Source organism: Calliphora vicina, chromosome 3 (genome assembly GCF_958450345.1).
Source record: "Calliphora vicina chromosome 3, idCalVici1.1, whole genome shotgun sequence".
NCBI classification, from domain to species: domain Eukaryota; kingdom Metazoa; phylum Arthropoda; class Insecta; order Diptera; family Calliphoridae; genus Calliphora; species Calliphora vicina.
The window spans coordinates 97,307,843-97,596,200 of record NC_088782.1 but is presented as its reverse complement, the minus strand read 5'-3'; the positions used below and the strand labels follow the sequence as shown (position 1 = coordinate 97,596,200).

The following is a 288,358-nucleotide window of genomic DNA, read 5'->3' as shown; positions in this document are numbered from 1 at the left end:
GTGTTATAAATAGTGGCAGAGGTTGCAGTCGTTAGTTAGTTTATCAGAGACGCTATTCGAATAAACATCAACTGAGTGCCTTAAAGTGTGCTGTATTTTTCAAGTGAATTCGTGTGTCTGTATTTCTGCGAATTTATAAACGTGTATAAAAAAAAAACACTGAGTGACTATTTAATTCTGTTGTTGTACATCTATATATATAAAAATGAAATGGTCCATGTATGTAATGGCATCACGTGAGAACGGCTGGAGCGATTTGAATGATTTTTTTTTATTCGATTCGAAATTTTCAGGAAATGGTTTGTAAAGAATTCCGGGTAAAACTCGGATTTTTTTTTTTGAGTCCAGTCAACTGTAATAAAAAAGCTCCCTAAAGTATGCAGTACAAATTTAGATATTTCATTTGCAAATAAATAAGAACAGGCAGGTGTATGTGGGTTGGAGAAACTTGAAGAACTAACATTAGTAAATGGTGGTCAACTAGTTTTTAAATAAATAAAGAGTTGTTACAATTTTCAAACTACTAAACGGCTTTTATTTGCAATCAAAAGTATCCGGTTTATTTAAAGGAAATAAACCAACGTTTTGAAAAGGTTAAAACGTAACAATATTGTTATGTTTTTACCTTTTAAAAATAATAGTTTATTTCCTTTAAATAAACCTAATTCTTTTTTTAAAATTTATACAACAATTTATAATAGTACACTGGTAATGCAGTTGATGTTTACTCTAACAGTGCCTATGATAAACTAAACAACGACTGCAACCGCTGTCACTATTTATACCCTCTTCCTTCCAGTAGATTCATGAATTATCGTAACGAAGAATACTAGAATGTTCTATTTCCGGAGCTTTTAGCAGCATCAATGTTAATGGTAGCAGCATACCAAAATTATATAAAAAAAATATTATTTTGCTTAGTAGTGTAATTAAGGAAAAATCTAAATTGCCATTACCTAAATGATCCAAAATAACATCATCATTTTTTATAGCTTGTAACCGTTTTGAATCCATTAAATTTGTCATTAATTTCTGAAGATTATATCGGTCATTTGTTTGGGCCAGCGAGAATTTCGGAAGATAAACTCTAGAACTGTTGTTGAATATTGTCTTTGACAATAGACGTTCACGTAGACGTTCGGTCACGTGACTTTGAAAAAATCAATCGCCTAAACAAGATATTAGGCAACCAGGAAACGCATCTATGTACGCAATGTTGATTATTGAAACCACATGTCCTTCAGTCACAATTCACCAATTTGTGGCAATAAAAACTTATTGATGATGTTGCTGTATCGCTCACCAGTGACAGTGATCATGTTACCCAAGACGTCAAGCACACAGTGGGGGATCTGAGAAAAAAAGTGGAAATAAATCTGTAACTTCTAAACGAATAGACCGATGTTAATAAAAATTCCCATGGCTATAGAGGAGGTGTTTAACTTTTGAATTTGGGCTTATAACACCTAGGGGACGCCGAGCCAAAATGCCCCAAAGTGGGGCACCTCGGGTATATCAAAAATTAAAAATGAAGCCAAATTTGTGTTTGCTATCCGATTTAAAAGATTTTTATATATATGGAATCTACTAGACAAAAAACATTGCTTTAGCCATATATTATATCTTATAGTTTACGAGTTATTAGCATTTGAAAAGTAAAATTTTATGTTTTTTACCTACATTGGTCTGCTTTTTTGCTAATAACGGATCCAATTCTTTCTCGATTTTCTTAAATAAAAAAATCGTTTTTCGCCATTTTTTCGAAAAAAAGTACTTAAATTAATTTTAAATTATACAGAAAATAAGAAAGAGATAGATAATATATTTATAGTTTTCTAAAAGACAACATCACTTGAAATATTATAAAAGCAAAATAATATCAATATTCGTATTAGTGCGTGGTCCAGAGCCTTCCGAAGTAGACCTATTTTTTATGTAAATTTCAACTTTAGAGAACATGTTCTCTAATCGCATAGCTGCTTTCAAAAAATTAGGACCTTTTTTATGTCCCAATATATTCTTCAATATTGCGCAAAGGGATTTCATACCCGCAGTCTTGGTGCCTTCAATAGATCCAAAAATCTATTTTGGGATTTTTGAAAAGTTTTTTGGGAATTGTGGGATTGTCATTAACAATTCGCATATATCTTTTTTATTTATGGATTTGGATTAAAAGTTTATATATAAGTGTGAAATTTCATTAAAAACGATTCATAAACAAAACTTTTATTGCATTTTAAAAATTTAAATATTTTTGAAAAAAAGTCTTCTAAAATTTTTTTAATTCTTAAAAATTTTGTACATTTTTGAAAAGAGGACATAATTTCCTAAACGCTGATATATAATATATCATAATATACCTCCTCTATAGGCATGGGAATTTTTATTAAAATCGGTCTATTCGTTTAGAAGTTACAGATTTATTTACACTTTTTTCTCAGATCCCCCACTGTGCGGCACTTTATGGATGGATTCTTATACCCTGAAGTTCAAATTTGTTGTCGTGTATTCTATAACTCTAAACTTTATAAATTATCGGAAAAAAGAATAATTCAGTTCTGTGGATTTTGGCAAAAACGTAAACCTTGAAGAAAAATTATAAAAAATTATTGTTATTTGAAAGAATTTTTGAAATTGTTTTATTCCAAAATGATTATATTGTTTTTATAGATCTCAAAAATTACAAAACATCCTACGCAAGACACATTTTATGTAAGTTTTTCACAAGCATCTTTGAGTATGATTTGAGAGACCGGGTACATTGAATGAGTTTGAATAAAAAAAAAAACACTTAAAGTGGCAGTCCTAGAAAAGCCGGTTAACCGGCTGAAAAAATAACAAAGATGACAATAAGTTTACAACAAAAACATAATACAACAGTCTCTAAAATAAAAGCAATTGGGGAAAAAATGCCTGATCTTCACATAGACTGCATATATTTATAAGAGAGTAAAAAGTAAGACCAACCAACCGATTTTAATTTAAATGTACGATGTACGAACGTATGGCTGGCAGTTTGGTTATATCTACGGATGAACATGTAAAAATGTATCTACTGCATATTTGTACTACTTACAAACATATGTACATTCATGCAACACATACATATGTACATAGTACTTACAAACATGTATTAAAAAAAAAAACTTAAGACCTATAAAGAAAGAGATTTATAAAAAGAAGGAACACAGAAACAAAAAAAAAAAGAAAATATTTTCAAGATGCAGATAAAATGACTACATGCAGCAGCACATTTTATTTATTTATTTTGTTTTTAATTCAACTTACATACTTGCAACACATTCGTTGAAAACACACATGATGTACGAGTACTTGAGAGTATTGCTGCTGCTGCTGTTTTTTTATAATTTTTTCCATCATCATAATGTTGTTGTTTATTGTTGGACCCAGACAAACAAAAAGCAGAAGTCATCAAAAGGGGGGAATGTTACGCGCAAACTTCCTTGATTTATTTTTTCACTCGTGGCTGTTCAGGTCCAATCTCTGGTTTTTTCATTTATAGAGTAGATGATGATGCTGCACTTGTTGTTGCACAAATGTTATTATTTGCAACATTTTAGTAGCAGTTTCATTTTTCCTACGTATGCATTGCATACCGTATTTATTAGGTACCGAAAGAAACTTTTGCAATAATTATTGAAGAGTCTGTAATTTTAGTAACAACAGCAGAACAAAAAAAAAAAACTGTTGAAAATATTTTCTTACATTCATTATCAACAGATCTCTGGTTTTAAATCAAGATACATACAAATTGGGTTGGCAAAAAAATGTTTTCCATCCAATATTGCTGTAAGGAATAACATTTTGAAATGTAGATTACACAAAATTGTGATATCGTAGTTTGGTATATGGGTGTTAATTAGGACACAATCAATAGACTTACATAGTTATATATAAAAACTTCAGATACTTCCATATATTTCAATTAAAATACGGGTTAACTTACTTAGTACGTTATTAGGATAGGTTAAATGGGTAGCTCATAATTAATAAACACACTCGGAGATCCTTAGGCATATTGTGATACCCCTAAAAATTTTAAAAATAACCCTCCCTTATGAGGACAACTTTCAGAATCTTGTGATCTCCTTGAGAACTAATCGGTACTTCTATAAAAAAATTTACAAGATCAGTCAGTGACACATCTATTATCATAGAAGTGGTTGTATCGATTTTTCATCCCCTTCGTCGAGAAAACTTCTGCAATAATTGTTACATGAGTAACACATACATATGTTCTGAAATATGCCAAGTCATACAGTGACCAGTAAATCTAATCGAGTTAGACTTTAGGTTCAGGTATTTTGTAATGAACAGGAAGACCCATAATGACGGTACCTAAAAGATTGGAATGATAAGATGTATAGGGGAATAAATGCAATTTAGAAGATATAAGGATGCTGTGACTTAATTGGTTAGCGTGTTTGATTATTAAGCTTGATTAATAAGCCGCTGTCACTCAGCAACATCAGTTTATGATAATTATTAGTTTACTAATAAGGAGTATTTATCACAGCTCTCTCCTTCGGCGGTATAGCATTGAAACGCCGCTGAAGTAAAATAAATAAATAATGGATAAAAAACTTGAATAACGCGCCTACTCACCACCAGAGGCGCTGTCAGATGTACATAACGCGCAATTACAGACTTGTCAAACAAAAAGCTTTTTTCCTCCTTTCCATCTCCAATCTTTCCCCTTACCAAAGAAAGTAATATTAAAAGAAATATTTCAACCTTGATCGACGTATCGAGATTTAATTATTTGATTCTGATCGATGACGGAAATTCCCACCTGAAAAACAGTGCAGGTATCGGGCAATTTGAAAGAAATCAGTTGGACAAGTTCATCAGAGAAAATCCTTGAGTCAGTGTCCGTATCCGTATTAGAACAGTTCTTTTGTGTAACTCTATCTCACACTGAATGAAACAGTTTTCAGCTAGGTCACCTCTTGTCGGTATTCTGTAGGGTATTCATTCGACTAATGATCGTTCGATTAATCGAATAATTTATTACGAATAATTATTCGAACAATTTAAAAATGGCCATTTTCGAATAACGAATAATTTTATGTAGAATAATCGAATAAAACGAATAAATGTTCATATATACATTAGAGTGACAATCAGTTGTATGGAAATAAATTTTTGTTAAAATTTTAAAGAGTGCCGGGTGGAATATTGTGACACTAAATGTTAAGTGCTGAAAATTTGAGCCAAATCGGGCAACGATTTCTGGACGCGCATCGAGGTCAAAGTTCAGATATATGCAAAATTGTACTGTTAATATGGAATAAATAGGTGAAACTCGTTAGCTTTCTGCATTGTTTTCTAGAAATATGTAGATTTATTTATATTAATGAATATTACATTAAAAAAAAAGTTTTGGAAATTAACCCTGTATCTCCTTTGGTTCAAAATGACCCAATACTGTATTATCGCCAAAATTAGAGAAAAATGCAAATTTTTCAGTTTTTGAAAAAATGTTGCTACTAAATAAATACTTTTGCAATTGAATGCAAAAGAATCGAAATGTGTACGTAATTATCGTTGTAATGAGATATAAGTGACAAAATTTGGTTAAAAAATGTTAAAGTTATTACAAATTCGCCAGACCATTAACGTGTTTCAGGCCACTTGAACAAAAAATTTAGGAAAAAAAATTAATATATTTCGAGAAAAATTAAAATAAAAGCTCATTTTTACTTAAAATATGTCCATATTTACTTGTATATAAGTTTTTGTCTTCGTAGGATACCGTTAACCTATTCGCAGGTATGGCCAAAAAAAATAATTTTTTTTAACGGCTGTTTCAAAACTCCATTTTCAAATTTTTAAAAATTTTGTTAAACAAATTTCAGATTTTTTCGATCATCACATTGGGGTTTATTGAGATCAAAATAGGGAATAAAAATATGAAAAAATTATGTCAATACCTCTTACAGTTTTTCCGTACCTGCGATTGAAATTTTGCGTTTTTCAAGAAAAACTAATTTTTTGTCCATATTTAGGCGAATGAGTCCAATTTCCTTACTGTTATAAATTTTAAGTAAAACCTATTCATAATATTATAGTCCTTGTAATTTTAAATATGTTCTGAAAGTTTTACTGAAATCGGAAAACGATAACCTTTGAATCGTGAAGGTCAAAGGTCAAATTTTTCAATATTTGGAATTTCTAATGAAAAGATAGCGAAATGTTACATATTTTTGGGCCGATTTTCATGAAACTTGAGGAAAATATAACATAAAGTCCAGAATTTAAAATAACAGCACAAAAATGGAAATTAATCCTTAGCAGCACTTGGGGTCCTAATTATTCTCAACTTTTAAAATCAAGAAAAACACAACCATTTTGACCCCAAGTCCTCTTAAAGGTTAAAATTCATTTTTGCAATGTTGTTGTAAATGCTAGACCCCAATATATATTTTCCTCAAGTTTCATGAAAATCGGCCCAAAAATATGTAACATTTCGCTATCTTTTCATTAGAAATTCCAAATATTGAAAAATTTGACCTTTGACCTTCACGATTCAAAGGTTATCGTTTTCCGATTTCAGTAAAACTTTCAGAACATATTTAAAATTACAAGGACTATAATATTATGAATAGGTTTTACTTAAAATTTATAACAGTAAGGAAATTGGACTCATTCGCCTAAATATGGACAAAAAATTAGTTTTTCTTGAAAAACGCAAAATTTCAATCGCAGGTACGGAAAAACTGTAAGAGGTATTGACATAATTTTTTCATATTTTTATTCCCTATTTTGATCTCAATAAACCCCAATGTGATGATCGAAAAAATCTGAAATTTGTTTAACAAAATTTTTAAAAATTTGAAAATGGAGTTTTGAAACAGCCGTTAAAAAAAATTATTTTTTTTGGCCATACCTGCGAATAGGTTAACGGTATCCTACGAAGACAAAAACTTATATACAAGTAAATATGGACATATTTTAAGTAAAAATGAGCTTTTATTTTAATTTTTCTCGAAATATATTAATTTTTTTTCCTAAATTTTTTGTTCAAGTGGCCTGAAACACGTTAATGGTCTGGCGAATTTGTAATAACTTTAACATTTTTTAACCAAATTTTGTCACTTATATCTCATTACAACGATAATTACGTACACATTTCGATTCTTTTGCATTCAATTGCAAAAGTATTTATTTAGTAGCAAAATTTTTAAAATATCTGGAAAATTTGCATTTTTTCCGAATTTTGGCGATAATACAGTTTTTGGGTCATTTTGACACAAAGGAGATGCAGGGTTAACTTCCAAAAAAATTTTTTTAATGTAATATTCATTAATATAAATAAATCTATACATTTCTAGAAAACAATGCAGAAATTTAACGAGTTTCACCTATTTATCCCATATAAATAGTATAATTTTGCATATATCTGAACTTTGACCTCGATGCGCGTCCAGAAATCGTTGCCCGATTTGGCTCAAATTTTCAGCACTTAACATTTAGGCTTAGTGTCACAATATTCCACCCGGCACTCTTTGAAATCTAAAAAAAAAAAATCGGCTGTCACTCTAATATACATATTTAAATTTATCAAATTGCTTAAAATTTTTCGTAATTTCAAATTTAAATAAGTAATAATGACTCACAAAAATTGTATTGTTTTTGACATTCGACAAATAACTAAAGATAAAGGGACTTTCGATCACTGTAGATGAGTGTTCCGATAGCTCCTTCTATAAATATATAAATATTACTTCAAGAAGTTACAATTCTAAAAACAAATATTTCAACATTTTTAACTTAGGACTTGAACCAATGAAAATAAAAGAATTAATGAACGACATAAAAAAGTTCTTAATACGTTTATATTGTATTTGAATTCAGGATCATGTCCAACTAGCTCACATTTTTTTTAAAGCATAGCTCCAAAACGGAAACTAAAGGGCTTGTTAGTAAATTGTTTTGTAGATTGTTCGGGAGTTAATCTGATCAGAATATTTCTGTTGATAATTTAATGATGGACTTTGTTTTTGAATGTTTTTTAACATTATCAATACTTGAATTGTTAACTTTAACGTTATTATACCCTTCACCATGAGTGGCAAGGGTATATATGTATAAGTTTGTCATTCCGTTTGTAATTTCTACATTTTTCATTTGCGACCCCACAAAGTATATATATTCTGAATCGTTATAGATAGCGGAGTCGATATAGCCATGTCCGTCTGTCCGTCTGTGTGTTGAAATCAACTTTCTGAAGCCCCCAAATAACTTACATACACGAGTGATACATCAGTATCTCCGAAATTCTTCCGGCTCGATTGCTATTTAAAATCGAGAAAATCGGTCCACAAATGGCTGAGATATAAGGAAAAAAACAGGACAACCTCGATTTTTGACCTATTTTTGACCTAAATCATTATTATAGACAATATGGATATCTAATGATAGATATTTCAAAGACCTGTGCAACGACGTATATAAGACCATAGTAAGTTGGACCTACAATGGGACAAAATCGGAAAAATATTTTTTAACCCGAATTTTTTTTTTTCACCAAAATTTTTTTTCACTGAATATTAAAAAAAAAAAATTAAAAACTAAAAAAAAAATTATAAAATTTAAAAAAAAAAATTTTAAATTTAAAAAAAAAATTGAAAACAATTTCGAAAAAACAACTGGAAAAAAATTTAAATTTTGTTTACCTAAAAATATTTAAAATTTTTATTTTAAAGTATAATTTGGTGAAGGGTATATAAGATTCGGCACAGCCGAACAAGAAAAAAATCGAATAATTCGAATACCCTAGTATTCTGATCTTAAAGGTCTTAATATAGTTCGGTATAGGTAATATATAATTCTTCAGCTGCCCCAATGCTGGCTTTGTAAGCCTTAGAGGCTCATTTGATGTAAATATCAAGAATATCATGAGGAATTGAACCTATGAAACATAGTAATTGCAAGACCTGGCTAGTATCTGTACCTATTACAGAATGAAGAGGTGTGGTTTAGTGTCCACAACATTCCACCAGGCAATGACATCATATGTTAGAATAGGTTTTTGATCGCTGCACAGTGGTATAGAAAAAAATAGAGGGAAATAAATTTCAAGGGTACTCAAAGTAGGATTTTATGAAAAGTTAGCTTTTCAAAAAGTATAAACTCCTTATACATCCTCTTATAAATTTTTTGCGATAACTTAAAAAGAAAAAAAAGTACTTTTTTCCCCAAAAAATTGCGAAAAATCGTGTTTTTAAATTTTTTATATTTAAATTAAATTTTTTTTCTATACCACTGAGCGCTGTCTACATAAACTTCACAATATAAGTTTTGAGACCCCATCTCTTCCCAAATGTATATTTAACAAGGTTGGCTATCGTTACCGCTAAGCTACCGTTGCACCTAAAATAGCCTTTTAGCTGAAAATAGATGGCATAAAGAAAAAGTTTAATTCTACATTTTTTACATATTTTATATACACTCCAAGTTTTACTAAAATCAGAAAATGTTAACCCTTAAATCGTGAAGGTCAAAGGCAAAGGTAAATTGGGTACCATACGAATAGATGCCGAGGTACACTGAATGACGATTTTCCATGTCCGAAATGATGCTTGAACGCTATAAAAGAAAATAATTTTTGCACCGAAATCCATTACGATTATCCATATGTCTTCGCAAGTGATCACGTATCACTGGATCCATTACCATAACCCGAAGCGTAAGAGATGGTACGTGAAACCCGGCCAACCAGCATCCCGATTTCGATTTTAATATACATTGTCGGAAAAAGTCGGTAATCCAACCTTCAATGTTAATACATGTGGTGGCATTTCGGCTGGTTCTAATGAATCCAAAAATTCCAGTAGGAGAATTGACGACTTGTTCCTCGTTCATTACTGTGTCAATCGATTTGTATTTTATTGTTTCGCCGGACACTTTCAATTGTATTTGGTCATCGAGCTTGTTAACATCATAATTTTTTGATTAAAAGTAGATTTCATATGGAAATTTCTTATTCATGCACCTAATATGCAAGAGTAAACAAAATTGTTTATCACAGACCGAAAATCAAAAATCTGACTATACACTGTTACCCAAAAGGCTTTTCTGAAGATTCAGTGAAAATTTTATCAAAATCGGTCCAGCCATTTTTGAGTCCATACGGAACTTACATACACACATCCATTTTTATGAAATATATGGCATTAGCGTTATAATGTAAAAATTGGATTTCTACACGCCCCTCCGCTCACAGACCGAATATTAAAAATCTAACTATACAATGTTACCCTCTGGGCTATTCTGAAGATTCCCTTAAAATTTCATCAAAATCGGTCCAGCGGGTTTTTATATATATAGATGGCATTAGCGGTATAATGTAAAAATTTGATTTTGCCACACCCCTCCTCCCACAGACCGAAAATCAAAAATTTGACTTTAGAGTGTTACCCGCTAGGCTATTCTGAAGATTCCCTGAAAATTGCATTAAAATCGGTCCAGCCGTTTTTGAGTTCATTCGGAACATACATCCATTTTTATATATATAGATGAAAAATGTTTGTATGAGAAAATTCGAAAATCTTCTTTACGAAAGCACCGAATGAACCTAATGTAGTATTTTAGGTGTCCGAAACCATATTCAGAAAATTTTCTTTCCAATGATACCAGTTTGGAGCTAATCGGTTGGATGGTCTCAGAGTCTATAACGGACATAGGTAGAAACATTTTTTGTATTTTGTATATATAGATTAATTATTTAATTCAGAATGAAATTACAGTTATCATTAAAATTTCGACACCGAAATAAATGCAATTAACGTTACCGTTTCGAATCGGTAGCCAACCTTGATTTGTATAATTAAAAATGGCACAGAGTCCCTTTTGTATTCGACTCTCAGCATTACTTCCGATATTTTCCGGGGTTGACCTCCAGACTTTTATTGGCCTATAATATTAGTACACCAAATTACGAATTTTAACCACAGCTCGGCTGTGGAAGTTATTCGAAATTAATCTGATGATATTGAGGAAGGAATTTGTTTCTCTGAAAGATATAAAAATGCATATTAACTGGCAGCCCCGGTTATCATTCACTATTCAATCAATACTACAATTAGTTACGATTTACACCATGACTTTTAAGACGTCGTTTTTTCTTAATACTCTTTTGATTTTTTGAGTTTGTGGATCAGAGGGGTGGAGTAAAAGCAACTTCAAAAGCGAAACGACTCCTTAAAAGTCATGATGTAAATCGGCACTTACATAATTTTTGATGAAATTATTGAAGTTGTCCCCAATTACCGATATGGACGAACGTTTTTCTAGATCCGCTTTCGATCCTTCTTTATAAGTTGACAGTGGTTAACAATGTTTCAAAGTTTATTATAGTTCAATTTATAATAGCGGTATTGACCAATATCAAATGTTAGTTAAAGTAGTACAAATGAAAACTTCTGAGTTACACTTGAAAAGGCTTGAACCTAATGTTAACATTAGTCATCACAGCCTCTTTTAAATTTATTTCAGAAAAATCTAATTTCTAAAAAATGTTTGTATGTACTTAAAAAAAAACTCTTGTCACTTTTATGACAAACCAAATCTACATTGCAGTTCAAAATGTCAATATTATCAACAATAGAAATAGGCCACATCTAATGTTTGATTACCTGCGTTAGACGTTTAGTTAGAAGACGTATGAATACAATACAGTTCAATACACTCATTAAACATGCAGTAGGCATAAATACTCGTACAGAACCTAAAAATGATTTATCAACATTTTATTTCTAGTCTTGGTTTTTGTCTTTGTTTTTCTTTCATTATCATTATTTTTTTTCTATATAAAAAAACCCAAAAAACTGTTGTTTGTTAACACCACAAGTCAATGTTTATTTCTTCTTCGACTTCTAACAAAAATGTTTTTTTTTTTACTTTGAAATAAACCCACACGAATACACACGTTAATACAGTGTGGGTCAAAACTATTTATGCAAAACAATATCCAAAATATCAAATTTTCCATGACTCTGGCGCATAGGTTAGGTTACGTGGGTTGCTCGCAATTTAGCGAGTTCACTCGGAGGCCTTGTGGCCCATTGTGATACCCTTAGAAATACTATTCCCTTATGCTGAAAATTCGTACATAAAGTGAGAATAGTTTCCCTCCCTAATTTCGTTGACTATGTGATTCCTGTGGTCCCCGTGGGAACCAACCGGTACTTCTAATAAACCTGATCATATTTACTAGTGACACATCTCTGAGACAGTCCAGATCATGGATAAGAGCTCAACCAAGATGTAGTAGTCTATGCTCTTGTAAGGCTGGGCATTCACATAGAAGGTGCTGTACCGATTCCTCCTCCTCTTCGTCTAAACAACTTCTACAGTAGCTATAACGTGGGTAACCCATACGTTCCGACATATGTCCAATCATACAGTGCCCAGTAATTATACCCGTAAGAAGCCTAATCGAATTCCTGCTAAGATACAAAAGAGTCCTAGTTCTATCCTCTGTCAGGTTGGGCCAGAGCATTCTGGATATTCAACAAGTGATGAGATTTGACCACCTGAGTTCCGTCTCGCTCAAAGCCCATTCATCTACCAATCTCGATAATGTCACCAGGTGAGTGTGAATATCCCTTTGCGCTAGAGATACGTCCAGGGACGACCCGTTGGTTGCGCACTCATCAGATACTTCATTTCCCCGGATGCCCTCGTGTCCTGGAACCCATATCAACTAGACGTGATATTGTGTCAGTTGTGCCAGTGATTTGATACAATTGAGAAGACATTTCGACCTGATCTCGTTGGAGTTAAGAGCCTTGATTGATGCAAGGCTGTCCAAGTAGATATGTATAGTCGAATTTTCGAGATTCAGTTCCCGGATTCTTCTCGCGGCTGTATCGATGGCATAAATCTCTGCCTGGAAAACCGTGCAGGTATCGGGTAATCGAATAGACATCAAAAGGTCCAGTTCATCTGAAAAGATTCCCGAGCCCGTGCCTCTTTCTGTCTTTGAACCATCAGAGTAGATTGAGATCACGTCATGGAGATACCTTTGGACAGAGTTCGCGGCCCAATCATCCCTTGTCGGTATTCTGGTCTTAAAAGTTCTGTCAAACTATGGCGCATAAATCAAGCTGAATTTGACCGATGACATTGGTTATGTTGGCTTTAAGGGCCGCCGTGGTTTGTGGCTTATTTGTATAGATCTGCGACTTAAGAATATCCCACAAAAAAAAAAATTCCTACAACAAATCACACAAATCAAAACAAAGAGTTTGATATTTTTATTTTTTAGGGAATCTATCCATATCCAAAAAAAAAAAAAAAAAAAAAAATATTATGATATATATTTTAAATTTAAAAAAAAAACATTGTGCCATTAAAAATTTGAATACTATGTAATCAATTTGGCCTTTACAGGCTTACAGATTATGAAAAAAATAAATTGAATTGAATTGAATTGCATCTCGGTGACCAATGCCATCAAATCGCTCCTGCAAAATGTCCAATGTGTCATGAGCAGTGTGACACGTATCGGTGTCCACAAGTTTCGCTTTACTTCTTTAATTTGAAAAAAGTGCCGGTGAAGCACACCGATTGCTCACCAAAGCTTATGGTGAATATTTTACATCGGTTTCAACGTGCGAGAGATTGTGGTAAAGTTGACACGGAAGACAAAGATCGCCCAGGCCAGCCAAAAAAGTTTAAAGACAAAGAATTGGAGGCATTACTCCATGAAGATTGTTATCAAACTCAACAAGAGCTTTGTAAATTCATTGGGAACTAATCAAGCAGAAATTTCAAAACTTTTGCGAGCAGTTGGATTCATCCAAAAGCAAAGAAATTGGTTACCATACGAATTGAAGTCGAGAGACCTTGAAATACGATTTTGCATATCCGAAATGATGTTTGAACGATATAGGTTAGGTTTCCAGGCAGCAACGATTTGAAGAAAAAGAAGAGCAGCCCACGTGGGTCCAAAAACTATAGGTGCCTTTGTGTTAACTGAAAGAAGAAAGTCAGAAAAAGAGGGACAGATAGAAATGAAAAAGAAGGAAGGGGAAGATTGAGAATGTTAAAATGAGATGTCCAAAGAAAGAGGGAGAGGGGAGATTTTTCAAAAGTTGTATACCAATGAGTCGGCGGTTGTTAGGTCACTCTAAAGAGATCCCCCTATCTGGTATATCTTTTAACCAATTACTACTCCTTATAAAGGTATCAATGCCCTCTGGCCTCATATTTGAGAGCTCTGGAAGGCTATTTAGGGAAAGATGTCTCAGAAACCTTAAGCGTATATCTCCTAATGCCGGACAGTGACAAAGAAGATGAAAAATGGTCTCATCCTCCTCCTTGTTTTGACAATTTCTGCAGAAGTCGTTATAGGGCAAGCCAAGTCTCCTCGCATGATTGCCAAAAGTGCAGTGTACGGTTATGACCGCCACTACACCACTCAATTGTGAGCGAGTCAAGCCTAGAAGATATGTTGTTCGGCCACGATTCATTCGGGGCCATATCATTCTGGTAATAGTGCATGTGGGTTAATCTTGTCTGAGCGAGCTCATAGTAGATGTTACTAATTTGTAGCTTACATTTGGATAACGGAATTCCACATAGGAAATCTATGTCTCCGTAAGATAGCATGGCGCCTTTTTTCGCCAAATCATCAGCAACGCAGTTGCCCGTAGTATCTCCGTGTCCCCGTATCCATTTGAGTAGGACAGTTCAATGTCTCGCCATCCTGTTTAAGAATGCCCGGCATTCCTGGACCAAGTTAGATGTCGAACGATATAAAAGAAAATCGTTTTTGCCTCGAATCACTACTTGCGATGAAAAATGGCGATCGAGAAGTGCCTTCCCGAAGCCTAAGAAGGCACTTCTAAACAAAATCGAACCCATGTAAATGCAAAATTGGTTTTTTTATTATGTTTGATGTTTTTGCTTTGGAAACAATCTCGCAGCCTGTTTTAATAAAACCAATAATATTCTCATCAAATCATTTAGAGGTGAATGTCATTTGATAAAAAAGTATTGTTTTATTTTTAAAAAATTACAAAAAATTTCAAGAAAAGTTTAAAATATCTAGGCTTAATGAAAATAGATTTAGCTGGAAAATGGCTAAATTGGCAACCTTAGTTCTATGTGATGGTCTGGCCAGAATTTAGCAACTCATAATAGGTGGGACCCTTGTGCTCCCACCAAATACAGAGCATTAACTTAGCGCCATGAATAGTTTGCTTAGGTGTCGATTCGGCTGGTTGGCCGGACTTCACATACGATGTCTTACGCTTCGGGTTATGATACTGGATCCATTTTTCGTCTCAAGCAATGATTCGGCCCAAAAATTATTTTCTTTTAAAGTTAGCGTTCAAGCTGCATTTCAGACATACAAAATCGTCTTACAATGTCTCTCAGCTTCAATTCGTATGGTACACAATATCCCTGATTTGGAACGTAAAACGGATCATCTTCAATTCGTATGGTATCCAATTTCCCTGCTTTTGGATGAATCCTGATGCTTGCAAAGGTTTTGAAATTGCAGATTGAGTAGCTCCCATTTTTCAAGCTCTTGATGAGTTTGACAACGTATCTACATGTTAAAATAACTAGTTATATAACTAATTAAATAACCAGTTAGGTAGATAGATATGTATCCCATGCGTTTACCACTTTAGACGAGCTATCAGACCGTCTCTATGAAGGGTCAATTGACTTCCGCTTAAGACACTCACATGTTTATATCAAACATTTTTAACCGACACTGTATCACTAATACCTAATACGTAAAAAATCTTTCACACTCGTACCTAAAATCTAATGCACACTGCCTCGTATGTGTTTGTGCCGAGTCTAATGACGATGATAATATGCATTTGAAGAAAAAAATATGGTAAAATGGAATTGATATAGAAATGTACACATGTGTATGCATGAATGCATACATTTACACACGAATAACGAATGTACACTTTGAGAAAATAAGTTATTGATTTAACAAGTTAAATTATGTTAACACTAAATAAGTTACACACCCCAAAATGAAGTGAACCATTACAAAATACACAAAATTATTGAAATAATCTTCAAATTGTTATTAATATTTTAAGTAAATACTGATGGAAGTTTTTTTAAAACAAATATTTGCACAATTAAGAAATAATTGATGAAGTATTTTATAAAAGATCATCAAATCATCATCATCATCTATGTATGTTAGGGATGCCAATCCCGAAATCCCAATTCCGAGATTTTTCGGTATTAGCAAATTCCGAATACCGGAAGAAGAAGTCCCGGGATTAAGAAATCCCCCAAAATTATGTGATTTTTAATATTTTGGAAAATTATTGAAGCTCCCAAAATACCTAAAAAGCTAAATTTCAGCATATTTATAGTACTAATCTCGCTTTAAATCCTAACGGAACCAGTTTTTTTAGAGAGTTTTAAAACGACAATACAGACCGTATTAGTTCCAAAAAAGAATAAAAATACTATACAATAAAACTAAAATATCCTCATTAAATTTTCCACCAATTAATGTTATTATTAATGTTACACAATTTTGATGTATTGTGGTTCCAGTAGCAGAAATATGGTACAAATTTTAAATTATATGGAGAAGTTTTTTTTTTAAATTTTTATACCCTCCACCACCATAAGTGGTGAATATAAGTTTGTCATTCCGTGTGTAACATTGAGAAATATTCATCTGAGACCCAACAAAGTATATATTATTTAACCATAGCTCCCATATAAGGTCCGCTCCCGAAAATCACTAAAATCCTCATAAATTTCTTACAAATATAGTTATAAGGTTGAAATTCGAAAAAAATTATTCAATATATACAAAAATCGATGTACTAAATTTTATGATGATAGGCCCATAATTGGTCATAGCCTCCATATAAGAACCACTTCAGGAAAACACATTAACCTGCACAGATATCCAAAAAAATCTATACTGAACCAAAATTTTACACCGATCAGTAATTTGTATCCAAGAATCGTACTACAAGATTTTTTAAATATTGATACATAATTCGGCATAGCTCCCATATAAGGTCCACTCTTGTTAATACCGTTGTTTATATGAAATTCTACTAAAATAGCCCTCAAATACTTAGGACCATAATAGGTCATAGCATCCATATATTAAACCCAAATAGTACACAGATCAGTAATTCGTACTAATCTGTGTACTATTTCGGTTTAAACATCATAATGCTGAATTTTGTGAATATTGGTCCATAATTGGCCACAGCTCTCATATAAATACAGAAAAATCACGTTAAGATATTTTATGACAATCGAATCATAATAGGCCATAGCTCCCACAACCAAATATTTTGAGATTTATCTAAATATATTTGTATACTCTGTTTCTTCACTTGAGGTTAAAAGGGAAAAATGTTGATCCAAACGTATTAATAGGAATTTCAGTTATAAATTGCTGAATTAGATACATTTTTTTGTACATTTGAAATAAAATATCTTCTGCGTAAACTAGCCTTTCTAACAATTGTTATATTATTTCAGTTGTTATACCATCATATTAATTAAGGTGTTTTTTCTAAAATTGTTAAATCTAAAATATTTTTAGATGTTTCTCCACATAATTTACGATAACTTAAAAAGGGTTAGCCCGATATCATTGAAGTAAACTTGGAAAAGTTCAAATTTATATAACCTGTTTATATATTACGTTTTAACCTTCGCTTTACCAAAGGTTTTTTATGTTCATGGTTTACCAATACCCACCCGGGTATTGGTTCGTTTCGCGACGAACGAAATTTTAAATAATTTAAAAAACCTTATAAAAAGTTTAAAATGTTTCTATTAAATTCTATAGAACTCTAAAATTTGTTCAGTGAATACAAATTTCATTTAAATCGAAACAAAATTAAAAAAAATATTTATCCAATAAAAACGATGTGGTCACCCGGGTGGGTATTGGTAAAGCGAAGGTTAATCGGCCCAGTAGATTCGGAGTTATAATAACAAATTGAAGCAAATAATATATTTTTTACGTGAAAATAGCAAATGTTTGTGTTTTAAAAAACTCATGAAAAATCGAAAACGGCAGAACTTGTTCAGGTTTATTAGTTTGTCGCAAAGCCGCATATAATAGGAACAAAATGAGATATCGAAGATAAATATAGATTGATTCTTTTTGAATTTATTCACAATTAAGTGAATTCGCTTATTTTCACAAAATTTAACTTTTTTGTTTGATATACATAAAATTGAGTAGTTAATGTTCTTCTTTCGATTAATTGAATATTGATAACATTTTATCCATGCTATGTAGAAATTTTCACATATATATTGCGTTTTAATCGGCTCAGTAGTTTCGGCGTTATAATAACAAATTGAAGCAAACAATTTTTTTGTATGTAAAAATATCCAATTGTTTTGTTTTAACAAAAATCATGAAAAATGGAAAACGGTAGAAATTGTTTAGATTTATTGCTTTATCGCAAATCCACATGTAATAGGAACAAAATGATATTGTAACAAAAATGTTACCAAAAACAAATCACATGTAAAGTTTACACTCAAAGTAAACGCTTGTACGCTCACACAATTTTCTGAAAATAAGCGAATTCACTTAATTATTTTTATGATCGATATCTCATTTTGTTCCTATTACATCTGACTTTGCGATAAATTAATAAATCTAAAAAAATTTCTACCGTTTTATCTTAAAGAAAAAAATTGGATATTTTTTATTATAAAAAAAAAAATATTTTTTGCTTCAACTTATTATTATAACACGGAAACTACTGAGCCGATTAAAACGTAATATATAAGTAAAAATTTGTACATAGCATAGGAAAAATGTTTTTAACATTCAATCAATCGAATGAAGAACATTAACTACTAAATTTTATGTACATATATCAAACAAAAAAGTTAAATTTTGTGAAAATGAGCGAATTCACTTAATTGTGAATAAATTCCAAAAGAATCAATAGATTTTTATCTTCGATATCTCATTTTGTTGCTATTATATGGGACTTTGCGACAAAGTAATAAACCTGGACAAGTTCTGTCATTTTCGATTTTTCATGAGTTTTTTAAAACACAAAAATTAGCATATTTCACGTCAAAAATTTATTTTTTGCTTTAATTTGTTATTATAACTCAAAAACTACTGAACTGATTAAAACACAATATATAAACAGATTTAAGGCTATGTAAATTATGAGTTTAATATCGGACTAACACTTTTTGAGTTATCATAAATTATGTGGAGAAACAGCTAAAAGAAATTCTCAATTTTAGAAAAAAAAAATTTTTTAAAAAATCTATCCATAGAATTCATAAATTTTACCATTTTTGTACTTAAGTAACCATGATGCATCATATCTATATATAGTTAGTGAATCCTTTTTTGATGTTGACCTATGTTATTAATTCATTTTTTAGGCCCAAAATTTATAGTAACAGCTCTTTATAATAATACTACTTCTAAAGCTATATCTCTAAAATATTATATTTTTTTTTTGGTAAATATCTGTATTTTTAAGCTAATGATTTAATTGAGATCAGTGAAACCATATCAATTTCTCAACTGCTTCACGAAACTTGTGCTAAGCTTGACAATTTCAAACACAAATTGATAAAAGAACTAGTTCTAGGGCGGTTCCTAACGAATTATGTTTGCACTGTTTGATTGAAAAACTGATTCCAGAATCGTCTCAAATAACGTGTGCTAGCTCTGGAAAGCTTCTCTAGAACAAGTACTAAACAAAAATAATTTCCAAAAAAAAATCATTGACTTTAGCATCGCTTTGAGTTAGATTTCTAAGAGCAGACTTACGTTTCTTCATCTCAAAAACGCATCTATGAATTATTATAAATGGATGAGGCATTTTTTTCCATTTAGACAATGTTCTTACCTTAGATATGAACATTTCTATTCTCTACCATGAAAATGGCAATTACAGAATGGAATGAATGAAAATCGCAATATTTAAAATCGATTCAAAAATGTCTTTTTTCAAAATCAAATTCAATCGATCAACAAAATAAAATTTTTTGATAGAGGAGACAAAAAAAACGACATGTGAATTTCATTTGAGGGTGGGTTAAAGTTTCTCAACTCTGGCACATTCTTATTGTTAATCGTCATAAGAAACCATGTGATTTTTACATTTTAGGTATAAAATGTGTTCAGCAAAGTTATGTAAAATGTTACGGAGAATATTTTTCGTGAAGAACTTCTATAAAGCTAACACTACGCTTTGAAAACCAGTTCCAGTTAGTGTTTTCGATCCATCCGTAAAGATATTCATATCAGCGAGTACTACTCTATTCTGTAGCCAATCGTTTAATAAAGTAATTAGCAGGGAAACCGGAAATATGCTCTAAAAAAGCGCTTTAAATATGCAGTAAAAACTTTAAAAAAAAAACTTTTTGATGATATTTTATATAAATATAAAGTCACTTCTTCAATTAAAGTTATTATTGCAATAAATTACAAAATATTGACTTAAATTTTCGAATAAAAATCGTTGTCTATTGGATCTTAAAACATTTTTATAGATAGAAAATGTTGTTTCGACATCAGCAAATTTAAAAGACAATATTTCTTTAACACTTAGAACGGTTAAGTTGGAATTAGAACTAAAATTTGATGTTTGATGGCGCTATTATTAAAATAGTGCTTATTTTATATTAAAACAAGAGAGCTATATTATATCTTATATACCCTTCACCAAATTATACTGTGAACCAATTTATTTTTTCAGTTTTTTTTTCATTTTTGGAATTGTTTTTTTAAATTAAATTTTTTTTTTTAAATTTTAAAAAATTTTTTTTTGCTTTTTTAATTTTTTTTTGGTGAACAGCATCTATTTTTCAATTTTAAACCTGTAACACAACAGCGAAAAATAAGTAAGACAAAATTTGTTTTTGATAAAGTCAAAATATGCTATTAAACAGTAAAATATGCTCTAAAAACGCAAAAATATGACATAAATATGCTCTTAAAACAAATATATGCAAAAATATGCATTCAAGGGTAAAATATGCAAAAATATGCACTAACAAATCGATGCCAAAATTCTTAAATAGTTCTGAAACGTGTAAATATCTTATCCATGTGCTCATTAGATTCACCAGAAAAAAACATGCATTTGCATATTTTGGTTTTTACCTTATTAAAACCTTTACAAATTATATTGTGTCCTAATAAAATTCCACAAATGTCCTGTTTTTAATGATGGTGTTCCATAAGTCCGTGTAATACAGAATAACACCATCCAATAATCCGTACAATATAACAGACCACACCACAGATGTTTATTATTACTGAACTAGTCTCGGTTTAAACCCTAGTCTGCAATAAGTTCCTGACATGAGTTTAGAGCTGCGTAATCCTTTCTAAATCTGACCTCATATTGTCTCTCCAATGATGCTTACTATTCAGGTTTCTACAGTATATTGTAAAATACCGAAATTTTAAATCCCGAAATTTAACATAACCTTTATGAAATTTTCACGATTATTCATCAATTCATCTCTGTCTGCACTTGGTTAAAATCTAGCGCGATTGGTGGAAAATATGCTTCAAAAAAATCAAAATATAACCCAAAAGTCATAAAAAGTAAAAAGGAGCGGTAACTGTGTATGTGATGTTACAAAATCGTTTGATAACGAAATCTCTTATAAATCGAAATTCAAATGAAAACAATTATGAATGTTTTCGATATATTTAATGAATTTTTGATACATAAAAAAGCTCTAAACTTTTTTTGATAATTTTCAATTGCTGATAGAGAAATGAAGAACACTTAAAAACCAGTTTCACAATGTCGAAAGAAGCCCATTGACATTATAAAATATAAAAAAAAATGGATAATATGCATATAAATATGCATTTTAAAAGATAAATGTAACAAAATATGCAAAAATATGCTCTAAAAAATCGATGCGATTACAGCAAAATGTGAGATACGGATAGATTCTACATTGTAGAATCCATAAGAGAATTATAAGAGAAAATAATTCATGGTATAAAAGAAATTGATGTAATAAAGATACAAATCTTTCGTTTATAAATATCCAGGAGATAAGGGCTGTATATATTTTATGCTATATTTTATAGGTCATAGGAACTCACGATGGGTCTAGTTAGATAAAATATTTGGAATTCTAAACAATGGTTATTATTTAAATATGTATAATATATAATGTAATATCTAAAAAGTAAATTCTAATACAAAAGAAAATAATCAAACAAATTGGAAGCACATTTAGTTTAAATTTTAGTCGATTTATTTAAAAGAACTTTCACATCCTATTCGATATTATTAACTTTTTACCAAATTCTTGTAATTGTCAGTTTTTTTGAATCCTTTTACTTTTAAAAAATTAATTAATGAAGTTGCATTGACATTTTTGCTCTTTTTCATGAAACCACACCATTTAAACCATATAATTTCTCACAGTGTTAACAATTATCGTGTGAGTGTTTGTTCCGCAGCGATTACATTTTTACCATAAAAAGAAAGTTTCCAGCAGTGTTGAAAAAAGGCGTATTGTATGTGACACTTACCCAATTGAAGGTATTAAATGTCAAATATATATGGTCGGTTATGATAAATTATCATGAAAATAATGTTTTATTTTTCATATTTATTATTACTAAGGTTTCCGAAAATAAATAAATACTCGTATTTTAATACACTACACACATATAAATATCGTGTGTTTTTTTAATGCAATAGAAAAATTAATTTTAAAAAAAAATCATTATTTGTAATGAATGAATTGACGAAAATCCTATAGAGGTAGGGTTAATTATTTATTGTTAATGAGTTTTTCTTAAATTCATAAAATTTTCTAACAAAATTTAAAAAACCCACATATTCCTCAATATGTATTTACATACATATGTAGTAAATATGCAGTTGTCATGCATAATTAAAAAAAAACATCTTCCAGCAGTTCTGGATGACTGTCCTAACTAAACCTAGTCACATAAATAGTTACGTGACTAGTTACTTTAACATGTGCGTATCTTAAGCAAGGTATCAATTGACTCTACATTGATTACAAATAGATTGTCAAATACCATAGAGTCATTTATCTATCAAACTGATAACTTGATTAGTCTGTTTAAGAGACAGTCCAATAACTGATTGCTTGTAAACAAACCTTCCTCCAAATACTCTCCAATGGATTACTTCTTGTGGGTAAAATAACTACTTTCTAAAGTGCAGTACAAAATAAACGTTTAAAGTAATACACTCTAGATTGCTTAAGGTATTTATAGATGGCATACTGAGTATTAATATTTGTCAAAAACTTGTCGTCTATAAATACCTTAACAGACACAAATGTGACAATTGACTTCCTGGTGTGTAGTACGAGTAACTTAACAAAAAGAACACAAACTGAGAATTATATCAACACAAGTTGTATACAAGTTTGTGTCTACGTAACACTCACATTACTTAGAGGCACTTAAGTGACAATTGATTCCACGCTAGATTACATGGGATGTATAATGTCACCAATAGACGTCATCTATATAAATTAGAGTCAGTCAAGTGATCAGACATTATTGACAATTACTGATATTAAAGAATATATTGACTACTTGTAAAACTGCTGGGCTTGTATACATATCGCATACTCTGTTCAAAAGTGACTTAACTCAAAATTAATTTTTCGAGGACAGTTACCAGAACTGATGGGTTTTCAATGGAACGATTCGGATTTTGTATTCTCCAGATGAAGATGTAATCTCAGTCATCACCGATAGTTTCATTGTTTTACCGTCTTCTTCCTTTGAATTTATCAATGCTTTCCATTTCGATTCCATTATAAATGCCAACATTAAACAAGGATTAATCCATATTAATTCAAAAGAAATAACAACCGAAATGTTTTAGTCTACGAAATGACAGTTCAAGGCATTCAAATAGAAAGTGAAAACTGTATTAAGTAGACTCTTTACTATCTGCACGTATCATCGTTATTTATATCAATTTTCACATTGCTTCCTTACATCTCTGGAAGAATTTTGTTATTTTCACCAAAAATTCATCTCATACAATTTTTGTTTGCATATTTCTGTCTGTTCCATTGCGGTTTTCTCTCGAAACTGATTTAATCAGCTGGATAAGTAGATTTAACAAGAAATTAGATGATAACTCTGATAGGTATCCTTTTTGGCGAATTCATATGCTTTCGCATTTTCGCAGCTAGCTCTCTGCTGAAAATTTTGACTATCTTGGAACTGATACTACCAATCAGCCTTACTATCAGCATCGACCCGATAACTAGATCATTACGTTAACTTCAAGGTCATTAAATAAAACAATAGCTTTAAGTGTGGTATATTCCTTCTACTTTAAAAATAACCACTTTCGTCTTTGTGGTTTTATAGCTTCATTTTTCCATGAGGATAAAAGTTTCAAAAGGTTTCAAAGATCGTTGGAAACTGCATTTAAAAATATACCAGTTAACCGTATATCTGTTTACTCGAATATCCCTAATATCTCATTTATCACAAGGATCCATAATTGCGTCTCGAACAGCTAATCCTCCATCACTGGCGTAGACAGGTGGGGGCTGGGGTGGGCAAAACCACCCCAGACTCGCATCTGCCCACCCCAGACAAAATTTGGAAAGTCGCAGAAAGATTTTTGTGGATTTGTAGATTGTTCCGTTAAGAGATTCCAGTGCCCTAGAACATTAATCATGGGGATTTTGGAACCCAAAAAGTTAAAAAAATATTCCAATGCCAATCGTACAACGGAGCACATGTAATGTTTGGTTTTAAAAACGGTTTACAAGCTAACATAAAGGAGTCAAATCCGCAAGCCATTTTGGTTAATTGTTTATCCGACAGGCTAAACTTAGTTATTGTGGATTCGTGTTCACTCATATGTATCATCAGCGCAAACATTCTTAGCATAGTAATGATTTAAAAAACCTAAGCCAAGCTCTTCAAATTAAACAGTATAATAATATAAAATAATAAACAGACTTTGCACAACTAGATGGAGTTGTAGATATAAAAATTGTAAGCGAGTAATTAAAAATAACGCTGTAATTAAAAGTGATCTTGAAGATTTCAACATTAGGTAAAAGCTAAAATCTGGATTTGCCGGATTCTATTCCTTCAGTTGATTATTGGAAGTTAAATATATATAATACAGTAATAGATAGCATAATTTTGAATATGAATACCGATTCCAAAACATTCCATTACCTAAAGCTGTTAAAAATTTCTTTATATTAGATTTGGATGGCGCCGATGAACGCATTATTAATAACATGTTTTGCATGATAATTGAAATGATAAAATCCAAAATTGACAAGAATATCTCTCCAAGCATTTACATACTTTTACAAGTGGCAATAAGCCTTACTATCAGTTTTGCTAGTTGCGAAAGAAGTTTCTCAGTTATGCGTAGAATAAAACAATGGTTACGTAGTGCAATGCTTCAGGAACGATTTTCAAATTTAGCAGTTTTTTTTCAACTCAATTCATTATTTATAATAATATTTGTACAAAGGCATATATATGTATATATATGTATACAATATTACATTTTTAAATATAGAGAGTTTAGATATAAATAAAACTTTTCAACTCAAAAATAGTATTTTGTCTAACTAATATGTATAATAAGGAACAAATAACAGTTTAGATCAAGAGGAAAACTAAAAAAACCCCATAAAAAAAATTATAAAAATATTTTATAAAATAAATTAGCAGTTTTAAATATTGAAAATGAAGTAGTTATGTTAGCAAACTCAATTTTAGTTATATTTTAGTCAGAGAATAGACATAGAGCGAAAACTCTCCTGTCAAAGACCTAACTCAGTTGTCAGAAACCTAAGTGGTGAGAATGTATTAGTAGAAAAAACTATGTGAAAACAAAAACAACACTCGTATTTGAGATTATTTTGAGTAATTTTTTTTGTTTGAGTTTTTTTCTAGTTTTCTATGATTTTAGTTTTATTTTTACTATTTGGGAAGTGCATAATATTATTATGATAATAGCTATGTTCAATAACTAAAAGTTGTTACTAGTTAGTAACAATTGTTACTGGAAAAGCGTCCATTAACTCAAAAAACTTGCAAGTAGAGAAAAAATCAAGAGCGTATAAATTTTAGAGATTGTTCTCTCGTTGCAAACTATTACAAGTTCTATTTTGAACTCGTAATAGTTAGCAGCTTATATTTCATATGTTTTGTGTTATTGTTTATTTATTTACAATTTTATTTTTGTTTTGAAAAAATGTAAAAAAAATAATTTTCAATAAAATTTAAGTATTTATACATTTTAAAAGGAATAAAATAAGAAAATTTTGTGTATAAAACAATTGTTACTGGAAAAGCGTTCATTTACTTTTTACCATGGTACAATCAGTTACCAGGTACAATTATTAGAGAGAGTTTCCAATGTTCACCCCTAAAACGTCAAACTATGTATTTAATCACTTAACTTTTTTTAATTTTTTACCGCGATATTTTTTAAATTTGTTACGTTTTAACTGAAATTATAAACACTTATTAAAAAAATATAGTTTTTCTTCAATTGTTAGTAAATTTTTGTAATAAAAATTTTAATTCAATTATTTTTTTTGGCATTTCCTTTTTATATTTTTTAATTTTCTTTTGCTTGACGTTATTGGGAATGTATAATTGAGAATATACTTTCTAATAATTGTACATTGCTTATTCTACAATGCTTTTTACTATTTTTGAGAATTTAGGAGAGTAATTTTGTAAATTTTGATTTTATTCTCTCGTTGCAAGTATTTACTGGGAAAGGATTATGGATGAATTCATTATAAATAGAAATCAATTGACAGGGATATCTATTTGGTTGCTCATTATATTGAAAGATTTCTCATGTATTAGAAATGTACATACATATATTTCTTTAAAAGAAAAAATTTCAACAATTCGTTAAGGATTCAGAAAAATTTGAGAAAATCGGGAAATATTTGAGTATGGTGGGTAAAAATGTTGAAAATTTAATTTTCAAATGCGAATAGCTCCTAAGCTATAAGAGATAATTGATAGCTACGTTTTGTAGTGCTCGATGAGAAGATTCTATGTGTGTATTTTTTTTTTAAATCGAAACACAAATGAAGAAATAGGATCGTTTTAAAAATGTAACATACCCGAGATGTCCTACTTTGAGGACCCTTGGTCGCGGCCCTGGTGAGGTCCAAGTTCACTCGAAAACACTTCCTCTTTGTGCATGTGAAAGAAGTTACATATTTATTTCCCTCTATTTTTTTTCTATACCACTGTGCAATGTTTTAAAGCTAAATTTTCATACAAAATTTGATTTTAAAACGTTGTTTAAATTTAAAATTTGTTTATGAATACGGCCTTTAAAATAGAATTGGATGTCGGAATCTTTATTATGACCCGAAAAAAACAATCTCTGATATTTAATTTTTAAAGAAAATTTCATTCAAATGTTGGCCGCGACTTTACTCTTTCCAGCATTGTTACCGGTATCGCGAATAACACGAGTAATGTTGGCTTCCAAGTCTTAAAAAAACTGTATATGAATCACTCTTTACAATTTAATGTTACAAATGTCTTTTTCCGATTTTGTCCTCAAATTTGGAACGTGTCCAGACAATTGCCATGTAGACTTAGTAATTAATGAATTTTCTGTCTCTACCAACGATTGACTAGATAGATCACGCATTTAAACTAAAGCTACCTAAAAAAAACATTGAAATATCGATTAATCTTACTACATCCATCTCTCTGTCTATGGCTCAATCAACAGTTATAGATATTTATTTACTCTGAAAATGCGTATTTTATAAATTACGCGATAATGAAAATCAGTAAAAAATGTATTACAAGATTTACAAATGAAGATAAACGCATAATTACAGAAAACAGAGCAACAAAAAAATAATGAATGAATGAAGAAATAAGAGAACCCTATATACAAATTTTACAATACCGGCATTTTTATGAAGTAAAACAATAACACTGTTCTATAGCTGAATGCATATAAAAATATAAAAACATTTACCTAGCGTTTACACATGCAAGTAACAGTTCGAAAAACACAATACATACATACTTTTGCACTAACACAATCACACATGCAGCCACTTGCAGCTCACTGCCTACTGAATTTAGGTGGACAGTGATTTTCGACACTTTCATACAAGTGATGACAAATAGAGTTGCCAATAAATAGCTTTTAAAAAATTTATCAGAAGGTGGTAAAATAATAATTATATTTTTAACTTATTTTATGTATTTTTGTAAAAGAAAATAGTACAAATGACCACTAATGCTTATCGTTTTCGTAAAAATAGCAATTTCATTAGTTTTAATAAATAAAATTGTTACTAATATCTATAAAAATTGTTAACCTAACATTTTCCCCAGAAATTTTTATATTTGAATATCATGGTAACACTTTATTGTTATGAATAAAAATAATAAAATTTGGTTTCAAGCCGCAAATGGACTTAAAAATAACAAATGCTGATATATAAAAGGTTTATTTATCGAATTAGCTGTAATATTCTTATATTTGTGGCATTTTGAAGACATCATTCTCCTTCGCTAACATTTACAAAATGAACTTTTACTTGCATGTGTAAACGCTCAAGCAACTTGTAGACATTTCGATGTATTTTCGACATTTTCGATAATAATACGTATTATCAACTTTCATCAATCTACTTGCATGTGTAAACGCAGCGTTAGAATCTATGTAGATTAGAGTGCTCCAAAAAAATAAAATTGCGAATTTTGACCGTCCCCCCCTCTAGAATTGTTCTATGTATTGTAGAAACACATTGTGTAAAATATTAGGATGATAGGATAACGTTAACTGGTGGCGCAACGACGCTGAAGTTTTGAGGTGCATTTACAAGGGGAAAATATGCAATTTTTTCAGTTTTTGTAAAAATTTTGCCATTAAATAATGACTTTTACAATTTAATTTAAAAGAATCGAAATGTGTACGTAATTGTCGTTATAATAAGATATAAAAGACAAAAATTGGTGAAAAAATGTTAAAGTTATTAAAAAATCGCCAGGCCATTAACGTGTCTCAGGCCACTAGAACAAGAAATTTATGAACAAAATTAACATATTTTGAGAAATATTAAAATAATAGCTTATTTTTACTTAAAATATATCCATATTTACTTGTATATGAGTTTTTGTCCTCGTAGGATACCGTTAACCTATTCGCAGGTATGACCAAAAAAATTTAATTTTTTTAACGGCAGTTTCAAAACTCCAATTTCAAATTTTTAAAAATTTTGTTAAACAAATTTCAGAATTTTTTGATCATCACATGGGGATTTATTGACAACATAATAGGGAATAAAAATGTGAAAAAAGTATGTCAATACCTCCTATAGTTTTTCCGTACCTGCGATATAAATTTTGCGATTTTCGAGAAAAACTAATTTTTTGGCCATATTTTGGGGAATGACCAGAATTTCCTTACCGTAATGATTTTTGAGTAAAAGCTATTCAGAATAATATAGTCCAGGTAATTTTAAATATAGTCTGAAAGTTTTACTAAAATCGGAAAACTTTAACCCTTAAATCGTGAAGGTCAAAGGTCAATTTTTTCAATATTTGGAATATCTCATGGAAAGATAGCGAAATATTATATATTTTTGTGCCGATTTTGATGAAACTTAAGAAAAATATAAAATGAAGTCTAGTATTCACAATAACAGTACAAAAATGGAAATTAACCCTTAATAACACTTGGGGTCCAAATGACCCTCAACTTTTAAAATCACGAAAAACACATTAATTTTGACCCCAAGTACTCTTAAGGGTTAATTTCCATTTTTGCACTGTTATTGTAAATACTAGACTTCATTTTATATTTTTCTTAAGTTTCATCAAAATCGGCCCAAAAATATATAATATTTCGCTATCTTTCCATGAGATATTCCAAATATTGAAAAAATTTACCTTTGACCTTCACGATTTAAGGGTTAAAGTTTTCCGATTTTAGTAAAACTTTCAGACTATATTTAAAATTACCTGGACTATATTATTCTGAATAGCTTTTACTCAAAAATCATTACGGTAAGGAAATTCTGGTCATTCCCCAAAATATGGCCAAAAAATTAGTTTTTCTCGAAAATCGCAAAATTTATATCGCAGGTACGGAAAAACTATAGGAGGTATTGACATACTTTTTTCACATTTTTATTCCCTATTATGTTGTCAATAAATCCCCATGTGATGATCAAAAAATTCTGAAATTTGTTTAACAAAATTTTTAAAAATTTGAAATTGGAGTTTTGAAACTGCCGTTAAAAAAATTAAATTTTTTTGGTCATACCTGCGAATAGGTTAACGGTATCCTACGAGGACAAAAACTCATATACAAGTAAATATGGATATATTTTAAGTAAAAATAAGCTTTTATTTTAATATTTCTCAAAATATGTTAATTTTGTTCATAAATTTCTTGTTCTAGTGGCCTGAGACACGTTAATGGCCTGGCGATTTTTTAATAACTTTAACATTTTTTCACCAATTTTTGTCTTTTATATCTTATTATAACGACAATTACGTACACATTTCGATTCTTTTAAATTAAATTGTAAAAGTCATTATTTAATGGCAAAATTTTTACAAAAACTGAAAAAATTGCATATTTTCCCCTTGTAAATGCACCTCAAAACTTCAGCGTCGTTGCGCCACCAGTTAACGTTATCCTATCATCCTAATATTTTACACAACGTGTTTCTACAATACATAGAACAATTCTAGAGGGGGGGACGGCCTGTACCTAGAAAGTTTTTTTCGTCCATACAATCTTGGAGCACTCTAATGTAGATATTAGCCCAGCAAACACAAAATCAAAGAATTGAAAAATCTGATAGACTTCTGTCATACTCTAAATAAATCGCAACTAAGTGTGATGGCAGATCTACTCAAATGTAAACAAACACAAATTATCCGAACAAAAGGGAACTCGAACAGACTTGTTAAAAAATCTGTCACACTTATTCATATTCAATCGATACTATCCTATTTTTTCAGCACATCCACAATTTCTGACAGATCTCGTAAATGAATATGATAGTGATCTTTAGCGATTAGTCTTTAAAATAAAATAATATAGACCACACATTTCCAAAAGTTGCAACAAAATAAGTTTGAGATAAAACACCCCTAATTGCTGAAATCGCTATTATATACATGTCAATCTTAAACGTCAAAAAGATTTTAAATACAAAATATTATCAGTGTTTGCTGGGTAATAAATATATTAATGAGTGAGTCTCTGTATGTACTTATGTATATATGTATATTTTGTAATATACCTGTGTCAGGGATGGTGTGATATTCTACTAGTCCATATTGTATTGAAATTGTTTTGAAAGAGAGTTTTTCTTATATTTTATTTACCCACTATTTTGTTTTTTCCTTTTTGATGGTTACGAATATGATTGTTTTGATGAGAAAATATTGTTGATGATCATGGCATTTGTTTGGTGATGAGGGTTCTTTTATGAGTATTTAATTTTTTCGTTCGTTTTGTTTCAATGCAAACAAACTCTACACTAATTGACATATGTACTATGTAGATGAAAATATGCAGGTCTAAAAGAAAATTCTACATTATCGTGTATGTATATAAAATCTCGTATAATAGATACACAGATTTATTTTTATTTACTCTTCCTTCAACATTGAGAGTCAAAAGTCAGAGAGAAAAAATAATACGTTTCAGTTGTGTTTGACGAAATTGTTGTAATGGCTGGTACATTTAGTTGTTGTAACTGTGGTACATTTGAGGAGCCGTAGAACAAAAGGTACTTTTTCGAATTTTTTACAAATTGATTTTTGGGTATTTTTATTTGGACATATTTAATATTTGGATTGAAATCTTCTAAAAAAAATCAATTTCCCAACATTTTTAAATTTTCAAAAAAGTACCTTTTGTTTTGCGGCTCTTCATTTTACGATTTTGTGCTACGAAATTGAAAATATTTGTATGACCTACAGCTCCACTATTAGTGAATATTAATGTTCGATCCTTGTACGATTCTGTAATGTTTGTCCACCTTCGGAGATATGAAAAATTATGGCTCTTGAAGTTTAGAGGTTTTTGTTTTCATAGATCAATTGAGTATTGTTTGACATTTCATCAGATCTCCAAATTATTCACCTGTATGTTTCGTGCATTTGGAGGCGAACTGTCCGCCTAGATCATGGAATATCACATCTCTGGATTGATTTAATTGGGGCAATATGAAGTTAAATGTCTTCGTCGATAAGCCAGCTACGATTCAAGACTTGGAAGCCACCTTTACTTGCGTAATTCGTGAGATACCGTTAGCTAAAAAGAGCGATCGAAAATTGGACTGGGCAACCTACAGCATGGTCACAGATTGTTCTTTCGGATCATAATAAATATTCCTAAAGCCAATTCTGATTTAAGTGCTTTATTTAAAATTATAAAAATTAAGCATCCTTTTATATGTCAGAACGTTACAACTGTATGAATAGGAACAACATATTCTATGTGACTGTCCTACTCTACAGAATCTTATTATTAGAAAGTTTGATTTGCAACAAAACTCGTTAATATACTTCGAACCACATCCTCCTGATTGGTGTATTCATCTCAAAGATTATATCAAAGTTCGTTCTTAGAGCATTTACGGCCGATTTTGATTGCATTATCTAAGAATATCCAAAAGCTCATTTTTGTGCATAAATTTTGAGTCAAAAATCTACTCCATTTATTACCAATTATTAAGACTAAATATATCTGACCATAACACAGACATCGCTTAGTCTACTCTGACTAAGCGATATATTTGCCAAAAATCATTAAGTCTATATTCCAGGCATGGATCCAGGACAACTTTTTGGAGGTTAAATAAAGTAAAATTTATTTTACAATTTTCTTTTTTCCTTTTTTATATTAAACCTTATCGGTTTTGGGGGAGAATTTCCATTTTTCAGCCCCCTGGATCTGCGCCTGCTATGTTCGATAATTAACTGCCAGTTCCTCAATGAATTCTCATGATACTATTCCTGTTCATTTGCAGTATATTGTCCCCCAAGATTGTTGATGACTAATGATAAGTTTGAAGAATTCACATGGCGATAGTTATTAAAATGTGAAACATACATAGATACTGTGACGAGCGTTTAATGAATCATAGATGTAGACAAGTTCCTAGTTGATAGTAAAAACCGGCTGGCTGTCATAACCCTTGATTAAACTACATAGTGATCTACGGATCCGAAAATATTCCTGATCTTATAGACTTTCTTCCATCTTACAAAGCAGATTTTCTTTATGCTGGAAATATATCAATTAATTCGGCCCTGGATGAGACTTGGGTAGTTCATGAACGAACTTGTCATACGATCTTGTCCCTTTAAACTATCGGTGGAAGGCCAAATACCGTGGATGAAGATGGTTGATGATAATTGTATACGAAGTGCCAAGGAGAAAGTATTTTATTTTGCCGAATATCTGAGTAATGCATTCCAGTCAAGAATGATTATGTATCTGAAAATCCTTCGGTTTATGAGATAACGGATAGTAGTAGTAGATATTGGGTTCGGTCACGATGAAAATGATATGGGATTCTGTGGCAATGAAATTAAAAGGAGATTCGATCTCGATGAAAATGATAAGGAATTCTATCGAAAATGATAATGGATTCAACAGCTTTCAAAAAAGCTGTTTAATAGCTCTTGAAAGCTGTTCAATAGCTCTTGAAAGCTGTTCAACAGCTCATGAAAGCTGTCGAAAGTTTGGTTTGTCCAAAGACTTAATCCCCTTTTAATTTCATCGCGGCAGAATCCATTTTTATTTTCATCGAGATCGAATCCCCTTTTAATTTCATCGCGACCGAACCCCCTATCTTCTACAACTACGGATGAGCACATCAGAGATAGTCCAGAGGAAGTTCGAAATGTTATCGAAGAAAAAATCTTCGGATTATGACCAAATAACACCATCCATGATTAAAAATATACCGAATGTAGCTTCATAGTGCTATCAGTATTGTTTAGTATAGTTCTTTTGTACCGGAGAAATTATGAAATAAAAACTGGTGGTTTTCAAGGAAGTCTTCTCGGTCCAACGCTTTATTTCATCTATTAACAACTGGGAGCAAATTTTATTGGAGATATGTATTCAGTATATTGGTTATATGTTCAATGAAACTGTGACTTTAGGATTTAGAATAAATTCAAATCAAGCTTGGCAACATAACCTCTAAAATATCATTATCGAAATAACTGCAGTTATCACAACCACTAAAATTCCGTAGACGAAATAATCGACTATACCGATACGTTTAAATTACCGTTATCGTTATTCTATAAATAACACAGTGATACAAAATGAAGTACAATAGAAATATCTGTGAAGTGATATTACATATTTTTCTATCGAGTATAAAATAATCTGTTTTTCAAATTTGGCAAACACCTCCAAAATCTTGAGTTGCGGATAAAAAAACAATTCAAAATTCGGAGTATTAGGAGAAACCTTTCATATTTTTCTCCTCTAATGATGTCACCAAAATAAGAAATTTTCCGGATTTTAATGGCCTGGAAATCTACAGAAGTTAATTAATAATTTCAGTCATAAATAAACCAAATTTGCGTTATCGTTACCATTTAACTGTTTCGAATCGGTACCCTGATCCTGAGCAAGTTTCTAAGTATTTTTCATTAAAATATCTAAGGTTTCATAAAATGAGTACCTTTATCCAGCCGATTCTCCGATTTATAGTTCAAAATATTTTGCAGCATTTCATAAAATGTTATTTGAAACAAGTAAGAGAGCTATATTCGGCTGTGCCGAATCTTATATACCCTTCACCAAATTATACTTCAAAATACAAATTTTAAATATTTTTTTTAGGTAAACAAAATTTTTTTTCCATTTTTTGGAAAAATTTTTTTTTCGAATTATTCTTAAATTTATTTTTTTTAAATTTTAAACAAAATAAGTTGGTTTTTAAAATTTTTTGGTGAAAAAAAAAATCGGCTTAAAAATTATTTTTTCCGATTTTGACTCATTGTAGGTCCAACTTACTATGGTCTTACATACGTCTTTGCAAAGGTCTTTGAAATATATATCATTAGATATCCATATTGTCTATATTAATGACTTAGAAATCCAGATATACATAGGTCAAAAATAGGTAAAGAATCGAGGTTTTCCTGGTTTTTTTTTTCATTTCTCAGCCATTTGTGGAGCGATTTTTCTGATTTTAAATAGAAAACTTCTGTCAGAATTATTGAAGATTTGGATCCCGAAGATATCTGGGGTCTGCATAAAATTGATTTCAACGGACAGATGGACAAGGCTTAATCGACTCCGCTATCTATAAGGATCCAGAATATATATACTTTATAGGGTTGGAAAATTGTATTGTAGAAATTACAAACGGAATGACAAACTTCTGTATACCCTTCTCACGAAGGTGAAGGATATAATAAAGTACCAATACACTTAGTACCCGCTTAACTCATTTTATCACCCCTTGAATGCACTGCTAAACCTTTTTCTATACAAAGAAAACTAGAGGAGTGGAGGTACAAAAGGTTTCCCTCAGACAATAAATTTTCTTCTTTTTTTGTTTTTGTTGATTGTTGGTATTTTTACAACAAAAAAGAATCGTACAGAATGATATAGTATGTACGGACGGACGGACGACGACAACGAGTTTTCTTTTTCGTTATTAAAAATCTACATACCTACAAAACGATTTTGCGCGATCTGCTGTGGTGCTTCCACTCAGCTCTACTATATACGAATCGTTTGTATTTGCTCAGTATTAATGCTGGGACAGACCGACCACAACAGCACACACAAGTAACTAGTACTACATGTCTTAATATGCCAGCGTGCTGCTTGCTCACAACAACGTTTATTGTTGTTGGTGGCTGTGTTTTTGGTATTTTCGATTTTTAACGTGTTGAGTTATTGGCTAAAGAAACGATCATTCGTCGTCGAGCAGCCAAACGGGCACATAAACGCGTCGCGGCGTGAAATTATTTTTGAAAAAGAAGGAAAAAATAACATTTTCTACTCTACTACTCAATAATATTTTTTGTTTTAAACAAGGAGAAACACAAAAATTTTAGTTGTTTTTTCAATTTTCTTTTTTTACAAACTTTACAATACATTTCGATGTTTTTTTACGTATATTTATGTATGTGTGTTGAATTAAAGCATTTAAAAAGGCTTAATTAACGGTTAAACGCTTTTGTTTTGTTCGAAAAACAAACAAATACAAAATAAACTCATGTCAAAAAACAACTGTCAATTAAAAAAGTGACTTTCAAATTGTCATTAAACCAGCAATGCTAATTAAAACAAAAACTTTGCAATAATCCAGCAGAAAATTATTTTAAAAAAAAATTAATAAGAAACCAATAAATTAAGAAAAAAGTTTAACATTAAAAAAACAGCACACAAAAAATATTTTGAAAATTATTTAACTAAAAACAACGTGTAGCATGTGAAATAAACACGCCTAAGCAGCGTGATCATAATTTTTAATAAATTATAAAAAAAAGAAATGAAAAATTTGTGAAAATTTCAAAAACAAAAAGTGATATTTATAAAAAAAAAGTAAAAATAAATTAAAACTAAAACTAAAAGCAAACAAGTTCCTTAAATACAAAATTGTTAAACGTTTTTCTTTTAAATTACATTACATGTAATGTTTTTCCTCTACTCAATTTAATAAATTTAAATTTAAGGTTAGTATTACTAAATTGTTTGTGATTTTTGCTAATTAACACATTTAAACCATTAAAATCATCTTCATTTGCTAATTTAACTTAAAGTTATTAGACTTTTATTTACTGTTAATTTGTTTATAATTTGTTTACACTGCTTTAAAACAATTTCTGCTTTTGTTTATGTTTATAAAATAATAATAATTTGTTCTCTTTCTTCTTTTCAATTCTCTTTTATTTATAGGCATAATTTTCTAAAAAAAAACAAAAACAAAAGAAACTACAACAACAGCCATTTTAAACTGTGATTATTTTATTTTTAATACTTTTATTGTTGTTTTACTTGTTGTGCTGCTTCTTCTTCTTCATAATAAGAAACTTTATCAATTGTTTGTTGTATTTATTTAAAAAAAAAATAAAACAATAACAAGAAACCTCAACAGCAACAACAAATAATAATAACAACTACTACTACTTTAAGAACTACAACAACAGCATCCATCCATCCAACCACTCACTCTAAGTGACAATTATCAACATTAACAGTAAATTAAAACGTCAATCAAAATGATTTCACACAGTCCACCCATCTTTAGTCATAGTCCACCCGTTAGTTTCCTAGCAGACTTCATGAATAATCGTCAAAGTATAAAGTGAGTACCGGCGGAGTAAATATTTACTAACAAATAAATTAAATAAACAAAATATTACCTACTAATAAATATTTATAAAACAAACATTAGCTACAAAAATTAAATTCAAAGGATTTCAACAAAAAAATATTAAAATTTTTAAATAAAATCTATTCAAATCATATACATATATACATATAAACAATAAATTCCACAAATAATGTGAAAGTGTAAATAAAAGCAAGAAGTTGCCAAAGTGAAATCAATAAAATACCATCTCTAATTATTTGCGATACCCAATATTTTGTTTACATATCGCGACAGCGACAACTATACTGAAATCTAATTTAGATTTTTTGGGAATAGCAATTATAAAGGTACATTACTTCTTAACACTGTAGTCACTCACGCCTACAATAAATTAAAATTTTTGACAACTGTTTTTCGATAAATCAGTATTTCTATAAAAATATTTCTGTATTATCGTTAGTACAATGTTTAGTGTCTATTAAAAAGGCTAAAATGTATTTTAGAAATAAAAAATTAAATTTAGTTTTCGAAAATAACTCATATTTAAAGTACTAGATGTTTCAATAAAATGGAAAACATTCGAAAATTCCACAATGTTTATTCAAGTACACTAATAGATCGAAACACGATTTTCCATACATTTGTATTGATTTTCATTTAATTGGTTCCGAGATTCATAATTTTAGCTGGAAAAATAGATTTTTAGATACAAACATTTTCACATTAATGCTGCAAATCGAAGTACTAACGACGCAACTTTGACGCATGTCTTCAAACTTAAACCAAAACGACGCAAATCGAAGGACTAACGACACAAGTTCGAAGCCATGCTACGGAAACTGAAACAAAATCGAGCTCAAGATTTCTATAAAAATCCAACAATCCAAACAATTTGGAGCTGACATTGGATTTCTGTAGAAAATATAGAAATACTAGCTTGACCCGGTGCGCTTCGCTACCCCTGTCGTAGTAAAATAAAAAATATATAGCCTGTTGACGCTTCCCAGTAAGGATCTATCTACGTTCCAAATTTCAATAAAATCGGTTCAGCCGTTTAGGCGTGATGCTCAAACAAATAAACAAACCAACAAACAAACTTACAAAGACATTTATATATTTATATAGATAACGGCAGCTCCAGGAGTATTCGAGTTTAAGTTATTAAAACGGATCATACAAATGCTCCAGGGATGGCGCAATGGGGGCTCAAAGTACCTTCGATATGTAAAATTTTTAAACACGTGCCGTTTTTTGTCTTTCTCATCCGATTTCAAAGTTTTATATTTTTTGAAAGCGCTCGGCTTGAAAAAATATGCTTGCGCTATTTATCTCTTATAATTTCCAAGTTATAGGCATTTCAAAATTGAAATTTTAAAATTTTTCCGCTTTGGGGGCTCAAACCCCATATCGCCGCCCCTGGAGAATTTGTAGGATCCGTTTTAATGACATAAACTCGAATACACCTTGTCTATGCCCAAAAATCCGATCCGATCGGATCAGCCGATTCTGCCCCACTTTGCAATCCACATAATTTTAATAGACATTGGATTTCTATAGAAAATATAGTAATCTAACGCCAGATTTTCTTTAAAAATCCAGCTCCAGATTTCCTATAAAATGAAAATCCTGCTCAAAAACATCCTATTCCAGCTCAATATTTCCATTAAAAATAAACGATACCTCAAGAGTTTATATAAAAATCCAATGCCAGCTTAATATATTCTATAATAATCCTATGCCAGCTCAAGATTTTCTTTAAAAATCCAATGTCAACATAAGATTTTTATAAAAATCTTTTCCCAGCTCATGAATTTCTATAAAAATCTATCATTACCCCAATCTTCAACAAATTTATCTCTTCGTTAACATGACAACATAACTCCAAATTCCATTTATTCTAGCGATGAGTAATAATACAATGCGATAACAGAGCAAACTATACAGACATACATAATTCAATGGAAAAAATATGAAATTTATAACAACACTTTACTATCATTTACAATTGTATATGTACTTGTACACTTGAAATTCTTTTAACGCCAGTAATGCTTCAACAAACGCACTTTTTAAATATAACTTGCAAGTGTGTATTTTAAAACATTTTCTAAAGATGCCAGTCTATAAAAGGATAATAAAAATGTATAATAGTGTCATCACTAATATGAATAAGGATAACTTAGTGATGAACATTTTAGCAGTTATCGAAGTTATCGTTTAAAGTGTTATCAGTGTATATAAGTATATATTTAAATTACCATTCCTCTACACATGTATATTGTTTGTTTTAAACTCAATAAATTCATTATTAAATTACAATAATTGAAGAACTCAATATTTAACCGGCACTTGACAAGATTGTTCTGCATACATGCCTTTAGACATTTGCCAAAACTTTTTTTATCAATTACCTTCAAATAAGGTCAATTGGCAAAAAACAATATTCGGCAACGAAATTTATTCAATTTTCATTTTACTTTTTTTTAGATAATGGCTATCAATAAATACAATTTAAACACAAAAAATAGAAAATATTTTCGATAAGATTGAAATAAAAACTAATGTATGGATCACGTTTTAAAAGGTTGGTTTTTTGGGATTATTTTGTGAATTTAATAACAAATGTTATTTAATTCTCAAACAATGAAATATTTATAAAAGAAACACTTGAATTGAAAGGAAAAGTGATAAACAAATTTAGAAACAAATACGAAAACAATCAATAAAAATTGATAAAATAAGAATGTGTACTTCAAAAATAACGTCAGTAACTGCACTAAAAAAAAGCAATTTTGAAACAATAAATTAATATTAGTAAGAATTTTAGGTTTTTGGGTAAAAACAAAACAATTATAACCATTAACAGGCGGAGTATTAATTAATTTAACTAAGGTTTAACTCTATTTTAAACACTGACTTAGATTACCTAAATAAACTGTGTAAAATTAAATTTTTAATAAATTATTAAAAGCTAGTTTATTCATGTACTCTTGTTCAAAAAAAAAAAGTGGAAAACATTTTATGAATTTGTTAAATTATTTTCAGGTTTTTAACTAAAATTAAGTTGGATGATTTTTGAAAATTATCCTTAACCTTACATTGAAATGTTTAAACTTTAAAGTATAAAATATTTTAATAAAACTTTGTATTAATAAAAGTGTTTTGTTTTCAAAATTATTTCACAAACTTTATATGTATAGCAATTAAATATTGTTAAGTGCATGTGTGTTTAATTCAAGTACAAGTGAATTACGCTAAAAGCTCCTAAATATTTGCCAAAAATGATTCATTAATTTATCGATCACGTTAATCAAAATGTTGCAAAAAGGAGAGGAAAAAACAGGCCAAAACTAATTTTTAAGATTAATTAAGATTATAAGTACAATATAAAGAAAGCTGTAAAATTTTATTAAAAACATAAAAAATGTACACAATAAATACATTTGCCTTAAAATAATATTTTTTTAATATTACCTATAAAAATTTAACACCAGCTAAAACATTTCTATAAAAATCAAAGTCAGCTGAAGATTTTCTATAGAAATTTAACGCTAGCTCAAGATTTTATATGGATATCCGACGTCAGCTCAAAAAATTCGATAGAAAACTAAAGCCAGCTCAAGATTATCTATATAAATCCGGTGCCAACTCAATATTTTCAATATATATTTTCTATAAAAATCCAACGCCAGGTCAATATTTTCTATACATAAATATTTTCTCGAGAAATCTTTTTATAAGTTTTCTTTTTAATGTTATAGTATTATTTCTGCACAGATTCGTTGTGATTCGACTATATATACAGATTTTTTCGACACAAACGTCAAAAATCAGTTACAATAGAAGAATGCCGTTTTTTTAGAAAAGTGCCTACTGTGACGTTATTTACCTTGTGATAGTAAAAATACTTAGTAGGTATTTAAGAAACATATGGGATTATACAAATATGGAGCTTTTTCGTGGATCGGTGCTTCGCCTTTTTAGAATTTTTTACTCAAACCGAAATTTTTTTTAAAATTGGCCAATTTTGGATAGGACTGGGGGGTGATATGTCTGCTTAAGTGAGCCAAATTTTTCTTTACACGCTTTTGCATTAAGTTATCTTTCCGGATCATATACAAATTCTATATAGTCCCGAAGAAATTTTTTTCTACAAAAGAAAAAATATATGGGCTTTTTTGGGAAAAAAACTTAAAAAATACCGCCTTTTTTACAAGTTACAACTTTGGATGCGTATAACCTTTTTATAGGGAAGAGATAACTTTTGGCAAGTTTCTTTTATTTTATTTAGAATTTTATCGCCAAAATAGCTGATATTTTAAAAATAAATTTCGACTCTCCGTAGGACCCATATCTAAAAAACCATAAAAAGATCGAGCAAAATTAAAAAAAAAAAAAAATAATAATTCAATAAACCTGAATATCTCTTAAACTAATAGAGATAACCTACACTTGTAAGCGTATTTTTTGTAGATCTTCTCAAGAACTATTTATATTCAAAATTTCAGCTCATTACGGATCATAAATGAATTTTGGGCGATTTTTTTTAAAAAATTTAAGACCCGAGGTGACAAAATTTGAGGGGTTACCTACTGGCCCCCATTAGCGCTAGGAAGCTGAACAAACGTATGTAAGTCAACTCGAAAACACCTCAGCTCAAACCATGTGAAATTTCGTAACAATATCTCCAATAGTTCCCAAGATACCGAATTATTTCCAAAAAAAAAGTTTCTAAAACACTGTGCAGTCTTTATTATAGAAAATATTGTGTTTAGCAATCTTTTCTATAGAAAATGTTGTGTTTAACAGTCTGTTCTATAGAACATCTTGTGTTTAACAGTCTTTTCTACAGAAAATTTTGTGTTTAACGGTCTTTTCTATATAACATTTTGTGTTTAATAGTGATTTTCTATGGAAATCGTGTGTTTAACAGTATTTTCTATAGAGAATATTACGTATAACAGTATTTCCTATAGAAAATGTTGTTAATTCAATTCTTTATTTTGATTTTTTCAACAACTCTTATTTATATTGATTTCTTTTATAAATATTAAAAAATGAAATGTTAATAATTCTTCAAATTTACCAAAAATGTTCTTAAATACAAAAAAAAATGTAATTTCCTAAAAGACAATGTAAAATATACCAATACTTATTTAAAACCAAAAATAAATTCCGCATATGTTTTAATTGATTTTATAAATAAAAAGATTTCAATGAATATCTTCCTAAAATAACTAAATGCTTAATTCTTACAGTGTATTTACATTGTATACACCTACAATCCACAAAAATATAAACCAAACATATGACAAATTACTAATTGGCGTCATTTCCGGAGGCGCCATTTTTTTCCCCAAAACAAACAGCCACATTTTAAATATTTCTCTTGGCAATTATCTAGAAATCTATCAAAAAATGCAATAAAATTTAAATAAATAAACAAAAAAAATTCTTGTTTATCGATAAATTATTTTTTTTTTTATTAGAACCCCCCCAACACAAACTAAATAACATTTGAGATGAACAATTGCCAAAAATAATTGCAAATATCAGCATACAAATTATTTTTATTAGAATGGAGAAAGAAATCTTATTTGTTTTTTTTTAATATTTTCTTATACAAAGCAAAAATAAACAAGTAAGAGTGCTATATTCGGCTGTGCCGAATCTTATATACCCTTCACCAAATTATACTTCAAAATTTTAAATATTTTTAGGTAAACAAAATTTAATTTTTTTTCCAGTTGTTTTTTGAATTATTTGAAAAAAAAAAATTTTCGATTGTTATTTTAAATTTAATTATTTTTTTTTTTTAAATTTAAAATTTTTTTTTTTAAATTTTAAAATTTTTTTTTTTTTTAAATTTAAAATTTTTTTTTTTTTTAAATTTTAAAAATTTTTTTTTTGTTTTTTCAATTTTTTTTTTTTAAAAAAAAAAAAAATTCGGGTTCAAAATTTTTTTTCCCGATTTTGACCCATTGTAGGTCCAACTTACTATATTCTTATATACGTCGTTGCAAATGTCTTTGAAATATCTATCATTAGATATCCATATTGTCTATATTAATGTCTTAGTAATCCAGATATAGGTAAAAAATAGGTCAAAAATAGAGGTTGTCTTGGTTTTTTCCTCATATCTCAGCCATTTGTGGACCGATTTTGCTGATTTTAAATAGCAAAATTCTCGAAAGCATGTCTGACCGAATTATTGAAGATTTGGATCCCGAAGATATCTGGGGTCTTCAGAAAACTGATTTCAACAGACAGACAGACAGACAGACGGACAGACAGACAGACAGACAGACAGACGGACATGGCTTAATCGACTCCGCTATCTATAAGGATCCAGAATATATATACTTTATAGGGTCGGAAATGAAAAATGTAGAAATTACAAACGGAATGACAAACTTATATATACCCTTCTCACGAAGCTGAAGGGTATAAAAACCGCGTCCCCAACATTTATTCATAATTTTTATTTAATCAATTATTGTATTTATGTTTGTATGTAGATTATAAGACAAAACACGGACGGGCACACGCTTTTTACCCTTGCCCCTGAAACATAGAAAGCAGGGCATATTGTTTTTGTTGTATCTTAAATAAATGACGTATGTACATAAATACTCGCATCATCGTCGTCAACACTTGTTCATGCTATTTGTTGCAAAATATTAATGTGTGTTCTAAAATTGTATAAAAATAAATAAATAAATTGTGTTAGAGATGGTAGAGATGGTTGGTTTGTTTTTAGTTTGTGTGGGAATTAGAAAAAGTTAATTCATAATATGATTATTATTTGTTTCATTTGCCTTGATCTTGATTTTTTCAAATTGTTTTCTCAATGACAAAATGCAAACAGTGAAAGAATGAAAGCAAATGCTTTTAATACATACATTAATTATGTTTGCATATGTTTGTTAAATGCGGAATGTTTGATCACCCATGATTTCATAGGATATATAGCCTGAATTCAATTAATTTTGTTGACTCTTCTATTCTATATACATCTTTTAAATCTCCTTTGATTTACATTTATCTAACGCAATAATTACACTATACAACAAAATCAAATTTTTTCCAAAATTACAAGGTCAGACCAATAAATTTTGATAGACACTTGTATCGGCGTTTTGAAAGTTTACATCTGAATTTCATTTGAGGGGGGTTAAAGTTTCCCAACTCTGGCACATTCTTATTGTTAATCGGCATAAGAAACCATGTGATCCTTAAATATAAAATATATATAAAATATGTATAAAATGTATTCAGCAAATTTATGTAAAATGTTACATAAATAGAATACGTTAATCCCCTAAATCCTCAAGGTATGGGTCTTTTTTGTCCTTCTTTTAAAAAAGAGCAACAAACTCCATTAAACCTGGAATTTAAGGGGTTAAAATGTTCCGCAAAAATATTATCCGTGAAATTTTACTATAAGTCCCTGAATACACCAAAACGGAAAATTCAACCAGAAAGTCAGAAATAAGTCATAACAAAAGAGAGCTTAGGGCTAATTTCGCATTTATTAAGAATTTTATTTATTTAAAGTACCCCAAAAATTTAGCATGAAAAAAATAGTACAAATTTAACTAAAAATCCCTAATATCTCTATTATTTTACCTTCGATAGCACATTTGGATAGGAAGGAAGATTTGAACTATTTTGTTCATGCTAAATTTTCCCTCATTTAGATTGAATCATTTGGTTCACAATAAATTCTTATTCTAATTCTTGACAAGCTATCAACTTTTTACTTAGCGGATAATTTATTTTCCACACATGAGAGTGTCTCGTGTGGACAGAACATAACATTAACAAGACGTGTCCAAACAAAACATGCGCATTGCGCACACAAAATTGTTCGCTAATAGGGGGGTCAGACGGCATGTATTGCTTGTGTATTGGGACATGTATTCGATAAATATGCAATTCCATGTGTATGTCAAAATTCACGTTATACATACGATTCATAATTTCCACATTCAAACGTACATATGTAATTGCATGTGACATAACCTCTATTAATTTATATGTTTGTTGTTTTTAACAATATATTTATTTAAAACATTTTTAAATCACAGTAAATATATTTAATGCAATGAAACTTATTTTGTTATGATTTTTCTTTACTCGTTTTTGTTTTGTTTTTTTTTATTTTGCACTCACACAGTGTTGTATTTCAAAATACAACACTGTTATACACCTGAAAATAGAACATGCTCTAATTGCCAAAAATGCCACGAGTAATACATACACAAAGTTTCATATGGATCACACGGTATGTATATGTTTACATGTGGAAAAATGTCCCAATACATGGCACAAAACACAAGCAATACATGCCGTCTGATCCCCCTTTAAGTGAAGAAGTTTATGGTTAGTCAAGACGGGCGGTCAAGACTGGTGCTCAATTTTGATCATCGCGATCCTGCTATTCTATGATACCATTATTTTTATACCCTTCACCTTCTTGATAAGTGTATATATAAGTTTGTAATTTCCACAATATAATTTTTCGACCCTATAAAGTACATTTATTCTGAATCCTTATAGATAGCGGAGTCGATTAAGCCATGTCCGTCTGACTGTCTGTTGAAATCAATTTTCTGAAGACCCTAGATATCTTCGGGATCCAAATCTTCCATAATTCTGTCAGACATGCTTTCCTATGAAGTTTCCTATACAAATGGCTGAGATATGAGGAAAAAACCAGGACCACCTCGATTTTTGACCTATATCTGGATTACTAAGTCATTAATATAGACAATATGGATATCTAATGATAGATATTTCAAAGACCTTTGCAACGACGTATATAAGACCATAGTAAGTTGGACCTACAATGGGTGTAAATTGAAAAATATTTTTTAAACCGGTTTTTTTTCACCAACAAAAAAAATTAAATTTAAAAAAAAATCGAATAATTTTTTTTTCCAAAAAATGAAAAAAATATAGCTTTGGAAAAAAAAAATTTTGTTTAAATAAAAATATTTAAAATTTGTATTTTGAAGTATAATTTGGTGATATAAGATTTAGAATATAGCGCTCTTACTTATTCAAACTGGTTTTGCTTTGCGTTAATTTACAAATTTGTGCTATCTCTGAAAATTGGATGTATTTCTAAAAAAAAAATTGATTTCAAAACAAATTATAAATAAAAGTAATTACACATACATATCTGCTAACCTATCATTCCATTTATCACAACTAAATCCCAGATTTACTTCGAAATTTCGAATGGCAAAATTAGGTTAGCTCAGTGGATACACGTTCAAGTGTTTAACGTAAAACGAGTTGTTTTCAAGTCAGTGGAAACATAATATGATAAAGTAATTAATATTCTTCTTTTGATCCTAGGAACACTTTAGAATGAAAAGATTTTTCGTAAATCAAAGATTAATTGTGGTATGTTTGATAAAAACAGAGAATTTCAAGTACATATTATTTGAAAATAAATAAAAAATAAAATAATAATGTTTAAATACCATTTTAGATCACGATTATTTATTTATCTTACTATCAACTTTAATATAAAAAATACACTTCCGTTAATAACTTTTTAAAGCTTTACTTTGCATTACATGCAACACTGTTAGTGATGGTACATAATTAGTGATGATTTAATAATGATATTTTTTTTATTTTCGCTTTCTGATTATTTCAACAACTACAATATAGTAGCAAAAATTAAAGAAAAATAACACATACTTTTTGTTCATTTTATACTCATATAAAATTCAACAACAACTGGATATTTTAAAAATAAATAAATGAAAAAACGAAAACAACTAAGCGCTTAGCAACAACAAAATTAATAAATTTAAATCTATTTAAAAAAATGTAGAAAAAATCATATTTTTTAAGATCACTACACAATTGAGTTATTTATATTTTATACTAGATAATTTAACCAAATTTTTCATAAATTTGTACTAAATACTTAATTGAATTCAATTTGCAGACAATAATAACCGAAACACAAGCACACACATAGTAAATTGATAAACTTATAAAAGATATATTTAATGAATGCTCTTTTTTTTATTCTTTCCATTTCAGTTGTAATGATGAACATAATCGTGCTTCACGCTATTGCCGTCCCCAGGTTATAACACTCGCCTCCAAGGCCATGGTTAATAATGCTCAACAGCGTGCCACTAGTCCAAATTTTGGTTCAACCAATAACATCACTAATAACAACACTAATAATCGTGTGATTAGCAACAATTTTAACAATTCATTTACTCAGTTCAATATCAGTTCAAATACTTCTCCCGATATGGGTCGTCGTTTAGAGCGTATGGTCTCAGCGCCTTTGTTACAAGCCCAACCCAGATCATGTTTACGCCGTAAATCCTGCCTACATAAATCTACACCTGCCTCAGTTGAGGTTACAGATAAAAATACCGATACGGATGTTTTTACAGATCAGAAAAGGTAAGAAGAGATTTTTTTTATGAAATTTAATTAAAATATACTAAATTTCTTGCTCGATATTGAATGTCATAATCACAAATCCGAAAATAACTATAAATTTTACTCGATCACGAATGTGGCAATTCACCACAGTATTTATTATAAGAGATTTAATTAAATTGTATTTTTTTATTGTCTTAAATGGTGTAATGTTTACATATTATGCAAAATAATACATTTGATGAGTTGTAACATTGTAATTTCGAAATTTATTACTTGCGGTTTTTATATACATAAGTCTACATATGAATTGTGGTACGTTACGTGTGGCTTTTTTTGTAATTTAAATTACATTAATCATTAGTAATAAACTGACTATTTTTTAGTGCAGTATTATTTACATTACGAAATAAGCAGTTTTACTAATAGTCAATTTCATTTTCAATAATATCAGATTACATGGATAACTTCAATTTAAATATTTTTGAGTCATTTGACATACATATACATATGTACTCTTAGTAGTGTAGATATAACTCAATTGATAACTTTATGCATCCCAGGTAATCTAACGTGAAGTCACTTGTCACTTTAGTGTCTCTATGTAATCTAAGCTGAAGTCGCTTTCAACTTTTATTTTGAACTGTATTTTAACCATTTTACTCACTACAAAGAATATAATTTATTATATTAGATTTTAAACACAGGTTATTTTACTTTCTACTAATATTTTATTATCGGTTCAACCATTAGTTTACAGGATTAGAATAATAATTCTTATACCCTCGAATTTTATTCGTAAACTATTTGTTATCGGTTATTTCACTGTCCTATTGTAGCTGGTATATGGAAGATTAGTCCCATTGTAGTAGTAGGATAATGGTTTGTTTACAAGAAACCGGTTATTGTTACTATCTCTTTGTAACTAATCCCATGCGTTGCCTACTTTGGACCAGCTGTCAGATACACTATTTGTAATCTACGTAGGGTCAATTGAACCCTTGCTTAGGAAACGTACATTTTTAAATAACTGGTCACGCAGCTAATTATGTAATTAGTGGTGAAATCGTTCGGGACATTCACCATGAACTGCTGGGATTATTTAAACTGCTGAATATATAACAATAATGAACTTATCATTATTATTATATATTTTTTTAAACAAATTTAGTCGAATTTAGTCGTGAAAATATGACCATGAAATCATAAATAGCTTTTGCTAAAATATCTTCTTATTTTTTACTTTTTTTTAAATATACATGTTGTTAAAATGATTTTTTTTAACCAGATTTTGCAATAAAAAAAATCTACTTGTCATAATCACCTTAGGGTTAAAACAAATTTATAATTTATTTGTTTTCATTATTGAAAAGCAAAAGTAAATTATAAATAATTCATGACAGTTTCACTTAGGACCAGTTTTGAGATATAAATTAGCTGAATTTGCGTTATATTTAGATTCGCATGCGACTTGCATGATTGTTATAAAACTTCCTAGTAGAAGATCCATATCGGAAACTATTAATATTTTTGAACTCTCTAAAAATAGTAAAGTTAACAGGTATATATTTATTAATGTTATTGAATTGTTATGACCTAATTGTCGGAGCTTCAACTCAGACAACTTTGTTTGGATGACAAACATAATTAAATGTTGTGATAAATATTACAATATTACGTTTTTTTTATCGGACTCAAAATTTAAATATTAAAATGTTGTTAAACAAAATTTTTTGTACGAATATTTAGATTTTTTTAAATTTATTTCATAACAACTTAATAATAAAATTACTGTTTTTACACAAGCTGTTTTTTTGTATTACATATTTTATTATAATAAATGCGAAATTACTTAATGGCGCCACATGAATTAAATTTTTATTTTAAATCCTATATCAATATGTAACCTATATACAAATATAATTTAATAATAACAATTACAATTATAAGCTGATATTAAATAATAATAAATAAATTATTCAATATATATTACAAACTTTACGTTGCATTCGTTATCTTATTACATGATCTACGAATTTATTTAAAACGAATATTTTGAATAAACAATAAAAAAAAGTTGTACGTTTCAAATTTCACTTTCCAACAGGAAAAAAAAAACAGATAAAAACCCAATGTTACGTTGTTTTACTAAACAGATAGATATTATTTATAAAACTATAAAATAATAATTAAAATACAAATAAATGAAAGTACAAGTAGGTACGTAATGGATTTTCGTGTTAAAATTGTATTTATTTACAAACTTATTTATAGTAAATAATACACAAAACAATTAAAAACTTATACAAGTACTATTATTAGTATTGTAGTACCTACTTTGTATATGAATTTTACTAATATTTATAGTCTAGACATTAGACATTGTGTCTATTGATAAAATTTTAAATTTTATAGTTTCTAAAGTAAACATTACGTACAAATGTATCTATTACAACACTGACATTTAAATGTCTGGCATTTTCTTTTTCATTCTCAAAAATACACTCACACACACACCTACATACATATATGTCACACGCACTCACTGTTGCTGTCATTGTGACAGCCCCTTAAAATGTTCAGAGTTGTAAGTGTTTAATTACTGTAAAGAGCTAAAATAAACAACAATGTCTGAAGTGAATGTAATCACTTGAAAAAAAGTAAATTTTTTGGGAGATGTTCAATGTAATGAAATTGTGTTTAATTTACAATGCTTTAGTTAAACAATAATATAAATACATTGTCTGCATAGATAACAGCAATAGATATGTCTACTAGTTCAAATCTAGGCTATCACCATTACAAATTATGTTATCAATCTTTAACAGTTGGTCCCAAAAATTCTTGTTTATTAAGATGTGGGTGGCATGTTTTTTTAAGGTATTTTATCAACATTTCTAAAAACATTATACAATGCTTAGATCTATGGCAAATTAGATGGATTTTATCCAGTATTTCCATTTGGAAGGTACCATTTTTGATCACTCTTCCCAGACTTGCTGTTGTTATATCGCGAATTATGCAAGTAATGTTGGTTTATTGACGGTTATACACAATATTATATATATAAAATACTGTTATACACAATATTATCTATATAAAATACTGTTATACACAATATTTTCTCTAGAAAATACTGTTATACACAATATTTTCTCTAGAAAATACTGTTATACACAATATTTTCTCTAGAAAATACTGTTATACACAATATTTTCTAAAGAAAATACTGTTATACACAATATTTTCTATAGAAAATACTGATATAGAAAATATTTTCTATAGAAAAATACTGTTATATACAAAAGTTTCTAAAGAAAATACTGTTATACACAATATTTTCTACAGAAAAAATTGTTATACACAATAGTTTCTAAAGAAAATACTGTTATACAAAATATGAATTAGTTTCTTCCAAACTAACGGACTTTCCAGCAAACGGTAATCCAAGTTATATGGATATAATTGTAGCGCCATTTTATGATAACAAATATAAAGCTTTCGATATACGAACATGTTTCAGCGATTCTATTTCATCTTTCAAGATATGAAAGATATTGAGACTTACATCCATAAAATCTTAGATATATTTACTTTGAATGTGCGATTAATCTAACAGCCTGATTAATCAAATTTCTGATTAATCTATTATTCGATTAATCAAACATTTTGATTGTTAATATTGATAATTAATTGAATAATTTTGATTGTTCAAAGTAAAGAATATTTCATTAGTTAGAGACATTTTAATAATTTTAAATAAATTATTTGAATTTTGTTTTTTTTCTTTTTAATTTATCTGAACAAAAATATTGAAATTACAATAATCAAAATTCTAATTAATTAATTGATTAATCATAGATTTGGTTAATCAGCTATGTTGATTAATCGATTAATCAGTATATTGATTAATCAAAATGTTTGTTTATTCGATTATTAGCACATCTCTAATTTTTACGTTTAAACAAATTTTGTAATGATCTCTTAAATGTTTTAAAACTTAAAAATTTCCTGCTATGTTACGTATGTATTTTGAAATAAAATTCCGAATTTAAAGATATATCTACCATTTACAAATTCTATATAAATTTAAAACAATCTAAGTATGTATTTACACGTACGCCATGATGTGGTGTTGAAATTCTTAATGTATACCTTCTACCAGAAACTTTGTTTTAAAATTAACCATTTATTTTTGTCATACGAAATAAAACTAAATAAAAAAATTTACAAAGTTCTTAAAAATTAAATACAGATAAAAAATAAATAAATTAAAATGTTGCCCAAATGATCTTATGCTGATCACGTGAACAGAACGTGAACGTAGTGTAGATATACTAAAAATAAAATACGAAAAAAATACTTATGATTTTATTTTTTCTTCTACACTCAATGACTGACTGCGTGTATATATAGTTTTATAGCCTCCTGTGCGTCTGTGTCTAAAATAAAAAAAAATAAAAATGTCATTATCATTTTATTTATACTATAATATAGTATGTTTATGTTTACATACATAATACATTATTTACAAAAAAAAAAAATACTTATCACAATTTTACACAATTTTTTTTCTTTACAACCCTGATAAAGAATTTTCTTTTAAATGTTTAATAATTTTTGTGAGAAATTAACATAAGTTTCTCTTCTCTCAATTTTTGTAAATATTTTTGTTTGTTTATAATTTTTTGTTATAGCCAGCAATTTGTTTGTCAAAATGCGCAATATTTTTACGATATTTTCACTTATTTTCTTTTGTTGATCCATGGTAGCCTTATTTGAACGCCCACCGAATTTAATTTTTTATTTTTTTTTTCATAAAAAATATCATTGTCAATATAAAAATATCATGATAATAAAATGTATAATATGGATATTTTTATGGCGAAATTTAGAAATTTGTGTGACAATATGAAAAGAAAAATATGTATGTATTTCAGCGAAAATAGTGTCACTAATTTATTAAATTATCGGTGCGTATTAATAATAAATATAAATTTTAAACATATTTATAAAAATAACGATATTTGTGATATATCACAAAAGTGCTAAATTTTAATGAGTGTGATAAGAGAGAGAGAGAGAGCATTTACTTGTTGCCAACTTAATCTGGGTTTCATCTATGTTCTTTGAATAGAACATATTTCAAAATATGTGTTATCTTTTAAGACATTCTATGAGTTGCCAACTACATATTATGAAAATGTTAACCATGTCTATACTTGACAAATATGTATATATTTATCACAACATTGTCTGAGCTAAAGCTCTCTGACATGTATTACAAATTCAGCTGAATAAATTATATTTACAAAAACATTAAAGTACCTGATTCAAAATACATATTAGGAAATAATTAAAAATAATACTTAAATGAAGGTACATACCAAAACATTTTTATACCTCCCTGTCGACTTTGGTTTTTTGAAAATTACATATTCACTATAACATCTAAAATTCCATTAATTTTTAAAAGCCAATTAAAAGAAATCTAATTAATAAATATTTACATTTACTTAAAAAGATTTCGTTTTTTTCCATTCGTTTTGGTATAACGAACGCAGCTTACAAAACGTGCTTTAAATACAACATATTTACATTTTTTTACAGACTTACTTAGGTTTGTATATAATACACTTTAACTTAGGCGTTACACTTCCTAAATACAATATATAGACACATTTTATATGCACATTGTTAGTCACAGTATCTGGTATCTCTTGCACACATTCACATTTTCCGTAAAATGTTTGTAAATTACAAAAGTCCGGTTTTGCTCTCAAAGTCCTCCACCAAAGAAAAGTATGAAAAAAAAGTTAACAAGTCATAATGATGTAGTAGGTTAAGTCGAAAGTTTAGTGCCCTAATTCACTGATAGGGTCTTAAATGAAAATGTAATTAAATCGAAAAATTTGAATTATTAGCGATTGGGCTATTTCGTTAAAACAATGTATTAATAAAGACGAACTCTGTTGCCATTTCAAAATGCAATTGCTTCCTAATTTCAGATTCTATTATTTGTGGGAAACCACAAATCAGATCTGTGAGAATATCTTTATTGAAAATTTCATGTCATTATGCCGCCGATAGTTCAACCGCACAGTCTTGACACTCCATCAATTTGTTCCCTCAGCGAACAATTTCTTTTCTGCACATGAATTTGTCTCGTATGGACAACTCTTGTCGATGTTATGTTCTTCTTTGAACAACCTATTCAGAACATTAGTTCGCACTACGATGTCTGTCATCAAATGTAATTTGTACACAAAAGTAGCCCCATTTTAAAGAATTTCCTCACCCCCTGTCTTGACAATGCATTAATTTGTTCACTCAGCGAACAATTTCTTGTCTCATATTAATTTTTCTAGTGAGGACAACTCTTTGTCGATGTTATGTTATTTTTCGAACAACGTTCTCAGCTGATTTTTCAGTTGAAAGTTTAAATAGTTATTGAATTTTGCCACAGAGGAGAAAGTTAGCACGATTAAAGTTCATTGGGATCCATCAATAGGAAGTTTAACATTCATCTGTCTATTGATTGATCCCAATGAATTTTAATCGTGCTAATGTTCTTCTTCTTCACATTGTCAACTGCACATTTAACATTCGGTATCGCCGAACTAAGCAATGGATATCCTTATTTATTCCCGAAATATATAATGATACTGTAAATTAGGAATATTATAGCCAAATTTCATATAAATATTATAATTATTAAATGTCAGAACTTCGAATTAATTAATAAAATTTATAGAATGTCACCTTTCATTCCATAAATCCATTCTTAATATTTAATTTTTTAGATTCATTCCAAAGCCTTTGTTTAAACTGAATTAATTTTAAAGTTAATTAATAACAGCATTTATTCAAACTTTGAATGATTAAATTTTTGTTAAATCAAATCATTTACAAAATTAATTGAAAAAATTGTCTTAATTCTTTTTGTACTAGAATTGAATTGAAGAAAAATTTAATCATTTAATAAATTTTTGAAGCTATCCATAACAAAGGATTTGAAGAAGAAATTTAAAGAAATTCAATAAGAAATCTATAAATAATGAATTCACTATTTAAATTTTCATACGAAAAACCCCAAATAAATTATAATAAGCGGTCTATTATTGCCGAGATATAAGCAAAAAACTGTAAAAACTTTTTCACTGTTTTTTGGTGTAAAAATAGAGTTCTAACATGTTTTCTATGTATTTTCGTCAGTTTTAAATTCCCGAATAAAAATCCCGGGAATCAGGTAGTGAAAAATTTACAAATTTCCCGGGATAAAAACCCTAGTTACAACCCTTGATCTGTTTTTGCGGTCATTCAAGTGCAGGAATCTCCAAACAGGGACATAGTTTCCTTAGCGTATTGATACATAACATCGTTTCATAGTATCTTACTAGTATGATAATACGCATTTTTGATCAACATTGAAATATGGATTATTGAATAAATTTATTAAGAGCAAAGTGAAATTTAGTTAAGTATTATGAATTTATTGTATATTTTATATTAAATTAAGTTATTTTTTTCGATAATTCCTGGTTTAGTGGGTCGCGCAAAACATTGCATAACGAAAAAAACTTTAAAGTTTTGAAAAGAGGGATAATCCTATCCAGATATTCAAATATATATTAAATGGTATTGGATACAAAGAAAAATATAAAATTGGGACTATAAACGGAAAACAGAACCTCAGGATGATCCAAATATCCTTAGACATTAGTTAGCGATATGACTGTAAGGAGAAGATTTCTAGATAGGAACTTGACAGCCGGAAGTCCAAGACAAAAGCCACTACTTACAAAAATACATAATGGTACTCGTTTGTCAAAAACCTAACTCTTGAAACAACAAAATACATGCTAGTCAATGTATTTTGTTGTTGTATTCTTTATGTTAGTATGTTAGTGATCATAAATTCGCGAAATATCATTTTAAAAATGTAACTAAACCAAATTAAGAAACCCTGGAAGAAGTGTATCCCACTAAATGGTAAATAGGTATGTACCTTAAAAGGTACCAAAATGTTTAATTCAGCTCATACATATTAATACGATTTTTTTGTCTTAAGTTGTTGTTGATGGTCTTTTACTGTTTACAGTGATCTCAAATGTTGTTTTCTTTTCAACTGGAACTCTTACATTAAATTAAACCAACTACAAAAACAACAATAATAACGAAAGCTCAAATCAAAATAAATATGAAGGAGAAAATAGCAACACTCAAACAAAACAACAACAAATGTAAACGCCACCTCAATATGTGTATTTTTAAGTATTGCCAACTCAACAGCCAAATAACCAACCAGTAATGCTTACATACATATGTAAGTAGTAGCGGTAGTAGTTTTGTAAACATTTAAACTAAACGAAAAAAAAACCTGTTGCGTGTGAAATGTGCAACATGCATCAACCTCGTGATCATCAATAAACATACAATATTGATAATGTATACACAACATTGTCACACAAACACCAATCATATAAAGCTAAAGTTAAAAAAAACGCTGAATTTTTTTGTATATATTACTTTAGCTTTAATTTAAATGGTACGTGTAGCTGTTAAACAAAAAAAACAAAATATCAAGAAGTAAATGTGAATAAAGTTAACAATAAAAATAACTTTATGTCTACAAATAAGTACATGTAAACCACCCGAAATGTAACAAAAAAAAAACAAAAAGAACCGGCATTTTATTTTAAAACCAACTGAACTTAACGGACAAAAATTTGCACAAATGCATTTAATTGGCAGCGAAAAAAAACGTTTGTTAATAATTTATGGGTCTGAGTAAAAATAATAATAAAAAGAATTTGGTAAATTATTAGCGCAAAGACAAATTCCAGAATGCACAAGAAACAGCATGATTAAATGTTTAAAATTATTAACGACAAACACCAAACGCCCCAACATAAAGTAGGGAAACTGGAAATACTCGTACGAGTGGTGACTCAAAACGTGTTTTCGATATTATGCAAAAATTCAATTATATTAAAAATAGAACAAACAATTGTTGTTAACAAAAAAAACAGTTGTTGGGAATAGCACAGATAATAAACAATAGCAGTAAACATTAAATAACTACAGCATTAAACACTTAAATAGAAAATATCTATTCTCTGGCTTTAGGGCACTGCTATACGTTCAATAGATATTGTGATATTTGGATCGCAATCTGGATTTCAGAATATTAGGCAATTCTGCGATCCATTAATACTGCATGCTAAACGTTCAATATATATCGCTCAATAAATATTTAATTCCACTGTGAATTAAATACAAATTTGTACTTGATCGCGGTCAATATACATACAGATTTTGATATTGCAATTAAAAGATGTTTTGACAAATATTTCGACTAACCTTTATATTACTTAATTCGCATTAACTTTTTTCTTTTTGGTCGATAAAATCAACTATTTGCAGGATGGAATGTGCTATTGGAATGTGGAATGTGCTATTTTGAAAGTCCCTTAGCATATTGTGAATTGGTTACGAAATGCAACATAAACTCATTCGTATTGAATTCAAATAGCTAAAAAACATAACCCCCTGTCTATACCTGATAAATTTGTATCATGATAAACGTCAAAATGGTTGTCAAGATAAAAGTTATCAGGTATAGTCTCCATTTATTAGTATTATTGCTTCGTTATGACAAAATTGTTAGTGCTTTTGCTCAGACAACTTTGACTTGACAACAAACGTCATTAATTGTTATGATAAATATTTGTCAAGTATAGACAGGGGGTAAATTTCTTCATGTTCCTCTTAGTGAGGAAAACGTATCGATGTAATTTTTTGGTAATTTTTTAAAATAGAGGCCTTTTTGTGTGAAAATTAAATTTGGTATCAGACATCGCTGTGCAAATAAATGTTCTGACAACGTTCGAACAAGAACCTAACATCTATAAGAGATGTCCACACGACAAAAGTTCATCTGTTAATGACATACAATCTATTATTTTTTTTGGTCAGAAAGTTACATACCTCAACCGTAATTTATTTACATATTAATAAAATTAAACATTTAGCTTCTAAAAAGCTGACCACAGCTATATATAGCCACAAAAATTAATCACATTTTGTTGTGAAACAATTTATTTTATATGTATATATATGGACAAAATTAAACGCCACTTAAATCTCTTAATAGTGTACAAGGTTTAATTTGTTAAATTAGGTGGCTACAGAAGCCATTAATTTAGGTTCATTAATAATAGAGTTAACAATCATAAAAGCATTACCAGTTTTTGATTGGTATAATTTTAAAAACTATTAAGCTATTATATTTTAAAATAATTTTAAATAAGTCAGGATGATTTCAAAACTTGTTTTAATAATGATAGATTTATTTTTAAATTATTTAAAAAAAATATTAAAATAAAACTTTAGTTTATTTGAAGACAAATAGCATTTAATATTTGATAATGCATATTCTGTTTATTAATAATATGATTTAAAAAATGCATTTTACCTGTAAAAAGGTTCAATATCATTATTTGAAAAATATCAACAAATTTATCATATGTATAATTATAATACGTTTTATAATTATATGTAAAATACATATTTTTAATAAAAATTTCCTGCAAGTCATTTTACTTTTAAAGCTATTTCTCAATTTTCATTTTGTGTAATAAATAATCTATTTGATACCCTGACAATTATGCTAAAATATGGTAATGTGAACTGCCTAAATGTCTTGTTTAATTTCAGTTTTTATTTCTTTCATTCCACTGTGAATTAAATACAAATTTGTACCTCATTAACATGAAATAATTATGACAATTTGTGGTTTTTAATATTATTTTTGGTAGCTTCTTAAATTTACATAAATTTAATATTGAATTTGTAATTTATTGCATTTTAATTTTTAAATTAAGTATTTTACTCGTAATAACAATTAAATGAAATTTACATTATTTAGATAATTGATATTGTTGAGTTTTTAATATAAATTTCTTAGTAGAAAATTACATACATAAACAAAAATACGTGTTTTTAATAAAAATTCCCTGCGAGTAAATATTAATTTATAATATTTCTGAGACTCTGACAGTTATGTATAAATATGTTACTGTGAACACCCTTAATGACTTGTTGAATTTCAATTTTCGTTTCTTTGTTTTTGGTAAGTTTTACTGTGATTTACATAAATTTAATATTGAATTTTTAATTCATTGCATTTAAATTATTTAATTAAAAATTTTACTCTTAATAACAATTAATTGAAATTTATATTATTTTATTATTGTTATTGTTGCTTTTTTTAAATAAAGTTAATTGAAATTTATATGGTTATTGTTCTATCTAACCAATTTGTATGGCATGATTTCTTTTTTTTTCTTTTTTGTGTTTATATTTTGACAGCTGATCAGTTTTTTCACTCAATATGATATATTTATTTTTAGTTAAAATATGTATGCAGTTACACCCACGAAAATAAGAAAAACATTTTTTTTGATATAAAAATATTGCAAACAATCGACATAACAACCAACCACCCTTTTGCCATTCGTTGTATGCCGACATGTTTATTTTTGTTTGCAAACAAATGGGTATTATGATCATACGATCATTAAAAAAAAATTATTTTCAATACATATTGCATATTCTGAGTATATAATTTATTAAAAATTATCAAAGAAATACATAGACTGCATAATATAAAAAAAAATTATTAAATTCGAAATTCAATTTTTTTTTTAATTATTGAAAATAAAATTAAAATTGTAATATTTCCAACAGTTTTCAAATAATATTAAATAAATAAAAATTTCGTTTTGTTTTGTTTTTGTAACCCTGTATTGTGTCTACATTTAAGAGTGGACGACAACTCTGTGTTGACGTTTATCAGTGTTGCCGTTTGGTTATATTTTCTGTAACAGTTATAACTAAATTTGAATCCTGTTTGATTCCTAAATAAATTTGTATAGTCTTTATTTATTATTTTATTGTTCAAAATTTGATTTGATGATGTTGGCATTGTATTGCTCAAAATAATTGGTTAGTTAGGTGCTTCGTCAACACATGCCAGGTACTATTTTGCAATAAACTTATGTTCATCAAGATCAATTATTGTAATATTTACCTGATGTAAATAATTACATAAGTTTAAATCAGTTTTTTTTTATATTTACATTACTTAGAGCCATTTAAAATTATATATAAAAAACACGTGCAACCTCTCAACATATAGTCGCCTTTCACACCTTATGTCTTCTCTTGTTGTTTTTTATTTAAAATATTTTTCTAACTACGCCGTAAACAAAATTCCCGAAAAAAACATATAGAAAATAAGCAAAAACAACTTTCTTAAATTAAATTAATTGAAATGAATTGAGAAGAATCAAAAAACCACCTTGAGACCTCTTCAAAATATAAAAAGAAAACAACAACAATTTAGATGGCGCACGACCAGAACCCCCCAAAAGCACGATTCTATGCAATTTCGAAATGTTAATTATGATGGTGGCTATGTTGGTGTTGGTAGATGGTAATGCTCGATATTTTTATAAAATGAATAACAATGTCAATGACCATTTTTTTCCCATTATTATTTATATCAATATTTATGTAGAAACAGACCAGATGATATGTTGTTGTTCCAAGGGGAGCTTCTATATGAACACAAATAAATATGTACATATATAATTTGTTTAAATTTAAAATTTGATATCGTATGATTGTTTATATTGTATGCGAGTAAAATTAAATATATATTTCTTTTAACCTCTACAAATATTTATATGCATTTTTTTGATAATAATTTAGAAAACAATAAAAATTTATTAAATAAAGTAGAATTGATAAGCCAGGTTTATTTTGTTCATGGGGGATTTATTAGGATTTTTCAATCAATATGCACCTAGAAAACATTATCTTTTCAATTCAAGGTTAATTACTGTGTTTAATTTGAAATTAATGTTTCTGTTATTCTTTTGTACTTTTAGCCGTGCCCGCAAGAAAGTTATATTTGCCGATGATGAGGGTCTATCACTTACCCAGATTCGTGTCATGTCGGAGCCCTCAAATGTGCCACCCTATTGGAGTACGAAATTTTTGGAACAAATCACCCAGGGTTTGGTAACACCCCATCCTGCCGATCAGTGGACGGTCGATTTCAAACAACCTGCCTCAGATTATTTAGCTTTTAGGTAAGAATTACACAATATTATATTCTACACTTCGAAACAATTTTTAATTAAATTTTCAAATTCAAATTAAATATATTATTATAACCATTATATTAATGTATTCAGCACTAGTACTTCAAACGTATTGAATTCATTTTTTTGAGAATTCATTCGTTATAAAATTAATTCTTTATTGAATCATTCGTGTTTTTTTTAACTCAGATCCATTACAAAATAGCTTAATAAAAATTTACTGAATTATTCAATGTTTCTTCAATTCGAATTTATTACAAATATTACAATTTTTTCAATTCATTTTGTATTTTAATTTAAAAAAGAATTAACAAAAATTTAACCATTCTGTTATGAATTGTTTCAACAATAAATTAATTATATTCAAATAACAAGCTAGGTTAGATTTTAGTGAAGTAAGCTCAAATTTAATTAATCAATTCAAAGCTCTAATTATACTACAAATCTAGTAGAATTTAAATTATGAATTTAGTTTTAAAATAAATAACAATTAAGAGCTAGTTTTTGGGTTACAGATAGGGTTTTTAATTTCCCGACCTTTTTTGATTCCCGGGAATCGGAAAAATTTTTCTATAATTTTTATATAATAATACTGTAAATTAGGAATATTATAGCCAAATTTCATATAAAAACTTAGTGTTGTAATTATTAAATATCAGAGCTTCGAATTAATTATTAAAATTTGAGCTTAATTCACTAAAATCTTAATCCGTAATTAAAAAATGTCAGCTTTTTATTCCATAAATCCATTCCTAATTAATTTTTTAGATTCATTCCAAAGCCTTTGTTTAAACTGAATTAATTTTAAAGTTAATTAATAACAGAATTTATTCAAACTTTGAATGATTAAATTTTAGTTAAATCAAATCATTTACAAAATTAATTGAAAAAATTGTCTTAAACCTTTTTGTACAAGATTTTAATTGTAGAAAAATTTAATCATTTAATAAATTTTTGAAGCTATTTTGTTATGGATTTGAAGAAGAAATTTAAAGAAATTAGAATGATTCAATAAGAAATAAATTCTATAAATAATGAATTCTCTTTTTAAATTTACATACGAAAAACCCCAAATATATAATAACAATATTGGTCTATTATTGCCAAGATATAAGCAAAAAACTGTAAAAAACTTTTCACTGTTTTTTGGTGAAAAAAACTGAGTTGTAACTTGTTTTCTATGTATTTTCGTCAGTTTTTAATTCGCGACTAAATATCCCGGGAATCGGGTAGTGAAAAATTGTCAAAATTTCCGGGAAATTTGTGCCGTGAATTCCCGGGATAAAAACCCGGGATTCCTTGTTTAAACCTAGTTTAAACTAAAATTTAATATCCTTATTTCGCTTTCACTAATTCTTTTCATTTAAACTCTTTTCCTTATAGACAAACTATCGAGAGTGACTATGTTTCCTTGGAAAATGTTATTGTCAAAGATGAAGAATCCATAGTCGTTGGTACGGTAAAGGTTAAAAACATCTCTTTTCAAAAAGAGGTAATTGTACGTGTTACCTGGGATGACTGGAAGAGCCAACAGGATATATTTTGTACCTACAATAAAGCTTATGGTCCTGCCACCTGTGCCCATGTCATATTCGATACTTTCTCCTTCAAAATCACCTTACCACCCTCTTCCAAACGCTTGGAATTCTGCATCTGCTTCCGAGCCGATACCCAAGAATTCTGGGACAATAATAAGGGCTTAAATTATACCATCAGCAAAAGATCGCCCTTCTACTATAATGCCTTATCACCCTACGATAAGAATTCGTCATCTACATTGAAAAATTCCAGCTCGTGTCAAAGTCAAATGAGGTCTGCCCTAACAGAAGCCCTTAACAATACCACAAATGATTCCAAAAACAATTGGCATCATGAGCCCAGTCCCTACTGGTAGAATAGTGAACAAAACCCTAATAAGGTTTTCAACATTTGAGGTTATAATATTTATTTATCAATTTTATGTATAAAGTCTCAAAGAAGCTTTAAAGCTTTTTGGGGCTTTTATTAACATAAAAAAAGCTATAAAGAAAACAAACAATACAAAATAGGTACATAATGTATATTTAGCAACTGCCTGCTAAGGGGATGTTGTTTGGGGCTCCATAAAAAAACCAAAACTATATAAGGTCTAAGGGTTTTGAATCAGTCATAACCTAAATAAAAAAAATGGCTCAAGAATGTAAAGAAGAGGACTGTTAATCAAAAAACAATAACAAGTTTAAAAAAGCCAACATTTAAAATTAAATAAAATTAAACAAAGACATTCAGAAATACTACTGAAATCCCTAAATTAAAGAAAATCTAAAGGGATTTAAACTGTTTTTTAAAAAAATATATATTTACAAGGGCAATTACAAGAGGAATATTTAATCAACTGAAATTATAGGAAACCAATATCAAAATTATTAAATGCCAAAGTTTAACGGTAAAAATCAGGCTTTAAAGTATTAGTATCAAATGTAAACTCTGAGAAAAGCTTTATAAACTGAATAAAGAGAGAGTAAGAAAGAGATAAAGATATTCCCTTATAATACGAAACGTTTGCCAAACAGATTACATGTCTCCCAAGCGATTTCAATCGCCATTTTTTTAAATACAAATATTTAGCTTAATTTCAGGTCAATGTTGCCGAAATTATGTTAATTATTTGTTAAGATTTTAAAATGATTTAAAGGAGCGGTGAAATGTTGGCAAAATCTTTTTTAATTTTGCTTTAAAAATGTTAAAACTACTGTTAATAACAAATAAATTTACGGTCTGTAGCTTGAATGCTGATTTGAGTTTCACTAACTCGAATTCTTTGGGAAAGATGACTCGAACGAAAAAATTAACATATTCATACAAAATTCGGTTTCTCAGTCGAACAAATGTTTTCATTCGTTTTTCGTGAGAGTTCGATGAACAGGCCATTAAAAGAAATTTTGAAGTTCAGAAATTTGATTCGAAATATTTTGTAATAAGGAAATACATATGAAAGTGTTGTAAATGCTTAAATATGATTCAGAAATTTTAAACATTGTAATAATTTAGAATATAAAGGGGTTTATTTAATAAATCCTAATAATTTAAAATTTTTTTGTTTTCAATACAAATAAAGAATTAAATAAAAGCCAGTATTTGAAGGTGTTTTATAAATAATTGAATTTGTATTGAAAACAAAAAAAATATTTGAGTTTTTTCTAGTTTCCGCTCTATGTATATTTTCTCTATGGTTTAGATTTTATAATTAAATTTTATAATTGTGTTTGAAAATTCTGAATTATTTGTATGTTTATCATTTTCAAAATTAATTGAATAAAATTCTAGAAGATTTCTGGTTTAGAATACTGAATTTTATTTTAAACTTATGATAACATTAAAATCTAAGTTTCTGAGCTTCTGAATTTCACGTAAATAGTATTTGTAATTTAACAAAGTAAAATATAAATCATATGTGAATTGAATTTCATAAAACTCTATTCAATTGAATGAATAATTGATGCCTAAATCCGTAAGACAAAGGGATTTAAAAAAAAATTCATTCAATTTTTAAATAATTCTATACGGAATTGTAAAAAATTATTCAATTTTAAAAATTGTTCAAATTAAAAACTATTCAATATTTATCTAAACAAAACCTTTAAATAACATCCGCAAATAAACAAGGTTTTGTCAAATACATATGTATAAAATATCGTACTATATACACCGCGAACAGTAATTAAAAAATTGAATGAAAAATTTGAATTTGATAATATTTTCTTTCACACAATTTTTTTTTTCATTATTGATCACAGTGTTTTGTGTTTCTTATTGAATCAAATGCAATAATAGGCATTACATTTTTATGAATGTCCGTTAGGTTTATAAAGCAATAATAAAATTTTTATAAAATTAAAATTAGAAACTACCGTACAGGGTAAAAAAAAAAGAAAAAAAACGGCCACAAACAATATTAAAAGAAGCAAACAAATTTTAGATTCAGTTTAAAGGTTCTGTAAATGAAATTTTAATATGTATAGCGAATGTTTTCCTAATTAAAACAAACAAACAAACATATAAAGGCGAATAATTTCGAAATGGCGAAATTTTGTCTTCCATTTTCTAATACATAACAGTGAAAACAGTCACAGGGTTGCATTTAATGAACGTGTGACAGTTGTAAACATTATTTTTAAATAAAACTACTTTTGACACATCATCTAAATATCTACATATATAATTAATAAATAAAACATAACAAAAACTAAATAATACAATATAATACATACAACATACTAAAGAAACCCCTCAAAAACTACTAATATATTTAAGGAAAATTTAAAATGACACCTTGTTAAAAAATTATATTTTGTTTTCTTATTTTTCACTTTTTATAGTTTTATGTGTTATTTTTTTCTTAAAAAAAACAACAAAAAAAATATTTGTTTCTTTTTTTCAATATCAGTGAAAAAAATTAAAATTTGCTTCAAAACCAATCAGGGATTAGGAAAAAATATTGAAAATTCTTCGAATAGTGGCCATATACAAAAGAAAAACTGTTATAAAAAAATACTTGGAACTTTTAAGACTGAAATTGTTATTGAAATCAAGAAACAAAAATATAAAAAAGAAATTATATACATACATAAATTTGATTTGATTTTATTTTTTTTAATTCTACAAAAATTTATTTAATTTAATAAGAAATCTGTAATAATGTTTGTAAATGTTTGTAACATGATTTAATGTATGCGTAAATTGTTATTCTAGTTTTGTAAATAAAATCAAAATTAAATCGCAGCAAATAATTATTAAAAAAAAAAATAAATAAAAATATGTTTAAAAAAATTTAACTATATATTTGTAGCTTAAATTTAAAATAAAATGTACTCATATGAGATAAGTGTTTATTTTTTATATTCAATAGTTTTTTTTTATTAAAAATCATTTTAACTGTAGTATATTTTTTTAGTAATTACTATTTTTTTAAACTAAGTTTTAAAGTCCTTTCTACCTATGATTTTTTAAGGACTCATAAATGCTATTATGTTAACTTTTTTTTACAATTATTGCCATTAAAAAATAAATAAAAATAATGAAAAAATATATATTTTATAAACGAAATAATTGTTGGATTTTTATTTAAAAGCTTTGTAGTTTTAAAATTGGTAAACGTTGTTACAGAATACCAGAATTTTGACCTTCATTAATATTTCGCTCTACATTTTAAATATCATCCAATTTAGTATTTTAAAATGAAACTTTTAAGTTAAAGCTTCATCCTGAACGTTTTATATGTGTTTAACTTACGTTTTTGAAGCTTTATATTTAAAATTTCAGCTCATTCGGAACATAAATTAATTTTCGGGTGATCCGAGGTGACCTACTTTGAGAAGCTACGCACTGCCCTTCATTAGCGTTAGGAAGCTGAACAAACGTAAATCAACTCGAAAACACCTCAGCTCAAACCATATGAACAATATCTCCAATAGTTCCCAAGATACCGAATTATTTCCAAAAAAAAAGGTTTCTAAACCACTGTGCAGCTGCTCAAAGTTTTAATTTTTTGATCGAAGGGAGCATTTTATTAATGAAACAAATTTTGTAAGTTAATGTATGAGATAATTCTTATTGTCATAGTTATATTGTGGAATTTTATGGGGATAATTTTTGTGAAAGATCCGAACTCTCTAGCTCCTCTCTTTTTCGAGAAAATCAAAAAAAGTCCTTTCAAAAATACATATATTTATATTTTCATGGAAAATCACTGTATTATAATTATTTAGTTTCTAAGGTAAATAACGTTTGAAAATATTCATAAAATTATTTCATTTCACTAAACTATTAATCTTCAAGTCCTAAAGTGTTTATATAAAAATCATATACATATTTACTCTTCAGAAGTTCCACAAACCTTGTCCCCTTTCAAAAATGTTAACGTTTTTTCATATAATCCATGCAAAATGTGTATACTTAAAAATAAGGCCATTTTTACATGTTCCAACTTTGGAAGCGAATTTCATCACAAATATATCTGATATTTAAAAAAAGCTCGACACTCCGTAGGGCCGCCATATCTAAAATCCGAAAAAAATAAACCTAAATATCTCTTGTACTAAAAGAGATATCTTACATACATATGTATGTAAATTTTTTGTAGATCTTTCTAAGGACTAATTTTATTTTAAACTAGCTAACCCGACAGACATTGTCCTGTCCAAATTAAAAAAAATGGGTAAAAATACTTAAAAAGAAAAAAAACCTATTGTTGAATGATAAATTGTATTCATATAGGTTTGGGTTATATTTGATTTACATTTGTTTTTAAAATATGAACATTAGGTATATAACTAATTTTGGCGAAATTTTTGGTACCGTGAAATAGTTCCCAAATGAAATAACTCCCAATGAAATTACTCATTATGAAATAATTCCCAAACTTGAAAAATGAAATAACTACCAAAGGGTAAAATGAAATTACTCCCAATAATCGGCGGTTTCATAATTTTAAAAATATTACTCCCAAAAATGCGAAATAACTCCCAATGAAATAAATCCCAATAGAAATGAAATAATTCCCAATCTGAAATAATTCCCAATAATTCCCAATTTATGTAATCTAAAAAAAGGAACTTCAAAAGTGAAATTATTCTTCGCTTACCAAACATTTTTTGTATTGCGGGCCTATGGCGTAGCGCAAAGGTTTACTCCTCTGGGATGTGTCAAAAACGGGCTTCACTCAGAAATTTTTTTTGCATTGACGGCATTCGGCCGGGCGCTAAGGTTTTCTCCTCTGGAGTGTATAAAATACTGGTACCGTGAAATAGCTCCCAAATGAAATAAATCCCAATGAAATAACTCCCAATGAAATAACTCCCATCAAAAATGAAATAATTCCCAAACTTGAAAAATGAAATAACTGCCAAAGGGTAAAATGAAATTACTCCCAATAATCGGCGGTTTCATAATTTTAAAAATATTAGTCCCAAAAAAGCGAAATAACTCCCAATGAAATAAATCCCAATAGTAATGAAATAATTCCTAATCCGAAGCAATTTATTAGTGTAATCTAACTCCCAATGAAATAAAGAACTACAAAAGTGAAATTATTCTTCGCTTACCAAACATTTTTGCATTGCGGGCCTGAGGCGTACCGCAAAGTTTTCCTCATCTGGGGTATATTAAAAACTGGTTTCGTTCAAAAATGTTTTTGGCATTGCCGGTCTTTGGCCGGGCTCTAAGGTTTTCTCCTCTGGGGTGTATCAAAAACTAGCTTCGCTCAGAAAAGTTTTTTGCATTGGCCAATAAGATTTTCTCCTCTCGGATATATCAAAAACAGTTTTTTAGTATTTTGCTTTTGCAAGTAGAACCCAACAAAAATGAAATAACTCCCAATACAGTGAAATAACTCCTAATTATCAAAATAAAATGAAATAAAACGCAACAAAAATTTCATTGGGAGTTGTTTCATTGGCAGTTATTGCAGTATGAAATAACTCCCAACAAAAAATTATGAAATAACTCCCCATGCGTTAGGAGTTGTTTCATAATGAAATAATTCCCAAGTTGTATGAAAAATTTGTTGGGTGTTATTTCATTTTTTCGTGGGGAGTTATTTCATTAGGGAGTTATTTCACGGTACCTAAAATACTGGCTTCGCTCAGAAAAGTTTTTTGCATTGCCGGCCTTCGGACAGTCGCTAAAGTTTTCTACTCTGGGGTGTATCAAAAACTGGCTTCGCTCAGAAAAGTTTTTTGCATATATATGTGTACGTAATTGTCGTTCTAATAAGACATAAAACACAAAAATTGGTTAAAAAATGTTAAAGTTATTCAAAAATCGCCAGGCCATTAACGTGTCTCAGGCCACTAGAACCAGAAACGTAGGAACAAAATAAACATATTTTGAGAAATATTAAAATAAGAGCTTATTTTTACTTAAAATATATCCATATTTACTTGTATATGAGTTTTTGTCTTCGTAGGATACAGTTAACCTATTCGCAGGTATGACCAAAAAAAAATATTTTTTTTAATGGCAGTATCAAAACTCCAATTTCAATTTTTTCAAAAATTTGTTAAACAAATTTCAGAATTTGTTGATTAACAGATTATTAGCGAATTTAGTGAAACGAGAAACTTATTGCCGAAGTAAAAGAAACTTCTAGTGTCAACAACGAAAAGCTATTAGTTGAAATGGAATCGAAATCGCAGGAAACTTTTGAGGCTACAGAAGAGAAACTTGACAAAAAGGTGTCCGACTTAAAGTGATATACAAACCAAAGTCGTTAATAAAGTTGATAAAAAGCTGTCATATTTAGAGAATGACAAAAAACTACATGATCTAGAAATAAAGATGAATAATCTTCAATGTCAAGAAGGACAGGTGCGAATTATTCCAGAAACTTCTAGTAGAACAACTTTTGCAGTACACCATTTGGTATTTTCAAGTTCCAGTGTAATACAGTTGCCAAGAGAAACTTATGGAACAATGAAGAAAAAACAATAGAATTGATTTTTGCATTGAAAGAAAACTCAGCAATAGTTGTGGAAAGCGTACCAGTAAGTAACCAGTAAGTTATGATGGCATAATAGATGCTCTACAGCGTAAATATGGTGGAGAATACATCAATGAAATATTCCGAAAGGAAGTGCGTGGTAGAGTTCAGAAACCCAATGAGACTCTACAAGACTGCAACGGAAATCGAACGCTTGAAGCAGATAACATATCCAGACAAAAACCATCGATTATTAGATAATTTAAAGATTAAGGCATTTGTGAATGGCTTTAGCCCGAGTCATGACAGTTTAATGTGATTCCATTTGGACTCTTCAATGCACCAGCGACATTCGAGCGTTTAATGGAACGATTGTTGAAAGGACTTCACTGGAAGACATACTTGGTGTACCTCGATAACATAATATTCATGGGGAAGACTTTCGATGAAAAATCTTGAAGAAGTCCTTAAACGGACTTTGGACTCAAACTAAGTGCAAAGAAATGTGCATTGTTCCAGAAAGAGGTTAAGTATTAAGGGCATAGCGTAACAGCAGACGTCATATCAACAGACGAAGATAAAATACGAGCTGTAACAGACTGATCTTCACAAATAGAGCAGTTTTCTAGGCCTTTGCACGTACTACCGACGATTTGTACCGAATTTTGCTAGTGTAGCCGCAAGATTGCATGAGCTAACCAAGAAGTCATGACCATTTCGGTGAAGTGAATCACAAGAACAGGCATTCCAGCAGTTAAAGGAACTGTTTTGTACGGCACCAATTTTGGCATATCACATCCCTGGAGCGTAGTTTGTTCTAGGTAGTGATGCGAGCAGATATGCAATAGACGGTGTGCTCTCACAGGTGATCAACGGGACTGAAAAATGTCTAGCCTATGACAGCCAAACACTTTCGAAGCCTTAAAGAAACTACTGCCCAACGCGTCGTGAACTTTTGTCAGTATTAGAGCGTGTCAAAACTTGCAACTGAGAACCGATCATTGTGCTCTGAGGTGGTTGCTTGAATATTCAATAAAAACACAATTCATTTTAAGTTTTCATATATTTCACCGGCTCTGACATTTTATTTAAATCTTTGTTTTAATGATACTGTTTAGGGCCAGGGGCTAGTTTACATAATATAATTCATAAAATGAATTACAAAAAAAAAAATCACATTTAAATACAAACTAATATCAACAATGACACTAAAAATAAAATTTAACAAACAATAAATTGCATTAGCAAACACCAATTAACAGTTCTACAAATGAGTTGGAAACAAAATTTTACGAGAGTAGAGGACAGTTAGGAGAGGATTAAGTTAAGCTTGGATAAAGTTCTTTTAGGGGATGTTAAATAAACATTAAAGCTTAAATTAAATTAAGAAAAAAGTATGCTAAGTAACTTTAAAAAAGCTTAAAGAAAATGCATTTCATAGAATAGTTTGAATGGAATGAAAAGTTTGCTTTCATCAAATAGAAGTAAATGCGCGACTAACTGAAAATATTTATATATTTTTCATACTCTAATGCCCCTGCGTTTAGTTAATGTTGGACTAGTCTGCTCTCTTTTAATATTTAGTTTACATAGTGTTAATGCAAATTTTTTGTTTTGTTTTCATTTAGCCGGCTAATAAAGAAATGTTTTAGAAGTTTTTGTCTCGCGGCCTGTAATTGTCTTGCAACTAGTATAATTGCGTATGTATTAGTTTAGATAATAATTTAATTTGTTTTTCTTTAACTTGGGTTTTAAATTTGTTTGTTTGTTTTTGTATCTAATGAACTTAATTAAAAGAGCTTATTTAACGATGAGTTGGAGATATATATTAGTAGTAAATTAGTTTATTGTTGCTAATGCTGCTTATTCGCTCTTCTCGAGCTTGGCCTTGAGGGAAGCGGGCATCTCTGGTGGGGGTGGACGGGGCAAAGCCAAAGCAACCTTGACACCATCGTAGATGAACCATTGCAAGGCAGTCAATGTACCGATCATAATGATACGTGGCATCAAACCGTTCCACATACCCATGAAGCCCAAGGATTTGGCGACCTGGATGGCAGTGGATCCCTTAGCTTGGTTCAATTTCGATACAACAACATCAGCTGGGTGAGAAACAACAGCGCAGAAGACACCGGCAATATAACCAGCAGCGAATGTGACAACCAATTGTTCGCTCTTGGTGCATTCAGCACGTGGCTTGGGAACAACATGTCTGAAAAAGAAAATTAATATGATGGTTACAATTTAATTTTGTGTTTTTTTTTTTCTTTGAAGAAAAATATGTTAATTAGGTGTTTTGCTTACTTGTACAACAATTCCACGGTCTTTTCGAAGCAAGCGAACTTCATCATGGTGTATGGAATTTGTCTCATCCACAATGGAACCAAACCCTTGTAGAAACCGCCAATACCTTCTTCCTTGATGATCTTGGGCATAGCCTCACGCATAGTGCTGGCAAAACCAGGAGTGGTTTGGATCTTAACCTTAGCAGCTTCGAATGGAGCCAAAGCAATATCGGCAAAGAATTCAGCTGAAGCTGAGGCAGCCAAGTACAAGTAGGTACGGTACAAGTAGGCATTCTCTTCACCCAAAAGATCAGAGTAGTATACTTTGAAGACTTCGTAGAAACCGAATTTGCACAGACCCTGAAAGCAACATAAAAAATTAAAGGTGAGACAAATTTTCGTTATATGAGGGGACAGATTTTTTTTTAAGAATTTAAAGTATTGTACATAAAATTAAAAAAAAGTAATGGAGCTATATGTATTTACCCTTCACCAAAGTATACTTTAAGATAAAGATTTAACAAAAATTTTTGGTGAAAAACAAATGTTGGCAAACAAAATTAGGGTTAAAAAAGTTGTTTGGTGAAAAATGTTTTGTTAAAGAAATTTTTTGTTGAAAATATTTTTTCACGATTTTGACCCATTGTCGGAATTTCTATGGCGTTATATACGTCGTTGGAAAGGTCTAAAATTAGATATTCATATTGTCTATTTAGTATATCTGACAATTTTCTCTAATTTAATTTGCAACCGAACCAGGACTATATCGTATATATTGATGTATCAATCATGTATGTAAGTTATTTGGGGGGTTTCGAAAAGTTGATTTCAACAGACAGGCGTACAGATAGATATGGCTACATTATGGGGTCGCAAATTAAAAATGTAGAAATTTCATACTCATGGCAAAAGTTACAATAATTTAAAAAAGAAAAAAAAATTTGAAAACTGTTAGATATTTTTAATAATATTGCTGAATAATGCAAAAATTGTCCTGTTTTATTATATAATATTGCTGAATAATGCAAAAATTGTCCTGTTTTACTTTATTGATTAAATTCAAACACAGTTTCTTCATCAATATTTCCTATCATATAATGGGATAATAATTCATTTCAGCTTTGTAACCATGAACCACCTGATATAATTTTCTATTAAATTAGCATTTAATAAATTTATGACTGAAAATCAAAATTTTTATCGGTTCTCAATTATATGTATAATTGATAAGATAAATTATGATATGACTAAGATAAGAATTAAAATATATTATATCACGTTTTCTTGTCTATTTAATCATACCGTAATGAAAATAAAATGTATTTGCATACCTACTTAGTAAAATTATAATTAATAAAAAACAGCTGTCGAAAGTTGTTTAAATATAAAGTTTTCAGAGAATTTGTTTACGCCAATTAACGCATTAACACTTTCAAATGTATTTTTTCCAATTTTTTGTTTTGTAAATGAACAGACCAATATTTCACATTGACGTAAAATTGTTATCTAATTTCCGTTCACATTTTTCTAAAATACGATTAGAAAATCTGAACTTTGTTATTGATCAGTTTACTTTAACTTTTTCATTAAAATATTAAAAGAAATTGTATAATATTCTGCAAAAAACAGCGAACAAATATATACAAAATTAAAGTCTCATATCATACTAAAGTATTTTACTCTATTTGATTATTCATCTGTTTATCAGAAACAAGAATGAAGTGAAATATATTTAATTAGTTTATTTAGTTACAGCTACCGCATATTTATCTAAAATCATTTTCAAAAATTTTCATGATGCGTATTGAATACAGCGTATCTATATGAAAAGTTTGCATAAGTATACGGCCATGTACATATTTTTTTCATTGTTATATATGTTTACATATTTTTTCTAGACCATTAGTAAATCAATATTTATTTTCACAGCCAAAAGGTAGATTACAAATTGGCGTCTGTCTTGCCTGCCATACTATGACATAACAATTTAGCTTATTTACAAAATCATTAGGTAATTCCAAATTAAATTTATAACAAAACTAACTACAACAAATAAAACCAATGCATAAACTTACTTGAGCGGAATAACCGAAGAAGGTAGGTGCCCAGCCCTTAGCCAAACCACGAGCGCCTTCCTCAGCTACGGTAACCTTGAAGCCATGGAACAAGTTCTTGTATTTGGCAGAATCGACTTGCAAACGGCACTTGACCAAATCCAAAGGTACGACGAAAGTGTGAGTGGTACCACAGGACAAGACACCGCCGAGAGCGCACAAGGCAAAGTATTTGTTTGATCCGAATTCGCAGGATTCACCGGTATTAGCGGCGGCAGCTTCAATTTGACGGCCGGGCACAGGGCCGGCACCGTTGGCTGGTGTGGCACATTCCACCTTGCTGAAAGGGGTGCGGAATGGCGAATTCTTGGCAGCTTCTAAGAGTGATGAGAACATTATATTCTTTTTGTCTTTGTACGATAAACCGTTAAGCAAACTGCAAACAAAATATTAAATACAAAAAATTATTAAAATATTTTCATTAATAAAATTATCTCAAAAAAAGTTCAATGTCAATAAATCATCTTGACTCATTCCAAATTCCACGCAATTTTTTCTTTTTTTTGCACTCTTTAATTTTTATAGGTTACATAACGTGGAAAATTTTCATTACGTTTTGTAAATTGTTTTCTAGGTTTTATATTTCATTCAATTCTTCCAATTCAAATAGAAATTATGGAATTTTGTGACTTTTTATATAGAATTTATTAATTTTTGTGTACTAATTTATATTATGCAATTAAATTGAAAATTTTGGAATTCTTCTGCACTTACAAAAATTTGCACCAGCCACGGGACACGAGAAACGAGACTTAAGAAAAGATTTTCTCCAAAATCTCCAGATGGCCAATTTTTCTCCGTGGTAGAAAGTGGTGAGTTTTTGTTTTTATTACAGAGTTGTTTATTTGCCACCCTACACGGTTGTATTAATGAATTTAAAACAGCGTTGCATTTACAAAGCTGTTATTTTTATTTATAAAAACATTCAGATTGAAACTTCATAATAATCATAATAAAAATGAAATGGTCCATGTATGTAATGGCATCACGTGTGATAGCTACCGGGCGGTCATCTAGTTAATAATAAAAACTAAGGTATTAGATATTTTAAAGTGTGGTTTAGACATATACTACTGACAGCCAATATTGATGAACACATTATAATACGTGTGTGATTGAAGATTTACCCATACATTAAGCAATAATTTAAAAAATCGTACATTTTACATAAAAATAAAACCTATTTTTAATATTAAAATAATTGCAAAAAAAACGCCCAAAACTGGAATAGCAAAAGGTAAAAATGTTGTCAAATTAGCTTATTTGAAGCATGTAAAATTAGACCTGGTGAAAGGACTCCAAACTCTGAGGTGTATCGAATACCGGCTTCACTAATACTACCTTATGTGTATATCAAAATTTTACTGTCATATAAATTCAAAAATTAATTTTTGGTTCACAATGTTAATTAACGTACCATATTATATATCATATAAAAGGTAATTTGAAGCACTATTCAATTATATCCATAATGATTAGATAATTTTCTAACCAAAAAAATTATTAAAATTTTTATTTTTCTTATAAATTTATTATTTCTAGGAATATTTTACTATTTTAATTTTACCATAACAAAAAATATATATGTATATTTTTTTGTTATTTATATATTTTTAAGTAGAAATTCGTGGCCGATTATGAACTATAATAGGCTAGATTTTCGGATTCACATAAGAATTCATCAATCAATGTCATCCATTCGACACGTGCAATCATCCGACTTTTATTTAAACCACTAATCTTAATATCTGAAACACTATATCAGTCGTTTACGGATGTCTGATATCGTTATTTTTGCGTTTTTTTCGACCTGTGGTATTCCATAAACTTGATTATTTCACAAATATTACTTTTCAACTTTTTTCTCAGTGTAGTTTGACAACTCCGTAAACAATACATACTGACAGCATAAACACCATCAACGAATGTCAGTGAAAAGAAAATAAAAGAAAGCGGTGGCCGTGTTTACTGAAATTGAGACGAAAAAATTATTTTCACGAAATTTATTAAAAAATATTGCTAAAAGTATAAAATAATTAACTTCAACGCAAATTAATATAAGCAATAAACATGGCTGATGCCGCAGCAAGACAGCTGCAATATGAATATAAAGCGGTAAGTGTTAAAACAATAAAATATAAATTGCTGACAAAGCGTGGTCTGCAAAAATAAACGTTTATTGGAAAATGTGTGTAGTATAAGAACAAATGAACAAAATTACAATTAATTTATTTTTCAGAATTCAAATTTGGTTTTGCAAGCCGATGTCAGACTTATCGAACGTCCAAGACGTGATGAGGCTACCGGTGAGGTTATGTCCTTAGTGGGCAAATTAGATGGCACACGTATGGGTGATCGCTATCAGCGCTCAAAGCCAGAAAAAACAGAGGAACGCAAAGCTAAGCGTCAGAAACGAGATGAAGCCCAATATGATTTTGAACGCATGAAGGGAGCTACTTTATTGTCGGAGGGGATCGATGAAATGGTAGGCATTGTTTATCGTCCTAAAACCCAGGAGACACGTCAAACCTATGAAGTACTATTAAGTTTCATACAAGAGGCATTAGGCGATCAGCCTAGAGATATTTTATGTGGAGCAGCTGATGAAATTTTGGCAGTACTAAAAAATGATAAACTCAAAGATCGTGAACGCAAACGAGAAATTGATAGTTTATTGGGTTCGGTTACAGATGAAAGGTAAATGTTTTGTTTTCAATAGTATGTATTTAAATTTTTAATACAATTTTAACTCATTCCTACAGATTTGCTTTACTTGTTAATTTGGGTAAGAAAATTACTGATTTCGGTTCGGATGCAGTAACGGCTTTAAATGCTAATGTAAATGAAGAACAAATTGATGAAGCATATGGCATAAATGTACAATTTGAAGAATCCGAAGAGGAAAGTGATAACGATATGTATGGTGAGATTCGTGATGAAGATGGTCAGGAAGAAGGCGAAGAAGCTCGCATTGATCACACTTTACATGCTGAAAATGTAAGTACACAGTACTGTTTAGAATAATGTTAATAATAATTAATGTTAATAATTAATAATATATGGGCAAGTCCCAGAAACAGTCTACCAACATACAAAAATCAAACTTGGAATTCTTAATTGTAATATTAGACTTGATATGTATATTATATTTTATATATAAACAAAATGTATCTTGATGGTCATTCATACAAAAATTATTATCAAATCCAACACTAGGTCAGATATCTTAATTTTATACAAAAAAATTATTTTTTTAATGTGTTTTTATAATTACTGAAATGATAACAAGATGGTTCGATTGACAGCTATATTTTTGACCATTCAATTTAAATACAAATGAATTTTGAGTAATTTCACTTTGAATGGAATTTTTCGCAATTTCTCACGGAAAAGGAGATAATTGTCTAGCATCTGGATAATTTGTAACGAGCGTCACGTAACGTGCGTAACAAAAGGTTCTCGGCTTTTTATGAAAACGGCAAATGATTGTTCATGCAAATAAGTTATATTAGATTCTCTTTCATTCATCTTTCTTTTTTAACCCAATTTTTTTCACAAACATTTTTTTCAATCTTTATCTTAAAGTATACTTTGGTAATGTTTATATATGATTCGACATAGCCGAATTTAATGTTTATTCTAATAAATTTGTTTTTAACTTAATTTTACAGCTACTTGCCGAGGAATCTGCAAATGTTAAAAAAGAACGTGGCTTACATCCGCTTGATATTGATGCCTATTGGCTGCAACGTTGTCTTAGCAAATATTATAAAGACGCTATGGTCTCCCAAAGCAAAGCAGCTGATGTCTTGCGCATCCTTAAAGATGCGGCCGACGAAAGAGATTGTGAAAATCAATTAGTGCTGCTGTTGGGCTACGACTGTTTCGATTTTATCAAACAGTTAAAGCTTAATCGACAAATGATTTTGTATTGTACAATGTTGGCTTCAGCTCAGACCGACAGCGAACGACAACGTATACGTGAAAAGATGCGTAACGATGGTAAATTGGCTAAAATTCTCGTACAATTAGATACCGGCAAGACAGAAGATGAGGAGGGCAATAGTTCGCGTACAAGTAAACTGGATAAGGCCAGTCAGGATGAGGCCAATCAGGGAATGGCAGGTCAGGTCTCCGGTCAAAGACAACTTCTGGAATTGGATGAATTGTCGTTTACTCAGGGTTCTCACTTTATGGCCAACAAAAGATGTCAATTGCCCGATGGCTCGTTTCGTAAACAACGTAAAGGCTACGAGGAGGTCCATGTGCCGGCATTGAAGCAAGTACCATTTGAGGATAAAGAAGAACTTCAACCCATTGAGAAGTTACCCAAATATGTGCAACCAGTATTTGAAGGTTTCAAATCGTTAAATCGCATACAATCTAGATTGTGGCGTTCAGCTCTAGAGTCAGATGAAAATATGCTATTGTGTGCTCCCACTGGTGCTGGTAAAACTAATGTGGCCTTGTTGTGTATGATGCGTGAAATAGGCAAACATATTAATGAAGATGGCACCATTAATGCCGATGATTTTAAAATTATTTATGTGGCCCCCATGAAATCTTTGGTACAAGAAATGGTGGGTAATTTTGGCAGAAGATTGGCTTGCTATAATCTTACAGTTTCAGAATTGACAGGAGATCATCAGCTGACTAGAGAACAAATTGCTGCTACTCAGGTTATTGTTTGTACTCCCGAAAAATGGGATATTATAACACGTAAGGGAGGCGAGAAAACATTTACTTCTTTAGTACGTTTAGTCATTATTGATGAAATTCATTTGTTGCACGATGAAAGAGGACCTGTTCTGGAGGCTTTAGTTGCGCGTACCATACGCAACATAGAAGTGACCCAAGAGGATGTAAGACTTGTAGGTTTATCTGCCACTTTGCCCAATTATCAAGATGTTTCCACTTTTCTGCGCGTTAAGCCGGACAAGGGTTTGTTTTACTTCGACAACAGCTTCCGTCCTGTGGCTTTAGAACAACAATATATTGGTGTAACGGAAAAGAAGGCTCTAAAAAGATTTCAGGTGATGAACGAAATTGTTTATGAAAAAACCATGGAGCATGCAGGCCGCAATCAAGTCTTGGTTTTTGTACATTCACGCAAGGAAACTGGTAAAACGGCTCGTGCTGTACGTGATATGTGTTTGGAAAAGGATACACTGGGCAGTTTTCTACGCGAAGGTTCAGCCAGTATGGAAGTATTGAGAACTGAAGCTGAACAGGTGAAAAATAATGAATTAAAAGAACTTTTACCTTATGGCTTTGCCATCCATCATGCTGGTATGTCGAGAGTAGATCGTACTTTGGTGGAGGATCTTTTTGCTGATCGTCATATACAGGTTTTGGTTTCAACGGCCACTTTAGCCTGGGGTGTTAATTTGCCCGCTCACACGGTCATAATTAAGGGTACTCAAGTTTACAATCCCGAAAAAGGCAGATGGGTGGAATTGTCAGCTTTAGATGTTTTGCAAATGTTGGGTCGTGCTGGGCGTCCCCAATATGACACCAAAGGTGAAGGTATTTTGATTACAAACCACAGTGAATTGCAATTCTACTTGTCGCTGCTTAATCAACAATTGCCTATTGAGTCTCAGTTTGTATCCAAGTTGCCGGATATGTTGAATGCTGAAATTGTTCTGGGCACAGTACAGAATGTGAAAGATGCTGTCAATTGGCTGGGATACACTTATCTTTACATAAGAATGCTAAGGAATCCCTTGTTGTACGGTGTAGGACATGATGCTTTGAAAGAAGATCCTTTGTTAGAGCAAAGAAGAGCTGATTTAATACATACTGCAGCTTTACATTTGGATCGCAGTGGCTTAGTTAAATACGACCGTAAATCCGGCCAATTCCAGGTTACCGCCTTGGGTCGTATTGCTTCCCACTACTACTGTACACATGAAACCATGATGACCTACAATCAATTGCTTAAGCAAACCTTATCGGAAATTGAATTGTTTAGAGTGTTTTCGCTGTCCTCAGAATTCAAACATATTGCAGTTAGAGAAGAGGAAAAATTAGAATTACAAAAGTTAATGGAACGTGTACCCATACCCATTAAGGAGTCCATGGAAGAACATAGTGCTAAAGTCAATGTACTGTTGCAAGCCTATATATCCCAATTGAAATTGGAGGGCTTTGCTTTAATGTCGGACATGGTGTTTATAACGCAATCCGCCTCCCGTTTAATGAGAGCCATTTTCGAAATTGTACTACATCGGGGCTGGGCCCAATTGGCCGATAAATGTTTGACCTTGTGCAAAATGATTGATCGAAGAATGTGGCAATCCATGACACCTTTAAGACAGTTCAAAAAGATGCCCGACGAAATAGCCAAAAAGTTGGAGAAGAAAAACTTTCCCTGGGAGCGTTTATACGATTTGGAGCCTCATGAGATAGGAGAATTAATACGAGTGCCCAAATTGGGTAAAACAATACATAAATTTGTACATCAGTTCCCGAAATTGGAATTATCCACACACATACAACCCATAACTCGTTCCACTTTAAGAGTAGAATTGACTATTACACCAGATTACCAATGGGACGAAAAGGTTCATGGTCAATCGGAGGGTTTTTGGATTATGGTGGAAGATGTGGACTCGGAAATTATTTTACATCATGAATTCTTCTTGCTTAAGGAAAAATATTGCCAAGATGAACATCAACTGAAATTCTTTGTGCCCGTTTTCGAGCCTTTGCCTCCTCAGTATTTTTTGAGAATCGTATCAGACAGATGGATTGGCTCTGAAACGCAATTACCGGTCTCTTTCCGGCATTTAATCTTGCCCGAAAAAAATATGCCACCTACCGAGTTGTTGGATTTACAACCCCTACCCATTTCCGCCTTAAGAAATCCTAAATTTGAAGAATTCTATAAAGAGAAATATCCCCAATTCAATCCCATACAAACCCAAGTCTTCAATGCTGTCTACAACAGTGATGACAATGTGTTTGTGGGAGCTCCTACGGGCTCAGGAAAAATGACCATAGCAGAATTTGCAATAATGCGCTTGTTCTCCCAACAAAGCGATGGTAGATGTGTGTACTTGGTATCGAAAGAAGATTTGGCCGATTTAGTATTTGCCGATTGGCATACCAAATTTGCCCACTTGGGTCTTAAAGTGGTAAAATTGACGGGTGAGACGGGCACAGATTTAAAACTACTAGCTAAAGGTCAATTAATTATCACAACAGCCGACAAATGGGATGTTTTATCCAGACGTTGGAAACAGCGTAAGAATGTACAAAATATTCATTTATTCATAGTGGATGAATTGCAGCTGGTAGGAGGAGAGGATGGTCCTGTTTTAGAGGTGGTGTGTTCCAGAATGCGTTATATATCTTCACAAATCGAAAAGCAAATACGTATAGTGGCTCTATCATCCTCACTTGCTGATGCCAGAGATGTGGCTCAGTGGTTGGGTTGCAATACCAATGCTACTTTCAACTTCCATCCCAGTGTTAGACCCATACCGCTGGAACTACACATACAAGGCTTTAATATTACCCACAATGCAACAAGAATTGCTTCAATGTCTAAGCCAGTGTACAATGCCATATTGAAATACAGTCCCCATAAGCCAGTAATCGTGTTTGTGTCCTCCCGCAAACAGGCGCGCCTGACAGCAATCGATATATTGACTTACTCTGCTTCAGATTTACAACCCAACCGCTTTTTCCATGCCGAAGAGGAAGATATCAAACCCTTCTTGGATCGCATGACAGATAAGACATTAAAAGAAACTCTCTCGCAGGGTGTAGCGTATTTGCATGAAGGTCTCACCGCTTCGGATCATCGTTTGGTAGAACAACTTTTTGATTCCGGCGCTGTACAGGTGGCTGTAGTGGCCAGGGATCTTTCCTGGGGCATGAGTATCTCGGCTCATTTAGCCATTATTATGGATACACAATTCTACAATGGTAAAAATCATTCATATGAAGACTATCCCATAACGGATGTTTTGCAAATGATAGGCCGTGCTAATAGACCCATTGAAGATGCTGATGCTAAATGTGTTTTAATGTGCCAGTCATCGAAGAAGGATTTCTTTAAGAAATTCCTTAATGAACCTCTGCCTATCGAAAGTCATTTAGATCATCGTCTACATGATCACTTCAATGCTGAAGTTGTTACCAAAACCATAGAAAACAAACAGGATGCTGTGGATTATCTCACTTGGACTTTCATATACAGACGTTTAACACAAAATCCCAATTACTACAATTTACAAGGTGTAACACATCGTCATTTATCCGATCATTTGTCGGAATTGGTAGAGAACACTTTGTCAGATTTAGAACAATCCAAATGTATAAGCATTGAAGATGATATGGATACATTACCGCTAAATTTGGGCATGATTGCGGCATATTATTATATAAATTACACAACTATAGGTAAGTTGATAAAGCAAAAACATTTTCGGCCTGATTATCTCAACAATTTTTAATTTTATTTTCAGAACTTTTCAGTTTGTCATTGAATAGCAAAACCAAAGTACGTGGTCTTTTGGAAATCATATCATCTGCAGCGGAATATGAGGATATTGTAGTGCGTCATCATGAAGAAGGAATATTACGAACCTTATCACAACGCTTACCCAACAAACTAACAGGTCCAAATGATACTGCACCCAAGTATGTTAATATCTACACTGGTAAATTATAAGATTGTAATTAACTTTTTATTCCCCTTCTAGATTCAATGATCCACATATTAAGACAAATCTCCTGCTGCAAGCACATTTAAGTCGTCTACAATTAGGCCCAGAACTACAGGGCGATACTGAACTTATATTAGGCAAGGCTATACGTTTAATACAGGCTTGTGTAGATGTACTCAGTTCGAATGGTTGGCTTTCGCCGGCAGTAGCTGCTATGGAGTTGGCTCAAATGGCAACGCAAGCTATGTGGAGTAAGGATTCATATCTCAAACAATTGCCACACTTTAATGCTGATATCATTAAGAGATGTGCCGAGAAGGTAAATTTATTCGTTACAACCTTAATACCTTCCATAATATTAAATATATATTCTTTTTAGAAAATCGAAACTGTCTTCGACATTATGGAATTGGAAGATGAGGATCGTTCTCGTCTATTGCAATTAAGTGATGCTCAAATGGCGGATGTTGCTCGCTTCTGTAATCGTTATCCAAATATAGAAATGAACTTTGAGGTAGTTGATAAAGAACGTATTAACTCGGGATCTACAGTTAATGTGGTGGTACAATTAGAAAGAGAAGATGAAATTGCTGGCCCCGTTATAGCTCCATTCTTCCCACAGGTATTTTTAATTTTACTTTTAAAAAATGATTTGTTTATCTAATTTTTTATTTTTTTTTATTTTTATAGAAACGCGAAGAAGGCTGGTGGGTTGTTATCGGTGACTCGAAAACAAATTCTTTACTCTCTATCAAACGTCTTACTTTGCAACAAAAGGCCAAAGTTAAACTTGATTTCGTGGCACCCAGTCCTGGACGTCATGATTATACTCTGTATTTCATGAGTGATTCTTATTTGGGTTGTGATCAGGAATATAAATTTAATATTGATGTTGGTGACTTCCAATCGGAAAGTGAGAGTGAATCAGATTAGGTTTGTCAATGATTTGATTTAAAAAGCTGGTTTCTTATACATACATATTATTTACATTTTAAATTAGCATATAGTTGATAAATTTGCTATAAAAATTACATTATAAAGAAATAAACACAAATTTCCTTAGAAGAGATTGTTATAAATCTTTTATTTTTCTTGGGAAATAAACAAATTTATCTGTATGTCTGTATGTATTTTTATCAATGAATCCATTTGTTTGTTAGACAGCAACACTAGATGAAAACAAAACCAAAATTGATGTTTTCATTCATCAGTTATGTACTATTGTTGTGATTTTAAGTGTACGTATTGGTAAGTTGGTCAATTCACATGTCATAATGTCCTAATATTTAACAATGGTTTAAAAAATGTTGTTATTGCCTTTCAAGAAAAAAATTACCTAAAATAATACTACTCCGTATGCTATGTTTATTGTGTTATCGCAACCAACCAGCAGAGACCTGCGCCGAACGCCTAAGAGTCGGTTAGCCGAGCCGCCGAGTTGTGTAATATTAGAACAATATGACATGATGGGAGAACTTGTAAATTGACTACAAATTTTGTTTGAAATTTGATTACAATGCAATGAAAATTGGTATAATTTAATTTTAGCGGTTATGTTTTTTCGGCAATCTAAAATACTCGACAACTCAACTTAACTTTATTTCTCTGCTAATGAGAAATGTATTCATTCACACAGTGCAAAATTAGAAAATTCCAATAAAAATAGTTCTTTTGGGAACGGCAAAACTCTATTACAGCCCCATCTTGATCACAACAGGGAAACCTAGCGACTTTACTGACACTGATAAGATGTTTAGAAAATAGTATTGTTACGTTTTAACCTTTTCAAAACGCTGGTTTATTTCCTTTAAATAAACCGGATACTTTTGATTGCAAATAAAAGCCGTTTAGTAGTTTGAAAATGGTAACAACTCTTTGTTTATTCAAATGTACAACAACAACAGAATTAAATAGTCACTCAATGTTTTTTATACACGTTTGTAAATTCGCAGAAATACAGACACAATTTATAATGTACACGAATTTACTTGAAAAAAACACAACACACTTTAAGGCACTCAGTTGATGTTTATTCGAAAAGCGTCTCTGATAAACTGACTCACGACTGCAACCTCTGCCACTATTTATAACACTGCCATCTGCACTCCAGATTGTTCTTTAACTGTCAAAATTCGAATATTCTAGATCTTACTAATACATACGCCATCTGTGGTGTACTTTCTACAATGTTCTTCAACTGAATATTCGAATTCGAATACAGCGTTGCCAACTTACGATCAAATCAACTGAAAGCTTTTATTTAATAATGCCCACAGATATGTTACAGTTTGCTATTACAGCACTGTTATTTGAAAGCATTATGATACTTTTAAATCAGCCCTTAAAATCGTTATATTTGAATTCAAGTACAATTTCGTAACAGTATAAAGCAAATACAAAATAGTGTAGTGTGTAAGATATGCAAAGAGAGAAAACATTAAGGAATATTAGCTTAGAAAAATAAGGAGGAGCTTTCAACACACTTTTCTGTCATACATCCATCTGACGCCCCGTGAACTTTATGAGTTCCCCTAGTTTGCAACCGGTACAAAGTATACAGAGGTGTCACGAGATGATACGTATGTTTTATATTCCTCTCTTTCTTTCAGACATGCCATTCTTTATATTTTTGCTGCATCTAACATAAAGCGATTTAATTCGATACACAATCAATCAATTATTGTATCTTTCTACATAAAGAATTTATATAAAAATTATCAAAAATACGTAAATTTATTCAAATATTGTACAAATTCATTAAACATTAAAGTATTGACATATTACTCGGTATTTATAAATTTATCCGCTTTTTCCGGATTTTATAGTTGCTTCCATTACCTTTTTGAACGAGGTGGACCACTTATGCTTAAAATCTGACATGTCCTGGGATACCTTTCCTCGTGTGTTCTTTAATTCTCTTTTTTACAAGAGCTCAATACTTTTCCACAGGCCGAAGTTCTAGACAGTTGGGTGTATTTGCCTCCCGTGGTACAAAATTTACATTATGGTTTACTCAAGGGCCTTTTTGCCATAGCGATGGCAAATCGGGCACGAAATATAAAGGCACTCTGTGCTGTTTTAAGAAAGGTAAAAGCCGTTTTTGTAGACACTCCGTAATATAACGACCCCTTTATCGTATGTTACATATTTACATAGTTAAATATTATACCGATATTCGCTATATTTATGGAAATGTTACTACTTAAGTTAAATTTAATAATAACGCTCTCCTGTAAAATTTGGTTTTTGTAACATTTGTAACTGCAAATGGCTTGTCACACAAGAAACTTCTTGCGGAATTTTGTTTGTTTTTTTGTTTGTCCGGTATTGTTCTTGAGCATTACCTCGTCTATCATTCAAATCTTGACCCAGAAGTTGTTAAAAGTCTGCATGTACATAAGTTTCATCATCCATCACACAACAGGTGTACTTTTTTTTTATAAAATTTTACCTCAATTTTTGTCTGTTTCTAAGTTCTTTACCGAATTGCGATCTGGAACTTTCTGAACTTTGTACGACTTCAACCAAGCATTAGCTTTGAGATCACCTTACTTACTTATTGTAGCACATTTTGTATCACTCCCAATCAAAAGATTTCGTCATTAATTTAGCCCTATTTAATAGTCGTTTTACTGTGGACATATGGTCCCTAAGTTCCCTGGTCCACCATTTTGGCTGTTTCTTTTCTCGGGAAACGTTCCAGGACATGATATAATAAAGTTTCCTCCTAAAACCAGAGGGAGGGAATAATCCATATCCCAATAGGTGTGTTCAATTCTAGATTTAACAACATCCATCATAAAGGGGCCCCTATTTCGTATATCTTGGGTTTCTGTCTAGCTCTTTAAAAATTCCAACTAAAGGTGATCTTATGGTCTCCATCTTCCAACCTTATACAAAGTTATCCTTACTGTGATGTATATAACGGCCCTAATTCCTGAACGTAGGCATATTACCCTTGTTGCAGACTATAAGATTGTTATCAGTTATAAACTCATACACTCACCTCTTTTATTCAAGTTCATGCTCCCCAATTATAGCTACATCCGAATCGCAACCGAATGTGTCAAGTTAACTTCGTAGATTTGTTCTATGAAGTCTTGTTAGGGTTAGGCTCTGTGCAAGTAGTCTTGCAAGCGGGTTGGGATGGTTTTGCAATATATTTTTCATCGATTTCATGAACTCTTTACCAATGGCACTTCCAAGTCCCTATGGATGTTTTCATTTCTTGTGTACAATGAGGTTTTATCGAATATCTCGTGATATTTGTATATTTACTGATATCAAGGCTGCCGTTAACGAAATAGCGGGTGTCTTCACGACATCTAGGTTAACCGAGGAATGCCGGGTATCCCTTAATGAGATAGCGAGGCATTCTAAGATAACGCTTATATGGGTCCCTGGTCACGATGGAAATAGGGTAATTGTATAGCAGACGAACTGGCCAAAAGAGGCGCGATGATGAATGATGAGGAGATCGACCCCTTTTCTGGTATTTCCCTTGTTAAATGCAAGATGGCTGTTCAGCGGACACAACGGCTGTTTAATGAATGCAGCAGAACAATATTTCTTTAATTCTAAAGATTTTCCAATCTTTCCAGTTAACGGATTGACCTGTTCAATGGTGTCATGATGTTCACGGAAACCAAAATTGTGAACTGGTATAATGTTTTCATCATTCAAAAATTAAATAGTTTCTCGAATAACTTCGACAAACAAGGAAGGACATTTTTATCTAAATCTTCCTTACTCTGTAAATTTGGATTGCTGTGAATATTAATGTTGATATATTTCTTATATTTTAGCCAAATTTGTCTTAAAGTTCAAAGAGTCTTTAGGAAATCTTGGCATGTTAGATCTCTAGCAATAAGTAACTATTACATTTCATCATTCACTATTACTATTTCTATTTCATCATTCAAAAATTAAATAGTTTCTCGAATAACTTCGACAAACAAGGAAGGACATTTTTATCTAAATCTTCCTTACTCTGTAAATTTGGATTGCTGTGAATATTAATGTTGATATATTTCTTATATTTTAGCCAAATTTGTCTTAAAGTACAAAGAGTCTTTAGGAAATCTTGGCATGTTAGACCTCTAGAAATAAGTAACTATTACATTGGAATGGTCTGAAGACCATTATACCGGATGATGTTTCTGTGGATACTGAATTTCGACCAATATTTTTAGATATGGCAAAGTCAATTAGATCACGAATTTTTCTACGGATGTCCAGAAGATACGAAATCTAAGCAAATTAGCAATTAACTAGAACTTTGTATAGCTGTTTGGGATACATCAGAGCTGTAAATGAATCATTCTTTTTTGATTTTAATTCATTGAATTAGCTAAATTTTGAATTAATTCATTGAATGGAAAAAATTAATTGAATGAAATTTGAATCAATTCAAACGAATTAGGCAGAAATGAGTTGCAATTCATTTCCTATTCATTTGAATAGATTTTGAATTAGAAACAAGAATTAGCAATTCATTTGAATTGAATTGATTTTGAATTAATTCAATTGAATTAGAAAAAAGAATTAGCAATTCAAATGAATGAATCAAAAATGAGTTGCAATCAATCATATTCAAGAGCAAATCTCTAGGGGGAATGAAAAATTTCTCCTACCAAAATGAAAAATTTAAAGCCTTGTCCTGTATCCGCGCCTGATCAATGAAAACATGGTTTTTGGAGTCTGTTTCTTCAAGAACTGATTTTTATTTTGAAATACGCTGAACGACAAAACACATTTAACATTCAAGAAGCAATTAATAATTTTTGAAATTTTGTGACCCACGACCCACGAAAATAAAACTATCTTCCACAAATAACCAAAACTCAGGAAAAATAACAATGTATGTAATGCTTGCCTTCTTTTACATACAAAATTAGTTGAATGACAAAACGACAGTGATGCTTACTGTAGATTTACTTACAAAATCAATTCAAATGAGTTGGAAATGAATTCAATTCAAATGAATTGCTAATTCTTTTTTCTAATTCATTTGAATTAATTCAAATTCAATTCAAATGAATTGGAAACGAATTGCAATTCATTTTTACCAAATTCATTTGAATTAATTCAAAATCAATTCAATTCAAATGAATTGAAGACGAATGATGATTGTGAATGATTCGCGAGTTAATTAAAAAATGAATGATTTATTTACAGCTCTGGGATTCATATATGTTTGTGTTATTTTACATTATTTAAATGTCTCCTTAGTCATCGAAAAAAAATGTTGGGCAATATATAGAGCTGAGAGTTAATTCTCCAACTGTGTATTCAAGGTGAATCGATGTTGCTTGCAAATAATGCTTTGAGACCGCGTCTTGGTTTCTAACTATGATACCAGTACCGCCATGTACATATGTACCTTACCATCTTTATGGTTTGTGTAATAGAATGTATAACCTGATATATAATTTGGTTCTGTGCTCTCAGAAGCTCTTGCATTATATTTTGCATGGATGACATGAAAATAGTTAAATTTTGAGTAAGAAACGACATAAAGATTTTGGTAACCCTTTCATAAAATAATGGCGTATGATCTGGCTTCAGGTTTAACTGTAGCTGTCTAGTCTTCAATATGGTAAGCACTAACTTAATTTAAACATATTTTAAATTGAATGCGACGATTGCGTTAAATCCACAATGTCTGCAAATATAGTATGTATTTTAAATGGTATTTTAACATTGTCTTATTTGTTTTTAAAATTTGGTTTTGAACAAATATTAAGTAACAGAAGTCATTATTTAAGTAAATAAAATAACCTGTTGTTTGTATTTTATTCCAGTTATGTTTTAAATAACAAATAAATTTTAAAATAAACCTTTGAAATTATTGGAAATTTCTTATCCCAGGTACAGAAAATCAATAAAATAATCATTTTTTATTTTTATTTATTAAAACAGTTATGAACTGAAATACATAATTTTTTTTATAAAAATTCTTTAAGTACCAAGTTAAGCACAGTTTAAAACTGAATATAATTAAATTCGATTAACGGAAACAGAACTACCACGACTGTTGGCATTATTTCCCCCTGGGCCATTTGCAAAACTATTTGTGGAAGCGAAATTCACCGACTGACCATTGGGCAAATTAAATGTTAAACCATGTGAAGCACCCGCAGAATTTTGAACACCATAACGATTTCCATTCAAGGCTTGAGTAAGGGAACCGGCAGCCGATGCACCAAAATCGCCTGAAGGTCCTTGAGCATTGAAGGCCTGAGATTGAGCGTTGGCAGCAGAGTTGCCGAAGCCATAAAGATTATTGTAGTTCTGTTGGGCCGCAGCATTAGCAGCAGCTTGTGATTGACCATATTGATTAAATTGGCGTTTTACACGTCTATGTTCAACCAACGATTTAAGATTATTGAAATCGCTTAAAATGGATCTACGTACTCTGCGCAATTGAGGGCGTTGTTGTTTGGGCTTAATATACAAAGAAGACTCGACTACAACTTCATCTACGGCTACGCCATTGGATGCTGTAATTATTTAAAGAGTTGGAAATAGAAATCGCAAATTTACGTATATTTTTTGAGCTTAATTAAACTTACGCAATTGTGTATTTTGCTGAATATTTTCCTGATTGACAACATTTAAATCCGCTTCGCTTAAATTAATTGCTATGAATATTGATAGGGCAATTAAAAATCTCATTTTCAATCGATGAAATATTTACAAATAACTAAAATTGATCTTCACTTAACGAGCCTCAAAGACACACTAAACTAATAAACCGAAAACAAAAGAAAACGAAAAAAACAATAAGCACCAAAAAAAAAAAGTATCTTATGGATACACTCTCACTTTTTCACATAATAATAGTCAGCCAGCCACCTACCAGCGGTAGTACACATGCAGTCATACATATCCAATCAACGAACTAACGAACCAGCCAGACAGCTTCTAAAATCAATCCATTAAAGTTTCTTGAACTTGAAAGTCCATAAAACTACAGTTTATTTTCCAATACTTTGAGAATGGTTTGTGTTTGTTCTGCGGAGAACTATTAATTGTTTTATTTTCTTTTTCAGCCCACGTCCAATTTACAGTAGCTCAAAATAAAACGCGTACAATAAACAAAACCCATTCTGTGAAACGGGTTAAAACCTGTTATTTAATTAGAGATTTTTATTTGATATCTAATATGGAGCAATACAAATCTTGTAAAGCATTCGTGGATATATGACTTATAATTTGTCATATTGTATGTTGAGTTAAGATTTTTATCGGGAGTTGACTCCCTATGTATATGTATATAGTACAGTTCAAAAGAGACATTTAAAAATTAATCAAATTTTTAAATATTACATAAAATAAGTGTATTTGAACGAGATTCCTTCTGACATCAGAACAATATCAAATATATTAAAGCATACCTAACGTAACCATACATTCCGAATTTGAAGAGATATCCTGATTTTCAATTAAAATCCCTGTTCAGAAATGTCACTATATTTTTAATAATTTTAAAGATAAAATATAAAAACTCATAACTGATCATTTGAAACTAAAGTGCTTCATTTTCATAACAGATTTCAATAACATTTACGATTCTAGAGTTCATCTGTTTCAAGAATTACTGAAATTCGAACTAATATTCGATGTATTTTTTTGATGATTTGGTAATTTCCATATTATATCTTGATGGTTTACCTAAGTAAAACTTGTAGAATACTAGTTAAAAACATGATTTTTGAACAAATCTGAAACCAAATATACTAAGATGCGGTATATAGAAGTAATGCACATGTAGTGCCCAATTTGTTTTCAAGCACTAGTTCGGAAATATCTGTTTTATAGCATAGATGGTATAAATGGTAGCTGCACTTCTTTTTAAAAGTATGTTGTTAAATATATATGTAGAAGTGATCATAATTAGAATATTTGTGATTTTACATTGAACATAAACGTTTTTAAAAATTAATTTAATTAAGTATATATTGAATATAAAATATGCAATTAATTCAGATATCCCACTTCATCGAAATACAGACACATATATAGATAGATGACTTAACAAATATTAATTAAAGCTAAGTATTATTATATTACTTGTCCTACGAACATCAATTAGAGTGACTGTACATGATCGTGTTTCTTTGCTGTCGATTCTATTATCCGGCATGTGAATTACATTAAATTGTGAGTGTGAGACAAACTCGTTTTCCTATGCAGCAGAGATTTTTTTCGATTGCAACAATTTTTTAAAGAAACTCGTTTCCAACCAACATACGAATGTGGACATACATGTGTAAACTTCCTATAAGAAGTTTATTTCTTGTTATAAAAACAGATGATTTTGTAGGACTTAAGAGAATATTATAAATATGTACTATTGAATTGATTCTACACAAATACATTTATTTTTTTATTAAATATACTCGTATATCGTATCATCGTTCAAATTACATTTACAGTTGCGAACAAATTCTAATTACTGTTATTGTTTTAGATAAAATATCCTTTGAACTTTAACGTTAAAATATCTTTAAATAATAGTTCAAATATTAGAAACAAATTACAAGCTAAGTTTTTAAAACAAAATGCCGTATCAATTAATTTTGATACAAGTACAGGAATTTTCTAGAGTTCGACCGATCGGCTTAGTACGAATTGTTATAAAAATTCCATATTTCTGATTTTAATTTGACGTTTTTAATATTAAAACAAAAGTGAAGTGAAAAAAACAAATAAATATCAATTCCACTTTGAAAACTGAAAGTGGAATGCCAGACATAATTAAAAGGAGTTTAAACAGAATTTCCGACATGTTCGGCTCACATATCGAAGCGGAGATTCAATTGTTGCGGGAACTCTTCTTCCTTCGATTAGCGGCATTCAAAAGAACTATAATGTGTTAGGAGGTTAACGTCACTATAATTTAGCTCTGATGACAAAGATTAGGAACTGTAACAGAGGGACTAATAAACGCAACGCCAGTTAAAGTTTTTATTGATTTAAAATGTCCAAATAAAACCACATAAACGATTAAATTTATTTACTTAAGTTTTATTTTTGTATCTTGTTTTTCTTTAAGGACAATTCTCATTTATTTAAAGTGATATTTATTATTTATAACGTTTCTCTAATAAATCATTTACTTACAACTATTATTATAATTTTGTTCTTTATAAAGAATAATTAATTTTACAAGTCTTGTTTAACGCATACTAAAAACTAATAGGAAAAATGCCAACTAATATAAAGGAAAAGGCCAAAGATTAAATCGAAACAAAATAATAGTGCGATTGGAATTTCTAAATGAAATGAAGCAAACAATGAAATAAAGTGTAGATTAATACAAAAATAAATTTTTAAATTAAATACACATGCATACATACGTATGTAGTGGTATATGTATATTATTAACAAAATATTACAAATGTATGCATAAATAATTATTATTTGTAAACACTTAATGTATCGAGATCGCTTACATTTAAAAAATAAGCTGCTGCCAACTAATTGAAAATACAGCTACAGAGCTAAACTTATAGGCAAAAAAAACTTAACAAATAAATTACATATAAAGCAAAAAAAAAAAAGCGATTACACAGTGGTACAAAAAAATATGCAGGGGTTCTATTTTGTTTGAGTCCATAGAGTTTTTCTCACTTACTTCGTTTTAGTGAAATAATCGTACTCTTAACGTTACATCTTCCAAATATCATAAATATTTTCTTTTGAAACTAATTACAGAGTTTTATCGTTTTAACATAAAAAGACTTGTAAATATCGGTTAAGAAATGGATGAGTTACGGTAGTTTAATGTAAGATGCTCGCCAACTAATGTAATATATAGTCAGCTATGTTTTTTTTTAGAAAGAACACGCAAGTATTTCAATCCGAAAATGTTGAAAAACATGTTCTCTTTTATTAACTTACGTGTTTTCACTGCTATTTGAAAGGTAAAACATATATTTTTTAATAAAATAAACAAGTTTCAAATCAATTTAAAAACAACATATTTATGATTTTTTGAAGTAGTAACTTTAAGAATATCGTTATTTCACTGCATTTTCGAAGTGATCGATAAAAACTTTAAGTATTTCCGAACTTGTAAGGACCCCTGCATATTTTTTGTGCAGCATAGTGTTATCAATCAGCACTTACGACATGCATAAAAAATAGCAAACATATTATCTAAAGGCCATTTTTAAATTAAAGCCATCTTTAAATTTATATATTTATATACAAATAAAATTAAACATTAAAAATAAAGTCATGGTATTTATAGAATTAGAAATATATAATTGTGTATTTGTTATCTTAAAAAAAACAGTTTATTAAAAAATAATTAACATTATTTAGAGAAGATTCAATTCTTATCTTTTGTTTTTTTTGTTTATCATGATTACTTTTATACGAATAAACTATAATTAATATATAGATTTTAAATGTAAATTTATATAGATAGCATTTCAATGATAATTAATGTATAACAAACATACACGTTACGTTGAAAACAATCTTAATTACGTTTGCTTATTCTATGCCATGAGCAAAAATCATAACAAGGCCTGGCTCGACCATAACATCTTCCGACATGTGAGCATTATCACAACTTAGGACTAAAACAGCTTGTTTGCCTAGAATTGAAATACAAGAGAATGGGTAGAAAGTTAAATGATTTTGCGAATGTGAAGTCAGTTTTTATAACATCGAAGAAATATTTCAAGTCTGCATACCTAAAAATAAATATATAATAAGGTAATTCAGGTCAACATTTTTTTTCATGGACCGGACACAAATATGAAGACTTGTATTTGTCACTAATACAGGCTAATATTTGAAAGATTACATGACTTCATCAATCAATCCTGGAATAATAGGACGGATTGTCAAGTGTCCAAGGCCAAATATGCATGCAAAGGCAACCAAAATACTAATAGGGTTGGATAGGTGTAGTGTTATAATTTTGGTAGGAGTGATAACCGGTCACTGTTCAATTGTGGCCTTTATGGGTAAATGGGATAATAGCACATATGATTTTTGTAGAGTGTGTGGGGATGTAGAGGAGTTGGATACTGTAGAGCATATTATGCGCAGCTGCCCGATACTACAGGTTCATAGACTTAAATGGCTAGGTATTAGATTTCTATATAAACTTAGGAGTGTTGCTGGTTGCAAATTGGGTAACATACAAGATTTTATCAGGGGAACAGATTGGCTATTTCACCCTCTTTACGCAGATTTGAATTTTTCTTTTTGTTTCTCCATTTGCTATCTCTTTCTTCTTTTTCTTTTCTTTATGTCCCCTTTTTTAGGAATGACCTACTTTTTCTCACAATAGACCTTATGGTCTCCGAGCGGATGTGCACATCCCTTACAAACTAAACTAAACTAATAGACAAAATACTAAAATACTCTTTCAGCTCAACTATCGTTACCGCTAAGCTATCGTTACTGAAATAACAGTAAGGACCATTACCTCTAAATATCGTTACAGCTATTCTATAAATAATTTTAAATTATCAAAATACTATACAGATACCACTCATTTAACGTTACCGAAATAATCCAAATTACCGTTAACTAATCGTTTCGAATCGGTAGCCAATCTTTGTAATAGACATAGAGAGCGTTCAAAATATGTATGTTGGATATTCTTGACCCTTTTTGGAAAAGGAACCGACTTTGGAGTGTAAATGTTGTAACTGTTCACTGAGTCAATGAGTTGTCAAGGTTTCGGCGAATTTTATCCAAAGACCCAAAGATCATAGGGTATATTCAAAGAGATGACAATTCATGGACGGAATCCAGCTCGGAAACACTCTCCCTGCTCATGGAAACGCACTTTCCTGGTTGTGAAGTTGCAAGCACTAGGGAGGACGACCAGGGTGATAATATGCTGAGTGTATTAGTAACGACTTTAGACAATTTGAGGAGATAGTCACTAGGGAAAAACTAGCCTGAGTGGTGAACACTTTCGGGTCCGGATGGAGTATTTCCGGCGGTGCTATGTAATATCCCGGATACAGCGCTATTTCTTTTGATATATGCAGATATCTTCAATAGTTGTGCAGATATGCAGATATCTTCAATAGTTGTCTCAGTAGTAGATATCTACCTAGAGGATGGAGGGACGTTAAGGTTGTCTTCATACCTAAGGCCGGAAAGGCAAGCCACTCGAAACCAAAGGATTTCAGACCTATTAGCCTATCGTCTTTTCATCTGAAGACATAAGAACGACTGGTAGATCTACATCTAAGGAGCAATATAGATACTCACCTCATTAGCAACGCTCAACATGCCTACCTCAAGGCTAAGTCCTTTAAGAGTTCGCTGCATGAGGTGGTCGGTTGTATAGAGCAGAGTTTCAAGCATGGGGAATATACATACCTAGCTGCTTTTCTGGACAGGCAATTAGTGACTCGTTAGTAAAACTTGGGGTGAGATGGACTTCCTGGTGAGATGGATAATCTTAATGCTGAAAAGCAGGATTATGAACTCAACCCTAGGGGACTATGTGATCAGAATACGGGTTACCAGAGGTACACCACAAGGTGGAGTTCTTTCTCCTCTCCTGTGGTTACTGGCGGTAAACTTTATTCATAAAATCTTTGAATCTAAGGGTAGGAACCCTATGCAGATGACGTGATGATACTGATCAAGGGAAAGTTTTTCTCCACTATCAGTGACATCATGCAGGTATCGCTTGGCAATCTCTCGTTCTGGGCAAAAACTAACAGGTTGGGTGTAAACCAACAAACAATTTGCCGAAATTAGACGGCGTTGAGCTGAGTTTATCAGGGGGAGCCAAGTATTTAGGAACCTTTCTTGACAGTAAATTGTCATGGAAAATAAATACTCAGGAAAGACTAATGCCTACTATACATGCGGGAACTCAATTGGCAAAAATTGGGGCTTGCAACCTAGTATGGTTAACTGGATCTACACATCTGTTGTTAGACCTATTATTACTTATGGTTGCACAGTGTGGTGGGAGGCAATGAGGAAACGTAGCTACAGGGTTATACTCAATAAAGCTCAAAGGTGTGCATGTCTGGGCATCACAAGTGCCATTGGCAGTCTGAATATATGGTCGACAATAACATCAAGCGCTCATATAGACTCTCTAACGAGTGCAGTGTCTTCCAGGCAGAGATCTTCGTGATCTGGAAAGCCACAGACTTGATAAGGGCACACGTCAATAAAGGGTCTGCTGTGACTATATACTTAGGCAATCAGGCGGCACTAAAGGCTCTGGAATGTCATTTAATTCACTCCAGCCTAGTGGAGGACTGTAGGTGGGCTCTCGAGGAGTTATTGGTACACTACTCAATAAGATTGTGTTGGGTACAGGGAAATGAGGTAGCAGATAAACTGGCTAGACATGTTTCTGATCTAGATCATGATACTAGGGAACGGGGGGTAAAACCACCTATATGTCACTACTACAGGATAATATATGAAAGATTCCGTATACAAATCAATCCTGGAAAAGTAGGACGGATTGCAAAGTGTCCAGTGACCAGAACACTGATAGAGTTGGATAGGTATAATCTCAGAATTCTAGTATGAGTGATAACAGGTCATTGCTCAATTGGATCACTGTTTATATCTATTGAAGGGAATCACAATGGACCCCAGGTCTCCGACTGGAAGTACACATAGTGTAAACTGGCCACTTTTAGACTTTCGGATGAATGAAGAGTTTCTCAGATAGTCTTGTGTTGTTATTGAAGTGAGTCTCTATGTTGATATTCAGACTTTGATGACTCTGTAAGGTCACACATAAGGTCACATTCAAGCAGGAATATGACTATAAATTAGCCCTGAATGGAACAATATGAAGTCAGTCTGTGTTGAATACGAGGACGGATGAATATTGAAACAACGATATTGAGATGAGCTTCCAAGGCAAGGCTAGGCTCGGAGCCTTTGGAAATGCGGGAGATAACGGTAAAACCACCACTCTGCCACTGCCATAGATGCCGAACAGATAGGGTGTGTTCGTAAATTCAGTAAATTTGTGCATCACTGATGCCACGACCTGCAAACTTTTGCAACATATAACTTAATGATGCATTGGTTGCACAAATTTGCGGCATCACTGCCAACAATTTGCATTAAAAAACGTTTGACGTAAAGCAATAATCGCAAATATGCTTTTTCGAACGCTAAACTTTTAATTTGCTGCAGTGATGCAATCATACTGAATTTACGAAAACACCCATAGATATCTTCGTCTGCAATCAATGAGAGTAACGACTAGATGCTCAAGCTTGCAGACATTTTCATCGTCAGCTTGTCGCTACTTGTCTATACCACCTGGCAAGACCAAATTGACGCAGACCACATTACCATCATTCATACATTCGTGTATAAAAAAGCCGAAGCACCACATGTGCCAGGAAGGGAAAATTATTTTTATTCAGAAAGTTACTTTATTCCTGCAGGAAGAATACCTAATATTATACCAGATTTTCCATCCAATAAGTATATTTGATACAAATAAATATAATATCCTAGCATAACAGAACCAAAAGAGCCGTAGTACGGAGAACTAAGAATCTCTCTCGTGATTCTCAGCCCTACTCGTTCTCTCCAAGTGAAGTTAATATCATCTCCAACTCACGTTTCCATGACAATTCGATCTTCTCTCCGGAACGATCCAACTTTCACTCGGGCAAAGATTGTCAACTCAGCGAAGTTTTTTCCCCAGAGAAGAACTTTCGACTATGACAGAGCTGTAACAACAACAGCCCTCAATATAACTTCTCAGATCGCAAACGCCCTCAATCAGTATCGCCTATATCAACGGGCAATTGTTGCTGCTTTGGACTAGAAATCCATAGATAAAAACGGGAGTGCCATAAGGAGGAGTATGTCAGCTATGCTCTTCAATATATATCTTACAAGATAGTAGCGACAGCAATCCAATTGGTCGATCTCTTCTCAATTACGCTGCCTCATTCCTCATCGACACGCAATGGCTGCATAGTCATACCCCTAACATTAGATATGATGCTATCGTAATGACATCCAGGATATTATCCCATCGGAAGTCAACCGATTGCCTATTCCGACTGCTCAGAAAATGTTACATGAAATGGCGGTTTCCTTGCACAATTAAGTGCCGATTGGTGCAGTTTCCTCAACTGCTAAAGTGATCAGTTTATTTAGGACATATTCCGTAACATTTTCATCGTTGGGACTAGAACTTTTTTTATTTTTGGTAAAATTGGTACTTTTCCAATCTTTATCATTTTCGTAATAAAAATGAAACACGTAAAAACATATTAACACTCGAAAATAACCGAACGTTGTAAAAAGCTTTCGGTTTCAATATCGATTCCAACCATTATTAGGAATGTTTAAATATCCTTCGTGATCTCTAATATATGTATGTGTATTTTAATAATATTTTATATTTAACATATTTCTAAAAATAGAACACACATAATTTGAAATTATGTTTTTTCTAGTAAAAAAATATAGGAAAACTTTAGTTTTTATTACAGCTTATAACCAAGTTATTCTGCTTAAACTTTGTATGAAACTGATTTTTTTAGAGATTGCAATTATTGGATTAATCCGAAATCCGTTTTGCTAAAAACGTAGACTTTGAATACTCTTTTGGTATTGCTAAAATTTCATTCTTCATTAATAAAGTAAATTAAAAAATAATATAATTATACCTGGTACTCGTCGACAAACATAATTATCATATATGCGGCGATTGTTTTGTCTTGTTTCCAGCGAACTTAAACCACGTGGCCAACGTCGTTCATGACAATTTTCCATTAGATTATCTAAAATATGAGGAGGACAACCAGATTCTGATAAAGCACGTTTAATCATCATCTATAATAGAAATTACAAAGTATAATTAATTAAACAGCTTCACAATATAAAAGTAATGCAAAAAACTTCCCACCTGCAAAGCATCATCTGGTGTTGAGATCATACCGCCCCACCGTGTCACTCGTGCCCGGGCCAATGTACTACTCCAGCGTATAACCTCATCACGTTCCATTTGATCAGCTATAGCACGCATTGCCGGATTTGATACTCTCATAGCACGCATAAAGTCTTTAAACAATTGTAATTCACGCTTCAGTTCATTTATTGTTAAATTTTGATCGGCAATTTCTGTTTTAAATTCAATCATCTTTTGCTGTTGTGTCAAAATCATTGTACGCAATTCTCGTACACAATTATGATCCTTGAGCTCATCTTTGGGTATAACAAATCCGCAACCCTTTTCGCAAGGTAAAGGTTTTTTGGGATTATGTTCACACTCTTCCAAGTGATTGTTTAGGGCATCAAGTTTCAGAACTAAAGTGCAACCATAGGCAGCATTATCACAGGTAATAGAGAGTCTATGAAAAAAAGCAAAGGTAATAATGTAATTGCGAATCAAAAAAAAAAAAAGAGAATGTTGATTGATTCAAATAATTTTATTACTTTTATAAGGGAACTTTTAATTATATTTAAATTTGTAAAAAAAGTGAAATATGTGCTTGTTCAAGAAGTTTAAGCATATTTATAAACATTATTTTAACATGCGTGTATGTATGCATGTGTGTACATTAGAGTGGCCCAGTTTATATTTTGAAAAAATAAGATGTCGATGTTTATTTTGTTTGAGGAGACCATTTCTCAAATTGTCTGTCCTGGGTTGAGTATTTGGTGAGCTGAATCAAAGGATAAAAACGTCCTATTTCTCGCAAAGGAAACCTATGAAATATTGGTATATTGTGAAAGGACTTCGGCAGGAGCTTTCAACACTATCGACAATTTTCGTCTAGGTTCAATATTTTCGTACTATTGTAATTTTTGCAAAAAAATTTAAGTTTTTTAAAGTTTGACATACACCATAAACCGAAAAGGTGTTATCACTTTTTCGAAATTCAATCTATTACGAATTTTATTTTAATTTTTCGGAACCTATTTTCTTCCCGATTTGATGTTATCTATATACTCAATGCAATCACAATATGAATATAAAAATAAGCGTAATTTCATAAGCGTTCCATTGGTATAAAAATTTTAATTTAACTAAAATACTTACAACACAAAAATTGTTATTTATTTACATGCTTTCTTTGTGATTAACGTTTTTGTTTATTTTATGTGATAAATAAATCATTTTGGATATTACATAATATAAAGTTTATTGTTTTAAGATTTTTTAATGTGTTCAAAATAAAATATAAATAAAAATCGAATTTCACAAACGCAAAACATCGTTTCCTTGATATTATTTGAGGTTTATAACATATTAATTTAAACTTATTTTAAATAATATGTATGTAAAATTTTAAACCTTTATCGTGTAAGTCGAATATCTTAGGACTTACGCGATACTTTTAGAAAAGGTGTTAAAAGCTCTTTTCTAAGACCTTTCACATGATACATACCAATATTTCATATATTTCCTTTTCGATAAATATTTGTTCATATAAGATTCTTAAAAAAGACCTTTTCATCTTTGGGTCCAGCTCAACATATATTGATGACAGCACACAAAATTGGAGAAACGGTATCTTAGAATGATTTAAGCATTTATTTTAATTGGGAATATCCGCAACTTTTTTGGGGCCACCCTAATATACATATGAACAAAATTACTTGTTGCTCGTACAACTTACCGTGATAGAAGATTTCGTAATATTCTGGGTACAGCACGTAGGTTGGCCGTAGTTAATGCATTGCGATCAACAGGGCAGCTAGGTTGACGTGATAGCCATTCATTGATGCAGGCACGACAGAATGCATGCTCACACATGGCAGCCTAGATAATATATTTATTTTAATTTTAATCTGAGTTAAACACTGTAAAACATAATAGAGACAACTGACCTGTAATGGTTCTTCTAGGACACCAGAGCAAATGGGACATGTTAGTTCTTCATCGACCTCGCCCTGGAAACGATGTAGGTCATAACCCATAGCTTCTACTTTTAATTGATCGTTTTGTTGCTGTTGCAGCTACTGATGGTCGACGACAACAATTAAAATAATAACCAACTAACGAGTGAGCGAGTAAGTAGTTTACATACAATATTCAAGAAAAATTGTACTTAAATTTCAACAACTACAACAACAAAAACAGCAACAAGACGAGACAGTTAAACACTGAATGAATTGTACACACAACAGCAAAAACAACAAGAATTAATATTGTGGTAGACGCTTGCGTGAGCGCCGCTTTTTAATCTTTGTCTTTTTTTATTTTATTATTTTTTGTGTTTGCAGCTTTTGTATTGGTTTGTTTGTGTATGTTTGTATGCGTTTAATTTTCACTATCGAAATTAATCAAACAATTTTGTTGTGTTTTACAAATTAAAATTTATAAACCATAAATTATGCCAGTTTATGTTTCTTCTTTAGGTTTTGTAATTTTTTTTGCACCAATCTGTATTTTACAAATTTCTTGAAACTTTTTCGACACATTGACGTCGCTGTTAGCAGCAAATTTTGTGGTGGCTTTTAATTGTTTTCAATGCTTTACTTTGGTACTGTTAGAAAGGACTTTTAATTTATTTATTTTAGAATATAGCGTATAATAATTAATAAATAAACTTTATTTTTATTTACTAAAATGCCTCCTTGGATATTTTTCACAATTTTTTCAATGCAGAAAATCTTTTACTTGTTTCCAAGAGCAACAAAAAAAGTACATAGTTGCAATAATTGGTATTCACAGAGTTGCTCTATTCGTGTTGTGTTTTACAGAACAGAGTTGTGTTTTACTGTATTAAGTCAATGCGCTTTGTACATTGAAACGGGAGTATATTATGTCGGTTACTTTTAATTGTTTAAATATCAGTTAATTGTTTAAATATCCTTACAAATACATATGTTTATGTTATATTATATTAACAGATTACTACTGTTTATTATTAATTATTTAGCAAAAGTTTAATGATTTCTTGCCTGCTTTAATTTTATGGCATTAGGGTCGTACATTTATTAATGATTTCTTGACATTTCAGTACAAGGTCCCAGCCGATCTTTTCACACGTTCCAGTAAATTTCATAAAATTTCCTTGGAATACATGTGGGGTCAGGTATACTTTCCACGGACTATCAAGGAGTAATTTTAGTTTGTAAATGACAGGGACCTTCTCACTCATCGGAGGTAAGTAGATATGCGATCAATAGGCTTTAATCGAATAAATAAAGTAAAAAAATAACAAATAGGTTTTTAAATTTAAGTTGAGAAGTTGCACAATTATATTTAAAAATTAAAAAGTTATTTTCGTTAAAAATTATGATAAATATAAGACATAAGTTCTCGATACATGCAATTTGTAAAATTAGTTTTTAAAATATTTTGTTTTAATAAAGTTTTATAAAATAAAATTTTCATTAAAATTGGTTTGCAAACCTTTGATAAATTTAAAAATCATTATGAATAATATTGTTAGTCTTCGCAAATGAAGAAACACACCATATACTGTTTAATTTATGCCCAATTTATAAACCTGAATTCTCAAAATGAATTTTTTAACAAACTATAGAAATAATAATTTTTTTGTTAAACAATAAACATTGCTCTTTGAAATATTTACCTAACACTAAAGAGTAGTAGTATACTAAAAAGATTATTTATTTCTTATCTTAATATTCAAACAATTTAAGAGTGACAATAATTGTTGATTTGTTTTCATTTATACGTATTCCTCGGTAAACTAAATTCATATGTTAATAAATTATTCAAGTATTCTAGTTAACAAAAACGTTGCATTATCAGTTTGCACGGCTAGAGTTGATCGAGCACTACATTATCTCTGGCAAATTATTCGTATTTAGGCACATTTATTTGTTTTAATTTGATTTCGACTTATTTGCCGATACCGTTGACCACGGACCTTTAGTGTAATGCGAACGGTCATCATATTCATAATGAATTTTTTGCTCACGAGTGTAGTACTAGTTGTGGTGGTTCTGTGTTTCAGCAAATCGAACAGCCAATATGTCGCGACATCTACAGTAACACTAGACATACCTAATCAAGGCACAATTCAGGGTGATTACGAGACAACATTATGGTCTCAGCAGACATTCATGCGTTTTCGCGGCATACCATTTGCTGAGTCACCGCGTGGTCCATTACGTTTTAAGGTGAGTGTATTATTAATTGATAACTAGTTTATAAGGGGGTTTATTTATTATAATGTGTTTCAAAGGTTGTTTTGTTTGAAAATATATAATATATATCATTGAGAATTGTAGATAGAGACGAGACACATCGATTTGTCAAACAAAAATACAACAACTCATATGTCTGATACAACAACATACATTGACCATAGATAAATACTCATAGATCGGAAACTCTCCTGCCCTAACTCAGTTGTCAAACACCTAAGTGGTGAGAATGTATCAGTAAAAAAAATATGTGAAAACAAAATCAACACTCGTAGGTGTGATTATTTTGAATAATTATTTTGTTTGACTTATTTTCTAGTTTCCGCTCTATGTGTATTTATCTATGAGATTGACTAGCATGTATTTTATTGATGCAAGAGTTAGGTTTTCGACAACATACAAATTATTAGACGCATTAATTTCATCAAAGGAAATAAATTGAATTTAAATTTTAATGATTTCATCATGAATTGAAGTCAAATTTTAAAGAGTTCATATTATTATTGAAATTTATTTTTTAATTCACTTTGTACTCAATTGATTTAAAAAAGCATTGGGACAACTTTTTAAATATTCCCATATTATTTTACATATAGTTACCTTAATATAGAAAGGACCTAACTTGTGTTTTTTCAAGTAGATATTTTTTGGCTAAATATAATATATGTGAGGATCATTTAAGGAAATAAACGAAAATCATGACTTAAAAAAAAACAAGAGTTAGGACCTTTCTATATTAAGGTAACTATATATTCTAACTAAAAATTTTTTTTTTTTGTATTCATTTCTTTTTTGTTATGTACACTAATACCCCGGTTTGCATATCTAATTGTGACTGGAGAAGCGCGATGAAACCGAAGCACGTTTTAAATACATTTGTATTGATTTTCATTTAATTGGATCCAAGATTTATAATTTTAGCTTGAAAAATAGATTTTTCAATCAAAAATACCATATTAACGACGCAACTTCGAAGCCATGCGACGCAAACTGAAACAAAAATGCTAATTTAAGGGCCATTTTTACAACTTGCTGTTATAAGTTACCTTTAAGGGTACATTTTTCTATTGCTTAAAGTTACCTTTAACTATAACGGCAAGTTGTAATATTGGCCCTAAGAATATTAATTTATATGTATACTCACCCACATATGCATAAATAGTTTATAAATTTATCAAAGGTTTATGAAACAGATTTTGTACGTAAATTTTGTTTTATAAACCTTAAATTTATAAACTGTTTATGTAATGGGGGTCATTCTCTATTTACAACTTGTTTCTCCTCTTTTTCAAAACGTTACTCTCGTTGTATCGTCAATACTTGCCCGTGCCTTTAATGTGTGTTTGTCTTATGTGATCTTTAATTGCCCAGCTGTTTTCGGCAATGTGATTAGTTATTTTAACATGTATGTACGTATCCTAGGTGGAAGTCAATTGAACCTACATAATTTATAATAATACTGCCTGATAGCTGGTTCATAGTAGTCAACACATGGAAGTGACATATTTGTTACATAGGCCCCTAATAGTCTGAATAAAAGACATCTCCTAGTACTCAACACAGCCAGTACCTCGTTTCAATATTATTGTATGTGAGAAATTGTTCATTCGAAATATTTAACCTATTGTTAAACATAGGACGAGTAAGAGTAAATGGTTTAATGTGTCTGTACTAGAGTATTTTCACCTTCGTGAGAAGGGTATATATAAGTTTGTCATTCCGTTTGTAATTTCTACATTTTTCATTTCCGACCCTATAAAGTATATATATTCTGGATCCTTATAGATAGCGGAGTCGATTAAGCCATGTCCGTCTGTCTGTTGAAATCAATTTTCTGAAGACCCCAGATATCTTCGGGATCCAAATCTTCAATAATTCCGTTTGCTATTTAAAATCAGCAAAATCGGTCCATAAATAACGGAGATATGAGCAAAAAACCGGGACAACCTCGATTTTTGACCTATTTTTGATCTATATCTGGATTACTAAGTCATTAATATAGACAATATGGATATCTAATGATAGACATTTCAAAGTCCATTGCAACGATGTAAATAAGGCTATAGTAAGTTGGACCTACAATGGGTCAAAATCGGGAAAAATATTTTTTAACCCGAATTTTTTTTCATCAAAAATTTTTTTAAATTTTTTAAAAAAAATTGGAAAAAACTTTTTTTAAAAAACAATTAAAAAAAATTTTGAAAAACAATTAAAAAAAAATTAAATTTTATTTACCTAAAAATATTTAAACAAATTTATTTTAAAGTATAATTTGGTGAAGGGTATATAAGATTCGGCACAGCCGAATATAGCTCTCTTACTTGTTTAGTAATAATTTTTCACAAACGTCAAAATTTTATATTTTCAAAAAAGTTATCATTTCACACAGCAGAAACATGAAAAATTTTCCCCACATAGAAATATTTTTATACCCTACACCACCATAGTGGGGAGGGTATTATGCGTTTGTGCAGATGTTTGTAACGTCCAAAAATATTAGTCTAGCACCCACCTTAAAGTATACCGATCGACTTAGAATCACTTTCTGAGTCGATTAAACGATGTCTGTCCGTCCGTCCGTCCGTCTGGTTGGCTGGCTGGCTGTCCATGTAAACCTTGTGCGCAAAGTACAAGTCGCAATTTTGAATATATTTCGATAAAATTTGGTACATATAATTTTTTCGGCCCAAGGACGAACCCTATTGAAACTGGCTAAAATCGGTCCATTATTTCATATAGCCCCCATACAAATGTCCTCCCGAAATTGGACTTTATCGGTCATAAATGTTTATTTATATATGTATCTACACAAATTTCGCTCCAAATAACTTTTATACATACGAAATTCATGTCACCAAATTTTATTACGATCGGTGCATAATTAGTCATAGCTCCCATATAAGACCCGCTTCCGAAAATCACTTTAACGTGCATAAATCGCTTAAAAATGTTGGTATACACACAAAATTCAACATAGTTAACTTTAATATAGACATAAATCACACGACCTAATTTTATGGTGATCGGTCCATAATTGGTCATAGCTCCCATATAAGGCCCACTTCCAAAAATCACTCAAAAATATAAATTATTGATATTTTAAAAGAAAAATATTTTTACTCATTTACTTGGTGTAGGGTATTATATGGTCGGGCTTGACCGACCATACTTTCTTACTTGTTTTACCATAGTACTTTGCTATCATTTCACACACGCCCTTAGTTTATAATTTTTTTGTTTGAAACCCAACAAAAATTTGTTTAAACTAAAAAAATATTTTAGGACATTATTACGACCTAATAGGAGACCATTTGAATCTCTCAATTAATTTATATTATAGAAAATTATAGCATTTGACAATAATTCGTAAAAGATATAAAATAATTGCATAAAGATAGAGCCTTATGAATTCAAATGCTAAATTTCCGAAGATTTAGTACACAATTCATAACACATTTCCTATTAGCGTCCACAAATAAAAATAAATTTAAAGAGACCTTTTTGATATTAAATAAAAATTTAATATAAACCGGTTTTTTTGAAGACAAAAACCGAAAAGATTAACCGGTTTTTTTAAATACAATAATTAAAACCGGTTTTTTCAAAAACACACTTTTTAGGTTAAACCGGAAAGCGGTTTTTTAAATTTGCCGGTTTTTTGCACAATCTAGTCTGTACTATCAATGTAGTCAGTGTGAACATTATTTCAGTCATTCTGTTAAAACTTAATGACTCTTACCCCAGTAACACGAAGTCTGGTTATGTGCATGATACAACCATTAGAAGGTAGAATCACTAGGGAGAGAGTTTAAAATGCTATGCCTTGTTACGTCAAATATTAGAAAAATAAAAAACACGAATAACAACAAATGAAAATTGAAAAATATTTTGTTTATATTTGAAATACATAATTTATTTGCATACGAAAAAAAATCATTTACGCCTTTTACTGGCTCATTTGTGGTGTCGCATTTGGCATTAGACGTGCACGTTTTGTGGCTTCATGCAGTTCAATATTATCGGAGTCATTGAAATGATGCATGCAAATCCGGGAATATTTCATCAGCTCAACACCGCAGGCTGCACTCCATTCTTTAATTTTATTTTCAGGACATTTTATAAATCTTACGAGATTTTGTTCAAATGAACATTTACACAAACAACATTTAACACGCATGTTTCTTATTATGTGTATGTATTTTTTAAATTGAATTTAAATTTTTCAATTTAGTTACGTTTTTATATTTTATTTCATTTGTACTTTTATTTTTTATTTTATATTAGTCTGACAATTCAAGGCATGTATAATTGAGAACATATTTTGTAGTGATTCTACCTTTTATTGTTATATTATGGTTATGTGTTAACTAATAGTTAAACTGACAGTTTTCATACAAAAATAATTTTAACCGACAGGATAACTATTAGTTAACTCATAACCAGACTTCGTGTTAATGGGTGTTAGAATTTAAAACAAATTCCGATTCGAACACATGTCACATGTTATAGAAATGGGGTACAGATACCAGCTACAAAGATAAAGTGTAATATTATGTTGACTGATTGTCAGGGAACTCACGTATTACTTACACACATACAGTCCAATAATAAGAGCTTTATTTTCTAAATCTTGGATTTATTTCACTTTATCCCTAAATAGACTGCACAGACGCAAAGTGACAACTGACTCTCCTGTTTATATAAATTGGATTCAGCCAAGTGATTAGACATTAGTGCAAATTACAGCCTAAAGGGGATACATTGACTACTTGTGAAACAGTTTAGAAAGGATAGTTTTGTAATGCAACTGTAATATATTTATTATATATGTATGTAAAGCTTCACCAAATATACAATGCTTAGTTTGTATCGAGAAAAAGTGATATCTTTTTAGGCCCCTATTAAACGTCTGCCGTGGCGTCATGTTTTCGATGCCACAACATATGGACGCCGCTGTCCAGTTATTACCACAGTCTCCCAACATAGCGACACTGAACTAAAACAGGATTTGGAAGATTGTTTAAATTTATGTGTTTACACCAAAAATGTAAGTTGGAATTAAACAAATTTATGAGTATTACACATTTTTTTTCAATTATATTCAATAGCTGACAGCTGCTATGCCAGTTATGTTTTACATTTATGGTGGCGGTTTTTATAATGGTTCAAACATCGATCATCCCCCACGACATCTGTTGGAAAAAGATGTAGTTTTAGTAGTGCCCAATTATCGTGTCGGAGCTTTAGGATGGTTATCTACTCTAAATAAAGATATGCCAGGTAATGCTCCAGTTGGTGATTTACTTTTGGCTCTACAATGGGTTCAAGATTATATACACTTATTTGGTGGTGATCCAAAACAAGTGACTATTTTTGGTCAAAGTGCTGGTGCAGCCATGTCCGGTGCCTTGTTATTAAGTCCTAATACACCAATGGAATATTTCCAGAGGTCAATTGTACAATCTGGTTCGATATTTGGTACATGGGCTATAAATCGAGAACCATTACAACAAGTACAACGCATATGCTCGGCTTTAGAGTGCGATAAATGTGAAAGTAAGGAAGAACTTTATGAGTGCTTAAGTAATGTTAAAGTTCCTAAGCTTTTGGAAGTCACCGAATCGGTAGGTATTGTTATACATATATTATTATTAGTATTATTTATAATATTATATTATTTTGTGGTTTTAGGAATCATTTTCACCTATTATGGGTGACTTTTATGGAATTTTACCACATGAACCAGAGCGTTTGTTAAAAGATTTTAATAGATCAATACCTTTGATGACGGGATTTACTAAACACGATGGTTCTTTTGTATTGGCCTGTAAGCAAAAAATACATTTCCAAGGAAATAAACACATATTAAATTATGTCTTCCAAATATGTATATATGTATGTTAGGATTCCTAATCGGGAAAATTATCCAGGGAATCGAATAATTCGATTATTTCCATAGAATCAGCAGAAAATCAGTTGACATACATAGATGAATTATTATTTAAACAACCGAATTTTTGCTACTCTAATTGTTTGGCATCAATCCAAGTTTTCCAAAATTGTTATAAAAATAAAACAAACAAATTTCAAGTTTAAATTAGAGACGAAGATCTCTTTTTATTGTTAATTAATATTACCTCGTAGAAGGAATATATTGCGTTTTCTTAGTAAAATGCACGTAGTGCTTATGTCGAAGACAATTTGACAAGTGTTTTTTAATGCTAAAATAACAAGCATAATTTGGTGGCAAACAATATTTAAGGACCCGTTAACGGTTTACTCGCTAGAATCTAGTAAAATACTTCCAGCAAAGTTGGATAAAAAAGGAAGCAACAATAAATTCTAACGTTGTTAAAAATAGTATAATACGTTTAATGTAGTTATTACCAAAAGGATGCAACCTAAACACTAACTATAAATTTTAAGTCATAACGGAATAATTCGGGGTCAAACTATTTTCTCTGTGTGACAAAAACATAAACATATTTACTTAAAACAGGAAGATTAACTTTTCTTAATAGAAAATAGACTTAATAGAAATACAAATTTTAAGTTCTTTAATAAATTATTAAAATGCTTTTCATTAAAACATTTGAGGATGTTTATGGGTCGATTATGGTGGCAACATGAAATTTCTGGTTGCTAATTTGGCAACAGAAAATAATAGCTGTCAGTTGCCATCTGTAATGCCATTTTGGAAACTGACAACTCAACTGAAGTTCGGCGCTCTTTCGAAACGAATTACGAATTATTTCCGATTTCCGGGAATGAACAATTTTTTTATTATTTCCCGAAAATTAGGAATCCTAATGTATGAAATAATTCTGTAAATAACATTCTAATATTAAATACATATATCTAATTTTTATTTTACTATTAATTTTAGCTTATTATGATATAATGAAATCACATACAGAAAATCTCAATACTATTACTGTCAGAGACTTTGCTAAAGGATTAATAGAAATGACAAATGATGGTTCTGGACTTTCAAAAAATCTATTAACAAAGCTTTTGTTTACAAAGAATCTGCTAGATAGCAATGATCACAAAAATGCAACAGCAGCATATTTTGATGTAAGTATAAAATATCCAAAAACCTACCCAGTAAAAACTCTACTTATCTAGTAAGAGAACAAGTAATATTGCAGATAAGTTATTTATTTTAAATATACACATCTGCTCAAAATAATAGATACACCAACATTTATTTTTTAAAAACGAAAAAAAATAATGGTATATTGTAAAATTATAAAAAAAATTCAGTCGATTTTTATTTATAGTTAAAAGGAGAGTAAAAAACAAAAACAAAATATTTCATAATTAATAATAAATATTATAAAGTAAATTAAATTTCTTAAATTTCGAAAAATTTGGTGCTCATAATAATAGATACATTTTTAAAAATTCTTATTAAACAAAAGCTAATAAAGTAAATTTATAAAGTAAATTTATAAAATATACAATGAATACGACGGGTAACTAGACCATATGCGTATAAAAAAGTAACGTTATACTTTGAAAGTAACAATATAAAATTAAATGGGTGTTAAGGTGACAATATAAAATCAAGTGTTGAAAAATTATAAAAAAAATAAATGACAGGCCAAAAAAATTGATGCAAGCAAAAAATTTAGAATAAAATGTTTTAAGTTATAAGAATAATTTTAAATAATTAAAAAAAATCAATGAAATGGTCTCAAATGTCATTAATATTGTGCTCCAGTAGACTTCTCTGTATCCTGGATAGAAAAGATGCATCCGCACAGTCCAGAATATGTTCCAATGGTGCATCAATCTTGGATTTTGGACATTCGGCATGTACATGAGGAACTGAAAGTATGATATCACAGAGATTACATTTAGGTGGGTCCATTATCTCGTAATAATGTTTGATGTTAAAAACAGCCTTACCCACTCTTAAGCGGGCTAACATTAGGCACTGGCTTCTGGTAAAATTTATATTATATTTAGGTCTTCTGGTTGTAGGATTCCGATCATTTTGCAGCGATTTAAACGGATTTATTATAGCCTTAGGAAAACACGGAGTTTCTGTGATTTCCTCAATGTTCAGTGCCCTTTTAGCAGCCATATCAGCATGTTCATTTCCCTGTATTCCAATATGTGAGGGAATCCAGAGAATTAAAATTGGCTCATTCATATTCCGTAGCAAAATATTGTCATAATTTCCATTTCGGTTTTTCCTTAAAGCCATTGAGGCACTAAGACTATCGGTGCATATCATGGATCTTCGATTTTCAGCAATTGAGTATGATAGGGCTGATTCTATAGCAGCGATTTCCACTGTGAAAATTCCTGTATTGTTGGGTAGGTGCGATTTTCCTATAGTCTCATAGCTAATAGCTGTCGTCTGTTCTACCACTGCATATGAAGTTGCCCCATTTTGAAATGATCCATCAGTGTAGAGTATTAAATTGGGCCTAAAATATGAAATTTTCTCTGCGAGCAATTTCTTAAAGCATTTAGGATTTATAATGTTTTTGTTGTAGACTCTTAGACTATCGTCGATGGAAATTAAGGTATCATTCCTACAATGCGTGTCCATGACGGGCTTCTGTGGAATAGTTATGTTATTTGCTTTACAAAACACTTGTAAGAGTAAACAAACAACGTCAAACAAATTTGTGCTAAAAATAGTAGTTAAGCTTTTTTGTGTAAATATTTGATATTTGTGAACTATCTGAAGACGTAACTACAGAACTTTATCGATCATCGACTTTAAGACCTATTAATTTATATTTGTGTTCGAATCTTCACGTTTAATATTAAACAAAATTGTTAGATTAAAATATAATTTAATTTGATTTTCAGCTTACCAATATAGTAGCTATGAAATCCCCTGTCATAACTTTGGCCAAGAATATGCTGTATAAAAACTTAGCACCCGTTTATTTATATAGTTTTGATTATGAAGGGTCTAATACACGATTTGGTTATGAATTTGGCAATGCACATTATCCATTTGAAGGTGGTGTTCACCATTCAAATGACAATATTTATTTATTTTCAACACACCACTTGAATGCCGAAGATACGAAAATGGCTATGAAAATGGTAGAGATATGGACATCATTTGCCATCGAGGGAAAGCCAAAAATTCAAAGCGATATTGAAATATTGCCTATGAAAAGTAAGTATACATTTATAATTTTATTTAGACTGACTAAACACAATAGCGGTATTCACAATGTATAGTATTTGGCCTAGTAAAAAAACAGAAAAGCTTTTAATTGACAAACATTTAAATTTCTAATGTATTTTGTTTTTAGTTTTTTGATATTGTGCTCTTTTACTACATTATCAGGCCAAGTACTCTACATTGTGAATACCGCTAATGCTATGATAATTTATTATACTAAAAAAATTTCAAAATATTAATAAAATAATTGTTTAAATAATATTGTTTTATTCCATTATAATTTATTTTCTCTCTAGCTGATAGTGGGCCATATTTTCATATCAACTGTGATATTACCTTGGGCCAAGATGTCTACGATGAACTTACCAGTACCATAGATGATCCAAATAATGATAGATTAATAAGAAAATATGTAGAATTTTAAATTTTGTTTACTTGTTTTGTTTACAGTACTTGCTTAAAATAAAATAAAATGTAATTTATGTTTTATATTTTAAGCTTAATAAGCATTTTATTGGACTAAATTTGTATTTGATTATAAAAAATAGTTTTTTTTGTTATTTTGTATTAATATAGTACATTATATAAAAATTATTATATGTATTCGTATTAGTTAATTAAATTAATTACACATAAAGGAAATGGAAAACAATAAAACACACAACATTAGCTGCCATTAATTTTGCTAATAGAACAAAATTCTATTAATGTTTTTAATTACATACAAATTTGGAAAGCCTAGGTTTGTTAATAGAGCTGCTAATTATATTCTCTTTATAAATCTAATTATTTTTATTTATCAATATCGATTTATATTTGTCCTTTCGCTACAAAAAATTACTTGAGTGTATACTACAAAGGATATACATGAAGAAACATAGAGGAATTCATAGAGCAGAAACTCTGCCGTAAAAATCTTTAATATACTGTCAACAAAATATGTTTTTTATTAAATTATTTTCACCATTTCAATTGTTGATAGCAGAGTTTCCTCCACAGCTCAGAATTATTTACTGAAATCAATACAGAACTAAAAAATGACAGAAATTCATTCCATAAATCCATTCCCAAAAAACAAATTCATTAGCTTCATTCATTTATTCATTTATTTGAATAGAATTCATTTATTGTTGAATCAATTCATAATAGAATTAATTCAACGTTTGAATTTTAAATTTTTTGTTAATTCAAATCTAATCGAAATTAGATTAAAATATGTTTGTAATAGATTTGAATCGAAGAAAAATTGAATTGTTCAATACATTTCAGAAATATTGAACTATTCAATAAAGAATTAATTCTATAAAGAATAAATCCAATACGTTTGAAGCACTAAGGAATTAACACAACGAATTAATTCCTGTTGAATGTTTTAATGGAATGTTTAAGAAGTAGTATATTTAATTTTGAAAATGGAATTAAAAATTAGTTATTTCGAACCTTTGGTTTCCTCTATGTTGTGTTTTTGTTTAAATAAAATATTATTAAAAACTTGAAGCAGCTTACTTAATCAAATGTAAATTCTTGAATTTTGTGCTAATTTTCACTTGATATATTTTGTTTTATGTATGTATGTATTTTAGAATGTAAATAAAAACAATATTAAAAACAAAATCACAAAAATTAATTTTAAAATAAATGGGAATGGTTAAAAAAATCACATCTGGGTAATAATTGGGAATAAAACATACTAATAATATTCCATGTCTGATATGAAGTGTTATGAAAAAATAGCTTTTTAACTGTAGATATTGTAATTAAAACCAAAAGAATCGGGATCTTAAAATTGGTTAAATCATTAGTATATTTAAATACAAATATAGCGAAAACATGAATAAAATTTTAAACATTAAATGTTCTGGAAGAAAATAAACTTTAAATTAAATTATACATTTATATCATATAAAAGGTTATCGCCTTTAGATAGAATTTTGTGTTTTTGACAGCAGAGTTTCGGCTCTATGTGTATATCTCTATGGGATTAGATGTATTATTAGTTTAGCTTTCAATTTAAGATTTAGTTAACACATAGCACGAAGTCTGGTTATGTGTTAACTAATAGTTATACTGACAGTTTTCATACAAAAATAATTTTAACCGACAGTATAACTATTAGTTAACGCATAACCAGGCATCGTGTTAATGGGGGTAAAAGTATTTATTTTTTTAAATAAAAAAATATTTGTTCATAAAAACGTTGAAGACAAATTAGGATCTGTCGATGTTGACTTGAAGATTACATTCTAATTAATAGTGATTTTAACAACAGGTTATCAAATTAGCTATTTAACAAGTTATTTAAAAGAAAGTCAATGTAGATTACAAATACTATACTAATTGGCTCCGCAATATATTACTTTTAGTGAGTGAAATAACTACATCTTAAGGACTCTACGCTAGATTCCTTGAACCAGTTACGTAACAAGTTACGTATCACTTTCTCTCTCCTAGAGACGCTTTTCTGAATTTCTTGATAGAAAACTGAAGAAGAATATGAAAAATAACAGATACCACAACAAAATTACAAGGAACATGAGTCAATTGCATTTTCCCCTAAATAATAAATATATTATTTTGATTTAAAAAAAATAAAACTTCAAATAAGTGAGTTACTTTTTTTAAGAATAAGGTTGTGATTTTGGCTAACATAAAAAGAAATCAAATATCAATATTAGTATTAATATTAATATTTTTTACTACTATTTGTTGCGAAAAGAAAAACAATAGTAAAATATTATATAAACGAATACGCGTATTAATTTCTAAACAACTAACTAATAAACATTAAGGTTTATTAAACTTTTTTTTTAAAAAAAAATGTTTTCATTTGATGAAAAAACAAAATCATGGAAGATTATGATTATACTCGTATAAACAAAAACAATACTAGTTTTTATTTGTGTATATTAAAATAAAATAAATTCAATTTAAGTTTAGACTAAACAAAAAACATGGAATAAAGTTCGACTAAACACAAAATTAAAAAAAATTAAAAAAAAACAAGAAAAACAAAAATTATATAAGGAAATCTAATTACATGTATGTAAGTATATTATAAAGTGGTGTTGATGGTGGTTTTGGACGTTACTAATTTGTTCTAAAATTCTGGTAAGTATTCCTTATATGTATTATTCCATTAAAACATTAATTAGCTCTAACAAACGTTGGTAGACTTTGATTAGTATTTTATAAATATTTTTGTTTTTGTTTTAACATACATTAAGTCACTTTAGTATCATACTTAATTAATAAATATTATTTATTTTTGGTGTTCATTGCACGTTTTGTAACACGACCCAAAAATATACCCATCATAAAGATCATGCCCACGGCAGTCATAAGAATAACAATAAAGAACTTTTTAGCTGGAGAGCTTACAACTTGATTTACTAATTGTTCCATATTTTCCGGCGGTTGTACTAAGACCTAAATTTATTTATTTTTGTTATTAAAATAAAAAAAATGTTAAAAACTTTTTTTCAAGAACTTACCGTATCAGCATTCTTAAACATTTCTATACGTTTTTGTAATTTCATACGGCAATCCTGTTCCATGGCTTTGGAATGATCTTGTAAAACTGTTTGCAAACATTTTAATTCTAAAGAAAGAGAACAAAAAAATTAAACACAAACATTTAAAATACTTATATTCTTGCTTTGCTAATAATTGTAAGCTTAAGACAGATTTTACTGGTAAGGTTAAATTATTAGTGCAAATAATTCAACTTCAAGTGTTGTTTCTTTAACCAGTATACATATGTAATATGCATATTTACCCTCATATGCATAAACAGTTTATAAATTTATCAAAGGTTTATGAAACAGAATTTGTATGGAAATTTTGTTTTATAAACCTTTGATAAATTTATAAACTGTTTATGTATATGGGGTTTAAAAACTTACTTCTCCCGTTACCCTTTTTAACGTTCGAACAATATCGCAACAAATCATCGGTACAAGCTTCTTCTAATATAGGATCCACGTGTATATCGGCCTTAGCTTCGGCAATTAAAGTGGCCACTTCTAAACGACAATCACGATTAATTATCTTTTCATTGAGGAAAGCATTCTTTAAACATTCTTCCACTAGTCCATGCTCTTTAACCATTTTTTCTGGATGACATAGGACAGCAATTTCGTGCTTGCAAAAAGTTTGCAACAAAGGATTTAATTTGTAATTAAGAGCCTGCTCTTGTAGTATTTTCACCATTTCTTGGGAACATTCTTCGTCTAATAATGATTTTCGGAATTTGTCTTTCAAACATTGTATTACCTATAATAAAAACAAGCAAATAGTTTATTCATTTACACTCTTATGTTTATGCATTATAAAGTTACATATATGATAACAAGTAAGATAAGTAACTTTGTTGAAAACAAGTAAGAAAACTATAGTCCCCTTTCACACAAACACTTGCGCAAGTCTTTCGTGTTTGTAGACGTCAGAGTAATGTCGGGTTAAGGAGAAGAAAACTTTGCATGCTGTTTTGTTGTAGGGCAAGAGACTTGAGCAACTAAATTGCCTAGCGTGAAAGGGGTATTATATTCCCTTCACCAAAGTATACTTTAAGATAAATATTGAAAATTTTTTGTTGGTGAAATTTTTGTTATCAAATATTTTTCCCGATTTTGACCCATTCTAGGTCCGAATTACTATGGCGTTATATACGTCGTTGGAAATATTTATCATTATATATCTATATTGTCTATATTAATGACTTGGTAATCCAGATAGATCGGACATGGCTTCATCGACTCCGCTATCTATGACGATCAAGAATATATATAATTTATGAGGTCGCAAATGAAAAATGTAGAAATTACAAATATTTTTTTTTAAAGAAAAATGTTTGCTATAATTTTTTTTTTTTTTTAAAATTATTTTTTTAAAAAAAATATTTTTGTACTTAAAAATTAAGAAAATGATAAATATTTGTTTACTTAAAAAGAAAGGCAATTATTAAAATGTGAATATGTAATGATCAGCGACAAAATATATTGGACAAATCTGGTTATGTATAAAAAAGAAAATTACCGTTACAATTTTTCAATCAAAATTGCAGCGATTAACTTTAAATTTTAGTATTAAAATTTTTGCGACTAAAATAATTATAATTATAAATGGATGGAACAAATTATATTGCGCAAGTGTTAAAAATAACATAATAAAAGGGTATCAAGGAGTAAGGTGCGTGTCAAAATGATAAGGTCACATACTTTTCGTTCTGTTTATCCTAAATACAAATAATACTTTTTCGTACTATTGGCTAAAATACTTGTTTCTCAAATTTTGTTCAGATAAGAATCCTTTGCTTTCATTTGATTACTGTTAGTTCTATTTATAAACCGAAATATCAAAAATGTGCATCAAATTTGTAAGGTCAGGCACAGTATCGCACAATCGAATGATGAAATTAAATTTCATTGTTAATACTTCTCTGGAATTGGGAAAAAAGTGATTTTGTACAATAAATCTATATAAATAAAAATCAAATGTCGTCAGTTGGTAATTGCATCAGTTGAGAACGGCCGGACCGATTTCGACAATTTTTTTTTTAAATGTTGGTCATAGTCCAACTTAGGTTCTTAAACGATTTATCCAATATCGGAAAACAGCTGCACCGATTTGGCTAATTTTTTGTTTATAGTAATACAATTTAAGTTTTTACTGAAAGAAAAATTTACCACCCCATTTTTTTCGATATATCCAAAATCGCAGGACGCCTGGACCGATATGGCTAATTTTTGATTAATGTTCGCAATAGTCCGCAAACGTTTTTACAGAAATAAAAATTGTCCACTTCCACAATACGTCCACTTATTAAATACATTTGCAAAATACATCGATCTGTGATTTTCATATTTCGTTTAATAAAGAAAAAGAGCTAGATCTGTGAACACTCATATTTCTAACTAAAAATCGATTTTTTATATAAAAACTCAAAATATCTAAATTCGCTAATATCTCGGCCAATAAGCGTTTAATCAAGAAAAGGAGCTCGATATGTAATCTCTCATATTTCTGAACAAAAATCAATTTTTATATAAAAACTCAAAATATCTAAATTTGCTAATAACTTGGCCAATAAGCGTATAATCACGAAAAAAGAGCTCGATCTGTGATACAATAAATAAATTCGCTAATAACTTGGCCAATAAGCTTTTAATCAAGAAAAAGAGCTGGATCTGTGATCTCTCATATTTCTGAACAAAAATCTATTTTTATATAAAAACTCAAAATATCTAAATTCGCTAATATCTCGGCCAATAAGCGTTTAATCAAGAAAAGGAGCTCGATATGTGATCACTCATATTTCTGACAAAAAATCGATTTTGTATATAAAAACTCAAAATATCTAAATTCTCAAAATATCTAAATTCGCTAATAACTTGGTCAATAAGCGTTTAATCAAGAAAAAGAGCTAGATCTGTGATCACTCATAATTCGCTTAATCAAGAAAAAGAGCTCGATCTGTGATCACTCATATTTCTGACAAAAAATTGATTTTTTTTATAATAACTCACAATATCTAAATTCGCTAATAACTTGGCCAATAAGCGTTTAATCAAGAAAAGGAGCTCGATTTGTGATCACTCATATTTCTAAATTCGCTAATAACTTGGCCAATAAGCGTTTAATCAAGAAAAGGAACTCGATCCGTGATCACTCATATTTCTCAACAAAAATTTATTTTTTATATATAAACTGAAAATATCTAAATTCGCTAATAACTTGGTCAATAAGAGTTTAATCAAGAAAAGGAGCTCGATCTGTGATCACTCATATTTCTCAACCAAAATCGATTTTTTATATAAAAACTCAAAATATCTAAATTCGCTAATAACTTGGCCAATAAGCGTTTAATCAAGAAAAGGAGCTCGATCTGTGACCACTCATATTTCTCAACCAAAATCGATTTTTTATATAAAAACTCAAAATATCTAAATTCGCTAATAACTTGGCCAATAAGCGTTTAATCAAGAAAAGGAACTCGATCTGTGATCACTCATATTTCTGGCCAAAAAATCGATTTTGTATATAAAAACTCAAAATATCTAAATTCGCTAATAACTTGGCCAATAAGCGTTTAATCAAGAAATGGAACTCGATCCGTGATCACTCACATTTCTCAACAAAAATTGATTTTTTATATATAAACTGAAAATATCTAAATTCGCTAATAACTTGGTCAATAAGAGTTTAATCAAGAAAAGGAGCTCGATCTGTGATCACTCATATTTCTCAACCAAAATCGATTTTTTATATAAAAACTCAAAATGTCTAAATTCGCTAATAACTTGATCAATAAGCGTTTAATCAAGAAAAGGAGCTTGATCTGTGACCACTCATATTTCTGACCAAAAATAGTTTTTTAATATAAAAACTCAAAAAATCTAAATTCGCTAATAACTTGGCCAATAAGCGTTTAATCAAGAAAAGGAACTCGATCTGTGATCACTCATATTTCTGGCCAAAAATCCATTTTTAATATAAAAACTCAAAAAATCTAAATTCGCTAATAACTTGGCCAATAAGCATTTAATCAAGAAAAGGAACTCGATCTGTGATCACTCATATTTCTGACCAAAAATCCATTTTTAATATAAAAACTCAAAAAATCTAAATTCGCTAATAACTTGGCCAATAAGCGTTTAATCAAGAAAAGGAACTCGATCTGTGATCACTCATATTTCTGACCAAAAATCACACATATTTCAGACCAAAATTGTATTACTTATTTATATAAAATACTAGCTAAAACCCGGTGTGCTTCGCTACCCGTACCGTAAAGATTTACAATATATTTAGTCTATCTAAAATTAGTTTCTGTTCATGTGAAAAACATGGATTTTCTAGATTTAGTCCGCAAACTTGCAAAGACTGACGTTGAGCTTTATCAATTATCATTGCAAATACTAAGCAAATAGGAAACTGCAATCGAATAAAATCAAATGGCATTTCCGAAGTTATAATTCACAGTTATAAAGGTCGCTCCGATTAGATGGTTCATTAATTGCCTTACTGTAAGTCGAGTGCCATTACAAATACGCAAACAATCATACAAACAAACAAACACACATTGACTTTTATATATGTATATATAAGGGTTTCAAATGTATACATACAAATTTTAACATTTACTTAATATTTTTGGTAGTCCGCGCATTTCTGTACTAAATATTAATATTGATAGCTAGTAGTACATACAAAATTTGAACGCTTTACATACTACAATTATACAGATAGATATGAATTTTAGTATTTAGATTGTTTGGGAGGTGCCACGCCCACTATTTTAGTCCGCCCATTCTTGTCCTAAATATTAAAATTTATGGTAGAATATCCGTACAAAATGTATGGATTCTATCTCTTATTGTATCCCATATATTAGATTTTTTAAATAATCATCATATGGGAGGTGCCACGCCCTTTGTGGCTACTACTCCCATTTTCGCCGCAAATATTTAAACAAACAGTGGAATTGCTCATGCAAAATTTTGAGGACTATAGCTATTATAGTTTCCTAAATATTTGATTTTTAAAATTAACTTTGTATGGGAGGTACCACGCCCACTTAAAATTTCAAAATAAAAAGTAGCCTATAGCTCCTTCCAAACATACATAAATATTCTGTAAAAATTTCAAGCAAATCGGTTCAGCGGTTTGGCTGTCTATAGATCCCAAACTAATAATAATAAAAATACATACATACATACATACATACATACAGACACACATTCACTTTTATATATATAGATGTACATTGATTTACATGTATTCTGTTGTTGCAAGACATTTCAAACCGCTACTCACAAAACGAACACAAGCTTTTTTTTCTGTCGGGTCAGCTAGTATATACAGTAATTTTGACTTACCTGCACAACCAACTTTGCACGATATTTTGTGCAGGTAAGATAAAAATGCAGTTAACCTTAATACACTTACGTGCTCATTGATGCTGGTAAGTGCATTTAAGTTTACTGCTCAAAAAAGCAGATAACACGATTTTTCCGTCTAAACATACCGACAAATTTGTTATTTTAGCTACGTTTCAAATTATTAAGAAGTTGCAAACTTCTCATTTTTTCAAAATCGTATTTTCCTTATTTTGTTTTGATTTAATTTTGTATTAGGCAGCTAAATGAAATTTTTTTCATGAAAACCAGTTATAGCTTCCAAAAGTATTATGCACTTATCTTAAATGTGCAGGTATGAACAATGCACTTAAATTAACGAATTTATATGGAGTTTGGTAAATAAGCGTTTAATCAAGAAAAGGAACTCGATCCGTGATCACTCATATTTCTCAACAAAAATTGATTTTTTATATATAAACTGAAAATATCTAAATTCGCTAATAACTTGGTCAATAAGAGTTTAATCAAGAAAAGGAGCTCGATCTGTGACCACTCATATTTCTGACCAAAAATAGTTTTTTAATATAAAAACTCAAAATATCTAAATTTGCTAATAACTTGGCCAATAAGCGTTTAATCAAGAAAAGTAGCTCAATCTGTGATCACTCATATTTCTCAACCAAAATCAAGTTTTGTGCACTTATATGCAAAATGCTCTTAAGTGAAAGGCAGGTAAGTCAAAACTACTGTATATAAAAATTAAATGGTCCATGTATGTAATGGCAACATCACGTGAGAACGGCTGCAGCGAATTGGCTGTTTTTATACCCTTCGCCATTAATGGCAAGGGTATATATAAGTTTGTCATTCCGTTTGTAATTTCTACATTTTTCATTTGCGACCCCACAAAGTATATATATTCTGAATTGTTCTTTTATCAATGGACCTTAAAAGGCATTTGACAAAGTTGATTATAGCATCTTAATTTCAAAACTACATAGAAATCTAGGTCTCTCATTGTCATACTGTAAACTTTTATATTCATATCTTTTGAATCGATATCAGTATGTCTCGATTGGTGATAAAGTATCGCGTATTTTACCCGTTACAAGTGGTGTACCTCAGGGTTCGGTCCTTGGACCCATATTATTTAATATTTACATTAATGACATTTTTGGAGATTTTGACAATATTCCGTCTTGTATTCCATTTGCATATGCAGATGATTTGTTTTTTCTTTTTTGTGGTGAAAGACAATTTTTTGATGTAACGCAACAGATGATTAATTACATTACTTCTAATATAAGTAATTGGCTTCGAAATAACATGTTACTCGTAAACACTTCGAAAACAAAAGTTATGGTTTTTGATTTACCTTTGGCGAAATTTTCCCTGACCATTGATGGTAGTTCAATTCAAATTGTTGATCATATCAAATGTCTTGGATTGTGGTTGGACAATAAGCTTAATTTTGACAGACATATTAATTTTGTTATATCCAGGGTAATGCGTAAAATTACGAAGGATTTATAATACTAATTTGATTTTACCTATGTATATAAAAATAATGATAATTCATTCATTAGTTATGCCCATATTTTTGTACGGCATTGAAATATACAGTGGTACCTTAGGATATAACATTAAAAAACTTACCAAATTGTTTAATAGAGTAATTCGTTACCTCTTCTCTTTACGACGTCGTACTCATGTATCGGTGTATGTTTGTAGGTTTTTAAAATGCTCATTTTTAAACTACACAGAAAAAAGAAATTCATAATTCGAATGAATTTTGTAATAAATATTATTAATCGAACTTGACTTTTTTTTCCCAAACTTATTTCATTCAAAATAAGAACATGTTCATAAATATTATAAAATGTTACATGACGGAAATTTTGGCTTTTTTACTTAATTTTTTTAATAAATTGCACTATAATTGTATTATATAATGAATTAGTGCAAGAATATTTGCATAATAGCCATATATTATCCAATATTTTAAGATAAAAAGGAGAATATCTGAAACTTAAAAATTATCATTAAACATTCATAAATATAAAAGCATTTCATCCTCTTAAATCAATTTAATCATTTTCGCGCTTTTTATATAATTTTGTAGCTGAAAATCATAAAAAAAACTAAAAATTTTCCATGAAAAATTTCAAACATTTTTGAACAACATAAAAATAAAAATGAATTTGAAATTATATTTTTCAAGCCTTCTAGATTTTATTTCAAAACATAAAATATTAAAAAAATCATACTATTTAAGAAATTATTTATAAATGTTATGAATTGAAATCAATAAATTCGAATCATAATATTTATGTTGAAACTTTTTTCTGTGTATATAAAATCTAGACTTTTATTCTGTTTTTATAACATGTTCAGAAATAGAAATATTTTACGGATGATTTCATTTTTTTCTTTTAGTCGATCTAGTCGCAATCGCCAAAATTTTAATACAAAGACTGACATCAATTTTGGAACGCTCATTCCATGTGCGAGTAGCTAGGATATTTAATAGTTTGCCAAATTTTCTTAAAACATTTGAATATTCGTATAATACCTTTAAAAGCAAAATTCTTAATTATCTTGAAAATAATAATTTTTATTAACTATGTATAACTAATTGATACAGTATGCAATTGAGATTTGTTTGGTTTTTTATTTATCTCTATCTATACTATTTACTTTTCTGTCTAATATTTGTATAGTTTTCTAAATTTTTATTATATCATTATTATTAAAAATGTTTTGCAATGTAGCTATTTTTTTTTTTTTAAAAAAGTGGAAAATTTGTTAACTATATATGGCCCATTGGGGTCAGTTATAATTGTATAATAATAAATAAATAAATCGTTATAGATAGCGGAGTCGATATAGCCATGTCCGTCTGTGTGTTGAAATCAATTTTCTGGAGCCCCCAAATAACTTACATACACGAATGATACATCAATACATCAATCGAGAAAATCGGTCCACAAATGGCTGAGATATAAGGAAAAAACCAGGACAACCTCGATTTTTGACCTATTTTTTACCCATATCTGGATTACTAAATCATTATTATAGACAATATGGATATCTAATGATAGATATTTCAAAGACCTGTGCAACGACGTATATAAGACCATAGTAAGTTGGACCTACAATGGGTCAAAATCGGAAAAAATATTTTTTAACCCGAATTTTTTTTTTTCATATTAAAAAAAATAAATTTAAAAACTAAAAAAATTTTTTTTTTAAAATTTAAAAAACAATTTCGAAAAAAACAACTGGAAAAAAATTTAAATTTTGTTTACCTAAAAATATTTAAAATTTTTATTTTAAAGTATAATTTGGTGAAGGGAATATAAGATTCGGCACAGCCGAAGGAAATTTTAAGTTTTTAATATATTGCCTCCTTTTCAATTCTCATTTTTTCTTAATAAGAGACATTTTTGGAGAAACTTGAAGAATTAACATTACTAAATATGTAGCTACCGAGCGAAGCTAGTCAGCTAGTAAAATATAAAAATGGGGAAATTGTAAACGGAATGACAAACTTATATATACCCATACCCTTTACCAGGGTATAAAAACTTAAATGTTGCCAATTACAAAATTAAAAGAATGTACACTTACCTTACCATTAAGCTCTTCATTCGGCTCAGCTTTAGCCACAATATCGGAGCAATAACGATCAATATTTTTACCGCAATGCAATTGCAGTGTAGGATTAAATCTAAAATCAGTATTTTGTTCAATCATACGATTGACTACTACCAAATGGCAGCGAGCATCAAAAGTGGGATCATCTTTGTAGGTCTTTAGACAGTCCAGCAAACGCATGGGATCAGTTTTGGAACAATATTTATAGGTCATTTCCTTGCAAGTATTGATTAAAGTATAATCGGTAGCACTGTCACCCAGTTCAGATTTCTTTACCAAAAATATGGCATGATGACAAGAATTTCCCAAGCGTGGCGTATTCATTGCCAAACATTCAAGAGCCTAAAAAATTATATAATTTTATTAAAATTGTTGTAGTTTCTTTGGAAGGACCTGTTTTGTTTTAAGTTTTTGGCAAATTTTAGACAAATTACATTTGAAACAAAATTTGCCATTAATTTCCCAAAATCAGGTTTTTTGTTAATTTCGTTAAAAAAAATGAAATGAAATTATAACTTAATGATGTTTTATGAAAAAATAGAACTTGCATTCTTATTATTCACCTCTCCTGGCCCCTTTTTATCCGAACAAAACTCCTCTATCTCTTTGCTACAAGCATTTGCCAATTTCGGATCTAAAGCCAATGATTCTCGTTGCTGATACAATTGAGCCTTGACTTGTTGTCTACATTCCTTGGGTATACGTGGCCGTTGACCTCGTATCGTATCATTGCGCATAACTTCACTAAGGCAAGCCACTACGTCATTCTTCGTTCTACTGCCTGAACAAAAACGCACAACATAAGGACGACAGGCTTCTTTGAATTTATAGGTAAAGTGATAGTTTTTCAATGAAATTATTTGAAAATGTTCAATAGCGGCACGACATTTGAGATCCTGACGCAAATCAGCATCATTTTTGTGAGAAATTAAACAATCCATCATATCTCCTTTATCTTTTCCTCCCTTGAGTATGTGATCGCAATGTGTTTTCATAGCCTCGGTACATACAGACATTATGACAGGATTCAATTCAACATGAGCCGCCTCTTCTTCTGTATATTGGCTGACAGCATCCTAAATTCAGCAACAATTTGGTTTTCGTATTAAGAATTTAAACAATAAATTGCACACACTTACCCGGCAGGAAGTTTGCAGTTTTTCCAAATGTATTTGCAAACAGTCCATTTCGGCACCCTTTCCGGTATTCTCAAAACAATAATATGATAAATCTTCTATGCAGGCATCTTCAACTTCAGGTATTAGGTCCACTGACACAGCTCTTTGGCGCATGACACGTTTAACTTCCTTAAAACAGCCAGGTCTAAGAGTATTTTGTTCATCTTCACTGTAGGCCATACGATGAAGACAGGGTAGTATGAGGGGTCCTCTCTCGGGATCCATTTGTATATCGGTAACATCGTCCCATTGTTTTTTAGCATGACAATATTTAATGGCATCATCGTGACAATGCTTATACAGCTGAGGATCTAATTTAAAGTCTCTGGCCACAAAATATTGAATAAGCAGCAGTGAATGTTCACATTCCGGATTCATGGCAGGTGTTCCCAATTGTTCCATTAAACAAGACATAACACGCGCATCGCCACCATCTGTATCACGACAAGCTACATCAACCACTGGTTTGCAATTTCTACGCAATACCGGATCTACACGCCAATCTTCGCCAACATCCGACACTTTTATTAGATTTTCCAATGATCTTTGACACTGAGATGTTATGCGTCTGTCCTTGCGTCTTTTGCGCGCATGTTCCATCAAACAATGAATAATTTCTCCTCCCGTACCTTGGCCCATTCCAATATTCGATAGCTTGTCGACATTACCACAGAATTTTGGTATGTCATCGGCACAGTCGTTTAGAATTTCCGGAGATAATTGACCGTCTGACATTAGCATGCGACGATGGTCGTCTATTTCAGCCCGACATTCGGGTGCTATTTTCGTAGCATTCTTCTCAACGCTTTCCAAACACAAAAGAATTTGAGCTAAACGTACCTGTTTGTCCTCGGAGACTCCGCGACGGCAATGATGTTGTTTGATGTCATCCTTACAGGCCTTGGCTAAGCCATGCGAAATACGATAGTCTTTGGCAATCTCGCGATCTCTCTGTGATATCTTATCGTTGCAACGGTTTGTCAAGTCGGGATTACTTTTATTTTTTACCAAACATTTGAAGGCTCCTGGTGTGCCCGAAACTTCTTGCGGGCACAAACGTTTCAAATCTTCAGAACAGATTTCGAAAAATTTTAAATCAGCTTCTTGCAAATCAATTCGTGCAATACTCATTTTACATGGTTGACCCAAAACATCGGCACCAGTTTGCTGCAAACACTCCACAGTTTCCAATTGGGAAATAGGTTTATGTTCTATGTTCAAGCGACCGCATTCCAACTGTTCTATTTCCGTAGAGCAGGAATTAAAAAAATCACCTAAATTTTCAAAGTCTGGGAAAAATACTGCATGCACACGTTTAATGTATGAGCGGCATTTGCTACCATGTTCTAGCAGTAAAGCTCGGTCCTTAATGCACGTCCATATATCTACCGCATTTATGCAAGACTCTAAAGAATCTCTTTCCTTTAGACATTGTCTCTTCAATAGATTGTCCTCTACCCATTTCGCCCTTATCATCTCTTTTGTCTCTTGCCAAACAGCGTGTTGACATTTATCAGGCATTGCCTCCAGTTGACTAGATGTAAACGTTGACACGCATTCTAAGATCGCAAGGTTATCAGTTGATTTTACATGCGTGCATAGAGTCTTCAGCTCCTCACAGTCATGGTTATCTATTAGAGAATGATCTCTAGAAGCCAGGTTGGCATCTACAGCCGCTCTAGCTATACGTAAGAGTTGTTTACTTTGTTGTGTCTCCTTAAAAACAGCCTGTTGTGTTGTTTCGCTAATCAGCAAGCCGGTGGTAAATAAAAGTATGATTATCACCTTGTTCTTCATTTTCATTCTTATTGTTTTATTAATTTTATTATGCACATTTGACGAATATTGATTAATAATGAAAATAAATTGTATTTTTTAATTAGTTAACACGTATTAACCAAATTATTTACTTTTTTAACACATACACCGCAAGGAAATAAATGCATTCATTGATATGCAACCAGTAATGGTAATTTATAGATTTCCCATCATATCTAGCGATTTTAAAATCAGAATTGCGTGGAAGAACACTTTTAGTAACGGAATTTGAGCGATTTTATGAAATAAGAACTAAAAGAAGGTTTATAAATAAAAATTGAGAATATTAGCAATCATGAAAACATATTAAATATTTAAGAAAATAAACTTAAAATTTAATTTAGGATTTGTTTTGCATAAATGGTTGTTAGTTTTATTAATACTTAAAAATTGTTTTTGACTTGTAAGCTGAATAACTCTAATCTTTGGTATAAATTTATCTTCCGTAATCGCAAACACTTCGTGAATGAAATAAAACGGCTCAAGGAGTTCTTATAAATACTGATACAGTCAAACTCGTTTATAACGAACTCGGTTGTAACGAATTCTCGGTTATTACGTACATATTTTCAAGTCCCGACGTTTTGATAAACATTTTCATATAAAAATCATCTTTTATTACGAACTTGCTTATAACGAATTCTCGGTTAAAACGAACTACTTTAAATGGTCCCAATAATTAAATTTAATACATTTTACTTTTTTTATAACGAACCATCAAAAATATGTTTGAAGTGTGGCAATAGTGTTTACTTTTATGCAATATGGTAACATTAAATTTTAACATCTTCAATCAGCTGATACGTAAATAAAAAATAATTAAAACGTCAGTTGCAAAATTATTTCAAAATGTCTAATTTTTAGTTTTTTAAGTTATATTTTTTTTAGTTATTTAGTTTTATTTTGTTATTCAACTTTTCTATTGAAGTATTTTTTGTTTTTAATAAATGACGAAAAAATTGATTTGTATTTTATTAATTTCTTTTTTTATGACTTCACCCCGTTTATTACGAACTTTGCCTATAACGAACTATTTTATTGGTCCCACGGAGTTCGTTATAACCGAGTTTGACTGTACTATAATTTGGCAAACACTTTATGTGGGTACAGTTTATGTGTAATGAATATTTTTTGTTATTCCCAAGAATCCTAAAAAAAACATTAAGGAATTTTATGCAAAAAAAATACGTTACAAGTAACCAACGGGCTACTTCGAGCACTGCTACATGTTCAATCGCGATCCAAATATCACAATATATATTGAACGTGCAGCAGTGCGCGAAAAGAAGAGCAATTCAACGTACACACTCATTTATGAGCGTTTATTAGTTTGTTACGCCAATCGTAAAAATTAAATGAATTTCGATGTGAAAATTTATATGTACATAGCATGGGGAATATGTTTTTCAAAATTCAATCAATCGAAAGAACATTAACTACTCAATTTTATGTATGTTTCTCAAACAAAAACTAAAATTTTATGAAATTGAGCTTAATCACTTAATCGTGAATAAATTCTAAAAGAATCAATCGATATTTATAATCGATATCTTATTTTGTCTCATGAAAAATTTTTGCCGTTTATGAACAGAGTACTAAGCTTTAAGGCGAAACCCTGTTTTCTAAAAAGTCGTTTTTTTTTGTTGCTATTTAAATTTTATTACATTTTCATTGCAACGCTGTGTGCATAATTGCCACAAATCGTCAAATTTAAGGTAAAAATCGTCAATATGCTATTTTGGACTTTAAAAATCGTCAAACTCTGGCAACAGTGGCTAATAAATTATTCACATTCCACACACGTTCCATCACAGATTATCTGTTTTGCGATACCAGAATTTTTTTTATTTTACTTGTAAAATTCAAGTAGAAGTCACTCACTGCATATTTTGTTTAAAAATATATAAAAATGGTTTGTAAAGCTGTTTGTGTTATCAATGGTGATGCCAAGGGTACCGTATTCTTTGAGCAAGCTGTAAGTACAATTAAATTATTGAATTTTCATCATTTATACTTAGTTAATTTATCTATTCTAAAAAATTCACAATCTTGTGTGTATTAAAATATTTCTATAAAAGATTGAAGGTCAAGAACTAGTATACACATTATATGTATGTGTGGATAAGTATGTTCGGAGTTTGTGTGTATGTAAGCCGGCCGTGCTGTTTTTGGAGAAGGGAAAAGTCCATAGTCATGTTTATTTGAATTAAATTGAGGTGAAAGAGGTTGTCAAAAAGAAATGATAATTTCTATTTGAATATTATCTAGTCTATTTGCGCTTACTCAATTATGCAATGTGTATGTAATTTAAGTATTTCATCAGTAGAATAATTAATTATTGTTATTGCGTTATATACAAATGCTAATTTGTATTAATTTCCAATGAAAATTGCATTATATGTAGGGTTGCCAATGATGTACATTCAAAACCGAATGGACTTTTTGTCGGAAAAAAGTCGAACAATCGATTAAGTTATCTTATCCCAAAACGTCGAAAAGCCGACTGACTGCAAAATATTACTAATGTGCTGTTTTTCTATAGCGAACGAGTACTTTGAGTGAAAATTTAACATGTGTTTTGTTATTGTAACAAAAACAAAATACATGTAATCGTCTACTCGAAGCACTCGTTCGCTATAGAAAAATAGCACATAAGTTAATTTTATCATATGTCGGTTATTGTAACGCATTTAAAATTTGGTATTGATTATACCAGCCAAAGCAAAGAAATTTAATAATAACGCTCTCCTGTAAAATTTTGGTTTTTGTAACATACGATTATTTCGCGCAAAGGGGTCGATATATTCAGCCCAATCATGAATAAAAAATCCGCGGGAGTTTTTTCCCTTTTCCCATTTTTAACACTGAATTTGAATAGGAAAAATGGCAAAAGTGAAAAACTCCCGCGGATTTTTTATTCGTGATTGGGCTGATTGTTCACATTAAATTAGGATAAACATAGTTAACTTAACTATTTATGAAGTTGAATTTTTGACTTCAAAAATAGCAAAGTTGACTATTTAAAAAAGTTAGAAACGTAGAACCTATAAAGGGGCCCATAGAAACATTCTGCTGATAACTACTGCCCATGAACCCTTCGTATAGGTGTGTGATTGATATTTTTCAACAAACCTATTAGTATTTATGTGCTGTTTTTCTATAGCGAACGAGTACTTTGAGTGGAAATTTAACATGTGTTTTGTTATTGTAACAAAATACATGTAAAACGTCCACTCAATTTCAGAGAAATTAAAAAATTCATATTGTTCATTTGAACAATTGTCAGCAGTATGAGTTCATTTCAAAATCAAAACTATTTTGATTTTTCATACTGCATTCTCTATGTGTCGCATACATAAACAAATGTTTCAAATTTACCAACGTATTATTGCATGAGCAGTATGTGTCTATGGGCCCCTTAGGAGGTAACAAATATTTTTTTTCATGGCGTGTTTTGTAGCATGCGTGTGGATAGTTGCACATTGCCGGATAGTTTTTAGGGTTTTTCATATTTAAAACATGAAAATTGCGGCAATTAATCCATTTTTTCTGTATGTATAACTTCCAAACCCAAATAGTGAAAGAACAAATGTTTAAACCAGGCTCGGACCGTAGGGGCGGTATGGTAGTGAAAAAAAAATCGCAACCGTTTAGGGTCGTATAATTAAGCGCAAAAATTATATTAAATACACAGACATCGAGATTAAATATTGAAAAATAACTTTTGTTTTAGGAGATATTTAAAAAATTCTCTTTCTTTTTCAAATATGTATGTATTTATTAACCTCAAAATACATCCTTTTCTAGGATGCCAATGCTCCAGTTAAAGTAACTGGTGAAATTAATGGTTTGTCCAAGGGTTTACATGGTTTCCATGTTCACGAATTTGGTGACAATACTAACGGCTGCACATCGGCTGGTCCACATTTCAACCCCTGTGGCAAGGAACATGGTGCACCTGGTGATGAAAATAGACATGTAGGTGATTTGGGCAACATCCAAGCCAGTGGTGATGGACCAACTAAGGTAGGTTTTTTTTACAACTATTGCCTTTCTTATGAAATTGTATATAATACTTCAATATTTTTTTCAAATAGGTCGAGATTTCTGATAAACAAATCAGTTTGTTTGGTGCCAACAGCATTTTAGGCCGTACCGTTGTTGTACATGCCGATCCCGATGATTTGGGCAAAGGTGGCCACGAATTGAGCAAGTCAACTGGTAATGCTGGTGCTCGTATTGGTTGCGGTGTCATTGGCATTGCTAAAATCTAAATCGATTGTTCAACAAAACATGTTTCCATTATAAAGACACGGCTCTGTTTTTACTATTAAGTTTTGATTCTTTCGATACCTTTTTTAGTCAGCTCAATATTGAATATAAAAGTACTAATTGTATTTTAATTCATATGCGTACATTTGGTTAAAAGCCGATCCCTATGTAATGTATTGGTATTAATAAATATTTAAATAACTTGATACTGGTGTATTGAATAAAAATGTGTTTTATTTTATTGAATAAAATAATATATTAATAGAAAAGATCAAGGATAATAGGTATATCTATTTAAATCAATGAACTTGGTTTATGGCTGTAGTTGGAGAAAAATAATGAAAAGCCAGCAAGAGAACAAATAGAATCGTCACAAATTCAAAACAAAGAAACAAAAAAATACTAAAATCGATTGTTTAGGAGCGTTTGTAAATGCAGTAACATTTCATCTATATAGTTGACAAAAACTTATAACAATGACTGTTGTCAAGACAAAGTTGTCTGAGCTGAAGCACTAGCAATATTTTCATAACGAAGCTAATAAATGGATACTATCAGGCATGTCACAGAATTCCAATCGAAAGTGGAATTAATTCCGTATTTTGCTTCTTCAGAAAAAGTAAAACGAAAATTTTTCGGAATGAAACCACTTTCAGTTTTCAAAGTGAAATTGGTAATTCTTTGTAATTATTTGTTTTTCTAAAATGTTTAATTAGTTTCGTACCAAAAATTTCACTTTTGCTTTAATATAAACACAGTCAAATTAAAATCAGAAATATCGATCGGAATAAAAACTAGGGAATTGAAAAAATTCCGAACAAAATGTGTGACAGGTTGTATAGCTGATATTTTTTTCTCTTTGATATTTAGCATGACAAATATTTATCAGGTATAGACATAAGGTAAAATTTTATGGTTCGAAAAAGCATATCATTGCTCTACGATGATCTTTTTAATACCCTTCACCTTCGTGAGAAGGGTATATATAAGTTTGTCATTCCGTTTGTAATTTCTACATTTTTCATTTCCGACCCTATAAAGTATGGATGTGTTCGTAAATTCAGTATGATTGCATCACTGCAGCAAATTAAAATTTTAGCGTTCGAAAAAGCATATTTGCGATTATTGCTTTACGTCAAACGTTTTTTAATGCAAATTGTTGGCAGTGATGCCGCAAATTTGTGCAACCAATGCATCATTAAGTTATATGTTGCAAAAGTTTGCAGGTCGTGGCATCAGTGATTCACAAATTTACTGCATTTACGAACACACCCTATATATATTCTGGATCCTTATAGATAGCGGAGTCGATTAAGCCATGTCTGTATGTTTGTTGAAATCAACTTTCGATCCGGAATTCTTCCGACTCGATTGCTATTTGAAATCGGTCCACAAATGGCTGAGATATAGAAAAAAACCAGGACAACCTCTATTTTTTACCTATATCTGGAGTACTAAGTCATTAATATAGACAATATGGATATCTAATAATAGATATTCCAAAGACGTTTGCATGACGTATATAAGACCATTATAAGTTGGACCTACAATGGGTCAAAATCGGAAAAAATATTTTTTATCTCGATTTTTTTTCGCTAAATATTAAAAAAAATTTTAAAAAAATAAATTTTTTAAATTTAAAAAAAAAATTTAAAAATCAACTTTGGAAAAAAAATAAATTTTGTTTACCTAAAAATATTTAAAATTTTTATTTTGAAGTATAATTCGGTGAAGAGTATATAAGATTCGGCAATACCGAATATAGCTCTCTTACTTGTTTTATAATGCAAATTACTGGCAGTGATGCTCAAATGTATGCAACCACCGCATCGATCGAATTAGAAAAGTTTAATCATTAAATCATGAAATCGATCGAATGTCATTAAACTTTAATGACATTCGAATGTCATTAAACTTTAATGACATTCGATCGATTTCAGAATTAGCCCATTTGTTTTAAATGTGTCAGATTAAGTACAACACATACATATATTTTTGATTGATTACCACTATCAATCTTCGTGGCGCACTTTCCAAAAGGGCTCTACATCTAGAAGGACGGATTGAGTACTCTTTGAATAGCTTAAATTATTCGAATAAATCCAATATCCCAAGGAAGCTGGGGTGTTATTATGTGACTCCTTTCGAAAAGAAATTCGTTCGAATTTGTATGCTTTGTACATTGCATTTCGAAAATCTTTCGCTTCGAATCGAATTACATAACCCCCCTGAACAATTGCAAATCAACTCGAAAACACCTGAGCTCCAACCTTGGAATTTCGTTACAAAATCTTTCCGTTTCCGAGATACCGAATTATTAAAAAAAACGTTTCTAAACCACAGTGAGTCATTCTAGATGTCTATTGAATGAAGTTCCGGACTTTGAGGGGCCCTTGGTAACATCACTAACGACTGCTTTGTAATGAGTGCTTCGGATTGTTATCGTGCATCGTTAAAATTAACTTAAAAGCGCCAGTTACTCAAGACATTGAGGTCAAAGGTCACAAAAGCCTAAGACGAATTGGTTGACACGGACCCGTTCATAACAAAACTCAACTTTTGTAACTTATAATTTTTTAGATAAAATAGTTCAGAGGGGTAGTGAATAATCAAAACGTTTGATGAATCGAATAACTGATTAATGGAGTTGTTTCATTAATCATACTACCCTAATTAACGTATGCGAAAAAATGCAATAAAACAGAAAACACTATCACCCCTATCAACATTTCACATGAAATATTTTCCCTTTTCCTTTTTTCGTTCATCAACTTTGTTCACGTGAAAAAAATTCCCCTTGTTGTGAAATTTTGTAAACAATAAACAGCTGTTACGAACAAAATCAACTATTGTGAATGTAAAGTTCATCATGATATTCCCGATAGCAATTTTCCCTTCGAGGGAAATGGATATTTCATGGGAACAAAATTTCACATGTTATTGCCGATAGGGGTGTATATTTTAGTCCTTCTTTCATCTTTGTAAAATCAACCGGTTTCGGTTTTTTGATACGGTTAACCGTATAAACCAAATTAAAGTTTTTTATGATAGGAAAGAAATTACACCTGGAATTAAAGCCAAATAGTTTATCTATTGCTATTATTTTCATTGTTCTGAAAAAATAATAAAAAAGGTAAAATTTTGTGTTAAGATCTATTTATTTTTCAATTACACATTTACTACTTTTTTCCTATAAGAATAGACCTTTCTCATAATGAATAAAAATTTAATCAGCCCAATTATGAATAAAAAATTCCGAGGGAGTTTGTTCCCCGGGAGTTTTTTCCCATTGAATTTGAATAGGAAAAATGAGAAAAGGGAAAAAACTCCCGGGGAATTTTTATTCATAATTGGGCTGAATATAAATCCGGTTTTTAGCATGACAAAACTGAAACCGGTTTTTGAATTTGCTGGCTTTTTGGACTCTATCTTTCCCCTTTAAAATTTCATAATCTTAGTTGTTTCTTTATAAAATAATCGTTATATGGCCCAATTTTATCCGAAACTGGCCGAATTCCGATTTTTAGCCTAATACGAACAAAAGTATTCAAATTTGAAAAATTTAATTACTTATTTAATCAGAATTTTTGATTATTCGTTTAGATCATATCTAGTTTGTTTAAAATAAAAATAATTATTTTTCACATTAATATTTTGTTCTAAATATGTATATATGTATTTTCGATTGTTTAATAATCATTTTATTTTTTTGTTTGTTTTTTATTAAAAATATTTTATAAATACATGTCATTTATAAATATTTAAGTTGCAATAGAGCAACTGACAACTTTTATTTTATCTTTTTATTATAAATTCTTTCTATGTATTTGGGAGGCCATTTTATAAGCAAATGTATGTATAAATATCCTCGAGAGTGTTGAGAAAACATAATATTTAAATAGGATGATGCATTTTCTTTATATTTATGTATGTATTTTGTATCTATTTTTACGTGTTTAGTTGAGTTTTTAAATATGTAAATATGTATGTATGTATTTATAAAAAAAAAAAACAAAATCACAATTAAGTAAATTAACTATTATTGGCTTCAATTTCTCTGTAGACTTCATTTTTGTATTCGTCTAAACCACCTTCAATAGCACGTACATTACGATTGCCACAAACCCATAATTCTTTGCAAACGACTTTGATTAAACGTTCGTCGTGAGAAACTAAAATGCAACCACCCTGAAAATATAAAATGAATTTAATAATGTTTCAATGTTAATTTTGAAGAAATTACCTTAAATGCATTGATGGCTCTGCCTAATGCATCAATAGTTTCTATATCTAAATGATTTGTAGGTTCATCAAGTACCAGGAAATTGGGTTCAGCTGAAAATTGGAATTATATTAATATGTTTAATGATTTTTATGTTTATAATTCAGTTATATATTACCCATGCACATTTTAGCTAAAGCTACTCGAGATTTTTGACCTCCTGATAAACTAGCCAAACTTTGTAAAGCTAATGTACCCGATATACCAAAACTACCCAATTGACGACGATATTCCTCATCTGGTCGGCCCGGAAAGTTTTCTGCTAAAACACCCACACAGGTTAAATTCATATTTAAATGATCCACATGATGCTGGGCGAAATAACCAATGCGCAAGCTGCGATGCAGCACAATATTGCCCAAAGGTGTTGTCAATTGACCAACAATAATTTTCAGCAATGTAGATTTACCGGCGCCATTTTCACCCACCTTTGTTTTTGGATAAATGAATGAGAATTTAATTTAGAATTCTTTTTATGATTATGATTTTTACAACTTACAATACATATACGGGAATCTGAAGTCGCCGATAGACTGACATTTTTGAATATAGGCGTGACATCATTTGAATTGTATTTAAATTCAATATCTGATATAGCCAAAACCGGCGGGTTTAGTGGTTCTACGTCAGGGAATTTAAGTTTGGCTTCTACTTCCTTTTCAACTGGTTTCAACTCAGGCCTATACAAATATGTACACACATTTTTTATTTATTATTTTAGTCAAACCATATATGGCCATAAATGATTAATATCTATGGCTTAATATAAAAAAGCCCTAACTCGTGTTTTTTTTTGTAAGTCCATATTTTCGTATATTTCGATAAATGGTCCGATCATATATCATAATTGGCCAAAAAATCATGACATAAAAAAACACGTGTTAGGGCCTTTTTATATTAAGTCATCGATATGTATATTAAATATAAGATTATTTGTATATACTTACAGTTTTTCCAACATTTTTATTTTCGATTGCACTGAAGCTGCACGATTGGCATTAAATCGGAAACGATCAATAAATTCTTGAACATGAGAACGATGAGCCATTTGGGCCTCATATTCGCGGCGTTGAGCTTTAAGTTTTTCATTTTTAGTCTTTTCAAATTGTTCATAGTTGCCCCTTTATATTGAAATCAAAAGTGTATTTAACATCAAAACCTATAATTGTATACAATAGTTAAAAAACAACTTACTTGTAAGCCTCTAATTGCTGGGAATGTAAATGTATTATATCTGTTGGCACGGTATCCAAGAAATTACGATCGTGAGATACTACCAAAACAGTGGTGGGCCAGGTTTGCAAATAGTTTTCTAACCATATTATAGCTTTAATATCCAACATGTTAGTAGGTTCATCAAGTAACAACAAATCGGGCTTTGAGAAGAGAGCACGTGCCAAAGCCAAACGCATACGCCAGCCACCAGAAAATGATTTAGTCGGTCTCGCCTGCATATCGGTATCGAAACCCAAACCTTTCAATATAACCGAAGCTCTTGCTATCGCTTTATCGGCTTCAATATTTTGTAGCTGAGTATAGATTTCACTTAGTTCAGTATTTAGAGCTGTATCTTGTGTGCCGCTATTTAATAGAGACATGATTTCTTTTTCACGAGTCAGAAGACGAGTGCGTTCAAAGTCACATTCAAGTACACTGTCAACGGCTGGAGTATCATTGCCAACCACCTCTTGTTCCACGTGCAAGACAGTGATATGTGACGGTATTTGAAGTTGACGTTCAGATATCATACGTAGTAGAGTAGTCTTACCTAAACCATTGCGACCCACTAGACCATAACGGCGGCCAAAGGACAATAGAATATTGGCATTTTGTAATAGGACTCTGGAAAAATAAAATCATCAAACTTCTATCAAACGCTTAATATACATATCGAGGGACTATATTATAAACATTGATAAACTATTTTTTTTCTTTCAAATTTATACCACAAATGTGGGCTCATTCTCATGGAAATCTATGCTTATAGTTCCCCCGATATGGTCAGTGTATATTTCCTTTATGTAATCAACCCTCTAAATTCTTTGTTCTACATATCTCAAAATAGTAATAGCATTACTTACTTGTCCCCGAAAGCCAAATCGAAATTTTCAATTTTAATATCCATTGAACGATTTGTACCCTTGGCATCCATTTTTGTAGCTTTTTTATTTGTCACCTGAGAAGCAGTTGCTTGTTGCAATTTGACTGGTGCTGCCGGAGCCTTGACAGCATCTTGACGTTTTTCTTGCTTCTGTTGCAATTTAGCCTCGGCCTTTACCAACTTTTTAGTGTCAACTTTCTGTAAAGGGTAAAATTGTAAGTAAACCAAAAACTCAATAGTACAGAAAATAATAAACTTACATTGGAGTTATCCTTATTTACCAACCATATACTTTGCATATCTTTATCAACCGCGTCCATATCTTTTGCCATGTCGGCAATGTTGACGGGAGCATTTAATACTTTGTGCTCCACAGCTTTGCTGTCAACTTTGATGATGTTAAAGAATTGTGTGCATAATTCACGAATATTGTCTTCGGTCTTTTCCACGCTGATACTTTGCAAAATATCGCCCACGGCTTCGTAGATGTCATCGCACGTCTCAAAATCATCTAAACTGCCGGCAAGTACACCTTCGACATATTCCTTCAGCTCATTGTCCATGGCCGGAAATTCCTTCCTCAATAACTCTGTTAATTGGCTCATTGTGTATGATTATAATTTTGATTATTTATTTTTTTTTTTGCAACAATGTGCTTCTTTTCAATCAGTTGGCAATTGACCTGGCCTTCAGTAGTGTTTTCAATTTTCACAATGTGTACAGAACTACTTCCACTCTCACCAGTTGCTTTCGGTAGATGACGTGTGTGTCTCTGAAATCTTGTATGGATTTATTCCTTTTTGTTTGATTTTAAGCAATTTCGTGGTTATTTAGAGTTCGTAAAGTATTTTATTAAATCTATATCTTGGAAAAAGTTGTGTATTAACTTTTTTTCACAAAATTTCTATCACACAAAAAATTAATCCAACAAGAACCACACATTCATACAACCAGGCAGCAATACGTGAACTGTCAAATTGAAGGAATGATCAATGCTGTCAGTATGTTTTGATTTCACACTCCCAGTTAACATTTTTGTATTCCCAAAACTCCCCAAAGTATATGATTTAGGTATTTATAAAATTGGTTTGGTTTCCAATTACTTTTTTTTTTTTTTTGTAAAATAATGTAAAAATGGTGAAATAGTGGGTCGAAAGTGGTACATATTGTTACGTTTGTATATTTTATTTAGATTTACACAACAACAGTTTAAATAAAATGTTTTATAAAAATACACTTTGTATAATATACTTACATTATATATACTTTTGATAATATTCAAGATTCTCAATAAGCTACACTGTGGTTACTCGTGCTACCAGTATTTATGAACACCAGCTCTCGAAGCACTCGATTTTTCTATTTCCTAAATGATCACTTAGAGTTTTTTAAAGCTGCTTCAAAGTTAATCTAGTCGATTAATTTTTCCGATTTATGAATCTTGCGAGCAGCCGTTACAGACCGTTAAATTCAAATTTATAATGCAATTTCGTTAGGATGCGGAAGAAAAATGCTGACATCTCCTTCTTTTGAAGGATTTTTGGTATATATCAAAATCGGTTATATATTATAGGCGGTAATCTTATTTCAGCATATATTAAAAAATGTAAATAACTTACATTACGTAAATATAAAATAGTTGTATATATCACCAAAAATTATCCATCCCCATTTGTCAAAAAATGCTATATTTGGTGAGAACTCCCCTAACTGGCAACACTGAAAATAATGGGAAATCTTGAATAGTATTGCCATCTTAGAATAACTAGCAGTGTTGCTAGTTTTACAAAATTATAAATCCACATTTTGTAAAACGGAAATGTTAATTCTAACGATTTTTTAATAAATTATTTTTAAATAAAAAAAAAATATATAGTACATAGTTACAAGGTGGTGTTTAGTATTCAGAATAATACACAATTAGTTAACACTCAATAAATGTTTTAATTTTTTCTAAGATAAATAAGGCCAATGTTTTCATATATGCAAGAAAAAATGGCTATTGGCACAAATTAGAGAAATAATGTGGTGGTATGCTATGGAGCATGATTACCACCGGTAAGCATAAAGCAATACTTATCATGTTAAACTGGTTGCCAGTAGGAGACTCAAGTGTCACTCAATTCTTCGTTGTGCCTAAGCGATGGAGACACATTGTCGGGTAAAGCTTGTCAGGATCTTGAAATAATATGAAGATATCCGTTTGTAATTTCTACATTTTTCATTTGCGACCCCATAAAGTGTATATATTCTGTATTGTTATAGATAGCGGAGTCGATATAGCAATGTCCTTCGGTCTGTTGAAATCATCTTTCCGAAGCTCCCAAATAACTTAAATAAATGACTACCTTGACGTTTGACATATTTTTTTTTACCTATATATGGGTGAAGACTATGTCATTAATATAGACACATACTTAATGATTGACAATTCAAAAATCTTTCCAAAGACTCATAATTTTTCAAAGTTTGTGCACCAAAAAATGTTTTCACCTAAACATTTTTTCGACAAAAATAGTTTTTAATATTTTTCCTAAAGTATACTTCGATGATATATAAGATTAGGAACAGCTTTTTTAATTGTTATGATACACAATTCTCCACACTTATCACTAGTTGAGACATGTGTTTTAAGGGCTCTATAAACCTGAAGATGTACTGACGAATTCACCCTTATTATAATTTCACAAGGAAATAGTATCAACTTTTTGTAAAAATACCGTAGTCAAACTTACCCATCTATTCCTCTTATTTCTTGCATTAATCTTTAAATAAAACGATTTATTTGAGGATTTTTTGTAGAAAAAATATATGTTTTTTATTTGTATAAAAACAATATTGAAAAAAAAATAATAATTAAAACGAAATTTATTTTAGTATTTAAAAAAAATTAACAATGATGCATTAAACCATGTTTTGCAATTTTATTAGAAAAAAATGTGCTACTTAAAATTAGTTAAGTAGTTACAAAAAAAAAAAAAATTAAAACTAAAAAAAATATTCAGAATAAAAACAGATGTGATTTTTTCATTTATAAAAAACAGTAATAACACAACAGTAGATTTAAATTAAACTTAAACAACTGCGGGAAAAGGATTTCAAATAATTTCATAGAAAAACAAGAAAAATAAAATAAATAATAAATTCAAAATATCCAAAAAGAGCAAAAATATTACAATTAATTAATTGTTAGAAGAGAACGGAAATAATTGTCTATAATTTGTTCAAAAATGTTACAAAATATCGAACTAATCGATTTGCATAAATGTTGTATAATTAATTAATTAAATAAATGAATAATAATAATAAATAAGCACAATATAATTAATTATATAAAATAATGCTAAATAATTTGTTTAAAACAAAATCGCTAAATTGTGTACAAACTATGTGTAAGTGTAGTTGGGGTTATGGGTTAGATTAAATAGTTATAAATGAAAGTGTATAAAAATGTATAACAAGGCTTCAAAATGAAATTGTTTCTTTCTCTTAGAATAAAAAACCATTAAAAATACTTTATATAATAAGACTTTTTTTTAAATGTTCATTTCTTTTCATTATTTCTTAACTTTTGTTACAATCGTAATCTTCATTCAAGTGCTGTTTTTCTTAATGGTAATTAAAGGATTAATATTAGATAATAAAAAAAAAAATGTACAACTATATTTACTATAAAAGTATGTATAGGAATAATACGGTTAATTAATATCTATGTTATTTCTTTTTAATACATAATAATTATGTAAACATTTAAGGTAAATTTTCTTTTAATTTAAAGTCAATTTGAAGCGTGTGTTGTATGTAAGTATTTTAAATTTTATAGTATGTATAGTATCTTCAGTAATTCTTAATATGTAATTGAAGAATTAAGTTAGTTGTTAATATAATACAAAAATATATTTTACAAAATTTTGTTGCTTTTTTCAATTTACAAATATTGAAATATATGTATTTAAGTATTTTTATATAATTTATTAATTATTACTTAAAGTGTTAGTTAAAAGTCCTCGTAAATAATACATGCATACATTCATCCATTTCACTTTAATTGGAATTTGTTGAAGATGTTAGAGTTTTGCGTTGTCTGGCACCACGACCAGTTAATAAGTATGATAAATCTAGGGGTGGCTCTTGGCATTTAGTACGTATTGATTTTATAATTTTCAAAACATTTTCCAAGTGCGTACGTTTTTCTTTGACAGACTAAAAAAATTTGAAATTGAGTTGAAGAAATTTATAATTTTGTAACTAATCTATGTGTATTGTATAACTTACCATTGGTGCTGGTGCGTGTGTATTTTCTGAGGCTTGACTTTGAGGTTGAGTTACAGTAGCCGGACTTTTGCTTCCTTGCCTTTTCTTGCTTGAGCTCTGTGGTGTTTTGTTTAATTCTTGTCTGGAGTTTAATAGTCCACTTGATGTTGATAAATTTATTGATGCTGGAGTTGTAGTTGGCGATTGGGTTTCGCTATCAGTCTTTTGCTTTTTCGGTTTCAACATAGAGGGATCAACATCATGAGGCTGCTCAAAAATAATATAACAATTTTATTAACAACACTCTATTTTTGTTTTTAATAATTATTGCTTCTGTAAATTTAATTTCAACTTGTTGAGCTGACTTATACAAGTGAAATACGCATTGGAAATAGAATTTTGTAAATTCTATTTCCAATTTAAATTTCAATTATTTGTATAGAATTTATAGAAAAATTAATTTTTGGACGATAATCTTAATTTCCATAATTGATTTAGTTTTGTAAAAAAATCAAGGATTAAGTTAATTAATATTAATGAAAATATATGTATTTTTTTACAATAAAAGAACCGATTGTTATGATTGTGAGGTTAAGCTAATGCCGAAGTATGGTCAATATATAATTTGGAAAAATGGGTTTAAAGATCAGAAATTACCTCTGATCTGAGGAACTGAACTGTTAATTGTTTTGATGTAATTATAAATAAAGGTCAGACAATATAATTTTCAAATGCATACGGTATATGCAATTTTTATAACTCCAAATTAATTCAAACTTACCGCATATGTTTTGGATATCTTTAATTTCTCATTAAATTTACGGAATGCATAGCTCTTTGTACAAGTCGGATGATTTGTTTTTGCTTTCGAGAAGAAACGTGCCGATTTATCCACCCTCAATTCACATATAAAACAATGAGTCTCATCGTAGCACTCAATAGGACGACCTTTGCAGAACGTAGTACGATCCAGGACCCAACAACGTCCCATTACCAGATCAATGGGGACAACTTCATAGAGCGGTACACGAACCACTTCATTAGGATAGAACTTACGAGATGGTTCGTGGAACGTTTCGTGCGGTCGAAGGAAATGGTGACCGAAAATAAAACGTTTACCATCGTCATCTTTCCATAAACGTTCCACGCGAAAGATGTCACATTCATTGTAGTCAACATCGCCAATTGTTTCGTATGTATGCTTTTTAGAAGGCACCACATTACCTGTGGAATCCTTGACTGGTATGTCACGCAAAACATAGACTGCATCGCCTTGGCGTACCTGCAGAGTGGTGCCACGCATTAGTGTCAAATAATAGCGATATCCCTCTTCGGTGTAATCGTCTAGGGGTATTTCACGGTCTACCTCGCGGGGTTCACACTGTTCACAGAGGTAGTTATCAGCATCGACATCGGCTTTGGTGCATTCGGTATGTTGCCAAACCATACAACGGGCACACTGAATCATTAGACCTTCATCTCTAAAAAGACCACATATACAACGTATTATATCTTCGTTCGTAGAAGTTGCGTTATTAGCCAATGGTATAGGTAAATTGGAAGTTGTAAGATTTTCTACAGTTTCCTTTTTGAGGATATTTGTTGCCAATGATTTCTGGCTATTATCTTCAAAATCCTTCACTAAACTTTCGTCTCTTAGCAGCTCTAAAAGGGCGCAATATTGTTTTCGTTTCTCATCAACAAAGCATTTTTCCAACAGTTGTACAAGCTTGAGTTTGTCTACTTCCTTTTTGCCAAAGCTGGCTTTAGCTTCTTCAAATAATTTCAGCATATCAGTATTGAATTCGGCCGGAAGCTTATAATAACCCTGTTCAATATTATTTTGTATGGTTTTCAAATCTGTTGCTATTTGCTTTTGCTGGACTTTTAAGGAAGCCTTTTTCTTTTTATTCGTACCAGCCGCTGATAGTGTGGTGTTTTGTAAGACCGACACCAGATTTTGTTGATCGTTTCCTGGATTTTTTTTTAGTTCCAAATTGGTACAAATATCCCTTAATATTTTTGCCATTTTAGCCATTTTTTCTACTTCGGGATCGTGTACAGCTAAAGTAAGACCACGTGTTTTAATATTTCTTGCTGTACAAAGTGCAGAAATTTGAGCGACCAATGAAGCTGGCGTTGATGGGCGTCTTTGAGTTATGGCTGCTGGGATATTAGCGCTGGAACTGACAGACAATGTGGTGGTAATATTTGTGGGAGTTTGGGGTTTAGGTTCAGTGCACGTTTTGGAGTTTGCTTTACGTTTAGCCTTTTTGGCTCGGATTTTGTCAAAGTTTCGTATTAGAAAGATCGAATACTGTTTGATAATTTTCTTTTCTTTTTCTGACAAAGGTTGCATGCGAGTTGGTGTTGCTACATCTTTAGTGGTTTGGCGCTGCATATTTTTTCGAGCTTTACGTTTGCGCTGACGACCTTTGTGATCGTCTTTAGGTGTGGTATCATTTGTAGGCTAAATTAAAGTTTTATGAAATTATAAAATGGGGAATAAATTTTTTAACATAGCTATTCGTGTTAGAAATTGTGAAAATGCAAAATTTAAATCTCCTTTAAGATAATTTTAATACATATTAAAAAGTCAGTATCTTAACTATAGGTTTTAATTCTTCATGTGTTGTTGCAGTGTTTTTAGAAAATTTATCGATAACTTCTATTTTATATCGAAAATCTATAATGAATTTTCATAGAAAATTTTATGGAAAACTTGAATTTTTCAGACAGTGATTCTGGCAGTTAGTTAATATATTTAACACTTGAATTTTCTATCAAAATTGATCGATAACTTTCTCTAGAAAATTTATCGATAACTTCAAATTGCTATAGAAAATTTACAATTAACTTAAATTTTCAATAAAAAAAACAGTGACTCTGTCAGTTAGGTCGAGCGTCACAACTCTCGTGAACATATGTTCTGATAGTCGAACACCAACAGTTGAGATTTTGAAATCCAGGTTGCTGAGAACAATAACACTCCTTGGCTACTGCTCATATCTCAAGACAATAATTGAACAGTTTAAAATAAGCACCATTTGGGTCCAGAATTAGGAGTTTGGATCTTTTTAAAGTTACAGTATTATTTCTTCACAAATTAATCAGATTTGTTTTGAATTGTTACCAATCCAATGATTCGATTATATCCATAAATTTGTTTGATACTATCAACAGAAAAGAAGTTGACACAGAACAATTACGACTTATATATATAGTAATATTTTTATCACTAAAATTTGTCTGCCACAACAAAAAATTCGGTCAATTAGAGCGAATAAATCCGGTTATCACAAACAAACTTATTTTCTCAGATTGACAAAAACCGAAAAATATTTATTTTAACCAGAAATAATTAATTTTCTAATAAATTAATTATAAAGCATATCCATATTAAAAGAAAATAATAATAATGGCAATTTGTGTGTAAACTCAGTTTATTGTGAGTCTATTTGATAGTAGATAACTGCATTTTGCACTTTCACAACAGTAAGAATGATGTAAACACCATCAATATAATACTCACCTTAGCCTCAATAGGTAATGGTTTAACTCTCTGTGATTTACCACCAATCACTCCGCGACAATGTGGTGTATTACAGCGGCAGGGTTGGCCCTCTGAAGGATTGAATAGTGAAAAGTTATAGTCGTATGTGAGTTCTTCGCCTTCGGTAATTTTGCGTTTGGCAAATAAGGCCATACGAGACAAACCATTGACAGACCATTTTTGCATTTCACAATTCGGTTCACAAGAATGATTAACAAAACGACAATCACTGCCCATACGTTGGCCGTCAATAACCAAACCTCCATCTAAATGCAAGCAATAATGATGAGTGTCATTTAAATAGATTGTAGCCATGCGATCCTTAAATTCCCGCTCTGTTACAACTTCACCCACGTACTCCAGGATATAGGTTCCCTTCTCAATGGACAATTTAGTGCGCACACCCCAACCCTTATTCTCGGTCATAAAACGTTCTACACCCGGAGCAATATCGTGTTTTTGTATCTTCTGATTGCGACATTTTTCACGTGTTGGGCAATTTGAAGGAGAGCACTCTGTGTAGACCATGCGATTAAGACAATTATCACCACAACCCACATCGGATTTGCAATTACACATGGGATGGTCGTTGGCCGCTATTGGTGGTGGCTTTACATTCTCTGCATAGATGTTGGTACGAATTTTGCGGAAGTTCCAAGATGGCACTGTGTTGCGATTGGGTAGTTTAGAGTTCTTATATGCCCACCAGATATCGTAAGGCAGTTCGAAATCATATTCCGTACGTCTCAAATATTTCTCGCAATAGGGCGGTGGTGTTAGTAGAGGAACTTTACCAACTTCTACCTCCTTTGTTGAATTGACAACTTCCGTACAACTGGTGGTCTTATCCATGTCAGTTTTTTTCTCATTGTCTTTTTTATTTGAGTTTTTCTTTGTAGCAGTTTGGTTCACTTTAAAATAATCCGAAAATAAACCGGCTGGTAAGTAGGTTTTCTTATTAGCTTTTACTTTTTTGGTAACAGAAGAATTTGTTGACGATTTCTCATCGCTGGTATCGCTTGCTTCAGTGTCACCATTTTGGGTGTTCAATTGACTTTCATGAACGGGTAGAATATCGTGTTCCAAATAGTCTATATTACAGTTTTTAGCCTTTGCATCCAACTCAATTTCCTCGGCTGTACGTGGAATTTCTGTTATAACGGGTTTAGAGACAGGAAGATTTGCCAACGGACTTTTTCTTGCTGCCAAAGGGTGTATGGAATTTCGTCGTTTTAGTTTTATTTTACAACTTAAAATACTTTTGGGGTCTACACCAGCTGGTAACTTTATGTTGGCTTCTAAAAGTGATTTTGCAGTTTTGGAGACAAGCGATTTTCGAGAAGGAGACGATTTTATAGCCAAATCCTTTATTTCGGTGACAGCTTTAGTACGTCTGGCTCTAGCAGCCAGTGGTTTGTCATCGTCATCTGGATCTAGCTGCTGTTGCTGTCGATGTTCCGTCTGGTTGTCTGGTTTTGTTATTGGTTTTGATTCTTTGAATGCAGCCAGCTTTTCTTCTTTAATGGCCTTCCTTTTAGTAAGATGTCTAGTGTGCCTGGTTTTGGGCGTTGTTAACGATTCAGCAGCTTGCTGTGTTTCCTTAGGGGTCGTTTTATCTTTGCTACTTAAGGGAGATTCTTGTAATCTTTCGAGTGCGACTACTGATAATCTTGGAGTTCTGTTATTGCGTTCGAGAAATGTTTGCGACGCTTCCCCTTGTTGTGGTACACGATCGCATTGTTTTTCTGGGGTTTTTACCCCACTTCCGCCAGCATCTTTGATATTTGTGTTGTCAACCGGTTGATCATCTTCTCCGTTGACTTCCAAATTTGAGCTTTCATTTATTTTGCGCTTTTTGCGTTTTTTCGTGGGAAATCCAGTGCGATTAATTTTACGCTTTCTTCTTAAAATCAAATTGCCACCAGTTTTATTAAGCAGACTTTCTACCACACGATTTCCGCCATTTTTCAAAGTAGCATCCGCAAATCCTTTGTTCAAATCCATTAGTAAAGGGGAATCTACCTCGGACTTTGTTATTATGTTTGTGGTGGCTTCGCTAAATTTTGTTATGGGCGGTATTTGTATTTCCAATTCGACTGACGGCTCAAATACTCCGGGTGGTGGACAGGACGATGATTCCGATTCAATTTGTAAAGACGTAGAAACGTTGGACTTTGACTTGATTACTTCATCGCCATGATTTGTAGCAATTTTCGAGACTACTCCCTCTAAACGAGATCTCTTTTTATGAACGGCTTCTGTTACTTGTTTAAGGCTACTGAGGGATTGCGGACTAATGTCCAAAAGTTTGCCACCACTTATGGAATTAGGATCTCCCACTGTTACACGTAGTGGCGAAAGAGTGCTTGCAGTTTTATTACTATTCGAATCCTCGTTGAGGATGTGAGGAGGTTGTTGCAAAAGATGTCGTTTTTTAGGCGTTAAATTGGCTTTAGCAGTTTTGGCATTAAACTGCTGTTGGGATTTTGTATTGGCTGTACTTTTAGCGGCAGCAGCAGCAGCTGCCCAAGCTTCTGCATTGTTGGCAAATAATTTTGCTGCTACAGCCACAGCAACTTCGCTGGACTTTTCACCTGGCGTTAGCAAATAATGACGCTTTTTAAGTGGTAATTTATGATCATCGGGGCTAGAACTAGGGGTTTTTTTGTGTCTCCTTCTCGAAGAAGTTCCTTGTCCTGAACTTGATCCAGGCGTCAGGGAATTGCCTTCTGCCCTGGCCGAGAGCATAGCGAAATCCAGGTTTTCTGATATTTTTCTTTTCTTTACGGATCTCTTATCTCTCGAATCTCGTTTATTTGATGTTGAAGCTGATGTGGATGCCGCTGCAGCAGCTGCCGCCAAACTTTGTTGCAATTTTGTAGCTTCCGCCATTAGTTTTTCTTTTTGTGACAAATTGCCGCCTGTCAACCTGTCGGTTAAACCAGAAGTTTGTATTCTACATCTCGAAGAAAAAGTATTGGTCAAAATTTCTATTTCTGTTAATAGTTTCGAATCAATAACAGAATTTTTACTGGAGGAAGAATTGTGAAAACGAAAGCTTTTACGCTTTCGACGTCTTTTTAGTTTTGTGGTACCAGCAGAATAGTAGGAACTGCAGAAACTAGCCACAGAAGACCTACGCGATTTAATTTTTCTTGCCGTTTGATTATTGCCCGGCAACTGCAATAGATCGTGGGCAAATTCCGATGTTGTTGAGTTCTTGCGCCTTAGTAAAGTTGTTTTAGCCGGTGTTTGATGCAAATCAGTTGCTACATCAAATATGCGTGTGTTATTGTGGCTGATACTGGCAAAAGAGTTGTGGGAATTGCTTTGACCACTGGAGCCTCGGCCGAAATATTCACCCGTCGCAATGTAACGATTAATTTCACCATATTTTTTGGAAGCACTAGTCGTAGGCAGCTTCTCCAATGATGGCTTACACACATATTCATTAGATTCCTCACTGCTCTGACCCAAAGACAAGCCAGCCAATTGCAAAATGTCTTGTTCGTCTTTTAAAGAACCAATAGACTTGTGCATAATTGAGGCTCGTCGTTTTCTCCTAAATTTCGATGATTTCGAACTCCCCAAAACACTTTCCTTGCAATCACTGCGGTAACCGCAAGATTTGGCTCTTGATTTACGCGAAACACAACTTTTGGTGCTGTAGCGGCTCTTGCAACTGGCATCGCTTTTATAGCCGGAGTTGTGAGAGGCGTGTTTGGAGTGACGAGACAAACGAAACGAGGAAGTGCCATAATCGGAGACATAACCACTTTTAGCGGCTAAAACTTTACTGCAAACCGTAGACTTACTGGAACGATCTCTCGCCCGTTCATCTGTACCACCATCACTTTTATAGCCAGTAGTGCTGCACACACTAGGCCTTCGAAATTTACGATTAACATCGATTTTTCGCCAAACGGGATCCAATTGTAAATCTTCTTTAGAGGTTTGCGGCTGAGCCTGAGACGAAGCTAATCTTTGTTTCTCGCTTACACTAGCTACAGCGGCGCTGGTTGATTGTCTTCTCTTATTACGTGGTGGAGGATATAGAACTCTTTCCGTGGCATACATTCTTTTGTCCAGTAAGGCAATATCAATTTTTGGTTTGCTGGTAGAAGAAGAACAGGAAGTCTCCGTCGTGTGTTTTTCCGGGGTGGTTATCAGGTTTTTATTTGGTGAATTTGTCGATGAAGTATTATCATTGGCGGACGAGGAAGCTAATGTGGTGCAGGGATGTGGTGATGTACTTTGCGTTGAAACACTGGTAGTAGAAATTACGCCAGAATCTGCCGATTCATTTATATTCGAGTTTTTGTTATTTACATGGACAGGAGAGATTGAGTTTATGGTTAATTCATGTTCTTTATCCGGTTTTTTAGGTCGTCCTCTACGCTTTTTGTTGTTGCTTGCTGAAGACGAAGCTATGCTGTCGGATTGTGAGTTTGTATTGAGTTGTAGCAAAATTTCATTTTGCATAAACGTATTCTTCGGCTTTACACTATCACTTGGTTTAGGGGTTTGTCCCATCATTTGTGTTTTTTCCATAAAATCTTGCAGTAACGTTGACTGATACTGGGGCAAGTGCTTCGTTTTGGCTTTGTGAAAGTGTGAAGTTGATAAATTATCATCATCATCAGACTGTCCCACCACTCTTTCGATAGCTGCTCGAACATTGGGCAATTCATTGTCACTACTTGATAAACCAATGTGTTCATTCCCATGTTGCAATGAGCCTAATGTGGCATGCAAAGGAGTGGCTGTTGCATTTAGATTGCTCGTTAAATTCTTTGAATTTATAGCTGTTAACAATAATCTAGGAGCTCTTTGTGTGATAGCCTCTACATTCGATACCAATAACTTTTGGGCCAATGGTTCGTCTTCAGAATCGGTTGAGAAAGCATTTTCCATGGTAATTTCAAGTGGTTTCAGTGTTTTTAAAGCTCTTTTTGTTTCGTTCCCTTTGAGTAGTACCTTTTTTCTTTTAATTTTGCGTTTGGATATTTTTTCTTGACCAACAGTTGCTATTGTGGTATTGGTAGCCTCTGAGCAGCCGGAATCAGTGGCATCGCTTAAGCAGGCCCTTGTTGTCGACACACCATCCGCTGTAGGCATTTTTAATGGCAATTGTACGATATCCTTGCGATTTTTTGACAATGGATTGACAATGACAGAAGACATATTTGTCGTTTTAGTCTCAGCCTTATTACGTGTTGGTGAAATTTTAACCTTTAACGAGTCTAACGTGTGAATATTTTTCAATAGCGTTTTATCTTCCTTCAAATGTTTGGATTTCGAATAATACGTTTTCTGTAACGCCGTTGGATTCACTACAATATTCGCTGGATTTGCAGTTGCAGCCGTTATTGTGGTTGTTGGTCGTATGGCAGAGATTTTCATTCGGAGACATCCATCTGAATCGGTACGTTGTATACTGAATTGTGTTGCTAATGTGATATTCGATAAGTTGCAGATACTGTTGCAGTTAGAGTTACTGCTGCTACTACTGCTACTGTTACCGCCGATATTCGTAGCTGCATCTGTTGTTGTTGCTGTTGTATTAGAGTTTTTCTTCTTTTCATGACGTTTCTTATGTTTATCTTTTTGTGGATTCTCATAGCCGTCCTAAAATAGGAAATATACATTTACTATTTCATAAACTTAATGTTTAATAGCTTTATTTATTATAAAAATAGTTATTTATACCTTTTGTTCATATGTGTTTTCTTCTTTTCTTTGCTGATGGGGCTTTTCCGAAACATTCCTTGATATTGCATCATTCAATGTGCTCATTATTTATTTAAAACAAACTTCTGAAAATAATGAAATTAAATTAAATTATTTACCAAATCTATACTATATTAAGCAAAAATATCAAGGCATCCTGATGTGTGTGAAGATAAATATGTCGAGTTAAATATGTTTCCACGTAACAGCTAAAGTTATTAGATATTTGACTCCAAAGTTAAATATGTTATGACGTAACGACATATTTAATTGTTTTTGGCATATTTGGACAAGTCCTTATTTGTCACTGATATGGACCATATAGAAAATTAAGCCAATAGACAACTATAACAAATGATTTTAAAAAATATAAATTTTAAAAATTTATCGACTCTGAGGGATTTTGGGCATATTTGGACAAGTTCTTATGTAACACTCATATGGACCATATACAAAATGAAGCCAATATCAGACGATATAACCCATTTGTGTGAAATGTATTTCTGAAATGTTAAACAAAATTTTAAAATTTCACTTTGAGGAATTCATCGATTCTTTGCTGGATTTTGGACATATTTGTAGAAGTCCTTATATTACTCCCCTTGAGGTTATCAATAATTTAAAATTGGAAATTAGTTTTTGCCAAAGGAGTTTTTGCGCAAGCCAAATGAGGCTGGTCGTGGTTGCTATCGCGCTCTTATTTCTAAAAAAACAGATCCAAAATTATAACAAGAAGTAAGCTTCAGATGCGGTTATCAATGCATCGACAATATGAAGCATTAATTCGAATAAACGTTCAATAATTGTCGAATAATCGAATACTGGAATGAATTTATTTTCAATCTAAAGTTAAGTTAGTTAAGTTAATTTATTGAGACTTTTTTTTCAATCTATAATTTTATTAAATATTTAATATATAAAGTTAAGTTAGTTAAGTTAATTTATTGAGACTTTTTTTCAATCTATAATTTTATTAAATATTTAATATAAAATAATATATTGAAGGAAACGATCTCAGAGAAACAAAACCATTAATTCATAATGTTAAACAAAGTTGGTCATCATTAGACATTTTCTAGAAATTAATTTCTTCAATATATTTTGGATTATGATCCCAATAATATCAAACATAAATAACACAAGGTGTCCTAATAATGACTTACGGTAGTATAAATTACCTGTAACATAATTATAATGATTTTGGATTTTTTTTTTTAATAAATATTTTATTTATATACCTTCAATTTATATAAAAAAGCCTTAGGGGCCATTAATGGCTAATAAAAGCTACTAAATTAAATATATTAACATTTAACAAATATAGTATATATTTATATATTTAATGATAAACAATTTAAACATTTTTATTAAATTCCACGTTCCTCAGAAAAAACAGTTAACCGTGTGAATTTAAAATGTTCAGCATGCCAAAATTATATAATAAATGATTTTCATTTTGTTTTCTATTTTCAGAATATAATTACTTCCTTATTTAAACGAATATGACAGATCAAATACTTTTGCATGGAACCACAAGGCCAGTTTAACAAATTGTTAAATTAAAAGGTGATTCGTGAAATATTAATATACAACAGTTTACAGCAAGAACTAGTATGCTAAAGACTGTTAAATATTTGAATATAATACCAAGTTAAGAACTCGACATTATTAATCTACTACAAATTAAGATGTGCAAAGCACCTAAGAAGAAATGCTCAAGATTTCCGAATATCATCAACATAATCACTGTTTTACTACTAAAATTATACAATTAGTCAATTCACAAGGTATTATATCAGTCATATTGTCATAATGTCTTAATATTCGACGACTCGGCGGCTCTGCTTAACAGATACTTAGGCGTTCCGCACAGGTTTCTGCTGGTTGGTTACGATAACATAATAAACAGAGTAGTATTATTTTAGGACATTCTTTGATTGAAAGACAAAATAACAACATTTTCAAATATTAAGATATTATGACAATATGACATGGTAGGATACCTTGTGAATTAACCAAATATATTTGAATATTAACTCTAATGTGAAAGTTTTTACAAACTTTTATTGATCTCATCGTTAGGAACAAAAATATCTATGTACCGCGTTCCACCATACACGACAGATTATACGGTCGTGTTCCTGAAGGTCCTAGGAGAATGGGGCTATAAACAGTCTTATTCGATTCCGAAAAATACCGTTTAGTAAAATGGCTTAAACTCACACAAGACCTAATAATTCAATGATCCACCCGGAAAGAAATGATATCAAGGCGTTTAGAAATGGTTCTCTCTAAAATAAACCAATAAAAATGGTATAGCCATGGAAATTATCAATAGAATAGCTCCTAGTTTACGCGAACGTGGAATTGATTCCTATAACATTATTGAAGAGATCAGTAACTTAAGTTAGTAGAAAAACTTCCAATTACATCAAAATAATCACACATACGAGTGTTGTTTTTGTTTTCACATAGTTTTTTCTACTAATACATTCTTACCACTTGTGTTTCTGACAACTGAGTTAGGTCTTTGACAGCAGAGTTTCCGCTCTATGTATATTCTCTATGTCTACTACCTATTTAAATCAGGTTTTATTTCTGAAATCGAATGATTTGTTGAAAATTTATTTAAGAAATAGTAAAATGTCATAAAACATTCAAAGTCGTTTCACAGTGGTTTCACCTCAAATCCACTAATTTTTATTTTTTATTAAAATAATATTAATTCTTTTAAGATTTTATTCTTTTCTTAATAAAAAATTCAATGCTGACAATTGAGTCATAAAATGCCGATATTGGCACATGTTCCCTTGTGCAGAAATGTGTCACAAATCATACATTTTCAAAAAAATGTAAATTGCTCAAATTTAATAAAAAAAGCTAGAAAAGAGTTATAGACTGTTTTACAATATAGAAATAAAGATTTCGTTCTTCTTCTAAGCGAAAGAAAACTGGTTCGTTCACATAAATATGAAGTTAGAGAAACCAAAACCATCTAAAATAATGTTCGCCGAACGTATGTGATTTAATTCGAACAGGTACATAAACGTAATCTATCAACATGTACTCTTAACCTTATAGTACCATTTGGAAGATATAAGTGACCATAATTTAAATTTTAATAGGTTTATAAATTATCTATTCCGTATCAAATAATTATGTAATCGAAAACGCCCATTTAAAATATTTGGTCAGATTTATCATGAGCATCTCCAAATTAGTATAAAAACATATTTTATAAGTAGAAATTATACAAAATAATTGAATTAAAAAGTAATTATTCAAACATTTTTTAAGATATAGCAATACAAAAATGCCAATAAAATTCCAAAAATAAGTTCTTTCATTGAAATTAATACCAAAAATGTGGGCTTGTTTGCTGTATATTCATGCAAATCATTTTCATGGAAATCTATGATAGAGGGTATTAAATATAGTTCCTCGATATAATAAATTTCATATTAAAAAATAGTAATTAATACAAATGTGTTATACCTACATAGGTATTCTTTTTCCAAAGGATAAATATATGAATATTATACAAAATCGATTGCATGATCTTAAAAACAAAATGTAAATTTATAATTTTTAGCCATTAAAAAACGAAGAACAATAATAACGTCCACATAAAATGCACAATGAATGAAAAATAACAAGAAAAACAAGAGCATAAAATAAAACCTGAAATTAAAAAGGTGAATACGTGTGATAAAGATAAATTTTGAAAGTGTAATTGACACTACAAATGCAAATTTGGCAGGGAAGAAAGAGAATTAAAAAAGCAAAATATAAAAACGCGCGGGGCTCAATTCGCTTTTATTAATCAACCACAAGCCCAACCTAATATGATGAAAAATATAAAAACGCAAGGGGCAATGAAATGTGGGCATACATACAGACATGTACCTACATACATACGTACTTTAAAGGACAATGCAACAACAGAAACAATGAATTAGGCATACCAAAAATACAAAAGTACTGAAAGTCTACATTAAACAACATCAGCCAGTCAGGCGTAAATGGCAGATGTCTTTTACTCCTTTATAGTTCAAAAACTAAGTAGAGTGTATGGACTAAAATTTATCCATTAAAAATAATTTAATTATATGCATTATACATTTTTTCTAATAGTTATGAAATTAGGTCACCGTAAACTTTATAGATTTTAGAATTCTCATGGCCGTTTGTCCTAGCCTGTCCAACAATGTATACGCCAGTAATATTAGTAGCCAAATTTTTTATTGCTAATAAATTTTTCACCTCATACTAAAATAAATGAAAATGTTATAAAACAAAGGAATTTTATAATACCTATGATATACACATCACACATTTTAACTATAAAAAAAACTTTCATTTTTTTCATATATTTTTACTTACACTATTATTATAATTTTCATGCACTAGCAGTATATTTTAAACATTTGTTATTCACTTTTGTTTTTTCACCGTTTATTTTTTTATTGTATACTTTATATAAATTAAAATAATAATTAAAAATAAACAAATAAACTCTACACTTAAAAAATTTTTCTCTTGGACTATTTCTATTTTTCTTTTACTTTTTTTTCTTTACTTCATTTGTTTTTCTTTTCTTGAATGCACATTTACATTCTTAAAATGGCGCCGTTTTCTACTTTTAGTGTAGGGAAAAAAGCGTCGACAAAAAAATTTCACTTTTGCTACGCAGCACAATTTGAGATTTTCACTTGCAATGTATTCCTTAAATTTTTAATATTTGCATTGTATTTTATTTTCACTCTGTAGCTTTGCTCTTATATTATTGATTTTTAATAAATTCATTAATTAATTTCTTTATTATTACCGTAAATTTTATTATTAAAAAACTAAAGTTATGAAAATCGCACACGAAAATAAAAATGAAAGAAAAACACTAAATACAGAGTTGTAAAAATAGGTAGTTAATTAATATACAGCTGTGCTACAATACCCAGCAAACAAATTATTGTAATTCATAACACGGTTTATAGACTTCATATATATCATAGGTGTCGATAGCACAACTGTTTATTTGTTCTTCAGTTGTTTAAAGGTTCGAACCTTCACTAGTGTTTGTTGTTGCGAATACTACAACAAACGTAAAAGCAACAAAAACAACAGGCTTGAAATTAGGCAGTTTAGTTAGGCAAATTAGTTTGGTTTTTGTAAATGTTTTACTTGTTGTAAAATCGCTCTACCTTATAATGAATTCTAATTCTTGACATAGATTAATCAGAACCAGAGCTTTGAATTAATTAATTCAATTTGTGTCATCCTATTGTTAACATTTTTAAGTTCTAGCAAAAAAAAGGTACATCAGTTTCGATGTAATCGTACCTTACGTATTGACAAGTCATCAATTTGTTTATTTATAGATATCAATATTGTTTTGGTTTCAGTAAGCCTTTAGTTTCATTTTTGCACTAAACGAATATTTATTTAGTTTAAAAGTTGTTTATATATAATTTTGGATTCAGTGATCTCAAATTCTTATATAAATGCCACCAAATAAATTTGTCCTAGATTTGAATTTGAAACCACAGTGTTTGTTATAAAATAATCGATTAAATTTCTTAAAATATCAAAATCGCTATGTTGACCAAAAAAAGTCAGTTAGCATCACTGCTTGTACTGAACGTACTACGTTGGAAAAATCAACAACTGTTAATTTTATTCTTGCGGAGAGTAATTGTTTTTAACAAAAACGGATAGAATATTGGAAAAATAATAGAAAATAATGAGTTCCACATCTAATGCGACTGCTGGTGACATGTTGTACGGTACTACATTATCCGCGGAGTCCATGAAAGTCATCGCCGAAAGTATTGGCGTGGGTTCTTTGCCTGATGATGCCGCCAAAGAATTGGCCGAGGATGTTTCGTATAAAATCAAACGAATTGTCCAAGATGCTGCAAAATTTATGCACCATTCTAAAAGAGATAAACTGATACTTAGTGATATAGATCATGCCCTCAAAGTGAGAAACATTGAGCCCCAATATGGCTTTACAGCCAACGATTTTATTCCCTTTCGTTTTGCTTCTGGCGGCGGCCGAGAATTGCACTTCATTGAGGAGAAGGAAATGGATCTAAGTGAAATCGTACAAAGTAATGTGCCCAAAGTACCTTTGGACATTACACTGAGAACTCACTGGTTGGCGGTGGATGGCATACAACCAACCATACCAGAAAATCCACCTCCATTATCGAAAGATTTGCAGGCATTGGATTCGGTTAATCCGGTAGTTAAATTGGAACAGGGTGTAACAAAGGACACTGCTGGAAAACCAGCTACAGGGAAAATTCATAAATTGAAGAATGTTGAAACGGTACATGTCAAGCAATTGGCCACGCACGAATTGTCCGTTGAACAACAGCTGTACTACAAGGAAATAACAGAGGCATGTGTAGGTTCAGATGAACCGCGTCGCGCAGAAGCTCTACAATCATTGGCATCGGATCCAGGTCTACATGAGATGTTGCCACGTATGTGTACCTTCATAGCGGAAGGTGTAAAAGTCAATGTAGTTCAGAATAATTTGGCATTACTCATTTATTTGATGCGAATGGTAAAGGCTTTATTGGATAATCCTTCATTATATCTGGAGAAATATGTAAGTAAATATTTTTTTAAAATATGCCTTCGTTTTATCTCGGAATAGAATACCTCAATTTGTTCCCCCTAGGGTACTCAGATCTCTTTCTATGCTTCTATTGATCATGTCTGTAATTTATGTAAATTTTATTACTAAATTTTTTATTTTGCCCAAAATAGCTTTAAATTACTGAATTGAATAAATAAATGGAACAAACAGTTTATATTTTCATAATTTTTTTCTGTTAATATTCACATTTTCTGTATTGACGGCCTTCGGCCGGGTGAAGGGACTTTAAACTCTGGGGTGTATCGAACACCGGCTTCGCTAAAATCACTTTTTCTGTATATCAAAATTTTCTGAAGTACTGTCATATAAAATCAAAAGGAATTTTTGATTCACAATATTAATAAACTGTACCATATTATATATCATATTAAAGGTATTGTGAAGCACTATTCAATGATACCCATAACGATCAGTTTGTTTTCCAAATATATGAGAAATGTACTATTATATGTATTGACTTTAAATTCATATAACTCTTAAACTAAGAGAGAGCAGGGAAAAATATTAACGTTTTTGTGCTTCTAATTATGAGAGCTATCAACGCCCAAGAAATTATAAAAATGCAAGCTTGATTTATCTTGAATTAAAAAATAATAAAAGTCTTTATCAAAATTTTATTTTAGAATGAAGAAAAATTTCTTTCAACAAATTTTATATAAAAATACTAAGAACACTAGATTGGAATAATAAAGACAAAATTTATAAAGTTATTGAATTAACAAGTTAACACCCCTTCTCAATAGCATAATATTTTGTTATTCAATTAAACCTAGAGAGTTTCTAAATTTACAATATTTAATTCTTGATAGTGGTTTAGTAAATACGTCTGCTATCATTTCATCAGTTGAAAGATATTCGTATAAAATCATTCCATTTTGCATAAGATCTCTTGCATAAAAATATTTGACATCAATATGTTTAGATCTTGAATTTATTTTCTCAGATTCCAAAATTTTTAAAGTGCTTTGATTATCAACAAACAATTTTGGTATTGAGTCGAGTCCGAAATCTTTTAATAATTGGATTATCCATACAGCTTGTTGGCTAGCTTCAGTTAAGGCTACTAGTTCTGCTTCTGTAGAAGAAAGGGTCACAATATTCTGTTTTCTTGCAGAATAATGAATTGTTGAATTTCCTAATTTGAAAAGACAGCCACTTGTAGATTTTCTTCCATTGTTATCACCAGCCCAATCTGAATCAGTAAAGCCTTCCAATATTAGTTCTTCATTTGTTCCAACACGTAACTTATAATTTCGAGTTCCTTTTAAATAACGCATTACTCTCTTCACTTCGTTCCAATCTGTTGAATTTGGCTTGCTAACTTTTCTTGATAAAATAGAAATTGCTAATGCGATGTCTGGTCTAGTGTTTCCTGCTAAATACAGCAACGATCCAATTACTTTTCGATATTGATTATTATTTTCTAAAATTTTATCATCTTCTAGCTTGAAATATCCTGGATCTAACGGTATTTTTGAATCTTTTGCATTTTCCATATTGTTTTCTTTCAAAATTTTGTTGATGTATTCTTCTTGGTCCATGAAAAAGATACCATTTCTGTCTCTTGTTATTTTAATTCCTAAATATAGCTTTAAAGATCCCAAATCTGTAATTTCAAAATTTGATTGTATATCCTTTATTAAATCTTTAACAACTTTTTCATGCTTGCAGGCAATTATGATGTCATCAACATATATAAGAACATAAATAAAATCGTTTTGGTATTCTTTAATATATAAACAATTATCAGCTTTTCCCCTTCTGAATCCGAATTTAATGAAAACATCATTTATTCGCTGATTCCAGCATCTAGCTGATTGCTTAAGGCCATATATGCTACGATTTAATTTACATACCAGTTTTTCTTTTCCTGGTTCTACAAAACCTTCTGGTTGCTTGATGTAAATTTCGGTGTCTATTTCACCGTTCAAAAATGCAGTTTTCACGTCTATATGGTGTACAAACATATTTTTATAAGAAGCTACTGTTAGTAACGTTCTTAGTGTTGTTATCTTGACAACGGGAGCAAATATCTCATCGTAGTCTTGACCATATTTTTGCGAATAACCTTTCGCGACTAATCGAGCTTTGAACTTCTTATTACCATCAACCATTGACTTTATTTTATATACCCATCTACAGCCAACTAGAGTTTTATCTTTCGGCATTTCAACAAGATCCCATGTGTTATTCATTACCATGGAATTAATTTCATCTTGCATAGCCAAAAACCATTCATTACTACATGAGCTTTCGATAGCTTCTTTAAAACTTGTAGGTTCCTCTGAAGTCGATGTCATATTAGCGTATCTTTTAGGTGGTATTCCTTTCGTGGATCTTGATGATACTCTTTGGTTTACTTGATTTTCTTCTTCAGAACTTGTATTATTATCTGCTGTTTCAAAACCAGCAAAATCACCGCTTTCAGAAGTGATAACATCGTCACTACTAATATTAATGACACTGTCAGTTATCTCAGTGTCGTTGTCTTCTTCAGCTGTTTGAATTGGCTCTGCATTTACATTTTGTTCTTCATTGTGGGTTAGATCAAACGATATTAATTCCGGAAACTTATCAATGTTTATTTCTTTTATAATTGAACTGGTATCTGTAGTTGACTTTTTATTTTCAAATTCACCATCAATAAAAGTTACATCTCTGCTTATGGTAATCTCATCATTTTCTGGATTTAAAAATCGATACGCCTTTGATTCCTCACTATAACCCAGTAGAATTTGCTTCTTAGAAACAGGATCAAGTTTACGACGTTTCTGTTTATTTATATGTACAAAAGCATAAGAACCAAATTTTCTTATATGTTTCATGTTTGGTTTCGCTCCAAACCATTCTTCATATGGGGTTGTGTTTAATGAACTAGATGGCAAACGATTAAGTAAATAATTTGCTGTATTCACAGCCTCAGACCAATATTTTGAATTTAAATTCGAGTCAAATAACATGCACCTTCCCATTTCGATTAGGCTCCTATTTTTCCTTTCCGCTACACCGTTTTGTTGTGGTGTATATGGTGTTGTTAGTTGATGTTTAATGCCTTTACTTTTAAGAAATACATCCATTTCCTTACTACAATATTCACCACCTCTATCACTTCGAATTGTTTTTATTCGCTTTCCAAATTTATTTTCAGTATACGCAACAAATTCTTTGATTTTGTCAATAGTTTCACTCTTATTTTTAAGGAAATATAAAGTACAATAACGGCTCTTATCATCAATTAATGTTAAAATGTATCGACTTCCAGATGGTGAGGGTGTCTGCATTGGTCCACACAAATCACTGTGAATTAAATCTAAAACTTCTGCAGATCGATTTTCAGAAAATTTCGGAAATGGTTTTCTAGGCATTTTGGCTTTTAAACATGTTTCACAAACATTATTACAATTACAATTAGAAACACTTACTCCGTTAAATAATGATTTATTTACTGCAGTCTTAATTGCGTTTATGTCTCTATGTCCAAAACGTATATGCCATTTATGAATACAATCACTCACTGTATTTGAAATTTTTCTTGCTGAGTTATCTTCATCTAGTTCAAATAGACTATTCTTCAAAGTTGCTGTAGCATGTTCTACACCATTCAATGATATTACGCATTTATTTTTATCAAATGTCACCGTAAATCCTTCTAATACAAGTTTTCTAACAGATAGCAAACTTCCTTCTAATGTAGGCACGAATAAAACATTTTTCACCAATATCTTATTATTTTTAATCTGTAGGTAACCTTCACCTTTACCTTTTGCTTTAATCATGGTTCCATCGGCTAAGTATATAGTTTCAGTTGTAGAAGTATCTAACTTTGAGAAGAAATCTTTATCACTACACATGTGACATGTAGCTGCCGAATCAACAAACCAACCATGCTCTGGATTATCTGTAGAAACACCAAAGCAAACATTATTATTTATATCACATTTGACATATTTTGCAGAATTATTTTTATTTTTCTTATTTAAATAACAATTCTTCTTTTTATGTCCTGGTTTGCCACATATAAAACATTTTGAAATAGTATTTTTCTTGTATTCAGTTTTTAAAACTACTTCTTGAGATTTATCAGTATGATTTCTTTTGCTTTCTTGAATTAATTTTTCTTTAATCATATCCAATGTCAGGTCTTTTTCTGGACGTACTTCGAGTGCAGATACAATACCATTGTAATTATCCGGCAGGCTTCCTAATAAAAATGCAACAATCTTATGTTCCGGAAATTCTTCACCCATATCTTGTAAACGATCAGCAATATCCAAGAATTCGGCAATATGATCTTCCATTGATTCTCCATCTTGAAGTTTCTTCGAAGTTAATTTTCGCAAAAGACTTACTCTGTTTGTTAGATTCGCCTTTTCATGATGTTTCTTCAGCACTTCCCAGTATTCTTTAGCAAATTTCTGCTTCTTTATTTGTACCTTTTGGTTTTCTTCCAAAGACAATCCAATTACCGCTCGAGCTTTTCCATCTCGTACCAGCCATTTATCATCCGGCTGCTCCGGAATATCAGACGTTATAACATCCCATAACTCACGTTCCAACAATAGCATTTCCACATTAAATTTCCATGTGTGATAATTATTGTTATTTAGTTTTGGGAACATTGCCTTGATATCCATTTTTATTGAGATATAACTCGTTTAATTCCGCGTTTAAATGTTATTTTATTTAGTGAAATAATGGAGGCCCATAACCTCTTGAATTAAAAAATAATAAAAGTCTTTATCAAAATTTTATTTTAGAATGAAGAAAAATTTCTTTCAACAAATTTTATATAAAAATACTAAGAACACTAGATTGGAATAATAAAGACAAAATTTATAAAGTTATTGAATTAACAAGTTAACAATTTATACCAAATAAATAAACTTAAAGCACCTAGAATTTAAAAATAAATTGGTTTCAAAATTTTGTATTTTAGCTTCATGAACTTATACCATCGGTTACCACTTGTATTGTGTCAAAACAGTTATGTATGCGCCCCGAATTAGATAATCATTGGGCATTGCGTGATTTTGCCTCTCGTCTTATGTCACAAATCTGTAAAACCTTTAATACATCCACCAATAATCTACAAACTCGTGTAACACGCATCTTCAGTAAAGCTTTACAAAATGATAAAACTCACTTGTCTTCATTGTACGGCTCTATAGCGGGACTCTCAGAACTTGGTGCTGAGGTTATAAAAGTTTTCATCATACCACGACTTAAGTTTGTATCTGAACGTATTGAAGGGCATTTACTGGGTTCCTCACAAAGTAATACCGATAAGACAGCTGCTGGTCATATTCGTGCAATGTTGCAAAAAGTATGTCCACCCATATTAAAACAAATACGAAATCCGCCAGACTTTTCTGATGAGTATAAGTAAGTCAGCAGATAACTTTTATAATATAGAACATTGTTTTATTAAAACTAATTTTTTTTTATTTTATTAAATTATGTAGAAACGATTTTGGTTTTCTGGGACCCTCTTTATGTCAGGCCGTGGTAAAAGCTCGCAATACACCTTCTACAGCTACTGTCACTGGTCCTGCCACCATTTCCAGTGGCCCTATAACTTCTGCTGCTCAAACAGCAACAACAATTGGCAGACCACAAGTTACACAAATCACACCACAGAGACAACCGTAAGTACATTTGAAGTAAATTGGTTTTTATTTTAGTTCTGATTTAGGTTTTTTTGTACCGTCACCATGTGTGTCAAATTTGTCCTAATTTTAACATAATTATGTCATTCTAATTGAAATTTCTGTAATATTCATATTATATTCTGGATCGTTATAAATAGGGAAGTTGAAATAAAGATATCCGTATGGACCTATACATTAGGGTGGCCCCGTTTGTATGGAGAAAAAATAAGGTATCGATGTTCCCGCCTAAAATGAAAATTTGGATCATTCTAAGACTACGTTTTGAAATTTTTTCGTCCTGGGGTCAATATTTGGCGAGCTGGATCAAAGGATAAAAAGGTCCTTTTTTGAGGATTTTTATATTTTTTCCATATTTCTTCCAAAGGAAGTATATGTAAATTTGGTATCATATGAAAGGTCTTTGAGAGACGCATTCAATTGGTTAAAAGAAATTTAAAAAAAAAAAATTTTAATTAAAAAATTTTAAAAATTTTCGACAAAATTTTATTTTTTTTTAATTTTTTCATAGAATTTATTCAAATACATAGATGAAATTTCTTGATCATAAACATCATGTAATTTCACCGAAATGTTCAATGTTTATTCAAATTTGTTTAAACCCAATTTCATCCCTATCTGACAATCTCTGTATACTCAATTCATAGTATATGTAATGGCATCAAAATAACTCAAATTTTATAAGCTTTCCATCGATGTATAATTTCGTATACTTTGTTTTTGTTACACTACGAATATTTAAATTTAAGCTAAAACATTATTCCATAATAATAATAATAATTTGCTTTTGAATGTTGTTGTTTTTTGTCGTTTATTTTTAAAGTAATGAAGAATTTGTATAAAATCATTGACAACTAGTAAAATTTAAAGAGAAAATTTTTTCTCTTTTTTTTTAATTTTTACAAAAAATCTTATATATGGTCACCTTAAAATCAAAAGGGCATAAAAACCAAAAAAATAAAATTTTACATTTTGATTGGAAATAATACATTGCAACATAGCACATTTTAGAACACTGTTGTCAACAATACCAATTTTATTTATTTTAATTTTATTAAAGAAAAATTCAAAGGGCATATCAGACATGATTGTGTAGGTTGGGAGATAATAAATGTAATAACAAATCATTTTTATAACAAAAATAGTTTTCATACTACATATTTTTTTTTTTTGCGTTTATTTAAATTGCAATCTATCTTAATACAGATAATAAGCAACTTTGATAAACAAATTTAATAAAACGTTGATAGATGTACTCTTTTAAGTACAACTATAAGTATTATAAATTTACATATTTGTGACATTTAACATATTTATTATATACTTATTATTTATTATATACTTCGTCAATTCACAATTCCAACACTCAATTTTAATTGTCATTCCTACACGGATTTAATAGATTGGAAAGAGGTAGCCTTCTCAGAGCCCCCTTGCATTCAATTTTACTCAACAGAACAATTAATGAAATACAACGACTAATAGAATTGCTAATAGAATAAACTCATGTAAACGAATTTGTAAATAAATATATATGAAAAAATTATGTTAATATTAAAATATTTTCTATGAATTTATATTTTTAAGTTTTAACCATAATAAAAATATAGAAGGTAGTTTCAATCAAAATTTTTTTTTCAAATAAGGTTTTTTGAAGTTTCCTTATTTTGTGAGCATTATAAAAAGCGTTGCCACATTCCTAAAAATGATTTTTATTTTAGAGAAATTTTTTACAAAAAAAGGTGTAATTTATAATTTAGTATTTAAATAAAAATGTATTAAGTATGTTGTGGTTGGAAGTTAATGTATTAACTGAAATATTGCTTTTAAGGAAATGGTCCGAGCACACCATTGGCTCTTTTGGCAGATCTTCGCAAGTTTTACTGTTGTCGTTTGTTAGGTAATGTAGGGAAAATTTACATTTGAATTTTTGCAAAAATATTTGGTATTTTCGCAGTTGGGGAAAATGTAACTCATGTTTGTTAAATCTTAAAATAATGTTCACAAATTAGCTTTGAAATATTTGAAAATGAAAATCTTACCTTTGATCCCAATTTGATTTTTTATATTTTTTTAATAATTTTCAAATTAATGAAAATTATGTATTAATTTTTTCACAAAATTCAAAGAATATATGGGAAAATTTTTAATTAATATGGTATTACTATTTTAACGAAAACGTCAAAATCCTTAAGCATGTCAGACGTAGAATTTTAAAAAATAAAGAGAGAATGAAACTACCTTCTATTTTTCTACTATGGTTTTAACTGTTAATTAATATTTCTCATTTAGCAAACAATATACTAAACAATGTAAAAATATATGTAATAAGCAGTTTTTCACATGTTACAACAACATTCCAAAGGAATAACATTAAAATAATCATTATAGCGCGATGTATAGTAAATGTTTTAGCTTAAATTTAAATATTCGTAGTGTAACAAAAAAAAAGTATACGAAATTATACATCGATGGAAAGCTTATAAAATTTGAGTTATTTTGAAGCCCATTACATATACTATGAAATGAGTATACAGAGATTGTCAGATAGGGATGAAATTGGGTTTAAACAAATTTGAATAAACATTGAACTGGACTGAATTTTAAAAAACGAGAAAAACCATTTCGGTGAAATTACATGATGTTTATGATCAAGAAATTTCATCTATGTATTTGAATAAATTCTATGAAAAAATTAAAAAAAAATTAAATTTTGTCGAAAATTTTTAAAATTTTTTAAATAAAATTTTTTTTTTTTAAATTTCTTTTAACCAATTGAATGCGTCTCTCAAAGACCTTTCATATGATACCAAATTTACATATACTTCCTTTGGAAGAAATATGGAAAAAATGTAAAAAACCTCAAAAAAGGACCTTTTTATCCTTTGATCCAGCTCGCCAAATATTGACCCCTGGACGAAAAAAATTCAAAACGTAGTCTTAGAATGAATCAAATTTTCATTTTAGGTGGGAACATCCGCAACTTAAATTTTGGGGCCACCCTACTATACATACATTAGAAATGATTCGGTTTGTTTCGAATTTTACTGAATATTGATATTTTAACCGACTAGTAGCTTCCGCTCATTTCGGCCTGTCAAAATTTGCGACTTTTCCGAAATCAGTTTAAACTTTAAATCACAGGTACCTCAAAATAATAAGAGATATTGACCTAATTATTTTTGGACTTTATTTTCATATATATTTTTAATAAATTTGTAAGAATAAAAGAAATACAAAATTTTGCTTAACAAAATTTTAAAAAGTAATAGGTAATTCTATATAGAATATGATTCCGTTATAAACAGATCCACTTTAATTTCAGTGGCAAATTGTAGTAAATGTTTGAATAACCTATTAATACAAAGTAGTTACTAAGTTTATATCACTATGCCATGTAATAAATTATTTAGAGTTTTAATAAATTACAGTTCATTTCTAATATTCAACACAGCATTCACAGCATTATTTCTATAAGTCGAATCCAACAATTGACTTTTATAGATCTTCGAACAATCACCTTTAATGGATCAGTCGAAGAGTCGAAATTATTTAAAAAATAATATTTAATTGCAACTACTTACAAACGTTATGCAAAGCGCAACAAACATTTGTAATTTTCACCACTTTTAATGGAGTGTAGGGTAGTCACATTTGAGGGCATCTAAAACGGCTCTTTAAATTGTCTATAGTTCTGTCAACAATATTTCGTGCAGCTGAATGACGTAAATTAAATTTGTGCTGCATTGAACCAAAAGCAGCGGATTTGTATGGTACTAACCAGAGATCGAAAATAACTCGTCCATATACCAATAAACCCAAATTGTGATTTATATTTTTGTGATAAAAATAAATCACTGAAAATAACAGTTACAAATTATTTTTATTTAAATGGTTTGGTATGACCTTTATTCGTTTTTGTTGTTTTTTAATGGTTTGGTGTGAGATAAACAATTCATTTGTTCTTGTTTTTAATAACAGTTACTTTCTATTTTATTTACATACAATAACATATTGTTAGTAATTTTTAACAAATGGAAATAATATGATATGATGAAGTCTGAGTAACAGAAATGAGAATTTTTTTTTAAATTGTTATTAATCTTTTGATAAATTTTGTATATTTAAGCGTTGATTTGCATCAAATGCATTTTTGCGATTTATTTTTCATGTTCGCAAATAAAAGTCGCAAGCTGACCTTTACGAAAAAAATAAATTATAAATCACTCATCCAGATTATTTGTGTTTGTTTCTTTTCCTTTTCTCTCAACCCCAAACCTAAAATGTTCTCTAATAAATCACTCTCTCAGTGATATATCACAAAAAATTATTTTTAAATGACTGCGAATGAGAATTTACCATTGAAATGAAAGTGAACCAGTTATTTTCGGTCTCTGGTACTAACACATAGGGCTGTAAGGCTGAGTCGGCAAACAACCAGTAACAACGGTTACTATTGGAATACATTTCAGTGTAGTACGCATTAGCATATCTTAAAGTCTACACAGGAACCAGGTCTAGTTGCGTCGACAGCTCGTATCTTCATTTGGTGATCAGAAATCTACATGCAAAATAAATACTTCGTTTATACAAATAAATATCATATGGGGCTATGTACTTACAATTAATACATTTAAGCTGTAATATCCTTTTCTGCAATAATACAATTTTGAGGTGGTTTTAATAATCGTACGTGGTACGTACGATTATACGGTCGGTGGTTTAAATATTTGGAAAAATGCAATTTTGATGATTTTGCTTCAGCCTCGGTCATGTCCAATTGAATCCAAAGTGGACACAGCCTTTCTTCAAGCACATTAAATACATCCCATAATACTTTTCACAATGTTGTACGTCCCATACTGAGGTTTAAGTCGTTGGCAATTACACCTTGAAAGGAACCGACCGCTAGAAATATGATAGCGCATAACAAACGAATTGTGTCATTAATAGAACTTTTGCTCAGATGTGCAGCAGTTTCTTCAATGGCTTCTAATAATTTGTCATTCCCGTTTGATAAAAAGCATTCCCGAGCATGCTTCGAGCTTCAGAAAAACGAAATGATGAATTGGTAGGCTTTGCATCACTGCTGATGGCAGTGGAGAACTTCAAATCGAAATTAAGCGTTGATATTTCAAAAGTGAAAAAAAACACTCGCAAATTCAAATGATTCGTGCAAGAGAGAAAAATTAATTAATAATAAGCTTCAATCCATATTTTGAAATCTTCCAATACAGAATGTTATTGTATCATATCTCCTGACGATAATACTTAAAATTGATTTATGACTGCCAGAAAATATAAAATTAAGATCATTTGGAATTAAATTGTAAGCAACTTATTCAATATAGTTCTTTTTTTTAATTATCATATGATTATTGTGTCTATAACACCATAATATTTAACAAACAATCCCAAAACCGAACGGTTTTAAGTCATGGCTCACCAAATGCGAACGAACATTTTCTTATTTTATATTTAAAACAATAAAAAAAATCAATATAAAATAAGAAAGAAAATGTTCGTTCGCATTTAATGAGCCAGGCCCATAAAATTTTTAAATTTTGTCGGTTTTTCGGAAACTCTAACGGTAGGGTCACACATGGCGAATATTTGACGAAAAAGACGTAACCACTAAATAAAATATATTTTAATTCTCTTATTTATTTCAAAAACTGCTTTTACTTAGGATAATTCAAAACAAATATTTAGTTTTATTTTATTTGATGCTATTTGATGTTACAAAACACTTGTAAGAGTAAACAACATTAAACAAATGTGTGCTAAATAAAGTGGTTACGTCTTTTTCGTCTAATATTTGCCATATGTGACCCTACCTTAAGTAGTACTATATTAGAAGGGGTGTGTACTATAAAATATATTTCCTCATTCAATACCCTTAAGAAATAGACCTAGTTAAGAAAAAAAATAAATAAATGAAAGAAGTGCAATCCAGGTCTGAAGGACCAAAAATAATATATCACACGGGGTTTTTCCGGAGAACTGTCATTCAAAAAAGCCATCCCCAAATAAACTCTAGAAACTTGACTAGATCATATTTAGCTATATCAGCTAGTTCATCGAGGAATCTATTTCCTAGCCAATCTATTGTCTGAGACCCTGTAATCTAGGACAGTCTAGCGCATCGATAGCTCCTAGAAGTGGCAGAAAATAATAATATACGTCAGAGAAGAACTAATACTAGAAAAATTATTTTAATAAATTTCAGAGGTAAATCAGCATGACTCGAACTATTTGAACGACTCTTTTATATCACCGTATTCATCCATTCCACGCAAAGAGAAATAATTCCCATTAAAATGTTCAAATAAGTTAGCGAAAATACCGGCCATTCATAAGACTGATTTGAAATAAAAACCGATTAATATCGAATGGATCTACATTATCCACTTCATCCATACGTTTAATACATCAATTTTCCCTTAAGAAATTCCACATCAGTCTATTTTTTACAGAATGATTAAACATCCTGTTATTACAGGATGATTAGATTTCCAGTAAAAACGATCAAATGTAGAATTCAAAAACCTAGTTGTTGTAACAGTTCGACTATGACCGATTGTTCTTTCGGTTTGTAAAGCTGTCGCTGAGTTGACAATCTTTGGCCAAATATGATTCGGGAAGTTCCGGAACGGAGATCCAATTGTCATGGGAACGCAAAAACGTAGTACATTCTTAGTTTCCGTAAAAAATGTATGTCACATTACGAAAAACTGTTTTAATAACACAGAAAAAATTGTAAATCAAATAAAAAAATCTGATTTTGTAATATCATGTTCGTTTTTTCTTCTCTCAATTTATCGGGTTTCTGGTTTAATAATTGAGCAAATAATTAATCGAGGTTTAGATTTATTCGTTTAATAATCGGTTAATTTAAAATTATTCGATTAACCGCATAATTTCTATTTTAATTTTAAATTGAAAATACAACAACGAATATACAAAAACGTAAAAAACAGCAAATAAGGTATTTGAGATCATTTTTGTAAACATATCGCCTATTTGCTGCAACAACGTCATAACACAAAATCCGTGTTTTTTGAACAGAGTAATACAAAATATGCCCTTTTCTATAATCTTTCATATAGTTTTATCAGTTTTCAAAAAATTCAATTATTTTTTGTGTTTTCTTGTATATTTGATAAGTAAAAATTTGGGTTAAATACAGATTAGAAAGATATTAACATGTTGACAAATTATATAAGAAATAGTAAAATGTCATAAAACATTCAAAGACGTTTTTCTCGAAACGACTATTTTTTTTGGATTATGACGTTGTTGCAGCAAATGAGCGATGTGTGAGTTTTTTATGGTTTTAGTGAGATCTTCTGAAATAATCATTTATAAAAATAATATAATGTAAACGATTTTTCTCTTTAGATTTAATAAAACTTTTCTTGGAAAAGTATATGATAAAGAATATTCCTTTTTGGATTGTTTTAGATTTTGATTAATTTTTTAGTTATGACTCATTTCAAAAAAAAGTTTCGTTTATACATGTAAATACAATGTTTCAAAGACATGTAAATTAATGTGTCAGTTGTTATACATACTCACTAATCATGTTTATTGGATGTTCAAAAAATATCTAATTTTAATTTGAAATTTGTTTTTGAATTGAAATGGAAAAATACAAAAAGATATGTTAAAGGGCAAAAAAAGGAATTTCGGTTAATCGGTTAATCGACACAAATTAATCGGTTTATTTGTTGTTTGAAAATCGGCAATTTTAAATTATTCAAACAGTTAACCGTCCAAAATTAATCGGTTAACCGATTAACGGTTAATCGATTGAATACCCTACTATCGTTATACACAAAAATATGTCGTTACCTTAATATAGAAAGGCCCTAATGCCCATTATTTCAACAAATATATATCTATCAGTGCTTAGTTACTTATGGAGTAAACTAGTGAATGGTATGAAAAGCTAATAATCGATTTTCGACTTTTCGATCAAACATTTTCATTTCGATTTTTACAGTCGATTAATCGAACCCAATAATCGATTTTTTAATAATCGATCTGCATTTTTGGGAACTATAGCAAATGACCCATATACGCTATAATTAAATCATATTTTGGAAGAGTATTATAACTCCTTTATGCTGAGGTGCTCATTTTATAAACCGTAACGGCAAACATTTGACAACAATTTTATGGAAAAAATTTCGTAGACCTTTTTATAAAAATTTCGTAGACCTTTTTATAAAAATTTCTTAAGGTTGAAAAAATTTCGAATTAAAAAATGCGGTCCTCCGTGAGTATTTTCCGATGTCAGCTGAAGATTAATATATTACAATTTTGAATGAAAGCAAAAAACGTAGACAATACTAAAAATTCCGGAATTTTATTTCTATTTCGATTAATCGTTATCAAAAATCGATTTCAGCTTAAAAATCGGAGTATATAATCGATCACGATATAATCGTTTTTAGACCTTGAAAATCGATTTTCGACCATAATCGTAATCGATTTACCATTTACTAGAGTAAACATATTTGGTAATTTTTACCCGTAGATATTGATTTGAAATTAATGTCAAATTGATAGGCCAGCACACTATCGTCTTGTCTATCGGGGTACACTAGAAAGCTAAGCATTCAAAATGCATTTCGATTAATACATAATAAAATTAGCTACCACATGTATTTTGTATATGTTTATTCTTTGAAAAGGCAAAAGAAACGTAATAATTTTCCAATGTGTTTAAAAAAGTCTTTCACGTTTTGTATTAGGAATTATAGCATATTTACTATTTTAAAATTATACTACGAAAAGTGATTTTCGCTAGTGTACAGAAATTTGACGTGATTCACTCCTTAAAAACAATTAAAACATTTAATGCAATTAAAAACATCAGCAAAGATTATGAATCGAGTTGATTAAACCAGAAAACAAGTATGTATGGGTATTAAAACAGTTTAACTAAAAGTCCTTTTAAAATATACATAGATACATACATTTCCGAGTAGGTAAATGTATACCAACATGTATGTATGCTTTCAATAACAATAAACTTGACCTTAATTTGATATCATATTGTCTTATTACATTAAAGTGTTTGGTTAACAATTTACTTATGTCAATAATGTTATTTATATACATGTATCTTTGTACATATTTTTCTTTTTCAGGAGTCCTGTGGTAACCACTTTACCCCAAATACGTGGTATTCAAACCATACAGCCTATACAACAGCAACAGCAGCAGCAGCAGCAACAAACACCACCCCCACCGCCAGCCCAAAAATTTGTTATAGTATCGCAGGCACAGCAACAGATAATACAACAGCCTGTTCAAACGATACAATTACAACAAACCCAACAGCAACAACAACAGCAGCAGCAGCAGACACTATATCAACGTCCATCTACACCACAATCGGTATTACTAACAAATGCCCCATCACTAAATGGTGCTGGGGGTAGTGTTGTTGGCGGAATTGGTGGTAATGGTTCTAACTCAGGCAATAATAGCCTTCTAGGTAATATAGGCAGTACTGTTGTTATTGGCAGCAACAGTAGTGGCAGTAGTATTGTTGCTAATAGTATCTTAAATCGAAGTGAAAGGGTAAGAATGACACATTCTGTTTTGTTGAAAACAATAGTAGTCAACAATCTCAGCACTATGGGTCAGGATTTGTTAAAACATATTTTCATTAGAAAATTAAAAGAGTTGAATTTTATTTGATGAGAGAGCTACGAATTCATTAATTCAATTTGAGCATAATTTAGAATTAAAAAAAATTTTCCTGAGTGGAATTTGAATCATATTTGGCCCTTAGCTTGATTCTTAATAAATGAAATAAATAAAAAAAAATTCTTTCCATAAAACTATTCCCACCAAAACTAAATTTGGCATCATTTAAAGGTTTTTGTTTTATTGAATTCATACAGAATTCATTAAATTTTTATTAATTCAAATCTAATACAAATTGAATTGAATTGTTTCATTCAATTTGTTTTTAATAATATACAAAATGAGTGAACGCAACAGTTGAAAAGCTATTTTGCAATAGATTCAAAGTGAATACAAATTTCATGATTCATGATCATACGTTTGAAATTCGAGAATGAATGCTTTAATGGAATTCTTAAATTATCATATTTAATATGATTTTGAAAATTTAATTCAGATTGAATTATTTCGAACCTTTGTTTGATGTCCACATGCTAACATTGTCCGATTTGACTCAAATTCAGAATATGTATGCTATTTCATTGAATCTATTGACTTTAAAAATATGTTATAAACAACCCTTTTCGAAATATTTAAACAAAAAACTAATAATATTCTGCTCATAGTGCAACATTCGCTTTAAATAACATTCATATACTAAACATTCAAACATACATTTATTTATCTCTATACCAAATACCATTCTAACATAGACTAATTTATGATTTCCGCTTTTATTTTGGTTTTCTGTATTTTTTTAGACATCTGTTGATTCGAATTCTATTATTATTGAGACAGAAGAAGTTCGACCACCACCGGAACTAGATGATCTGTCACATTTGGAATAGCTAAGGAAGGCATAATTAGCTTTATAATTTTATTAACATTTAAGAACATTTTTTTTGCATAGAATTAAAACTTTGCTGGTAAAAACAAGTAAAGTATACTTATAATCATAATAATAATAATAATAAATAAAAACTGTTTCAGTTTATAACAGATACTTGATAACTAATATTTTATAGGTTTATTGTTTTTATCTTAACACGCAAGAACAACGCATGTGCTGTCCTATATGAATATTGATTTTTGTTTCTCATACTGCCTTAACCTAATGCAAACTTCATTCGATTATGCCTGTCGAAGGGGGATGGGTTCCTAATGAAAGAATGTGTGGAATTTGATATAAAAAACAGGGGTTCTGTGAAGTTTAAATACGTTAAAACTAGGTTAAGATCTAGGGCGATTTATGATGACCCTTCTCATTACATTTCGGGAGGAACTACTTTTGTCAGAATTAAATGTTCTGTGACTGGGAAATCTTCATAGTGTAGAGGATATTTCGATGTTACTTGCATGTTCACTAGTGGGTATCTCTCAACGAAATATTGTTGTAACATCTCGTCGAAAGTTCTTTCATGAGGAAAAACCTTTCGGTTGATATCAACTTATGTTATTTGGCCGAGTGAGACACGGGTTGTTCCAGAGCGAAGATCCTATTGTCATGGGAACGTGGGAACAATGGGAACGAAATAATGTGGTTGTTGTGTTATCCTGATGTTTATATCCTTATTGCTAAGATATATCCAGAATTCAGACAAAAAATCATAAAATAATGTTGGGTGCTTGTCTATGAACACCAGGCATGAGGAAATGAACGGTCAATGAACACAACCTGAGATCTGGATGGAGCAATAGTCTCAATAGCTGTATAGACTGTGCCGTCACCAACATATTTACAGCCTTTGTTAAAAGTCCCCATGATACCCTTCACCTTTTTGAGTGTTCGCCCATCCCCATCTCACTCCGTCTTGAAAATCTTTGAACACAGTCGAAATTTAGGTCTATGAAAACACCTAATGAACTAACGAATGTAGATTTTTATTAAGGGTCCAATATAAACAAGTGAAAAAGCGAGATGTCTAAAGCATAATTTAGTTTTCTGTATTAACCGAACGCTTTTTCCTCAGGAAAGAGCTAACGATAACAATGGAACTGTTACAACAATATATCTATAGACTTTTGTATCTGTTATGGGTTAGTGGAATAACGCAGAGAATATAAAGTTTGCTCTCTTCCTCGAGTCAATAGTTTACTCAAGGTGGTGAGATAGTTTCTACATCAGAGACTCTCTCACTGTCGGAAATCGGTTTAATTAATCGTTTCATTGTGTCTTTCAGCTTCAGTAAACAGGATTCCTGATGAAACCGGACATGAAGTTTACTGAAGTTCAAAGTTACAACAATCATCTTAAAACACAACGAGAGTGAGGGCTGGATCATTTTCCAGGAAAATAGTGTCACTAGGCTGAATAGGTCCATTGATTTTCCGATAGATCTTCCCGATATCAACAGCGAGATCATTTCAGATATTTTCCAGGAATTGGGTGTCACCATCTTAAACCGTTCTTTTAATTTTGATTTTTAACTGTGTTTTTACGACAATCGTATGGTGAAAGGATGCTCCGATAGACTTGACGATAGTGTGCTGGACTATCAATTTGAGGTTTGCGGTTTTCCATTTCCCCCACAGTGATCAAAAAGCTCGGTTTTAGGTTCCCGCACAATCACGATATGAGATTTTTAACTATTCTCGGGTGAAGTTTATTCTTAATCTTCTCCATTTGCAAAGATTCATCTATTCTGCCTTTCTTTCCTTTCAAACAAACCCAAACATAGTCAAGTTTCTTAAAAGGCTCAATAAAATGTTGCATATTTAAAAAAAAATATAAAATACGAAAGGAAAAGTTTCGCGTTAAAAATGGGAAGCTCGTTTTTGATTTTAGACTCATGGTTTCTTGGGTAAACCTTCTTAGAATTCGTCGTAGATTACGATTTTGACAACCGCTTGGCATTTTTGATAAATACGAATTGACTCTAATGTACATATGTATATTTACTTTAAAGTGATAAAAGTGCAGTAATAAATATTCGATCCTTTGTGTCTACTATTTTATTTACAATCATCCAGCTCTTTTATTCTCGAATACTTTTACTTCGTTACCTTTCCCTTCATTGTATGAATAAACTGTTTAGGGGTGGCACAAGGATAATGTTTGGGGGTGGATGGGGGTTTCGTTTCGTACTGTTTCATTCAACACGCATTTGTAGGTAAAAATACCAATACACATACAGAAAGACGAGTGAGTAGAAACGTGCCTTCTACTCACTCGTCGTCACTGCAAACCGAGAATACATTTTTCATTATACAGAAGTAGTTTATAGATACAGCAGTAAACATCTAAGATAAAAATAAAAATACATTTTACATTTTTAGAAAATATAAAACAGCACAACAGTTTTTTATAAAAAAAAAACGAAGAGAATTTTTATAAAATTCAAGCAAAAGTATACAAATAAACAGAATTTATAAAAATGCGTGCTCATTTCGCTAGTGACGTTCCTGCTTCACCCGATACCGATGATGGCTTGCAGCAAGACGCCATCGATACAATGGAGCCACAGCCCAAGGTGGCTGGCAACGAATTCGAAAATGTATTACAGGATCGTATATTAGAATTTAAAAGTGATTCATCTAAAATGGCTGTGGTTGGTGAATTTATCGATGATGTTTTACAAAAAGCCGAAGAAGAGGCCAATAAACAACAAAAGGACAAACATAAAAATTCGCAACAGGTTTGTGTTACACTTTCAAAATTTTTAATTAAAATTCCTTTGTGCTAAATTTATAAATTTTTTTATTTCAGGGTAAAAATAAAACACAAAAACCAAGTAAGTTTTATTCAAAATTTGTTTATATTTATTTTATGGAAATTTAAAGATTTCTGGTGCAAAATCCCGTACACATTTAGTAACATAGAATACACGTTCGCATGATTCCTTATAGTCCTTTTCTGTATTATAAAAAATAAATTTTATTTGGAATTATCTTTCATTAGTTGTAATGATGTTGAGTTATTTTTGCTTGCACTTACGTATATCCTCACATGATGCTAGAGCTGCCTTTGCGGTTTCCTGAATTTCTGGAGGCAATATGATGGGTATTTGTGCGATGGCTTTCTTTATACTAAAATCACCCTTTTTTGTGACCTATAAAATGTATATGAATGGGTTGTGTGTAAATAATAATAATGTGAATAGTCTGTATTTGAAATATGTATATTGAATGTCCACAGTACTTGGAAATACTTATTAGCATAAATCACTGGAATTAATTGGAAATACAATGCAATAACTATTTTGCTTTGGTATTATGTATTTTTTTGCTAATGAATTTCTAAAGTATTTCCAATATCACAGAAAACTGAAATCAGAATTCAATTTCAGCATAATTCACTAAAATCTTAATTTGGAATTAAAAAATGTCAGTCATTCCATAAATCCATTCACAGAATCTAATTCTTTAGCTTGGAAATAAAAGCCTTTGTGTAAGGCTTTTATTTAAATAGAATTCATTCATAGTTGAATTAATTCACAACAAAATTCATTCAATCTTTGAATCATTAATTTTTTGTTAATTCAAATCTAATCCAAATTAAATTAAAATATCTCTTCATTCAATTTGTGTTTGTATTTAATTATTTACAAAATTAATTGAAGCAAAATAATTTTAAAATTATTTGAAATAGATTTGAAATGAAGAAAATTTTAATCACCCTTATCGTGGTTGGCGTAAATATCATACGCCTACGACAGTTTCGTACTAGATTAAAGATAAAATGCAAACTGTTTCTTTAATCTATTACTAAACTGTCGTAGGCGTAAGACGTTTACGCCAACCACGATAAGGGTGAATCTTTCAACATATTAAGGTTATTCATTACAAAAAAGGGAAAATTACACTCTGATTTTTTTGAACATGAACAAAATTCCACAAAAAAAATAATTTTTTTTTTGATCTTTTTTCTTGTGTTTGTTTTGTAATTTTTTAATTGAATTAAAGAAAACTTGAATGATTTAATAAGGAATTAATTGTAGTACTAAGTACCAAGGAATGAAGACAACGAAGTAATGCGTTCTGAATTGTTTAATGTAATTGTTAAAAGGATATATTTAACTTGTTTTGTCTGTTGTACAAGCAGATGAACCTATTATATGTTTAGAAGTTCTGTATTTCGGTAGTTACTTACCGTGCCTGCCAGTTGTGCAACACACTTTGTATAACACTGAAATTAAGAAAGAGAAAATATCATTATTATATTGAATTCAGTTTATTTATAAAACGCAGAATTGTTAATTATATTTCAGAGATAGTAATTCTTGAATTGTTATTTGGTTCAATATATTTAGTTAGCTCTTAAAATAATGTACTTAAAATAAACTATTTAGTTTTAGAATTACGTGAACTCGTTTTAGTTTGGCGTTTGTCATGCCCTAATAAAAATTACATCGAAAAATATTCGATGTAATTTTGTTTTCGTGAACCAAATATATTTAGTTTTAATTTAATATACATATATATGCTCCGAATTAACTCATTACAAAACCGTTAAAAATCAAAAAACAAAATATTAAATTTTTATTATCCATTTTAATTTTTACATATTTGACCATAGCCCCCATCCACTTCCGAAAATCAACCAAAATAGATCTATAATAAATAGAAATTGCGTTACAATATAGGTCATAGCTCCGATATATATAAGTCCCACATCCAAATAATACATTAGAGCACATAATCATCGATATCAATAACAAATTTAACAGAAATTAGTTTAAAGTAGGCAGATCATACTGGATTTTGTGACTGTCGGTCATTATTATATACACAGATGGACAAAAGTCACCGCCACTTCCCTTTAGAATGTTTCAAGGACTACCACGTTATAAATATAATTGAAACACAAAATTTTATTTTTTCAACAAAAACAATAATTCATTTTAATTATACTTCAGTTAAAACAAGTCTTTTTAACTTAACCTAATTTACAAAAACGTAGCGTGGCGGTCCTTTATACATCCTGAAGGGGAAATGGCGGTGAATTTTGTCCATCAGTGTATATCTTCTATATAAGACCGGAAAAAACAGTAGACACAAATATATCTGCAATTTGTCACTGGTAATGCTCGAAATGCTGTGATATGATATTTTTGTAAACCCCTTTTAAACCCACCATCAAAAATGATGGGGTGTAATGATATTGTTATTTCGTTTGTAACCTTTCATATTATTTGTCGTTGACAAAAGTATATACATAAAACTTCGATATAACGAATCTGAAGGGATTGCAAAATACTTCGTTATAGCTACTTATTCGTTATAAATACGTATATTGTGTTATTGTAGTTTGTTTACGAAAGTTTCGAATGAAACATCACTATTTTTAGCTATTGAATATACTTAGCAGTGTAGAATCCTGTGCCTCTAGAAATTTTGCAGTTTTCCGACAATTATTTTTGCTTCTTTAGTGGTTATAATATTTTCGATTTCTTCAGTTTCTTCTTCCCCCTGTTCAGTATTAACTTGTTGTTAGGTTACACTAGTAATAATGTCATCATCGGTGATGGAGTAATATTCACCCCTATCGGCAATAAAATGTGAAATTTTGTTCCCATGAAATATCCATTTCCCTCGATGGGAAAATTGCTATCGTGAAATTACCCATGAACTTTTCATTCACAATAGTTGATTTTGTTCGTAACAGCTGTTTATTGTTTACAAAATTCCATCTAAAAATTCCACAAGATGAGGAATTTTTTCACGTGAACAAAGTTGATGAACGAAAAAAGGAAAAGGGAACATATTTCATGTGGAATAATGATTCGCGATAGGGGTGAGTCATCGAAATTCACAAAATCATCAAACTATTCTGTTAAATTTAAATGGTTGTTGAGAATAAGAAAATAAAATTATTTGGAAGCCCGACAAGCCACAAGTCACAAAACAGTTAAAGATTGTTGATTTTTGGACACTTTCCCATGCCTTGTGAGCCATTCTTATTCCTTGTAAAACTTTTATAGAGCTTTTGCTCCCTTCTTCCAGATCGTTAATTAAAATGTTGACCACCTCTTTGCGATAAAATTGCTTAAAATTCGTTATTTTTCCCAGATCTAGAGATTGTAGTTTCGATGTTGCAATTTAATGGATTTAAGTGCCGTGCAGTTATCGACAAACAATAAGACTTTACGATTGTCTTCAGTCCTATCTTTGTCAAATTTTTATAAGTAATCCAACCATATTTCGCTTATCATCCAATCTATTGACAGTGAAGTCAACCGGTAAACTTTTTACGTTTTTAAAACATCTTGGATTAACCGATTTTCCGATTGCAAGCAATTTTCTCTTTTCAGAGCCTGTACTGTTAAATAGCATTTATTGTTACAAATAATCTTTCGATTTTTTAAAATTGTAGAAAGAGTACTCGTTGCTATATTAAATTGTTTAGCAATTTCTTGCTTAGATTTTTCACCACGATCAACGGCATCAATTATAGAAATCTTTTCACCTATAGAAATTGATTTACGCTTTAATGAACTCATTTTGACAAGAAGCAAAACAAAACTCACTAGTTTTGTGACGTATTAAGTATGTGTCCATTTCAGCACACTTTGAAAACGGGACTTTGCTTAAAATTGTATTTTGCTTTTGTCTGACTTCGTTATACAGAGGCTTTTGAATGAATACTTCGCTATATAGAGTCTTTACATTGACAGTTGCAAACATATTTAGACTTTGTTGTTTTTGTAACGGGATTTACTTTATTTACAATTTCCTTTTGCTTCGTTATATAGAGGCTTTTGAACGAATACTTCGCTATATAGAGGTTTATGGCTCAGAATTTCTTCGTTATAACTATAGTGTATTTTTGAATGAAAAACTTAGCAATAAAGAGGATTTTTCAAGGGACTCAGAGCTTTTCGTTATAATGAGGTTCGTTATAACGAAGTTTTACTGTATATTCTGGGTCCTGGCTAGTGTTTATAAACCGGTTAACCGAAAAACCTGTTTTTCTTCGAAATCTCGGTTTTTTGCGAACCGGTTAATTTAAAATGTTGATTTTCGGTTAACCGGTTTATCCGGTTTTTATCACTCGGTTAACCGGTTTTTAAAATTTGGGACTAAAATTGATAAATTTCATGTTTTTGTGCAATTTTTATATTAATTTTTGGTCTAATATGAAATCTAAACTGCTGATTTAGAATACAAACCTATTTAGACTGATATTTTTAAGAATTGCAATAATTCTAAATAGTAGAAGACGATGAGTTTAAAAACCATGATTTGAAATATTTTTGAAATCTGATAATGGAGTTTTATTAATTATTTAGTATGATTTATAATGACAAATAATCACAGCTAAGAAGAAGTGCATTTGCATATTATAGGTCCTTTTTTGGACATTTTCTGTTTCATATCTGAAAGTCGAGGTGATAATAAATTTTTAAAATTATCAAATATTTAATTAAAAAACGGATTTACATTTTTTGGTTGAAATTTAATGAATAAACAAAAAACTAACAAAAAGATAACAATTTTGAAATTTTTACAAAATAAAATGGACTTAGCACTTTTGAATATTCATAGTTATTTAATATGTATTAACCATTACTGATTACTAAAAACTAAAAATTTTAAAGCTTATATACTTTAATGGTCTTTTTATGTTTTCTACACATATATGACGGTTAACCGGTTTAACCGGTTTTTTCAATGTCGGTTAACCGAAAAACCGGTTTTCTAAAAAAGGCCAATTTTCGGTTAACCGACAAACCGGTTTTTTAAAAAGTCGGTTTTTTTATAAACACTAGTCCTGGCTATGGCAACATTTATCCCTAATTCCCCCTTAAAAAAATAACTTGAACAATTAGTTTGAAAAATATTTTTGCCTTTAAATGATTCCACCATAACGTGGGTTGTTAATTCTATAAATAAAATTTGTCGTTAGAAAAGTTAAAGATCTTGTAAAATGATTGATGGGACGAGTTTGACAACAATTTCTATATAAAACAAATTTGTGTTTTTAAAGTAGGGTAGAAGGGGGATCATTCGCCATGGGGGCACATCTGCCAACAACGAATAACTTAAAAACCGAGTAACCGATTTTGTTACGTTATTATGTTATGTTTTATTACCATCCCTGAAAGTTGGAAAGTTTAATTTTACATATAATGTCAGGCAGACGCGATTAAATGTTTTTCAAAAAGCTGTGAAAATATTTCAGGGTGTGAATTTTTTGTACTAACTTCTTTAGTTCTAGTGATACAAAAAAGATATTGGTTGGTGATAGAATGTAAATAATAGTGAACAATAAGTAACAATAGTTTTTTAGATCATTTAATTTGAAGTACGAAAAAATTGATATTAAAACTCAAAACTCCCCCTGGGGCACATTCGCTAGATACAAGGAATCCCTGTCATGTAGAGCAAAATGTTGATAAAATATAGAAAAAATCAGTCACAATTTGTTTAATTTTTATACCCTACACCACCATAGTGGGGTGTAGGGTATAAAATAGTTAACTTTAATATAGACATAAATCACACGACCTAATTCCATGGTGATCGGTCCATAATTGGTCATAGCTCCCATATAAGGCCCACTTCCGAAAATCACTCAAAAATACAAATTATTGAAATTTTAAATGAAAAATGGTTTTGCTCTTTTACTTAGTGTAGGGTATTATATGGTCGAGCTTGACCGACCATACTTCCTTACTTGTTTTTTTTTTAAATTATGTGTAATAAACAATAAATATCTGGTTTATTATACTTTGTTTTGTGAATTAAGGTATAAAACAGTAATATACGTTTATATTTTAGGATTTTTTTGTTTTATTTTACAAATGACAAATCTGTATTTACCCCATGGGTGGGTGGTTTCGCCGTTTTTGGTCAGTCTATAAATGTTAAAAAAGTATGGATATTAAGAAGAGATAGGCAAGATTAAAATTAATAGAACTAAAGCCAAAATATCGAAGTATCCGAAACAAGAAGAAATTTAAGAATATGTATTGTGGTTTTGATTTTAAATTGGTTTAAAAAAAGTGGTTATGGTCCCCCTTCTACCCTACTTACTTTTAAAATTATCAATATATATTATAAGAGCATATTTCTATTGGGGTATTCACATGGTCTGCTATTAGTCGTATTGTCATGTCCTAATATATTATAATAGTAGTTTAAACTATCATAATATATTAGGACATTATGACAATATGACCAAATAGTAGACCGTGTGAATACTCCATATGTATTTACATAAAACACTTTAATCGTTCAAAAATTGCATACCTTAAGTTCTGAACTACTTTCATCAAAGAATCCATTCCGCAACTTATCTAATTGATCTAGGCTAACTTTAAATTTTGGAGCACAGCCATTTCGCATCATATCCAATGATTGATCAAACTGTTCCATTGTTACCTACACACATTTTATTAAATTTATATAGAATTTTACATATTTTATTTTAATATTTCACATTTTCTTACTGCACTGGTTAATTGAATGCATGTTAAACTTAGTATTGCAAATTTCAATATAATTAAACTTGAATGTAATTTCATTTTTGTTCTGTTTGTAGTTCTTAATTGTTTTATTTATATTTTTAAAAACATGAGCCTTTTTTGTAATATTTTCGTTTAATTGTATTTATTGTTTTCGCTATAACGGTTTATTGCAACGTTTTAAAATTAGTGACAAAAATATATTTCGTTCTCTGAAAACATGTTATATTTATAGACTATTTTACATTTAAGGAAATATCGTGTTTTTGCAGTATTTTTAATTATAGTCGTAATGACAGGTTTCTTTTTCGCTTAAAAGTGTGTAATTAAAATTACAGTTACTAGAAGTTGTTAATTATAACTATTTTAGGTGTTTTGCTTTATGTAAGTGAAAATTATACGATTTACGACAATTAGTGTGTTAAAGAAATATTGAGAAAATTGCATATACATACAGTTTCATATACATGATAAACAATTAATTAATATTAACTTTTTCAGCTCCATAAAACGTAAATTAACGCAAACATTTCTTTAGATGTAGTTTCTAAAAGTTTTGACAGAAATAGATTATACGGGATTTACTCATAATTTCTTAAAACAAACAACTGCATTTCTGGGAAATTAAATATTTAACTAAAATGAATTAATATTTACTTTTCAATTCCCTTCTATTGTAATAATATCTCGTTGCATGTTTGAATAATTATCCAACATGAATTAAACTAAATGACTTGTAATTTGCACAATATTGTTGACATTTCTTATAGTTTTATGTCTGAGAAAACTATTGACAGAAAATCATTCGCTGCTAGTGGTGCCGATCGCAAAAAATTGTAATGCATATGTACATATTTATGTACATATATCTTTAACTGCTGGTTCGAACGAATGAATTTTTTTTGCATATTTCGAAATAAAATTCAATCACCTTGTTTTATCGTACAGAATGAGGGTGCCAAAGTTGAATAACTCGGGAATGACAAGGTTTTTAGAGTTTGTTATTTCTAGAAATATAAACCGATTTCAATTATGTTTAAATTGTTGTTGAGATAAATAAAAATATTACGCTACAAAAACTTAACAAGTAAGAGTACTATATTCGGCCGTGCCGAATCTTTAATACCCTCCACCTAAATATGATGGTATAACAACTGAAATAATATAACAATTGTTAGTAAGACTAGTTTACGCAGATCTAATTCAGCAATTTATAATTGAAATTCCTATTAGAACATATGAAATTTAACAATTTATATACTTAATAATAAGTTAATACGTTTGAATCAAAATTTTTCCTTTTTAACCTCAAGTGAAGATTCTTCACTGACAAATTTCAAGATATTGGGTTGTGGGACTTATATGGGAGATATGACCTATTATGAGTCGATTGTCGTAAAATATTTTAACGTAATTTTTATGTATTTATATGGGAGCTGTTGCCAAATATGGACCGATATTCACAAAATTCAGTATTATGATTTTAAAAATTACTAATCTGTGTACTATTTTGATTCAATATATGGAACCTATGACCTATTATGGGCCTAAGTATTTGAGTGCTATTTTTGTACAATTTTATATAAACAACGCCATTAACAAGAGTGGACCTTATATGGAAGATATGACGAATTATGGACCAATATTTAAAAAATCTTGTAGTACGATTCTTGGATACAAATTACTGATCGGTGTAAAATTTTGGTTGAGTGTAGATTTTTATGGATATTTGTGCAGGGTAACGTGTTTTCCTGTAGTAGTTCTTATATGGAGGTTATGACCAATTATTGGTACATCGATTTTTGTATATATTGAATAAATTTGTTTTGAATTTCAACTTGATAACTATATTTGTAAGAAATTTATGAGGATATTAGTGATTTTCGGGAGTGGATCTTATATGGGAGCTATGGTTAAATATGGACCGATATTCACAAAATCCAGAAGTATGATTACTGGATTCAAATTACTGGATCTGTGCGTAATTTCATTTTGATATCGATATGTTTTTAATACTTTTTAAGGTTAATATATTTTTTCGGAAATGGGCCTTATAGGGGAGCTATGACCAATTATCGGCCAATCTGCATAAAATTTGGTACAGTGATATCTATATATATGAGTATAACTTTTGTCGAATTTTAGCATGATAAATGTATTTATAAGAGATTTATGAGTACTTAACTGAATTTTGGAAGTGGACCTTATATGGGAGCTATGGTCAAATATGGACCGATATTCACAAAATCCAGTAGTATGATTTCTAAATATAAACTATGGATGTGTGTGAAATTTTGTTTTGATATTGATATTTTTTAGATATTTATGTAGGTTATTGTGTTTTTCGGAAGTGGTCCTTATATGGGAGCTATAACCAATTATCGGCCGATCTTCATAGAATTAGGTACAGCGATTTTGGTATATATGGGGATTATTCATGTCGAATTTCAACTTGATAGCGATATTTATAAGATATTTATATTTATTTAATATATTTTCGGAAGTGTACTTTATATGGGGGCTATGGTCAAATATGGGCCGATCCACGAAAAATTTTGTAATATAATTTCTTTTACCACAAAACTTATTTCTGCTGAATTTCATATGGATATTCCTATTCTGTAGGCATTTATAGACCATAGAACCATATTTCGGGAAGAAATTTGTATGGGGGCTAGGAGTAATCATGGACCGATTCATATAATTTTCACCAGAGTTACTCCTTTTATCATAAAAGTAACGAGTGCAATATTTTATGATATTAGCTGCAATATATTTACAAAAAATGTCCAAAAATATGTGAAAATTATCAATTTTTTTTGAGGTTGTCCCCACATTTTCATTCATAACTTTGGTTCCACTGTACCGATTTCGCTGATGTTCAATACCAAACTGCTTAGGACAATAATAAAAATTTTTCTTGCAACTCTACTAAGTTTGTTTGCATATTTTGGACGTGAGCGTGTTTTACACAGACGGACAGACAGACGGACATTGCTCAATCGACTTAGAATTTCATAAGGATCAATAATATATATACTTTGTTGGGTCTCAGATGAATATTTCTCAATGTTACACACGGAATGACAAACTTATATATACCCTCTTATGGTGGTGGAGGGTATAATAAAGTTAAGACCAAAAATATAAATTTAAAAATTCACACCCCGTAAACTAAAAGAGCTAAATTAGTAGTGCATTGTTTTTTTTTTATATTATAAAAAAATCGTCAAAATCGGTTCATATTTCGCACCATCATTAAAAATTTGTTCATGCTGGGGTTGGTAATTTGCTTAAAACTATCAGCTTTTCAAACGAGGTGGTTACTAGATTTATTTTGTGAAAACTTTCTTGTACATAAGTATTTTCCATATATTCCCGAAAAAAAGTTAGTCAAGTGACGTCATATCGCCCAATGAGTTTGATGTCAATATTCTCATATTTATTTGAAAAGTAGCTGATAGCATTATTTCCGACCAGCATTTACAAAGATCCATCTGTTGCATCTAAACAACTTCAGTCACACATCAATGAGTTGGAGAAATGGCTTCACAAATGGAAAATAAAACTTAAAGCTACCAAATGTGTTCACGTTTCGTTCACTTTAAGAGGAGATTGTTGCCATTCAATACAGATTAACAATATTAGGATAACCGCAAGGTACGTTGGTATCCATCTCCACCGCCATCTAACATTGAGTCACCATGTTGAATCAAAAGTGACACATATAAAAGCGAAGTCAATTCAAATGCACTGACTCGTTGGTAATCAGTCATTTCCAGACTTGTACTACAAGGTTCTCTTGTATGAATGGCTAGCCAGAAATTCGACACAAAATTTGATAAATAAATAAATTAAAATAAATAAACCTTCAGAACTTTTCTTTATACCCTTAACTTAAAAACCCAAGAGTCTTTAACCTTCGCTTTACCAATACCCACCCGGGTGACCATTACGGATTTAGTAGTTAAATAATTTTGTTTCGATTTAAATGAAATTAAGACTCACTGAACAAATTTTAGAGTTCTGTAGAATTTATTAAAATAATTTTAAACTTTTTAATATGTTTTTTTGATTTTTATACCCTTCAGCTTCGTGAGAAGGGTATATATAAGTTTGTCATTCCGTTTGTAATTTCTACATTTTTCATTTCCGACCCTATAAAGTATATATATTCTGGATCCTTATAGATAGCGGAGTCGATTAAGCCATGTCCGCCTGTCTGTCTGTCTGTCTGTCTGTTGAAATCAATTTTCTGAAGGCCCCAGATATCTCCGGGATCCAAATATTCAACAATTCTGTCAGACATACTTTCGAGAATTTTGCTATTTAAAATCAGCAAAATTAGTCCATAAATAACGGAGATATGAGCAAAAATCCGAGACAACCTCTGAAAATTTCATCAAAAAACACAATGTATTGCATGCTTTGACAAAAAAACAACAAAACGTATGGTTGGATGTGCAAGCTTTGCGTATTTTGTTTTCTTTTTGAGTTTTGTTTCTTTTGGCGATGTTGTTGTTTTTTATACAACTAAACGTTTGTTTGGTTGTGTGTTGGTTTTTTTGACAAAAAAACAACAAAACGTATGTTTGGATGTGCAAGCTTTGCGTATTTTGTTTTTTTTTGTGTTTTGTTTCTTTTGGCGTTGTTGTTGTTTTTTATACAACTAAACTTTTGTTTGGTTGTGTGTTGGTTTTTTTGACAAAAAATCAACAAATCGTATGTTTGAATGTGCATGCTTTGCGTATTTTGTTTTTCTTTTGTGTTTTGTTTCTTTTGGCGTTGTTGTTGTTTTTTATACAATTAAACGTATGTTTGGATGTGTGTTGGTTTCATTGCCTTGCGTATTTTGTTTTTTCTTTTGGTGTTCTGTTTCGTTTGGCGTTGTTGTTGTTTTTTGTGTTCTTGATAAATTTAGGATGCTGTAAGCTGAAAGTGGGCAATGTACATACATACCTATATACTAATTATAAAAAATAATGATGCATCCACAACAAAGGTGAAGGGTATATAAGATTCGGCATAGCCGAATATAGCACTCTTACCTAGCGTTTACACATGCAAGTAACAGTTCGAAAAACACAATACATACATACTTTTGCACTAACACAATCACACATGCAGCCACTTGCAGCTCACTGCCTACTGAATTTAGGTGGACAGTGATTTTCGACACTTTCATACAAGTGATGACAAATAGAGTTGCCAATAAATAGCTTTTAAAAAATTTATCAGAAGGTGGTAAAATAATAATTATATTTTTAACTTATTTTATGTATTTTTGTAAAAGAAAATAGTACAAATGACCACTAATGCTTATCGTTTTCGTAAAAATAGCAATTTCATTAGTTTTAATAAATAAAATTGTTACTAATATCTATAAAAATTGTTAACCTAACATTTTCCCCAGAAATTTTTATATTTGAATATCATGGTAACACTTTATTGTTATGAATAAAAATAATAAAATTTGGTTTCAAGCCGCAAATGGACTTAAAAATAACAAATGCTGATATATAAAAGGTTTATTTATCGAATTAGCTGTAATATTCTTATATTTGTGGCATTTTGAAGACATCATTCTCCTTCGCTAACATTTACAAAATGAACTTTTACTTGCATGTGTAAACGCTCAAGCAACTTGTAGACATTTCGATGTATTTTCGACATTTTCGATAATAATACGTATTATCAACTTTCATCAATCTACTTGCATGTGTAAACGCAGCGTTACTTGTTTAAAATTTAGTTTGTCGCTTATACATATGTATAAAAGTGCAGTAACACCCGGGTGGGTATTGGTAAACCATGTACATAATAAAACCTTTGGTAAAGCGAAGGTTAAGATCAATTAATCGATCGTTTAATGCGGTAACTCGCATGTGGCATCCATGACGACTTGATTTAAATTCAAAATTTGATTAAGATGCTGAATCGAAATCGCAATTTTCTGGTCATATAAATCACCAGGTTCTGATCAACTCACGCTGTCTTAGTTTGTAAATTTCTGTGAGATAGAGGGACACAAACGTGATCAGAAAGTGGGTGAGCACTTATGATTTCGCAATACCATCAGAATACAGAAATACACATTGGTCGCGTTATTCTTGGTTCTCTTGTATAAATGGTTAGCCAGATAACCGACCCAAAATTTGATAAATAAATAAACATTCAGAACTTTTTTTAAACCCTTAACTTATAAACCCAAGAATCTTTAAGATCATTTTATCGATCGTTTAATGCTGTAACTCACATGTGGCATCCATGACGACTGGATTTAAATTCAAAATTTGATTAAGATGCTGAATCGAAATCGTAATTTTCTGGTAATATAAATCACCACGTTGTGATCAACTCTTGCAGTCTTAGTTTGTAAATTTCTGTGAGATAGAGGGACACAAATGTGATCTGAAAGTAGGCTTTGCTAGATTTCTTAAATGGTGTCTGTTTGATTTGGATTTATACATATTAATTTCTGTTTTATGTAACTTGGCAATGACATTTGAGTTAAAATCCCAAAATTTTTATTGTACAAGGTGAAATTTCTTTTCACTATAAGGGATACTTATCTTGGCATTCTGTCAAAGTTTACATTTGACAGGGAAGTGTTGGATTGGTAGGAGACTTTTAACTTATCGTTTTGGATAGTATTGAAATTCAAAATACTAACATAACCAAATATCTTGATATTATTTTAGATAATATTTGAAGCTATTGGCTTTTTACTTCAACAAGCAACTTGAAATAGTTCGGAAAGTGAAAGAACATATACAAAGTTTTACGGCAATAGTTCGTTCAATTCATCTTTGTGGTTTCATAGTTTGGTTCGTAGGCTTTGTATATATGTAAATACCTAACTAGAGTAAGTACCCTTAGTTGAATTTCAAGGAGTGAGGACCACAAGAATTTCAAGAATATTTGAATGTGTATGTGTAAATTTATATTATAATATGACTGAACTTGTAGACTATGGAGTATTCTCCAGAATGCTTAATCTCTGCATGCCTTAATGGACGTTATTTGTAATTATAGGTAATTTTTTATAGTGATAGTTCACTAATCGCAAATTTTATGAGTAGAGTCGAAAAGACTCCACTTTGACAAGACCACCCTACTCTTCAAATGTAATGTTTCCTAGATTATAATGAAGAAGGTATTAAATCCAACCTGTAGCCGTGAGATATCTTAGTCATTGAGTCTGGACCCATATAACTCATCAATGTTAGTTAGTATGTAATTGCCCAGGAATCTGTGTCTCTTGGCCGCAAAGAAGCTGGAAAATCGTTTTCTCCTTTTTGTTTGTCCTTGCAACTGCGGCAATGGTTGTTGATGTGGAGTCGAGTTCCATTCTTACATAGCATCTATTTTTAGCTTTTTAAAGAAAATTTATGAATATACAACCTTTAACAGTCCCCAGCGTGGTACCCAAATTAAATGTCAGATGGACGACCCATTCTTAACAGCTCTTTTTTAAATTTACTGCCCAATAGAAACGTGGTAGTATATGAGTTGAGAGCAGAAGTAGCGACTGACATATGTATTGCTTCAAAGTGTTCTTCTTATTTTACATGATCTCAACAATATTTTGAGTATTCAATTGTCTTCCAACCACTTGTTCTGCCACTTGTCGATCTTATCTGAAACGTGGACAGTATAACATGCTCCTGATCTTCTGCTTGGTTTGGGCATTCTTGTGGTAGTTTACTTCGCTAAGTCTCTATTTTGGGAATTAAGCTGAAAGTACGTACACCTTCTTTTCCGACTTTCTTCTAATCTGTCATATCCTCATTGACACCGCTCTAGTGTATGTGTATTCTTTGATATATATCTGTCAAAATGTCTATAGGATTCATTCCTGCTATAACATAGGCTGCATCTTCAGTAGTTGTTCCGAAGGAGCAGCAACCCTTAGAGTTGATAACATGTAAAGTAGAGTGGTTTTTGTGCTCACATCCAGAATTGTTCCTTTTAGTGTAAAAATACGATTGTTCCAATTATTCTTCCCCAATTTACCGAGTTGAACGCGTTCTTAACATCAATATTTCTTGTTCGCACCTCTACCTACTACTGTTGTTCGATAGTTGATAGTTGACCTTACCTTTATGAAACCATATTATTGTACAATTTGTAGCAGTTGGTTAGGTATAATATTATTTTCCCGTTCGTGTCGAGAAGACATATCGGTATATTTGCTGAGGGATCTACAATGAATGCTTTTTCCAGGCGTTTGAAAAAAATTACTTTTTTAAGGTATTGATTATAAAAATCAATCAATTTCCCATTGTTCTGCCCCAACCCTACCTAATAATAAGCCTGGATCTAAATCGGTTTCAACGTATATCTGTTTAAAACTGTTATTCTTGCTTCTTAAAATTCTGGAGGAGTTAGAAGGTTGATTCAAGATTGGGGGACTAGGCATACAATTATAGTATGTTCTCGATCTCCAACATCAAGATTAGGGTTTGTAATTTCACGACCTTTTTCGATTCCCGGGAACACGGTTTTCACGGTTATTCAGGGTTTAATTCTCGGGAATCGAGTAGAGAAAAATTGGCAAAATTACCGTGAAATTTTTACCGGGAATTCCCGGGATAAAAACCAGATGCATTAGTGACCATTATCTGAAGATCAATATGAACGAAGTGCTGTATATTGTTCTCTGAACTTTATACAGTTGGTCTTTGACATATTTTCCCTGATTTGCAGTCCATCATACCTGAGATTCATATCTGAATTCCTCAAAGTTGGGATCTGCTTTCTTCAAAGATTTCTGTCCTTAACTTATACTTATTTGGGAAGTTAAATGCTTTTAAGATTTTGTTTGAATCACCACCGGAGGTATCATAATGGTCTTGAAAATAGGGAAGACTAAGATAGTATCTTAAAAGCATTTAACTTCCCAAATAAGTATAAGTTAAGGACAGAAATCTTTAAGCGATACATTGCCTTAATTAAAAATATATGTAACCAATATTCTTGTATATTGTTATTTCAAGTTATGTATTGATTAATAGTTATATTCATAAGAATTTATTATGAATTTTCAATATACTTAGTTCTTGGAACTTTTACAGCTTTTCTAAATATGTACATTAGAGTGCTCCAAAAAAATAAAATTGCGAATTTTGACCGCCCCCCCCCCTCTAGAATTGTTCTATGTATTGTAGAAACACGTTGTGTAAAATATTAGGATGATAGGATAACGTTAACTGGTGGCGCAACGACGCTGAAGTTTTGAGGTGCATTTACAAGGGGAAAATATGCAATTTTTTCAGTTTTTGTAAAAATTTTGCCATTAAATAATGACTTTTACAATTTAATTTAAAAGAATCGAAATGTGTACGTAATTGTCGTTATAATAAGATATAAAAGACAAAAATTGGTGAAAAAATGTTAAAGTTATTAAAAAATCGCCAGGCCATTAACGTGTCTCAGGCCACTAGAACAAGAAATTTATGAACAAAATTAACATATTTTGAGAAATATTAAAATAAAAGCTTATTTTTACTTAAAATATATCCATATTTACTTGTATATGAGTTATTGTCCTCGTAGGATACCGTTAAACTATTCGCAGGTATGACCAAAAAAATTAAATTTTTTTAACGGCTGTTTCAAAACTCCAATTTCAAATTTTTAAAAATTTTGTTAAACAAATTTCAGAATTTTTTGATCGTCACATGGGGATTTATTGACAACATAATAGGGAATAAAAGTGTGAAAAAAGTATGTCAATACCTCCTATAGTTTTTCCGTACCTGCGATATAAATTTTGCGATTTTCGAGAAAAACTAATTTTTTGGCCATATTTTGGGTAATGACCAGAATTTCCTTACTGTAATGATTTTTAAGTAAAAGCTATTCAGAATAATATAGTCGAGGTAATTTTAAATATAGTCTGAAAGTTTTACTAAAATGGGAAAACTTTAACCCTTAAATCGTGAAGGTCAAATGTCAATTTTTTCAATATTTGGAATTTCTCATGGAAAGATAGCGAAATATTATATATTTTTGGGCCGATTTTGATGAAACTTAAGAAAAATATAAAATGAAGTCTAGTATTCACAATAACAGTACAAAAATGGAAATTAACCCTTAAGAGTACTTGGGGTCAAAATGAATGTGTTTTTCGTGATTTTAAAAGTTGAGGGTCATTTGGACTCCAAGTGCTATTAAGGGTTAATTTCCATTTTTGTACTGTTATTGTGAATACTAGACTTCATTTTATATTTTTCTTAAGTTTCATCAAAATCGGCCCAAAAATATATAATATTTCGCTATCTTTCCATGAGAAATTCCAAATATTGAAAAAATTGACATTTGACCTTCACGATTTAAGGGTTAAAGTTTTCCCATTTTAGTAAAACTTTCAGACTATATTTAAAATTACCTCGACTATATTATTCTGAATAGCTTTTACTTAAAAATCATTACAGTAAGGAAATTCTGGTCATTACCCAAAATATGGCCAAAAAATTAGTTTTTCTCGAAAATCGCAAAATTTATATCGCAGGTACGGAAAAACTATAGGAGGTATTGACATACTTTTTTCACACTTTTATTCCCTATTATGTTGTCAATAAATCCCCATGTGATGATCAAAAAATTCTGAAATTTGTTTAACAAAATTTTTAAAAATTTGAAATTGGAGTTTTGAAACAGCCGTTAAAAAAATTTAATTTTTTTGGTCATACCTGCGAATAGGTTAACGGTATCCTACGAGGACAAAAACTCATATACAAGTAAATATGGATATATTTTAAGTAAAAATAAGCTTTTATTTTAATATTTCTCAAAATATGTTAATTTTGTTCATAAATTTCTTGTTCTAGTGGCCTGAGACACGTTAATGGCCTGGCGATTTTTTAATAACTTTAACATTTTTTCACCAATTTTTGTCTTTTATATCTTATTATAACGACAATTACGTACACATTTCGATTCTTTTAAATTAAATTGTAAAAGTCATTATTTAATGGCAAAATTTTTATAAAAACTGAAAAAATTGTATATTTTCTAGGGTATTCATTCGACTAATGATCGTTCGATTAATCGAATAATTTCTTACGAATAATTATTCGAACAATTTAAAAATGGCCATTTTCGAATAACGAATAATTCGAACAATTTTATGTAGAATAATCGAATAAAACGAATAAATGTACATATATATTTAAATTTATTAAATTGCTTAAAATTTTTCATAATTTAAAATTTAAATAAGTAATAATGACTCACAAAATTTGTATTGTTTTTGAAATTCGACAAATAACTAAAGACAAAGGGACTTTCGATTACTGTAGATGAGTGTTCCGATAGCTCCTTCTATAAATATATAAATATTACTGCAAGAAGTTACAATTCTAAAAATAAATCTTTAAAAATTTTTAACTTAGGACTTGAACCAATAAAAATAAAAGGTACGGAAATAAAATATTTGTTATATAGCTGGCGAAATATTAGAAGAATCGCAATTAATATTCAAAATTTTAACTTAGATTAAAGTGAAGTTGAATGTGATGGAGTATATGATTTTGAAACGGTCGTCGAAAGTGATATTGAGGATGACATTTATAATGATTACATTGAAATAGTTGAAGGACATGATCTTAAAATATATGTATATAAGTGATGTTAATAACCGTGTACGTAAATGTTACAAAATATTTAATAAATCGAATGATAATCACAAGTATTGCAAACTAAAGTTTTGTTGCCAGAAAAGCATGGAGTTCGTCTTATACATGATTGAACATCGTTGAATATCTTTGTCTAACATGGTAATAAAAGTTTTGAGTATTTGTAAATGCGTCAATGCGTCAATGCGTCACTGCCTGAATTCAAATTAGCCACGTTCACTGACAATGATATCAAACTTTGGACAGATTCCCTTTATTGTGTAATTCCCCAAGACCACTTTATTAAGCAACGATTCGGCAACGTTGATAGAGCTTGATGTATAATACAATTTGTTATAAATAATTTAGAAATAGTGAATAATTAATTTACTAATGAATTAGTTATTCAATTTAAAACCCGAATTAATGAACAACATAAAAAAGTTCTTAATACGTTTATATTGTATTTGAATTCAGGATCATGTCCAACTAGCTCAAATTTTTTAAAACATAGCTCCAAAACGGAAACTAAAGGCTTTGCTAGTCAATTGTTTTGTAGCTTGTTCGGGAGTTAATCTGTTCATAATATTTCTGATGAAAATTTAATGATAGACTTTGTTTTCGAATGTTTTTTTAACATTATCAATACTTGAATTGTTAACTTTGACGTTATTTTTTGCTTTTATTTAACAATAAAATATTAAAAAACCGACATCAAAACTTATTTTTTTACTTTTTTAAAAAAATTAAAATTATTCGAATAATTCGATTAATTTTAAACGTGTGATCGAATTATTCGAACAAGTTAAAATCTCTTATTCGAATTATTCGTTTTATTCGAACAAGAGAAAAATCGATTAATTCGAATACCCTAATATTTTCCCCTTGTAAATGCACCTCAAAACTTCAGCGTCGTTGCGCCACCAGTTAACGTTATCCTATCATCCTAATATTTTACACAACGTGTTTCTACAATACATAGAACAATTCTAGAGGGGGGGGGACGGCCTGTACCTAGAAAGTTTTTTTCGTCCATACAATCTTGGAGCACTCTAATGTACATATATTAATTTCTTTAGAAGTCTTGCATAAACAATTAGTTCAATCTTTGCTTAATGTTTATTTGAACAACATTTTTAGGGAAATATAGTAATGATTCTTTTAATAAACGCTTATAAACAACTTATGTGTGTAATAATAAAACTGTTCGTTACAATAATTTTTCATAGATTTTATATTTTCGTTCTAAATGTGTATGAATATGCAAATTTGATATTTTAAAAGTATTTCTTTAAATTTTAAGGCACGTTTTTTTAAATCTATTTCTCTAATTCAATCTTATTCCTTTTTTATTTTTTCCACCTTTTCTCTATAAATATTTTCTAATATATTTAACGATACACATCTATAACGCATCCCCGTAATGATTATTGAAACCCTACTAAATATAAGGTTTTGCTATACCAGATTTCAAGAACGGCAAAGTTGTAAATCGAGCCAGAGGATTTGTGGTGAGACTCTTTGAGTCCATTTGCAATTGTGCCAACAATGCAGCAGCAGCGCCAGTTACACGCTTCAAATTTCGCAGCGGCAAAAGAGCCTCAACAAGTGGCGATGCAATCGATAACAATGGCAAAGTGGAGAATAATAAAAAGGAGGAAAAATCCAAAAGAAATAGTAGTAATGGCGGCAAGAAGAATGATAAGGTAAAACTCGATGATACCAATAAGGATAAAGACAATGAAGTACAAGAAACAATAGAATTGCAATAGATATTTGATATGTGAAGAATAACTAAAATGAAAAATTCAAAATTAAAGACTTTTTAATATAGCAATACTAATGAAATTATATATAAAAAAATTAATGAAACATATACAATTTGAATGAAAGAGAAATTAAAAAAATCTGATTTTGGCTTACTTTTCGATAGCATTATCAAAAGGTTTCCCTACAAAAAACTAAAGTACATATAGACTGTCTTACAAGTATGAAATGTGTTTTAAATGTCTTATAAAAAACAAATATGTACTTTATCTAATATTTTTTCTAATACAAACAATAGTCAATTGTTTACAATAGAATCGATCTGTCAGTTATAGAATACTACACAATATTACAGCATAAATGGCACTAAACTTTATATACTTGAAGTATAAAATAATAATACAATAGATGTCAAAAAATATAAAATTTTTATGAAAAAAAAAAATAACATAATGAAACTAATTTAAGTTACAATATTTAAAAAGATCAATACGAACGCATATTAACAATTTGCTAAGGATATGGAAAGAAACCACTTAGGACTTTTTAACAATATATAAATTTGAATGTATTCTCACAAAAAACCTCCACTTTCACAATTAACAAGAAATTTTATTCAGAATAAATTTGGTATTTAAGAACATTCATTCAAATGATCATATCACAAACAAATTTCTAAAATTAATTGCCACCAAATGTTCAACATTTTAGAAAAATATTTCAAAAATACTTTTTATTTGTTTACCCTCTTATTCATAATCAATTTTTAATTTTATAAAAGGTTTATAAAACAGAATTTCCATATAAAATTTGTTTTATAAACCTGTAATAAATTAAAAAAGTTATTAAGAATAAGGCCTTAAATATGTAGCCCTATTTAAATATATAGATTCTTTCCATATCCTTTCAAAAACTTAAAATTGTTTAAGAAATAATTGCGTCCGAATTGTTAAAGTGGGCGAAAAAAACCAAAATGGTTTGATGAGTAGTAGTCAATCAGACCTACACTAATTCATATGACGAGTCCTTGTCAAAGGATGCAAATATATATACATATTTTCCAGTAGTTCCTTTTAGGAGCATAGGGCAAATACTGTTCTTTTAATCATTGATTAATGCGGCAAATTTTTATTTATTTAAGTAATGAATATTTCTATAGACAATTTAGTGTATAACAGTATTTTCTATATAGAAAATTCTATGTATAACAGTATTTTCTATAAAACATTTTTTGTATAATACTTCAATAAACAACAGTTTGTATTACAGAATCTTTTTGTATAACAGTTTGTTCTACAAAATTTTTTTTGTATAACAGTTAGTTCTATATAACAGTTTGTGCTATATAAAATTGTTTGTATAACAATAGATTATTTTTTGTATAACAGTTTGTTTTACAGAAATTTTATGTAAACAGTATATTCAAAAGAAATTGTTTGTACAACAATTTGTTCTATAGACAAATTTTTGTATAACAGTTTGATCTACAAACAATTTTATATATGACATTTTGTTCTATAGATAATTGTTTGTATAACAGTTTGTTCTATAGAAAAGTTTTTGTATAAAAGTTTGTTCTATAGAATTTTTTTTGTATAACAGTTTGTTCTGAAGAAAAAATTTTGGATAACAGTTTGTTATATAGAACATTTTTTGTATAACTGTTTCATCTACAGAAAATTTTTTATATAACATTTTGTTGCATAGAAAATTGCTGTATAACAGTTTGATCTATAGAAAATTGTTTGTATAACATTTTGTTCCATAGAAAATTGTTGTATAACAGTTTGTTTATAGAAAAGTTTTTGTATAACAGTTTGTTATATAGATAATTGTATGTATAACATTTTGTTCTATAGAAAATTGCTGTATAGCAGTTTGTTCTATAGAAAAGTTTTTGTATAACAGTTTGTTATATAGAACATTTTTTGTATAACAGTTTGATCTACAGAAAATTTTTTATATGACATTTCGTTCTATAGAAAATTGTTTGTATAACAGTTTTTTTATAGACAAGTTTTTGTATAACAGTTTGTTATATAGATAATTGTTTGTATAACATTTTGTGCTATAGAAAATTGCTGTATAATAGTTTGTTCTATAGAACATTTTTAGGTATAACAGTTTCATCTACAGAAAATTTTTTATATAACATTTTGTTGCATAGAAAATTGTTTTTATAAAATTATGTTGTACAGAAAATTGCTGTATAACAGTTTGATCTATAGAATATTGTTTGTATAACATTTTGTTCCATAGAAAATTGTTGTATAACAGTTTTTTATATAGAACATTTTTTTGTATAACAGTTTGTTATATAGAACATTTTTTGTATAACAGTATGTGTAATAGAAAATTGTTTGTACAGCAGTTTGTTCTATACAATTTTTTTTTATAACAATTTGTTCTATAGAAAATTAACAGTTTGATCTACAGAAAATTATTAGCATAACATTTTGTTCTATAGAAAATTGTTTGTATAACAGTTTGTTCTATAGAAAATTACTCTACAGATATTTTTTGTATAACAGTTTGTTCTATAGAAAAATGTTTGTATAACAGTTTTGTCTACAAAAAAAATGTTATATGACATTTTGTTCTATAGAAAATTGTTTGTATAACAGTTTTATCTACAGAAAATTTTTTGGATAACATTGTTTGTATAACAGTTTTTTATATAGAAATATGTTTATATAACTGTTTGTTTATATAGAATTTTTTTTGTATAACAGTTTAATCTATAATAATAATAGTTTATACCGAACAAAAGTTTAATTTTTCATCCCTGATTTAAGATCTTCAAAACTCGTCGTATTTGCTCACTATAAATTTATAATAAAATCTCATTGATTTAAAAAATCACATTCCATTTTACATACATAATATCATTCTTCACAAATAAGGTCTTCACAATAGATTATAAATCGTTTAATAAAACCTTATTCACATCATATCTGTATACAAACATGACGTTATATTAATTAACTACTAAAAACTATAAATCAAAATATGTTGCAGAAAAACATATAGTATTAATAAATCAATAAAATTATAATAAAATAAAACAATTGGGAAAATAACGCACACAATCATTTATAAATGTTAAAAATCTATTAAATAAATCTAAATACTTCATGTACATATGTATGAATGTATTTACATATTTATTTATCTAATTTTATATTATTTAGTTAAATTGTTATTAAAATACATACCATTTTATTTATTTAGTTGTCATAGTCATTTAGTTTTAGTTGAATTTTTATAAACAAAAAATCCTCTAAAATTTTTAAGAAATTGGCACTATAAAGTCTTGAAAAAAAATGACCATCAATGAAATCAAATTGAAAAATATTTTAACTAAAATACATTAACTAATAATGGTAATAGTATTTTTTATAAAAACAAAGAATTACATAAATTTTTAATTAAATATTGTAATTGTATCTATCCTATATATTTTTTAGCTAATATACATCCTCTGTTTATATTTTTACACGGTATATTTATGGATTTTATATATGTAATTGAAAGGAAATTTTTAAATTTTATTTTTAAACCTTTCTCACAATAAGATGCAACTCTACGCTTAAAATATTGGATGTTTTAAACCATGAACTAAACTAATTAAGATAATGTCAATATTTATTTTTGACCTTTAAATGTTGGAATGTTTTGAAAAGAGTGTGCAACCAGTCCTAGTATTAAATTATGTGTATTAAAACAAAATAATGTGACAATGTATTATTAAACCCAACACTTTAAGCAATTTGTTGTACCAGTAAATTTGCATTCAAAAATTCTATTAAAAAGAAAAGAAAAATCAAATGATTGCAAAATAAATAAAACAAATAAAATAAGAATGTAGTATTGTATTTTATTTAAACTGGGATTAGTTATTAGGACTAATATTTGTAGTATGTATATGAATTATATGGTAAGGAGAGACAAAAAAAATCGGTTACCGGATTATATATTAACAGATATGTATGCATATTTTCCAAACTCAATAAAATCTTTATATAGTTTTTAATCATACTATTAATCACATTTCTTCAATGCGTAGCAAAGGCCTGTTTACAGTGGAATCCGCAAGGGAGACGAGGGAGAACACCTGTAGAAGTCGGTAGGTAAATAGAGGTCCAAATGCAAAAAGGACAACAATCTGTGATCAATTATATTTTCAAGCATAATCGATTTTTTATATGGAAATGGACTTAACCAAAAACCGATTTCTTTTATGAAAACTTAAACTTCCTTTAATAGTGATATAAATGGAAAAAGGATGATTATCAGCGATCACTTTTATTTCTCACCAAAAATCATTTTTATACCCTTCACCTTCGTGAGTTTGTCATTCCGTTTGTACATTTTCTACATTTTTCATTTCCGACCCTATAAAGTATATATCGTCACCTAAAATGCAAAATAACGTAACATCACTTTTCATAAGTTTATAGGAGAAGCAAAAAACGATATAAAATGAAAACTACTTGAGATATTGAAACCAAATTTTCAAATATGAATTACAATGACTCTAGAAATATATTTTATGAAAAAAAAATAATTTTTTCAAAGCACACTTTAAGATATGTGGCTTACGTTTTTTTGAATTGTTATTTTCTGAAACAAAAAAAAGTATCATCAATATAAATTTTTATGAAAAAATAAAAACTTAAATAAAAATATTTTTTTTATTTTAAATAAAAGTAGTTTATATATGCATTTTTAATTGTATTGTTTTTTTTTATTTTAATTACTAACAACTACTTTTTATACCCTTCAGCTTCGTGAGAAGGGTATATATAAGTTTGTCATTCCGTTTGTAATTTCTACATTTTTCATTTCCGACCCTATAAAGTATATATATTCTGGATCCTTATAGATAGCGGAGTCGATTAAGCCATGTCCGTCTGTCTGTCTGTCTGTTGAAATCAATTTTCTGAAGGCCCCAGATATCTCCGGGATCCAAATCTTCAACAATTCTGTCAGACATACTTTCGCTATTTAAAATCAGCAAAATCCGTCCATAAATAACGGAGATATGAGCAAAAATCCGAGACAACCTCTGAAAATTTCATCAAAAAACACAATGTATTGCATGCTTTGACAAAAAAACAACAAAACGTATGGTTGGATGTGCAAGCTTTGCGTATTTTGTTTCTTTTGGCGTTGTTGTTGTTTTTTATACAACTAAACGTTTGTTTGGTTGTGTGTTGGTTTTTTTTACAAAAAAACAACAAAACGTATGTTTGGATGTGCAAGCTTTGCGTATTTTGTTTTTTTTTGTGTTTTGTTTCTTTTGGCGTTGTTGTTGTTTTTTATACAACTAAACTTTTGTTTGGTTGTGTGTTAGTTTTTTTGACAAAAAATCAACAAATCGTGTGTTTGAATGTGCATGCTTTGCGTATTTTGTTTTTCTTTTGTGTTTTGTTTCTTTTGACGTTGTTGTTGTTTTTTATACAATTAAACGTATGTTTGGATGTGTGTTGGTTTCATTGCCTAGCGTATTTTGTTTTTGTTTTTCTTTTGGTGTTCTGTTTTGTTTGGCGTTGTTGTTGTTTTTTGTGTTCTTGATAAATTTAGGATGCTGTACGCTGAAAGTGGGCAATGTACATACATACCTACAGTCAGCGTCTAAAGAAAGTGTACAACTTGTTTTTACATTTAAAACATTTTATTTACATATTAAAAAACTATTTGTTCTCCAGTTCTAGTATATTTAACAAAACATTTAATTGTTCTCTTGCAATATATAAACAAAAAACTAAACTAGTTCAACTGCAACAAAAACAGTAACAACAAAACCAAAAATACTCCATTTTTAACGCGTCAAAGGAAAGTGTACAGTTTAGGGAAATTAGAAGAAAAAACGTGTTTATTATTTTATTTGACATCTTTTGGGTTTTAAAACAGTTTCAAGCCTCCTTGGCGTTGTTTCTACCAATTTTGATGTCACCGATGTTGGGATGTTGAACCACTCTTCCTGCAGGTTTTCGTGTAGAGAGTCATTGCTGGTAATATATCATTTTCTGATCTGTCTGTCCAAATGCTACCACAGATGTTCAATGGGATTAATGTTCGGTGACTGTGGGGGTTGTTCCAGTTGTTTCGGTGTATGATACAACAACCATTCTTTAACAAGTTAAGAAGTATGCTTCGGATAGTTGTCCTGTTGGAAGATCCAGGTTCGGTCTAGATTTAATTTTCTAATGATGGGTTCCATATTTTCTATAAGAATGTTTAGGTATTCGGTTTTGCTCATCAAACTATCAATAAATATGAGTTTTCCCATGCCACTTGCCGCCATACACCCCCACACCATCACCTAACCACCACCATGCTTTACGGTGGATAGTACATTTTTTGGTCGAACTCTTGATTTTTGCTTCTCCAAATCTTACTCCTTTTTTTACTTCCGAAAATCTCAAACTTGCTTTCGTCCGTAAACAGCACATTATTCCAAAACAATTTTCTTGGTTTTTATACCTGTTTGCGAATTCTCGAAGTCGCTCTTTATTTCGTTTGGAAATGTGGGGTTATTCTCTCGGAACTCCACCATATAGAGCATTTGGGTGTAGCGCTTGGCGAACCGTACTGTTACTAACTCTCACTCCAGACGAATCTGTTAATTCTTCGCATAATTTTACTGCACTTACTGTGAATACTTTCTTCACTGCTCTCACAATCGATTGTATTTCAAGGTTGTTAAGGCGTTTTGGTGTTCCGGCACGTTGCTGATCTTCTAAAATTCTAAATTTTTTTTGTTTGTCTATAATTTTTTTTACAGTATTATGGCTTCTTCCTATTATAGAGGAGATTTCACGTGACGATTTGCCTTCATTTTTAAATTTTATGACTTACTTTCTTGTTTCAATTGCAGTTTGTTTTCCCATTTTGGTTTTAAAGTTCTCGCGATCAAACAAGAAAAGCTACTATCTTAAAATCTCATGAGACTAGCAGCAAGATCCACAAAAAATTATAATCTAGGCAAAAATAAAGAATAACAATATATTTTTTTATGTAGCTAGAAAAATCTTATTGCAATTCTAAATGTGTACACTTTTTTCTGACGCGTTAAAAATGGAGTATTTTTGGTTTTGTTGTTACTGTTTTTGTTGCAGTTGAAATAGTTTAGTTTTTTGTTTATATATTGCAAGAGAACAATTAAGTGTTTTGTTAAATATACTAGAACTGGAGAAAAAATTGTTTTTTAATATGTAAATAAAACGTTTTAAATGTAAAAACATGTTGTACACTTTCTTTTGACGCTGACTGTATATACTAATTATAAAAAATAATAATGCATCCACAACAAAGGTGAAGGGTATATAAGATTCGGCATAGCCGAATATAGCACTCTTACTTGTTTAAACTAAAAAAGGTTCTTCATTAAATTTTCATTAAGACTGCAAAAAATATTCAATTGCAACAAATTTATTAAAAAAAATAAGGATACTTCCTAACCCTTTCCGACCGTGTACGCACAATTGTGCGGGTATGTTTAAGTATCTATAATTTCTTTAATATATGAAGTTATGCGGTAAGACCGGCAAAACACTATTGAGTATGCTCTGTCTTTGTTGATCATTATAAAGAACCGTTATAAATTTTTGTTTTTTTAATATTAATTTCGTAGTTTCAGTTGTGTACTTTGTACAAATGTAAAAATGAGTCGAAAGGGTAAGTTTGCATATAAATTAAAATTATTTAAATTTGTGGGATCTTTTATCAAACACGTGTTTCCAATAAGAAAAATATTAAATATTGTATGTAAAGTGTAATTTTGTGATTTTTGATATTTTTTCGTCAAATTTGTTTGAAGTGCTACAATTGTGCGTGTTTGGACTATATTATAAAAATATGTTAACTATTCTTGTTCCTTTTTCTTAGGTGGACTAACTGAAGACGATATCTTTGCTGAAATTTTAAATACAAATTTGGAAGATTTTAGTAGTGATGATGAGTGTGTGGATGCAACTTGGGAATTACCCGTTGTAACAAATGATTTGGCAGACCAGGAAAGCGACAATGAAGAAAAGGTCAATGCTCTATCAGAGACACCACCAGAGTCAAGTCAAACTGCCAATCGTCGTGATATTTGGAAAAAAAAACCGTTTGAGAATCTGTTGGAAAGCAGATCTTATGTAACTGCGGACACAAACACACCTATAGAGACCCCTTATCATTATTTTTCCGTGTATTTCAATGATGAGTTTTTAGAAAAAGTTACGGAGTACACAAACAGGTACCATGTGGCCGAAAAAGGCAAATCACTGGGAGTATCAGTAGCTGAATTGAAAAATTTTTGTGGAATCATCATTGCGATGGGCTGCATTCGCTATCCAAGGCTTCGCATGTACTGGGAGAAAACCACAAGACTCCCTATTGTAGCTGATACCATGAGTCGTGATCGATTCTTTCTCTTGCGCATGTGTCTACATGTGGTGGACTACAATGAAGTAACAGATGCAGAGAAACAATCAAACGTGTTTTGGAAAATAAATCCGTTACTTGAACGTGTTAGATCTGCTTGTAGAAATATTCCAAGAAAATGTAATGCTAATTACTCAATAGACGAACAAATGATACCATTTACTGGTCGGTGCCCTGTTAGACAAAGCCTTCCAAATAAACCTAGAGGAGTGGGATTGAAAAACGAAGTTTTAACAACCTCTGAGGAGCTGGTCCTTGATTTTGAGATTTATCAGGGCAAGACTACACCACTTCCATGCTCAAATTTAGGATTAGGACCAGGCTTTGTTTTGCGTTTGGCTGAAACACTTCCTGAAGGTTCAAAACTGTTTTTGACCGTTATTTCACGACAATACCACTACTACAAGCACTGTTGAAACGTGGAATTTATGCTACTGTGACAATATTGAGGAATATATTGAAAAGGAGTGATATAGAGGAATTTTGTCATAGTGAAGACAATATTGTCGTGGTGCAGTGCAAGGATTCAAAGTCGGTAATTCTTGCATCTTCAGCTTACGGGTGTGGCCCAGTTGAACACGTGAAACGCTGGGAAAAAAAGAGAAAAGGTATGTGGAAGTTCCAGCTCCTAGAATCGTCAGGGAATACAACAAGTGTATGAGCGGCGTTGATTGCGATCAATTAATGGAATCGTACAGGTAATCTTTTAAAACTCGAAAATGGACTTTAAAAGCGTTTATACATTTTATTGATCTTGTGTGCTGCAACGCCTGGATGCAATACAGAGATCACTGTAACATAAATTCTCAACTTCGAAAAAATACCCATGATTTATTAAGTTTTAAAATAGCATTAGCTAAACAGCTAGTAGCTATAGATACAAAAAAATTTTGCCAAAAAATATCGTGCATCCGAACAACCATGCCAAGACAAAGGACTTGATGGATATAAATACTGGCCTCTTGAGCATGATAAAATCAATTTCGAATTTTTTGATGATACGTTGTTTTGCATTTTAGGATCATTATAGATAGCGGAGTCGATTAAGCCATGTCCGATTTTTGACCTATATCTGGATTACAAAGACATTAATATATACAATATGGATATCTAATGATAGATATTTCAAAGAGTTCGTTTCGTGATCGCTCATATTTCTCATAATAAAATATTCATATGGCTACGACAATGTATATGAAAAAATTTTATTGTTCCAAAAAGTACCAAATATGTATAAAATAAAATTATTTTATTTTGCACTTAAATAATAAATATCTTGTTGCTCTTCTTCCTAATTAACTTTTGTCAACACAGAATTTATACCACAAATGTATGATTGATTGCTCACTATTTTGACATTAAAAACTCATGCTCCACTAAACACCCTGTGCAACATGCCGCCCTAACCGACCGACTAATTAGATACATATCGTCACCTAAAATGCGAAAGAGCCAATCATCACTTTTAAAAATTTTACAGGAGAGACAAAAAACTTAATAAAATTAAATGTGTTGTGGTTACAAATATAATTTTCTTTCTTTAGTAAAGCCGTTAATTTTAAAAATAGAATGTTAAAAATTTGTGAAGACGTGTGCCTTGATTCGCTGTACTGGTCAAGCTGGTCAAGTCCGACCATATGATACCCTACACCAATCTAATTATGGACCAATCGCTATAAAATTATGTTATTATATAAAACCTATTTGTGTTGAATTTTATTTGAATAGCAACTTTTTTAAGAAATCTATACTCATTAAAATGATTTGCGGAAGTGGGCTTTACATGAGAGCTATGACTAATTATGGACCGATCGTTATAAAATTTAGTGACATGACTTTTGTATATAAATAAATAATTTTTATTGAATTTTATTTGAATACCAACATTTTTAAGAGATTTATGCTAGTAAAAGTGATTTTCGGAAGTAGGCCTACATATATGGTAGATATGACTAATTGTGGACCGATCATCACAAAATTTGGTGAGGCGAGTTCGGTTTATATAAAACTTATTTCTGCTCGTATAGGGGCTAGGAGAAATAATGGACCGATGCTAACCAAATTCAATAGGCTTCGTCCTAGGGCAATAGAAGAGCTTGTATCAAATTTTGTTTTATTATCTTTGAAATTCCGACCTGTAGTTTGATTACAAGGTTTACATGAACGGACGGACCGTCTGTCCTTTTGCATTTCCTTTTGACCGTCTGTCCTTTTGCATTTCCTTTTGCATTTCGGGTGACGATGCAGATGTCGAACGGCTCTTGAATGCAAAAATAAGTGTTCGAAGAGGATGTCAATTACTCAGATCCCCCATTTAAATCTAAATAAAGAGCATAAAAGTTATTTTTTTCGTAATTTGTTTGAAACAAAATTCAGTATTAAATTACGATTCTTTTAATATTAAATTCAAAAATGAATAGTTAATAACAATATTATTTCAAAAGCTGGAAAAAACCCAACATTGCTTCCCTTTATATCCGCAACAACACAATTTAATTTTATTCGATTTGACTCAAACTTGCAGTGTTTCAGTATTAAATATGTATGTATGATACAGATCCGCAAAAATCCGCAATTAATTAAATATTAACATAATAACAATTTCTGTCAAAAACTAAATTTCATATTTTAGTTTATTTATTATTTAAGATTTAAAAGCATGACCTATATTTTGTGGTTTTAGAATGCACAAGTATTCATAATTTGTTTGTAATACAATGTATAGTTTTTATCCAACTACATAAATATATATGACCTTGATAAAGGAAAAAAAAAATTTTTTGTGATAAAAGTATGCTGAACCTTTAAGAAATTTAAAACAGTAACCATTCCATAAACATGACTTGAGTGTATGAAATAAATTACTTTGAAAATGTTTAACTTAATTTTGAAAATACATATTTAAAATGATTTATAACTAAATTGCTAAGAACAGGAGACGATATTTCGGATCTAATAGGTATACTGATTTTAGGAGAATCATACTGGTTTCACTTTTATTATATTTATTGACATATATATTTAATAGACAATTTTGTTAGATTAAAACTCGGGTACACGCACATATTCTGATATTAATTATTATAATGCTGACATCTTCAAAATTGTATTTAAGTAGAACAAATCTAGTCCATAAAGTCTCTAGAATTGTAAACTATATTGCACGTTCTACAAAAAAAAAATTGGTGTGATCCAATAATCATCGTATGGAAATATATAATCAGAGGAAAACCCACGATACAGTAAAACTTGGTTACAACTAACTTCATGGGACTGCATTAATATTGATCAGAAAATAAATACTCCGGAATAAACGGCAACAACAAACTTTGTTATTTAAGATTCTTTGTCAATATTGCCTTGATTTTTGTTATTCATTATTGTAGTATTTAAATAGCCGAAGATTTTCTTTATTTTTCGGATTAGGTACTTAAAAATAGGAAAAAAGACGGAGGTTATTTAATTGTCTTAATCTATAATTGACTTTCTAAAAAGATATCTATATATATATGTATATATATACATATATAAAAATGAAATGGTTCATGTATGTAATGTCATCACGTGAGAACGGCTGGAGCGATTTGGCTGATTTTTTTTTATTCGATTCGAAATTTTCAGGAGATGGTTTGTAAAGAAAAAAAATTAAAAAACAAGTAAGAGTGCTATATTCGGCTGTGCCGAATCTTATATACCCTTCACCAAATTATACTTCAAAATTTTAAATATTTTTAGGTAAACAAAATTTAATTTTTTTTCCAGTTGTCTTTTTCATTTTTTGGAAAAAAAATTTTTTCGATTGTTATTTTAAATTTTTTAAATTTAAAATTTTTTTTTTTTTAAATTTAAATTTTTTTTTTGTTTTTTCAATTTTGAAAAAAAAAATTCGGGTTAAAATTTTTTTTCCGATTTTGACCCATTGTAGGTCCATCTTACTATGGTCTTATATACGTCGTTGCAAATGTCTTTGAACTATCTATCCATATTGTCTATATTAATGTCTTAGTAATCCAGATATAGGTCAAAAATCGAGGTTGTCTTGGTTTTTTCCTCATATCTCAGCCATTTGTGGACCGATTTTGCTGATTTTAAATAGCAAAATTCTCGAAAGCATGTATGACAGAATTATTGAAGATTTGGATCCCGAAGATATCTGGGGTCTTCAGAAAATTGATTTCAACAGACAGACAGACGGACATGGCTTAATCGACTACGCTATCTATAAGGATCCAGAATATATATACTGGAAATACGGAAATGAAAAATGTAGAAATTACAAACGGAATGACAAACTTATATATACCCTTCTCACGAAGATGAAGGGTATAATTACGGCTAAAACCGGCTTTTTTGAGTCCAGTCAACTGTAATAAAAAAGCCCCTAAAGTATGCAGTACAAATTTAGATATTTTATTTGCAAATAAATAAGAACAAACAGGGTTGGAGAAACTTGACGAACTAACATTAGTAAATGCTACCGGGCGAAGCCGGGTAGCATTCAAGTATAAATTCATGTATAAATTTCGAGATTTTTCAATTTTATTACAAAAAATTTAAATGTTAAGGATTATTTATTAATTGCTATTTTATTTGAAAAAATGACAGTACTTGAAGTGAAAATCTTACCAGAGCCCCTCAAGGTAAATCCCCAAACGCAGAACTAATCCCTCCTGTTATTGAAGAAATATGATCATCGTATGGAATTACCTTACTCCATAGATTAACATGGTTTAGAAACGTTTTTTTTATAAAATATTCGGTTACTCGGGAACGATTAGATTTATTGTTACGAAATTTCTCATGGTTCGAGCTGAAGTGTTTTCGAGTTGATTTATGTTTGTTCAGCTTCCTAGAGATAATGTGGGCCAGTGCGTAGCCCCTCAAAGTTGCTCACCTCGGGTCTCAAATTTTTTAAAAAAATATCAAAAATGTTCATTTCGAACTGCGTCAAAATGATAAGGTCGTTGATAATAAATCTGTCATCATCTAAACATTGTTATTATACCCTTCACCTTCGTGAGAAGGGTATATATAAGTTAGTCATTCCGTTTGTAATTTAAACAATATAATTTTCCGACCCTATAAAGTGTACATATTCTGGATCCTTATAGATAGCGGAGTCGATTAAGCAATGTCCGTCTGTCTATTTGTCTGTTGAATATTCTGAATCCTTATAGATAGCGGAGTCGATTAAGCCATGTCCGTCTGTCTATCTGTCTGGCTGTTGAAATCAATTTTCTGAAGACCCCAGATATCTTCGGGATCCAATAATTCTGTCATACATGCTTTCGAGAAGCTTCCTATTAAAAATCAGCAAAATCGGTCCACAAATGGCTGAAATATGAGGAAAAAACCAGGACAACCTCGATTTTTGACCTATATCTGGATTACTAAGTCATTAATATAGATAATATGGATATCTAATGATAGATATTTCAAAGACCTTTGCAACGACGTATATAAGACCATAGTAAGTTGGACCTACAATGGGTCAAAATCGGAAAAAATTTATATTAATCCGAAATTTTTATTTTCACAAAAAAAAACAATTTAAAAAACTAAAAATTTTTATTCTTTGGAAAAAAAATAAATGAGCAATCGTATCGAAATTATAATAAAATGTACTAAATTTCATGTTCGATACGAATGCCATAATATCAAAAAGGAAAATGGCGGGATATAAGTCTAGTAAACTTAGAAAATTATATATATTCTATGCCAAATAGCATTTCTAAAACAATTAATAATAGTCATTCACCCCTATCGCGAATCAATATTTCACATGAAATATGTTCCCATTTCCCATTTTTCGTTCATAAACATTGTTCATGTGAAAAAATTTCCCATGTTGAGAAATTTTTAGATGAAATTTTGTAAACAATAAACAGCTGCTACGAACAAAATCAACTATTGTGAATGAAAAGTTTAGGGGAATATCACGATAGCAATTTTCCCTTCGAGGGAAATGGATATTTCATGGGAACATAAATTTCACATGTTTTTCACGATAGGTATCTGTTCTTCATTTGATTATGTAAAGCTCCATAAATGTAGAATCTGATAACTTATATGGTTTTTAGACGCCCATACCAACAAATCTTGCTAAAGTTAATTGGACGTAAGGAATTCAATTATTGGGAACGGCTTAGTATTGATCTTACACAGAGGGTTCAATCCAAAATTGTAGGATCATGACAGGAAAACCATGATGCCTAAGAAATGAAAACATCCATAGAGTCTTGGTAATTCAAGAAAAATACGTACTCAAACTAAAATATCCTCCAAACTCGCACACAAGACTCTGCTAAATTGGAGACCTCACCATGTTGCATAAGAAATGACAACATCCATCCATGTCTTGGTAAAAGAATGAATTCTTGGAAAATAAGTACTCAAACTAAAACGTTCTCCAAGACCACTAAAACGATCTCATTAAGGTAAGAACTATGATAACAAATTTTTAGTTATAAAATGTTAATACTTATTGTTAGGTCTAACGTTAAAAAATCTAATTTTTACCAATTAAAGTTAAATTGTTGAAATAAGTTATAATCGGTCCATTATTTGAAATGAAATCATTACTGAATAAAGGTCTAATATTTTCTCTTCAACTGCGACTGACAGTTGGAATTCAAAACATGTACTCAATGTCCGATTTGTTCTTCGCTCAACACAATTACAAAGTGAAACAAGTTTTTATCTACATAAGTATGTAGTACATTTGCTGTTTGAAAGCGAAAGTTTGTTGTTCACGTTAACAAGATTTCACTGTATTTAAGATATTACAATGAAACCAAGCTTAAATTAAAATTTAAGCTCAATAAAACAAATTATTCATACATACATATGTATAAAATTGAAACAAAATACATAGTATGTATAAAAAAAAAAAAAACTGGAAGATGATAGCGTCGATTGGCAGTATAATACAAATATTCTACAAATACAAAATATGTATTCGTATGGCAAATATTACACAAATACTCAGATAAAATGTAGTATTTATTGCATTTGTACTTGAATTTACTTAAAATACAATCAACGTACACAACATTAAGGGTATTTAAGACATCGAGTAATTACATATGTTTGTTGAAAAAAGTATGAAATCAAATTATAAAACAAAATTGAATAAATATTGAGATTACTGTGTCATTCGCATAAAAATTATCTGTATAATCGAGGAAAAAATGTATTTTTTATTCGAACATGTTTCAATTTAGAATAAAAAAATTTTCGATCACTTATTGTCGATTAAGCAAAATTAAAAAAAAATAAATCAATAAACCTGAATATATCTTCAACTAATAGAGATAACCTACACTTGTAAGCGTATTTTTTGTAGATCTTCTCAAGGACTATTTATATTCAAAATTTCAGCTCACTCGGATCATAAATGGATTTTTGGCGATTTTTTAAAAAAAATTGAGACCCGAGGGGCTACGTACTTTCCCCCATTAGCGCTAGGAAGCTGAACAAATGTAAATCAACTCGAAAACACCTCAGCTCAAACCATGTGAAATTTCGTAACAATATCTCCAATAGTTCCAAGATACCGAATTATTTAAAAAAAAAAGTTTCTGAACCACTGTGCGTCATGACGTTTGATGAAGCTAATTACTGTGAGTTATGTATTTTGAAGCCATTAATGAGACTAGCGGAAAAGAAAAGATATACCCCCATATGCATAAACAGTTTATAAATTTATCAAAGGTTTATTAAACAAAATTTCCATACAAAATCAGTTTTATAAACCTTTGATAAATTTATAAACTGTTTATGCATATGGGGGATAGTTTATATCAACGTGTAGGAAACAGAGATCGAAAATAACTCGTCCATATACCGAAAAACCCAAATTGTGATTTATATTTTTGTGATAAAAATAAATCACTGAAAATAACAGTTATAAAATGATTTTTATTTAAATGGTTTGGTATGACCTTTATTCGTTTTTGTTGTTTTTAACAATTCATTTGTTCTTCTTCTTCTTAATAACTGTTACTTTCTCTTTTATTTACATACAATAACATATTGTTAGTAATTTTTAACAAATTATGGAAATAATATGATAAGTATGAAGTAATGAAGTCTGAGTAACAGAAATGAGATTATTTTTTTAATTTGTTATAAATCTTTTGATAAATTTTATATATTTAAGCGTTGATTTGCATCAAATGATTTTTTGCGATTTATTTTTCATATTCGCAAATAAAAGTCACAAGCTAACCTTTACGAAAAAAATAAATTATAAATCACTCATCTAGATGTTTGTTTCTTTTCTGTTTCTCTCAACCCGTAACCTAATATGTTCTCTAATAAATCACTCTCTCAGTGATATATCACAAAAAATTATTTTTAAATGGCTGCGAATGAGAATTTACTATTGAAATGAAAGTGAACCCGTTATTTTCGGTCTCTGGTAGGAAATTATGTCCTCTTTTCAAAAATGTACAAAATTTTTAAGAATTAAAAAAAATATAGAAGACTTTTTTCAAAAATATGGTAGCTGATTTTTTTTTAAATTTTAATTTTTAAAATGCAATAAAAGATTTGTTTATGAATCGTTTTTAATGAGATTTTACACTTATATAGAAACTTTTGATCCAAATACAAAAATGAAAAAGATATTTGTGAGTTGTTAATGACAATCCCACAATTCCCAAAAAAACTTTTCAAAAATCCTAATATTGGAATTTTGGATTTGGACATACAAAACAGGTCTTAATTTTTTGAAAGCGGCTATGCGATTAGAGAACATGTTGTCTAATGTTGAAATTTACATAAAAAGTCTACTTCGAAAGGCTCTGGACAACACACTAATACGAACTTTGACATTATTTTGCTTTTGTAATATTTCCCGAGATGCTATCTTTCAGAAAAATATAAATACATTATTTATCATTATCTTATTTTCTGTATAATTTAAAATTAATGTAAGTACTTTTTTGAAATTATTTGAAATGAAATCATTACTGAATAAAGGTCTAATATTTTCTCTTCAACTGCGACTGACAGTTGGAATTCAAAACATGTACTCAATGTCCGATTTAAGTAAGTAAGTACTTTTTTGGAAAAAAAAATGGCGAAAAAACTACTTTTTATTTTTTTTAAGTTTGAACACACATAACTTTTGACTCAGTAAAGTTTTTTAAGCAGTTTTTCTCACGATTATTAATAATTTCAAAAAACGTTACTTCAAGAAAATCGGGAAAGAATTGGAACTTATCAACACCTCCTATATAGCCATTGCAAGTTTTATTAGAATCGATCTATTCGTTTAGAAGTTACAGATTTATTTCCACTTTTTTTCTCAAATCCCCCACTGTGCGTCATAAATTGTTATGATAAATATTTGTCACGTATAGACAGGGGTGAGGTTTAAGTACCTGCAATAGATTTATAATGATTTTTCAATAAATAATAAGAACATTGTAGGTCCGAATTTGGATACTCGGTACTACTCAATACTTTTCAGAACTATAATTAGAGTTGAATAATTCTGAAAAAAATGTGATAAGAGTTCTCTGTATTGTACTGAAAACTACAACTGTGAATGTATTGAAACCTGGAAAAATATATGGTACTGGGTACCCAAATACTCAATACTGGTTGTTTGGATCACAGAGTACACAGAGGTGACACTTTTGACGTTTCAAAAATCTGTTTTCTAGGAATAAGGAAGATATAACAATTTGTGGCTCCTAATTTAATGTGCATTAAAGTTAATCGTTAAATGCAGCAAAAATTTAAATAAAAGGCAGTTCTGAGAGAAAGAGATAAATGTAAAAATTAGTTATCATCTGTCTCGAGACACCTCGGTATACTTTGTGGTTTGGATGTTGAAGCTGTCAAATTCACTAGCTTGTTGCGGCGAATACAACAACGGACAGATTTGACAGCTCCAGCTCTAGAAGTCATTATATGAATAACAAACAATTTACAATATAATTTTATAATAATATATGAGATTCTGAATACCACTACTGTTTTCGTATTCATTTCTATGTGCGAATATATGGAGAAAAACAAAGCGAGAAATCAACCGGCATTAAAAACTAAAATCAAATAAATTTTGAACAAAAATTAAAATTCACAAAATTAACAATTTTATTTTAACCGCAGTAGTGATTCTAGTCACAACAATATTTTGGTTATACGTGCAGTAATATTTGAAATAAAATCAACAAAAAAATTCAACGGTTGACAAAAAATACAAAATTTTAAATAAAAAAAAAATAATGTTCACAAATTAAATTGAAAACAAGGTGCTAAATACTTATTTACTGCAATACAGACAACTACATATATATTAAGATTTTAATAAAAAAACTAAGAAAATTATTAAAAAAAAACAATATGTATAAACAATTATTTAGTGAAAAGTTTTCTCAAACGGAAATAAAACACGATAACGTGAATTTACATTTTTTTTGTTGTTAACACGAAGCAAAAATAATTATATTCCAAAAAAATGTTAAAGGCATTTAAATTTGATTTATTTTGGGTCTTTAATTATTACAATAATAAATTAATAAATAATTATTTCGGGAACAAATTTTTGATTATAATGAATTGAAATTAATTATATTTTTGGCCTATAATAACAGTGATACAAAAGTGAACATGCTTAATACTAATTTATAAACTGTATTTTTAAGTACGTTCTGAAAAAACTTAAACCGAAAATCCCGGAAGTTCGATTTTCATTGTTTTCCCAGAAAAGAAAACGAAATCAGTTTATTTCCATATAACATTTTTTCCTTATTCATCATTATTTTCATCATTCCACTTTAAACCTCTATTTTCTCAAAAGCCTTCGTTATTGATATGAGTAAATAGCTAAAGAAACTTTGTAATAAATATGTAAATGCTTAAACAATACCGAGTGCTATATTCGACTCTTATATTCCATTATTAACCTTAAAAACCGGTATTTGAAAAATAAGTATTATTTAGGGAAACCATTATTTGTATGAGTTTTTCGAGTTTTTATACCCTTCACCTTCGTGAGAAGTTTGTCATTCCATTTGTAATTTCCCCAATATATTATTTCCGACCATATAAAGTATATATATTCTGGATCCTTATATATAGCGGAGTCGATTAAGCTATGTCTGTCAGTTGAAATCAACTTTCCGAAGACCCCAAATAACTTACATACACGATTCATACATCAATATCTACGGAATTCTTCCGGCATGGTTGCTATTTGAAATCGAGAAAATCGGTCCACAAATGAGACGAGGACAACCTCGATTTTGACCTATATGGATTACTAAGTCATTAATATAGACAATATGGATATCTAATGATAGATATTTCAAAGACCTTTGCATCGACGTATATAAGACCATAGTAAGTTGGACCTACAATAGGTCAAAATCGGAAAAAATATTTTTTAACCCGAATTTTTTTTTAACCAAAAGTTTTTTTTTTCGCAAATATTAAAAAAAAATTAAAAAACCAAAAAAAAAAATTTTTTTTCCAAAAAATTAAAAAAAAACTACTAAGGAAAAAAAAATAAATTTTGTTTACCTAAAAATATTTAAAATTATTATTTTGAAGTATAATTTGGTGAAGGGTATATAAGATTCGGCACAGACGAATATTGCTCTCTTACTTGTTTTTTTTTAATTCTGGTTTTAAAAATACTGGATTATTGAAAACACCAATATCTCGGCCAGTTATGGACCGATTTGGGTGATTCTATTAACAAAGATCATTCCAAAAGTATTTATGTATGCTATCTTTGAGTTCGAACTTCGAAGTGTTGTAGTGTAAACAAAATTACTATTTATGATTTACAATGCTATTTTTTTAATATTTACGGCCATTCTCACAATGTACGATTAAAAGTTAAGGTGAACTTTAACCGCAAGTTAGGCTAATTTGAATTTCACAATGTACGATTAATTCTTAATTGACACTATTTAACAACAAAGTTGCTGTTAAATATAACCGAACAAATTTCGCCGGTTAGCATCTTAATTGTAAGAAATATAATAAAAGAACATGGAAAAACATTTATATTTTTGTAATATTTATAATTTTTAAAAGTGTAAAGCGAAGAAAAGTAAATTTTGCACGGGGTGATCCATATACCACCCGGATATTGCAATTACAAACCAAACAACAAATGTGCAATTTTGCTTGTTGGTTTTCAGTAATTGTTGTTCAGTTTGTTCTGTAAATTTTACAGTTAGGTACCTTAATATTTTTGAGTTTTATACGTTTTTTTTTATTATACCACTAAGAAAACACAAACTATTATTTTTTATGCCGTCTTTTAGACAATTTTTTATATTTCAATCTTTCATTACACTATTTTTCGTAAACAAATGTATGCATTATTACCATACTTTCTACTGAATGCTTTGGTTAAGTAATCAAATGATGGTGAAAGGCAAATCGGTAACCATTGGTTAAATGGTCCCCGTTAAACAAACCGACAGTTACTTAATTTTCCGGTTAAAATGAAATAATCGTACATTGTGAAAATGGCCGTTAAAGGTATTCAAAAATTACTATTTTCTATGATAATCATTGTTAGCCAGAATATCTTCCAGGCACCTTGACATTGATTCATTAATTTCAGACTCTTTTCGGCCGATATATTGTGCCATTTCTTTTGCAGATTTATTATCTCTCACCTTTTCCTCCTCGTGTTTCGGGTCATTATCATCTTAAAACAAAACCAATGGGTCTACAAGCCCTCGAGTTACGATTTTCTTTCGGAATGGACAAATTTTAATACCATCCATAATCACATAACTCGGCAGACATGCATCCCTATACCATTATAGAACCGTCATTATGCTTAACCGTTGGTTGCTTTTGTCGTTGAATATAACAAATTCCGAAAACTCAATTTTTTTATTTTTATGGAGATGACAAATGGTATTTAAAAATTATACCAATCAGCATAAAAATGTCCGTCAGTAATTGTACCAAAACTTAAGTTCCTAGACGTAACAATTCATCTATTGACTTAATATTATTTATGTTTGAAAATGTTATTTTGGGAGCTATGAGCAATTATATATGAAACTTATTTCTGTGTAATTCTAATTAAACTGATTTCCGGAAGTGGGCCTTATATAGGAGCTATGACTAATTATGGACCGATCATCATAAAATCAGGTGACATGACTTCCGTTATTTAGAGCGAAATCTGTACATATAACTATATAAATTAAACACTTATGACCGATAGTCCTATTTCGGGGGGGTTTTTATGGGGTCTAGGTGAAATAATGGACCAATTTCAGACAGCCTCAATAGGCTTCGTTATTGGGCCGAAATTGTATATACAAAATTTTATCGAAATATCTTAACAATTGCGATCTGCATTTTGAACACAACCAGCCAGCCAGCCAGACATCGTGATTCTGAGTCGATCGGTATACTTCAAGGTGGGTGTTAGACTAATATTTTTCGACGTTACAAACATCTGCACAAACGCATAACGCCCTCCCCAAAATAGTGGTGCAGGGTATAAACATTACTGAAAATAATCAAATTTACGAGTGTTGTTTTTGTTTTCACATAGTTTTTTTTTTTGTTTTGCTTCAATAATACATTCTCATCATTTACAGTTACGAACAAGAAAATAGCAGTACCACTAAGAAATTTTTTTGAAACGGCGTACAACGTCTTTAAAAATTTTAAACTTAAAATTTTGTTTACACCCATAATCGGTCAAGCCTGTACATTTTTTGTGAGATATTCTTTTTGTAAAAATAATAATAATTTCGGAAATAAAGGCTCTTATATATGACAATATGTATTTTTTTATTAACATTGAAATAGCAGTGCCGGATTATTGAATTAATTTTTTTTATTTTTTTTTTAAAGAAGTCAAATATTTTTTAAGATTAAAGTAAAATTTCGTTAAATATGCTGAATTTATTGTATTGCGTAATACATAGCACCATTGCTTAGCGAAAATTAATTTTAAAGTTAAAAAAATAAGGAAAATCTTTTCCATATATTCAACTTTATATTAATTGAATAGATGAAAAAAATAGAAAATAGGAACTTCAAACGGAAAACTGCAAGTCAGGACGATCGAAATATCGTCAGAATCATCAAATGCAATCCTTTAAATCTGTCAAGCTAATAAAAACCGAATGAAATTTAGAAGTTATTGATATGATAGTAAGGAGATGATTTCTAAATTCAAACTTCACAGAACGAAGTCCAAAAAAAGCCACTATTAACAAAAATATATAGTCCCAGCAAAAACTTTGCTTACCTAGTAAGCCAGCAAGTATAATTGGAGCAAAGCGATAACTACTTATTATTTGACTGAAACACTACTTACCGTTGTTCGAAATTTTTAAAAAATACATGGGTCAAGCTTACAAATGTACTTACAATCAGTTGAGAAATAAGTAGTAAATTCACAACAAGATTATGTAGCTAAAAAAAAAACACAAAAAATATTGCCTTGTGTGGGAATCGAACAGTCACATTATTTGCTTGTGTTTGATAGTCAAGCTGCTAACTCACTGCTCCATGCACGAGTTATTTTATTGTAAGTTAACAATAGTTTTAACATCAACATATAAATGAATATGATATGAACAAAAAAATTAATGGCTTTGACAGGTGGCGAACCACTAACCTCCCGTTTTCCAGTCAAACACACTAGATAGCTGTGCTAAATGCAAAAGTTCATTACCAGCCTGCATAAAAATAAGTACTTATTCTAGTAAATAAAATAATGTGCTGGGTAACCACCACTCCTTACAAAAGAAGGCATGAAATAACTAGTGGTCATTACAAAAATTCACAAAATTTTTCCTGGGGTGGTACTTGTTTGGAGTACGCTGAATGCTGACTGGTTTATAAGCAAATATCGCAATATTTTGTGAACTAGCGGGTCTAAGCTGGTTTTATTTGGAAGTTCAGGCTGTAGTTAATATATTCGACGTCCACTGTCTTTTGTATGTCAAACACAGTACACTGTGAAAAAATTCAAAATATTTCAAAATTTCGTGGTACTGCTATTATCTTGTTCGCAACTGGAGGTTTTTACAACTGAGTTAGGTCTTTAAAAGGAGAGTTTCCGATCTACTTATGTGTGTATATATGTGTATTTATCTATCTATTATCTATTAATAATAAATTAGTTAACATATTAATATTATTGTTTGAATGGAAATATTTATAGAAAATCATAATACATCTCTTCAATAAACAGTTTTCTGTTCAAGGTAAGGACACAAAATGGAATTAAGAGAAAGTCCGCCATGCTGAACACCATTAAATAATTTGAAAAATTGGTAGTATGTTCAAAACAAAATTTCGGATAGTTTTAAATTAGACGAATATTGTTTTTTTGTCGAAAAAGTTTTTTAACATTCGGCTCGGTTTTTAAAAAAACTACAACAGAATTGTATTAAGATTGGTCCATAATTGATCGTACATTTCGAAATTCAAAGGTGGTAGGTATATAAGATACGGCACAGTCGAATATATATGGGGAGTTTATCAGCCCAATTGTGAACAAAAAATTCCTCGGGAGTTTTTTCCCATTGAATTTGAGTAGGAAAAATGAGGAAAGGGAAAAAACTCCCGAGGAATTTTTATTCATAATTGGGCTGTATATCTTGTTCCCTCATAAGATTCTAAGTAAGACGTTCTAGTTATGTCAGTCCATCTGTCTTTTCAGAACACGATAGTCCCCAAACAAAAGGAGCTAGATGTCGGTCCATGCTTTCACCTAAGACCGACAAAAATGTCCCCCCTGAATACTGTTTGAGCAGTCATAAATATGTTGATTATGCGGCAATCCTGATGAAATTTTGCACAAATTAGTTCTAAGTACTCTGAAATTATATTGTAAAGTATGACGATAATCGGGTAACATTTGTCACTAGTCCCCGTACAATGACCCCCTCAGAAAATGACTTCAACATTAATAATTGTCTTATAATTAACATCGTGCTGAAATTGGACATAAACAAGTTTTATATGAACCTAAATATTTCTATCAACTTTTCTGAGGATCAGTCCATAATTGAGCCATATATCAGAAAAATATTTTATTGTTCCATATTAATGGTGGGTATTCACTATTCGGCATATTCGAATATATTGGGTTAATACTGATGTTTGTAACTTGCAAAAATATTGTTCCAATATTAAAGTATACCAATCCGTCCATAATTAGTCATAGCTCCCATATAAGGCCCACTTCCGAAAATCATCTTAACGAGTTCTTAAAAATGTTGCTATTCAAATTAAATTCAACGCAAATAAGTTTCATATAAACAGAAGACATGCCACCTAGCACCCATATAAATTTTAAAAGAGATCGGTTTATAATCATCTTCTCGGTGTAGGGTATCATATGGTTGGGCTTGACCGACTATACTTTCTTACTTGTTTTTAATTGTGTTTAAAATCTAAGATATGACAATTATTTAAATTAATTTATTTTAGTTAACATTTAACATATTTAACTTATACAATATTTCCTAGAAGTTTTTTTTTATTAATTTCTTTAATTTTAAAAATAGAAATAAACAGACGAATAAGATGCATTTAAAACTATCATTATTATTATTTATATTCTGTCTACAATTGTTATTGGAAAGGTCGATAGCTGATGATGTGACAAAAGAATATATAGGTAAGTTAAAAACACAAAAAACTGTTTGCAATGTCGAAATTGTCAATTTTTGCAATATTTGGAATTTCTCATGGAAAGCTAGCAAAATTTTATATATTTTTGGGCCGATTTTAATGAAACTTATGAAAATTATAACATAAAGTCTAGTATTAATAATAACAGCACAAAGATGGAAATTGACCCTTACTAGCCCTTGAAGTTAATATGACCCTCAACTTTTAAAATCACGAAAGTAGTTTTAAAATTGCCAATATGTTTTGGAAATTTTGACGATTTATATCAAAATTACCTACTTAATTGGCAGCCCTGGTTATATTCAGAAAAAATATAACCAAAATACAGTTCTGAAAAAATAGATAATATAGGATTATACAGTCCTATTATGCATATCCGCTGGTAATTTTTATACCCTTCACATTCCGTTTGTAATTTCCACAATATAATTTCCCGACCCTATAAAGTATATGTATATATTCTGGATCCTTATAGATAGCGGAGTCGATTAAGTCATGTCCGTCTGTGTGTCTGTTGAAATCAATTTTCTGAAGACCCCAGATATCTTCGGGATCCAAATCTTCAATAATTCTGTCAGACATGCTTGCAAGATGTTTCCTATTTAAAATCAGCAAAATCGGTCCACAAATGGCTAAGATATGAGGAAAAAACCAGGACAACCTCAATTTTTGACCTATATCTGGATTACTAAGACATTAATATAGACAAAATGGATATCTAATATAGATATTTCAAAGACCTTTGCAACGACGTATATAAGACCATACATAGTAACATGGACCTACAATGGATCAAAATCGAAAAAAAAATATTCACCAAAAAAAAAAAAATTAAAAAATCAAAATTTTTTTTAAATTAAAAAAAAAATTTTAATTTAAAATAAAAAATTTTTTAAATTTAAAATAACAAAAAAAATTTTTTCCAAAAAATTAAAAAACAACTGGAACAAAAAATTTTTTTACCTAAAAATATTTAAAATTTTTATTTTGAAGTATAATTTGGTGAAAGGTATATAAGATTCGAACAGCCGAATATAGCTCTCTTACTTGTTTTCCTTCATACTATTATGTTCCTATTCTAAACTCCAGGGGAATAAATAAATTTGTACTCACGAATTTCAATAAAGTGCATGTAAAAGTGGTGGGTATCTTCGAAGCTCACCATTGACCGGGAAAAAGCTCGAATAAAATATTGGCTTTATTCCCCTTTTCCACATATTTATAATAAAATTTTTTCCTGAAATTATATGGTAAATTATGGCGACATTTGTCCCTAGTCCCTATACAAGCATACAAATCCCCCCCCCACCCCTCAGAATTGTCTTATAATGATTATTATAGTGATGAAATTGGTCATAAACATGTTTTATATGAACCTCAATCGTTCTACCAACTTTATAACGCCTTTATCAGACAAATATTTTATTGTCACATTTGATGGCGGGAATACAAGATTCGACACAGCCGAATATAATACTCTTGAGTTTGGAATATTTTTCTATTTAATTCATAATAGAAAAAATGGGAAAATTTCCCGCTAATTGTTATTCATAATAGGGCTGATAATTTTTAAAACGGAGGTCTCTGCTCGGACTCCTCTGTGAATCGGATCTGCTGCAGGTATTATTATAGCCGGATGTATGCCTTATATGTATATAGCCAAGTAAGAAATTGTTGCATAATTTTTTAAGTCTCCCACTGTGTTAAGGTTTTTCAAATAAACCTGTAGACCACAACTTATAATTTATTAATGAACAACTTATGGCAATTTTTAATTGGATATCCCATACGCCTAAAGTGTTGAATATGTAAAAACGTTAAAATCACAATTAAAATATAATAAATTATTTTCTTGGCATTTGAAAATCTATAGGTAAATTATAAAAATTAGCTAAAATTAATAATAAACAATAATTGACAAGTAGTTGCATTTTTACAGTCATTTGTTACTATTTTTGTAACATTATCTGACTTTATCATGTAATAGATTTACTCGATCTAACGGATAATGATGAGTTCTACTGGAGTAGACATGCAAACGGTGCTACTGATGCCGATCATAGTAATCATATTCCAAACATTACACGTCATAGTTTGAGCAAGAGACAAGCGCTTGCAGCCGGAGAACTGCAGGTGAGTTTCAGTTATTTTAATATTAATCATAATTAAATTATAAGTCAGCAAGATGAGACTAATAGAGAGAAAGGGGAGATTTCTATGGAATAATTGTATTTTAATTAATGCTAATAGAATCAATGCAATCGAATGTGTCATAATAAATAATTAAAAAGTTGGAAAATGCCACTGTTTTGTAACAATTAAAATAAAGTTGTTTGGAGATGCACTATAAAATTCAGTATACATTAGTTTTTTTTGTAAAGGGTGGGTCAGTTAGATGTGTCGTTTTAAAAATGTAGTCAATATTTATCCTATTAATCTATTAAAATGTAAAACGTTACTAACCGGATTTGTATATCTGTCTATTGTTTCCAACATGTTTGAGCAGCTAAGAGACTAACTCTTCACTTGATGAGAAATTGGAAAACATTTAATTTCGTCTGCTCATTAGACATTATTTTTTGCGAAAAAAACATCATTCAAATAAAGGCTAAGCTTGATAAATACTATGGGAACTCTGCACCATCAATTTCAATGGTAAACAAGTGGTTTACTGAATTTCGTTGTAGCCCTACAAGCACGGAAGGTGCCGAACGTTCTGGATGTCCAGTTGAGGGTACTCACATGTGCAGTTTCATGTCAAAAATCCATGAATTAGGCTACGAAATGCTCCCTCTTCCGCCCTATTCTCCGGATTTAGCCCAGAGAGACTATTTCATTTGAGAAATGTCTCAAAGGAAAGAGATTTGACTATTAGAAAATATTGTTACGAAATTGCACTGTCAATTTGAATTTAACGGTCTGTTTTTAAAGTGTGTAATATAAGTGTGTGTGTTAAAAGAGAGTGTTTATTTAAAGGAAATAAACCACCATTTTTAAAAGGTAAAAACATAACAATATAGATTTTTGCAAGAAGTTCGTTTGAACACACCACCTCATAAAGAGTTAAAAGCATCGATATTTTAAACTTTGATCATTACATGCAGAAATTAACAATTAATGTTCAAGAATCTTAATTTTTTCCGAAAATTTATTTGTATTTTTTAAAATGCAAATGTAAATCATTATCGCATTTTAAAAAATACAACACTAAAATACAACTATTGTAAACGGTAATAGGGGCCTTAATTTTGGCTTAAGTGGGGTACGGCTTAGAGTCACTGATCTTGCCTAAATTTTCAGCATTTGTGTTTTAGGCTAACCCCCAGTAACACGAAGTCTGGTTATGTGTTAACTAATAGTTATACTGACAGTTTTCATCCAAAAAAAATTTTAACCGATAGTATAACTATTAGTTAACTCATAACCAGTCTTCGTGCTAATGGGGTGTTATAATAAGTTCGAAAAGTGGAGTTAGGTCATTTAGCTTCTGACAAATCCAATTACTAACAATCTAATCGTCTGTACTGTTTTTAAAGGAAAATCTTGCATATGGAGCATGTCGTACTCCTGGCGGTGAGGAAGGTAATTGTCGTCATGTTATTTACTGCCGTATACCGGAATTGAAGGAAGATATCTGGCGATTGGTCTCACATTTATGTGTCATAAAAGGAAGGTATGCAATTTAATAGATAAAACCTATTTTATCAATTATTTTATTTTCATTCCACTTTCTCATTTAGCACCATTGGTGTTTGCTGTCCCACCCGTATATTAGGCCGTTTGGGTCCGCAAGTTATCACTGATGTCAATAACATCGATTTGGAAGAACCACGTGTCCTCAATCGTCCCGAACAGCGAGGTTGTGGTGTAACAACCAAACAATTTCCACGAGTTAGCGGCGGACGTCCAGCCGAACCCGATGAATGGCCTTGGATGGCGGCATTCATACGTCCGGGTTTACCTTATATTTGGTGTGGCGGTGTATTGGTCACTGATCGTCATGTCTTAACGGCTGCCCATTGTATTCATAGAATCAAAAAAGAAGAAATGTTTGTACGTTTGGGCGAATACAATACGCTGCTATTGAATGAAACTCGTGCCAGAGATTTTCGTATAGCAAATATGGTTACCCATATTGATTACGATCCGTTGACGTTTGAAAACGATATTGGTTTGGTGAGAGTGGAGAGGCCAACGCTATTCAATACTTACATATGGCCGGTGTGTATGCCACCTATTGGTGAAACGTGGGAGGGTAAAATGGCCATAGTAACGGGTTGGGGTAGTCAGAGATTTGGTGGACCGCATTCGGACATCTTAATGGAGGTAAGAATTGTGTGAGATGGATAGTGATTTGTGAATATATTTCATTTCACTTTGAGTAACAATATTTTGAAGATATAAATGCAGTTGAACTACACGATTTTCAACAGTAATTCAGAAAACACAAGTTGAATTTGAGATTTAACACTTCGAATTCAGCAAAAAAACAATTTAAAATATATGTAATTTTTAATTTGTCTCTTCTGAATTCTAAATGAAAAATGTTACTTTCAATTGCTCTTTTATGAATTTGAAATGAATAATTTTCTTTCCAATTATTGGTTTTCTGAAATTGAAGAGCAAATGCAAAACATAACTTTAATAAAAATCGATATCGAAAAAGAAAAGATTTGAAAGCGAACCAGGTTGTGATGAATTTATTACTTTGGTTTTGTGTATTATTTAAAATTATCTTTTCATAAATTTGTATCACTTTTGTTGACTAAGTTCTTTTGAATTACTTGCTATTTATAATCTGGGCAATAGTTAATGACCAATATAATAAATTTTAATTACTGTCAGTTCCTCGACATCGAAAGAAAAATGAATTGTTTAATTTTGTATGGAAATTGTTGAAAAATATATTTAAACTCGATTTATGTGCATACAATGATTTCCTCTTCATTTGTTTATCTTCATCGAGGAACCGGTGAATAATTTTCGAACAAATTGTTCGACTTTCCTCGTATTTTAAACGTTTTTTTAGTTGGACCGATTTAGACATTTTCAACAACAAAAATTTTCGTTCAAATTTTTAAGTCCGTCCTTCTGGGCCCTATCGTTATAAAGATATTCTGTGAGTGGATCTTATATGGGAACTACGGCCAATTATGGAATAATCGTCACAGAATCCAGGGCGGTTACTGCGAAGGTTATGTTTAGGTTAGGTTTCCAGGCAAGTGATATAGCGTATAGTGCCCCAAGGACGAAGTCTATTGAATTTGGATAAAATCGGTCTATTATTTCTCCTAGCCCCCAAACGATTGTCCTATCTGAAAATAGATAATCCCTCATAAATATCTTAGTTATATAGATATCCAAACCAAATTCAGCACAAATAAGTTTTATATAAGCCGAACTCTCACTACTAAATTTTGTGACGATTGGTCCATAATTAGTCATAACTCCTATACAAGGCCCACTTCCGAAAAGCATTTTAACGAGTATAGATTTCTTAAAAATGTTGGTATTCAAATAAAATTTAGCACAAATAACTTTCATATATACAGAAGACATGTCACTTAATTTTATGCCGATTGGTCCATAACACTAGTTTACAAATCAAACATTTTTGTTTGCTCATGGAATGAAACTTGTATTTTTGAGAAGAGCTAGGAACGCTAGTTAATTGACCATTTTTTGTTTCCCACCTATACGTCAACATTTTGAGATATATGGGTTTTTATTTTTCACCTGCCCTGAGTACTACTAATGCATACTGTAGTGTACCAAAATGTAGTAATTAAATATTTATATAGTTTTTGGGTACTCAATACTCTGGCGAAGCCACTAGATACTTTCAGAGTTGTATTCTTTTGACACATTCCAAAAAAAATTAACGCGGAAAAAATAAATACTGTATAAAAGTACATCGTTCGTGTAGATAAACGTTAATAAATCGCTATTAAATACAAAACCCTAAAGTAAAAACTATTTTAAAATGTCTTCTAGAAACTGTAAAATAAACCCAGACCATTTTTGTTTTATTTGCGGAAAAATTATTCAGTCAAATCGAGGTTTTCCTATAACATAAACACTGCAAAATGCTTATTTATATTAAAAAAATTCGTAAAAGCTTTAGATAAGACAAAACCAGCATTTCAATATTTATACAGCGTGTTCCCGAGTCTTTCTGAGGCTAAACTAAAAGAAGGGATATTTGCGGTCCTCAAATATAAAAAATTTTGGTTGATACCAAATTTGAGTGTCTATTAACCGATGTTGAAAATGCACCATGGAATTCTTTTAAACTTTTTGTTTAAGAATTTTTGGGGAATAAAAAAAGTCAAAATTACAGAGATATTGTTGCGAATTTATTACATAATTTTGAACTGATGGGAGTAAATATATCGCTCAAAATTCACTTTAACATTCTCATTTGGATTTTTCCCGGAAAACCCCGGACACATGAGTGACGAACATGGAGAGCGTTTCCATAAAGATTTGAAGTTTTTCGAGAGGAATTATCAAGGTTTTTGGGATCAGAATATGCTAGGAGACTACTGTTGAAGTGTCGTGAGGGAGACAAATGAAAACAATTATAAAAAGAGAACTAAAACACTTCACTTTTAATTTTTTTGTCCTAATTTAAAGTACATTTTTATATGTTTCATTTTTAATAAATATCTCAAAAGTTTGACGTCCAGGATTTTTTATAACATTTTTTCCGAATTTAGAAGACCTAAATACACAAATCCCCATATGTTTCAATTCATGAGCAAAAACCTTGTAAACTAGTGTAATTAGTCATAGCTATCACATATTGCACATTTTAAAAGAAAACTGTTTATAATCATAAATATTCTTGATTCTTATGAAATTCTGGAACAATTTATCTTTCTCTGTCTATTTTAAAATACAAGAAAACCAGGTCCATGCGACCAAAAAACTTTGTTGGTACTCATAATGTTTACGGAAGACCAAAAAAAAATAAAAACCTTTAATAATAGTTATCAAAGACCTAAAAAACTAAAAATATTTTATAATGGTTATTGAAGACCAAAAAAAATAAAAATCTTTTATAATGGTTATTAAAGACCTAAAAAAATAAAAATCTTTCATAATGGTTATTGAAGACCAAATGAAATAAAAATCGTTTATAATGGTTACCAAAGACCAAAATAATATTGGTTATTTTTAACTGTTATTCAGGGACTATTTTTCAAAAATTCTTGATAAACAATTATTTCAGGATTTTTTCCAATATTGGTTATAACAGTTATGTCCCTGCTTACGGTTACTGCGAAACTCATACCGAAAACGAAAATGTGTGCTAAATACATTGTAATTCGAAAAGATTTCCTTTCGAATTGAATTAGGGAGTAACCCCTAATGGATATTATAGAATAATTCAATTAGCAACAAATTTGGACATCACAAAGAATATGACTATTGTATCTTTCAGAAGAAACGTATGAAGAAATTCCCGAAAATTTACAAAAAAAATTTTCCCGAGAATTCCCGCGAAATTTTTTCAGCGTATTCACCCATCAATATTCACAAAATCCAGCAGTTTGATTTTTGCAAAACTGTAAAATTTTGGTTTGAAATCGATATTTATAAGACATTGCTAAAGTGGTCCTTCTATGGGAGCTATGACGAATTATGTACCGATATTTATATAAATTGGTACGCGACTTGTATATCGAGGCCCTATATTCAAAACCCTCTATCTTTGATTTTCACGAAAATGACTTTTTGATGGTAAACTATTCAGTAAAACAGCCCTCATCTATAGTGTGAATTTCATAACAAACATATTTTTTTTACTGTTTTATTTGCATTTTTGTTATTCCTCTATCTTATACAATTAATTTTTTCCGAATGCAAAACCTCCCCCCCACACGTCTTTTCAAATAATTAATTTTGAAAAAAATTTTTGGAATAATTTATTTATTGATTTCTTCTTGCAATTCTTTATTTTACTAATTTTTGCATGCTGAACATGAATTTTACATTTTTCAATCATTTATAGCGAATACCGATTCTGAATTGAATTACCATGAAAATATCTTTGTTTTTGGAAAATATAATGTCTATGGCATACAAATAAATGGTTATAGTTGGAGTTTGCTTCAAAAAGTGTCTACTTATAAAGTGTAACCTATTATTTTACGATAATTTACACTAATCAAACTCCAAAAAAAATTTTTCTATAACTTTTCGTTTAATATTGTTTATTGTTAATTTTTTATCTTATGTTCTATTATTAGCCGTTGTCTTAAATAAATAACGTTTAAAACTGACAGATTGCATAAATGAAATCAAAATAATTTAATTTTATTACAATGCAAAATCCTCTATCTTATCATTTTCATACATAACATTGAATATTTTGAGAAGAAAAACCCTCTATCTATCATAAAATCCACAATAATGCTAAAATGTTGCACTAAATGTTGCAACCAATTATATATGAGATTCAGTAGTTGCTTTAAAAAATATTGTAGAATACCGAATTTTAATAACTCAAGTAATACGGGAAAAAACTGTTTTTTGGCTCTCCTGAAAAGTTGAGTTTTTTAAGATAGATGGCACGTATATGATGCTAACAGGACGAATCTACTTGTAGGATACCGTCGTGAGCAACTAAGGCTAATTGTCTCCTTTATTACAGGACACTGTTTAATCGGGACACATGCTAGAAGATTAGGCCTACGGTACAATGATTACTGTAGAAGCTGCCATAATGAAGAAGAGGAAGAGACTGTGTATCATCTTTTCTGCCAATGTCCGGCTCTTACAAACCTGAGGGAACGCATCCGCGGATTTCCATTCCTATCATGCTTGGACGAGCTATCAAGGTTTAGTCTTAGACGAATCTACTCCTTCATCCGGGAATCTGGTTGGTTTAATTTGGAGGCAACGGATGTATTGTAAATACCCTGATGTCTACCCCCTGGGTATCACAATGGGATCAGATTTGAATGGACCTAAGTGAGCTGCTTGAGGAGCAGCAGCCCATAGAACCTAACCTAACCTAAGATAGAGGGTTTTGAATATAGGCCCTCGATATGTATTATGAACTTTTGCTCTGCGTTTTCAATACAAAACTTTTCTGATCAAAAAATAATATATTAGAATTTCATCCACCTAAGTCTCTCTCTCTAAAGTTTAGATAGAGTTTAATAGTTAAAGTTTAGAGTATAAACCATATCGCACCTTCAACTGACAGACGGATGGACATAGTTAGATCATCTTAGAATTTTATAAGGACCCACAATAATATATACTTTTTGGTTCAATGACCAATTTTTCGATATTTTACAAACGGAATGACAGAACCAATATACTCCCCGGCACGAAACTAAAAATGTCTTCGATAATATTTGGTGTACATATGTATGTATTCATAGCCATACAAAATTTTAAGTTTTTCAGAATTGTGAAATTCGCTTAAGTTGGTTTTTATATAGGTTCAAAGTTCATAGTTTTTAATAGATGCGTACAAAATACCTTAAGTAAAACTGTTAATAACTTAGGAATGTAAGATTTTTTTATATTTGGTCTTATATTAAAGCTAATGAATGATAGATTTTAAACAATTTCGGTGTATGTATTTTAAAGATAAATTTATTATCCATTTTCCTTCGGTTTTTGGTGACATATTCAGAAAATTTAAGTCCATACCATACAAATAATCAGACATCGTAAAAAATGGCTATAAATTTTTTAAACATTTAAGGTGTTATTTGAAATGAAGATATTTTTTTTTAATATTCCAAATATTTATGTATAACTTACTACTAAAAATCAAAAATCTATCCATTTTGTATTTTTTCGATAAGGTCAACTTACCCGTTTGGAAAATTGATGACTGTCGCGATGTTATTGTGGAACGTGTACCCGAAACAATGTTATGTGCTGGTTATCCCGAAGGTGGACAAGATTCCTGCCAAGGCGACAGTGGTGGCCCACTCTTACTGCAGTTACCCAACAGGCGTTGGGTTACAATTGGCGTTGTTTCGTGGGGCATACGTTGTGGTGAACCCAATCGTCCGGGAATGTACACACGTGTTGATCGATACCTGCACTGGATTATTGAAAATTCTGATATTTAAGAAAAATACTACAAATTGCTTTATGTTTATTATTGTTGTTTTTTATAATCGGCATTTAAACTCAGTTATAGTATTTGTTTACATAAAATTGTAAAATAAAAATAAATCATTTTATATGTTGTAGTAAATAACAGTGTTACAAAAAAAGCTAAGTTTTTTTGTTTTGCAATGTTTCAATAACAATTCAATAAAACATACAAATAATATGGTATAGAATAGAAAATTAAATTAAAAGTATATTTTATAAAATAAGATACGCTCGTATAATGCTTAGCATTAAAAGTAAAGAAATGTTTCGTAAGTTCAACTAATCCTATTGTTGCTGCTGTTGCTTCTTCGCCTGCTGCTCCGTGTGGTCAAATGCGATTTTGTAGACATCTTCATAGACAGAAGCAAAATGTACTTCAATATCGTCGGTTATAAAAGAGGGTAATTCAGCCCAGTCTTTGCGATTTTCTTCGGGTATAATAATGCAAGTAATGCCGCTGCGTTTAGCCTGGGTAAATATGAATGAAATTAAGAGATTTTTCTTGAAAAAAACTTTTAAATTCAACTTACGGCAATAGTTTTTTCCTTGATGCCACCTACTGGTAATACTTTGCCTTTTAGCGACACTTCACCAGTCATGGCGATATTTTGTCTAACTGGTTTGTTGGTGGCTAAAGACATAAGAGCCGTTACAATTGTAACACCAGCACTGGGACCGTCCTTGGGTGTGGCACCTTCAGGGACATGTAAATGAATGTTGCTGGAATGTAACAAAAATATAAAGTTTATACAAAATTGCTATGCATGTAAAACAATCTATGTAGTTTTTACCTATTTTCTAAGAAATTATTCTTCTCATCTAAACCACGCATGAAATTACGTGCCACTGTTAAAGCTATTTGTGCCGACTCCTTCATAACATCACCCAGATTACCTGTTATATTTATAGAACCACTGGTATTTTCACCTTTTGAATGTTTAATGGTGTTACGTTTCGCTGTTTCAATGTACAAGGCCGAACCACCCATGGCTGTCCATGCTAAGCCCATAACAACACCGGGTGGTGTCTCTTCGTACATGCGATCCGATGAGAACACATGTTTGCCCAAGTATGAAGTGAGATTATCATTGCTGACATCATGATGATCACCCTCCTTTTTGACAATCTTATAGGCCACTTTACGGATGACTTTTTCTATTTGTTTTTGCAGGTTACGGACACCAGATTCACGGCAATAGCTGCGTATAAGAGTACTTAAAGCATCGTCATTAAGGGTAATGTGTTTATCTTCCAAACCACAATCGCGCATAGCTTGTGGTATAAGATATTGACGGGCTATGGCCACTTTTTCCTCAGCCACATAACCAGACATTTCGATAAGTTCCATACGATCGCGCAGTGGCTCAGGTATGGTGTCGATAACATTTGCGGTACAAATGAATAGAACATGAGACAAATCTACTGGCACATCCAAATAATGATCTAGGAAATTGGCGTTTTGTTCGGGATCTAAAAGTTCTAATAAAGCTGAACTGGGATCGCCTTGATAGCCTCTGCAAATGGAAAATAACATGTGCATATGAAAAATCTATAAGAAATATCTATTGAAATGTCTATTATTATTTATCAAGATATAGATCAAAAATATTTAAAAAAAAAAACAGAGACTCATTGTGATAGACAACCCCCTGTCTATACTTGACAAATATTTATCATAACAATTAATGACGTTTGTTATCAAGACAAAGTTGTTTGAGCAAAAGCACTAACAATTTTGTAATAACAAAGCAATAATACTAATAAATGGATACTATACCTGATCATTTTTTATCTTGACAACCATTTTGACGTTTATCATGATAAAAAATTATCAGGTATAGACAGGGGGTAAAAATGGATTACGAAAACTTACTTGCCAATTTTGTCAACTTCATCTATAAGCACTAAAGGATTTTCGGTTTTAGTTTTCTTCAAACATTGTATCAATTTGCCGGGCATGGCTCCTACATAAGTACGTCTATGGCCCTTGATTTCCGCCACATCTGTCATGCCACCCACACTGAAACGGAAATATTCTCTATTCAAGGCACGAGCAATGGAGCGAGCTAACATTAGTAAACACAAAATAAATTATTTGTTAATTTTCTTATATTTCTAAAACTAAATTATTTTACTTACCTATACTAGTTTTTCCCACACCAGGTGGTCCATGGAAGCATAAAATTTTACCCTGTGTTGAGCCCTTCAACTGACTAATGGCTATAAATTCTAAAATTCTCTTTTTTATATCTTCCATGCCATAATGATCATTATCGAGAATTTCGGTAGCCTGTTCCAAACTCAGATTTTCTTGGCTAGTAACACCCCAGGGCAACGAGGTCAGCCAATCCAAATAGTTACGCGTTACATTAAACTCCGAACTGTGACTTTCCAAAAAGTTTAATTTATTTAATTCTTCATCGATTACGATCATCACATTTTCGGGTACTGTTTTGTCCTTGAGTTTTTCACGGTATTTCTCACCGATGGCATCTTTGTCGTCCTTTTCGATGCCCAATTCCTTTTTAATGGCTTTCAGTTGTTCGTGCAAAATGTATTTACGATGCTGTTGCTTGACCTTCTCCTCAACTTCACGACCAATTTTTTGCTGTAACTTTGAAAGTTCAAGTTCTTTTTTCAATATGCCCAATGCCAGCAAGAGACGTTTGGGAATCTGAAAAGAAAAATGTTTAGAAATTATTAAAGTTTAAATCAATTAAAATAGATTCGATCCACAAATGTACAAACGATTTTGTACATTGAAATTTTTACTCGAATTTGATTTATAGAACAGGGGAATATAACTTACATCCATTTCCTCCAAAATTTTTTGTAAATCCTCAGGTTCGGCAGCCGATAAAGAGGCACCCAAATCACACAAATACACAGGATTATCAACAACACGTTGATTTTGATGCAACATTTGCTGTAAACTCTCTCTGAGAAATAAACAAAAACCCACATAAAATTGTAAATAAATTATACTGAAAGATATTTAAATTGCAAAATACCTGTACAGAGGATTCATAGTGATAATATCACGTATTGTCTTTATAACTTCCTGAGTTAAAGCCTTAACTTCTTCGGTCTGTTTAAAGTTTTCATGTTGTACATTAACAACTTCAACCATAAGAACTGGCAGTGGTTCGCTTGAAGTCTGAGGATCTGTGGTAGCTCCAGCAGCTTTAGTGGCATCGGCATCAGTCTCTGTAGTTGCTTTGACATCTGTAGTTGCTGCAGCATCAGTGGTTTTAGTTGTATCCACTGTAGTTTCTGTTGTTGCGGCAGTAGGTGTTTCTGGGGTTAATTCTCGCTTTTGCAAACGTGCTGGCCTTGATTTTCTAGCCATTTTACGACGTTCAGCATCTGTTGCTGGCGCTGCAGTTGATGATGAACCCGTCTGTGCTGTTTCGTCGGCTGGTATTTGCATTTTTATGTTAAATAGTGGATAATGTATTGTTGTAGTTTTTTCTGAATTGCGAATTATACAAAATATATGTTGCATTTGGACAAAAGAATAGATATGCAATATATTTGTATATGAGGATTAGATATCCTACATAAGGAAGTATGTGTTGTATGTGTTATAATGATAATGATGTAAGGAAATGAAAATATATATTTTACAAGGAATTATTGCAACCGAAAGTTAATTATTTTTTGGGAGAGAGTAACGTTCAGTAAATCGAATTCGATACTTTTTGAGTTGAGTTTCCAAATAAAATCTCCAACATTTGTGTAAAATTAAAAAAAAAATATATAAAAAATAAAAAATTATATTTTGTTACAATATCAAAACACATTAAATTTCTACTCAAAGTACTCGTTCGCTGTAGAAAAACAGCACATAAATCTTTTTCAAAATATTTTGTTCGAAATTCCAATACTGATAAAAAAACAACTGGTCACATTGGCCATAACAATATTTAGAGATTTCACGGAATTTACAACTTCTAGGGAATCGGAAATAATAATAATAACTTTCCTGTTATTAAATCCCGGGTTTTCAAAATAGGTAAAAAAATCTTACGAAATTTGATTTTTTTGTATTTTATTAATAAATATTTTTCATTATGAATTAATTCATAGGCTTAATTCCGTAGTACTTCAAACTTATTGAATTAATTCCTTTGAGTATTCATTCTTTATAAAATTTATTTTTTTTTTGAATAATTGTAGTTTTCTTTAATTCAAATCTATTACAAAAATAGTTTTAAAAATGTATTTAATTACATATTCAATTTTTTCTTCAATTTAAATCTATTACAAAAAGCATAACGAGAGACTATATTCAAAACCATTACAACGGCAGCCGGTTCTACGCACCGGAATGACCCGTGTTCACTCGGCCAAGGGCTGTCAACTCAGCAATCACTGCTGCTACAACAACAACAACTATATTCAAAACCCTCTATCTTTGCCTTTCACGAAAATGACTTTTTGATGGTAAACTATTCAGTAAAACAGCTATCAGCTATCTATGGTGTGAATTTCATAACGAACATATTTTTTTTGCAGTTTTATTTGAAGTTTTGTTATTTCTCTATCTTATACAATTAATTTTTTCCGAATGCAAATCACTCTATCTTTTCAAATAATTAAATTTCAACTATTTTTTGAATTTTACATTTTTCAATCATTTATCAAAATAGCGAAAGCCGATTCTGAATTGAATTACCATGAACATATATTACCTTTTTGTTTTTGGAAAATATAAGGCTCATGGAATAAAAATAAATGGTTTTAGTTGGAATTTGCTTAAAGAAAGTTTCTACATTTAAAGTGTCATCATGGATGTGGCTACCAAAACCAAAACCACAACCATTATTTATCTAAAGCTCTATACAATTTTGCTGCGGATAATAATAAAGTTGTTGAACAGATGTTCTTAGAGATTAAATTGTAAAATCAATCGATTAAGTTAGAATTACTAGAGAAGCCAGGAAGACTGTTCAAATTCACAATGAGATCATAAATAAAGATGCAGAATATTTAAATTATGATTTCTTAAATAATTACAATGATGACAAACTTAAGTTTCTTTTCTTCCATTAGACCAGGATGAATAAAGAACGATCCTACTGTGTCTAATTTAAGATCTCTTTTATATGTTCCAGATGATACCATAAAATATAAATTAAATTTTGATACAGATCACATTGATCTGCCTGTTCGTATTCAACCTTATACAGGACATATTAAAGCAAAACCTCTATATTCTGTCCATTATCAATTCAGACAAATAAGTGGAAGAATTTGCAAGATTTGAAGAGCTGGTTGTATACCAGCGTACCATTAGTTTTATGAAAAAAACTTCAAAAAATCTTTTTTTAATCTTTTTGTTTAATATTGTTTATTTTTTATCTTATGTAATTATTAGCATAAAACGTTCGACAACTAACCACTAATATTAAATTAGCCGTTATCTTCAATAAATTACGTTAAAAAATGACAGATGCACACAAAAGAATAATCGAGGCTATATTAACTAAGCTTAATTTGTTAATTTATTTTTATATGAAAACTAAAAACTAAGTTTTATTATCTATGCCAATAGGTAATTCAAACAATACACTTTACCTAAAAACTATGTTAATATAACTATTGGAATTAGTTATTTGATGTTTGGTATCTTTTTCGATGTTGTTTTTGTTATTTTATTGTCAATTGAAAATATTTTTGGTGCAAAAGGGTATGTATGAAATTATATAAAATTTTAGTTATATTAACTAAGAAACTTTGTAAATGCCATTCTACCCTTGCGCTTAGTTAAATTTATACTATATTCTTAGGAAATATAACCTATGGATTTTTTTGTGTGTGGCATAAATGAAATCAAAATAATTTATTTTTATTAAAATGCTTCTGATCATATTCATACATACACATTGAATATTTTTGAAAAGCAAAACTCTCTATCTTTCATAAAGTCCACAATAATGCAAAATTTTAAAAACCAAGTGCATCTGAGATTCTGTAGTTGTGTTTTTCAAGATAGAGGGTTTTGAATATAGTCCCTCGATAAGTAATTTTTTTAAATTATTTTTGTAAAGGAATTAATTAAAAATGTTTCCATTTTATTTCTATTAATTGTAATTAACATTAACAATTCAGGGTTTGAATGAAGTTTATAATGAATTAATTTAATAAAGAATGAATTCGTTTGAATGAAGTTTATAATGAATTAATTTAACAACGAATTCTGAAAGAGTATATATCACAATATTAGTGTGCAAACTTAGCACAAATTTCACAGGAGACCAATACCAGTTCTAAAATCCTTTGTTTTAAATATTTTTGAAATCTGTTAATGTATTTTATTATTACTTACTTTTGGGATTTAGAACATTTTTTCATTATTTTTATCGTTTTAAATATCTATATTTAAATATATTTTTGAAATGTGAAAGAATAATTCCGAAATCCCGTTATACCGGGATTGAAAACACCAGTCCCGTTGTCATCCCTGGTTTCAACCCTTGAGGTGTGTTTTGGGTCATTATTATTCTGGGCCATATATTCCTTAACGTATGGATAAATAACATTGTTTAAAATGTATCTGTATCCAATTCCAGTCATGTTATCTTTTTTGATATACATTAGGACGGGTCGAATTGTATGGACGATCAAAAAGTAAAAAATCGTATAGCAGAAACGCAATCTACGGAAAATTCTAAGAAAGTTTCCCCAAAAAACCATAGGTCTAAAATTTAGGAATTAGAATATGGAAAGCCTAATTCATATTTATATTATTTGTAAATTAGACGAAATTTCAAATATTTTTATTATATATGTGTATTCTTATTATTACAAATTTATCATTTTATTAGTGTTGCTGTAGTCAACCTTTGGTTAACAATTCAGCCCTTGGCAGGGTAGAAAATGCATTCCAATTTGCCAATTGTCTAAAATTTTAGTATTCAGTGATATTCTTTGAATTATTACAAATAAATTATAATAAAAATGAACTTAAGCCTAATTAAAAATTTACTTTCAAATTATATATATAAAAAGTTCGAATAATTACCAAAAATCTATAAATACAATAAAAAAAAATATTAAAAAAAAAATAAATACTGAAATATAATGCGCAAGATAGGATTTGATTTTTAGACCTATGGTTTCTTGGGGAAAATTTCTTAGAATTTTCCGTAGAATGCGTTTCTGCTATAGGATTTTTTTGTAGAAAAAAATCGACCCACCCTAATATACATATATTGGAACCTATTATCATAGAGAAACATAGAGCGGAAACTAGGAAAAAAACTCGAACAAAAAAATTACTCAAAATAATCACACATACGAGTGTTGTTTTTGTTTTTACATAGTTTTTTCTACAAATACATTCCACCACTTAGATTTCTGACAACTGAGTTAGGTCTTTGACATCAGAGTTTCCGCTCTATGTCTATTCTCTATGCCTATTATTATTGAATATACATAGTTACCAAAAAAGTTTCATTGTATTGTCATTTACTGAATAACTATGTTTTGGAATTTTCTATTTCCCAGCAAATGAAAATACATATCGCATTCCCGGGAATGTGTTCCTTACGATATCAATGTATTTAACAACTTTTTGATAAGAAGATATCTAAGATTTATTAAACATTTATATATTTTACTCAAGTATTTACCACTTCAAAAAAACAAATTATTAAAATATTTGACTACTTTAGTTCAAATCTTAAATTTGCGACAGCAAATGTTACTTAATTCACAAAGGAAATATGTTCCTACACTTTTGACTTAATAAATCTGATGGCAACCCACATTTAAGAGAATATAAAAAAACAATGAAATTTAATGAATGAAATATTAAAAATAAACTGATTTGCATTCCAAAAAAACTTACCTTTTGGTGGCACCAATTCTTCCAGAATCTGTCCCGTTATTTTTATACGCCTATGAGCCACCACCACCATTCTCAACTTATCGCCCAGATCTTGCAGCTCCAATATTTGGGCAAAGGTACCAATTTTATAAACATCATCAAGTTTTTCGACAATTTCCGCTTCATTGTCGTTGTCTTTTTTCATAAAAACACCAACGTACGGTTGATTCAATTTAACTTTGCGCCTAATTAAATCAATCAGCTGGGGATTGGAGACCTTGAGTTTTTGCCAGTGGAATAAAAGTGAAAATAGGTAAACAAATGTATTTATATAATCAAACTGTCTCAAAACAACAAAAGCAATCATAACAATAATAAAACATATCATGAACATACCTCAAGAATTTTCATGAATCTTGGAAACACTGGATTGCGTTTTGTGGCCAGTAAAGGCACGTGGGGCCATACTTCTGGTACGGCTACGGTTGCCGGCAATTGTGGATCTTTGTTGATAATGAAATCTTGTTCTTGCTCCAGCAGCTCTTCCTCATCTTGTTTGTTGCGACTACTGCAAAATGTTCTCGAACATACTCTCGTCGCTAAAGTAGCCCTTAGTTGTTGTTGTCTTTCCAGTTGTGTATTGAATTGTTTCAGTATCAATGAACGGGGCGCTCCTCTTTGGTTAGCCGACACCAATTGTGTAATGTTACGTGCCAAAAAATTTCTTGGTCTGGTGGCCAAACGTGTTAACATTTTCGTTAATGTTTTTACTTAGATTTTCTTGTTAAAATTCTAGTAAATCTGATGCAACTTTATTTATTTTCACGCACTACGGACTAGTACATTTAACACCGCTAAATTCTCTTTGACAATTGTAAAATATGATTATATGACTGACATATTGTTGTTTTTTTTTACTTACAGTTGTCAGAAATTTAAGAGAGTATTTTTGGTATTGCCAGATTAGAATTTAGAAAACAGATGTTATATGAGTATTGCCAGAAGCAATGTTTTGTAGGAGAAAGCCGTTAAGTTTAAAAACGAAGTAAAAATAGATAGGCCAGTGACACACTATCTCCATCGGGTTTGTGAAACTATAAGGGATTTATAAGAAACTGGACTGTAAATCAAAAACAGATTTAGTTTTTATAGGAGCCATATATGTATTTCATATAATATTAAATAGTAAAAGTAAGTCACTAAAATCGAAATATAATGCTATAATAAATAAATTTAATTATGAATTCAGTATTTTATTTACTTTTTATATGTATATTTTTTAATAAAATTTTGAATTTTAAACAAAAACAAACTATTGTTTAGTGCATATTTTTTATATTTTAAGAACAAATTTTTCGTTTTTTTTAGCATAATTTTGGTGGCCCTGGTGATCACAGATGCTCATTTTTTTTCCATTTAGACGATTATTTATTGATTTATACTATAAATTTTATAGCCAACTTTACATTTAATGATTATAAAAGATTTTTCATTCAAAATCACCTCCATGGTGACTTTGGAAAACAAACTTAATAAATAACAACCAATTTGACAGGTGTAGTTTCAACAATGTGACAATAAAATATTTTTCTGATATAGGGGTTATATGGAGAATAGGATCAATTATGGACCGATCATCACAAAAGTTGGTAGAAAGTTTTAGGTTCATATAAAACATGTTTATGTCCAATTTTATCACGATTATTATAAGATAATTGTAATTTTCCAAGACATTTTCTGAGGGGGACCTTGTATGGGGACTTGGGCAAATATATAGGATGAACATAGCTAGATCGCCTTAGAATCTTATGAAGATCAAGAATATATACTAATGTGGGTCTGCGACAAATATTTTGATGAGTTACAAACGGAATGACAAAATCAATCAAAATCAATCATCAAAATCAATGTTGCTGATCTGATGATTTTTGCTGTTTCGATTAGCATAACCAATACAGTTTTCTTCGCTGGGTTTACAGTGTTGAATTCTGCCTGACGAATTTTGTTGCTGCAGTTCGGAACAGCTGACTTGCTGATTGAATAATATACTTTATGTATAGAATAATTAGTACATATAATGTTATTACAGCGATTATTAAATGCAATGAACAGTTTTAAATTGATGTTTTCTGTGCCGACGACTTTTGATAATATTTCCTGACAATCTCACTGATAATTGTATTGTGAAGTGTTAAGGGTTTTAAATCTTATCTCATTTAGCTGTAATAACATTATACTTATAGATTGAATCTAGGGTTTTTAATTTTCCGACGTTTTTTGATTGCCGCTACCCGAGAATTCCCGAAAAAAATAATTGTAATGAAAGGAGTATTATATAAAAAAATAAAAAGTTAGTGTTAAAATCATTATGCACATACATATGTAAGTTTTAAGTACATCAACATAAAATCTTCATTTAATGTCTTTTTATTTATATACAAATTTAAGTAGCCCATAGAAAAGTACTGCTTCTAACGATTAATACATTTGGGGTATTTACACGGTCTACTATTTGGGCATATTGTCATAATGTTATATTGTTATGATAGTTTAATCCAATTTTTGTTGTGTTTCAAACAAACAAGTTCTAAACTAATAACACTATTTGAACTATATTTATTGTTTATTGTCATAAAATAATACTTTTTTTTTTTAAAACACAACAACAACTATTATAATATAATAGGACATTATGACAATATGACTAATAGCAGATCGTGTGAATACCCCAATTATATAAAGAATTAATCAGAAAAATACACACTATTCACGTTAGCTTTTAAAAATGTGTCAGATATTATACTTTCTAAATCATTCATTTAAAAGTGTTATTTCGGTAAATCGGTCAAAAAAGTACGAGAAAAAATAATTAAAACTTTAAAAAAAATCCAATATGGACATTCAAAAAAATAGCAAAAGAAATTAAACCATCGGTATAAAGAGGCATTTAATTTGTGTGCTCTTTTGGGTAAAAAATAAAATATCCACAACAACATCAAGAAACTGAATGAATTGTGTGTACTTTTACGCTCTATTACGCTCTTTTGTTCACATTCGGGTTGTTTGACGAAAATCATCGTAACCTGAACAATATGAACGCCTACCATGGAATTAAACTATTGTTTCAAAAGAAAATATTTTCGAAACATAATGTATTAAATTCGAATGATTTTCTTTTCGAAACGAGTTACAACATAATCCCCCAGTATTTTGTTCGAATAGTTTTCCTGTTAAAATTAATAAAGTTAAATAAACTGTAAAAAACAGTTTTAAATTCCCGCGATTACCGACAAAAAATCCAGTTAATCGGGTTGTGAAAAATTATCAAAATTCCTGGGAAATTTGTACCGAGAATTTTCGGGATAAAAATCCTAATTGAATCTATCTATACATTGATAATATGTATATGTAAAACAGCTTGCCAGCTGTTCTGGACTGCTGAAGAAACTAAAAAATCAACATTTCGAAAAAAAATGTTTAATTTAATTTCGAGTTTTTTGCCTTTCCAACGACATTAGTTTTAACCCGACTTTATGAAAAATATCTGGAAATACAACTTTATTGGTATTATATAGAAATGTTTATAGCCATGATATTAAGCTTTATGTTAATGTTTTCAAATTCGGTAGATATTAACAGATTTAAAATTGGACTGTCTGATTTTCACACAAAAATTGCAAAGAAAATCATTAAATTACCAAATCTTTAAAATTGTACTCATATTATGATTTTTAGTAGTAAAATCTATCATTTCTAACAGATAGTCCAATTTTAATAAAACTTCTCATGGACATTGAAGAAATGCAGTTTAGATTAAGTTTCTAGGCATCAAAGTAGACCCCAAGGATAATATGCAAAACTCAAAAAACGATGATCATTTTTTGTTATCGATCGAATTTGAACGATTGTATAATATATCTGGTTGTAGCAACAAAAATACAAAATTGAATCTCTTAAATACCTATGCTATATAAAAGTTCGATGTTCTTAGATTTTTAATCAATAAAACGATTTCTTATTTAAAGTACTTAAAATAAAATTAAAAATAAATATAAACAAATTTTAAAAACGTGTCTTCAAAAATTCATTTGTTTACAAAATCTGTATTTCACAAAGTCTAAGGAAAATATATTTTGAGCATGACGAAGTTTTTTTTTGACATCTTTATTAAAGTAAAATTATATTAGCCATTTAAAATATGAGCGGTTCAGTAACAGAATTATAAATGATCATACATCTATAATTCTATAAAAAATTTCATTTGCTCTAAAGCTGATTTCTTAAATCCACCACAATATTATTTAAATTATCATACTTTGTTCTAAAAACTTAAGTAGATAGCATTAAAATTGTATTAGATCGAATTATAAATCTATTTGCTACTTATGTTTATATTCTGTTGCTGTTTTCCGATCGGTTCAACCTGTCTGGCCTTTATTAGAATCAATTTGTTGTTTCTTGATTATAATATTCAATGAGGCGAAAAGTTCATTTAATTTATAATTGAAATGATCACGTTGTACATACAAAATTCGAAATCTAGAAATTTGAACACATCCATATAAACATTCGTTTATTGAATGTTGATAGATGGCACACATTTGCATGTAAATTATAATAAAAATATTAATTTATTAATCGCACTTATGTTTAAACTTTAAACAGATCATCTCCCAGCAAATGAACAAACAGAGCATCATGTCTACATGCATGCCTCTAACTATCAGATCTTTAAATGAATCTTTAATTTTTTTAATTAATTCGCGAATTAGAAAATTTTAAATTTATTCTTTTCATACAAAAAAAAAATGAGTTGAATGAAATTTGAGTCAATTCATATGAATTTGGTAAAAATTAATTGCAATTCGTGTCCAATTCAAATGAATTTGTAAAATGAAGTGCAATTCGTTTCTAATTCAAATGAATTTGATTGATTGCAACTCATTTTTGATTTCATTCATTTGAATTGCAACTCATTATTCAAATTCATATGAATGAATTCAAAATCAATTCAACTCAAACAAATTGGAAATGAATTGCAAATTCTCTTTAACAAATTCATTTGAATTGGAAACGAATTGCAACTCCTTTTTATAAATTAATTTGAATTAGAAATGCATCGAAATTGCCTAATTCGTTTGAATTGATTCAAATTTCATTGAATTTATTTTTGATGTGAAAGGAATTAATTCAAAATTTAGCTAATTCGTAAATTAAAATCAAAAAGAATGATTCACTTACAGCTCTGCTAACTATATATTGCCTATATTACTATAGGCAAGAAATAAAAATTATAAATTATTTATATTGCAATTTAAAATACTTATCATCAACTGCTATTTCAAAAAGTAAAAAAAAAAACATTGAAGAGAAATAATATAATTTTATAATGGGTTCTTATAACTATCTATTTGTTGACTGACTAGCTGACAGACGGCAATGTCATATTAATGAGCCGAACTGCGTTTGAATAACAAAGAAATGGAGAATACGAAACCAATTGAATGTCTTTATTTATAAGTGAATTGTTTTTAAAGTTGTACCCAATATTCTACCGAAATGCTCATTAGAATTTAAGGTGCAAACGAGATATACAGTGAAATATTGATTATACGTTTTCATGAATGTAATAATCCATTTGAATACGCTAAAAATTATGGTATCGTATCCAGTATTAACTAAGTTCATGGTAAAACTATTGAGTTATCCAAATTCTCTAATAAACGATTAAGAAGAGTGGAAACTCATTTGATTACACTGTGTGTGATTTTTTGAGTCATGGAAATATAACCATATACGGACACTACTACGTGATAAAAGACAAAACAAAAAGGCCCATGTCTCCCAGTTTTACCCACAGTCATGCACTTTATTTATGGGTCCCCAATGATTTGGTGACTCGGTGTCAATTTTTGCAAAAAAGTGATAATTTTCTTACGCTCACATCTTGTAAACAGTTCGGAATTTTTATTTACTCTCTGAGGCAAAGTTGTAGGCCTTGTCATAAAGAACATATAAAATCATAGAAACATGTATTCATTTGTGCTCCCCACTGTATATACACGTTCATCAGATTTAACTGGTTTTTTAGCTTAATTTAGTATTTAACAAGAGAGCTATATTCGGCTGTGCCCATGTATATATACCCTTCCCACGAAGGTGAAGGGTATAAAAATAGATTTTTCAGTAAAAAAAATACAAAAACTTCGCAAATCGAAGCACTAACGACGCAACTTCGAAGTCATCCGACGCAAACTGAAACAAAAACGACGCAACTTCGAAATCGCAGAAATTTTTAAAAGACACAACTTCGAAATTGATGTATAATATTGGGATCTTAAACAGGCTTTTTGCATAACTGCACGCAAAGTTTCAGGTTCTAATGCCTCAATGTTGTGCTTTAGGTGCTCGATAGTTTGGGGCTCGTTAAAATACACTCGTTCTTTTAGATAAACCCATAGAAAATAATCAGGGCCAGTTAAATCTGATGAACGTGCTGGCCAATTGAATTTTGAATTTCTGGAGATATTTAATTCGGTCATCAAAAATTTCATTTATAAGAGTAATTCTCTCTTAATGTTGTTGGGCCAATTGGACTTTATATGGATGCATGTGTAAATGACGTCATAGAATACCTCGAAGTGATGTTTTAGAGATGCCCAGTTGTCCAGAACGCCTTCGCGTTGAAGTGTCGGGATATTCTTCAACACTGTCCCGTACACGATCAATATTCACTTGGTTCTGTACTATTCTCGGTCTTCCTGATCGTGGCAAGTCTGACACTGCACCTTGTTATGGGAACCGTGCAATTAAACGATTAATTGCGGTTTGGCTAGGTGTATTTCCGGTATTGAAATTATTTCGATATGCTCGTGGCGTCAATAAAATTGAATGCCCATTGGTGAAGTAAATTCTCCCACTTTGATTAGTTGCTTGGCCGTTAATTTTTGCATTATATCACGGTTCGATGAATAAATTCTGCAAAAAAATAAATAAAAATGTTAATAAACAAAAAAATAACAATTATTTCTGACAAAAAAAAATAAAAATCAAAGTTTGACAAATATTTTTGACAATAAAAAATAAAAATCAAGAATTTAAAAAGCATGTTATTTTATGAAAATATAGTTGAAAACGATCAAAATGGTATGTTCTATATATATATTCTTGTAATGGCTTTTTCCTTTGAAATTTCAAGAATAATTATTATTTTCGGTCCCTGCTGGCAACATTAATTTTACGATTCATTATTGAAATCACCTATGCATAGAAATCAATGGATATTTTTAAAATTTTATATTTTTAATAAAAAATGTTACTACAGGTATTTATAGACGGCAATACTGAGTATTAACACTTATCAAATTTAAAATATTATTGAAATCATTCGGTATTTCAAAAAATCGTTTCGAAAAAACATTTATTTTTTACACGATAGTATTACAAATATTTTATTTCTTTGTTGATTGATATTTTTCTGAAAACATTATGTTTATTTTATAATTTCTTGACATTTTTGTTTGTCTTATTTGTATTTAAAAATACATACCCGATACATATAAAAATAAAAAGTTTTTGAATTGTTTTAAACAAATTTTGAATACCGACCGTAAATCAAAAAAATCATTCGTATTTTTTGAAAATATAATACAAATTTTGTTTAGTTGATGAAATTGTATTATGATACTTGAATTTTTGACAAATATTAATACTCAGTATTGCAGTCTATAAATACCTTACTTAAGATTAAAACATTAATCATTTTATTGCTTCTTTAATGTTTGGATTAGTCTACATCAGTTCACTTCATTCAGTATACTCTTGTGATTTGAACTCACCAAGAGTCTTGTGATTGCGATTTACAAATATTATTCGAGTAGAGTTATAAAATATTCGACATATCGCTCATTTGCTGCAACAGCGTCATAATTCAAAAAAAGTTGTATCGAGAAAAACGGCTTTGAATGTTTTATGACATTTTACTATTTCTTAAATAAATTTTCAACAAATCATGCGATTTCAGAAATAAAACCTGTTTTAGATAGTAGATATTAATGGCGCATATTCATAAACGATCACCAAGTGTTAACTTTTTAAGTACCTATTTAAGTTATTCACATTTGGTTACTTTCAGCACAATTAGTTAGCACTTAATCATGGGTAAAGTTGTAACTAAATGCCAACTAACTAATATATTCAAAAAACAGCTGATTGATTTCATTTTAATACATCTATACAAAAAGAAAATAATCTAGAGATGTGTTTTTTTTTGTCGACAACATTCTATTGAAAAATTTAATTTTACATGCCCTTATTTTAATTCATTTACATACAAACTATAACTATACATTTTGTACGTACTTTTTATAGAACAAAACAAGTAAGAAAGTATGGTCGGTCAAGCCCGACCATATAATACCCTACACTAAGTAAAAGAGCAAAAAAATGTTTCTTTTAAAATTTCAATAATTTATATTTTTGAGTGATTTTCGGAAGTGGGGTTATATGGGGGCTATGACCAATTATGGACCGATCACCATAAAATTAGGTCGTGTGATTTATGTCTATATTAAAGTTAACTATGTTGAATTTTGTGTGTATACCAACATTTTTAAGCGATTTATGCACGTTAAAGTGATTTTCGGAAGCGGGTCTATATGGGAGCTATGACTAATTATGGACCGATCGTAACATCGGTGACATGAATTTTGGTGACATGAATTTTGTATATATAAAACTTATTTGGAGCGAAATTTGTGTAGATACATAGATAAATTAAACATTTATGACTGATAAAGTCCAATTTCGAGGGGACATTTGTATGGGGTCTAGGTGAAATAATGAACCGATTTCAGCCAGTTTCAATAGGCTTGGTCCTTGGACCGAAAAAGTAATATGTACCAAATTTGATCGAAATATCTTCAAAATTGCGACCTGTACTCTGCGCACAAGGTTTACATGGACAGCCAGCCAACCAGACGGACGGACGGACGGACATCGTTTAATCGACTCAGAAAGTGATTCTAAGTCGATCGGTATACTTTAAGGTGGGTGTTACAAACATCTGCACAAACGCATAATACCCTCCCCACTATGGTGGTGTAGGGTATAAATAGTTTTTTAATAGCTTCATTAGCATTTTAATTAATTACAGTTGGTCAATTCACAAGGTCTCTTATCATGTCATATTGTCATAATGTCCTAATATTTCACAATGCTTTATATTGCTTTTCAAGCAAAAAACGTCCTAAAACTTATTTTACTTAGTATGATTCAAAACAAAAAATTTAGTTTTATTTTATTTGATGCTGTTTGATCTTACAAAACACTTGTAAGAGTAAACACGTCAAACAAATTTGTACTAAAAAAAGTGGTTACGCTGTTTTGAGCAAATATTTGCCATGTGTGACCTTACCTTAAGTGTCGGTTTAGCCGAGCTGCTGAGTCGTGATATATTAGGACATTATGACAATATGACTGATAAGAGACCTTGTGAATTGACCAAGTATATATGTCGATCAAAATATTATCGACATTTTGTTTTCCCTACATGTCAAAGCAGTAACTAAGATAGTTATGAATTGTGAATAAGATCTGCAACTATCTACGAACTATTTTTTAGTTGCTGTTTTACTAGTTCCGACTTTAGTTATGATTTATGAATATGCGCCAATATCTTTCTAATCTGTATTTAACCCAAATTTTTGCTTGTCAAATATACGAGAAAACGTGAATTTTAATTTTGACGTTTATAACGAAAAAACACTTTCATACAAAAAATAATTTACTTTTTTTAAAACAGATAAAACTATGTATATGAAAGACTAAAGAACGGCGCATATTTTGTATTACTCAGTTCAAAACATCCGGATTTGGAGTTATGACGTTATTGCAGCAAATTAGCGATATATATACATACAAATAACCGTTTTTCGAATAATACCTTTAAATATGGAATCGATCATTTCTTCTAAAATTATCTGCATCATGAGCATTGGGTGTCCCAAATTTTTTTTTTGGAATTTTGGAACGCATACCCTCTATTTTTTTATATATTCAAAACTATAGTTAAATATGAAATTTTGTCATTCTATCATGATTACAACCCGTGCCGACTTGCGATTTAGTTTTAAGGTGCATTTTCAGGGGTAAAATATGCTATTTTTCTCTTTTGCAATTTAATTTAAAAGAATCGAAATGTGCACGTAATTATCGTCCTAATAAAAGACAAAAATTGGTTAGAAAATGTTAAACTTATTAAAAAATCGTCAGGCCATTAACATGTCTCTGGCCACTAGAACAAGAAATGTAGGAACAAAATTAATATATTTTGAGAAATATTAAAATAAAAGCTCATTTTTACTTAAAATATATCCATATTTACTTGTATATGAGTTTTTGTCTTAGTAGGAAACCGTTAACCTATTCGCAGGTATGACCAACAAAAATATTTTTTTAACGGCTGATTCAAAACTCCAGTTTCAAATTTTTAAAAATTTTATTAAACAAATTTCAGAATTTTTTGATCATCACATGGGGATTTATTGAGAACATAATAGGGAATAAAAATATGAAAAAAGTATGACAATACCTCCTATAGTTTTTCCGTACCTGCGATTTAAATTTTGCGATTTTCGAGAAAAACTATATTTTGTCCATATTTTGGTGAATGATCCGAATTTCTTTACTGTTAGGATTTTTAAGTAAAATCTATACCGAATATTATAGTTCAGTTAATTTTAAATATAGTCTGAAAGTTTTACTAAAATCTGAAATCGTTAATCCTTAAATCGTGAAGGTCAAAGGTCAATTTTTTCAATATTTTGAATTTCTCATGAAAAGATAGCGAAATATTATATATTTTTGGGTCGATTTTGATTAAACTTAAAAAAAGTATAACATGAAGTCTAGTAAATATATTAACAGCAGAAAAATTAAAATTAACCCTTATTAGCACTTGGGGTTAAAATGTCATAGTGATCACTAGTTCGGGATAGTCACATAGAACTGCTGGGATTGAATTGTAGCTCAATACATCTGAATGTGAACCACTCTAATGTCTATTGAAGAATACATAGATCCATACATACGAGTAAATATTATAAACGTACATATGTATATGTATTCTTTAGATCACTATATCGATATTCTACTGTATGCACTCGAGTGTTTTAGGTTGGTAACTTGTTTGGTATTCTCTTTTTCAAAAAAAAAGAACCCAAATGAAAGTAAAAATATTAAACTGATCGTAAGTAGAAGATTATAAACACATACAATACCTAAAATCAAATAATCGTACGTCAAATGAATTTTTTTTATAAATTTTTTACTTTTGTATTTCAATGCAAATGGATTTGTAGACAAGTATAAATAAAGTAATCATTTCAAACAATTATTGCCAACAATATAAAGCGAGGCCCTTTTCTTTTTAAAACAAATCGAATAAATAAATAAGAATTGAAAATAAAATACAAGTATATAAGTAGAAAAAAAAAACAAAAGCACTGAAACGGGTAGATAGTGAGTTTAAAGAATTTTCAAATCACACAACAATCGTAGACATCAAGTTAAACGGTTGTTAAAAGTGATTTTTTTTTAGTTTCGTTCTCAAAACATTAAATAAATTTCATTAAATTAAATAAATTGCAAATTTCCATACAAACGTAGAATTAATTAAAAGTAAACAAGTTGTTGAACGTTACAAAATAATTATTAAGAAAGAAGTCGTGTGAAAATGAGTGCTGGCAATCAAATTAACACTTCCAAGTGTGGCAACACCTTGTGCTCGTACGTTACACCCAAAGAAATTGAAGAAATCCGTCTTAATTTAGACAATGATTGGAAAGTTTTACGTTCAATTTATGATTTGCTAATAGATGAGAAAGCATTTTGTTGCAACAAAACCGACTGGAATGAGAAAATTGTGCAGTTTGTCCAGCCTGCTGATCTGAAGGTAAGTTTTTTTTTTCTATTTTTTTGGTTTGGAGTTTCGTACAACATGACACGTTATATTTGGCTTTTTCTTTTCATTAGACGAGATTTTCTTTAAGCACAATATGCTTTCCATTTTTAAATGATTTCTTGCACCTTTGGGTTGTTTGGAATGGCTTGAAAGCTATGTTGGCTTAAAGGGTTTTCTTTTGCACAAAAATATTTTAGAGTTGTATTTTGGCGTTATTTTCAGTTAAATTTGACGTTTACAGTTTTATTTATTGAATACTTCAATTTGAGTATAAATAAATGCCAAAACTGGTTTAGTATTATTTTTAACGGTAATAAACAAAGGTGTGTAGGTATAAGTTGTTGAAAAACTTGATTTAATTTATGAATAAGTTATTTGTAATGGTGTGTAGAATATAGAAAAAATTAAATATTTATAAGTGTGTCTTCGATAATTTTTAAAATTCCACTCACGCGATAGAAATGTTAAGAATGTATTAAACTAATTAAAACACAACTATCAAAGTGTAATAAATTTATACGTATTTAAGTTAGTTTATTAGTTAGTTTATTCGATATTGGTATTTTATATATTGTTAGAAACACAATTTAAAGCTAAATACAATTTATTTCAAATGCTTAAAAATATGTATTATCTAATTCAGCAATTTGCAATTGATATAACCATCGATTTTTTAATAATGTAATTAATAACACTGTGCTCGAAATTTACACTTTTTCTTCTGTCAAGAAGGGCACCCAGTGGACTAAACTAATTCGGGTACGCTGAATGCAATGGTGCTAACCGTTTTTTTTAGGTTATCTCGTATTTTCGAGATATACCGTTATTTCGAAAATGGAGGAGGTTGAATAAAATGAAAAAACCAAAATTCAGCAATAAAATTACCTTTAAGTAAGGTTTAACACGTTTTTACTCTTCGCAGTCGTTTTAGAAATATAAATTTTTTGTGGCAAAAAAAAAAATATTTTTTTAGAAAAATTTCGAAATTTTTGGTTTTTAAAACGGCACACAGTGGTATGAGAATAAATAAAGAAGGAAATAAATCTGTAACTTCTAAACCCTTACGCCGATTTGAATGAAATTACACATGCGCAAAGAGGAAGTGTAGTCGAGTTTAAGTTTTGAATTTAGACCATGAGTTCCCAAAGTAGGACACCTCGGGTATGTTCAATTTTAAAAATGATCCTATTTCTTCGTTTGTGTTCCGATTTAAAAAAAATTACACATACAGAATCTCCTCGTCGAGCACTACATAAAATCGTAGCTATCAATTATCTCTTATAGCTTAGGAGATATTCGCATTTGAAAATTTAATTTTCAACAGGTAAATTCTCAGCGAGTTGTTTAGTTTTCCCTAATTTATTTGACACGTAAAAAACATATGGTAGACATGTTATATATCAATGGATAGAGGATTTTGTCTGCTTTTCAAATAAGAACTTATTGGGCCATCTAAAATAGGTTACTATATTTTGATATTGCCCTAAAGTTGAATTTTACATAAAAAACAGGCATTTTTTGAATGGACCTGATCCCGTCGGTATCAAAAATTATAAATGTTTTTTTCATTTAAAATATTTGGCGTAAAGTTAGCTTTTCAAAAAGTACAAATTCATTATACATCCTCTTAGAAAATTTTTAGATAACTTAAAAAGAATAAAAGTACTTTTTCCCCCAAAAAATTGCGAAAAATCGCCTTTTTTATTTTTTTTATATTCAAATGCATGTAACTTTGGACTCAGTCATGATTTTTAAACACTTCTTTCTTTATTTGATATACAGATCTATTGTTAATCCCATAAAAGAAAAATGGATAAAATCGGAGAATATTTGGAATCGCGGTCACCAAAATACTGGTGTAGGGTGGGTAAAAATGTTGAAAATTAAATTTTCAAATGCGAATATCTCCTAAGTTATAAGAGATAATTGATAGCTACGACGAAGTTTCATGTAGTGATCGACGAGGAGATTCTGTATGTGTATTTTTTAAATCGAAACACAAACCAAGAAATAGGATCATTTTAAAAATTGAACATACCCGAGGTGTCCTACTTTGGGAACCCCTGGTCCCGCTCCTAGTGGGGTCATGAGGTCCAAATTCAAAACTCGACTACACTTCCTCTTTGCGCATGTGAAATCGGCATAAGGGTTTAGAAGTTACAGATTTATTCCCACTTTTTTTATTCTCATACCACTGTGCGGCATTAAAAATTTGAAAATTCATATATGCTCTTAATTTTTTTTAATACATATAGAAAACAAAGTTCCAAATAAAACAAGTCCTAAATGATTAAATGATACATAACACGTAGTAATTAGCTACATCGTGCACTGTTTTCTATGTTTAGTACTGCAATAGTCGGCAATGCAGATTCTGAAACTTTTCTGTTTGTTGTTGATTTTGAATCCATAAATTTGACTAGTGGAAAAGAAAGTTATATATATTATATATCCACGTATAGGAAATTGTATCTTCTTTTGAAAAATGTATACAATTTTTAAAAATTAAAAAAATTATAGAAGACTTTTTGTTAAAATGTAGAAACAATTTTATTAGGGGATATTTGCTTGATCTTTTGTTTATAAAATCAAAAGTTCTAAACAGATTTTAATCATTTAGTTTGTTTTGTTTGGAACTTTATTTTCTATAAGCTTAGAATAAATTAATAAAAATTAAAAACCAAAAAAACCCCAAAATTTTTCCAAAAAAATTTTTTTTGCTAAGAAAAAATTTATATTTATAAATCGACTGCGAAGATTAAAAACATGTTAAGCCTTTCTTAAAGGCAATTTTATTACGGAATTTCGGTTTTTTAATTTTTTACAATAAACTAAACCGTTTTTGAGGCCTATTTTGGTTGAATTTCATATCAATAACGTTATTTAGAAGATTTTTATGGCAATTATAGTGATTCTCGGAAGTGGGAGCTATGGTGAAATATGGACCGATATTCACAAAATCTAGTAAAACTCTTTTTGGATATAAAATAACTGGTCTGTATATAATTTTTGTTCGATATATATATTTTATAGATATTTATGTAGGTTGTTTTTCGGAAAAGGTTCTTATATGGGAGCTATAACCAATTATAAGCCGATCTTAATGAGATTCACTACAGCAATTTTTATAATTTATTATTTATTAATGAGTATTTAAGTGATTTTCGGAAGTGGATCTTATATGGTGGCTATGGTCAAATATTGACCGATATTTACAAAATCCAGTAGTATAAATTTTTGATACAAATACTGATCTTCATTAATTTCGCTTATTCATTTTGCATGTGAGAGTGTTTTACACAGACAGGCGCACATAGCACAAACGACTTAAAATCGACTTTAAGGCTTTTGTGGTTAGGCTGATACATTCAAATAAATTAAAATATTTGTTAATTAATGTAAATAAAAAAGAAATTTAAAAAATTTAAAAAAAAACAAAATGTACATAAAAGTTCAAAACAAAAAGCTTATTTATTTTAAAATAATAAAACAACATTTTAAATTATATTTTAAATTTTTTTATGGTACGAAATTTAAAATATTATTCAACTTTATGGACTTAAAATCGACTTAAAGGCTTTTGTGGTTAGGATTTTTAATTTTTTTGGAAAAAAAATAAAAAAGTGAATAAAGTTTGTATTCTTAAAAATACACAAATATGTAATACAAATTTAATATTTCTATGTATCCATTCGAGTATAATTAATCATCATGAAATTGGACAATTGTACTGTAAATTTTGGAAATATTTCAAACAATATTGCGTTCGGCGGCAGTGTTTAGAAAATGATTTTTTTCCAAAATCTTTTCAATGGAATTCTCCTCGAATGAATTCAAAAATATAACGCAGGGCAACAAAATCGACAAAATTTTGGATGTATTATGGTTCCATAGTACAAATATGGTCCAAATTTTAAATTCTATGGAGAAGTTTTTTTAAAATTTTTTTTGAGTGAATACACTCATTTTCACAAAATTTTACTTTTTTGTTTGATATAAATAAAATTGAGTAGTTAATAATCTTCTTTCGATTGAATTTTGAAAACATTTTGTTGAGTTATCATAAATTATGTGGAGAAACATCTACAAAAATTAACAATTTAAAAAAAAAAAATTAAAAAAAAATGTATGCATAGAATTCAAAAATGTTACCATTTTTGTCTTAGGTAACCATAATACATCAAATGTAGTGGTTAGTGAAGTCTTTTTTTATACCCTCCACCACCATAAGTGGTGAATGAGGGTATATATAAGTTTGTCATTCCGTGTGTAACATTGAGAAATATTCATCTGAGACCCAACAAAGTATATATATTATTGATCCTTATGAAATTCTAAGTCTATTGAGCCATGTCCGTCTGTCTGTCCGTCTGTGTAAAACACGCTCACGTCCAAAATACGCAAACAAACTTAGTAGAGTTGCAAGAAAAATATATATTATTGTCCTAAGCAGTTTGGTATTGAAAATCAGCGGAATCCGTACAGTGGAACCAAAGTTATGAATGAAAATGTGGGACAACCTCAAAAAAAAATTGATAATTTTCACATATTTTTGGACATTTTTTGTAAATATATTGCAGCTAATATCATACAATTTTGCACTCGTTACTTTTATGATAAAAGGAGTAACTCTGGTGAAAATTGTAAGAATCGGTCCATGATTTCTCCTAGCCCCCATACAAATTTCTTCCCGAAATATGGTTCTATGGTCTATAAATGCCTACAGAATAGAAATATCCACATGAAATTCAGCAAAAATAAGTTTCGTGGTAAAAGAAATTACATTACAAAATTTTTCGTGGATCGGCCCATATTTGACCATAGCCCCCATATAAAGTACACTTCCGAAAATCTCTTAAATAAGCATAAATGTCTTATAAATATCGCTATCAAGTTGAAATTCGACATGAATAATCCCCATATATACCAAAATCGCTGTACGTAATTCTATGACGATCGGCCGATAATTGGTTATAGCTCCCATATAAGGACCACTTCCGAAAAACACAATAACCTACATAAATATCTAAAAAATATCAATATCAAAACAAAATTTCACACAGGTCCGTAATTTATATTTAGAAATCATACTACAGGATTTTGTGAATATCGGTTCATATTTGACCATAGCTCCCATATAAGGTCCACTTCCGAAAATCAGTTAAATACTCATAAATCTCTTATTACCTTTATCATGCTAAAATTAAATACAAATTATACTCATATACATAGAAATCACTGTACCACATTTTACGCATATTGGCCGATAATTGGTCATATAAGGCCCATTTCCGAAAAAGATATTAACCTTAATAAATATTTAAAACAAATTGATATTAACATGAAATTACAAACAGATCAGTAGTTTTTATCCAGAAATCATACTACTGGATTTTGTGAATATCGGTCCATATTTAACCATAGCTCCCATATAAGGTCCACTCCCGAAAATCACTAAAATCCTCATAAATTTCTTACAAATATAGTTATCAGGTTGAAATTCAAAACAAATTTATTCAATATATACAAAAATCGATGTACTAAATTTTATGATGATAGGCCCATAATTGGCCATAACCTCCATATAAGAACCACTTCAGGAAAACGCAATAAGCTGAACAAATATTCAAAATAATCTGTACTGAACCAAAATTTTATGTCGATCAGTTATTTGTATCCAAGCATCGTACTACAAGATTTTTTAAATATTGGTCCATAATTCGCCATAGCTCCCATATAAGGTCCACTCTTAGGACCATAATAGGTCATAGCATCCATATATTAAACCAAAATAGTACACAGATCAGTAATTTGTATTCAAAAATCATAATACTGAATTTTGTGAATATCGGTCCATATTTGGCAACAGCTCCCATATAAATACATAATAGGTCATATCTCCCATATAAGTCCCACAACCCAATATCTTGAAATTTGTCTAAATATATTTGTATACCCTTTTTTATACTCTGTTTCTTCACTTGAGGTTAAAGGGGAAAAATGTTGATCCAAACGTATTAACTAATTATTAAGTATATAAATTGTTAAATTGCATACGTTCTAATAGGAATTTCAGTTATAAATTGCTGAATTAGATAAAATTTTTTGTACATTTGAAATAAAATATCTTCTGCGTAAACTAGTCTTACTAACAATTGTAATATTATTTCAGTTGTTATACCATCATATTTAGGTGGAGGGTATTTAAGATTCGGCACGGCCGAATATAGTACTCTTACTTGTTTTGGTTGTTGACCTGTGTCATGTTCATGTAACTAGCGTGATAGTTTCAAACGAAAATCACTGACGGAAGAAATAGTTCTACGTAATGTTACCATAAAAATAAGTTTTCTTCTTAAATTCTGATAAATTTTACTTGTTTGACACTTAACAGCCTTGAAAGGTACATTGGACCTTGGTAGTGAAGTCCGTATTTAGTAAAATGTGTAACGTATTTATTTCTTTCTATATCCTGAGCAGCGGAAATGAAATGTAGAAGTAGTTATTGTCAAACATTTGTTTTTTCCTGAGGCAAGTTTTAATATGCTCAAAAAACTTAAAAGTAAACAAACAAAAATGCTAAAAAAATGGAAATGTACCCTAATGTATGGAAAAACAAATAAGAGAGCTATATTCGGCTGTGCCGCATCTTATATACCCTTCACCAAATTATACTTCCAAATACAAATTTTATTTATTTTTAGGTAAACAAAATTTATTTTTTTTCCAAAATAGTTTTTTTCACTTTTTGGAAAAAAAATGTTTGATGTTTTTTAAATTTTTTTTTTTGGTGAAAAAAAATTCGGGTTAAAAAATATTTTTTCCGATTTTGACCCATTGTAGGTCCAACTTATGGTCTTATATACGTCGTTACAAATGTCTTTAAAATATCTATCATTAGATATCTATATTGACTATATTATTGACTTAGTAATCCAGATATAGGTCAAAAATCGAGGTTGTCCTGGTTTTTTCCTCATATCTCAGCCATTTGTGGACAATTTTGCTGATTTTAAATAGCTAACTTCTCGAAAGCATGTCTGACAGAATTATTGAAGATTTGGATCCCAAAGATATCTGGGGTCTTCAGAAAATTGATTTCAACAGACAGACGGACATGGCTTAATCGACTCCGCTATCTATATGGATCCAGAATGTATATACTTTATAGAGTCGGAAAATTATATTGTGGAAATAACAAACGGAATGAAAAACTTATATATACCATTCTCACGAAGGTGAAGGGTATAAAAAAATGGATTCACATAGGAAAAATCGAAAGTAAAAGTTTAAATTAATTGTATTGTAATAAAAAATATAGTTACATAGTATTTGAAATGAAATTATCTTTCAACAGACTGGAGAAGAATAACAATCAACTTCACCCGAGGATGCATAAAGAATTTCATATCGTGGTTGTGGTAGAACCTAAAGCGAGTTTTTTGTGTAATTTAATACTCAAAAAAGTGGATTCTAACATTTTTAAAAGTGATTTTCGGAAGTGGACCTTATATGGGAGCTATGACTAATTGGTATATTAGGTGACTAAATATAAAATTAGGTGACATGAATTTCATATATATAAAACATATTTGGAGGGAAATTTGGACGGACATCGTTACAACATCTGCACAAACGCCTAATACCCTCCCCACTATGATGCTGTAGGGTATAAAAATATTGCGAAAAACAATTTTGGTTTTATAAATATTTTGAAGACATGACATGTATGTACATATGTATTAGATCATACATTTATCATATTTCAGACATTTGCTAATCGTTTCCATGTTTATAATAAACATCTAAATAAATAGTACTCGTATTCAACGTGATGAAATTATTTAGCACAAAAACAAAATACAAACGTGCAAATGAATAACATATTTTTTGACATAAAAATTAAATTCTCTTTAAGATTATTTTTAATTACAGTTCATGACATTTCAATAAAAAAATTCTGAGCACCCTATAATACAAATTTAAATGTTAATATTTATTTTTAACGATCTATTTATTGGATCTGTCTTTAACGGACTAACAATAAGTATTTAAATCTTGTAACCTAATTTAAATTATAGGCTTGTAACGAGATGAAAAAATTGGTCTTTACATTGTGCAAGAAATCTTGCATACGGATTTGACTTTTCGTGGACTTTGTTCAATTTATTCTACCAATGGTACTTCTAAGTCCGTGTTCATGTTCTCATTTCTTATGCAATATGCTGATCATGTCGTGGTTCATTTCTATTTTTATAATAATCATCTAAATAGTGCTCAACATTATGAAATTATTTAATATAAAAACAAAATCCTAACGTGCAAATGTATAACATATTTTTTAACATTAGACAGCATTATTAAATTCTCTTTAAGATTATTTTTAATTAGAGTTCAACACATTTCAATCAAATGTTTTGAGCACGCTATAATAAAAATTTAAATATTATATATTTAAATCATTCTCTGGGTATGAGGAATGGTGAAGACTCTTGGTAAAACTCGCGATACTAAACAACTTTTCTTATACGATTTTTTGACATTTAATAGCACTACTCAGAACAAACTTGGAAATTACTTTTAATCTCTGAATAAGATACTTATCAATGACTAGTACATACCATCTGCATTACTTAGACGTCGTCGTATAATGACTTGTTTATTATATGTTTATAACTGCGTATTTTCTTGAAATTTACACAATTAAGCACATTAATTTTTTACTAATAGCTGCTTCTCTGAAACCTATCACTACTTTTAAATTAAAGTTTTTGCTGGGTAGGTAAAGAATATGCAATTATAGTGTCAACGTTTTTATGGATATGTGGATATAACTGCTGATATATTTCCTATATTTTAGCCACTTAGTGTTCCAGTACAAATAAGTCGTAGGAAATTATGATATTCCAGATCTCTGGTAATAAGTAATTCTTAGAGAAAATAGATCATGGGATATTTCTTTAGATTCTTAATTTTAAAAGTCTCGAGGTGGATTGTCCATGAAAATGTTGGTCTTATAATTACTATGGTTAGTTTATAAATTAGTTTTTCTACCATGAGTTCTTAAACCATATGTATTTCAGATGTTTGCTAATCATTTCTATTTTCATAATAATCATTTAAAAACAACATAATGAAATTATTTGACACAAAAACAAAATCCAAGCGTGCAAATTGTATAAAATATTATTTAACATAAGACAGCATCATTAAATTCTCTTTAAAATAATTTTTAATCTAAGTTCAAGACATTTCAATAAATTTTTTTGAGCTACCGAAACTAGATTAAACGTGAGAATTAAATTAAATGAAATACATATGTACAATAATACATAATACAAATTTTACTGTTAATATGTATATTTTTTAACGTTTGATTTATTTATTGAATTTGTCTTTTTTTCTCAGTCATAACAATAAATATTCAAATCTTACGCAAGGAACTTGGATTCTAAACAGACTTTGTTTTAGACTTTGAAACAGGTAAATAATATCAAATTTTTGTGGGAACGTTTTGGATATGTGGACATGACTATTGATATATTATTTTATTAAATTTTATTGTTGTTGTAACAGCTAAAATTATAAATTCTATAATCTGGTTCAGCATCGATCTCAAGCCCAATACATTGTGCTATTTCAACTGGGTTGTTCCATAAATCCACTAAGTGAAGTAGGGTTGGCTGGGAAGTTGAAAATGTATAATGGGGACTCTGATCACAAGCTGGCCATACATTTGGGACGGCCAGGTATTTGCTGGACCAGCAGCCATTAAACTACTCTGCCAGTTTTTTCTGCGATTCTCAAATTTTTTTGGAAATAAATCTGGCATTTCTAAACGGCTGGTCCGATCGTGATTAAATTTGACGTGAGCGTAGCCAAGGAGTTTTAGTTATTAAATTCTCTTTTTTTTTTTTTTATTTCATATTTTATTTATTGTATCTTTACAAAATAATGTGAACCAAAGAATAACAAGAAGGGAAGCCTCTCATTTTTTTTACAACAACAACTTCTCTCTCTTCTCACATACAAGTAGTATGTGAATTCAACACACTTAAGAGAGAGATTTAACTTCAAAACTTTTTCTTGAAAATGGCACAAAATTGCAATTCTAACACACACTTTCACCATCACATAATATTTTTATTATTTTTTTTCCACACATTTAAACCATTTAAATAACCGAAACGTGTATATTTTGCACAAACGAAAAAAATATTTTTTTAATTTTTTTGACATTAATTTTTTGGGGGTTGAAATAAAAACTAAAATAAACACATTTGTAAAATTTCGTATTGAAAATTAATAAAAATATTCAAATAAACTTAATTTTTGCAGAAATTATGTAATAAAAAGCGGAAAAATCTATTTATAAAACTTCTCCAGATCAAATATAATCCAAATAATTTGAGAATTGTTTGAATTTTTAAATTTAAATGTAATACAATTTTGTTATAATTTTTAAGGTCGCTTTTTAACAACTCTGTGTGTTTGAGGAGTGTGGTGAAAGTGGTTTGAAAACCAATACATATAAATAAAATGATACCAATACATTCTTATAGTTAGGTTTTTTTTGACAACCGACTTAGGTTATTTTTGACAGCGTTTCACTTCTTGTTATTATTCTTTGATGTGAACTATCAATAATTTGTTCAAATCTTAAATCTAAATATTATTTTTTATTTACGTCGCACCACAGTTGGACGAAAAATTATGTTTAATTTATAGATCCTATCATTAGCGCAGGTCTGTTGAATTCTCTTGAAGAAACAATTTTAAACACGTGCTATTTTTCAGTTTCCCATAAGATTTCAAAGATTTTTATATTTTTGGAAAGCAATCTTGAAAAAAATTCTTGCGTTTTTATTTCTTAAAAATTTTCGAGTTTGTTAGTTAGACAACTAAATTATAGATACTATACAAAAGATTTCAGAGCAATATCAATTATTGATCCAAAAACAAACGATTTTCAATTTAAAAATTATTTTTTTTGTGCGAATAGGTGATTTAACTCTTTTTTATTAAAAAAAACAGTTGATGTCAAGTGAACCAACTTTTGAAATCGATGTCTTCTTATCGGGATGAAATTTGCATCAAGGTTAGTTCTATTGGATAGTAACTCAGACAAATTTTTCAACAAGATCGGTCGAGAACGCTCTGTGTTAGAGGGGGTCAAAATTTGACATTTTGGCCTAGCAGGTGTTTTTTCTCATCCATGTAACTTATTACCTTTTGTTCTTAGCAAAATGTGTCCCAAATAGTTTAGATAACTCTTTCTTCAATCTTTCAAAAAAAAAAATATTTAAAAAAATACAAAAATTTTTAATATTTTTTTCCGAAATCAAAAACTTTTTTTTTTCAAAATGGGTTTCTTTAAAAAGCTTAGACATTTTCCTTGAAGACATTTTAGGTTGCTTAGTGTGATGCGACTTCGGTATCTATCCCTTGGTGCAAATTTCATCCCGATCGGATTTCAAATGTTGGTTCACTTGACATAACAATAAATATACAAATCTTACGCAAGGAACTTTGGTTCTAAACAACTTTTTTTTCTGTTCATAGGCCATATTAACCTGAAGCAGGAATTCCCGGGAATATTTTTTAAAAAATGTTCGGGAAATTTTTATCGGGAATTTCTCTATACCATTTCTTCTTAAATTTACAATATTCTGATTTGTTATGATGGTAAAATTTATTGCTAATCGAATGATTACATTATATCAATACTTTTTTTTCGCCTATAGCAACAGATAGTCTGTTGGCAAAGAAGCATTACGGTGGATGTAAACTAATTTTTGTCACTCAACTACATTAAGAATGACTCAAATTGAAATTGTTCTTAAAGGAATTATTAGTACTAGTATTTAAAAATTCCCCAGAATGAACATCTTTTTTAATTTCCTCCCGTCAAATTAAAAAGTCCGGGAAATTAGGAACCCTACTGCTGATATATTATTTTATTAATTTTCTTGTTATTGTAACAGCTAAAATTATAAACTGGGTTGGTCCATAAATCCATTGGACTAAGTGAAGTAGGGTTGGCTGGACAGTTGAAAATATGGGGGTATAATGCGGACTCTGATCACAAGCTGCCCATAAATTTGGGACGGCCCGGTCTTTGCTGGACCAGTAAACTACTATGTCATTGTTTTCTTCGATTCTCATGTGGTATCCTGCAATCGCGTTATTGATATCTTTTTGACATGCTTCGGAGGAGGCTCCTGCTGTGTAATGTTAAAGCAAGGATAACTCCTCCGATAAAGTCTCACGAGGAACAATTTCGACAACATGACGTTATGTTCCTTTACTGGGAGAATCTTCGTTTCCTCGTGTATGCGGTGATCCGAGGTTATTTGGATGCTGTCTGTGACAGTCATAAAGGCAGTATTTTGTCAGATTTGAATATTTTGCCACTCGGTATAACTAAATGGAGGTTACCATACTGGGGCAGCATAATGGACCACTGATCAACGAATCGTTTTATATGTGTCTAACAATAATTCTTTATCTATGCCCCATGTGCTGACGGCTAATGTGTTGAGATCCTAATTTGAAATTTGTGCATGATTGCAGTGTCATGAGCTGAGGAGGTAAATAGACTGTCAAAGGTGACATCCAAGATGTTTGGATTGTTCATAGTCGGAATTTTAACTCCATCGACTCCAAGATTGAGCTTTACCAACTTCGTCCAGTTGGTGAAAAGTGTTCCTAGGTGACAGTTGCAGGTTACGTGCAGTGAAGTAGTTGTGTATTTAACCGAGATAACCATTCACCAGATTTTACGGGATCCATACTGATGTCTGGTTCATCCGCCTTCTATGGTTGGATGATCTCTGCAACTTCAGTTGATGTAAAAAGCAGTGGTGAGTCCGAGACTGGAATGTTATGTAGTTTGCGAATATCAGTTCGTTTCGCTTTATATCTAGGATTATAAGCGGGATAATTTTCGAAAGAGGTGACAAATATCGTGATTTTCGAAACTTACAACGGACAAAAAATAAGAAAATTGATTCCATTATATTAATATTATCCTTTCTAATAAATAACTAGTCTATACAATATACAATCTAAATTTTATAATAAATCCATATCAGTTGAATTAAATAAAATACTGAATAATTCGTTGCAAGTATTGAAATAATTGTTTAAGATTTATTTTAACTTTATCGAGCCTCTGTCATTATTCTACATCGGATTAGAGAGATACCGAACTGTAGATCACATGATGCCAACTTTTGAATTCAAGTTGCAGTTCTTTAGATGATCTAACTATTTGTTACTTATTACCAGGGAAACCAAAATATGCAAATGCATGTTTTTTCTGGTGAGTCTAATGAGCACATGGATAAGATATTTACACGTTTCAGAACTATTTAAGAATTTTGGCATCGATTTGTTAGTGCATATTTTTGCATATTTTACCCTTAAATACATATTTTTGCATATATTTGTTTTAAGAGCATATTTATGTCATATTTTGCGTTTTTAGAGCATATTTTACTGTTTAATAGCATATTTTCAGTTTATCAAAAACAAATTTTGTCTTACTTATTTTTCGTTGTTGTGTTACAGGTTTTTACTTCCTTTGTTTAAAATTCAAAATTGACAAATAGATGGCTTTTAACCAAAAAAAATTTAAAAAACAGAAATTTTGTTTTTAAAATTTAAAATAACAATTCGAAAAAATTTTTGTCCAAAAAATGAAAAAAACTGAAAAAAAATTTTCACCTAAAAAAAAAAAATTTTTTTCCAAAAAATTAAAAAACTGAAAAAAAAATGTTGTTCACCTAAAAATATTTAAATTTTTTATTTTGAAGTATAATTAGGTGAAGGGTATATAAGATTCGGCACAGCCGAATATAGCTCTCTTACTTGTTTTAATATAAAATAAGCACTATTTTAATAATAGCTCCATCTAAATATCAAATTTTAGTTCTAATTCAAACTTAACCGTTCTAAGTGTTAAAGAAATATTGTCTTTTAAATTTGCTCCTGTAACATCAGTTGATGTCGAAAGAACATTTTCTATGTATAAAAATGTTTTTAGATCCAATAGACAACGATTTTTATTTGAAAATTTAAGTAATTTTTTTTTGGTTAAAAATTATGTAAAAGTTAGTTTTTTTAAGAGCATATTTTTTAAATTTTAAGAGCATATTTTAAAGTTTTTACTGCATATTTAAAGCGCCTAAAACGCTTTTTTTAGAGCATATTTCCGGTTTCCCTGCTTATTACCAACCTGCTGAGGTCATCACATTCACCACAGTATTTCGGATTTCATCCGCGAGTCCCACTGCTTCTGTTAGGAATTGCGGAATTGGATATGTTTGTCTGGACATTTTGGTACCCTAGTTCTCTGGAAATAATTATCTATTAAAGATGAATTAACAGTTGATAAATAATCTGATATTCATGTAAATTTTCTTAATTTTGATTAAGATTTCTTTATTTTAAAGGTCTTCCTAATACTTACCAGTAATATATGACTGTTTTAATCATATATATCCATTAGATCAATTACAGTATTATAACAGTTTGACATATTATTTACGGTTATAAATAACAACTACATATTTATATCAATGTCAATCTAGTTTCATTGAAATTTTATTGTATAAAAAATTTATAAATTGCTTAAGCTTTATGGTTGTTCCTTCATGTTGACAACACTGTTAATTTTTTTCAGTTTTTCATCTATATTTTTTTGCTTTTGAAATTCCTCACCCAACAACAAAAAAAACTTGTTGTTAACTTTAATTTACACGCAGTGGTTATTGTCATGGATTTGCAATTAGAAATGTATGTCAAGTTTAGCTTTAACAGAAAATTTATTTTCTTTAGCGGGCGTTGTTTTCACTTGAAATGTTTGAATGAGCGTCGTTTGTGGCTGACGACCCGTTCGTCCATCTTTTGCTCTTCGTCTGTCCCGTTGTGTTTTGTCAACATGTCAGTCAGTGAGTTGCAAGCGCGGTGGTTAAGAGTTTGTTGTCGCCACAAACTACACTGTGCTTTGCGGTATTGTTACGAGGTGGTTGAATATAAAATCTTGGGTCGTTGGTCAAATGTGTGTAGGGTCAATAATAAGCAACTGTGTACCGTCTTAATCTCTTTTTACTCCAGGGATATAATATCTTTTCAAAATTAAATATATGGGCTCTTCATCTGAGTCCATATAAATATTTAACCAAAAAACTTGTTAAGATCCTTGAATTGTTTGAATATTTGGTCATGTATAGGTACATCTTTTTTTTAGAAATTATTGTAGCGCCTCACATTGTCGCATTTATTCGACCAACATTTTCTTACTTCAGTTGGTTTTTATGGACTCTAAGCTATTCGAAAAATGTCTTTTTTCTTGATTTGACCATGTTGTGTGTTTGTAGTCTTGGTATCTTTGTCATAATCGCTACAATACTACAATATCTATCCGTATCTGTGGTACTCCTCGTATATGTCTGAAAGTTGGTCTGTCGGTTTATTAATTTGGATATATTTGTGTAGTTGTTGCTGTTATTGTTGCATTAGTATCTTTTGTAAGTATTTCAAACTAAAATCTCATGTTGTGATAACTGTGCATGTGCACTTTTATGATTTAGCGGATTTTATTAAATTGTTTCGATGTTTTTCTACAATTCACATTATTATTTTATTATCTTTTTTTTTATTTTTTTTTTTTGGTCGAGCTTTTGAAAAGTGTTGATAGTCATTTAATAAAAAGAAATACACAAAAAAAAAGAAAATTCATTATAGAAATTGTGTGAAATTTTGTCCACAATACATTTAATCATTTGAAGATAATTCATCATATTTGTTACTTTTTGACAAGACTTTCGAAAAAATATTATGTTAAAATTTTAATTCATTTGCTAAAGAAAAGACAATTTGAAAGTGCTAATGTTAAAATGTCTTGGTCATTTCTTTTGATAGATTATTTGTTTGTTATAATTTCTCTAGTACATACTTTAATATACATACATACATATCTCTTGAAGGACGTTAAACGTTTAAACAAAACAGTAAATTCAAAGGAACGTATTTAGAACTATGTACATAATTCTTAATTCACTACACAATTTCCAATTTCAGAAATTTCGAAATATTTTCCAGAATTTTCTAATTGTGCTTCCGAAAATTCCATGTAAGAAATTTTCAATTGCATTTCTGAATTTTCTATTGGTAAAAGGTAAATTTTTTCAATATTTGGAATTTCTCATGGAAATATAGCGAAATGTTATATATTTTTGGGCCGATTTTGATGAAACTTAAGAAAAATATAACACAAAGCCTAGTATTTACAAAAACAGCAGAAAAATTAACCCATAATAGCACTTGGGGTTAAAATGACCCCAAACTTCTAAAACCATTAAATAGTCAATTTCAATAGTGCTGATGAAAATTTGATTTTTATAGGAAACACACTTTAAAATATTGTATTGTGTATTAGAAAATAGTATAACGAAGCCATTTTGAAAAATGTTAACAATTTTGACCACATTTTTCAAATCGCAAAATATTGTATTTATAACTGATTTTTGCTTTAATAACGTAATTAATATTTTAATGAAGATTTTTGAATAATAAAATTGATTTTAACCCTATAGTGTACTTTTGATTTATTAAATATAAAAACTAACTTGAATGATTGAGTTTATATAACTCTGGAAAACATTAAAGTTAGCACCATTCATATTGAATGTGTTTTTCGTGATATTAAAAGTTTAGTGTTTTTTTAACCCCAAGTGCTAGGCTTTGTGTTATATTTTTCTTAAGTTTCATCAAAATCGGCCCAAAAATATATAACATTTCGCTATATTTCCATTAGAAATTCCAAATATTGAAACAATTTACATTCAAACTTCACGATTTAAGGGTTAACGTTTTCCGATTTTAATAAAATTTTCAGACTATATTTAAAATTACCTGGACTATAATATTCTGAATAGTTGTAAGGATATTCGGTTAATTCGCCAAAATATGGCCAAAAAAAATAGTTTTTCTCGAAAATCGCAAAATTTAAATCGCAGGTACGGAAAAACTATAGGAGGTATTGATACTTCTTAATATTTTTATTCCCTTATGATCTCAATAAATCCCAATGTGATGATTAAAAAATTCGGAAATTTGTTTAACAAATTTTTTAAAAATTTGCAAAATGGAGTTTTGAAACTGCCCTTAAAAAAATTATTTTTTTGGTTATACCTGCGAATAGGTTAACGGTATCCTACGAATACAAAAACAAGTATACAAGTAAATATGGATATATTTTAAGTAAAAATAAGCTTTTATTTTAATATTTCTCAAAACATGTTAATTTTGTTCTTACATTTCTTGTTCTAGTGGCCTGATATACGTTAATGGCCTGGCGATTTTTTTATAACTTTAACATTTTTTAACCAATTTGTGTTTGTGTTTTATATCTTATTAGAACGACAATTACGTACACATTTCGATTCTTTTAAATTAAATTGCAAAAGTAATTATTTAATGACAAAATTTTTACAAAAACTGAAAAAATTGCATTTTTTTCCCTTTGTAAATGCACCTCAAAACTAAATCGCAAGTCGGCACGGGTTGCAATCCTGATAAAAAGACAAAATTTCATATTTTCGGTCAAGAGGGTGCAAAATGTGTCCCAAACTGTTTAGATAGCTATTTCTTCAATCTTTCGAAAAAAAATATTTAAAAAAAAAATAAAATGATTGATATTTTTTTCCGAAATCAAAAACTTTTTTGACTTTATTTTCAAAATGGACCCTTTTTTTAAATAAAGCTTCGATATTTTCCTTGAGGACCTATTTAGTCGCTTAGTGGGATGCTAGTAGGATATCTATCAAAATAAATGTTTTGTAACTCAAAATAAGCAATTTTTGATTTTTTTTTTACAAAATCTAACTTTTTTTTAAAATGGGCCCTTTTTTTAATTTTTTTTTGCTCAAAAGAAAGCTTGGGTCAAATCCTTTAAGACCTATTTGGTTGCTTAGTGGGATGCGGGTGGTATAGTATCAAAATAAATGTTGAGAAATTTTGAGATTTTAAAAGTTGGTTCACTTGACGTGAAATCCCCCATTTATAAAAAAAATAGAGGATATGCGTTCCAAAATTCAAAAAAAAAAATTTGGGACACTCTAATGTATAATCAGAGCCACTTTATATTCTTTGAACTCCATAGAATAAGTTTTTCTGTATATATCTTAACACGTGGTACGTAATTGTCGGGTGTATGTTTAATAACTCGAACATTTTGCAAGCTATTTTTCCATACTTTTATGTCTTCTTAGAAATATACGAAATTTAATATTTGTTCCCTTGTAAAATTAAGGAACGTTACGGCACGGGTTAACATTACTCGACTTGATTGAAATCATCAGAGACTCAAACCATCAGACTCCCAATTCCAAAAAAATACCACATGGAGATGTTTAAAATCGAATATAATAAAAACTAAGTGGTTTGAAGAAGCTGCATAAGAATCAATTCATAATTAAATTTTCAAAATCAAATTTAATTCCATCTCTTAACCATTCCATTAAAGAATTCATTACGAATTAATTCCATAGTACATCAATAAATGATTTCATTCTCTATATAATTAATTCCTTACTGAATCATTTAAGTTTTCTGTAATTCTAATTCATTACAAATATCGCAAAAAATTTATAGAATTAAATTATTCTTCAATTAAAATCTATTAAAAATACTTTTTAGTCCAGTTGTTTAATCATTTTATAAATAAAAGTATTTTAATTCAATTTGTATTCGAGTTGAATTAACCAAAAATTAAACTATTCAAAGATTGAATGAATTTTATTAGGAATAAATTCCATTATGAATTAGTTCAACAATGAATGAATTTTATTCAAATAAAAAACTCTAAATGATGCTAAAGAATTTTTATAAAATGTAATGGTTTTATAAAATGAATTGTTGACTTTTTTTAATTCTGAATTAAGATTTTTGTGAATTAAGCTTAAATTGAGATAAGAACTGCTTGGTAAAAACATAATATCAAAACCTTTTTTGCTTATCGAAAGAAATATTGATGAAAGAACAAGGCCTGGAAACGTTGTAAATTAGGGATAATTTTTGTTTAACGCTTCCGTAGACTATCCTCGAGAGTGACAATTTTAGGCAAAAATCAGGGATCAAATAAAGTGTTTTAATAACCATTCCATTAAAATAATTTTTGGAAAAAAATTCATAATTCTTTTCGAAAAAGAACTTTTTCAAATCAGTACCCAATATGAATTTTTACTGGAATTCAAGTTGAAAGCAAGTGTAATTCAAGCCTCGAATTATACTCAAGCAATTGAATTACACTTTATTTCTATAGCATTCTCCAGTAAAAGGGAAACATAAATTCAAATCATATGTTTATTGTTTAAAAATTATTAAATTTTTCAAATAATTTTCAAGTTTAAAACATAATTATATTTACATTCAAGTCAAATTTCAACAAAATGTTCAAGTGCTTGAATTTTTGGCACTTTGAAAATTTCAATTTGTATTAAGTCGTCCTACTAGAAATATTAATTTTCCTGTCATAAATAAATATTTAATTTGGTTGTGCTAAAAATTACTGAACATTTTTTTTCGGGTGACAAAAATTTGGTATAGCAATCTATAGCAATTTTACTTGTTTATTCTATGATCAATACGCCTACAATTTATCTTTACAGAATCTAATCGATTTAAAAATCGAAGAAAATCAGAGCCATTCCATTGAAGAAATCCAAAAACTATGTCGAGAAGTTATTAAATACTCGGTGAAAACTAGTCATGGACGATTTCACAATCAACTTTTTGGACAAATGGATCCCTATGGCTTGGCAGGCAGTTGGATAACCGAAGCTCTCAACACAAGTTCGTAAGTTGAATCAACTGCAAATACAAAATAAATCTTTCCCTACAAACACTTAATCTTTCTCCCTGACCCAGATATACCTTTGAAGTAGCGCCTGTATTCTCTTTAATTGAAATGGAAATTATTCGCAAAGTAAGTGAATTGTGTGGGTACGTTGAAGGTGATGGCATATTCTCACCAGGTGGATCAATATCAAATATGTAAGTAAACATAAATATAATCAATTAGTTTTATTTAAATATTTTGTGTTTATCAATTTAAATACGCAAAACCGGCCTGGGGCTACACGATACATGAATTTCATGTACTGTAGACACTAAATGTCCAATTATATGTCCAAATGATACTTGGCGGTGATGCCAGCGAAACGAAATTTAATTTGTTGTAAAAACAATAGTTTCAATGTCGAAAGTGTTGTACAAAATTGTTTTTGAGAAGTCATAAGCTAATTGATAAAATCAATACATGTACTGCATAGACTGACATCACATGATAACGTAAAATTATATAATACTCGTACATATCGTTTATGTTTATGAATTGTTTTATTATTATTTAAGATGTTTATTGTTTTGTAAAATAAAAATAAACGTCAATTATTTTCAAAAAACCGCTCATTAATCGATTAACAGCCAGGGTCGAATAAGTTAAATAACAATACACCCAACATAGTATTGTTTTTTAACTTATTCGACCCTGTGACGTCATGGTGTAGTGGTTGGTTAAAGTCAACAAAACCAAGCACACCAGGTTCGATTCCTGGCAGAGGACAAAACATTTTCATCATGGTTTTCGAGTTTTTTTTTTAAATTTAACCCCCTGGAAAAGAGGATAACATCAGGGTAAAGGTCAGACAGCCCGCCAAGATCTGGGAAAATTTTGGAAACAAAGAATTAGCAAGGTTCCCCACCAATGAACCAAATACACAGAGGGCATTGTTTCTAGGGCAGCCCCATTGTCCTAGACCAGCTACAGCAGACCAATCATCTACTTAGCTGGAACAAGAACCAATTAACGAAACTGATACAAGGCAAAAATAACAATAGACTGGATCTTATGGCAACATCGTACATGTATCCTTGGACCCGCTAGTTTGGTCTACTTAAAGTATCCATATAAGTTTGCGATTCCGTTTGTAATTTCCACAATATAATTACACTCTGCTACAAAATGACACTTTTTGTCAGAACTTGAAAGCGACCTAATGGGGGTTGTTGGCCTAGATGAGGACATACTAAAACCGTTTTCAAAGATTTTGAAACACCCTCAAAATTTTGAGATATTTTGAAAAAACTGTTTCAGGGTAGGTCGTAGTACTTTAGTACCTCTAACTCACACATTTTTAGACCGATTTCGAAATTTTAAACAATTATGGATAAACAAAGAATAAGCTTTCATAAAATGTAAGCACAAAATGTATATTAAAAAAAATTGCGAAGGTTTTTATAAAAAGTTTCGCTTTATTTCTTATTTTTTGCGTAATTTTTCATATTCAACAATAGCTAATTTATTTTTTTTCTATGAAAACCTATTACTTTCTGCACATTGTTTTAAAGACAACTTTATATGGGAAAAAATGAGATATTACTTGTTAAAATCGGTTTATATTTGCAAAAGTTATTAAGGCCCTAATTTTGTAAATCACGTCACCAAAGTGATATTTATATGGAAAGCAAAAACAAAATTTCAAAAATTTTAAAAAATTGTTTTTGTTTTATATACAAAATTTTCAAATTATGAAAGGCAAATCAACGTTAGAATTTTGGTGCGTTTGTTCTGTTAAGAATTTATATATAAAACAAAAACAAATTTTTGAAATTTTGTTTTTGCTTTCCATATAAATATCACTTTGTGAAGTGATTTACAAAATTAGGGCCTAAACTTTTTTGAAAAAAGTTCGAACTTTTCCAAATATTTTTTTTTCTACAGTTTTTTGTTTATTTTTATTTAAAAATGGTGTTAATTAAAAGTTGAATAACTTTAAGAATTTTCATCCGATTTGAATAATTAAAAACATGTTTTGTTAAGAACTAAATTTTCTATATAAGCAATGAAAAACGACTGAAATCAAAAAAGTTGATAAATTTTGTTTTTCTTTTAGATATTCTTAACAAAAACAATACTTCATACGTCATTTTAAAGCGTAATCAGTTTTCTTTCCAAACCCGTTAAAAAATTTAAAGTCGGACAAAAACTGACTAAGCTACAGGTCGATAAGTCGACGAACATTTTTGGAGACAATTTGTAGTGTACTCAGCAAGACCTATAACCCACGCTTGGCCGTTTTCCATTTTTTTTCCATCGTAGCACCGTGTTATTAGCCATGTTCGTCTGTCTGTTGAAATAAATTTTCTGAAGACCCCAGATACCTTCGGGATCCAAATCTTCAATAATTCTGTCAGACATGCTTTCGAGAAGTTTTCTATTAAAATCAGCACAAATGGCTGAAATATGAGAAAAAAAAACCAGGACAACCTCGATTTTTGACCTATATTTGGATTACTAAGTCATTAATAGAGACAATATGGATATCTAATGATAGATATATCAAAGACCTTTGCAACGACGTATATAAGACCATAGTAAGTTGGAGCTACAATGGGTCAAAATAGGAACAAATATTTTTTAACCCGATTTTTTTTTTTCACCAAAAAAAAAAATAAAAATCAAAACTAATTTTTTAAAATTTAAAAAAAAAATATTTAAATTTAAAAAAAAAATTTTTAAATAACAATTCGAAAAAAATTTTATTCCAAAAAATTAAAAAAACAACTTTGGAAAAAAAATATATTGTTTACCTAAAAATATTTCAAATTTGTATTTTGAAGTATAATTTGGAGAAGGGTATATAAGATTCGGCACAGCCGAATATAGCTCTCTTACTTGTTTTTTTTTTTTTTAAATCGAACTTCTCCAATATTATTTTGACTCTTAGGGTCTCAGTGTTCAGAACATAGGGTAACATAGAGACGAGGCGAAATTGTCAAAAATCTAAGTCTGTTGTCAAAAACCTATCTCTTTCGACAACAAAATACATGCTAGTCAGTGTATTTTGTTGTTGTAACAAATATATTTGTTGTATTTTTGTTTGACAAATCGGAGTGTCTCGTCTCTATGTATAATTCTCTATGATTCAGAAACTTGTATGAAGAATACTGGCAAAAGGGTTTAAAACTTATCGTTTTCGTTTTATAAAATTATACCCTTAAACAATTTTGTCACTGATCGTATATATGTAGTTAATTTATTTTATCTTTCAATATTCCAGGTATGGCATTGTTTTGGCAAGGTATAAACGTTTTCCTAATATCAAATCATCCGGCATGTTTGGTCTTCCACCCATGGTTCTATTCACATCTGAAGAATCGCATTATAGTTTCAAAAAGGCCGCAAATTGGTTGGGCTTTGGTGTAGACAACTGTGTCATTGTGAAAACAAATGACAAGGGACAAATGCTGGTAGATGATTTGGAAAAGAAGGTATTATTTGTCCAGTCACAGGGTAAGGTACCATTGTTCGTAAATGCCACAGCTGGTACAACAGTATTGGGAGCATTTGATGACTTTGAAAAGGTGGCCGAAGTATGTGAGAAATATGATTTGTGGTTGCATATAGATGTAAGTAACATAAGTAATATTAAAATCTAAGTATTCATAATTTTATAATTATTATTATTTTATCCTACAGGCTTGTTTAGGCGGTTCTAGTTTGTTATCCTACAAATACCGCAGCTTACTTAAGGGTATTGAACGATCGAATTCGTTTTCTTGGAATCCCCACAAATCCCTAGGAGTACCTTTACAATGTGCTCTATTTATGACGCGAGAAACCGAACTATTGCCACAATGCAACAGCTTGGCAGTACATTATCTCTTCCAACAGGATAAATTTTATGATGTCTCCTACGATACGGGCAACAAAAGCGTGCAGTGTGGCCGCAAAATTGATGCATTTAAATTTTGGCTTATGTTTAAAGCTCGTGGTTATGGTAGTTTTGGGCGCCTGCTAGATCATGCTTTAGATATGTCAAAATTATTTTTGAAAAAGTTACAGCAAAGGAAAGGATTCCGTTTAGTATTAGATGAATATCAATATACCAATATATGTTTTTGGTATATACCCAAAAAGATGAGAAATTGCACTGAGAATGAAGAGTGGAAATTAAAGTTGTATGAGGTATGTAATATATAAAATGATATTTAAATTTTAGATTAATTTCCATTACATTTTCTTTTGTAGATTGCTCCCAAAGTCAAGGAACTAATGATATTGCAGGGTACCTTGATGGTGGGCTATTCACCTTTACAGTATCGCAATATTGGCAACTTTTTCCGCATGGTGTTCACTTGTTTCCCAGTGATGGATGAGACGGAGTTGGATTTCATTTTGAATGAAATCGAAAGATTGGGTGAAGAATGTTTTTTATGAAATAATTAGAAATTAGTAAGAATGTGATGAAGTGCAATAAACTCTTTTAAATATATGTACATGTGGATTAAAATGTTTTATTTAAATATTTCTAGATAAGCTATTAAAATTTCTTATTAGTTGGCATATTCGTTTGTGTAAACTTCAATATGACAAATGTAATAAGATTTCCTAAGACATTCAAATTTGAAACTGTTGACTACTCTGAGGTCCATGCTCTCTCAAAGATTGAAATTTACGCTTAGGATGCTTAGTTTCATAAGTGAACTGTTTGTATACCCAACCAAAACTTTTCTCCAGCCGATACATGTATCCTTTCTTTAGCGTATGCAAGATAGTAAATTATACTGAATTTATGATCGTGAAATCTGACCTTGTTCAGTAATGGATTTAAGAGAAGATATGGTTTTGGAGGTGTTGTATACTTTGAGGAATTCGGAATGATGATGTCTTTCGGGCTTCCCCGATTGAATGCTGAATTACCGTTTTATACTATAAAACCACGCCTACGAAGGAAGTTTTCACTATACTGCACTGCCCACTAGTGGATACTGAAACAATAGACTGCAGAGTTACACCAATATCAAAAAGAAAATTTATAATATACCAAGTATAGTAGACTAAGCGCTTCCTATCTTTCAATTTAAATAAAACAAAGTGTATGTGAGATATCATTGATATTTTTTATTCGTTTGAAATGTCTATCGATGCCATGTATGGAATATATTTTCTTGAAAATGTTCGTCGCGGCTTTGCTAGGTGGCGCGCATCCGAAATGTTCAATTTTCCATGACTCTGGTTGTCTTTGAAGGTCGCTGTGATTTGTGGTTTATTCGCATAGACTTGCAACTTAAGAAAATTCCACAAGAAAAAGTCTTACGGGGTCAAATCGCGGTAGTCACTTCACATCCACTTGAGATGAGCATGTCTTCAAATCGCTCTTGCAGATTACCTAATGTGGCTGTGAGACACTTTACGCGTCGTGTTGAAACCACATGTCGTTGGTGTTTATATCATCCAACTCAGGTCAAAATAAGTTTCATCGACCTATAGAACTCACCATCACCCGACTGGTCAGCGTATTTCCCAAAGAAATATGGACCGATGATGACGCCAGCCCAACATCCACACCATGCAGTGACTTTTTCGGGATACATGTTGAACAATTTTGTTTTTTGACGTACGCATTCATCCAGAAATGAGCGAAGGGCGCGAAACGTTGCCCGAACAAAACACCCATTTTGAATAAAAAAAAATTAATATTTATTTCTATCGGGAACTATTGGAGATATTGTTACGAAATTTCACATGGTTGGTGCTGATATGTTTTCGATTTACGTTTGTTCCTTCTCTGCGCTAATGGGAACCAGTTAGCTAATGGGAACCAGTTAGCAGCCCCTCAAAGATGGTCACCTCTGGTATCATATTTTTTTTTAAAATTGCCGAAAATCCACTTATGATTTGAATTAGCTGAAATTTAAAATATAAGTAGTCCTTGAGAAGATCTTAAAAAAATACGATTTCATGTGTAGGTTATCTCTATTAGTTAAAGAAATTTATTAATTTATTTTTTTAATTTATCTCGATCTTTTTATGGTGTTTTAGAAATGGCGGGACCACGCCGTTCATGGCGATTTGCAAAACAAACTGAATAAACTACAGCCAATTCGACAGATGTATCTTCAACAATATGGCCGGTATCAACTGTAAAAGTTCGGAAGTCCCTATTGGAAAACACTTTACACTCCAAAACTCTTCTTCTTGACATACTTTTGGGACGGAATCTGATCGTATTCACTGATTCACTATGTGTAAATTCGGATTCATGATGTCTTTGAGGCTTTCTGAATGAATTAAATATTATTCCGGCTAATTGTCGGCTTTAAAATGGCAGCAAACTAAATAAGATATTATATGATTTCGAATAGAGATATTCTATTCTTTACCAACTGTTTTTTATTACCACTACGGCGCCTGGACTACGAATACCGAACACTTTGAAACTATCGGCGATACACTGGATATTGAGTGAAAATGATATGTAAATGACGATTGGATTGATGATAATCTGACGAAGAGTGGATTTAAGCTTCCAGACTAGAACATAGATGGTATTGCTGTCGGTAATAATATTTTTATCGATCTTTCTCAGAAATCGCACTATACGAGATGTTATAGATGGAATCTCATCAAACGAGTTCAAGATCAATTCAGGGGTACCGCAAGGCTCCGATCTTTCTCCAACTCTATTTCTTAGTTTTCTAAACGACCATCTACGTCAAACTTCCAACCCTATCTATTCTGTTGCAGATGACAGCAACATTTGTCATTCTTATTCATTCAGTTATCGACAAAGCCTGTCGGAGAATGGGGCTTGAAACAATACGTGAATGATTCCCTCAATCGGGACCCATCTCTGAATGGGGTCGTGCGAATAGGATCGCTTTCAACGCTCGCAAAACTCAGTTTTGCATGTTGCGAACGATAGACTATGTTGCTTCATCTGTATTTATGGATGGTGGAAATATTGTGGAATCAGACGCTCTTGATGTTCTCGGCATGAAAATACAATGTGATGTCCATTGGTCTCAACACATTTTTCAAGTGTCGAAAGAAGCATTCAAGTGTCTCGGATTTCTGAAACGGTGTAGGATTTACTTCACTCCATCTGATCTCCTCACTATTTACACCACCTATATCTGAACGGAAATGGAATACAACTCCCATGTATGGGCCGGTGCTTCAAAGTCTATTTTGGATCTTCTCGACCGCGTACAGGAGAGGGCGAGTTTGAATATTGGTGACAGTAGGTTATCTAACTCTATTGATTCACTGGAGCACCGACGCAATATGGGTTGTGTTTCACTGTTCTATAGTTACTATAATGGAATGTGTTCTGATGAAATTAGGGAACTTGTTCCTGATACCCAGATTTTTATGTAATACATGTTTTTCATCAAGAACACATCCCTTTGTGGTCGATTGGCCAGTGAACCGCACAACACACTACAGGGAATATTCGTTCTTTAGCCGTACTGTCCGTATGTGGAGCAAACTTCCCGCTCAAGTCTTTCCTGTCATTTTCAACGTCGGAAAGTTCAAATCGAATGTCCATAAAAACTACTCCCTCTTTCCTGCCTCCCATAGCCTATTTTCCTAGTTCCAACACAATGCTTTGAATGAGTTGGGGTCATCCCCTGAGTGCTGGTCCAAGAAGAAAAAAAACTAGATGAGTAAACGAATCGATTTGTTTCATATGGCCAAGGTTGTACCGAATTCGTTCGTCGAATTTATTACGATTACAAAAACTGATGATAGCAACATGGTAGCTGTGGTTGCAGGACAATGAAAATTTGGTACTCGTGCCTCAAAATGATTTCTGCAGAAGCTTCCATAATGAGGATTAGTCCATATTGTCGACACACATTTATGAGAAGGTGATTTTTGGAGAGTTTGAATGAAATGGCGTACATTAATATGGGGATGATAAATGTCTTTTTTAGGAGCAACTGCTGGTTCTGAGGATATCTCCATTCAGGTGTGTGATATCACGATCTCTCTAACTTTCTTTCTCTCGTATTTATATTTATGTGTCTTGTTCCACCTACCTAAGTCATTCAAGGTAAACTGATTATAGAATGGTGGAAATTATATCGATCGCATTCAATAATTTTCAAAACATTATTTTTTCCCAGTACTTCAGTTTATCCTAATGTAAAAATTCACAACTGTACACAAAGTACATGTTGCACTAAATGTTAGCTTTCCAATGTTTTTGTTGAAACATTTTTATTTTATTTGCTGAAATTAACATAAAACTCTTACTTAAAACAATCAAATCAGAACGATCAGTTTATTTTTGCCATCACAAAAAAAATATCTTGCGGTTGTTTATGTTCAAACATGAGAAAACCTTGTGGTACTTTTTTTGCTTCCTTTCATATTTTATTAAAAATTCAATCCCTTTTCACTTTGATACGAGTAGGAAATGTTGCAGTCATGTTGTAGTTTCATTTTTGGAATTGCAATATTGTGTTGTTTATTTATACGATTTTTTGTGGGTTTAAATAATAATTTATTTGTTTTTTGTTATTAGTTTTTGTAAACTGTCTTTATATTTTTGCAGTTATTTCATTTGGCAAAGCAAAAAAAAGGAAATAAAGTTTTGAGTTTTTGTGGTTTCCAAAGAGTTATGGTTGACATCTTAAATTGTTTTTGTATTTTGGGGATTTTTCGCTTAATTGAAAACATGCACTTCTTGGTTGAACAAAATTAAAGAATTTTAAATAAATTAGTATTTTGTTCTTTAATTATAAAAAAAATATACAACCTGGAAGTTCGCATAATTAAATGCTTGATTTCGATTAAGATCACTCTACTAATTATAAACCTAACGACATAATGGAACTTATTTCTGACAACCTTAAATAAATAGAAAACCTCATACGTTTAGCATTAAAGAGATCAGCTGGGACCACCAATTGGGTGATGAATTTCATTGTAAAGTTCAATTCTTACATATAACTTCAAACTCTTTACAAGTGTGATCGTAAAGACTTCTCAAATGAATCGCATCGAACCAAAAACTTAACAAATACATTGAACTTGATGCTAGCGTCACGTTATGGCAGTTATAGCGATTTATATGTAGCACCCTACAGTACCGCTATACAATTAAAAAATCATTGTACTTTTTACACTTACAAAAATTTGAATCATTATAACTCAAACATAATGAGGCATATTTCATTAGACACATTAATTTGTTATGAATTAAGAATTTTGAAAATACATTAATTAATTTATTAAACAGTCAATAACACTGTGCACGAAATTGCCACTTTTTTCTGTCAAGAAGGGCACCCACTGGGCCAAACTAATTCGGGCACGCTGAATTCAGTCGATATATATGGAGGAGGTTGCACAACATATATTTGCGTAACTCAAAAACGTTTTAGTTTCTTGAATAAACTGAAAAAACCAAAATTCCACCATAAAATTACCTTTAAGAAATGCTTAACATGTTTTTAATATTCGTAGTTGTTTTAGAAATATAAACTTTTTTTTGGCAACATTTTTGGTTTTTAAAACGGCATTAAAAATTGAAAAATGCATATACGCTCTTAGTTTCTTTCACACATATAGAAACAAGCCCTAAATGATTAAAATTTGCTAAAAAATAATTTTTTGTTTGCCAAAAAAATTTTAAATTTCTAAAATGACTGCGAAGATTAAAAACATAAAAAGCCTTTCTTAAAGGAAATTTTATTGCGGAATTTTGGTTTTTTCATTTTATTAAAAAAACAAAACTGTTTTTGAGTTACGCGAATATATGTTGTGCAACCTCCTCCTTGTTCGAAATAACGGTATATTTCGAAAATACGAGCTAACCTAAAAAAACGGCTAGCACCACTGAAATCAGCATACCCGAATTAGAGTAACCCACCAGGTGCCCCGCTTGACAGTTTTTTCAACTAGCACAGTGCAATCATTTTGTTTATTCGGAACCAAGGCAAATTGATTTGTTCTAGCAAATTGATAGTCTAGTATAAAAGAAGGTTTTGAAAAGTTGCCGAAAATATCGATGAGAAATACCAAGCATTTACATGTTTGATCCCTGCAACCATATGCTATTCCTAATATAAGCGTCAATCCCAAGAGAGAGTGTAGAATGATCGTTTTCCTAAGAACTTAGCACGTAGATCTCCTAGTAATAGACAAAAGTGAAAAATAGTCGTACGTTATTCATCATTATGACAGCTCCTGCAGTTGTGACAATTGTAGTCGAAGGAGGTAAAACCTTACGTCCACGTTTCAAACCATATAATTCTTGTGATCATGCAGGTAGGTTCACTCCCCCACCACACATTGTTTAGACGTAGACAATGGAATTCCTCATAGGAAGTGTATCTCAACACCTGACATCATGTCATCTGATGCTCCAGCCTGAAGAATACTGCACCTATTTGTGATCCAAAACGACATGCTTATCCCTAATTCGTGGATGAAGACACTTCCGTCAAATCGATTCCTTTTTTACGAGTCGACCGTGTAAATTGAGAGGTTCATCAGGGGAGAGTTCCTTCTCTAATCCCGTGCCGTTTTCGAAAAGTTTCCCGAGAAAGGTCTAGGAGTTTAATAATAATTGTGTTCCAGAAGATTCTGTATATTTCTAATAATATTGGTATGAGCATCCATGATTCCATGAGTCGATTCCGTAAAGCCAATTTCCTGGCCATTAGATCCACACAGATCCAGTTCAGTAGAGTATAATGTGAATTCGTTGGGCTCCTTTTATCAGGATTGCTTTATACCTTCTCAAAGTGTATGCAGTTTGAGACTCTGTCCATTGCATTTCATCATACAGATACCCCACAGAATAATATCGGTCTAATAATTATTTTTTTATACTATTACGAAATTGTACTTGAATTCAAATATAACGATTATAAAGGCTGATTTAAAGTTGCATAATGCTATTTGAAAGCAGTGACTCCCAAACTGTAACATATCTGTGGGCATTATTAACATTAAATAAAAGCTTTGAGTTGATCATTGATCGTAAGTATGGCAACGTTGAATGTTTGCTGCGACTCGTATAATCGAATTCGAATAAACGAGCCTTGACAGTTAAAGAACATTGTAGAAAGTTCACCAGAGATGGAGTGTACTCTAGGCTTCGAATATACGAGCTTTGACAGTTAAAGAACATTCTAGAGTGCAGTTTATCAGAGACGCTATTCGAATAAACATCAACTGAGTGCCTTAAAGTGTGATGTATTTTCCAGCGAATTCTTGTACATTATAAAGTGTGTATGTATTTCCGCGAATTTGAAAACGTGTATAAAAAACACTAAGCGACTATTTAATTCTGTTGTTGTACATTTTAAAGAGTTTAAAGAGTTTTTACAATTTTTAAACAACTAAACTGCTTTTTATTTGCAATCAAAAGTATCCGGTTTATTTAAAGGAAATAAACCAACGTTTTGAAAAGGTTAAAACGTAACAATACGTTTATTATATATTGTTCTTGCCTTTAATGTCCAGGTCTTACAATAAGTACTTAAATCTTATAACTAAACAATTATTATTCACTCAGTGGAGAATCATATTTGACAAATTAATCTCAATTTAGATGAGTGGTAAATCAGCTCTACGCAGCCTTGATCTGCCTTTAGTTGCTGTAGGTAGCCGGATGATGATGTAATTTCGACAAATAAGCTTCACGAGTTTTTCTAAATTCGTCCATGACCAAAGGCACATCTAAGTCTCTGTGGATATTCTCATTTTTTATGTACCATGGAACTCCCGTCATGGTTCTAAGAATTTTGGATTGCGACCTATTTATGAGATCTATACTTGTATAGCTTGCTGTTCCCCATAATTGGATTCCGTATGTCCAGATTGGTTTTAAGACAGTCTTATACAGGATGACTTTGCAGTTAAGGCTTAATTTTGATTGATGGTGGTTTAGCCAGTGCAAATTAGAAGATTTTAGTTTCATGTGGAGCTGCTTGGCTTCTATGTGCCGACGCCAAGTAAGGCGTTTATCTAAATGAATACCAAGGTATGTAACGTAATCAGACTGTGGGATGTTCACACTGTTTAGTGTCACTGGTGGACAACTTCCTCTCCTAAGTGAAAACGTTAAGTGTTTACTTTTGATTTCATTCACTTGTATTCTCCAATTTTTTAACCACGTCTCCACGTGCCTGAGATAATTATCTTGGTTTCTAGATGCTACATTTAATTCCATATGAGAACTATGAATTGTTAGGTTTCCAAAATAGTTTTCTATCCAGTGTGACACCCATATATTTTACGCTATCCGAGAGTCCAGTACAATACCGTTTAAACGTGGTAACGTGGAGATAGGAATATTGTATTTCTCTGAAAACAAAACAAGTTTACTTTTTTTCGTATTCTATCTCTGTCCGCTGTCGATGCTCGATCGATTTAGTATTTTGAGTCCTGCATCCATCCCTTGTTATATTATGCTCAAATGAATCCCTGAAACTGTCACCGCTACATCGTCCACATAGTTGACAGTTTTATAGTTCATAGAATTCAACTTCCTGAGCAGAAAATGGCTATATTCCACAGAAGTGGAGATAGTTCATTTCGGCAAGTCTAGAGATCGGAGTCGTTCTCATTTTAGATCGGATGATCCTATCCGAAGGTTCCTGATAAACGATTGTTACAGCCACAGATCATAAAAGACTAATCTTACAGTCGCAGTTGAAAGCTCTATTATATTAAGCTGTAGGGTATATAAGATTTCTTCAAATGTGTTTTTGTTTCCCAGTTTTTTTACAGAAGACATTAGAGCTGTTACTGCTGCTGCTGCCGGTGATGATGATGATGGTGGCACAGACATCATACAACATCAACATCTTCAATTACACATTACATGGAACATGTTCAAAAATTATGTTTAATTTTTTTTTTATTTGTTTCGTGTACGTTTTGGCGTTGTTTTGTTGTAGGTTTTTTCTTCTTTCTGTTTGTTCTCTTCAATTGTTGGTTTTATTGATGCAGACTCCAACGCATTAAGTGAAAACACATGAGTTAATTGTATTGTGTTGTGTTGCATATTGGTAATCGTATATTTATGAATGTTGCTTGCGACATATGTACATTAGAGTGCTCCAGGATTGTAAGAATGAATACACAAAAAAAACTTCAAGTTATTGGACATAATCTTCTGCCTTCTTAGAGTTGTTTGTTGCTTTGTTAAATCAAGTTCGGTAAAATATAAAATCTTGTTAATGTGAGTCGCATCGGATCTGAAGTTTTCTAGGATATTGACCTGCCTTAAATATATATCACTTAACATTAAATTATCAATAAATTTAAAACAATTATAATACTTAAAGCACAAAAGTTTGTCTGGGTTAGTTTACCCCTATGCCAACGCGATGTTAAAGTGACCAACCCTTTTGATATAATGTCAATTCAAGGGATTTGGGGAATACCCCAAGTTTCTGAATAAACTCAATAAGTTTAATCGCAAATGCATTACAATGGCGGAGATATTCTGCTTTCTCCTCTTTGTTCCCAACGTTTTCACTAGTGTATTCCTTTTAGATGGTATTTTTACTAATATCTGACTGGCTAGTAGGGTATTCATTCGACTAATGATCGTTCGATTAATCGAATAATTTCTTACGTATAATTATTCTAACAACTTAAAAATGGACATTTTCGAAAAACGAATAATTCGAACAATTTTATGTAGAATAATCGAATAAAACGAATAAATGTTCATATATGTATATTTAAATTTATTAAATTTCTTAAAATTTTTCATAATTTCAAATTTAAATGAGTAATAATGACTCAAAAAATTGCATTGTTTCTGAAATTCGACAAATAACTAAAGACAAAGGGACTTTGGATCACTGTTTGGATCACGATAGCTCCTTCTATTACTGTAAGAAGTTACAATTCTAAAAATAAATTTTTCAAAAATTTTTAACTTATGACTTGAACCAATGAAAATAAATGGTTCGGAATAAAATATTTGTTATTTAGCTGCAGAAATATTAGAAGAATCGCAATTAATAATCAAAATATTAATTTAGATTAAAGTGGAGTTGAATGTGATGGAGAATGTGATTTTGAAACGTTCGTCGAAAGTGATATTAAGGATGACATTTATAATGATAACGTTGAAATAGACAAAGGCCATGATCTTAAAATATATGTATATAAGTGATGTTATTAACCGCGTACGTAAGTGTTGCAAAATATTTAATAAATCGAATGACAAACACAAATATTGCAAACTAACTTTTTGTTGCAAGAAAAGCATGGAGTTCGTCTTATACATGATTTTGAGCATCTTTGTCTAACATGGTAATAAACTTTTTGCGTATTTGTAAATGCGTCAATCATGCACTTCCTGACTTCAAATTAGCCACGTTCACTGACAATGATATCAAACTTTGGACAGATTCTCTTTATTGTGTAATTCCCCAAGACCACTTTATTAAGCTAAGATTCTACAACGTTGATAGAGCTTGGGTTTAATACAATTTGTTATAAATAATTTAGAAATAGTGAATAATTAATTTACTAAAGAATTAGTTATTAATTTGAAACCCGAATTAATGAACGACATAAAAAAGTTCTTACTACGTTTATATTGTATTTGAATTCAGGATCATGCCGAACTAACTCAAATTTTTAAAAGCATAGCTCCAAAACGGAAACTAAAGGGTTTGCTAGTCAATTGTTTTGTAGATTGTTCGGAAGTTAATCTGATCAGAATATTTCTGTTGAAAATTTAATGATGGAATTTTGCCAATTTTTCACATCCCGATTCCCGGGTTTTTTGGTCGGGATTCCCGGAAAATAAAACCTGATGAAATTACAAAGAAAACAAGTTAGAACTCCATTTTTTTAAAGTGAAAAGTTTTTTTTTACAGTTTTTCGTTTATATCTCGGAAGTAATAGGTCGCTTAATATTATTATTTAGTTGGGGTTTAACGAATTGACATTTAACCGGTGCGAATTATTCCACAAAACTCTAGTAGAATAAAGGCCCCCACTTTTGATGGCGGCACACGCTTTGGTTTTTTCATGTATAGAATTGAATTTTACTTTGAAAGGAAACACAGCAATAGTTCTTGGTAACAATGACATCTTTATAATGAGTGTGTTTTCTGCAAAAAAAATCATTCTTTATTATAAAAATTCATAATTC

General features: G+C 30.3%; 17 protein-coding genes across 22 annotated transcripts; 9 read left to right on the top strand and 8 right to left on the bottom strand.

Annotated features, from left to right (window-relative positions):
* Window positions 1–35,923: 35,923 nt before the first annotated feature.
* Window positions 35,924–66,074, top strand: Gbs-70E (Glycogen binding subunit 70E). Of its 2 annotated transcripts, none has more exons than XM_065504606.1 (4): window positions 35,924–36,748; window positions 47,458–47,835; window positions 60,771–60,974; window positions 62,370–66,074. In XM_065504606.1, exons 2-4 carry the CDS (start codon window positions 47,528–47,530, stop codon window positions 62,878–62,880), a joined length of 1,023 nt encoding a protein of 340 aa, XP_065360678.1. In that variant the 5' UTR covers window positions 35,924–36,748; window positions 47,458–47,527; the 3' UTR covers window positions 62,881–66,074. The 2 variants fall into 2 exon arrangements, with proteins under 2 accessions (XP_065360678.1, XP_065360677.1); XM_065504605.1 differs by lacking the exon at window positions 35,924–36,748 and adding an exon at window positions 37,005–37,380.
* A 4,418-nt stretch (window positions 66,075–70,492) lies between these two features.
* Window positions 70,493–74,697, bottom strand: Mpcp2 (Mitochondrial phosphate carrier protein 2). The gene is made up of 4 exons (XM_065504607.1): window positions 74,558–74,697; window positions 73,805–74,219; window positions 71,749–72,089; window positions 70,493–71,656 (listed from the first exon to the last, which is right to left on the bottom strand). Exons 2-4 carry the CDS (start codon window positions 74,177–74,179, stop codon window positions 71,308–71,310), a joined length of 1,065 nt encoding a protein of 354 aa, XP_065360679.1. The 5' UTR covers window positions 74,180–74,219; window positions 74,558–74,697; the 3' UTR covers window positions 70,493–71,307.
* Window positions 74,698–75,776: 1,079 nt separating this feature from the next.
* On the top strand, window positions 75,777–83,639 carry l(3)72Ab (U5 small nuclear ribonucleoprotein l(3)72Ab). Its single transcript, XM_065506210.1, has 8 exons — window positions 75,777–75,958; window positions 76,083–76,540; window positions 76,606–76,840; window positions 77,515–82,255; window positions 82,321–82,495; window positions 82,558–82,840; window positions 82,901–83,143; window positions 83,212–83,639. The coding sequence occupies exons 1-8, from the start codon at window positions 75,914–75,916 to the stop codon at window positions 83,452–83,454; spliced, it is 6,423 nt and encodes a 2,140-aa protein (XP_065362282.1). The 5' UTR covers window positions 75,777–75,913; the 3' UTR covers window positions 83,455–83,639.
* Window positions 83,640–89,413: 5,774 nt separating this feature from the next.
* Window positions 89,414–90,541, bottom strand: LOC135953913 (uncharacterized). 2 transcript variants are annotated; one of them, XM_065503945.1, is made up of 3 exons: window positions 90,349–90,541; window positions 90,096–90,269; window positions 89,414–90,023 (listed from the first exon to the last, which is right to left on the bottom strand). In XM_065503945.1, the coding sequence occupies exons 2-3, from the start codon at window positions 90,196–90,198 to the stop codon at window positions 89,521–89,523; spliced, it is 606 nt and encodes a 201-aa protein (XP_065360017.1). In that variant the 5' UTR covers window positions 90,199–90,269; window positions 90,349–90,541; the 3' UTR covers window positions 89,414–89,520. The 2 variants fall into 2 exon arrangements, with proteins under 2 accessions (XP_065360017.1, XP_065360018.1); XM_065503946.1 differs by lacking the exon at window positions 90,349–90,541 and having other exon boundaries at window positions 90,096–90,281.
* A 1,991-nt stretch (window positions 90,542–92,532) lies between these two features.
* On the bottom strand, window positions 92,533–102,166 carry elgi (E3 ubiquitin-protein ligase NRDP1 elgi). Its single transcript, XM_065504979.1, has 5 exons — window positions 101,356–102,166; window positions 101,145–101,287; window positions 99,428–99,872; window positions 99,189–99,354; window positions 92,533–94,133 (listed from the first exon to the last, which is right to left on the bottom strand). The coding sequence occupies exons 1-5, from the start codon at window positions 101,443–101,445 to the stop codon at window positions 94,030–94,032; spliced, it is 948 nt and encodes a 315-aa protein (XP_065361051.1). The 5' UTR covers window positions 101,446–102,166; the 3' UTR covers window positions 92,533–94,029.
* A 1,104-nt stretch (window positions 102,167–103,270) lies between these two features.
* On the top strand, window positions 103,271–113,474 carry Est-Q (Esterase Q). The gene is made up of 7 exons (XM_065504990.1): window positions 103,271–103,623; window positions 108,545–108,697; window positions 108,759–109,274; window positions 109,342–109,477; window positions 110,537–110,727; window positions 112,483–112,801; window positions 113,107–113,474. Exons 1-7 carry the CDS (start codon window positions 103,381–103,383, stop codon window positions 113,232–113,234), a joined length of 1,686 nt encoding a protein of 561 aa, XP_065361062.1. The 5' UTR covers window positions 103,271–103,380; the 3' UTR covers window positions 113,235–113,474.
* On the bottom strand, window positions 113,289–128,442 carry Glg1 (golgi glycoprotein 1). Of its 2 annotated transcripts, none has more exons than XM_065504988.1 (6): window positions 126,465–128,442; window positions 125,874–126,401; window positions 125,299–125,667; window positions 116,713–117,082; window positions 116,302–116,408; window positions 113,289–116,236 (listed from the first exon to the last, which is right to left on the bottom strand). In XM_065504988.1, exons 1-6 carry the CDS (start codon window positions 128,304–128,306, stop codon window positions 116,066–116,068), a joined length of 3,387 nt encoding a protein of 1,128 aa, XP_065361060.1. In that variant the 5' UTR covers window positions 128,307–128,442; the 3' UTR covers window positions 113,289–116,065. The 2 variants fall into 2 exon arrangements, with proteins under 2 accessions (XP_065361060.1, XP_065361061.1); XM_065504989.1 differs by having other exon boundaries at window positions 125,889–126,401; window positions 126,465–128,441.
* Window positions 128,443–130,137: 1,695 nt separating this feature from the next.
* Sod1 (Superoxide dismutase 1) lies at window positions 130,138–132,820 on the top strand. The gene is made up of 3 exons (XM_065504991.1): window positions 130,138–130,296; window positions 132,129–132,347; window positions 132,419–132,820. The coding sequence occupies exons 1-3, from the start codon at window positions 130,231–130,233 to the stop codon at window positions 132,593–132,595; spliced, it is 462 nt and encodes a 153-aa protein (XP_065361063.1). The 5' UTR covers window positions 130,138–130,230; the 3' UTR covers window positions 132,596–132,820.
* A 3,425-nt stretch (window positions 132,821–136,245) lies between these two features.
* LOC135953224 (ATP-binding cassette sub-family F member 3) lies at window positions 136,246–139,962 on the bottom strand. Its single transcript, XM_065503006.1, has 8 exons — window positions 139,237–139,962; window positions 138,957–139,174; window positions 138,070–138,717; window positions 137,823–137,996; window positions 137,375–137,555; window positions 136,994–137,303; window positions 136,837–136,928; window positions 136,246–136,781 (listed from the first exon to the last, which is right to left on the bottom strand). Exons 1-8 carry the CDS (start codon window positions 139,579–139,581, stop codon window positions 136,626–136,628), a joined length of 2,124 nt encoding a protein of 707 aa, XP_065359078.1. The 5' UTR covers window positions 139,582–139,962; the 3' UTR covers window positions 136,246–136,625.
* A 1,806-nt stretch (window positions 139,963–141,768) lies between these two features.
* On the bottom strand, window positions 141,769–157,406 carry ash1 (histone-lysine N-methyltransferase ash1). Its single transcript, XM_065506187.1, has 6 exons — window positions 156,897–157,406; window positions 152,493–152,599; window positions 146,763–152,411; window positions 144,012–145,700; window positions 143,252–143,497; window positions 141,769–143,179 (listed from the first exon to the last, which is right to left on the bottom strand). Exons 2-6 carry the CDS (start codon window positions 152,577–152,579, stop codon window positions 143,021–143,023), a joined length of 7,830 nt encoding a protein of 2,609 aa, XP_065362259.1. The 5' UTR covers window positions 152,580–152,599; window positions 156,897–157,406; the 3' UTR covers window positions 141,769–143,020.
* Window positions 157,407–158,161: 755 nt separating this feature from the next.
* On the top strand, window positions 158,162–175,563 carry Taf6 (TBP-associated factor 6). The gene is made up of 5 exons (XM_065503943.1): window positions 158,162–159,129; window positions 164,117–164,562; window positions 164,643–164,825; window positions 174,005–174,440; window positions 175,310–175,563. The coding sequence occupies exons 1-5, from the start codon at window positions 158,254–158,256 to the stop codon at window positions 175,394–175,396; spliced, it is 2,028 nt and encodes a 675-aa protein (XP_065360015.1). The 5' UTR covers window positions 158,162–158,253; the 3' UTR covers window positions 175,397–175,563.
* Window positions 175,564–177,881: 2,318 nt separating this feature from the next.
* LOC135954710 (uncharacterized) lies at window positions 177,882–198,562 on the top strand. Of its 2 annotated transcripts, none has more exons than XM_065504928.1 (3): window positions 177,882–178,183; window positions 178,255–178,279; window positions 198,043–198,562. In XM_065504928.1, exons 1-3 carry the CDS (start codon window positions 177,923–177,925, stop codon window positions 198,345–198,347), a joined length of 591 nt encoding a protein of 196 aa, XP_065361000.1. In that variant the 5' UTR covers window positions 177,882–177,922; the 3' UTR covers window positions 198,348–198,562. The 2 variants fall into 2 exon arrangements, with proteins under 2 accessions (XP_065361000.1, XP_065360999.1); XM_065504927.1 differs by having other exon boundaries at window positions 198,028–198,562.
* lush lies at window positions 178,313–185,014 on the bottom strand. Its single transcript, XM_065504906.1, has 5 exons — window positions 184,940–185,014; window positions 184,740–184,871; window positions 179,638–179,673; window positions 178,483–178,597; window positions 178,313–178,401 (listed from the first exon to the last, which is right to left on the bottom strand). The coding sequence occupies exons 1-5, from the start codon at window positions 185,012–185,014 to the stop codon at window positions 178,313–178,315; spliced, it is 447 nt and encodes a 148-aa protein (XP_065360978.1).
* A 7,450-nt stretch (window positions 198,563–206,012) lies between the features above and the next one.
* LOC135955636 (piggyBac transposable element-derived protein 2-like) lies at window positions 206,013–207,194 on the top strand. Its single transcript, XM_065505995.1, has 2 exons — window positions 206,013–206,025; window positions 206,236–207,194. The coding sequence occupies exons 1-2, from the start codon at window positions 206,013–206,015 to the stop codon at window positions 207,192–207,194; spliced, it is 972 nt and encodes a 323-aa protein (XP_065362067.1).
* Window positions 207,195–216,890: 9,696 nt separating this feature from the next.
* LOC135953117 (venom protease) lies at window positions 216,891–233,684 on the top strand. The gene is made up of 6 exons (XM_065502802.1): window positions 216,891–217,046; window positions 223,308–223,420; window positions 225,422–225,567; window positions 226,971–227,107; window positions 227,175–227,760; window positions 233,265–233,684. Exons 2-6 carry the CDS (start codon window positions 223,327–223,329, stop codon window positions 233,535–233,537), a joined length of 1,236 nt encoding a protein of 411 aa, XP_065358874.1. The 5' UTR covers window positions 216,891–217,046; window positions 223,308–223,326; the 3' UTR covers window positions 233,538–233,684.
* On the bottom strand, window positions 233,557–242,272 carry Lon (Lon protease). Of its 2 annotated transcripts, none has more exons than XM_065502799.1 (9): window positions 241,796–242,272; window positions 241,421–241,676; window positions 236,577–237,036; window positions 236,375–236,504; window positions 235,705–236,239; window positions 235,439–235,631; window positions 234,357–235,079; window positions 234,096–234,285; window positions 233,557–234,033 (listed from the first exon to the last, which is right to left on the bottom strand). In XM_065502799.1, the coding sequence occupies exons 1-9, from the start codon at window positions 242,150–242,152 to the stop codon at window positions 233,851–233,853; spliced, it is 3,027 nt and encodes a 1,008-aa protein (XP_065358871.1). In that variant the 5' UTR covers window positions 242,153–242,272; the 3' UTR covers window positions 233,557–233,850. The 2 variants fall into 2 exon arrangements, with proteins under 2 accessions (XP_065358871.1, XP_065358873.1); XM_065502801.1 differs by having other exon boundaries at window positions 236,577–236,982.
* A 10,816-nt stretch (window positions 242,273–253,088) lies between these two features.
* LOC135954537 (cysteine sulfinic acid decarboxylase) lies at window positions 253,089–277,723 on the top strand. The gene is made up of 6 exons (XM_065504725.1): window positions 253,089–253,352; window positions 273,038–273,225; window positions 273,297–273,422; window positions 276,491–276,839; window positions 276,910–277,398; window positions 277,462–277,723. The coding sequence occupies exons 1-6, from the start codon at window positions 253,134–253,136 to the stop codon at window positions 277,648–277,650; spliced, it is 1,560 nt and encodes a 519-aa protein (XP_065360797.1). The 5' UTR covers window positions 253,089–253,133; the 3' UTR covers window positions 277,651–277,723.
* The last annotated feature ends 10,635 nt before the right edge of the window (window positions 277,724–288,358 follow it).

Bases quoted from the DNA above. Each gene is read 5' to 3' on its own strand.
- Taf6 (XM_065503943.1), top strand. From the start codon at position 158,254: ATGAGTTCCACATCTAATGCGACTGCTGGTGACATGTTGTACGGTACT. The intron at 164,563-164,642 runs GTAAGTCAGCAG...TAAATTATGTAG, and splicing joins GACTTTTCTGATGAGTATAA to AAACGATTTTGGTTTTCTGG. The intron at 164,826-174,004 runs GTAAGTACATTT...TTTCTTTTTCAG, and splicing joins ATCACACCACAGAGACAACC to GAGTCCTGTGGTAACCACTT.
- Lon (XM_065502799.1), bottom strand. From the start codon at position 242,152: ATGTTAACACGTTTGGCCACCAGACCAAGAAATTTTTTGGCACGTAAC. The intron at 236,505-236,576 runs GTATTTTGCAAT...TTTATTTCTCAG, and splicing joins ACTATGAATCCTCTGTACAG to AGAGAGTTTACAGCAAATGT. The intron at 234,286-234,356 runs GTAAAAACTACA...GTTACATTCCAG, and splicing joins AATAATTTCTTAGAAAATAG to CAACATTCATTTACATGTCC.
- ash1 (XM_065506187.1), bottom strand. From the start codon at position 152,579: ATGAGCACATTGAATGATGCAATATCAAGGAATGTTTCGGAAAAGCCC. The intron at 145,701-146,762 runs GTGAGTATTATA...ACTTTAATTTAG, and splicing joins CATTACCTATTGAGGCTAAG to CCTACAAATGATACCACACC. The intron at 143,498-144,011 runs GTAAGTTTGAAT...ATTTTTGAGCAG, and splicing joins AGATATCCAAAACATATGCG to CCTCATGATGTTGATCCCTC.
- Sod1 (XM_065504991.1), top strand. From the start codon at position 130,231: ATGGTTTGTAAAGCTGTTTGTGTTATCAATGGTGATGCCAAGGGTACC. The intron at 130,297-132,128 runs GTAAGTACAATT...ATCCTTTTCTAG, and splicing joins CCGTATTCTTTGAGCAAGCT to GATGCCAATGCTCCAGTTAA. The intron at 132,348-132,418 runs GTAGGTTTTTTT...TTTTTCAAATAG, and splicing joins GTGGTGATGGACCAACTAAG to GTCGAGATTTCTGATAAACA.
- LOC135954537 (XM_065504725.1), top strand. From the start codon at position 253,134: ATGAGTGCTGGCAATCAAATTAACACTTCCAAGTGTGGCAACACCTTG. The intron at 253,353-273,037 runs GTAAGTTTTTTT...TTATCTTTACAG, and splicing joins TCCAGCCTGCTGATCTGAAG to AATCTAATCGATTTAAAAAT. The intron at 276,840-276,909 runs GTAAGTAACATA...TTTATCCTACAG, and splicing joins ATTTGTGGTTGCATATAGAT to GCTTGTTTAGGCGGTTCTAG.
- Est-Q (XM_065504990.1), top strand. From the start codon at position 103,381: ATGCGAACGGTCATCATATTCATAATGAATTTTTTGCTCACGAGTGTA. The intron at 109,275-109,341 runs GTAGGTATTGTT...TTGTGGTTTTAG, and splicing joins TTTTGGAAGTCACCGAATCG to GAATCATTTTCACCTATTAT. The intron at 109,478-110,536 runs GTAAGCAAAAAA...TATTAATTTTAG, and splicing joins TGGTTCTTTTGTATTGGCCT to CTTATTATGATATAATGAAA.
- elgi (XM_065504979.1), bottom strand. From the start codon at position 101,445: ATGGGTTATGACCTACATCGTTTCCAGGGCGAGGTCGATGAAGAACTA. The intron at 101,288-101,355 runs GTCAGTTGTCTC...TATATTATCTAG, and splicing joins TCCTAGAAGAACCATTACAG to GCTGCCATGTGTGAGCATGC. The intron at 94,134-99,188 runs GTATAATTATAT...TTTCAATTCTAG, and splicing joins TGTTTGTCGACGAGTACCAG to GCAAACAAGCTGTTTTAGTC.
- Gbs-70E (XM_065504605.1), top strand. From the start codon at position 37,295: ATGATTTCACACAGTCCACCCATCTTTAGTCATAGTCCACCCGTTAGT. The intron at 37,381-47,457 runs GTGAGTACCGGC...TTTCCATTTCAG, and splicing joins AATAATCGTCAAAGTATAAA to TTGTAATGATGAACATAATC. The intron at 60,975-62,369 runs GTAAGAATTACA...TTTTCCTTATAG, and splicing joins TCAGATTATTTAGCTTTTAG to ACAAACTATCGAGAGTGACT.
- LOC135954710 (XM_065504927.1), top strand. From the start codon at position 177,923: ATGCGTGCTCATTTCGCTAGTGACGTTCCTGCTTCACCCGATACCGAT. The intron at 178,184-178,254 runs GTTTGTGTTACA...TTTTTATTTCAG, and splicing joins AACATAAAAATTCGCAACAG to GGTAAAAATAAAACACAAAA. The intron at 178,280-198,027 runs GTAAGTTTTATT...ACTAAATATAAG, and splicing joins AAATAAAACACAAAAACCAA to GTTTTGCTATACCAGATTTC.
- lush (XM_065504906.1), bottom strand. From the start codon at position 185,014: ATGAAATTACATTCAAGTTTAATTATATTGAAATTTGCAATACTAAGT. The intron at 184,872-184,939 runs GTAAGAAAATGT...AAATGTGTGTAG, and splicing joins GCATTCAATTAACCAGTGCA to GTAACAATGGAACAGTTTGA. The intron at 178,598-179,637 runs GTAAGTAACTAC...TACATTTTATAG, and splicing joins TTGCACAACTGGCAGGCACG to GTCACAAAAAAGGGTGATTT.
- Mpcp2 (XM_065504607.1), bottom strand. From the start codon at position 74,179: ATGTTCTCATCACTCTTAGAAGCTGCCAAGAATTCGCCATTCCGCACC. The intron at 72,090-73,804 runs GTAAGTTTATGC...TGTTGCTTTCAG, and splicing joins TCTTCGGTTATTCCGCTCAA to GGTCTGTGCAAATTCGGTTT. The intron at 71,657-71,748 runs GTAAGCAAAACA...TTTCTTTTTCAG, and splicing joins ACCGTGGAATTGTTGTACAA to ACATGTTGTTCCCAAGCCAC.
- LOC135953913 (XM_065503945.1), bottom strand. From the start codon at position 90,198: ATGAGATTTTTAATTGCCCTATCAATATTCATAGCAATTAATTTAAGC. The intron at 90,024-90,095 runs GTAAGTTTAATT...AAATAATTACAG, and splicing joins TCAGCAAAATACACAATTGC to CATCCAATGGCGTAGCCGTA.
- LOC135953224 (XM_065503006.1), bottom strand. From the start codon at position 139,581: ATGAGCCAATTAACAGAGTTATTGAGGAAGGAATTTCCGGCCATGGAC. The intron at 137,997-138,069 runs GTAAGTTGTTTT...TTCAATATAAAG, and splicing joins CAGCAATTAGAGGCTTACAA to GGGCAACTATGAACAATTTG. The intron at 137,304-137,374 runs GTAAGTTGTAAA...CCAAAAACAAAG, and splicing joins CAGATTCCCGTATATGTATT to GTGGGTGAAAATGGCGCCGG.
- LOC135953117 (XM_065502802.1), top strand. From the start codon at position 223,327: ATGCATTTAAAACTATCATTATTATTATTTATATTCTGTCTACAATTG. The intron at 223,421-225,421 runs GTAAGTTAAAAA...ATCATGTAATAG, and splicing joins TGTGACAAAAGAATATATAG to ATTTACTCGATCTAACGGAT. The intron at 227,108-227,174 runs GTATGCAATTTA...TTTCTCATTTAG, and splicing joins TTATGTGTCATAAAAGGAAG to CACCATTGGTGTTTGCTGTC.
- Glg1 (XM_065504988.1), bottom strand. From the start codon at position 128,306: ATGAAAATGAAGAACAAGGTGATAATCATACTTTTATTTACCACCGGC. The intron at 125,668-125,873 runs GCAAGTTCTATT...ATAATTTTTTAG, and splicing joins GAGAGGTGAATAATAAGAAT to GCTCTTGAATGTTTGGCAAT. The intron at 117,083-125,298 runs GTAAGTGTACAT...TTTTTATTATAG, and splicing joins ATGAAGAGCTTAATGGTAAG to GTAATACAATGTTTGAAAGA.